This window comes from Aulonocara sp. 'chitande type north' Nkhata Bay, linkage group LG5 (genome assembly GCF_057382095.1).
Source record: "Aulonocara sp. 'chitande type north' Nkhata Bay isolate Kocher_YH1m ecotype deep benthic linkage group LG5, A_spYH_male_GT1.1, whole genome shotgun sequence".
Taxonomy (NCBI): Eukaryota; Metazoa; Chordata; class Actinopteri; order Cichliformes; family Cichlidae; genus Aulonocara; species Aulonocara sp. 'chitande type north' Nkhata Bay.
In genome coordinates, this window is record NC_141348.1 from 31,261,638 (window position 1) to 31,520,821 (window position 259,184).

Sequence of the window (259,184 nt, forward strand, 5' to 3'; positions counted from 1 at the left end):
CAACCAGCAGTTACTAATGCAAGGTCTTACGCTGGTCCATTATTTTCTTGTAATCCTGTATGAGTCTCTTTATTTTTCATCTAAATGTCTTTGGTGTCTTGTGGATGCCTAGCAACAACTTGAGGGGAATTGTGGATCTTAATATTATACTTTTGTGAATAAAAATCAATAGTCCCCACTTCTTGCAATACAGAGAACAGAGAAAAAAAGGGTACTGCTTTCAACAGTTATTATGCAAAACTTATTTCAGAATGCCCATGTACATTAAATATTCATCACTTTTTTTCCCCACACCTTAGAAATCAAAGGCTTCATTTTTTTTTCATCATGAATCTTTTTTCTTAAAAAAATCTGCTAGTTATTTTTCCACACAAACCATGTTTTCCTAAACATCCTTACTTAGGTTACTGAGCTTGAGAGAGAACCTAAGAAAACTTTCTACTTCAAGAACAAAGTACTAAGAATGTACCTACTGCAAAATGTGACTATGTATTACTAAAGTCTTTCTTGAAAACACTGCAAACTGCAAGCCCAAAAAAGCATGAGGACTTCTATGATAGCAGCCCTACTGAAAATTGGGTTGTCATAGTCCTGGGTCTCCAGACCAATATTTTCAGCCTGTTTTGGACTTTTTTAGTTCTTTGGAATTATGTTCAAATTCTCCCCCCTCAGTTTTGTTACTTATATTTCTAGTTCTTGTTTGTCTATGTTTGTGTCTAGTGTGTTCTACTTTCGTATCTGTGCTTCATATTTCCTGTATGAAGTCAGTCGTGTCTCTGTCTCCACAGTTGTGTGCCCAGTTGGGTCTGTTTGGTCACCCAGTAGGGTTGGCCGATATGTAAAGATTTTCCAACCGACAACTGTCAGTCCAATAATCAACGAAGGGCGATATATTTGCGCATGCACAGACCTTTTGATGGGAGGAGCAATGTAATCATGGACGGACCGATTTGTGCATTTACAACACAGAAGAAGTCCAAGCATTAGTGATGTGCGGATCGATCCTGAAATATCGATTCCTCCGATACCAATCATTTATGTTCTAGAATCAATTCTCACATTAAAATATCGATATTTTAGTACTTTAGGGTAAATGTGTAGTTTATCATTAAGTGGAAAGAAACTACATCATTCGGATTGTCTACATTCAAAGGAACTACTTCCTCTTCCGCCTTTCATACTTATGTGCGAAATACGCTGTATAAATGTCTCGCAGCCACTGGCGTGCACTCACAACAATGGCTGAGCATAATTGGAGTCATGTGTGGACGTATTTTACCTCCACAAACAGCTGACACATGGTTGTCTCATGTGGCAAAAAAGTGAGGTGTTGTGGCCATACATGCCAACCTTGAGACCTCAGAATTAGGGAGATATTCAAAAGGGCTGTTGCTCCTTGCTATCTAAAATATAACCGGGCGCTGACTTAAACTCTCGACCGTCTGTTTAATCAGTTTTCTGTTTGACGTTTATTCAGCTGTGTGAAAACCCCGGAGGAACCCACCCGATGGATTAATAAAATTTAATTTCATTTAATCTAATCACTTTAATCTCAGCCAAACCGATTTACCCACGAACAAATAAAACACTGAAAAAGCCAAACAATAACATTTTTAAGTTATCAAAGTGACTCATACATCATGTTTAACCCGAGTAGCGAAAGACCGCGGGGGTTTGAAGACGATGTGTCGGTCGGCTCAGATATTTGAAGTTTACACAGCTACATTCTCACCTGAAAATATGTTAAAGGTTTTTTGCGACCAAGAAAGAGAACTAAGAGTAATATTAAAACTAAGTAGCTGCCGTCATTGTTGGAAACTGGAATTGGCTGAATTCTGCGATATGGTTTTTCAATTTTGTTGTCCTGGTGGAAAATCGGGAGAAATTCGGGAGAATGGTGGCTCCGGGAGATTTTTGGGAGGGGCGCTGAAATTCGGGATTCTCCTGGAAAAATCGGGAGGGTTGGCATGTATGGTTGTGGCAACATCAATAACCTTGTCAAACACCTCAGAGTAAATCATATCACAGAATATGAGGAGAATATGTTGAGGCGAACTGAAGAGGAGGAGAGGGACAGGCGCTGCTAGGGCGAGACAGACGTCTCTCACTGAATCCTTTAGTGCTGCAGGCAGGCAAGGTGTTCAAATAGCGCACAACTTCAGTTTTTTTTTTTATTTCTATGTGATGAACTCTGCATTGTTAAGTGATAAGAACAAGTAATCTGATGTCCTGTAATCATTATGACACTATAATTTGAGATACAATAAATAAAATAAGTTTTTGTACAAAGTATCGGTATCGGATCAGTATCGTCGATACCACCCTGAATATTACCTGGTATTGGATCGGAAAGGAAATCAGTGGTATCGCACATCACTACTGATCAGTGTCAGTTTAACTGTAACACATTCATTATTTAGATCCAGCAGAGAAATAACTGAATGTAAAAATGGCAGCCCACAGGCAGGTTTATAGACATATATGCATGCATTATGAAATTTATGTATCCCAGATAATTGTTATTCATCTAGTCATGGCAGACCCACCCCTTCCTCCCAAGTTAACTGCAACCCAAAAGAACTAGTGGGGCTATTTACACACTCACAACCAGTGTGGGGTAAAAAGAGCCACCAAAAAGCTGTCAGCCACAGATGTGCTAGAAGAGTTAGAAACTCTACTTATGGAGAAACTTTCTAAGTCTAACAGAGGACAGGTACTCCTGCCCAAATAACATGATATAACCCCACATACAGCCCAGCCATAAAGTGAACCAAGTCATTTAGTTAAAGACAGCATGGGACCAAATGCATGTAACCAGCCTGCATCAACCTGACATTTCTTCCTCCTGAATTAAATGAATGAATGGATGAAAGTTAAATGACTACAAACCTAAAGCCACTAGTTCCCACACTGGAGCTCCCTGACACTGTGTGTTAACCGTATTTAGCTTGTATCAACAGTTGTAACAGGCTAAGCCACCTGAGACACTGCATTGAATTTGTTCCTGTCTTAATGATTTCAGCTGACTGGTTTCAACTCAGATGTTCTGCTTTTTCATTTCAGTAGATCAAAGCAGCTCGTGCTCCTTCTGCTTCCAATTTAGAAGAAGAAGAAGAAGAAGAAGGCGAAGGCTTCAGCAAAGTGGCGTTCATGGTCTCAGTGAACAGTCACGGTCACACACTGCATGTGGTTTTAAAAGCAACATGTCTGTTCACCACAACAATGGAGATGTGTAATATTAGTGCAGCTACGGTTTGTTTTTGAGCATCAGTTCTGTTTTCTACTTTGATCACTTAGACCAAAAAAGTGTTGTTTTCAGATTCTTTCTTTTACATCTATTAACCACCTGTTCATTTTTTTATTACAATTAGTTTCACATAAATGTTAGTGTTTCCTTTATGATCTTTTAATGCTTACACTACACTGTACACGTCTACATTAGAGACATTTCTGTTACCTGTTCCTGTTGACTCAGAGTTGTGAAATGTTCTTTTATTTGATACACAATATGAAGCTCATAATTTTCTTACAAATAAAACTCTAATGACAAACATGAACATCTGTGCTTATTTCTGAGACATGAGTTTTTGAATGTGTTCATATTTAGTCAGTGTGCATCTGTCTGCTGAAACTGTAATGGTGAACCTGAGGTGATGGTCAACAGAAGGCAAATATATATCAATATAAAACAATATTGAAGTAATGTCTTTACCCTCTGCAGCGTGTGGACGCAATCACCTTATTCACTGTAGTAAACGTGCACCGCTAGCTCACGTGACTGACTGTCTCCATGGTTACATCGTATATTATTAGCTATGTAAACAGCTTCCAAAGATGCCGCCATAGCTCTCTACAGCTGTAACACTTAAACACTTTGCAAATCATTTCACGTGTTTGATAGTTATGAAGACAGAATATGTTTTTAAGGTCATGCTAGGCGGTTGCTATGGTGGTTGCTGTGGACTCGGGTGGACCGCGTCCGATTCAGTTATTAGCTGTCCGCCGTAGGGAGGCTGCGTTCCATTTACAAGTAGTGACAGTCTGCCGCAACTCGAACTCAAACCCCGCTTTGTTCTTTAATTATAGGCCTTTTATAGCCGTTCATGACACGCACATACACACATAAAGCACTTTGCCTCACCATGAGAATGCAAGTTTACCTAACCTAACCTTAAAGTATCTGATATAGGATAGAAAAATGAAGCAACCAGAGATTTAATGATGAAGACTCTGGGTTCTGTAGTTCACGTTTTACAGTCCTGAATGACTCTTTGCATATGATTTATTGAAGAGCAGTTTAGAATGCACTTTACATTTAGACTGTTGCTGTTTCATTTTTTACATTGTTGCCGTGTTATGTCATGAATAAGGTTCACCTGCTGGGGGTTTGATGGATCAGCTGGACAATACAGTCAAAGACAGACTTCATTCATCATATGCAAGAATCCTAGTTGGATTTTTGTTGTCACTCGTGTTTTTGAACCAAATATTGAAAACAATTCTGACAGACTGGATACCTGGCCAGGGTGTACATTACCTTGTACTCAAGCATCCCAGGACAGAGCCCTGCCCCACCATGAGCCTGGGTGGATACGTGGTTATAATATAAAAGGACCGATACTGAATATGAATATTTCATGAAAATTGAATTATAATACAAATTAGTAATAAGGGTTTCTCTGCGCCCTTATCTACCCCATACTCAAAGAGCTGCGGGCAGAGAGGGTGACAGGAGAGGATGGCATTGAAGAGAAGATGCTCGGCTTCTGGAGTCTCCTGGTCCTGTCAGTAGGATGCATCTGCTGTGTCTTCTCGTGGATGCTCACTTACCTTGACTCATTCCAGCCTGGTATGGATTTCCCAACACTGCGGACAGTGGCCCACGTCAGAGACGTTTAATATTGATTACATATGTCTGAATTGCTAACCCTAACCCTAGCTCAACAGACCACAATGCCCTGGACTGTCAGTATTATTACATGCTGTGAACACAAGTACCTTTGATCACAGTTTATGTTGTAAAAGAGAAGGAATATTGGAAAAAAGATCAACATTGTGATATTATTTCTTCCAAACTGACCAGAAACATGCTTGTCAGACTCTCACAGCAAAGGATCAGACTCACTGTGCATGATGGCTCAGGCCAATGATGTCTGTTAGATTGTCAGTTGTTTAGTGCTTCTGTACAGTTAGGGTCACCGTCTCTATTTCAGAATAATTAATATGCGGAAAACACAAAGTTGATTGTCTTCCAGTATTCTAGCATAATTAAAAAACTTTGACTTTGTAAGTACATATTATTAGTCCTAATGCCAGTATGAGTCTTCATAACTCCTGCTTTAAAATACTGAACTTTGAAATTGACCTGATGAAAGATCATTTACAGTGGCACTCTGTCAGGATCATTCTGACTGTAAGATCACTGTATTAATCTGAATCCTTCTGAAATGTGCTGTGAATGAATGCTGATGCAACTCACTGTGGGAAAGCTGTTAATAAAATGAATCTGTGACACATGCAACACATTCACAGAGGAAGAGGACACAAAGGGAGGACACGCAGAGGCTGTGTTGAAGTCAGAAATCCAAATCTTTATTAAAAAACAGGCGGCGGTAACAAACAGGAAGACAAGCAGTCCATCAAACAGTCTACAGGGTCAAACATTCAGAGAATTCAAACAGCAGTAAAAAATAACTGGAACTGAAAAACTTAAAGCAATGTGTGACGCAATAAAAGGAAGCAGCGCAGTATATTCACTGAATTATCATCAATTACAAAAGAGAAAAACCGATTTCTAAGGATTATTTTCTTAAATGCAGTTAGAGTGGCTGGTAAAGATGGAAACATACAGAATGTAAACTGTGTGAGTTTGTGAACTTTGTTAGTAACAAATGAGGTAAAAAAAACAACAACCCCAAAACAGACAAAACAGAGAAAGAGGCTCTCACTATTCATTCATAATTAGAAAGAAACATTCTGGTCGTGGATTTTTACAGTCTTAGTTCCGCTCGCTGTCATCATTATAATCATCATGATCAATGGCGAGGTCCTGAGGTGGGCGGGGCTGTCTCTGGTGATGTCACCATGAAGGAACAGCATCTGGCACGTGTTGGTGAAACATCCCAGTACGCTGGTGTAGTTTCCTCTCCAGCTGTTTGACATGTGACACTTGAACATTAAGGGGAAGAAGAAGAAACAGTGTTAGGTCAGGTGACCACATGGTTTCTAAAGTAACTGACAGGAAGTAACCAGGCCGTTAGAAATGGATGGCATGTGTTTAGAGTTACTGGAGTTGGGTAACTCTACTTACCAAAAGCAGCAGCACACAGATGAAGGATCAGATGCTGAATGTTGCAGGAACATGCTCATGTGTGGTGGTCATTCAGTGCTGCAGGTTAGACAGTCCAAGACTGATATGCTGCCCATCTGAGAGTTTGAAAACACACATGCAAAGATTTATTTTGTGTTACAGTCAAAGTTGGATGTTCATTTTTGTCCTTTAAAAATGTTTGTGTATTTGAAAGCACTAACATTTAAGGATGACTTGGATCGTCTCCTTTAAAGGGGAGACAAGTGTATCCACTGATCCACGTCACTTTACCTGGATGATGACTCCTCCCCCCTCACTCAGAAACACTCCTAATATAACCAAGCAAATAAATAATATTGAAGATTTACTTACATCATTACAAAAACAGCAAAAACATCTTCCTTTGATTCTATTTCTCCATTCCTGCTGAACATCAGGCAACAAATATCTCAATAAATCACAGTAAAATGTAAAGCACATGTTTTCTCTGCTTTGTCTAACCTCTGCAGAGCCTCTGTCAAGAAAAACACATCTGTAAGCATAAAACAAATATACATTTCATAACACGTCACTGGACAAACCTCGGTCAGCTGATTTCCTCTGTGCAGTGCAGACGAACATCAGTCAGCAAGTCAAGGTGGTGAGATGGACTGGTGCCCTTTGTGACTCTGCTGGTTCTTCTAAGGAAACACCACCGTCTCTTCACACTGTCACCATCTGTGAGCACAAACTGCCGCTCTGCTCTGCCAGCATGTAGGAAATCACATATCACACACACAGGGGTGAAGAAGCATCAGAGCTCAACTTTGGATACTTTAGATCTAAACAGATCAAAGCAGCTCTTAGTTTCAACAATCAGTGAGCAGACAAACAATGATACCAAACTGATTCTGTATGAATACAATATGGTATTTTCAATACAGCTGTCAAATTAATTTATTAAAACTAATACAGATATATGTATATATTTTTTTGATAAATTAGTTTGCTAAATTATAAGAATATATATTTTTATTTTTTTCATTTAACAATTGCAACTGAAAGAAATTAAATATTGAACAAAAATATATTGTCACATTCTGAGCATGCTCAGCATGCTGACAGACTTGAAGTTGCTACAGATTTTAAGAAGTGATAATTATAGGGAAGAAACTTCTCTTTTTCATCCGTTTAATCAAACATTTGATGCCTTAGATGTCTCAGTCCTGTAGCGTTCTGCAACTACAACTAACCTGAGGCTTGGATTTGGCTGCAGGTGCCCCTGTACATCCTTCTCAGCAGCACACATGTGGGTACCATTTAATCCCACTTCTTCCTGAGCTTTGCTTCATCACAAGACCAAAGGTGGCATCACGTGTCAGTCTTATCATCATCCAGAAGAAACATTTGAAGAAACATCATGGAGAAGAAACATTTACGCGCCTCCTGGTTTTGTTTTCTGATCCTGCGAAAAGACTGAGGACAACAAAGCCCAGAGAACACGAGATACACAACATCCAACATTCAGACTCAACAGCCTCCATAAATGAAGACCACCGCGTTTGTTCAGTTATAGTAGATATGAGCATACTTCACATTACTGGGTATGAATAATAATGAGGAGGCAAACTTTGAAGATGCAGAGCATGATGTCCCACCATCAGACTGTAAACAAACATCCACCAGGCTTCTTTGTTGCCAAAATTGATGATTCTTCCATCAGGGATCAGTAGAGTGTATTAACCTGTGGTATAAGCAGCAGTCACTGAAATATTACTGTTTCAGATAAGAAATCTAGCACATAAAAGCCAGGGTGGGAGGGATCTCTGCAAACTGACTTAACTCTGCAAGTGTGAAGCTCAACAAAAATCTGACTCTCCAGTCACAGACAAACAAAAACTCCAGCTGGGAGATAGAAAACGCTGTCTGGGTCTTGCTGGATGTTGCTGGTCAGAGTCCCACATTAGCAGAGTGCTTCTTGGTCCCACTGACCCATGTGGACAGTGACTGTGGAGAACTGTTCTGGAAAACAGAGAAGAGAATTAAAATAACAAAAAGCCAAACAGGATTTCCACAAAGACTCTCTTGGAATCAGCAATCAAAAAAATCACTGGTTCATATTAAATATGAACAGGTTCCTTAAATGTGCGCAGTTCAGATCTGATTTAATTTAATTTCCTTCACACAGCACATTCGTCCAGGCTGACAGGTAAACATAGAATTAATCTCAGGTAACATGACTCATAGTAGAGTTTCAGTAAGAAAGACTGCAGGCTCTAATATTATTACCACACAATCCAAGGACACACCGACAGCTCAGATTTGTAGAACTATTTAAACAAATGTCTTCTGAATATTCAATTCATGTTCACAGTGGGAGGGGGTGTCGTGGAATTTTTTAAATAAAGTCTGCAACACAGAAAGAGCTGTGATCAAGCTTTTTATTACTGCGCCAACACACATCAAACATCACAGTTCAGTCATGTCAGCGCTGCCACAGAGGTCGTGCTCCTGCTCCTTTATGCATTCCAAGGAAGAGGGAGGAAGTTAAACTGATCCTACCACACTTCACGTGTCTCGCTATGAAACCTAACGTATCAATGGTTAAGCTGTTTTGTGCCCTTGGCCTTATCAGCACCTGTAAAGGGAGTTGTTTTCTCAAACTGCTGACGCTGAAGTAAGTTCATCTAGTTTTAGAAACTTTCACTGAACAGTAACAGTGTCACAACTAAGCACATGCATAAGCACTTAAATACTTTAAATGAGAATAACAGAACATTTCTATTACAGAGGCTAGAGCCTGTCCCAGTAGTCATAGGTAGAGCACACCTGGACAGGTCACCAGTCTGTCAGAGGACTAACACAGAGACAGACATCAGAGTAACAAATCTATTTAAAATTAATGTAAGTTTGCTGCAGCTGTATGTATGAACATGTGTTTCTGTGCTCACAGTCCACCTCTCAGGAACCTGCAGTTCACTTTTAGTCTACTTTAAACAGACCTCACAAAAGGCTGATGTGGCTGGATCAGTAGTCTGATTTAAGTACGATACCTTTGGCCAGGGATTCATCTGGTGCATCGCTTCACTGCAGTCTTACGTATTTTCCCCACACCTGAATAAAAAATACTTATATATACAAATAACAGCTTCAGCTGATGCAGCCTGACCCAATCCTAGATGTTCAGCACACAGAGACACAGAGGTGCCGTTTAAAGTTTAGTGATAACCTGAGTCACTGCTCATTTGCAGTATTACAGAGTCTGGCAGTCTTTGCATGATGTCCACGTCACTAAGTTTCTAGCTGACTCTCAGGTGTGACAGGTGTGCCAGCAGGAAAGAGTAATAATAGCCTGCATCCTGAGGTTTGTCATGCAGGATTAAAGGATCCAGGCTTTGTTCACACAGCTAGGATTGTATTTTACACTGACCCTGGGTCAGTATAAGTATCATACAGTTTAAACGAAGCACTGAAACTTGCACATATTTATTACAGATGCACTGAAGCTAATCGAGATATTTGCTGTCAGTCTGTGGCTGCGATTAATCACTTTACTGAAAACTTTATCAACTAGTAACTTCATCAGTCATGACAGAAGCTAATATTTCTGTGCTAACATCGTTTAACCAGTAACAGCTTTCCTCCAATATAAGCTAACGTTTACACCGTAACTTTAAGCTAGCACCATAAAGACGGTAAAACACGTAATAACATCTACAAATGCATCTTACAGCTGTTATATTAGCACTCGGTGTATTACTAACATAACCACATTAACATTATTGACACTCGCTGACTTTTAATAGTCATTCTATAAATGCTGTCTGTTTAAATGGTCTTACCTGTACACACTGCATATCCACCGGATTCCAGCCAGAGTGGATTCTGGAGTCTTCCACGCTCCTGTTAGTGATCCTCCATCTGGATGGATGAGAACAACCTTCTGAACAATCTAGCAGGAGATGGCCCATATCTATGGGACAGATTTGTGCTAATAACGCCCATTGTATGGACTGATAACAGCCGAAGCTGGTGAATAAAGTCACCCAGTAGCTAGCTGTGCCATTACCCAGCATACATCACTCCCTCCGTAAATGCAATAAACCACACAAAAGTATTGTTCTACCTGTTTTTCAGGTAGTTGTTTACATTATATAATTTATTGTGTTCTGTATACGTCACTACAATGTGATTTGGAAAATGTCTAAATATACCGACAAAAGGCACTTCCGCGGACCCTTCACGTCAATTCCCGACGCGAGAGGGGTACCCTGTGCGTCCATAAGTGCAGCAGAGGGAGCCTGACCATGCGTCACACGTTTGACGAGTTGGGAGTGAGAACGTGTTGCTATGTCACATCTACACCAGTGTAGACAGGCCCACAGTTGGAGAACCACAGGTTAAGGGGAAGGGTCCACATATATGGTAGTGTGTCAGTAGTTTTTGTAAGAGAGACAGTTTGTGAGCAGGGTTTTTTCAAGGTTACGACTTAATTTGGGATTAAGGTTTGAATTAAGTTTTGGTAAGGGTTAAGCTAAAAGTTGAAAAAGATTGTCTAGTTGTGATCAGTAAGGTTAGAGTAAAAGCTAGGGACTGCTTTATGTTAGAGATGGCACAATACCACTTTTTTATGTCCGATACCGATATCATACATTTGGATATGTGTCAATACCGATATGAATCCGATATATTCGGATGCATTTTTTAATCAATAAAACTGTTTTTTTTTTTTACTATTTTTCTGCATTTTGTATAAGTTCATACTCAAGTTTAACCCTTTAAGACCTACCATAGAACCAAGTCCGCCAGAGCTTATATTTTTGCATGTTTTAGTGCCATTTTTGGGAGCATTTCAAGTTGATATACATCAATACAACCATTATAGCCCAAATTTTAATAATATGTATGCATTAAGTGCATAGTAATTACATAAATTGCAAAAAAAGTGCAAGAAACTACAAAAAAATTAAAATTGTTTTGTTTTTTTTTAACATATGTTTCTAGTTAGAGAAATTTAAGAGGCTTATCCCTCAAAACTGTAAATACAAAAAGTTGCACAAAATAGTTTCCCACCACAGGAAATTTATTTTAAGTGTCTTCATAGTTTTATTTTCATATACTGCAGGAAAAACGAAAATAAATATTATTCATAAATTTGCAAAAAAACAGCATATGCATCAAAATAAACTATTTCCAGCAGTGCAATATGAGTCCTAAGCATCCCAGAAACGACACAGAAAGTCATAAAGTCAAACATAACTTTTAAAAACACAAGTATAGGCTCATAAGGCCCTGATGGTAAAAAACTACATTTCTGCAAAATGACACAACTTCTGGTTTTGGGCAGGTCATGGCGGACATTTGATAGTTTGCGCTGATGGATGTAGGAAGTGTTACAAACAGCTGATCGGATCGGCAAAGCATGTTTCTGGAATATCATTTTTGTTGCTGAAAGTGCTTTTTTATGCAGTTTTTGCAAAGCTATATGTGGAATGAAACTGTGACCTAGGACAAGCTGATGGCATAAGATGTAAGTACAACTCCTCAGGTTTCATATGCAAAAAAAATTTATTGCGCTAGCTTACGTGGTTGCAGTGCTACCGGGATTTAAAAATAGTTACGCAAAACGGAACGTGTCCGCTCCGACCGGCTTTAAAGGGTTAAAAAACAACAACAACAAAACACTAAAGCTATTCTGTTATACCTGTATGCAAAAAATACACTGCACCCAAAATATTTCATAGTTCAGCAATACTGATCAATCTAATAAACTTAAGCCTACACCATCCTTCCTATTCTGGTATTTTAAAGAGTACTTAGCAGAAATATTAAACAACCTAACTAATAGGGTTGCCAAATCCGAGCAAAAATAATAGGAAACCATCCCCCACCCTCCACCTCGCGATGCTTAATTGACGTAATCAACTTTAATTTAATTAAAACTTTGGATGTAAGATTTAGATAATTATTTATTAAACGCTAGACATTTTAAATGAGAATAAGAAAGAAAAGTATGTCTTCCTACCCCCCTTTCCCTGTTAACGCCCTACCTGCCCCCTTGGCTAAACTTTGCTAGACCCGCCCCTGCACAGTTACCAGCCGTCAGCTACTTAGAAAAGGATCCTGGTGTAGAAAGTAATATTAAATAAATTCTGTTAACAGCTTATCAAGCTTAAACGTACTGCTGTTGTTCAGCCGCTGGTTTCCTCTTTCTGGTGCAAAGTGGGCCAAAACAAACAAGAGAGACGGGAAGTTTCATGATTGAAGTAGCAACAAGCGAGGGAGGGGGAGAGAATGAGAGGCAATTGGTTGTTAAGCTTAATGTGGGAGTGCTTTACAAACATTCAGAGATGAACTTACACACTTGCTTTACTTCTTTCTCGGATAACTTTCTTGGAGATGAAATGCCGGTTTGGTAGCGAGGCTCCAAATGCTCAACCAGACCGCCGAGAGGTCTCGCACGCCACAGCCGCTCTATCGATACCGATACGTAATATCGGTCCATCTCTACTTTATGTCAGTGAGTACTAACTCAAAGACAGATGTAAGTGTGTGTGTGTGTGTGTGTGTGTGTGTGCTAACCTAAGTAATTCTCCAACGGAGCAGGAACTGGGGTAGCCCAATAGCCTACAGTGATGTGAACCTCGTTAATTACCCCTCTGTCTTTGATCTCAGCCTAATGAGCAGAAAACGAGGTGATAACGAGCCTAGATGAGCTTTTTGAGACTTTCAGCTACTAATCACTCCATGGGAAAAAGCTGCTATTTGTGTGCGTGCATGTGAGTCTGTGTGGTGTGATAGTGTACTATGTAGAAAGGTACTGGGAAGGTAACGGTGGTAAATTGAAAGTGGTTTGCAACTGCTCCTGAATGTGTAGAATAATTCTCCAAATATCCCAGAAAGGTTCTTTTCAGGTTTTCAATGTTTATAGACTGATCCTTGAAAATGTAACGGTTTGCATACAGAGTGCTGACTGCTAAAGTTGTCTGAAAGTTCTTTAGAAGAGGTGAGATTAAGGCTTTAAGCAAACGGTGGTCTGCCAGAGACTTTGGATAAGGTTATTGCAGTCATAGTCTTGGAAATTTTCCTATATGTGATGTAAGAATGGAAAACAACAGTCTGCTTTCTCTTGATAGCTTCTCAATTGGTTATACAGCACCAGAACTGCATTAATCTACAAAAAAGGGGGTTATGAAAATAATTAAAAACTGACCAGTAAAGAGCAACATACAGTTACTTTAATGTGCATTACTGATTAATTTCTGTGTGAGAACCTTTAGTAGTGGCTATTTGGCAGCAAGTGAGCTGTAGAATTCATTGGATGCTGATGCTTTTGTCTTTTTGTTGTTGTTGTTGTTGTTGTAGTAATTGTTCAATGGCATCACATAAAACATACATCTTTGGCCCTTTGGCACTTATTAGTTAATACTTACTATGTATTCACAGCTTAGCATGGTTCTATATTCCATTCACTGAAATTGTCTTTCTTTAATCAGTTGACACAATAATCAACAATAATAAGAATGAAATCGAAAGTGAATCGTAAGTAGTGTAAAATCACTTGAGGCCCATGCATAGTTACTAAATGTTATGCATCTCTTGGATATCCTTTTTTACTTAAAGATCAAATTTCACGTTTTTTTTTTTTGTTTTTTTTTTAAAAGAAGGTTGTTCTCTTCTTACTAACCAAAACACCTTTTATATTTAATTTTTATAGGAGTTTGAAAAAATCTAATGAGTGAATCCTCAAGAAGTCTGTGCAGCAGAATAAAATTGTGTTTGCTGAGATGGGATGGTTTTTATGTAGTGGCGTGCCCAACAAGAAAAAGTGTAACTTCTTCTTTATCCCTCCCTCTCACTTACACATTAACAGCAGATAAACCAAGAGAAGGGAAAGGCAAAGGATCTGAAAATACTGACCTCATCTTTTTCACACAAACCTTTCAGGCTTACATGAATAAGAATTCTGCAGCAGTTTATTCATTTCCCTTTCCATATTTTTACCTTTATTGCTCTACATGCACAGCCAAGTGCCACACCATGAAAATATTTGAAGTCAATTCAGTGTTGTGAGTGGTTGTTTGTTCTGTCTGTTTGTTATTGTAGGTTTGTTTAGTTTTTTTCCTCTTTGTAAGACTATTTTGAACCTCAGTTATAACAACTTTTTGTCATCATCAACTTTTCTTTTTGTCATAATTTTCTTTGTGGTTCTTTGCTTATTTACACCTTTTTGATTTCTCACCCTTTCACCTGTGCCTTGTTTTCAGATTTGTTTTTTATTATTAGGACAGTAAGTGACTTTGTTGGTTCTCTGTCCATCTGTTTTACTCATTTACCTTCTTGTTCAACCATCTTCTTTCCCTGCAAAGCTCCTTCTGTTAGCGTCTTACCTTCTGTGGTTTGGCTCTGGCTCTTATTGCTTTAACCTGTCAGTGGTCTCCATCATATTTCGTTCTCCAGTAAATTCCATTAGAATTTCTCTGATTTCTTGATATACTTCACTCATGCAAAAACGCACCTTCTCTTTCACCTTCTAAGTTTTTCCATATAAGCACATAATAAATCAACAGGTGATAGCAGGTGTTAAAATTAATTAAATAAAACCCTGGATGACATTGACAGGCTGAGGCTATACCATGTCAAAACTAATAAATATAGTCTCTTATAATCTCTTTCTGAATATTATGCATATTTCACTGTGGACTGAGTGTTTGATACTTTCACAGAATTAATATGGCAACATGTAGTGCTTCATAATAAGAAACAAATATTCACAGAAATTTCTAGAACTTGAGCTTCACATATCCTTAAAAATTTCCCTTTATTAGATGCGGCTTTGTTTAAAGTAAACAAATCTAGAACCAAACATCTTCATTGGCAATTGATGAACAGAAGGGAAAATGCCTGTCGTGAGTTGTCTGACAAACCTGGCCTAGATTTTTCGCTACAGCTCTGACACTAATCAGCCAATGAGGGAATTCAAATAGTGTTTAAACAAACAAAAAAAGACAAACTACATCAAAGATGTTCAACTGTCAGGCAGATTTCTGGTTGAAGGTATCGCTCCATGCTTGCCTTCAGGGACTTCGATATTGTGGGATTTTTTTTATTTTTATTTTTTTTAAAGAAGTGGCAGAAGAAAGCAAACTTTAGTAAGCAGTTTTCACAGTAAAACAATATAAGTAAGCAATACTGTTTCTTGCCAAGTGAAGCAGAAATCTCTCGTGGCTTGAAACTATAGAACTTTTTGAACTAATGACAATATATATATACAGCATGCTAAAGTGCAAATCTGACAGTTTCTTTTTTGTTTTTGTAGCTCGTTAGTTTACATTCACCAGTTTAGCATTTTAATATTTAATATCTGATCACTGGGCTTCTTGAAGAAATATTTGTCTTTCTTCCTCTTACCTGGGTACATTAGTCATGAATAACCTTGAAAGTATTATTCCATCTTTTTATGATTATATGAATATTCATCAGTTGACCAGTTATAGAAAACTAATAACGCAGAACTCAATCATAAGTATACATAAAGAAGCAGGAGTAAAGATCATTGACATGCGTTTTTTTTTCCTCCGTTTTTTTTTTTTAAGAATTCCTGTTGCATTTTCAGCTTGCCTTCCAGTTCGCTGGAAGTTTGTTTTATGGTGGGTGAGCCACAGTTCTTTCACTTGTCAAATAATCTGAGATTCAAATATTTATATACCTGTGAAGCCCTGTCTGATCAGTTTTTGAGCCTGTGGTGGATTGTGAGCAGAGTATAGCCCTGCTGTTTCCTACCATTCTCTAAGAAACTGTACAATAACACTCTTTTCTATGACAGGTGAACACACCTGTCAGGCATAAGATTCCACACACATATATCTGTATAATACCTTCTTACAGCTGCTTCTTAGTGTTATAGTGTACATATAGTTTATTATATAATTTTGCACTACTCTATTGCACATCTCAGTGTTACTTCAGTTTAATTCAACCATGTTAACAATCTTTGACAGATAATGCAGTACACTATGCTTCATATAATGAGCTCATTCTGGTACTTCTGGTACAAGCTAATTTCTTCACATATTCTTTCCAGAAGTAGGTAGTTTGTTTTTTTTTTAAAGATGTGTTAAGGAAAACTCTTATCTGGCGTTCTGGTTCTTGACAAGTGTCCTTGACTTGGTTAGATATTAGATATTGTAGAGGCTTCCTTTTTTGGAGAGATTTCTGAGCTGTCCACTGCAATCTTTCTTTTTAAGAATGTTTCAGATTGTTGATTTGGCCACTCAAAAAGTTGTGTTTCTTTGCCAAGTTTATTTTGGTTTTTAGCCTAATGATGGTTGACTTCATTTGCAATGATATCATTGGACCCTATAGTGTGAGTTCGAGTAAACAGCTACCAAATACAAGTTCACTACTTGGAATCAACACAAGATCTTTTATCTACTAAATTTCCGATAGACTACAGAGGGAAAAGGTCACAATTGGCTATGAAACTGCTCGTCAGGCAATTGTCCAATTATGTAGTATTTACAAAAATGACTAATTCCTTAGCAGATGATGCAGTACTTTTGGTAAAAGCCTTGAATTAAAGTTGTTCTGGTAGGATATAGAGTCAATCATTAAAAAATAATTACAACGTCCAAATACTTGCCCCAAACTATAACTTTAACCTGTGTGATTAGTAGGGATGGGTACCGGTACCCGGTGCAATTATGGCACCGGTTCTGACATAAACGCTAGTAACCAGTAGTGATGTGCGATACCACTGATTTCCTTTCCGATCCAATACCAAGTAATATTCAGGGTGGTATTGACGATACTGATCCGATACCGATACTTTGTACAAAAACTTATTTTATTTATTGTATCTCAAATTATAGTCAAAGGAGCTTGCAAAGAAAAGCGGCTGGACTTCTTTAAGTTACTTGAAGACGTTTCACCTCTCATCCGAGAAGCTTCTTCAGTAGCTTCTCGGATTGAGAGGACAGATGGTTTGAAAGAGGAGTGAAAGAAGCCATCTATGTCCACTGTGAGCGACCATCTTTGAACAGGCGGTGGTTTACGACACCAACTGTCTGCCATCTATAATCCAGTTTTGAGATCCCTTCCCAGACGCCTTAACGCCCACTCACATCCTGGGCCATCTGACCTTAGGAATTTGCATGATAAGGTGGGGCCAGGTTTCACAATGAACACACCCGAAACTCTGGCTGATTGGGACCCACACCCAGTTTCACACCTTGGCTCAGGCGATTAGAGGATCATCAGGGGGTCCGTTTGTCCCTCTGTGGGGGGTTACTCCCACTAGGTTTATATCTGGGACTCTCCACCATTTGACCTTAGAACTGAAGAAGCTTCTCGGATGAGAGGTGAAACGTCTTCAAGTAACTTAAAGAAGTCCAGACGCTTTTCTTTGCAAGCTCCTTTGACTACGATGACCTGGATGACTGAGAACCTTCACAGACATCTCAAGTGTCATAATGATTACAGGACATCAGATTACTTGTTCTTATCACTTAACAATGCAGAGTTCATCACATAGAAATAAAAAAAAAACTGAAGTTGTGCCCTATTTGAACACCTTGCCTGCCTGCAGCACTAAAGGATTCAGTGAGAGACGTCTGTCTCGCCCTAGCAGCGCCTGTCCCTCTCCTCCTCTTCAGTTCGCCTCAACATATGCTCCTCATATTCTGTGATATGATTTACTCTGAGGTGTTTGACAAGGTTAGTGATGTTGCCACAACCATACATGCCAACCCTCCCGATTTTTCCAGGAGAATCCCGAATTTCAGCGCCCCTCCCAAAAATCTCCCGGAGCCACCATTCTCCTGAATTTCTCCCGATTTTCCACCAGGACAACAAAATTGAAAAACCATATTGCAGAATTCATAGCGCGGCCCAGCCAATTCCAGTTTCCAACAATGACGGCAGCTACTTAGTTTTAATATTACTCTTAGTTCTCTTTCTTGGTCGCAAAAAAACCTTTAACATATTTTCAGGTGAGAATGTAGCTGTGTAAACTTCAAATATCTGAGCCGACCGACACATCGTCTTCAAACCCCCGCGGTCTTTCGCTACTCGGGTTAAACATGATGTATAAGTCACTTTGATAACTTAAAAATGTTATTGTTTGGCTTTTTCAGTGTTTTATTTGTTCGTGGGTAAATCGGTTTGGCTGAGATTAAAGTGATTAGATTAAATGAAATTAAATTTTATTAATCCATCGGGTGGGTTCCTCCGGGGTTTTCACACAGCTGAATAAACGTCAAACAGAAAACTGATTAAACAGAAGTGTGAGACGGTCGAGAGTTTAAGTCAGCGCCCGGTTATATTTTAGATAGCAAGGAGCAACAGCCCTTTTGAATATCTCCCTAATTCTGAGGTCTCAAGGTTGGCATGTATGGCCACAACACCTCACTTTTTTGCCACATGAGACAACCATGTCTCAGCTGTTTGTGGAGGTAAAATACGTCCACACATGACTCCAATTATGCTCAGCCATTGTTGTGAGTGCACGCCAGTGGCAGCGTATTTCGCACACATAAGTATGAAAGGCGGAAGAGGAAGTAGTTCCTTTGAATGTAGACAATCCGAATGATGTAGTTTCTTTCCACTGTGTTCCTGTTAATGATAAACTACACATTTACCCTAAAGTACTAAAATATCGATATTTTAATGTGAGAATCGATTCTAGAACATAAATGATTGGTATCGGAGGAATCGATATTTCAGGATCGATCCGCACATCACTAGTAACCTGACCGAAAAGCAGCGCACATTTCGGTGCTTTTTTTTTCCTGAAATGTCATACACTTTGGATTCTAGCCAATCATTTTACCTTTGCAAGCGTAGTAGGCGGGCCCAGGTATGTACGTTCTTTTGGAGCAGAGCTACAGATTAAAAATGCCCAAGGTGAAGCGGTCAAAGTCTGGCTGTACTTCACAGCAAAAGATGCAAACTCAGCAGCCTGCAACAAGTGCTTTAAGGCAGCGGTTCCCAACCCCCGGGCCTTGGACCGGTACCGGTCCGTGAGTCGTTTGGTACCGGGCCGCGAGAGTTGAGGCTCAGGTGTGAAATGTATAGTTTTCAGGGTTTTTATCGGTTTTCAGCGTTATTTTGTTATCGTTTTTATCGTTTACTCGGTTTTCCTGGGTCCTTTCATGTGTGTTATGAATAAATCTTCTTTTTTTCGGTACTGGTACTAGTTTTATTTTGTTGTATTTATCCGCGACACCTTAAAGGCCGGTCCGTGAAAATATTGTCGGGCATAAACCGGTCCGTGGCGCAAAAAAGGTTGGGGACCGCTGCTTTAAGGTGATACTGTGCAAAGGAGGTAACTCCTTGAATCTGATGAAACATCTGGCGACACAGCATTTTGTTAAAGCCGAGAAATGCGCCGTATTTGATAGCTTGCTGAGAGACCTCACACCAGGCACATCTACTGCGGGTGTGGTGCCTGTTATCTGACCCGGAGTTAGCAACATTCCCCAAAAACCCAAAGACGAGAGTCCTGGCCCCTAGCCCTGCCAGTGTAGCAGAAATGATGACGGATGATGATGGCAGCAGCAGCCGTTCTTCTCTGCGTGAGTAGCTTAATGTTGTTCATGTGTAATTTACGTTGAGTAGGCTAACCACGTTATTACATTAATGCATGTAAAGTGAACTAGCAAACACCGTCGTAGTTACATGAGGCTGTCTTCCTGTTTGATGGCAGATACTCCCTTCACCCTGGCCAAAAAGGCTAAAATGACCAAAGAAAAAGTGGAAAACAGTTAAACATGAGAGGTTTTTGGACAAAGTTTGTGTTTTTTTTCCATTGTTTAAGCACTGCTTCCAGCCAAGAGTGATGCCATAAATCCCCTATAGCTGCAGAAAAGGCTAACATTGTTATCTATTTACATAAAACAGCTGAACATGAGAGGTTTTTGGACCAATTTTGTGTTCTCCATTCTTTAAGCACTGGTTTGAGCACCGTTTGAGCACCGGCACCGTTTCAAAAGTACCGGTTTGGTACTGGTATCGGATTAAACCTAAACGATACCCATCCCTAGTGATTAACTAATTTCACTACACAAACGGCAGTTGCAGTTACCACAGAAACAGCCACAGAGATACAGCACGAATGGGACATTTTCAGTAAAAAAACCCCCCAGATAAATAAGAAAAGTTTTCAGCATCATTATCTTTAGAGAATCTGGTTGTTTATCTTTGTCTAAAGGTTGTCAGTTCAATCAAACACCTCCACCTGCTCAACATTTATGAACAGCCTGTTTTATTTTAATGTGTTGTCTGACATCTGCCAGGATTTAACCACTGATCTTTTGTTTGACATTCACTGGAGATGAGGGTTGGATCATCTTTATCTACCAGGTCCTAATTAGTATCATCATCTTAAGCATTACCAAAAATGCATATAATTATAGCACTATTTGGCTATATTGATACTGGTACATTTAACAAGTCTAACCTTGAATTACATTCATTAGCCATGGCCATGAGGTGCAGCAATTTCATCCTCTGCTGATTGATTACCCGTCACGTTTCTCTCATAGTGCAGGTTTACAAAAGTAGAATGGGAGGTAGAGCCTTCATCTATCAGGGCCCTCTCCTGTGGAATCAGCTCTCAGTTTAGATTCAGAAGACAAAAACCCTCCCAACGTTTAAGAATCAAAGTTTGGCTGCAATAGCTGTATTTGATCTCAAATCATGTTTCCCTAAACCTAACAAAATAGATTTTTTTTTAGCGAAAGTAAAAAGGCTATAGATAAGAAACAGTAACAGGAGCACACTTTCAAAGATTGAATACATATTAGAATTGCAGAAAAAATGAGACTCACTCATAATAAGACCTTTAAAATCTTTCCATATCTTCTATTTGCATTTCTTATTCTTTAAAACTCTTCAATAAATTCCGGTGTACCAGACGGGGCTTGTTAATAAATTCTTGTCATCACTGCCATGATAATGTTTATCTTCACAGTGTTGTATTTATCTTGATCCAGCTTTCTATGCCTAGTCTATTTAAATAGACTTCTCATCTCAGCAGGATAGTTAACGAACAACACATAAACCTTCAGAAAGCTTTAAGATCAAACTCAGATTTCAGTACATTTCCCAGGGCAAAAAAAGGTTAAAAGAAACTGTTGCTCTATCATCTAGTTCCTACCCCTGATAGATTATTACTGGACATTTACCACAAAAAACCCCAATTCTTTAAATTAAATTAAAAGCAGCCTGGATTAGTGCTACTTATGTGGTGTTGTGCAGCCATATATGTTTTTGAATTCAATTAAGGTGAAATTAAAGAATTAATAAAGTATTTAATCTTTTTAACACCATGCTGTCAAGTTCTGAAAGTATGGTGTTATGTTGGATGTGATGAATGGGAGATAGTCTCATTCAACAAGACATATTTTCTAAGTGTATTTAGATAGTATTCAGTGAAATTCATAGGAGGTGAACACTGTAGAGAACTGAAGGATAACAAGAAATTCTGATTACGGTAATAACTTAAATAAACCAGACCTCACAGTCTTATGTGATGCATTGAACTGCACATCTGTTAATCAGGTGGTTATGGGATATCAGAAGTGTGATCCCGTTCAAACATATTGAACAACAAAAGTGCAACGCACCTGGTCTGAAAGCAGAATGTGTCTCCGCAGAAAATCACACCAAAGAGCTCTAATTTATGTATCAAATGTGGTCAAAGTACACTGAAAAAAAAAGTTCTTTCAATTTACTTGATTTTATTGTGTACATCGGTCCCACATAATATGAATAAGTATGACTGACTTAATTTTCCACTTTCCCTCAAGTAATTAATGCTTGTCAAATCAAAGTATTTTATTTACATCAGATTACTTAAAAAAATAATGTTTGATGTACTAATATTAATCTGTTATCATAATATCAATGTATTGCATAATGTCAATATATTTTAATGTTTAACACCAACTTATTTTTATTTGCCAGTGGTATGCAATGATATTATGTAATGTAAACACATTGCAATTATGTTCCTGCAACCCAACTTTTGGCTTTAAATTCTACTTAATTTTTTCAATTGAAATATTAACTGATCATTATTGACAAAAAAAGGCAAAGACTGTGAGTGCTACTGAACAATTCACCTTTATTAAACTGTAACAGCAGTGAAAGCAGCAATTCTGCCATGAACAAGTCCAAAATCACATCCATATAAACTTGTTAACACATTTTTAAAGATAGCCTGCAGAAATAACTGAAAGAAAAAGTTAGTTTGAGAATATATTTGCAAATATTTCACAAAAAACTGACCTTAGCAGCAAATAAAAGAAATTGCTTAAAGATGATCCTGTCATCTCTTACATATAACATTTGTATTAATTACACAATTGAAAATGTAAACTAAATTAAGACTACCTAAAAAAAAGCAACACGCTTTTATGAATAAACAGATTTACACAAATATAACTTGTGTACTATTTGACAACAGTTTCAGCTTCTGTACAAGTATTTATCTGTACAAGATTTCAAATAAGTTAAGCCTTAAATGACATTGTTACATAACTAATACCAAACACCTACATGAATTTTAATCTTCATTTTAAACATGTAAGCAGGACATTAAGGTTGACTTAGAACATATTGCTAAAAATCGTCAGTAAAAATTTCTTACAACATGATACCAAAAGGAAAAATCATCCTGCATTGCAGTCACATGAGGGGAAAGCAATAAAAACATAAGCAGTATAACGTTACTGAACACAAAATGAAAAACTGCAAAGAATTGCAGAAGTGCAGTCTCTGACTTCTCAATGAAACAGATGGTTTTTGAAAGCAAGAACTTTAGAGAGTTTAGCTCCATCCAGTTCCATGAAAACCTTCTGGAAAACATCAAAGTTGTAGCGAAGGTCCGCAGGGTAGGCAAGGTTTAATGTATACATTAGTCCAAATAGCATTATCACAGCAAATGCTACATTATCCAAATTCTTCGCCACCCTGATGCCTGCAAGGACAACTCTTGTTCATCTGCTGAAGCTTGATCTTTAAGAAGATAAATTCAAACAGTGGTGTCTTCAACAGTCTCACTGATGGCATGTTCTTCCATGCCCTGTAAAAAAGAAGCCATGTTAGTCATTTCATGCCAAGTAAATAATATGAGACTGTGGAAAGTCCGGAAAAAAAAGAAAAAAAAAAAGACAAGTACATACCACATACTCCCGGATAAGCATGCCAGGGTCTTCACCCATGTAGATACACACTCCCTTGACATACTCACGTTCAGCATCAACATCTTCACACTGAAATGAAATGTATGTAATTAGCATCTTCATTCAGCTCTTGTCCTTCATTTAAGTTTTAATAGTGTACTTTGCATGAATGTTTTTAAAGTAAAGGCACACAAATTAATAATAGGTTTACTGGCAATTAATAATAAGTTGACAAAGTGAAGGTTAAAAAAACAAGCAGATGTAAAAATACAATATGAGAGAATTTATCATGGAAAACATTTGAAATCTTCCACAATTGTAAAGTTTCATCCAAAGAGGATCATGTTAAGTGAATGTTGAGGCTTAATCACTTACATTATCCACACAATTCTTTTCAGTATTAGTCCAAGCTCTCCTCTTGTGTTGACCAACTTCACCAGGTTGTCCAAGTGGAGATCCAGCTGAGCCAGGAACTTTGTCTGAGGGGGGATGGTGGCAATTCTCTTCAACTCAGCGTTGATCTGAAAACATGAGCACAGAGGAATGAGCTTTAAAGGTTTAATACCTGGAAGAAGGCTGCAATCACTCATGCTGAAGAAATGGGCTGTCAAATAACAACTGTGCCTTAACCATTTAGGCTAATACCACAAGAACACCGTGTATGAGGCAAACCTTACCTCATGGAAATCAATTAGAGCAGGCCATCTTGCCATGAAAGCCTCCACCATTGGTGCATCACGAACACCTTCATGTCTTCTGTATGAAAAAGTCTTTCCCATCTTGAGTTTCACCAACTCTGTTACTCTTTTTTATGTCCAAGTCTGAAACTGCCCTGAAGACAACACTGTCTCTTGACTTCAACGATGAGATCCTCAGTTGATTCAGGTGCTCCATTAGAGAGTGAGCCTTCGACAGGTTCCGTCAGCCAAAACAGTCTTTAGGACCATAGGACTCCCCATAGGACTCTGTAGGCAAAAAAGAATTACATATTCAGAAAGAATCCTTTCAGTTTAGTTTTCATAAAGCTATCCATACCCAATAGTCAAAGTTATAAAGATCAGACATAAAAAAAAGAAGAATTTATCTAATGAAATACATGCGACTGAACCTATTACACTTATATGAACACCTTTTATTTCTATATGCCTTTTTAAAGTCACAATGTGGACTGATCCAATCTCATAGTTAACTAATGGATAAGTATCAAGGAGTTCACAGAGTGAAATGAGAGTGAATAATCTTGTGGATACTGGGCTGAGCTCAAAAGCTGTCGTGCTCTCTGTACCAGCCACCAAGCTCTCTGACAATGTAGAATATGCTGTGGTACAATGCAGATATGGTTTTTCAGTATTCTGGCAATCCACCTGCTGCCCTTTGGGCCAGTACCATTCCATTTCTATAAGTTATGCCCTTTAATGTCACACACTGTGCAAGGTTGACCTCTAGAATGTCAGGGAATATGTACCTAATGACTTAAGGTATCTCCTCTTTAAGTCTTTAACTCTTTAAATCCACCAGAAAGGCCGATACAGCTGAGCCCTCTAATTCAGAATTGCCAAGAGATGGGGAGTTTAGATGGTAAGCTATCATCATCTGATGTTTTGACTTCTGTAATCATAAAGGTAAAAATTCCACCATCACAAAAAACATTAATTTTAATTGAAAAAAGGTATTCCAGTCCAGAAGAGCATCAATGGTTTCTTTAAAGTACCAATCTTTCCCTCATTTATATATAATGTTTTGAGAAGCAGCTCACATATGTTCTACACAAAGTAGAAAAAAAAGGGGGGGGGGGGGGGGGGGCTCCTAATTTTTGTTAGGACGATGTTGGAAAATTCACAATACATCACTTAATAAGACATAGTCTGTTGAACAAACTTATCTCCTTGTAGATATCTGCTGTATTATTTGGGCTTGACCAATAGAATAGTCAAGTAAGTGACACTTCACCTAAAACAATGACTAAATGGAAAAATGATTTGGCATTTATGGGCACAGGTTCTTAAACCCACGTCTAAGGTGGCAGGATCCTTATTATAACTTGAGTGCGTGTCAGCAGCAAGAATTAAGGTATGGCACTGTGGGGCTCCCAGCTTCTTAAACTCTGACGGTTACAGCCGGACTAATTAGCCACTGTAGCCATAACTAGCACGAGTAACACAAACACTATTGCACTCTCTCAGTGACGTTTTAACTTGCTAAGCCATCAAAAACGTCAGTGCTCTCTGTCACATGCATAAATTCCATATCTGACCGACAACAGCTGCTTTCTCCCGACTATGTGCAATTTGTTAATATTTTTCAGCTTTAGCCATAAAGCTAATACCAACTTTAGCTAGCACTGTAAAAACAACATGCAGATGCATTACAGATTACTTTTCATATAGCATGCACTACAACAATTCTGTGAAAACGTACCCAACTAAAACAAATGTATTTAAATTACTTACCTTCTCACTATGCCTGACTCAGTGCCAAAGGTTGCATGTGGCTGAACAGTCTTCCAGAATCTGGCGGTCAATTGCGCTCTCCTTAAATTATGTTGTTGTCTTATTGGATAAGACTCTAGGTCTTATTATCCAATCATATTTAGTTGTTGTCTTTGAATATATTGCATCATTTCCGGTTGTGGTCAAACATGATTACAATGGTTTTAGTATTCTAATTTAGTCACTTTAAATCAATGCAAGAAAAATTAGTAGTCTCAGTATTGTTTATAATCAAGTAAATGGTACTTTATTTAATAATGTAAATAAGAGAAACATGAAAAGCTAGTGTAGCATTAACTAAATTCATTTGTGCAAATTCAAAAGCCTGCCAATTCCCATTTTTTCAGTGTACTGCTTGATGATGTGGTGCTTTTCTCCCCTGCATGTGTGTTAAATTTATTGTTTCTAACAGTCAGTAGTTCCTCAGTATTCTGCAAATCAATACACTGTAATTCAGCAACAAAGGCAAATGAAAAGCGTACCTGACAGGAACTTTGACCACTATTGAAGACTAAAAAGCACCCAACTTATCTATTAGACAACACTATATTGTAACACAGTTTTAGAGCCATCTCTCTTACTGAGATCTGGGAGCATGGTGAACATGGTGACATTCTTAAATGTAATAAGATGAGTATCAGTAAGAATTTCACCTGGAGGTAAAACAGTAATTTAAAAAAAGCTATGCAAAAGTATAAATTATATTTTATATTTGGATTCAGTCTTCTGCAGTCATCTGAGTTAAATGTAATTATTTTGATACTAAAAACCGTAGTTGAAGAGTTTATCCCTAAAACATTCAATTGTATGTATTCTGAGGAAATTCTGGGATAAAAGGAGATGATCTAAAGCCATTTTAAAGGCTGTCTGGGGTGATTTAGTGTCATTACTGAAGCTGGATCTATTACACTAAAGATAATGAAAGTCATAATAGCTTTTCACCGTGTGTTATCAATCGATCACTCTGTCATCTGGTTCGCTTTTTAAAGTGAATTGTCAGTGAAAGTGATGAAAAAGTGGACCAAGAACACATTTAAGTGGCAAGTGCAGGAGTCAATCAATCAGCTGAATATTCTTTTTAATTATACACTAACATTTTCCACAATTTTGAGTGTTTCATAAGATCTTAAGCAAACAAGAACATGACAGAAGGCTGTCTCACACAGCGTTTGGCTGCAAGTGTCCTGTCCCGATCATGCATTTACTAACAGGTCATCAGAATTAAAATGGCAATGTACAACTCCACTCTCCTGCAACACCTCATTTAGAGCAAAATTCTGTAAATGCGTACTTCTCCCAAGGCTGAGCATTCCCCTGACACCATGAAAAAATTCAGTCCCTAGTTCTTGAATTATCTGGATCTTTGACAGCTGGCAAATTACTTCAATTTAATTTGTATGACATGACATAAAATGCCCAGTGATACTGTATCTCTCAGTGGTCAAGAGTATTTAGAGAAATTCCTAAATCCATCGGCAGAATGATTCCAAAAATGAATGCCATCTAACTTGGGCCAAATCCCATCTTTAGTAAAACTTTCATACAATTCACCCCATATTTTGAGTGATTCAGGTAGAACAGCGGCCCCAACCCCCAGGCCACGGACAGTCAGTGAGTCGTTTGGTACAGGGCCGCGAGTGTTGAGGCTCGGGTGTGAAACTGATGGTTTTCAGGGTTTTTATTGGTTTGTAGCGTTATTTTTTTATCGTTTTTATCGTTAACTCGGTTTCCCTGGGTCTTTTCTCGTGGCAAGACAAAGTGAACAACCACATAACCTTGTAGGCAGACTCCACTAATGATAAAGCAAAGCAAATATAGACTTTGTAGCAGCCTTCCAGATCCACACATACTGTAAAACACTGGATACATTAGTTCTATTTGTAAGCACACATTTAGAATCAGAATCAGAAACTTTATTGTCATTGTCACAAGAACAACGAAATTAAGAATGGTCCCCGATCATTGCATCATCCCTAGCAATATCAAAATATAAATTTAGTTTACTTATGCATTCATACCAGTTCATTACCTTGTTTGATTTTTGACTAAGCGTTGTTTCTTTTACTTGCGTCTTACCTGCCATGATCCCTGGGAGTTGCAGGACAAAAGGTGGTGGCCAGGGTTTGAAGCCATTAAATACAAAGAGGGATAACTGGACCGCACCACCACTTCCTGCTAAAGGGGGAGAATGTGTATTTTCTTTAATTAAAAAAAAAAAAGCTTTTGTATTTGATTGGATATTTGAGTTTAGGGTTCAGTGGTTTTGATTTTCTTCTTTGGTGTTTATTTTATTAACAAACTAGACTGTAATGCATCATTTTTGTGGTTTATGATTGTGTTTTGTTTCTGATCAGCCATTATCTATACCCTTCTTGTGTGTCGTTTCCTGTTTGGGTCAGTTATATTTGTTTGGGCAGTTGTTTGGTTTGTTAAGTTTGTAGTTCTTTGTCTGAGTTCAGTTTTGTTTCTTTGACCTCTTTTATAAGCTCAACATTTATTACTTTTGTAAATATAATTTTTGGGGGTTAAATAAATGAAAACTCTGACTCCTGCAGTTTACTTTTGTGTGTGTTTGTGTGTGTGTGTGGATTTGTTGTTGTTGTTGTTGTGCCTGTCCCGTTTGGATCTTTAGCCATCAGAATTATTGTCTGAAGGCCAAGAAAGATGCCAAGAGGATTTACTTTACCAAGTGGATCATCATGGCCTTGCCATATTGGTCCATTTGATTGACCTTTATTATAATTATGTATTTATTTGATTTGATTTTCGGTTGTTACAGACGGGACAGACATGACTGGGGGATAGCTAGCAGTAGATTCTAAATATTACATGTTCTTGTGCAGCACGCAAGATTGACAGCGCACAATGTGCTTTGAGGTAGCAGCCAAGAAAGGTGTAGTTTGTGTCTGTGAACACCTGTGTGCACACCTGTGTGGATCAGCACGCTTGAATTCCAAAGGATCTGCTAGGGAGTGTGGGGAGCCATAGCCCCATCCCCCAGGGCATGAAGCAGGTATGGAGGAGATCCAGATATCCAGAGGCCCCAGAGTACGAGGACCCGAGGAGACACAGACAAACAGGCGCATGCAGACACAAACGTGCATTCCCACCCCCATATACACAAACAAATACTCAGCACTCACCCAACGTGGAGACAGACACAAATAGACACTATACACACATTCACACTCCCCAAACATACTCTATATCCCAGGTCCGGGTACTCCTGCCCCCAGACGGGCAAACCGTACCTGGACCCAGGAGATGTAAGCCTTCTCTCTTTGGTGGAGGAAAGAAGACCGCCTTCTTATTTGCAGTAGCAGGGAGGCCCCGCATCCCAGACCCCAATCTAACGGCCAGCACCTCCTCTCAGCCCCTCAGCCCCGACGGTTAATAGAACGGGGGTGAGTGAAGACCCCAAACCTCCCTCCGCCCGCTCATATGTAATGTTGCTGCGTGTTGTTCTGAAGTGCATTTAAAATACAGGAGGGCATGGTGCTTCCTGCCAGAGAGCAGCACAGCTCCTCCTTGTGTGTGTGTTTTTTAAGGCATCTTAACACATGTAAACACTGATGGACAGCATGTAAAAAAAAAAAACAGAAAAACAATCTCTATCTTTGTGAGCGCTTGTGCTGCAGAGTCGCTCACACATTTTAATACACAGGCAAAGTTTCATACATTCCATAAATGTTCCATTCGTACTGGTCAAGTCTTCTCCAAGGTTTTTGTCATAAATAGCACTGACATTTGGTTTTAAAAAGAGCTTTAATGTTTGAGTGAGGGCTAGTATTTAAATCTTAGTGCAGGCTGCATGGAAATTTAAACCTGACATTTTTTTTTAACCAAGCACTGATATTTTGGCAGATCCTCAGTTCTTCAGTTTACTGTACTTTCTGGAAAGTCACTTCAGAAAGTACAGCCATAAAGTCATAAACATATTCCATATCCTTTGCAGCTTTGAGACATCTGCCGTCAATGCAATATGTAAAGCAGTGTGTGTGTTGACAGCAGTGTGTTTTTCAGTTAAATTCTCCACAAAGCTGGTAAAAGGTTGTGACTGAACCTGCTTTTTATTGAAAATAAATAAAATGTTCTGTATGTAATTAAAAACATAAAGTCTTGGCTGTGTCACTGATACATTCTTTTATTTGTCATTCAACACTGTCATATGTTTGATTCAAAGTGCTGGTGCCTTGGATTTGAAAATCTGATCCAATCCTTATGGTTTCCCATAGTGAGGTAGTTATTAAATAAACATGTTTACACTTTGCCTGACACGGGGTGCTATATTCAACAAATGTCTCTATGCCTCACCTGATTTAAGTCAATAAACTTGACCTGACTAATACAGCATCCTATCATTAGTGATAACTGATAACTTTGCACTCCACTTCCACTTCAAGTTCAATAAGGAAGATCTGTAATCACTCATCTGGCTGCTTTCCTTGGTTTTCAGCTGCTACGCTGTTCTTTACATCACTTCAACTTTCCCACGCTGTCAAACTCATGACTGACATCATTAAACTAATCCAATCATCTTCTTGCCCACCTACTATGAGTCAGTCAGCCTCCTCACTGTGTTCTTTAAATTTCAGTGTTTTTCCGCCGTTCTCCCTTTTAGTCTCTGATTCACTCTCCATCTCTCCATCACAGCTCCACCCAAGCCTCCATCTTCATCCATTCTTCCATGATGATTTTCAGACTCTAACCGCCAAATAATTGATCTCAATGAGTCAAGTTCTGTTCTTCTATATGATCTGTACTTATTTAAAATTCCACGTTTTGTGTTTTAAAAAGGTAAATGTAAAAACTAATATGGTGTATAGTGGTTTTGCACACACACATGACAAAGATATACCATACCAACTCCACAATCATTCAGTCTTTTTTTTCCTTTCCTTTTCTTTTTTTTATCATCAGTGTCTGTAAATGAAATGGTTGCTGTGTGAAGCATTTCTGCATGACATTGATTTTTATTGGTGTTTTGCAAGGTTACCTGACTGTGACGAAGATAGACTAAAAGCTGTGAATAGGGCTGGGGAATGTATGTGGGCTTTAGATGATGATGAGATGAGATAGCCTTTTTTTGTCAGTTGCAGGTCTTTTGCCCACAACCGAGATGACAGATCTTGCCGACCGTACATACAATACAAACATCACATTGGGGAGACAGGTCAGGCTAGGTAGCGAGGAAAAGAACATCGAAATGTGTAACACAAAAGGATAATACAGGAATGCACAGATAACAACACACCATAGCACAATAAACACAGACAAGCAACATGGGAAAGAGTTCCAGTGTGTACATCTGATCTGGGACCGCTGCAATCTTTCGACTGCGCCTCCAGCTGACCCGATGTCCACATCAGAGGGGAGGTAAGCGTTGGAGGTGGCGTTGGATCCGGGGTAGGGAGGGTGATGCGTCAGTGAGTGCTTATCAGCATCAGTATATGTATGTGTTTGTGCGTCCATAGTTCAGCTGTGACAGTGTCCTTCGCCCTGCCAGGCTAAGTAAACAGTCTTCCAGCCAACCCAGGTGGCCTTGTAGGGAATGGGAAGGAACAGACTCAACACAGTCGTTATCAGGGAGTTTTTGTTCAGCTCCAGCCTTGAGCTCCGGCCTTGAGCCCACAACTGGCGCTGAAGGGGTAGCCGCATTATGATGGTAATTTTTCTTTTGCAACAACTCATGAGAATTTCAAAGCTGTTCTTTAACACTCCGACACTGGTCTCTCAATCTCCCGTTGGAGAACCGCGAGCTTCCGCATGATGGTATCAAACTTGCACTCCGTGGTCTTGTCATTCCTTTGCTCAGAGAGCCGATTCTGAGAACTCACGACTGCAGTGAACTGTTCCACAATGTAATACAACTTTCGCTCAAAGGTATTCTGAGCAGGCCTCTCCTTGATGTAACCCAGTATAAGCTCAGAGGTGTTATTCTGAGTATTCACGGCAGCTGTAAGCGTCTCCAAGGTCTTAACCATGCTGCTTTCGATGAGCCCGTTCTAAGAAGTCGCGCCTCGTCCCATCGTTTCAATCCCAGCGGGCAGCCTTGGGGGGGTTTGAACAGCCGGTTCCGCTTTCTTAATTCTCCAATAAGCCAGGGCCAAGCCAGCTCCGATCAGCAAGAACCCTGTTATCATGGTTCCGAATAGGTAGATATCTTCAGCGTCCTCGATCGACAGTCCCGCCAGGCACACGACCCTCCATTTCTGCCACCCATCCATCGTGTATCCAGCGGAGAAAGTCCCTCCAGGGCACTCGGGCTCTCCCGAGCCCAGACTTCTCGTTGAGAAAAGGGTGTCAATAGCATTCAGAGACCAGTTGATCAAATCCATAATTCTCTTTAGGTTTTAGAAACAGACTGTGAGAGAGTGTTCCAGGGAAAGTAATACAAAAAAACACGAGACTAGACAAGGACATAAGAACTAAGCAGGGGAGATAAGGGAGAGGAGAGGAGAAAAAGTGCGTCCGCCTCCTCCGAGAGCCAAAAGTGCCTGAACATATCAGTGAATGTGTTGTATCAGATGGTCAGATGGAGAAAATTAAACTGTCATGTTCCTGGAGACGGCTACATGCCGGCACAATGCACACCTTGTTCATGTGCACTGCAGGCTGACATAAATGCAGTATATTGTGAGAAACAGCATGTGCATGATGATTTTTTAAAATCATTTTTAAAAGCAAAAGAATAATAATACACTTAAATATAACCGCACATGTGTTTAATCCCACTGACCTTTATTTGGTATCATGGAGATGCAGCTATGCTTACATTCCATTGTCAGACATTAATTTCAGTCTGGGAGCTTAGAGAATATGATGGTCATTTGAGTGGTTAGTTACAGAATTTTTGGCCTATCAGGCACGGTTTAGGGATTTCAAAGAAGCAACCAAAAGATATTTGTATAAGAAGTGGGAGCAATCAGCTCCTTCACAAAGCTAAATAACCAACGTACAATAATAAAAGTTGAGAAAAATTAACAAAAATAGAAAATAAGAATCAAACTAAACTGAAAATTATCAAAGTGAAAAATTATAAAGCGTCACATTCAAAAACAATTAATAATAAATACAAATATTCAAAACCTAAAAGAGGCTATACTTATATTTTAAACTTAATTCTTTATATTTATCCCACTCTTCTCCAATATAGGATCCTAGCTGCTCAGCGGTGACATTCTTTTATGTTGCATTTTTCATTTTGTGATGTAACAAATGTTTTTAGTTGTTCTGGTCTCCAGGCTGGCCAGTTCAACATGCAGACTCTTCTACTACGAAGCCGTTATAACAGATGGTTTAATCTTGCTGAGATATGCAAGACCTTCCCGAAAAAGATGTCATCTGGCTGGGAGCATAAGTGTTGCTCATATTCACATATGGCTTCTTCTTTAACTTGTGTTTGTGAATGGCACTGTGAACTGTACTCACAGACAATGTTTATGTTCTAGAAGTGTTCGTCAACCCACACAGTGATTTGCATGACAGAATCATGCCTGGTTTAAATGAAGGGCATCCAGAAGGCCCCAAATCATATCCATACAATATTGATTTTTGGCCTTATTCCTTGCACATATAGATTTCTCAAGATTGTTGGACTGTTTTTAGGATATTAGGGACATAATACTATATTTGAAGACAAAGACTTGTTACCACTTAACCCAATTAATTGCAACATATTGCTTGAGCTTTCTTTTAAGTACTCCTTAATTTTCCAGCATTTTATTTCCTCAGGTCGTAATTTTTGAGACATGTTGCTGCTGTCAAATTCAAAATACTTTTTGCGAAATAGGAACATGTCTCAGTTTAACATGTTTCTATGTTCTGTTGAAAATAAATTTTGGTTTATGACATTATTGCATTTGGCTTTTATTTACATTAATTTTAACAGTCAACAGGGCAAAACTCAAAGAGATTTCTAACCGTGTGGAAGTTTGTGGGAAAGTTAGTTTCCCTATGACCTCAATAAACACTATCTTGATGAGTTATGGGCTTGAAAGCTTGTTTCAAGTTTTACTGATTACAAAATGATATTGATTTTGTAAATAATGGCCTTCATTACAGTCAGAATTGACGATTAACAGGGGTATGATGAATAATTTCACTTAATTTCACAGTCAGACATGTGCTTGTTTTCTCTGACTGACTAAACAAGAAGAAGATGATGAAAAGAAGTTTGTGACTATGGAAACACTTCGCTTCAGGCTGCACAGGCTTTGACTAACCAGTGGCTATTTTGCACATTGTACAAAATATACCTTCATATGGTGGTGGTGGAGCAATCAGCAGCCCATAATATGTTGATTGCCAAGGTTACACTACATGATTCACATCATTTCCTACTAATAGAGGCAGCTCAGTGACTCTTTATGGCTTATGGATGGGCCCATTGTCATCCTGGAAGAAGGTACTTCTGTCAGGATCTATCTATCTATCTATCTATCTATCTATCTATCTATCTATCTATCTATCTATCTATCTATCTATCTATCGTGTGGTCTAATCACATCATATGCACTGGCTGTCTCGGACATCTAAAAATGTACCATACTGTACAATGTAATAGTATAGGATTGTTTTTACATTCAGACAATAAATGATCAAAGTTGCTGTTCTTCACTCTCATAAGAACATGAATTCAATCTTAAAACCTCTGAAGGAAATATTTAAAATCCTGGATTAATTATTATTTAAGATTATTCAAGCTTTTCTATTTATTTATTTATTAACAAGAACTAAAATGGTATTACAGCTCAGGTCCTCTCTTAGCCATTTACTCTAAGTGGAGATTAGGTAGATGTTGTATAATGACTGACTTAACAGAGTTTTTTTTATTGACTTTGATGTTTAACTTTCTTTATGTATCAGGTATAAAGGGTTAAAAAATTAGCACTGAATATACTGTTCTGTATACTCAGCCTACACTTGGGTTTAATAATCTGCTCACAAGCCCACTTCTCTGGCCTGTATATGTGTTCCCATCAATTTATTTTCAGGATGTTTTTTATGCCTTAACAAGATACTCTTTGTTGTGTGTCTCACATCACAAATCAAACCAGGAGACATTATTAAAGTGAAGTTAAGCTTTATTCACACCAGGCAAAGCCCACTTGCTTACGCACAACTTCCTCAGCTCATTAGGCACCAAAGTTGCCATCCCAGACATATTTTTGGGAACACTAACTTGTTAGGAAGCTTTTAGGGGGAAAAACAAAGATGTAGAATTTCCTGTCTAATCTGTGTAAAAGTTTCTGTGTAACATCCTCTAATTGGGGCTAACTGAGGAGAGAATGTAATTATTGTCTTTTTTTATCTGTTTTGTTTTGATGGCAAGATCTTCTGTGTGGTGTTAAATAGGTAAACTATATATGGCAACTAAATAAAGCTGTTTAAAATTTGGTTTCATATGGCCGATTTGTCCAGCTGAAATTATATATTTCTGCAGTTATTTTACATAAAATTTCTTCATTAAAATATTTTTTTTTTAAAAAAGCATCAGCATTAGTATCAAAAAGAAGAAAATTCAAGACATTAAAGTTCATGCAATAAAGAATGAAATTGTGAAATGTGTTGCACCTAATTTTAAAAGATTGGTTGTGATTTCTGGGCTCGCCCTGCATTTCTGCATTTCTCACACTTGTGTATTTAGTTGTATATTGAGTTTTCCTTTTTTTAATTAGCTGTGTTGGTTTTTATAATGCTGTCAATGCGCCATCAAATGAGACAGTTCTTATTACCAGAGTGTCAAATAGTGCCATTCTGTCAAAGCAGTGACATTTCGCGAATGCAAACAAGCTGTCCTTTCACGCCTGTGCCAAGACCCACCAGGAGCCAGATGCATAGCACTGTGTGTACACATTATCATAGCTTATAACAAAGGAGAACAAAACAATCATAAGAAAGGCAAATGCAAACCCTGCAAAATTGTTTTTTACATTTAGTCCCACCTATCCCTATTTTTCCTGCTCCTTTTCCATCTGGTCTTATATTTCCATCCATATCAGGCTCGACTCTAGAAAAATGAGTGTATGCATCATCTGAATTATGTGTGCGGTCCACACTTTTTACTGCAGACACATTCTTTATAAATGGCCGTTTATGTCTGGGAAATGGTTGCGGTGATAGTGATATGGGTCTCAAGCTCCAAACACATAATATATGGACACTGGTAAAGGATGCCTCATGATTATGTTTAAACTGACTGAGAGTGGCTGGGAGTCATTATTCAATGTGATGTTTAGGGCACCCAAAACCTTTAAGTAAAACAAAATGACTTCCAATGAGGACTGTGGCTGGGGACCAACTTTGCCAAACAGGAGATCGCTGGTTGGCAAACTTGGACATAGTCATGTTTTTGTTTTTTGTTTTTTAAAGAGGATCTCCCGGCATCTAAAGCCAAAGATCATTTTGCACGAATGTTTGGAATTCCAGGCATATCTGACAGCATTTGGCACCTTACAAAAAAAGATGTTGGTGAAAATGGCAAAGGACATTTTTGCCTGTATGGATGTATCTTCTTTAGCTATAGTACTCTAGTCCAGCGGTCCCCAGCCGGTTTAATGTCATATTTCCATGGACCAGCCTTTAACGTGTCGCAGATAAATACAACAAAATAAAATGATACGACCAAGACAACAACTGTGGTAAATATAATAATAAACGCAAATTCACCGTATAATTGTGTAACTGTATCAGCAGCATCCTCCTGAAATGCGCCAACAACATTGAGAGTAACAGCCTCCTCTCTGCCCCTTAATGCTCTCTGGTCACTATTGTAATGCGTAAATATTACTTTCGAAATAAGACACATAACTACAACACGGGAAAACACCCAGGGAAACTGAATTAATGATAAAAACCCTGAGAACCATAAATTTCACACCCGAGCCTCAACTCTCGCGGCCGGTACCAAATGACTCATGGACTGGTACCGGTCCATGGCCCGGGGGTTGGAGACCGCTGCTCTAGTCTGTCAGTGTTATTGTATAAATTACTACAATCTTAAACCAAAGATGAAAATGTTACTTTCTAAAATTTCTTTTACTGTACATCTGCAGAAATCACACACTCCACTGACACCCACAGCTGTTAACACTGTTAAAGGTCTCCCTGGACTACAGCACACACCTGTCCCATCTGTTTTGTACAGTAAAATGTCACTTGGAGGACATAGAGGGACGTCTGCCCATAAGAAGGTCTATGTTTCTATAAAACTTTAATTCACATGTATTTTCTTATGTTTCTGGACCATCTGGAGGGCCAAAGATAAACTTGTCGAGCAAGGCAGGCATTTTTATATTGATAGCAGAAAGCAGGTCAAAATATTTTCACCAGAGCTTAGGGGACCTTATTGGAGCTTAATGACTTGTCCAGTCAGATTTCCTTTCATAAATATGTGACCAAATGTTGAGCAACTGGATTATTTACTTATATTATTTAACAGTAATATATATTAGGCCTAATGTATTTTGATGGATGGCTAAGAATGACAGACCATTAAAAGCAATTACATGGGTACATTTGGTCAAAGACTGTTGTGTAATGTTTTTATTTTGTTATAAATGTAAAAAAAAATTTTTTAGGTTTTATTTGTCCTCGATTTAAAATGTCACAAATTTGTTGCTATGCTTGGGTTTCTTGTTTATTTGGGTTAGCAATTAATCAGACCTTCCAGAGCCTTCATATTGCTTTTCAAAGCAAACAGCTGTATTAAGAAGCTCTCTTTCTAACTCCTCCAGTCTTTTTTTGTCTGACAAAAAAGGGGAACAGCATTTGGATTCAGAGAACTTTGTTTCTTTTGTGCTTTGAAATCGGACTTCTCACTGAAGAAAATCACATAACTTGAAGAATCTCCTCAGCTCACTGTCTTTGTTGAGTGCAGCACCGAGTGAAGGAATATGAGACAATATATTCTGAGAGACTTTAATTAAAACATCCAGTGTGAAATCCCTCTGACTTATACCATAAAAGTGACTTTTAATCTCATATTTCAGTAATGCATATTTCATTTTTGTCTGCCTGCTGTTGTTGAGTTATTACAGTTTTTAAAAACTTAAAAGATACTTGTGATTCTGAGGTTTCTGCATTATATTTGCAGGTATAGTTTCTAAAAAAAGCACACTGCCTGCTAAAATAAGTGGTGCCAGGAGCTTGTTGATTTTGCCTTTTAAGGTAAACACATTTCATTGTAATGTTGAGCCTTTGTTAAATTACATTCATTCATTCATTCTCATCTGCTTATCTTTATCAGGGTCCCAGTGGTGCTGGAGCCTGTCCCAGCTATCACAGGGTGAGAGGCGGGTATGTTGCAGGGCTAACACAGAGAGACAAACAACCATTCATACCTATGTGCAATTTAGAATTACCAATTAACCCAACCACTGTTAAATTACATATGACAAATAAAATTTAAATAAAACTGAAACTGAAATAGAGATGTAAACAAACCCTCCTGGTATTTCTTTTCTCATTTTGCAGTGTAGAATACAGCCAAAAGGTTTCAACACTGCCAATATGATGGTCTCAACCATTATACACTCTTTGTTCTCTCAAAGGTCAACACTGTCAAATCAAGCTTGCAGTTGGTCAGTAGCACATTCATGTAATAAAGTTTACCAGAGTTCATGCTTTCATTTACCTTTGGGACTAAGCCTGCTGACTGGGTTGATGCCACTTAAACAAATGTATTTTTTGGTATTGATGTAGTTCAAAGAGCTTCAAATCTTATCATAGAAGAAAAATAACATTGTCTTCACTACTCATACTGGAAAGTTATAGCCATCTTTTATATACAGTTCATGTGTTAAACATTAGCGTTCATTTAGTTGGCTTTCTCGACAAATTCCATTAAGGAGAGTAAATCTAGCTATAAAGCATCAGCTAGATTAACACAAAGGGGATTCCAGAGTGAATGAAGTTTTGTAGAAGGACTTTGTAGAAATTGACTGGTTCACTACTTAAAGACTAGTAGACTCTTATTTATATAAATGCATAAAGTATATGTCTTTCCATCAAGGTGAACAGGTCAGACAAAGCAGTATATTTTGTAACACCAACATTGGCTCATATTTTGACTTACTCAGTCAGTTACAACTGTCTGCTTGTATTTTCTTCATGAACGTGGCTGCTCAAAGAGCAGGGGATGTTCTCCTTCTCTGCATCTGTTTTTCATCCTCTCTGGCTGTCGGTATCTTTCACCGTCTCCGTCTGCTGATCTGCTTCTTCTTTCTTCCCCACTCACTCTCATTTTAACGGCTCCTCTTTTTGCCCTTGAATGAAAGAAAACAAACAAAAAAAACCCCCAGAAACAAACAGCACAACACAATAAACAACCTTGCTCTTCCTGTCTTCGCATGCCTCTTCTCCTTGTCTCAGCTGAAATGTTTTCACAGATAACCGTGCTCATGTGTATATGTGTGTTCAGGATTGCCCTTTGGCTTTTAAGACTTTGCAACTTCACTGATGTCAACAAAACAAACAGCTTAATGCTTCGCGTTCATAAAGTCTCCCTGGCACCTTTGCAGCAGCAGTACAGAGTAAACAAGAGTAGCAATACAAACAGGGAGACACTTACTGTACATAAGATAAGATAAGATAAGATAACCTTTATTAGTCCCACACGTGGGAAATTTGTTTTGTCACAGCAGGAAGTGGACAGTGCAAAAGTTATGAGGCAAAAATTAGAATACAATAAGAATAAATACAGTACACAGCTGTACAGAATAGAATAAAATAATATACTATATACAGTAGAATAAAATAGAATAAAAATATACAATAAGATAAAAATAGAATACGAATGCTATATACAACTGAGTAAAAATACAACGATGCCAGAAAAGATTATTGCACTTAGTATTATTGCATATGTGTGGATGTGTGTGCTTGATCAGTTAAAGTCTTTATTATGGAGTCTGACAGCAGTGGGGAGGAAAGACCTGCGAAATCTCTCCGTCCCACACCGTGGGTGCCGCAGTCTCCCACTGAAGGAGCTGCTCAGTGCTGTCACAGTCTGCTGCATGGGGTGGGAGACGTTGTCCAACAGGGATGACAGCTTAGCCGCCATTCTCCTGTCACTCACCACCTCCACTGGGTCCAGAGGGCATCCTAGAACAGAGCTGGCCCTTCGGATCACCCTGTTCAGTCTCTTCCTGTCCCCAGCAGAGATGCTGCCGCCCCAGCAGACCACACCATAAAAGATAGCAGAAGCCACCACAGAGTCATAGAAGGTCTTCAGGAGTGGGCCCTCCACCCCAAACGACCTGAGTCTCCGCAGCAGGTACAGCCTGCTCTGCCCTTTCCTGTAGAGGGCGTCTGAGTTATGAGTCCAGTCCAGTCTGTTGTTCAGATGAACACCAAGGTACCTGTAGCTGTCCACAGCCTCAATGTCCATACCCTGGATGTTCAGTGGTTGCAGTGGAGAATGCTTGTGCCTGCGGAAGTCTACCACCAGCTCCTTGGTTTTACTGGCGTTGATCTGGAGGTAGTTCAGCTGGCACCAGTCCACAAAGTCTTGAGTCAGTCCTCTGTACTCCTTGTCGTCCCCATCAGTGATGAGGCCGACTATTGCAGAGTCATCAGAGAACTTCTGCAGGAAGCACTGGGTGGAATTGTGGGAGAAGTCTGCAGTGTAGATGGTGAAGAGGAACGGAGCCAGAACCGTTCCCTGTGGGGCCCCCGTACTGCAGACGACCCTGTCCGACACACAGCCCTGAGTCCTCACATACTGTGGTCGGTCGGTGAGGTAGTCCAAAATCCAGGTAGTGAGGTGATGGTCCACTCCAGAGTTCTCCAGCTTGTCCTTCAGAACCGAGGGAAGAATAGTGTTGAAGGCACTGGAGAAATCAAAGAACATGATTCTCACAGTGCTTCCAGCGGTCTCCAGGTGAGCGAGGGAACGATGTAGGAGGTGAATGACGGCATCATCCGCTCCAATGCCAGGCTGGTAGGCAAACTGAAGTGGGTCCAGTGATGAGCTTGTTAGGCGCCGAAGCTGAGCCAGGACCAACCGCTCCAGGGTCTTCATCAGGTGGGATGTCAGAGCCACCGGCCTGTAGCTGTTGAGGTCCTTGGGGCGTGAAGTCTTGACCTGTGCTTTGATGGGGTGAGAGTTAGGAGACGGGTTGCCAATCTATTCGAGGGCCAAAACAGAATGAGAGACAATCCTCACACTCATGCTTATGACTAATTTAGAATAGTTAATTATTTACTTAATTAATTAAGTATGTCTTTGGACTGTGGAAAGAAGAAAGTACATGGAGAGAACATGCAAACTCCACACTGGGAGGTGATAGTGCTAACCCCTCCATATTCTTTATAAATGTTTACCTTTCCCAGTTATAGAAATCATTTTTGCAGTAACCTTGTTTCATAGCAAACTGGGACAGAACAACGTAACCACTTTTTTAAAATAGTTTGATCTTTTATCATCTGTGGACTATCAAAACCCTAATCTTTGCTTACTAGTGTACACTGTGTAATTAACCACATCAATCTTTCCTTGTGCTGCAAAGCCAATTCTGCTCATATCCCTTTTCCAGCACACTATAGACTTTCTTGTTAAATGAGAATTGCAAAATCTCCCCTTCAGCATTGCATCACTTCAAAGAGTTCTAGATTTGATAGCTTATCAGACAGCTGCTCTGTTTGAATGGAAGAACAGGTCAACAGAGTTTATGGTGATGTCCAGAGTAGGGTGCAACTAACAAACTATATCCCCTTGTTGAAACACCAAATTAGAGGTGATTCTAGGATCAAAGCTTCAGGTGGGCTAAGCACCCAGTCACAATGTCATGCATACAGTGCTTTGTAATTAATATTAATAGAATAAGGTATTTGCAAACAAACTGGATCCTTTTTACTGTTACATATCTAAAATTAACTGGGCACATATTACTCTTACCTTTAAAAGGAATCTAATTGGTTGGATGATCTTTTCTAATGTTGAAGAAATGATTCTGAATGAATAATCATAGTTCTAATATAATACACCAGTTTTAGGGTTATCATATCTGAGCCCAGGGGGTCAGTTGTGTTGATTAAATGTAGTAAATTAACGAACAATTTGTAGCAAATTAGATTCACAGCATTGTTTCAGTCTCTCAAACACATAACTGCAGTCTATTTTACTTTTCATGCTTTTACATTAAAGTTTTTGAATTTATACAAACCCTTCTTTTATATTACACAATAAAGACACGATCCCAGGTACCCAGCTCTGTGGAGGATAGATTAGCAGTGTCTCACTCAAATCTATTAGCAGCCATCCTGTTCAAGCCATGTTCAGAGTGATATGAATCCAAATCAGTGATCATCAATGAATGTGGGTGAAACAGAGGATACCTCAGCTTTATAACTTTTGATGACTCTGACTAGTCCACTCCTGTTTCTTTTTGCGCTCTTGCCTTTTTGCTGTCTTCATCTAGCCCCCTCTCTCTGTTCACCCTCTCTATCCTCTTTTCTCAATCTTCATGCTGTCATCCAATAAAGAAGCATTTTTACATAACTAAATTCGCTAGGAATTGGCTGCTGGCCATTGACACATAAGATCTTTCTGACTTGCACTCTGAGGCTCTGCAATCAGTAAACAAACAATGAAGCCCAATTCGGCCAAACTAGAAAACTTTATTGAACTAATAAAATAAAACACACCAGCTCACTGGCTGGCAACTTGTATTATGGTAGCAGATTTATAGCTTATAAGCTAAAGTTATCTAAAAAGCTCTACTGCATTACCAAATGTTTTGACGCTATTTAGAGAACAAATATACATAATCAGCTCTTTCTGTAACCAAATGCAGGGTCATTGCTGTGACCCCCCAGAACCACTTGCACTTCTGCTTGTTGAAGTTTCAGGTAAAGTGTACTTTGAATAATCTCTTCATTTTCTTTTAACAGCAATAACCTTGTCGTGTTTATTACTAAGAAGCCACAGCGTGTGAGAGCTATGTAACATCATGACATCAAGAACAAAGAACATTTGACCTTGTTTTCGTTGTAACTTAAGCTGACAAAATAGACCATTAGAAGATGATGTCAGAAAATACTAGTAAAATACGTTATTATTGTTACTATAGTGTTTTTGAGAGGCTCTATAATGAAATTAAGGGATGCTTGAGCACCCATTAAAAAAAGGTCTAAATTCGCCAATGCACTAAACCAGGGGTGTCCAGTATAAGGTGCAGAGGCTAGAGTCAGTCCGTCACAGACTCCAATCTGGACCATAAACTTTTGATTTTTGACTGTGTTCATAAACTCTACATCTTTATGCAGATGAAGACCACCCCCATGGCCATTCATAATACAGCAAAATAATTAAGTAATAGATCAACAATTACATGATATTTTTTCCCTATGTAAATGTATGATGTTGTATTTTTTTTAACAATGGGTCCACATTTTTTAAGCCTGTGTTCTGTGAATGAACAATGAACAATGCTTTATGATTACAGGAAAATCTGGGCAATTAGCTACCAGCAGCTATGGAAAATTAGACACATGCAGTAAATTTTCTTTCGTTTTTCCTTCTAAGTGAGTGTCGTGCGCTTTTTAATCCAAGTGCCAAATTACCCACAGAGCTCCCAGCAGCAGCAGCAGCAGCAGCTCCCCCTCCTTGCCCGTGATCAGTGGTTTGCTCCAGTCGACACGCTGCTGCTGTTTGTCGCAGCTCCAGCGGCTGCTCTGCCACTCAGAGCTTCAGCCCGTTTACCGAGCGCACTCCGGACGTCGTCCCCGAACGCTGTCAGCTCTTCTCACCTTCTCACCGTCAGTCTCTTTCAGCGTTTTTACCTCCTACGTTGGAAGGTCAGTTCTTCCCCTCCTCTTGTCTTCATTTTTTCTTTCTTTCAGGTTTGATATCCCTTCTTTTTCTTTTTTTTGTCTTCTTTTTTGTCCCCCTCATCCCCTTGTTTTTTAGCTGTTGGATTTCTCTGTTATCCTGCAAGTCTTTGCCGGAGCTCTTTACTCTCTGCTTTGTGTTGTTGTTGGAGGGAAAACCAGTTTTATACCCTTTCTTGTCTTTATTTTCAGTTTCTTTTTTTTTCGTTACGTTTTGTTCACTTTTAAAAAAAAAATGAAATCTGCTGTTTTTTTAATCTCTTACAGAATTTATTTGGATTTTCATGAGTTTGGCTCTTCAGTTTGCCCACCCCATCGTAATCACACAACATCTTTTTTTTAATTCTTGTAAAGTCCAAAATGGATTTTTATGTATATTTGAATGCTGCGGGTGCAGCATGGCAGATGTGGGGATGCTGGTGCTGCTGATGATGGGCAGGTGTTTCATGGACCGATCAAATTCCACCGAACTGCTCGTGTCTCTGACGGGACTGCTTTTGCCCGAAGAGTGATCTCAGTTCTGTGAATACGTGTTTGCAGCTGCACACAGACAGAGACACAAACAGACACTAAAGTCTGTTTTACTGTCGGTCTTCGTGAAGCAGACCTGGAGCTGACAGGCTGGGTTTGTTACTCTGTCATGTCCTGTTCAGCGTTTCTGGTGTGTAATATCAGCAGACTGGCTGTTTGTTCCTGTTTTTGCAGATATGAGCTTCAGTGCATGCTGAGAGCTTTTTTTGCTCTTGTAAACCGTCACTTGGCTCCTTTAAGAGCTGTTTTGACATGCACACTTCATTCTCAGATCTATTAATTTGGTAGCAAATCTTGTATCTAGTTTAGTTTAATATTGGTAATATATTTCAAACTTACAACAACCAGTGTAGACTTTTGGAAGCTGTCTAACCTGAATACACCAACCTGCCGTTGTGTGTACTGGATTTTAAAATCAAACTTCTTTTTCTGAGCCAAAATTAAGTCAGTGAGAGTTTAAAACAAAGAAAAACATAAACATTTGCTAATATAAGAAGTAAGCGAAGGTGTAAATTTATATAAACAGTTTGGTGAGACATCCATCTCCTCAGCATACACAGAAAACTTTGTATCAAGCGCTTCGTAAGTGATTAAGATTTTTTTCTATTTCCCATTATTATAGGCAGCATTTTTTTATTCGTCTATGCTCTTGACAGTTCAGTTACTTATCAGATCAGTGAAGATTCAGGCTGCTGCAGCTGTGCTTGATTCTGCAAATGTGTTTCGTCATATTGCCAGAGAGCACTTGTAATAAATTTATGATTCTGGGTTAGTTTGTGTTTCTCAGTCTGTCTGTTCTTGATGAGAAATTGGATATATTTGGAATTATAATCATTACGTTTCAATTACTGACAGATTCTCAAAAACAATTTAATAATTTGGTAGCCACAATATTTAACATTTACTCTCACGTATCTGATACTCTAAAAGCTCCACTGATTAATACATTTGTGTATTTAAGTCTTGCAGGTGCTTTCAAGAACTGTTTGCTTAAGAGTGGTTGTGGCTCAGGAGGTAGAGCGGGTCCTCTAGTTTGTATGTCAAAGTATCCTGGGGCAAGTTACTGAATCCCAAGTGGCTCCTGATGCATCCTTCAAAATGTGTTCGTGAATGTTAGGCAAAGCGCTTAGCATGGAAAATACCCATATGGAAAAGATATATATAAATCTTATAAAGTTTTTATCTGTCTTGTATGAAACTTGTATGAAAAGCATACAAGAGTGAAAACACATATAAGATCCCTTGAAAAATTATATAATGAAACTTGTATGTTTTCTATACTTACTAAAAAATATATGAAAGTAATGAGAAAGTGGCCACTTTCATGAGTAAATCATATATGTTTTTACTATTTCTTTTCCATATGGGTATGCTTATATCAATGCACAGGTATGAGAACTGTGCTTGTAGTGATGACTGATGGACTATGCTGAGAATATTGTTGAAACCAGACAAAATTCTCTCTCTTTATACATTTCTGAGGTTTGCCTCTTTGCAGAGAAATCAATCAGTTTGCAGTTTGACACAAACACAAAACTCTGTATTGTCTGGAGGAGAGAGACTCGTTTCTTGGTAGAGAGCTACTGCTCACCTGTTTTATAGAATTAATTCCCTGCGGGGGAAAAGTATGGGTAAGGCTTGACATCTTGTTCGTCAGGATGTAATTATTAGAGCCAATGCGTGTCAGCTTTCTTGCACATATAAAACGTTTCAAATTATTAATAAGTTTAAAAAAGTTCATTTACTTTTCAAAGTCAGTGAGGCAAATGCTGTGACTTAATGTTGTTTCGCCTGCTCGGATGATTATGATAACTATCACATACTACATCATTCTAGTATGTGAGTGAGGTTAACCAGGACTCGGTACCCTCTCACTGCCATAGACGACATCATTTTCTGTTCATCCTAGAAGCGAGGAAATAAACTCCCCGGTGTGTCTCACTCACCAGCAGCAGTGGCTGTTTCGATTTTGTTTATGTGTCACACTATGTATGATATATGGGTAGAATAGTGCTACCTTAACCCCAGCACACATATCTAATAGCAGTATAAGTGGTCACAAAATTATATCTTTGTTTAGTCCTGGTTCACTTGTCAGTGTTTAGTGCTTAGGCATGAGTCCTGGCAGGTGGTGTTTTCAGGTGAAAAGCTTTTATATGCAAAATGGAACTAAGGAACATATCCTGCTGAATAACAAAGCACGTTAGGTGTTAATTGCAAGGCTTTGAAGGCATTTTTGAGCCTTACTGTGCATTCAGATTAAGAAAGGCATTGTATTTAAAAATGCTTTATTGATGGGTGCATGACTGAAGCGCAAGAGAGCGGATGAATTGCAATTCAAATTCGCAGGTTTTAAGGGTTCTCTAATACCCAAACAGTGTTTAATAGTTTATAATGATATGAGGTATATTTTATAAAAAGCTTGCACGTATTTGATAGGCCGGTGGTGCCCATGTCACTGCACTGTACAAATGTACAGTGTATGTATTTATTGTTTACTCTATTTAATTTGTAAAATATGTGTACACACACACACACACACACACACACGTAGAAAAATATTTAGTATACACATCCAGAAATGCATATACTATTATATATTGTACATATATTTATTAGTTTCAGATGTAGCCATTCTTGTATTTTGCTTGTTTACATTATTGTATTTTGCACAACTCTGTTGCTTGTGAAGCTCGCACACAAGAATTTCACTCACATGTGCTGTACCAATGTACCTGCACATGTGATGTGACAATAAAAGTGATTTGATTTGATTTGATTTGATGTAGAACTGTTTTTCTTTTTTAAACTGTTCAGTTCTCTCTGTTTCCTCAGACATCTCTGTGCAGACCTCTGCACTTATTTGCTGAAAGGTTTTTTAGTCCGTGAATAGCCTTTAGCATTTAAAAAAAAATCTCACCCCACAGAGTTGCATGCAAACCTTCAGATCAGTTAAAAGCAAAAAAACCCCAAAACAGGTGAGATGAAAGGTTCTGACAGTGACAATATTGCTCTTGAAATTAGCTCAGTGAACGCAGACTCACAGCTTAGTGACATAATAAAACCTGTCACAGTGAGAGCTACAGCACTGAAAATTAGATGCTCTTTCTCTTTTACACAGTGTTCTTGTTCAGCATTCAGACAGCTGTATTGATAGAAAAAGAGAAAAATGAAAACATGGATGAATAAATAATGATTCTGAATTATTAGAATGGTTTTGTTAATTATTCAGTACCTCTGAGCTGATGATAAATAGATGTTACTGCATTTTGGCTCCATATGTAGAAACTCATTAGTGTTTGTGGATGGTAGCATAATTAGTGATTTTTTCCTTTCTGGGGTTTAGCTATGTATATATATATATTTACACAGTGGAATGATCCAGTATTGTTAAGCATGTATACACCAAGTTAGAGAGAAATCATTTTTATGTCACATTTTTTTGTTAAATATTGTTCCATATTTATAGCTTCTTTTTTTTTTTTTTAGAAATGTTGTGGCAAGGATCCAAGTCATATCAAAAGATCATGAATTAGCCAAATGAATTTTATTTGTATTTCTGGTAATCAATAGTAACCGAGGTTTATTTAAAAACATTTCATTTAAAACTGTGTATTAGAAATGTTACATGTAATAATAATAATAATAATGGATTGCATTTATATAGCGCTTTTCGGGACCCCTCAAAGCGCTTTACAATACCACTATTCATTCACTCTCACATTCACACACTGGTGGAGGCAAGCTACAGTTGTAGCCACAGCTGCTCTGGGGCAGACTGACAGAGGCGAGGCTGCCATATCGCGCCATCGGCCCCTCTGGCCAACACCAGTAGGTGGTAGGTGAAGTGTCTTGCCCAAGGACACAACGACCAAGACTGTCCGAGCCAGGGCTCGAACCGGCAACCTTCCGATTACAAGACGAACACCCAACGCTTGAGCCACGATCGCCTAGATGTACATAAACCATGTTCTACATTGATATTTTTGCTCAACTTATTAGCACCAGTGGAAAAAAATCTATTAGTCTTAATTACAATTTGACTTTTTTTATTTTTTTTTATTTATTCCTCTGTTTAATTACTATAGGTCAAGCTAGCATTGTCACACTAGAGGTATATCATTTCAGTAAGGCAATAGAGTATGTTAATGCTGGTTTTGTTCACATTGACTGTGGATAAATAACAAAGTTTGCATGTTATGCCAGTTAATATAGTGGAATACTGTGGGGACGGCACTGGGTCAGGGATCAGCTCTGAACACCTTGCCGTTTGCTGTGGTGTTGAACAGGTTGATAGATGAGGTCAGGCAGGAGTCTCTGTGGACTATGATGATGGCAATTGTATGTAGTGAGAGTAGGGAGCAGGTTCCTGGAGAGCTGGAGGCATGCTCAGGAGAGAAATGTAGTTCAGTAACAGCAAGGCTGAATACTTGTGTGGAAATGAGAGAGAGGGTAGCAGTAGAGGTAGTGAGGGTGGTTGAGTTTAAATAGCTGGGGTCAACTATCAGAAGAAACATACACTGAATGAGTTAGGTGAAGAAGAGAGTGCAGGGAGGGTGGAGTGGGTGGAGACAACTCTCATGTGTGATTTGTTACAGAAGGATAGCAGCAACTTCAATGGCTGGATTCAAAATGAATGAAAAAGCATTCAATGTGAAAAGAAATACTTTCGAAATACAAGAAATTCTGGCTCTTTACAAGCAAAATATAAAGAAATGAGGGGTGGCTCAAGATGTTTGCACAGACATTCATACAGTACTGTTAAATATCTGTGGCAAGGTGTGGTTTGTGGCTCAGGAGGGGTGGAGGAGTGGGTTCAGGGTGTGGTGTCAGGGGAGGCTGACACACACCTGAGCTCCATCAGCTGATCGTGTCTCCCTTTTAAAGGATGTGATGGGACCTGAGGTGGGGTGTTTTGTGTGTGGGTGGCAGCTGGAAAGCTGCACCCGATTGATGAAAAAACCCTAAACAATAAAACGTGTAGTAACTTGCAAGCTGTGTGTGCAGGTCCTCATTCATGTCACAGTATCCTTTGGTCCATAACTAGGATGCTGGATGTGCAGTTCCCAAGTAAGAGGAAAAGAGAAGACTGCAGAGGAGGTTAATTGATATAGGGAAGGAGGACAGGCAGACACTTGGTGTAAGAGAAGAGGATGCTAGGGATAAGATGAGATGGAAGAAGATGATCTGCCTTAAGGGGACAACTGAAATGAGAAAAAGACAGTTCTCAAGCCTACACATGCATTTTTTAAGCACAAATTAATAGTACAGGATAGAAAGTTTTGCCTAGGATTGGATAAGCAGAAGAAAATGGGTGGAAGGATACAAAAGGAGCCCGTCTCAAGTGTCAAGTGTCACTCTACTGGAGAAAGTACAGTTTTCACACTTAGATTGCATTAGATTTATTTTCCGGTTCCCGGAGCTGCCTTTTGGTTGCTCAATGGCACTTGGATTTCCATTTGGATTTACTGAAAGTTCACATATTATAGCAATGGCTATGATGTCAAATCAGTCATATTTGTTTCAGGAAATGATTTGTTGTTGCTTTGTGGCTTTAAATTATTGAAATGACTATAAAAGAAAGACGTACAGAAGGGTGAATGTTCACCATTTTGTCTCTAGTTCTCTGTGGCAGTAAAGCTGTGGGGTAAGTTCAGTTTTTTGGTCGAGCAGGCTACTTTTTTCTAGTGCAGGTGTCACTCCAGATGTTTTTCTCAGAACTGGATCCTATAACATAAATGTGAAACGTAAAACCTGCTCTCCTTTGTTTCTTGTTACCTTCCTGTCCTCTTTGGTAATGATGGTAATTTCCATGTAGAGATGGCAGCACATACACCAAGGTGCAGATATGTTTAAATCTAGAATCAAGGCAAGACTGAATCAAAAGTACACCAGTTTTGTTGATTGGAGTGTACACAAAACAGAATAATTTTTTGACACCTACACATTTTTCTTAATTGACCTTTTTAATGTGTTCTCAAAAACTCCTTTTGCTCTTAAAAACGATGAAGCTTTTTGTTTTGTTGTTGCAGTAATTCAGTGGATTCTGGTTTTTCCGAGAGCCATTATAGCTGCTTGCAGCTGTTTGATGACACATGAGAGAATACAAGGACTGAAGCCATCAACGTCTGTTAAGGTTCAAAAATTGAGGAAGGAGAGTACAAACCACTCATGGTCCAGAAGCTCTTGGTCAAACAATGATTTTAATGACTACACACGTGTGGGAAGACACTCTGTACGCAGACAGCAAGTAGTCTTCAACTTACTCAAAGCATACACAGATTTTTATACTGTCAGGGCTTAAATTTAATGACGCCCCTTTAACGTCACAGATACATTTTATACATAGATCAGATCAACACCACAAGGACTTTTCACACAGAACATCATCTTCTATTTTCATGGCCGATTCCTCCGGTCAACCTTTCAGTTCCTCTTTCTTGCCGAGAAGACAAGGACGGTTCCTCTTTTACCGAGACACTTTCGCCGTTACAATCCAGACATGACTAACCTCTCTCCTCTAAATAAATCTAACTCATGTGTGTGTGTGTCACGACCTCACTCAGCCTCTATGTCACCTCTCGCACTTCTGAACTTTTTACCAGACCAGAGGCTCACTGAGACTATATGTATGTCTTCTACTAAATAAATGTTTTAATCAAGAACCCCTACTAAAAGCTTAATACAAGAATATGAACATATAAAAGATATTAAAATGAACTGTTGTGTAAGCATGTACTGCAATTCCTTCTATGTTCTAGTTTTCCCTCAGCATGGATCATCTAGACACTCTCACTAGGTGAAGCTTTAGACCATTAATGAACCTGAACATCAACTCAAATAAGCACAGATATGCAATATGTATAAAATAGTTATAACTGCACCTGGAATACAAAGTTAATTTAATACCTGTATGCATAAAACCTTAAAGCCTTCTTAAAGCTATCTGTTACATTGTTAAAGCAATGATCATACTGCAGATTATATTATTAATGCAATGGTAATAATGATGATTATTTAACAATAGCAGTAAAATAATTTCCCTGCTCCACACGTCTGCGATTGTAAAGACTGTCAGTGCTTCCCTCAAGCCTCAGCAGCTTATATTAATGCATGAAAGGGCTGGGAGTCAGAATGAGAGATGCCATTTGGATGAAAAAATGTTTCAAGAAGTGCAATATTAAAAACAGAGTTTAAAGTGGCAGCTAAAATTGGCAGGTGGACGATGTATGAATACAAAAAAAAAAGTGAAGCTGGCATTAAGGAAAAAACAAGTCAAAGGAGAGAAAAATCAAATAATGCGCAGGAGAGTGGAAACGATATGTGACAAAGTGGAACATGTGGTTAGATTGAAAATATGTAATTTGTCAAGTTAATGAGTTCTTAAAGTGAGGAAAACATAGATGTTTTTTTGCGAGCGCCTTGATATGCTGGATGGTTTAGGGACAATTTGGATTCATTAGCTTGCTCATAGACACTTTTACAAGTAATTAGCGGATGACTAGCACTATTCCCTAAACCAAAAACACCCAAAATGTAGTTCTACTAAGATCTGTTTAGTGGGAGGAAGAGAAGTAAGTTGCAAGATTGTGATCCAGGAGGCCATAGTTCAGGTCTCATTTTGGAGTTTTCACCTTTTTCCTCTTTCTCCTTCACTTATTGATTACATTTAGAAACTAAAAAAAAAATGTGGTGATGTTCAGTAAAACTTCAGTTTTGTTCTTTCACAATAGTAACACTCCATGTAGAACAATTATGCTTCCTGGGTGTGTTTATAGGTGATATCAAGGAGTGTTTTACAGGCGTTCACATGCATGGGGTAAGAGTTAAAGATCTGCCACATTAGTGCAATAAATATCACCAAAATATCAGAGTACAGTTTTTCTATCTGACAGAATGGCAGCATGTGACACCCTAGAAATGACATCATCTGCTAACAACAAACTTCCAGTGATTTTCAACTCGTTTCCCAAAAACATCACTTAAAAAAAAGAGCGCTTTTCCTAGACTTGTGCTTCGGGGAAAACTGCTTCAATGTTTACTGGATAACTAGAGCAGAAAGTGAGCAGAAAGCGGGGGGGCACGAGATGAAATACGCATGCAAACAAGCCATATTAATGTTCTTCTCTGTTGCATGACCTTGACTTCAATTAGGCTTCTTTATTAAATACATTGGCACATATTTTAACTATGCATGTGATATGATTTATCCTTTTGTTCTATGGGAGATGTTAACTCTCTTTTATAGATTGCACACAGCTGAAACACATTCAACATTAAACACATACACTGACCCACTGAAGCTTACTTAGACACATCACATGCAAACAGACACCCACTCACACAGGTCTATCCTTTTCTCCCCTGGAGACACTCACACCTGCATGCAGACCGGATGCACTCTAGCACACTTAGCCAGCGGGCAGATAATGGTAGTGTGGCACGCAAACCTTTCTTTCTCACTGTGATAAGTAAACTTGGGTAATACGATGCATTCTGTGATATTCTACTGAGAAATGTTTTTATGTCCATTAAATGAGCTAGAATATTCAGCCTGTGGGCTTTTGACCTGATTCATTAATAGCTGTCAAGCTTTATTTTGGCAAATAGATTGTCTAAATATTTATATAAATTTCCACTTTTGCTTTTTGAGTTAATTGTTAAAAATGAGATTATAATGTTGCTGTAGTGTAGTGGTAGTGGCAGCCATCCACTGTGGCGAAGCAGTAAAGAAGCAGTAAGAATGGGATTATACTTGCACAGTTTGCATGTCAGACGCTCAGATTGTGTTAGATTTCCTAGATTTTAGGTCACTTATTTTTGGTATAGTTTAAAAAACAGTTTGTAGAAACATAATCCAGTTAATTCATATGTCTAACACAGCTATCAATCATGATAATACTCCTGTGAAAGGGGGCTGTTCTGAAAACTCTGATGCGCTTCGCTGCAAGTTTGTTGTCAGCTACTCAGAAAAAAAATATGTTGTGCCCGAAACGACCGTGTTCACAAATTCCTGTTTTATAATGCGATTGTTTTTCCTTTGTTTGTTTGTGTCTCTTGTGTTTGATTTTCTGACAATGGAGCTCATGAATATGCCTGTATGGTACACTGACTGGTGATGTTCTTGGCTGGCTGGTTGTTTACTGAATAGTCAACTGAGAGACTGCTTTCTCTCCTCTGTTTGCCATCTTTGTAATCATCTTCCTTTTCTCTCGACTCTCTGGCTTTGCCAAAACTTTCAGTTTTAATGCCATTAATGCTCTGTAGCTTTGCTCTATGTACAGATACTGTGTGTGTGTGTGTGTGTGTGTGTGTGTGTGTGTGCGTGCGTGCGCGCGCCGTCAGGAGTCAAGAGGAGTCCTGACATTTAAGAACTCAGCCACCTTCGTGACTCAGCAGAAACAGGTGGAGAGCTTTCTTCCTCCTCCTTCTCCTCCTCTCCATCATCTGCTTATTTCCTCTTTTATCTCTCATCCCCTTTCAGTGTCTCTTCTCACTCTGTGTACTCTTCTCCATCTGTACTGTCTCATTTGTCACATATTTCACCAGTTTTCTTTAAGTTGAACACTTCTGATAAGTGCAAATCCTAAATTTTGATGTTCTGACTCTATGAATTCTCCTCATCCAGTGGGAATGGTCTTGGTAGTTTTTAGTTTGCATGTGAGTGTAAGGGCTGAATGACACATTGACTGCGAACAGGCCATTGTTCCACCAACAGAACTGCTTAGTGAAAAGCAAGATTTATATGAAAGTGATGTAAATGTCAATGGCCTCATAGTTCTATAGCCACTGCATTGTACAGTTTTCCTTTATAATGGAGAGTTAAACCAGCAAACGTGTCTACTAAAGCTATAGCTAAGTAAGTAGATGAGGTAATTTACTATAACACATAATACACAAAGTAGAATAAAAATACATATTATTTTACAATGCAAGACTTAAGTACAGCATTTAGACTAAATCAACTGAGTGGTTGATGAGACAGAGACTGAAATGTTAGCATGGTTGCCAAGTAGCCTGTTAACAACAACAATAACAAAATCTAACTTTAGCATTATAACATCTTGATCATTTATAACATTTACTGCTGTAAACATTTTAGCTGTGGGACATAGTACACGATGACTATGCGAGTTGTCTCATTTTGTTTTCCTTCACTGAACATAAAGTACAATAATTATAGTAGCACACACTCATTGTCAGCTGATTTAGGTTTGCCTGAACTCACATTTATTTCCTTATTGAGCTTTTAATTAATAAACTACCATATAGCTTTTTTTTAAAAAATTAACCATTAAATATTTACTTGCCACAAAAGCACAAAAATGGAAATACATTGCGCTTTTTTTCTATATCAGGAAAGATATACACATACAACATTTACTCTCTGACTCTTATGTGATGCTGGATGTAGAGAGGAATGACTAGGACAAACGCTGTGTAGTTTAACTTGTAAAGTGAAATGGAAAACAAGCTTGAACTAGAGCTGTCCAGTGAAGCAGATGATGGGAAAAGGAAAACAAAGAAGAGTGACAAGAGAAAAGGAGGGACAAAAAAGAAAATGATTACATTCAAAAAAGAGAGAGAAGATGTGGGAAATGGAAGGAAAGACGAGACAAAGGCAGAGCAAAGGAGAGTAGGAGAGATCAAAAGAGATACTAAGAAGAGAAAAAAAAACAAAGAATGTAGTGGAAGGTAGATAAAAACTTGATAAAAGGCATAGAAAAGGAGGAGGAAAGAGTAAGCCTAATACTGAGTATGAGAACGCTCTGTGTACTTTCTGTGTATGTACGTCTAATGACTGATAAAGTGAGGCTGGTGTTGAATTATAGATGCATTTGAGATCAAATTTTTATGAAAATGTTACTAAGCCATTCAAAGATTAGCCAAACAACCTAAAACATGACCTGAAAGATAAGAGGGGTGAGGCAAGATAAAAAGGAGAGGTGGAAGAAATAATTGATAGTGGTAAAATAAAGAGATCGAGACGTATGGAGGCGATAACAGAAATGCTTTAGCTGAGAACAAAAACAGATGAACAAAACAAAAAATCCAAACACTTCTTTACTTTACTCTGGGTTGCACAAGTTTGCAGCTTTCTGCAGTCTGATGATTCTTAATGGGAACCTGGCATTAGGAGTATATCTCGCAGACACAGTTGCATTTCAATAGCATGAGAAAGAAAGATGGGCGAGCCAAGAAAGACTTGGAAGTGTTGTTAACGAGTCTGTTAAAAAGCATGTGTCAGAAGAAACACTGATTGGTTCAGGCTCATTTCCCAGTAGCTGTGGAACTGTAGCGGAGGACACAAATGCTCAGCTTCATTTCTTTCTGTGTTTTGACCTTATACAGTTAAACTGATAAGCAGCTAATTATTATGACCCTTGTCCAACACCCTGACTCCCAGCGCAGGCAGAATCCTTGGATAAATGGGGAATTTTGTGTGTATTTACGTGTGTATAGTCTAATTACACTCCCCAGGCATTATAGGTTATTTGCATTAATAACATCACTGTTGCTAATTTCCATTTAACAGACTCATTATCTGTTTAGCATGGTCTCTTTTATTGTTTCAAACTAATTTGCTGAAAACACTGCTGTTCCAAACAAAGCACTAACAATGAACACGGTGACAGTGAAATATACAGTATGTTATATTTCAACAAAAATATGTGAAGTAATAAAATATGCGGTCTCACCAAAACAAGATCATCTAATGTGCTTCCCCGTGTCTTCCTTTTCCAGTTTGCCGGCTGGTGTTAAAATAAAAATTACATTTAGCAATGGAACATGGATTTATACAAAATATAATATAGTTACCATCTAGCCTCAGGAAACAGTTTGGGCATGCTAGAAGGAAAAAACCTGTGCTTTCCGTTGATGTTTTACTCTATTACTCAGACACATACAATTTTAACGTTAATTTTCTTCTAATTTATAGAGTGCAGAGAGCAGAGCAGAATGCTCTATGCTTCTGCTGCTACCTAATGTGCTGTGTACATTAAGTCGTGGCGGACATCCAATCAAACATTCATTTGCATGGAGCAAGTACAGTGTGAACTGAAGAGGATCAAGTGGAGAAGCCTTGGGGGAAGCTGGAGGACATGGGAGCTGTTGGAGGAGATATGGTTATTGATGATGATAACCTAATAAAATATTCCAGCGCACAAGCCTTTTCACAAGTTCATGAAAACACTTTTTCCAGTTGTTTCCACCAGTGGGGCTCTTCCACTCATAGTGCTCCACCAATGGAAAGTTTCCACCTACAGTGAGGATATTCTACCAGTGAAACTCTACCGGTAGCAGGAATTTCCAAAACCAGGGCAAATGCAGGATCCCAAATTAAATCAGCCAATTCCAGCCAATGTCAATCTAAATCAGTTTAACATACAGCAGCATCACATGGATCTGCAAAGGCAAATTAGTAAAATCCAAGTCAGGGTATTTGGTGGCTTTTCAATCCAAACAGCTTCTATTTGTTTGTTTAATATTGTGGGTGTCCTGGTAGTGACTAGTCATGGCGTAATTCATGTTAATTGTGTTTATATTTTTGTTATGCTAACCTATCCTGCAAATGTCTTTTTATCTACCAGTGTAAAATAATGTTATTCCACTCACAGGATCCTCTAGTCTGTGGGCTCAACCATGTTAGCTGGGAGTCTGGTTGAAAATGCCTCAGACCAGTTTATCCTGTGAACACATGAACCTGATTAATGGTGATTTAAGGGAGATCTGGCTCATTATATCGCCACTCTCAATTTCCCCAATTCCATTTAGTTTATTTCTTTCATTTCTCCACCTCTGGACTGTATGTTATAAAATAATCTAAAGAATATTTTGTTGGTTTGAGGACATTTCATTATAGTAAGGTTTGTCCCAGTGTTTGGTTCTAGTGAACAGTTTCTGTAGGGTAGTCTTTCTCTGTCTGTGATCATCATTACAAATGTGATGTGGATAGTTTGGTGTATTATAGACATCATTAGTACAGTTGTAGCCGCTAATTAAATAAAAACACACAAACTAGAAGAGAGACTCATTTAAATAATCCTAACTTGGTGATTTAACGAGCTGCCCATTCTAAAGGTTTTATCAAACCACTTTTTAAATGTCATTTTTGTCATAGTTCAGAAAGGCAGCATCATGTTTTGTTTTTTTAATGAGTATTTCTAAGTTAGTACTTGTTACTTGTGAGGGTAAGAATATTGTGCAGAGAATTATACTATTGTTAGCCTGTGCACTAAGTGACACCAGCCACCAACAGGCCTCACACCCACACAGTTTGACTGACAGCTGCTCCCTGCAAAATGGGGAGAAGCAATACAGAGGAAAAATGGATTTCTAGATATTTCTTTGACCTTTAGTTCATGCTAACTAACTAAGAGATTGTTAATGATGATAATTATCAGCCAGCTTCATCATTTGTATTTTTTTTCAGTGGCTGTCTGCACTTCTTTGCTTGGCTGCTTTAGAGATGCATCTTGTTCCATAAAGTATTGCCCTGTCATTCCCAGCAGCTCAGCTGCTGCCAACTGCTTTGGCTCCCATTTCCTCCATCCATCATTCAGTCATCCATCCTAAAACCTCGTCCTCTCATCCAGCCACCAACCACAGTCTATAGAAACCAATAGAGTTTATGTGCGTCTATCAGGTTAGTCACACTGATGTGAGTGTCTGTGCATTATTTATCCATGTCTGCCTGAAACATTTAGTCCAACTGCAATAACACTAACGATATATCAGATTTTACTGTGTCACTTTATCCTGAAAAGAAAGACTGTTGGCACTATTACTGGTACAAACCCAGCTGGAGGTTTTCTGAATGTAACTTTTCTGTTGCAATTTAAAACAAATATAACACTAATATACTTGGGGAATGTCCCATTTGAACACGATAAAAGCTAAAGAAGTAATGTGTTATTAACATGCTTGGTTCATAATTTAGCAATGGCTAGAGGAACCACTCGTAATTTATTCTCCTGTGTGGGGAGATAATTGATTCCGATGAAATTGACTGCTGCACCACGTAGAGATAATTTGATCGAAAGTGCACTCTTTTATTTTGTGTGTTTGGTTAAATAATTCACAACATCAAACATCATCTGCATCACTTAATCATTGTTAATGGAAAAAGAGATCATTTGTTTTGCGCATAAACTCTCATCAGCACATTCAGTATGTAACAGCAGTCGGGTGGCTGGCAATGTTGTGCAAGTTCACAATTTGCAAGAATTTGCTCAAAGCTCATGCCGTAAAGATTAAAGTCAACTAGCTCACCATTGTCATTCATAATTCAGAGATCAGTACTGAGTTCACAGTCCCAAAATTGAGCTGGTTCACTTTAATGTTCGCATATTCCTTCTATATGACCTGCTCTGTGCCAGCACAGCCTGGAATGATTGAGATTACTACTGTGGAGTCACAGATTCATGTTTTTTTATCACTTAAACAATGATGTTTTTAATGAAGTAGGACAAATCAAAATGGACCTACAAGTTGTCTGTTGTCTTAACTTTTGCTAATGATTTTTTTGTATGTTACAAGACCCAGCAAACACAATTTGCATTACAATGTGAGTTTTTTTCATGTCAGAAGTCTTCAATTATGCATGTATGTTCATATGACCCCTAGCTAACATTTCTCAAGTGCTAATGGTATGAAAGCAGTTATCTATTCTCCTGTTTAAGAAGCCGATTACTCAGTATAACAAAATTTGTCACTGGCCTTATAAGTGCATTAAATACTGACATATATAACATGTAATAACTGGTGTAAATGTCTATTTTAGATTAATTTTATTTATTAAATATGAAGACATTTTTGCATTCAAACGTCAAACTGGCATGATTTTTTTAAACCACTTAGGTAGTTTAGTTGCCTCTGAGCCTGCTGTGAGGAGAATAAATGTTTTTCACGAAATTAGACAAATACCCCAGGGGTATGATGATACTACATTCCTCAGATAATAAATTAACTGAAGAAGTATAACGTTTTAAAAAGATTGCCCTTCCAATCCCCATGGTGGAAATTTGCTGGTCAGCAAAACTTATGAGTAGTTCCCCCCTCTCTCTAAATATATATTTTCTCTGTGAAGGAATGAGTTATCCTTTTCCCCGAGGAGGCTGAGTGGACCACCATCCACCACAGGTTTTTTATTAGCAGCTTTGATGGATACAGTGAGGAGGCAGTAAAGTAGGAAAGAGTGCAAAGATAGAGGTGGAGTTTTTGTAGTTAACTGCAAACTTCCATCTCACAGTGATGTCCCACAATCTTATTAAGTCTTAATAAATAGTCATTTATTAAGATGTGTGTGCTTAATGGGCAAAATTAATGAATGAATCGCTGAATTTGCTGAAACTGTCTATTTTAGGAGTGATTGGGGAACTCGGTATATGGCACGAATTCTCATCAAAAAAGGATAAAGGCAATTATGCTTACTCTCTTTGGAGGGGGTTTCCAGTAAGCAACGCACTTCCATTATGGAACAGCATTACTTACTACACTTCTTTATGGGTTCATTCTTCAGAGCCTTCCTGTCTGGAAAATACCATTGCCTGTTAAAACCAACACCACCAGTTTGTTTTCCCATGGCCTTCCAGTTCCCACAAAATACCAGCGTACCCGAACTGCTTACACATTTTTAATTTGTATTCTTAGTATTACTTCACTGACTATACAATCAGCTTTATTTATTTACTGCATTAGTTATTGTGTAATGGTTATTAGTCAGACAACAGCGAGTCTTAAGATTATTTTGTTTTCAATAATTCTGACTGCCAAAATATTAAATTTAATCAGCTGTGTTTCTGGGTAAGAACTGCAGGGATGTGCCAACTATTCTCTCCCCTCTGTTTCCGCATTATCTTCAAACAGATGCCATCTCCCTGCAGTCTGTCTCCATGCTCCACTTGCCTCTGTACATTTATGAAGCAGATTCATAAAGCTCTGGAACAAGTGCAAGATTTTTTGCTTCAGCTGAAATACTTTCAACTCTGGTAAATTTGCAAATATTGTGACTTTCCATGCTTCTAATAAAATTAGTTTGACATCTGTCTGACCACGCAATGTGACCAAATAAGTCAAAATAAATTCCTTCACACTTCCTGACCAGTGCTCACTGAAATAAACTCCCCAGTCTAAATTCATCAAAGCTTTCCATCTATTTAACAGTATGCAGTACAAAATTTAGAAGACATTCTAGCTGTCTTAAAATATACTGTAAGTGATAGTATGTTGAAGGTTTGACCTTACTTTAATTATTCTCTTCTACTTTTCTTAATCAAAGACCATAAAAAGTGAACATAATCCGAATCCAGAAATAGAAAGGGCGTTGGGAAGAATGTTTCCGGAAAGTGCTCTTCATTCAGACCGAATCCTTTGTCCGTTTGCTCTGTCAGTTTGAATTAAAGAGTTTTAAAAAGTCCTGCAATTAAACCCAAATATTTTTGCCTTGGTTTCCAATATCCTCACTTTCAGTGAAGGAACAAATGAATGAATGCAGCAAAAATGTAATGAAATCATGAGAAATGAAATTATTTCGATTTTATATTACCACCACATAAAAAAATAAAAGGGTAAATAAAGGGAAGAAGGAACAGAAGGGAAAAAGAAACAATGGGGAAAATGATCTTGTGTCAAATTCAATTTGGAAAGTGAAGGAATGAAAACTGGGCAGCAGTTCCAGAATGTCGATAATTATAGAATTAGTATTATGATCCAGGTGTTTCCCTCCTTTAACAAATGTATAGTAAACTAATAAATGCATACATTTCAAATTATTTGAATCTAGTACATAAAATGTTAAAAAAGTTAAGGTTCCATTAAAAAAAAAGAAAATAAGAAGATAAAATAGAAAATAAAATAAGAAGTAAAATAAGGACTTATTTTACCTCTAAGATAGATGGCTTGATCACAGCAGAACAAGAACAAGTCCTAAACAACAGATTCATTCAGGCAGGAGGCTATCACACCTTTAGGCTGTGCAGAGGTGCCCCAGAGGCAGTCCAAAACCCAGTAGAATGAACAGGATGTAAGATGCAAGCAGGCACAGTGTACTCTAACTGGGATAATGGGCCTAGTGTAAGATTAAATGACCCCAAGTCCCAATGGGAGACAAGCTCGAAAGTGGTTGAGAGCAGCAGGACTAAGATCCTGGGGGAGTTTAAATTCCAGACAGACGAGCAGCTGCTGGGTAACCAACCAGACATCGTGGTGGTTGACAAAGAGCAGAAGGCAGCGGTTGTGGCAGTCCCAGATGATGGTAATATCATAAGGAAGGATGATGACGAAAACTGAGAAGTACCAGGGGCTAAAGAAACTATTGGAGCAGATGTGTAGGGTGAAGTGTAAAGTGGTCCCAGTAATAATAACAGCATAAGGGGTTGTAACCCCTAAATTGAGAGATTCCAGACACAAAAAAGGAGTTCTCTGTCCTGACGAGTACAGTTGTAAGAACAGCTAGCATACTGGATAGAACCTTTATAGAGTCCATATCTCCATTTTGGACGTGTTTGGGGGTTTTATTGTTTTAATGGGCAGCTGGGGCTGAGGTGATAAGCAAGTTGTGAAAACTGAATCTTAAATAGTTTGATACCTAGCTCCTCCATTCCATAAGTCGAAATGTCCTTGGGTAAGATACTGAACCAGAGATTGCCCCAGTGCATCTGTGAGTGTGGACACGATGTGTAAAAAGCTCCTAAAGACACCATGAATGTGTATGAATGGCTAAATCTTCAGTAACAGAAGAAAATGCTATATAAATACAAGTTCATTTACCATTGTTTAACATAGTACATGATGAGATTTAAAATTAACATAAAAGTGCTTAAAATGGGTTTCTGTGTAATACGAGAGGGGTTTAAATACTTTTAAATGTGTAACACATTTTGTTAGAAGCATACTGAGGTCTTAAAATTTGGGCTGAAAGGCAGCAGCTCATGTCCATTGACTCCTACTAAAGACTAATTTAGAGGTGGGTGCTAGGCAATCTCAGCCTATGACGCATCCCACTGCACACTCTGGCAACAAATAAAAAGGGAATGCATTCGCTTATAATCACCTGCTAAGTCTAGAGAGGTTTTTAATGTTTTATTCATCGATGAGTCATAAAATTGATACTGTTTAAAATAAAACGCTGAGGTTAGTCTAGGTACCTGAGCTACGTATACATGTGGGTGAACTGTAGTCTATGTGTGCGAGCCTCAAGTACACAGGCCAAAGAATACATTTAGTTTATCTCTGGATACTACATGCTTAGGACATGTGAACGTGCACATTTCATCAACTGGGGAAAGCAGGGAGCATACATGAATACAGGATAGTTTGAACTTTGAGATCATCAAATATAAAGCACCAAGCTTTTAATTTGAATCTTGTCTGCACTGGATTTTGGCTGCCATGATTTATGTATTCACTGTTACCCACACAAAGACTTTACTTGGGCAAGCTGCCCAGGTATATTGGTGGATGCCGGAGGATATTTTGCGATTTTTTTTTTGTCATCTGTTCGAGACAGCATGATCAATTTGCTCTTGGACAGTCGTTTTGAAGAAAGGAAACAAGGAAAGTAAGAATTAGTCGTCTAAATGAGTTTGCTTAGTTTAGCTGCACCAGCAGGTGTTTTCTTGCAGGTGTGTGCATGCCTCTGATGTGTGCACTTGCATATCTGTGTGCTGTGCTGTGCCATGCCTCAAGTGCTGAATTATAGTTCAATCTGGTTCTGCAGCCTCCTGCATTGAAAAGGGCCTCACAAATCATAGACTACATCCACACACGCACACACACATGGGGAGGATGGTAATGTAGGACCAGGATTTATGTGGCACCATTTATGTACAATAATGTGAATCAAGCTCAGACTCTTGTTTTGCCTATTTTCAACAAAGAACTTCAGACTCAAATAGAGGGGCTAAATGGGTTTTCTGATCTGTGCAGCTGATGATGATTTGCATTTTCTAAATTTGTGTGTTACAGTCAGGAGTGCTGTGGACATGCCACTACCACTGTTAGCGTATCACAGGGTGGAGTTTGCTCATTCATTTCATTGTGCTCACAGTGTTGGTTTACTTTGTAACACAACACAACAACATGTGGCAAAGCACATGTCAATCTAAAATGTTGCACATTTCTGTTTATGGTAATTGAATGAGTGCATTCTTGTTCTGTTTCTGGTCTTAACCTTACATCAGTGTTAACATATATCCAAATCTATCTAATACTTTGGTAGATAAAGTAGACTATTTCTGTAATGACAATGTATAATCAATATATGCTGTCAAAGTCTTACTCCCTAATTGAAATGCCTCTTTTTTTGTATTGTTGATATCAGGTTGAAATTTAACCTGAAAGTATTCTTTTTAATGTAATAACTTTTATCCAGGGTCCCATCATAAAAATCAGACTGACTGAAGAAACTTAGCAGCACAGTGGTACAAAGAATATTAAGGGTTGTTAATTTTTGGAGCTTCACATGCCGTTATAAAAACGTGTAATACTGTGTAACAGAACTTCTATGGCACCTATAGTGGACACTTTACTGAATTACCATTTGCTGAATGACCATTTCCTTGAAATGGTCATTCAGCAAAGTAAATGACCATTTCCTTTAACTGCATTCGTTCAGATTTACGATGTTTCTCACTGGAAAAGGGAGGTCTGACTTTATTGGCCCCTAACCAGTCGCTAATGATGAATCCTTCATGTCATTTTCAGTTGACAAAGACTCAATGAGAGTGGTTGCTTGGAGCATTTAACATAATATTGTTCACTCTGATCGAAGAAGTATGCAAATCAAGACTTTCAGAAAGCCAACTTATCAGCATGCGGAGGTGTTTCTGTCTTATATTTAACCCCATTTTCAGGATACTTTGTAAGTTATTAAATTGTAAGCATAGCTGGGCATCAGTGTAAAAATATCTCTGTATTTTTAATCCTGAATGCTCTGATTGGTTTTTACAGCCAGAAGATGCTGCTGTCATATTCATAACACCCACCCCATTTGGATGTTATTCTTTTGACAGAAGAGTGGATATAAACCTTGAAGGAAATTATGTGCAACACACTATTTACCTTTATATCTTGGGTTACACTGAACATTGAAGCCTCTAGAGGCCTTTAGGAGGGATTTAGAATTTGAGTCTTGTATGCTTAGAGCCAGTGAAATAAAATGTTTCATGCTGAATGAAATTTGTCTTCAGTGTAATGTGTCAGTTTGAGCGTGGAGCAGTATGAATGTAAATTTGGTTCAAAGGATCAAACAACATGTATAAAAGATTTCAAATGCTAAGGCCATGGGGATGCTGTGTGTTTAATGTGCAAAATGAGTTTGAAATGCATGAGCTTGTGTAAATTTGTACATTTGTAAATTGCTCAAATACAGCTTGACACGTCCTTTTTATGCTGTTCTGTGTGTGGAACTTTCTATACTTGGGAAAATGAGCTCATTTTTCATGCTGAGCATGGTATGTGCAACTTAAGTTGCAGTACCAGCAGGGGGAGATAATATATATTTATATATTTAATATATGTAAAGCCAAGAAATCACTAGTGACCAAGGAAGGTATGAAGTGGATTGCAGGGTTCTTCTATGCCAGAAACGATTTAGCTAGGTGGCTAATATGTATTTACATGGAAATGTGTTAGTAATGTCTGTTTAAACACTTTCCTATGATTATTTTTAAGTTGGCTTGTAATTAAATTATCTCTGTCTGTCTGCTGGTACTGCGATTTACTGCGACTTAGTGTAACTTCTGCATGCGTGTACATTTCATGAATTAGAGCGTGACATGGACACAATGGACTGGTGTGTCTGATACATGCTTTGCCTTGATACTGGGTAGGTATGACTTTTAACAGTGAATCTGTATCATTGTTGTTTAACCCCAAAATGGAAAATAATTTTTATTTTAGAAACATGAACTATTTTATTTTAACATCCACAGTTTTGTATAATTTTAATGATTTAGACATAACATTACAACCTATTGATTAGAGTAGCCATATCTGTCTTCATGCTTCAGAATTTTGCATCATTTTTCTGTCCTGGTGTAGACACAATTGTTCAGGTCTGAAAGTCAACCTGTGTGCTGTACAGCTACAGCGATTGCAACCACCGGGACTCTTTTTTTTTTTAACCAGAAGAGCCTTTAGTACTGAAGAAGAATGTTTATCCCCTCTCCTAACAAAGTAAGATTGTGTTTAATATAACCAGATATGAAACCTCAATCCTTGTTGTGACATTTCAGTTTAAGCCTGTGTGGTACACACGGCAGCACAAAGAAAAGGCGATGCTCTTTGATTAAAACTGTGACATTCTGGGAGGAAAACTGAAGACAAGGCTGTCAAAATTAAAAACGAGCGAACATACAAAGGGCGCTCTTCCTTTAACTTTAAAGCACTTATTGCATGAATAGTTAATATGGCATCAACACAATCCCTTCATTATATACACACAAGACCAAAACTGCCTTTTAATGAAGAAAGTTCCACAAATTGTTACATTAGCTTTGTTGTGAATGTTACTTTTTGGTGGGGCTAAGAAATCACCCAGACACTGCTTTAAGGAAAGGAAACAATATTCTTTACTTGTCTCAGTGTCAGCTAATCCAATAAGACTAAAACCAACAGTGTGATTATTTCAGCACTGCATTGTCTGTTGCACTCAGCTCCAAGGCCTCTCTGAACTAGTGATTAGAAAATGACATCAACTGAGTGAATGATTGCGTGAAGCTAATGATTGGATATGATGTTAACGTAGCAGAAAGTAAACTGTGGAGTCATTCCACGTATTTATTCCAGCTAAATTTCCATATTAAAATGTAGGCCTTTGTAAAATGAAAAATCACAGACTTTAATAGGAATGGATCAGCCTCACAACACTACCAGATCCCTCTGCTACATCTCACTTTGCAGCACTTCACAAGTACTTGGCTGTGCTGAGAAGTTGAACTACGGCACCAATACTGAGTTTGAGAAGCAATTAATATATAACATATAAACGCCTAAATTGTCAACTTGTTTTTGCACCTTATCTTAAATCCTTTATTTACTTATAAATGCTTATCTGTTAAAATAATCACATCACTGTACAGTCGATTGCTGAGGTCTTCAAATATTTACTGACTCTGCCTGAAGGGCAAATCCACAAATCCAAAGCAAGAAATTAAATTATACACATGAACACAAAACTGCACTTCCTGTGTTGCACTGTTGGCATCTAGTTCTGAAACTCATTAACAAGATTCGATTAGAACGAGAAAAAGGTCAAAACAGGGAACAGACGGTCCTGATGTTTTGAATGTGACACAAATCATGTCAAATGTTGTTCTGAAGAATTTGAATTAACAGGCTTTGTCACTCAGAAATAGAGATTGATGTGAAAACAAAGGGTACAGTTCTGCGAGAGCGAATGAGAAGGTGAGTGTGCCTGTGTGATTATACTAATGAATGACAGCTACTTGTCAATTTCAGAGTGGCACATCTTCTTTGGTCATACTGAGAGTTTTGTTTTGGAAACAAAAATATGGTAAATGGTAAATGGCCTGTATTTTATATAGCGCTTTACTAGTCCCTAAGGACCCCAAAGCGCTTTACATATCCAGTCATCCACCCATTCACACACACATTCACACACTGATGATGGCAAGCTACATTGTAGCCACAGCCACCCTGGGGCGCACTGACAGAGGCGAGGCTGCCGGACACTGGCGCCACCGGGCCCTCTGACCACCACCAGTAGGCAACGGGTGAAGTGTCTTGCCCAAGGACACAACGACCGAGACTGTCCAAGCCGGGGCTCGAACCTGCAACCTTCCGATTACAAGGCGAACTCCCAACTCTTGAGCCACGATCGCCCCAAAAATAGGCAATCGAGGGCTTTGGATTTATTAGTTGTACTCCAATAGATATATTATTTTCTATACTTAGTTGCTAAATGTATCAATCTTGTTTCTGACATAAAATGCCTCATAACAATTTGTGTAATTTACAGATAAAAATTTAAATGCCTACACTGAATGTTTTTGTCGGGGCAAGCCGTGTGAATTATTAAAGGACCCAAAATGCAGGTGGTTTCTGAGGTGAGCGAGCTTTTATTGTGACGATGATGTACAACACAAAAAAAAGGGTGGCGAGAAACAGAACGGAAAACACTCTGAACTGGGAAAACTAAAACTTAAACAACAAAACTAGAACACGAATGAGAGTACCTTGCAGGGAGAATGTCCAGGAAGATGGAGGAAAATACACAGAATGACGGGAGGAATAACACAGACAAACCAGCAACTACTACGACAGAAGACACGACTTAAATACACTCAGAGAAACACAGGGAGATTACACACAGGTGGGGGACACAGCTGGGAGTGATTAACGTGAGGAGACCAGGGAGGCAAACTGAAAACACTCACAGGTCGTGTCCAAATTCATGGGCTGCATCCTCCTGAGGACCCGGTCTACGTGGGCCGGGTCCTCAGAAGGTCGGGTAGGCCGGAAGTAAACGGCCGCGAAATTGGACGGTCTAGCCTTCTGATTAGCGTCACCGCTGTCTCAGTGGAGTTTAATAAACTCGGTCGTCTGCTCCTTGCTATCTAAAATATAACAGGACACTGGCGTAAATTCTCGACTGTCTCAAACTTCTGTTTAATCAGTTTTCTGTTTGACGTTTAGTCAGCTGTGTAAAAACCAAGGAGGAGGGGGATTAATAAAGTTTTATTTTATCTAATCTTATCTAATAACTTTAATCTCAGCCAAACCGATTTACTCACGAACAAACAAAACACTGAAAAAAGCCCAACAATAAAATTTTTAGGTTGTCTAAGTGACTTATATATTACGTTTAACCCGAGCAGCGAAAGTCCGCGGTGATGTGAAAATGATGTGCCGGGAGTTGTGCTGTTCTCGGCCGCATCAGTAACCCTCGAGCTCCCGGCTAGCTATCGAGCTGGTGGGTAGCAGACGCCTTCGAAAACGTCGACGCACTTTTGCAAATATGCGATATCTTGATAAACCGAGCAGATATTTGATGTTTACACAACTACTTCCTCGCCTGAAAATATTTTAAAAGTTTATTTTGTGACCCAGAAAGATTAGTATGAGTAATTTTAAAACTTAGTAGCGGCCGCCATTGTTGGAAACTGGAATTTGGCTGGGCCGCGCTATGAATTCTGGGATATGGTAGGCCACGAAGGACACACCCGACCCATCCTTAAAATTCGGGGAAAAGGAGGACGCATTTGTCGGCTACATTCGGAGGAGTCTACGAATTTGGACAGCCTTCGGCGCGTCGCTGTGACGTAATCGGTCTACAAATGCGGCCTCAGGAGGATGCAGCCCATGAATTTGGACACGACCACATAAGACGCAGACCTTCACAATAAAACAGGAAACACATACACGTAATGACACAACACACAGACTTAACACAGACAGGGGGACACACAACATAGGAACATGAAATGGGAAAAAAGGAGACAGAAACCCATAATAATAATAATAAACTTAACCATAAACACTGAGCCACAGACTCCGAACCATGACAGTTTTATTACGATGCGTTTCCACTTTTGGTCTCACTAGCAAAAATACCTTTCTCAGTCATCCAGGTCATGGTAATCTAAGGAGCTTGGAAGGAAAAGCGACTGGACAAAAGAAGACCAGTCGCTTTTCTTTCCAAGCTCCTTAGATTACCCTTAACAGAGCGTTGGCCAAGAAACTTAAAGCTTCAATAGACATAAATCTAAATTGAGGGAGGGAGGGGTGCAGACTGAGGCAGACCTTCTCCTTTAGCTCTCTCCTCTCAGTTCTAAGCTTCTTGTGCGACCCAGTACTTGTGTTTCAGACTCAAAGAAATTTTCTTCTTTGATTATTGTTGTTCAAGGTTTTAGTTTTCTTTAGTTCTCAGTGATCTTCGTTCTCCCTCCCTTAGTGTTTATCTCAGCCTGTGTTTAGTCTCTGTGTGTTCTCTGGGCTGTTCCTGTGTTCCTCGTTTCTTGTTGAGTCAGCCTTGTCTCTGTGTTCGTTCATCTCCTGTGTCTCCCCAGTCAGTCGTGTCTCCCTTCAAGTCCACGTCTCCATGCCTATCTCCTGTTTCCCATTTTATTTTGATCGTTCTTTGTCCTGTGACCAGTGTATTCAGTTTTGCTTCCTCCCTGGCAAATTATGTTACGTTATTTGGCCATGAGTAAGTTTGCTAAGAATGATGGAGCTAATAGAAGCAGTCAACAGGAAAAAAAAATGAATAGAGCTGTTTTAACAGCATCCTCTTTCATCTGCGAGCAAATGCACCCTCCTCAGACTGAGCCCAAATGCTTGTTGATGGAGCTGCAGAAGCTGGTGATAGCATAGCATACTCAGCCGGATGGTGGACACGTTCATGCTCATGTAAGTTAGTCGTGTTTGAGTACTTTGCTGGCACTATACGTGTGCACAAGTGGCACACCGCTTTGGCTACATACTTAGGTTTATCTCTTTCATCCCAACTTTATATTTTTTTAGCGCTGTCAGCCTTAACGCGCTGTCATCACGACTAACGTGATTAACAATTAACCCATCTGGAGCACAGACAGAGTCAAAAGTTTGTTCATTCTGTGCTCCAGATGGGGTGAGCGCGTTAAAATTTTTAATCATGATTACCACGTTATCGCTGACAGCCCTAATATTTTTGGGAAATTAGTTCGTCCATGTTTGGACTTCTGTGTCGTAAATGCGCAAATCAGTCCGTGCATGCTTATATTTCTCCGCCCATCAAAAAGTCTGCGCATGCAAGAATGTATCGCCCATCGTCGATTATTGGACTGACGATTCTCGGTTGGAAAATTTACATATCCCCCAACCTTAGTATATGAACAAATATTGTTTATGTTACAATAACATAATATTGTTTTGTCAAGTTTGACTTCATGAATGGTAGACCTCTGCTTTACCTTGTAAAACCTTACCTGCAACTGCACCACCATCTCTTACTCCCCACTGTGAAATTTCTCGCCAGACATCAGGTGTGAATAAGCGTTGCTACTCTTCTGCAACTGGCTAGATTTTCTGAAACTTTTGAAAACAAAACCCAGAGGACATGCAGCAGACTATGTCTCTCTCAGATGACATGAATTAAAAAGAAATTAATAAAACAGAAACAAACAGACAAAAAAAGGCTGATTGTTGTCTTCAAAAAATGTTGGCTACCCTAGTTTTGAGCAGACCTGAACAGTTTCCATTGTAAAATATTTGAAAGGTACAACTGGGACTTGCTCTAAAATAATTTGTATGATCGACCTGAAATTTCAAATTACTTGGCCTTATCTAAAAAGTTTTTCTTTATAGTTTCAATACCGAGTTGGCAGCAAATGGTAACAAGTTAGCAAGTAGCTTAAATGTGTTGTTACACATGGCTCTTTGAGTACTTGGTAAGATAAGAAAGTCACTAGATAAATACTACTGTATCTCTTATTTATGCTCCTTTTCCTAGTGTACTAGTGGTAAATGTCTAGTGGTACATCTAGGGTAAGACAAGCTAAGAAATAAATGCATCTTCAGATTTCATCAACAGAAGGACTGTAATCTGAGATCTCAGTTATATTTATTATTATTTTGGTTTTCAGCAGTAGAAGTAAAACTTTTATGAAACTTTCTTTTGCTTTTTTAATGTTTCTCTTCTTTCTTCTGTCCAGCTTATAATTTGTTTGTGTGTATGTTGTGTAAGTCCTGAGCACATTTCAATCATCGTGTGTTTTAGAGATAATGAATTATTTAAGATACCACTCGACAGGGTAGCTAGGCAGGGGCTAGAGAAATTTTCTTAGGGTGGCAAGAGGGTGGCAAAGAAATCAAATGGGGTGGCAAAATCAAGGCCTTTTTTATTCAAACACATATGCAGGGTTACATATGGTTAAAATGATTCAAATGCAGTAAGTATACACGTTTTTCATGTAAATATAGTCTATAACTTAATTATTGTCTATAACCCACATAATTAAACACTTTAGTTGCATAAAACATGTGACTTTTGATGTTATGTACTGTATAATCTGTATAATAAATAAATATGTAGCCCAATAAGTATAAAATCCAGAACGCTACACAACATGGGGCGGTTGATTTACAAACACAAGTCTAACTTAAGTTTCACACTTTTTTTGTTAGTAAAAAATCAAATTGTTACATGTTTAAATTACACAAAATGTCAGAAATCTGCACTGTCATTAACACAAATTTAAACCAAATTTTTCATGATTTGTTGGATTAACCCTCTGAGGTCCGAAATACAACCGGCTATTTTTGACTCCTTTTGAGTTTACGTTTGTATTTCACCCTCAAATTGTTTCAATTTATTTTTTTCCCATTGCCTTGTTTGCCATCATTCTTTTCAGCTTAACCTCACGTGTCTGAATTAAGTTGTTTTTTCACTAACATACTGCATTAGTATTACTGAGCTGAAATCACACAAAGAACTTTGTGTCCTAGAACAAAGAACTTAAAATCCTAGTAGTAGTTTTTATTTTACTGTAAAGAAAAACACAGACGTGTTGAGTAAATTATTTTTATAACTTGAAATGCAAATATAAATTGTACATTTTGAAAACTTATGCACACATTTTGTAAACATATACAACTATTTATCTAAAAATGCAGCCAATACACCTGCCGAGGTTTTTTTTTTTGTACAACCATTTAAAAATATTACTAAAACTAAAATGAGAGAACAATCAGGTGTCGCAATAAGATGCCCCACAATTGATGTGTGCCAGTAAAACAAATTGTTTGTCCACCAAAAGACAGAGGAGAACAGCACAGGGACAAACTTGCAGGCCTGGCAACAGGAGGTGTATCACTTTGCTGGTTTTACTTGGTGACAGTATTTACACTGCAATCTGCCTTTGTGACATTCATTAGTGCCCTCACTGACACGCAAAACAAAACAACGACTACACAACAGAACTACTGCACAAGACAACACAACACACTAACGATACACTCCACGCTAAACGTCACAAATCTCCTACATCTAAAAACTCTCTCTCTCTCACTCGCTCTTTCACTCGCTCACTCTGTCTTGCTGCCTTTACCGTCACTCCCAAAACTTTCCCGTCTTCCTAAACAACCGAATCCCACGTGACTTAAAAAAAAAAGAAAAGGTCGAGATGGTACAATTTCCCACCGATAGGAAAGAAGTGATTTTTTTTCTTTCTTTACTGTTTTCGAGCTGTCCTTAGAAAATGCTTAAAAGAATTTTAAAACACACACACACACACACACACAAAACGTAACAACAGTATTTAGAAAAAAGCATGGCTTATATATATATTTTATCATAACTCTGGATTTACTGGCCTGTAATTGCAATTTAAAAGCCGATGTATACTTTGAAGTCCGGACTTTGGGAAAAGCGCGATGACGTGTGTTTGCGGGTCCCACGAAAATTCAGAAGCAGATTTGCGTCGTGAAAACTCGTCAAACGCGCGTCAAAGTAGCGCGTCTGGTGCGTTTGACGCGCAAATAAAAATACGCGCGTCAGTTTTTGTGTTGCATTTTGTGCATTCACGTGTATCGCGTCTACCGCTCGAGTTGGAAAAATCTGAACTCCAGCATCAATTCGCGCCGCGACAACCAATCAGTTAGCCTGGTGATGTGGCTCTGACCTAGGTCAAAGGGGCAGGTCCAGCCAAAGCCCATCATACTTCATTCAATATGGAGGAAAGGCTAATAAGCGTGGTTGCAAACCACCCGGAGCTGTACGACACCCACTGCTTTCTGTACCGAGACAGGAATAAAAAGGACCGAGCTTGGAGGAAGATATGTGAAGCTGGCAACCTGGTAACTTCATTCATTTCTCTTTTGAAATTTTTGACTGACCCGGGGAAGCACTTTGAGAATCAACTTGTGAGAACTGTGAGTAATATTCATGTGTTTGTGTGAAAAAAAGTGTATAAAGTGCGTGGCGAGGGGCTAGTTATTCTGAGAACCCCTGCTGCAATAAATGAGGGACCACTGTATATACTTTCTCTATGATTATTGTTTTCAACCTGTTAACATTTAATATTGTCCTGACAGAGCCATATGATTCTGCAGCAGAGCCATCACCTGTTGCTTCTCCTGGCTCCCCAGTCCCTGGTCCCTCCACTCCTGCTGCTGCAACCACAGGTATGAGATTGTAGCAACAGATGTACAGCAGCACTGATAACTTTTTACTCTGTTAGATTCCCTTGTGATTGATTACCTTCACTAAATATCTACAACCAATCTGTTTATATCCTGTTTTTTTCATTGTTGAAAATGAAAATCTAGGTCCTTTTTATTCCTGTCTCTCTGTAAATGGTTCTATTTTATATATTTATGTTTAATGTTTTTCTGTTTGAGAATTTTAATATTATTTGAAATAAATTTTTGTAATGACTAATGTCTCAGTTCTATTACACAGAAAATATTGGCACACAGAATTAATTTCATATTATACTAATGAAAAAATATACTACTATATAGGAACATAGTGAAGACCAATTATTTAAGAGAATAAAGAGAGGTTAGTTTATTTTGGAGTAGAGCTCCATTTATTAAGAAAATTTTAAAAAGGCAGGGTTGTAGGGAAGTCAGTGGGTCTTCAAACAGGCTATTCTTTTGGCTGCCAAGACACTGCTCCCTCCGCCGAGAGGTGGGCCATGAACTTCTCCCTCACCAGGACAGCCTCTCTGGAGGAGTTGTTGGCTGCTACACGACCCAGGCCTTTTTTGAAAAATTAACCTGTGATAAGACAGCATATCAAGATAGAATTGTTATTATAATTCACGTTGGACACGCGTCTAGGTGCAAATTTGCATGCGTCAAGTTAGGGGCGTCTGGCACGTTTTGGTCGCGTCTATCGCGTTTGGTGTGAACACACCGTAAGCATCCCTTGCTACTGAAAAAAAGAAAAAAAAAAAAACGGTTTGCGCTATGGGCTGAACCATTTGTTAATATTGGAGGGGGGTAAAACTATGCAATATATTCAGTTTTAGCATTTATATTCACTGTTAACTGTAACTACGCTCAAAGTGTTAATGCTGTCTTTTTTTTAAATAGACAACACTGTCATATGCAAAACCAGGGTGGCACTTGGGGTGGCAAGAGATCATTTAAGGGTGGCACTTGCCACCCCATGCCACCCTTCTACATCCACCCCTGTAGCTAGGTAGCAACATTGTTTCAATTTAAGATGAGGATTTACTCAAGAGGATGCGAAACACATTTCTCTCTTGAGTGTAGACAGTTTATCAAAGAAACTGTGAGTTTTCTTTTAGGTGTACAGAAATTCTGGAGATTGCTTGATACAAAATAACCTATACCTTTATTATAACATGTAACTACACCTACGTTGTTACACAGTCTGTAACTAAATTTATTAAGGACACTGCTGGAATAGTGTGTAGCAATTGAATACACATGTATTTATATTATTTATTCATCAAGGTCAAATGTTAGCATCCTGCATGTAAACAAAGTTTCTCCCCTTTTCATTGTATTTCAGCAGCACTCCAGCTTGTATTATCTTAATGACAGAGTTTTGACTCTGATTGTGTGAACATGCAGAAACAAAATCTATTATCAAGCTGTGAGTAATGAATAGACATAAATGTGTGGGTCATAATAATGGTGTGTGTTGTTAATATGGATTACTCAATCATATGCGTTTGGGAGTGAGGTTATTGAATTTGATCCACAGAGTAATGTGTTCAGGCAGTGAAAGACTCCTCATTGAAATGGGAAAGCCTTGACCTTTGTGGATGCATCTGATTACTGTCGGCTTCACTTTATCACGTTTGCGTGTGTGTGTGATATGCAAGGGCATAGTTTTGGCTTTTAAAGGTGAAGAGACAGTGAAATTAGGGTTTTATAATCTGATATTATATCTTATCTATCTCAGATGGATAATACAAGATACATCTTTGTTATATCGTATCTTCTATATCTTATAATATCATAATGTTATGATGAGACTGAAGAAGTCACTTGGATGAGTGACAAAATGTTTCTCCCAGTGAAAACGTTATATCCAGATAAGCAAAATCACCTTTTGGGTTTGAGGCATTTTATTAGTTTTGAAACAATTTAGATAATTCATTACAGACTGTAAAGATAATATATATTTATAATACACTAATAAACAAATGGCACAACAACGCAATACCCAATACATGTAATACATGTGGTGGTTTTACATTAAATTCTATGGGTTCAAAATGGTGCACTTGTTGGTTCTAGGTACAAATGGTCTTTTTTTTTTCTTTTCTTTTATCCTACACTCCCTGAATTTCAGCATCTGATGACTAAACCCATTTTAAGAAAAGTTATGAAATATTAGATGATGGGATTTTAATTTAACACAGTTATGGGATTTTTTTTTAAAGCCCAGGGGTTTAATGACCTAGTTGGCAATTCTAGTGTTAGCATACACTAGAACACAGTGATAGAACATAAAACACAAATCACACTACATAAAACATGTTTAGATGAAAAAAATAAGCATCACGATCTTTGTGATAACGATAAATAGATGATTGCCGTAAAGGTTCTTTTTCAAGCTTCTTTTGTTACATGTCACAATTCCTGCATGTATCACAATATTTCTGACTCTCTAATCAGTTGAACAGCATATGTTCTTCTATTCAAGATTTTCCCTTATTAAGCAGGGTTCTTAACAAGGCTCCATAATGAGCAGTTTCTGCCTTAGCGTTGTCAGTGTCGGTCTATTGACTTAGCAGGCTGTTGCCCTCACAATGGTGCTGACAGCCCATGTCTGCCTGGATGGTGCCCAGATGTCAGCAGGGGGAGCTCAGCTTGGAGCTGGAAGTTATTTCTGCTTCTGAAATATAATAATTTTATTTACAAAGGGTGCCATGGTGGTGCTGTGGTTAACACTGTTACAGCAAGGAGGTTCTCACTTAGAACCTATTGGTCAGCTCAGGTTTTTCTGTGTGGAGTTTGTGTCATGTCCCTGGCCTGCGAGTTTCCTCCAGCACTAGCCTTTCATATATACATTAGACTGATATCTCTCTCTGAGGTCTATGATGATCTAGTGTCCTGGCCAGGGTAAACCACACCATTAACCCTTGGTTGGATAACTGGTTAAAAAAATGGGTGAATGGTACCTTCATTAACTTGAACTGATTGCAACCTGACCTGTTGCTGTTGTGTTATTACTTGTGTGTTCATGAAATGAATGAATTGCAAAAATAAGCTTACATTAACATTGCCACCCTCTATTTTAAATTATTCACTAATGCTGCTTGGCTCAGGCTTTACAAAAAAGATTGATTTCATATCACGGTAAATCTTTTGCCTCTAAAAGACTAAATTCAACTAATTGTAACAATATTTATTTGATTAACGCTGAGCAAAGTTGCAGAATCCCATTGCTCAGCGTTGGAGTGGAGCCACTGTGAGTCACTTGAGAGTCTGGACTTATATAAATACTTGAGCTTTTATGAACCATAAAAACATAGAGCACTTTGTTGCATTTGTGGAGTATGTGTGTATGAGTTACTTGAGTGATTCATAATTAACCGAGGAACATAAATTGCTATTTGCAAAGTTAGGTTATAGTGGCTCTTTGTTTTCGTGCATTAGTTTTCAAGAATTTGTGACACTGTACAACTCATACAAAACATCAAAGGTTTGCTTCACAATAGTTAGTAATCTCTCACTCCATCTTCAGTTTATTTTCACTGACATTTTCAAGTGCATTAATTCTGAAAGGTAACATGCAATAAAAAGGCACCTCATAAGAGTACTTTACTGCTCTATTTTCAGTGTTAGTTCACTGTTAGTGTGCAACAGCTGTCTATGAAAAGAGTTCAGCAGCTGTGTCCAAACCTGTTTTATTATATTATATGTTATACTGCCTAAATTTAACCAGCAACTGAAAGTTAAAAATTTTTTTTTAAATTGTGTTAGCATCTACAAACGCAATTTTAAGTTGTTGTTTTTTTCTTTGAGCTCTTTGATTTGTCACCTTATAAGCCTAATGCTGTGAAACAAGGGCAGTCTGACTCAAATGCTATTATTATTATTATAAGTAGTAGTAATAATAAGTATCTTAAAGCCTGTGACACAAAGATTTAAATATTGCTGTCAGTTTAGTTATCACGTGACAACAATGCACCATACTTCAGTCCTGATAGAAAATGTATGCGAATCTGTACACGGCAACTTGTTTATTTCCTAGCCATTGCGTTGCCTTTACCTCGTTGTTCAGTAATAGTCCTTCCATAACCTTATCTTCCTGTTTAATATTACAAAACAAAGAAACTGCTTCTTTTAATTCAAACCATTTTTCTCTACACTTATCAACAAGAACATTCAGTGACAACACAATCTGTCCCGTTGGAGTAGTGGCGTGCATCAGCCTGAGCCTTTTCTGGTGAAAAACACAGGAAGTTACCGTGTGATTGTTGTCTTTTTTTCCCTGTTATTTATATTATGTACTCAGTATGTTGTCTTAACACTGGCATTTAATGCTTCAGTTTGAAAATAGTAATTATATTGCTTGTATATAAGATGAGTTTTTCCAAACAAATATGTAAATGAAACGCTTTTCATCAGTGTCATTGTGCTAATACTTCTATATGAACTAAATGGAACACAAGGCCGAACCAAAGTTAATTTGCCAAATGAACGTGAAGAAGCAAATGAAAATAAATCAAGAAACCTTGAGATTCATTCGTCACTGTATCGTGTCTCAAAAGGAAAAGAGGAAGAAACACAGCTGTGTGTCTTCACTGACGTTATTGGCTACCACCAATTATATGGCCAATATCAAGCTGAAAGGTTCTTCCATGAGGAGGAAGTTTGTCCCTTCCAAGAAAATTTTTTTCTCACAAGGATGCAAGGAGCTCGGGTAGAAAAAAAACTAATGTAAATAGAAAAGGTTTTTGAACAACTTGACTGTAATTAAGGGTGGGGCTAGATCGTTTAAGATGATTTAGAAGTTAGAGATTTGTGAGTTTAAATAGATTTGCCAGCCTTTGTGGTGCCAGCTGTCCTGTCCATTTTAAGTGCTTGTAGTAGATGCTGACTCTGTCCATCGAGTATTTATGTGTATACATTGCCAGGAAACACAAGTGACTGAATACCAAGTGAGTTACACACACACACACGCACACACACACACACACACACACACACACACACACACACACACACACACACACACACACACACACACACACACACACACACACTATTTATTTGTTATTGGCTACAGTAATGAGACGAGAAATACACAAGTAGCTCTCATCTCATCGCTGTGTATGTTTGTGTGTTTTCTTGCAATTACAAAGGACAAATAGCCAATACCAGCATTTTATTATGTGAAAGAGAGAATGCATCACAGAAAGCCATTTTTTTGGTGTTTGGATGAGTTTGATTCAGACTAACAACCTTCTGAGAAACAATCATTGTTCTTTGCTTTTCCCTATCCTCTCTGTTATGCCTCTTATTCAGAGCTGCAGGTCACAGGCAGGATTCAATTTAAATCACTAAAGCGCTCAGGGACATTTGGTTTGCACACAGGGGTTGCAGTGGCAGCACAAAACACAGACATAGAAATAGAAATTAAAAACACAACCACCATAACGACACACAGAAGTGATGAGAGCTGACAGGGAGGTAGGCTGGATGTAATGAAACAAAAGGTTTGCATATCTGTTGCATATCGTGAGTGTGAGCTATGAACACTTGCATTGTTCCTCTGGGCTTTTATTTAACAAATATAATTTATATATCCCAGTGGGACTTATTTCCTTTTTTGTGCTTTTACTTTGTGCTAATGTAGACTTCACTGTTTTGGGTGGCTCTTTCATCTTAATATGGTGATATTTTCTCTTAATGTCAACAACTTCTCATAAAACATTACAACTTATCATGTACTGACACTTGGCCAGCATCCCTATTGTACTGCAGCGAGTAGTGTTAAAGTGTAGTGTAAAACAGCATTTTGCATTGTGAAAAATAACAATTTACAACAGTGCTTTTAGTCGGCAACTAAGTCAGCAGAAGCACAAATCATTGGACCTTCAGTATTCAACATTTTTGACTTGTTTTCTGCCACTGAATACATGAAGTCGTGGGAGTATAGTTTCTAAGGAGAGATGTCAGACCCTTGGCCAGCTTGGAGAAACAAAGGTGGCTCCTCTAGTAACAAGATGTTACCAAGTCAGCTATGTCGACTTACACATATTCCCTTGAAATATCTATAGACATTACAGCTTTCGCCAGACTTGCATGCTTTAACCAAAACTTCTTCCTAAATGCTACTAATAATCTTATATTTATACACATGCTATTAATTCTGACACAAAATGTGTTCTTAATAAAAAATTGTTAAGCTATTTGCTAAAATGCTAGTGCCCCAGCAGTTAGCTGTAGCTGTAGCTGTGAAGTGACTCTTTGTTTTGCTGTCATACCTGTAACACAGCCCAAATTTATGTGTTCACATTCATGCACTGAGCTGCTGCACTTGACATCCACAATGTCTTTATGTCATCTCATCTTTAATAATATGTAAGAGTATAATAAAGATTAGACAGTAGTATCACGACATGGGAATGTACAGATGTGGAGAAAAGTATTAGCCCCACTATGAATTGTAATTTTTTTAGAAAGTATAAATTATTTTTATGCGCATGTAAATACAGAATTATTTCAGAAAAAACCCCATCAAGTTTGAAAAACAAAACAAAACAAAACAACACAACAATGCGCTTTAACTCTGTAATGCTAAAAGCTTGTAAAGTCAAGTTAAACTGAGGGTCATCTTTCAGTTTTACACCATATAAAGAACTTCAGTAAGGGTTTGAGCTGTCACTTGAAAAACATTCACGTCATGAATGAAAAAAGAAAAACAGTTTAAACTAGAGAAAGAGAAACGTTGATTCTTCTGAGCGACAAAGAACTGGAATGAAAATGAGAAACAAGAAATTCAAAGAGAGCCACACAGTATGGTAGAGGTAAGTGAAAGATTTCAGTGACTGAGGAAAGAAAACTAGTAACAGATGTGTCAGAGCAAGAGACTGATTGCAAGTAGTTGCAGTGACCAACCACTCACCCAGAGGTTAATCGTGCAGGACCGACAACCTCTGGGCAACCACGTTTGTTTGGAAGACGACTGAACAGTTTGCCTGGTGGAAGGAAAACTGTCTCAGTCTGACTTAGAATAACTTCATTCACTCACAAACAGATTGGTAAAGATTTGCAATTAATCACCATATAATTTATGAACGCAGAGTGACTGACTTTTAATGGTTATAGTATGTTAGCAGTTTGCTCTGAGGAGTGCAATTCATCTGTTCCATAAAATAATGAAACACACAAAGGTTTGTGGGCACAGGTTTTACTGTAAATTGTGCTAAAAATCACGTTTTATTTTGCACCAGATATTCATGTAATAGTTGCCACTAGGAGTATTTATCTGGAATGGAGAAGGAGATGCTATCGGAGTACTGGAATAACTGGCACTGGTGTGTAGAACCAAAACTTTGACTCTGTCCTGTTGCTCTTTACTCACCAGAGTGTTTCTAGCTGAGCCACACAGAACAGCGTGAGAGTAAGGGAAGAGGAGAATCCAGATACAAGATGCATTCAAGGATATATCTAGTTTACCTTTTTCAGAAACCTTGGCATCATTTTGGACAGTGAGCTCAGTGTTGATGGTCGTTTTAAAAGGTCACCAGAACAGCTTTCTGTCACCAGAAAAATGTATTCAAAGTTAGAAAATTCTTAGCTTAAACTGACTCAGGTGGTCGCGGACACCCAACTTTGTGAACACAATAAGCTGGGAATGATACTACACCAGATTTTCATTTGCTGACACCAGATGTGCTTCTACTAAAAAGGTTTTTTGAAAATCTTGTGAATACAATCACTCGAGAAAGATGTCAGCTAGGATTTTCAAACTGATACCATAGGTGCATCTACCAGGAGGCTGAGGAGTAGCACTGGTGACCGACAGTATTTTGTATTTGTATTAAGTTTAAATATAGTGAAATGTGCTATATAAATAAAACTGCCACTTTTACAGTGAGCATAGCACGTTCCAGTGTTTCCAGTATATCTACAGAGATCACCTCACAATGAAAACCTCTTTTCTCAGCCATGTACATGCATGGAGCGACATTCATGCTTCTTTTCTTACTTTCCTCGATATCAACAAGAATGTGTGTTAGTGTGTTAGATTAGTTTCTTTATATTACAGTATGTTACAATAATATGCAGAATATTCCCAGCCACAAACTTGCATCTTCAGACACAATTGCAGTCAGACTCAAGAATACACACAGTTTACGGTGCCAGAATTAAATCCCCTGTCAACTTAGTGCTTTGTCCAGCTGTACTACTTAACTTCAGTAGTTAACATGCAATGATGCCAGTTTAAAAAAAACAACATTTGTTTCTACTTTTCTGCAGCCCATCACCCTTTTTTAACCAAATCTCCATGCATGGAAGGAGGCAGCTTTAGGGTTGATCTTTTCACTCAGGAGCGTAGCTGTTCTTCTCGGTCTGCCCATGACGGTAGCTGCGTGTTACTTGCAAAGCCAACAAACCTTATGTGTACAATTTCCTCCTATATGTCCTCATAGCAAGGCTTTCTAAATACATCAGTACTGTCATTCTGACCCTATTAACACACCTGAAAAACAATTCAGCCAGAATAAAGAATGAAGCACCCTGATAACAGAAACCCATTGCAAGTAGGGAACTGGTCAGCAAATTGATTTGCCTTATTTCACCTGCAAGTACACAGTAATGCTGATTCAGAAATTACTATGACAAAAGTAACTCAACAATATACACAAATGGAAAATTCCCTGTAATATTACTGGTGGAACGACAGAAGCAATTTTGATTACCCAGAAAAACAGCAGTTTTCAAAATTAGTAGGAGAAACAGATGGGGAACACAAACACCTTCTGCTTATTTCTATGGGTATGTAACGGAAATAAACTTTATACATTTTAGAAACTGATATTCATAATATAAGATTGAGAGCAATGGCTAGACGTGAAGATTTGTTGATATGTGGTTTAAACAGGAGGTACAAGTAAACATAATCCGTTATTAACATGCTGTTGATCTGTGCAGTTAGGATTTCCCTGTACTGCCTATGCCTGCTGGATTTGATGTGGAGCATTTCAAAAGAGGGATGTTTTTCACTATTTCTTTACTGTAATGTTCTCAGCACTGGCCTGTCAATCAAACTGTGCTGGCGTACTTGGTACTTTTGATGGTGCCGCTTGAGTTTCGGTAGATGGCATTTGTTCTCAGACATGGTGGAGACCGCTGTGCACGCTAACTACACTGTGAGTCTTTGACTTTGTTCTGTCACAGAATCACTAGACTTACTTTTTTCAGTTTCACTACTTTTCTGTCATAATTTTGTATCCAGAACCTAAACCTTGACCTTCTTTCTTTCACACACATTCCCACTCTGTTAGTGCCTTATTCAGCAGTTGTCCCTAGCTCACACCCTGGCATACATCAATACACTTACATTTCCTTTTTTCCCTGTAATTTCCCTCTGTAACCTTTTTACCTCATACCAATACACAGAATCCATCAGGAAGAGGTCAGAGGGTCACATGACGCCCACACATCTCTCGCTTTCATCTCCAGGGAATCCTAAAGGGGTAAAAAAGGTGTCATTTTAGCACCAAAGTGAGCTGATCCCATTATTAATAACATTAGGTGAAGTTAATAGGCAGGCATAATTCTCCAGATGCGGATGACTTCATTGGAGAAATTGGCCTAGAAACATTTAATTTAAGTACAAATTACTGTGGAAGTTTCTCATTCTGCTAGCAATTTAACAGAAAATAACATAAAATGGCTGTGCAGGTTATGATGAAGCATACAAAGAGGGGGAAGTAATTGAAAAGTATTGTCCTTCAGGAAATATAAATGGGGTGAAAAAGACAAGAGAGAAGTATCGAGAAGGGAAGAGAAAGAAGGAGTGATGAAGAAAATAGAATAAAAGGACACGTTTCAGAAATAATAAATGGGCTAAAGCCAAAAATAAGATAAACAGCAGGAAAAAATTAGGAATAAAAAAAAGTAAGAGGGCAGGTGGCAAGAATGGAGAATGACTTTGATGATAGACAAAAGGGAAGGGGATGTAGAAGCTGAACACACAAGAGAGAGTGTCATTTTATATGTGTGTGTGAGGGAAAATTATATTAAAACGGACATACTGCTTAAAAGCACTTGAACTACCTTAAACATACATCTTCTAAAGTGACTTTCAGAGCTTCGCTTTTTGATCTGAGTGTGGTTACAACAAAAACAGCCCTTGTTGCACAAACCTGAATAATTCAACATCTTTAGTTCTTGCAAAGTGGAAGCTGCATGATGGCCACAACTGAACTAGACAGTGAGGGCACAGTTCCAGCTGTGCCTTCTGCTTTAGAAACTCTCACTTGAAGCATCTTTGATGTGTCGTGATCTCTCTGTAAAAGCACAACAATAAAAGTAAACAGCTTAGTTAATTAATTTTTGATGTTGTGTTTTTGTGTCTCCGCAGTCTTTGCTCATAGACACTTAAGTTGGGTCGAGGTTAGGGAGCTGGGAGAAAGAGGAGTGCTTTATTAAAATTTATGTCATGCATCCAACTTTCAAAAGGTCCCCAGAAGCCATTCATAGTTGCTGACTAGCAACATCTTGTGATCTTTGATGAACTTTTGTGTGCTTGCAAAGTAAGCTGTTAAGAAGTTAAACTGCATTATAACTGTGATTTTTGAAAGAATGCATTTGTAACATTGAATATTTCTATAATTGCAAGCCAAGTTTCTACCAGCATCTGATTATGATTATGCCTGTAGAATCATCTTTTTAGCTTAGGGTTTACTGCTGACTGTTTTTAGATTGTAAAAAGTGACCTCATCTTTCCTTCTTTCAGCAACTGCAACTGCAAATATTGTTAGTCCAAAAAAAGTTGTAAAATAAGGTATATGCAACAATTGCAGCATTTTGCAGCCTGTTTATTTGACTATGTACTCGTATTTGTGGGAGAAGACCCCATTTACAAGACTTAGTGGATTATATAGGAGTTATGGTAGTTAGTTGTTTAGGATTTCTGGTGACTCCCAAGGTCAGCTATAGGGAATGGTTACTTGCTTAGAATGCTATAACATGTTAAACATAAAATATATCTAATTAAAATCCAAGATACTGTATTTGTGCAAATGTTCTATTAATACTTTAGTTGTAAGTAATTATTTGTAATGCAAAAAGAAGAAAATTATCCCTTTTCGTGCTGTTACATTGCATTTCAATATACAGTGCCCATCTTGGTATAAAAGACATATCCAGATAATTACAGGAATAGTAAATGGTAAATGGCCTGCATTTGTATAGCGCTTTTCTAGTCCCTAAGGACCCCAAAGCGCTTCACACTACATTCAGTCATTCACCCATTCACACACACATTCACACACTGGCGATGGCAAGCTACATTGTAGCCACAGCTGCCCTGGGGTGCACTGACAGAGGCGAGGCTGCCGGACACTAGCGCCACCGGGCCCTCTGACCACCACCAGTAGGCAAACATGGGGTTAGTATCTTGCCCAAGGATATTTGGCATGCAGCCAGGAGGCAGCCTGGGATCGAACCACCGACCTTCTGATTAGTGGCTGACCTGCTCTGCCACCTGAGCTGCAGCCACCCCTAGTATTCTTTATTTGCATAAAAACCTGCATAGTTGCCTTTTAGCAAGTCTCTAAACTTCTCTAATGGAGTTGCGTACCTGACAAATAGACTGTGCTTGCAACAAGAGAGGTCAACTTCAGGTGTACATGTCCAGCAGCGCAATGGTACTGGGAACCAAAGACCTAGTGCTTAATAAATTATTGTGGGATAAATACGAATTAAATAAGTAATAAGGTTTGTACTGAAAGTTTAATACTGCAGTAATGTGGGTATTGGTGGTGAAAAAGGATCATTGGTTTCTAGCGGCGTTTGATCCATTAGTTCATAGCCAGTTCCCACCAGAGTACATTTACAACAGGCTGGAATGAGAAGATGAATTATTAAGCCCAAATAGAGACAAAAGAAAAAATCTTCTGACTGCTGCTATGGTGCTCAGCTTGCACTGCTCAGAGGAAAACAGCTTACTTTAATATGTATGGAAGAATGACATATACAAAGAAAGAATAAGTGAATGATGAGTGAAATGGAAGATCAAAACTAGTTGTTTGATAAAGGTTATGTGAAAGTCTGGACTGGGACCAAAAATCAGCCCTGGGATTTTTAGTTAAGTTGGCCTGTGATTGGTCAAAATAGCCCAAATGGTCCAATTAAATATGTCAAATCCTCAAAGCACTAGTAAAGCTACACGAGTAGTAGTACATGAAAAAAATATAAACAAAACAAACATAAAACAAATATATGCATATATGTTTGATACCAAAAGAGTTTGTCTTTTTGATCAGATTGGTACGGCTGTTGCACTGCAGTGCGGCATGTGACAATTAAAAGTTAAAATTAAGTCTTTATCAACCACACCTTCCACACTAAACTTGGTTCTATGAGGTGCATGAGCAGGGTAGGGGCCTGGCAAATGATCACCAGATCAGCCCTGGTTGTGTGCACATCCTGCAGCAAAGGTGGGTTTAAGACACTCGTCCCCACAAATTTGTGTTGTGAATGTCAAATACCCAGCTTGCTTTTCATCAGTTGCAATGGATCCATTGTATAGCAGCCTTTCAAGCCTCTGCTGTCTTATATTTTATATGTTAATCTTAATTTATTACATCTCCAAGAGCAATGACGCAGTTTGAACATATGGTTGAGCTGTGAAGGGTTTAACATTTTGGAGAAGTACTACAACAACCTCATTTTGGTTCCAATTGATTGCTTTTCATTTCCCATCTGTATTTGTATTCCTCTTCTCTCACTCCTTGGTGAATTGACCCTTTGTTTTGTTTAGTGATACAGAGATGAAGCTCAGTTTGAACCATAGTTTGATTTAAGAAAAGATGTTGTGTCCTAATCCCTTCAAACTCTGGTTGTGTTTGATAGTGATGTGACCTAACCCCTTCACTGGAGCACAACAGAGGTACTTTTTTATTTGCGTTGTTGTTTCATCATGCATTTATGAAAAACAGTATGTTTGCGTGTGTTACTGAGTGACATGCTACTTCTTCGCTTCAGTGCTTCGTGTGGCAACATGCATGCATTCCTCCCTTGAATAACTCTTGCTGTTCTTGTTTCTCTTCTTGTCTTGGTGAAATAAACAAGGTTGTTGGCATTAACTGTGACCACAAACCAAAGACGTTATTTACTTTGTGAACAGCGAGCATTGTTAGAAGGTAGGAATCATAATGATGAAGAAAAGGTTAAAAAGAGCTCTGAAAGTTTTACAGAAAAGAAGAAGAGCGAGATCAGAAGCAGCATACGGAAACAATAGATTTGCATTTACGTAGAGGTTGTTAGCGAGCACGCACAGAAGAGCCAATGTTAGAAACTCTTTTGTGTTTCTTATTACAATTTTGTAATGTTCTGCAAAGGATATTCATATTATATATTGTGAAGGATGAATAATTTAACTTTTTTAGTATGTCGCACAACATAAAATTAACTGTTATCTTAATCAGGTTCATGTTGTAAGGCAAAGATCTTACTATAGAGATAGAAACTCAATGATCCCTGTAATCAGAGATTTTTGGGTGGAAAAACTCATTGGGTACGGAGTAAAGGCAGTGAAAAACAAACAGGCCAAAACACAAACCATGCTTAGAAAACCGCCTTTTCCTGAAAGTCGTAAAAGCTTTATTCAACACAGCAGTTTAGTTTTCAGCATTCGAAAAACTAAAGGCTGCTTCATCAAAAGTTTTTGTCTTTGCACCTGGGTAAAATACTGGAAGCATGCCAGACTTGATAAATGTTTTGAAACAGTAGTGAGGAAGCACGTTAGGAGGAAGATAGGTTAGTGGATGATGCAATCACCAGACCTCCAACCAAGAGACAAGAATGCGAGTCTTCTGTGGGATCTTCACTTTGTTCTTCGAGTCTCTCTTTGTGGGATTCCGCTTCTCATTTTTCCTTTTTCTGATCAATGATGTGCCACACTTTTAGTAATTGGTCTGAAATTTGCAACTGTCCAAAAAGCATTTTCACACTGAAAAATGAACAGAAGCCTATTTCACATTAACAATGCTGCCTTTTTTAAACCAATGTTTTTTTTTCTCTCTGCTGTAGTGTGGGGAAGGTTTCTCACCTGTACTTTGGTTCAGCATCAAGCTGAAAAGTGTAAAGGATCTGGAGCAAAAAGCACCCACATAAACTGTGTTTCTCCTGAAATTAATTTTCAGTTCATTTTAATCACAGTTTTTTCAGTTTCACTTAAAACATAATAATAAAGTATTTTAAGTGTTAGTATTACATTTTTACATTCATATTAGTCTTACATTTGCACACATTAGTATTTAATGAACAAACGGAGCTGTAAACACTGTGGGTTTTTTCATTCGTTTATGTCTGTTTAATTAAATCATTTATATACTTTATAAATGATGGATTAACATTTCTAAATAGAGTATTTTGTCAAGTGCAAATCAGTTATTTAATGGGTAATATTGTCAATTAGCAAATTATTGAGATGCACAGATCAAATGGGGGTGAGCGTTCAATTTATTGAAAACAATCACGGTGAGGAAGCTACTCATTACTGAGTTCATGTTGGGAACTTCTTGGGGATTCCTGTTCTTGGGGATTTAAATGTTGTTTTCAACTGCATCTACAAAAAAATGTTTTGTCTCACTCCCATTTCTTCCTGTTGCATTTTCAAGCTCTACTTGGAACCTTGTTAAGATCCAACCATGAAAAATATAATTTTTTGCTATTTTTCAAATGGTTTTAAACTTTTGATCAGGACTACTAGACCATGGGAACATGAGTGCCTGTTTTGGCTAAGCATTTGACCTTGACCTTTAATGTTAGTGACCAAGGTCAAAGATCTTGAAAAACAATTAAAACATATTGAGTATAATATATCATATCAAAGGGCATGGAGAGAGCTGCACAACACACTTCTAATTTTTTCTATAGAATGCCCTTCAACATCGCAATGAGGCCAGAAAGTTTGGCAAAATTGCACACTGCATAAAAACATCTTAAAAAAGCAGGTTTTTACATCTTATAGAAGCCAAATATTTCAGACAGTTCTGCTCCAATCATAGGGAAAAATATAATAAAGCACACTATTTTCATATGTCATGCTTGAAGGTCATAGGTCAAAGGCCAAGGTCACACAAGCCAGGATCATCTCCAAAATTTAAAGCAATACATTAGTCATTCTGGGACATAAGCACTTTCTTTGTTTGAGCTATTTTTTCAATATATTGTTTCACTTCAGAATGACATAAAAATATATACTAGACCTGATTTCCAAATTACCAATGCTGACATTAGCTACTCCCTCCTGTTCCCTTAGGTCCTCATCCACCGCTCACCTTATGGTTCCCCTTGCCCGTTTCTCCACTATGAGCAACAGAGCTTTCAGCCGCTCTGCTCCCCAGCTCTGGAATTCACTTTCTCCTGATATTAGAAATACCAGCTCTCTTCCCTTTCAAGTCAAAACTCAAAACCCATCTCTTCAAACTGGCTTACTCTCTTTATAATTAGTCTTAGTCTCCCATAATTTCACTGTACATGTACAGTGACAATAAAGGGCTATTCTATTCCATTCTATTCTATTTAAACATTGCCTCCAATTATTGTCTAATGTTGTTTTTATCCTTTTTACTGTTTGTCTTCTATGCTTTGTACAGTGACCTTGGTTTTTAGAAACAAAATGTAATATTATTATTACCATAAATGATCTATAAAAACTGCTGATGCCATCAGGCTGATGTCAGCATGTTGCAATAAAAACATGATAAAACATCAATATTTTAGTAAATTAAATAAAAATGTATTCAAAAGAAGCACTTTTTAATGATTAAGAAATTGGCTCATTTGCGACTATTGGTGATTCAAATTTGTCTTGAAATGTAATATAAACAATTCTGCTGGTGTCACTCTCTGAACAAAGAGTGTATAACCACACAGTGATGCTCCATGTCCTGTATTATTGGGGGTAATGTTGTGCTGAAGTGCTTAATATTATATTGAGAAAAAAACCCTAAGTCCCATGGAAATACAGACCTATCAGTCACAGATTTGTCCTTCAGCATTATAATGTGATCCAAAACCTTGAAAGAAAAAGCTTCAAATATCGGAAGAGCAGCATAATTTCCAGACATAAATCCTATCAAAATCAAAGTGTCAAACCAAAGCAGTAGCTACATTTGTGGGAACTTCAGCAACAGTTTTGGAATGAACTTTGCATTGTAGAAAGGATTCCACAGGGATGTGTTCAGCTGCTGAATGAGAAAAGCCTTTTACAGTTACTGGAGTATATTTATGCATACACAGTACATATTTCTACATCACAGGAAAACTTTCAGGGTAAGAATGGCAAAGAGACAAATGTGTTGGTTTTGCTTCATAAAGATATTAACATATAAAAACCTATAGCTATTATTCAAACAAGTCAGTTCTATTTATTTGCACAGACACAGTGGATTCCTCTAATAAAGTCCTCCCCTTTTTGCACTCCTGCTGCCTTTAAATATAAACCGTTTTCTTAAATACCACCACACACTCATACAGAAAATCTTGATCATAAAACAGCTGTGGTTTTATATAGATTAAAGTAATTGTACATAAAGGAACTGAATATAAAATGTATGCACAAACAATGAATGTATTCTGAACCTAATTACATGCTGTTTGATTGGTTTTACAAGAGTAAAAGAATGTAACACCAGTGAAGGAAGGAGCATAAGCAAACATCTGAGAAGTCTAAAGCTCATTTTTGCGAGTGTTTTAATAGAGAAGCTCCTGAATCATCACATAGAAAAAACAGAAAGGCTTTTCTAGCTTAAAGACTCAAAGACCGAATCTGCTCCTTCTATCACAAGAAAAAACATCCTCCCAAGAACAAAATAATCCTTATTTACATTACTTTAATTGCTCCTAGTGTAATTCATTTATGTCTGTTGCTTATTGGCCCTGGCTGTAAAGTGCCAAACATCCACTGGAGCAAATCTCAAACCCAACCCCAGTTTTTCTCATTCTAAACTCACTGTACATAGACTAGGTTGGACTTCGAGCTTTTGTATTTTGTTTATGACTGAGCAACAGTAATAATGATTATGGTAATTAATCTTGTTGTTACAATATTGGTATAACTTGTCTCATTCTCCTCTCTGTATAACTTGCCTCTTGGTTGCCTTGGCAATGCCAACTGAACACCCATCGAATGCCAGTCACTCAGTTTCACCGTACGTAATGAACGCTTCCTGACTTTCAGTCTCCCTCTCCTGTCTCTTCACATTCATTTACTACTTCCCATGTTCTTCGCTGTCTTTCGCCTTTGCCTTGTTTGCCCTCTTCCCTTTTCTATGCTGGTTTGCTCTTTGCATTTTAAGCCATCACTCTTTGTTCTTTTTGGTTGTTTTCCACACCCACTTTTATTCTTCTTGCTCCGTTTTAAGACACTTCAGGGTGTATCTGTATGTGTGCAACCACTCAGTGTATTTACTTGCATTTAAATGTTTATAATATAAACAGGATTTATAAATGTTTTTTCAAGGAAGTGTGCATACATAAGCAGTTTGCAGTATATGTGGGTTGCCACACATAGAGGAAAAGCGCCATGACTTTGCATCCAGTTGCCTCATTATGGTATTTAGTCAGGCTTATGTTTAAGCATAAGGCTGCGGGATGGTATGGATCTAATCCTGTTTAAACACATCCTGTGCTTGTGTGTTATTTGAGGCTTAGTTGTGTGTCAGAAAGTAACTTGTGTTTGAGTCAAAAACTGAAACAAAGATAGAGACAGAGAAAGATCAAGGATATAAAAATAACAGGGTTAGAGGGCACAGAATCGGTGCACATATCTCAAGCACTTTGTGAACCTATTTTTGAGAAGCAAACTATAAATAAATGTAATATTATTTATTATCTTTTAAAAAAAATTGATTTAGTTCCAATGTGAACTCTTTATGTGGTGATCTTGTGATCCACAACGAGCCTGTGCGTGGTTCACACCCAGATTGTTAAAGGCAGTGTGAGTGCAACCCATCAGTGTAATAAGGCAAGACAACCGTACCTCATTTGAGTTAACCCTTGGCCTCTGTCACATTATTGTAGGGCTTTCAACATAGTCACTATCTGGACCAAGACTTCCTATTTTGCTCACTGGTCTATGACTGTAGATAAATTCAAAAAGTGAACAAAAAGCTCACTTGTAGTTGGGTGATAGCCAGTAGTTTCAAGATGGAGTTTTAGCAAAGACAGACTCTTGTTCTACCACACAGATTGGTTATATTGCACCCAAATCCTGCTTAAAGTGAATGATCAATTAAACTTGGCCACAAATGGAAACCAAATTAGTTCCAGTACCAAAACATTTGTCCCTGAAAACATATATTTATATAAAGCTTTGTGTTTCTAGAGATTACTGAGGAAACAACTTCCAAAAAGAGCAAATATGGAAGGCCCTTGGTGGGTTTATAATGGTGAATGGACTTCACTGAAGGGATGAAAAAATGTCTATAAACAAAAATAACAGAGTCAGATGTACAAAAAATTTGTGCAGAAAGGTTCATACCTCACATATTTCAAGTTATATATTTATACTATGTTGTAAATAGTTGTGTACATTTGGGTTCTCTTTTGTTGCATACTTTATTAATCCCCTGTAGGGAAATTACTCTCTGCATTTAACCCATTCTCTCAGTGAAGCAGTAGGCAGCCACCAATCCAGCGCCTGGGGACCAGTGTGTAGGGATGGTACTTTGCTCAGGGGTACCTCAGGGTAGCTGTTCGGTGAACCCCGACCTTTTGATCATGGGGCGAACGCTCTACCTGCTGAGCTATCTCCTCCCTTACTTAAATATTAAAGTAGTTATTTGGTGAGATTAAAAAAGAATTTGGTGGCACTTGTTTATCTTGATGCAAGATAACTCTTTGTGTTCTTTAAATAATACCAAATGACTAATGCTGCAGCTTCTAAATTCTCTTACTACAATAGCGAAAAATAATAAAGGCAAAAAAAAAACACATTTGAATTGATGTTTTGCTTTTGAAATAAATACAAACTATCCTGAGCAGCAAACTAACCTTTAAATTTTATACACGGTCATGTTTCAGCAGGACGATGCTGTTACAAATGAATGCCATTTCACCTGGATGAGGGATTAGTATCTAAATCAGAAAGAACAGATTTGTGGTGTTGATTATTTAATATTTGTGCTGTTTCTGTTGCAATGCTATATGGAATGGCCTTCATACCCACTAAAAAGTTTCCTCTCATCTAATCTTACTCCCAGAAAAAAAAAGAAAAAGAATGAAGGCTGGTGATTTTGGAGAAAAAGAGAATGTGGAACTGAGGTCAAATGGGCCCCACACCTTGTTTCTTACTTGACTGAACATTCAGCATTCTTCACCCCAGGGCTCTGTCCACCATGTCCATCTCTCTGCAGGTGTGTGTGTGTGTGTGTGTGTGTGTGTGTGTGTGTGTGTGTGTGTGTGTGTGTGTGTGTGTGTGTGTGTGAACACAAAAAACAAATACTGTCATGGTCCTGGGCCATGTTGGCCCAGTGTTCTTAGTTTTCTTGTATGTTTGTATTTTGTTCCCTGTTTAGGCTCTGTTTCCTGACTTGCCCTGTTGTGTTGTTCCCTGAGTGCTTTCCCTTTGTGACTCTCACCCCCTGTGTGCCCCTCTGTGTATTCATGAGCCCTCGTCCCCTTTCGTGTTTATTCCGTGTCTCCCCTGCCCGTTATGTTGGTGTTCTCCCCGTGCTCTCTCTCCTCCTGTCTGAACCTCTGTACTTCCTGTTTCACCTCTACCGTCAGTGTTGTGTTCACTCCTGCCATGTCCCGTGATTATTATCAGTGTCACCTGTGTTCCCCGTGTGCTCCCACTTCCCTCGTTAACCCTCTGTGTATTTATGTCTGCGTCTCCCTCAGTTCTGTGTCGCGTTCTCCCTCATGTTGTGTGTGTTCCTCCCTGTGTTTCTTGGCGAGCTTTGTATTTAGTTTTCCCAGTTTAGTTTTGTATTTCCTACGTTCTGCCTCTCCAGCATTAAAGCTGTAATTTTTGAGTTCATCCCCGTGTCTGTGAGTTTTGCATTTTGGGTCCTCCTCCTGCCTGCCACACAGCGATCCATGACAAATACTGAAAGGAAAAAGGACAGAAAGGAGCATAAGAATAGGACAAATAAAGCAGAAGTTGAAGGACAAATTTTAGATGATGCTCGACAGAGTTTGCGATTGCCCAAATAATACTTGCACATGTAACAGGGTTAAGATGAGGTGACGAGATACACTTGGTTGAGAGTAGTGAGGTTGAATATTTTAAGAAATTAAAAAAAAGGGGATTGTTAAGGAAGATGCAATGCAAACTTGAGTTGTACCCTGTGGCTACAGTGAACGCATATTTTCAGCATCTTTATGTGCAACACACTGTGGCTGTGAGTCACAGGCAAAACAAGACGGTGAGCTTTAGTATGTGGACCCAGCATTGCACTGTGAAGTTTTTCCACTGAGTTTATGTAGCAAAGTTAAATTACCGTGTACAGACTGCAGTAAACTATATGTGTGTAAAGTTACTAAGCAACTGCCAGTCAGTACGAACAACAAATCCTGGAGACATTTCCCATATTCTCATAGTATCATTTAGTCAAACACTATATGATTCATATGTGTGTAAAAAGGGATGTGCACACCTCATGTAAAAAAATAATGACTGGCCTATTTTTACTCTTGAGAAGAACATTCCTGAAGTGCATATGTACCACTTACACTCTGGTATAGCCTCTTTCATTGATTATCAATGTTACAGCATCTGCAGACGCTACATGCACAGGGTTACTTTAAAGATTAAACTCATATCCAATCCACCCCCACATCCCCAGTCCGGTATCTACTACCTTACCACCTCGCACTGCATAATATCATTGTACTTCCTGCATTAGTAGTAGGGAACGTGGGCATTTGTTAATGTAAAACCTGTCCTGTAGGATCATCCAGTATGAAGAGTTGTCCTTGGGAGATGGGGAAATGAGTAAACACAGGAGTGGTTATGAATTTGTGTTCAAATTTTCCTTCAAGGTGCCCCATAGCATTTTCTTGATTACATTCAGTTTTACTCACCAGAAGGCTTTGTATTTATTTATTTTGTTCTTTTTTTGTTGAAACCTATCAAAAAAGTTCTGCCAGTGGTTTGCAAAGTTGCTTTGCTGTTTTTGTGTATTGCTTACCAATATGAATTATTTTCTAAAGTGTAATGTGAATATATTTTATGCAAAATCTGCATCTGCAAAGTGGCAAGCAACTTGAGGAAAAAGTGAAAAAAGAATCCCACTCAGGAAGTGTTAAAATTATTTAAAGTGGCGTGTGCTTAACAAATATGTTAAAGCACATGCTAACAAACACTGGACTGAGCATCTTCACCTAGGGTGACTGCTTTTGAGACACAGATATACAAACCTTCAGCCAACAAGGGAGACCCAACGATCATAAACGGCATTAGTTTTCAACTTTCTCATCACTCGATCCAAACCTGAAACAAAGAGGCCACAAGACAGAATCTAATGACTTTAAACTGACAGATAACTGGACTTGACAGATTTTTTTTTTCAAGAATTAATCATTCAGACACACACGGTACAATTGTAGCCTGTGGTAATATAGATAAAAATGCAACAACACTGAGATGTCCATTTTAATGATTTTGAAATGTCTGCATGAAAAATACAGACATAAATGCTAAAAGTGCCCATCAATTACACACACACACACACACACACACACACACACACACACACACACACACACACACACACACACACACACACACACACACACACACACACAGAGTCAAGACTGTGATTTTATCCCCGGGCTGTGGTTCCCATTAACATCCTGTATCTGCTGCAGTGTTAACCGCCCGCAGTGCCAATCAACTGGAATGCCAATTTATAGCCAGTGGCAGGAGCCGCAGTTGTTGTATCTTACTATCGTAGTGGTTTTTTTCTTCCTGTTTCCTGCAGGGAGAAAGATGGAGAGAAGCACACAGACAATCAGAGGATTGTAGAGGGAAAGATAAAGAGAGGACATGGGCAGAAAGAAGTGGTGACACATTTAAAAGAAAAAATACACATTTGTGGTGGATTGTTGATTTCATATAAAGTAAGTTATTCTGCGCCAGTGGAGAGGAAGCACAAGGAATAGTTTCCTGCAACACAGGAAAAAGTTCCTCTGGCACTGCAGGAAACTGTAACTTGGAAAAAAAAACATGCACAAAAACTAAACTAAATTTTATTTTCCTCCATTGTATTAGGTAGAAACAAAAGTTTAGAAATAGACCAACTAAGGAGTTACAGTGGTCCCTCGCTATGACGCGGTTCACCTTTCACGGCCTCGCTGTTTCGTGGATTATTTTTGTGTGCAATTTTGCATGCTTTTTTTTTTACTTTTTTACACAGTGCATTGGGTTCTGCATCCTGATCAGCTGTAAACCACAGTCAATCAATCTCCTCCGTGCCGTGTCACCAGTACAGTACAGAATGCGTTCAAGATTGTCAAATTTACATAAATCTTCAATCGCTAGCAGTGTGACTCTGAAGTGCTGTACTGTATGTTTGTAAGTTTTCTCCTCAACAAAACACAACAATGTCGACGAAACATTTTGCACCATCAAAGGCAACCGTAGTAGCACCTGAAAGGCAGAAGAAGATGCTAACCATCGCACAAAATGTTGGACTTCTGGACATGCTATAGGAGGGTAGAAGTTACCGTATTTTTTGGATTATAAGGCACATTAAGTGAAACAAAACAGTCAGATAAGTCAAACTTTACGCAACTCATTCTTTTTGCTTCTTCTACTTCCGTACCATTGATTCATTAACCCTTTAAAGCCGGTCAGAGCGGGCACACTCCGTTTTGCGTAACTATTTTTAAATCCCTGTAAAACCGGAACCATGTAAGCTAGCGCAATAATGTTTTTTGCATATGAAACCAGAGGAGTTGTACTTACATCTTATGCCATCAGCTTGTCCTAGGTCACGGTTTCCTTCCACATATGGCTTTGCAAAAACTGCAGAAAAAGCACTTGTAGCAACAAAAACATAATAACAAAAAATTAATTTATGTAAAAAAAAAATAATTGTAGTTTATTGCACTTTTTTGCAATTTATGTAGTTATTATGGACTTAATGCAGACATATTATTACAATTTGGGCTATAACTGTTGTATTGATGTATAACAACTTGAAATGCTCCCAAAAATGGCACTACAGCATGTAAAAATATAAAGATAAGCTCTGGCGTACTTGGTTCTATGGTAGGTCTTAAAGGGTTAATGTTGAATTCTCTGGCAGCTGCTCTATTCCCATGTTCTGGACCTGAAAACAGGGTTTGATCTTTGGTTTTATTCTATAATACTGGACCTTTCTACGAAGGTTTGAACTTTGAGGGTGTTTAAACAAGAGAGAAAAGTGTGAAAATGTTCATCCCTGTCTGAGAAAAGTGTATAAAGTGTGTAGTTAGGGGTTTTACAGCCTTAAAACATCTATAATAATTGTAAAAAATAAAGTTGGCTACTTCGCAGATTTTACCTATCGCGGGTTATTTGTAGAATGTAACTCCAGCAAAAACCAAGTAACCAACAGTAACCTACATTTTTACATTGTTACCCTTCTTCCCATGTTAATGAATACTGTGTCACAGGCTGGGTCTGTGACCTAGCATTTTGAGTTTATTTTGTATTTTTGATTTCTTATGTTATATTGGAAATATGTTAAGTTCTCATGTTGCTGTTAGAAGTTAGGATGTAGTTGATTTCATTCTAGTTTTTGTTCTTCTATTACTCTATGTAGTCTGTCTTGTCCTCAGTGTTTTATTGTTAGTTATGCCCGTGCTCTCATCTCCCTTATCTGTTCTCATGTGTCTCTCCTTGTGTTTTATGTCTGTTCCATATTGTCAGGCTTGTGTTGCAGTGTCTACATCTCTCAATGTTTCCTGTTTTATTTTGAAGAGTCGGGTGTTTCCATGTTGTATGTGTTTTGCTATACTTCCCCTGTGGCGTGTTTCCACTTCCCCTGAGGAGCTCTTGTGTGTTTTTAGTCTGTGTGTTTTCATTCAGTCTTTGTCAGGTCGTCTGTCTATCTCCCTCCATGTCATGTCAGGTTAAAGTATTTCATGACTCTGTTGAGGTCATGTTCATGTAACTTTGTCAAAATTGTCATAGTCTAGATTTTTCCAGTTTAGGTTTTAGTTTAGGTTTTGCCTCCCGCTGTGACACAACGGGGCTGTTAATTAACAAAAAAAATAATCTAATTTGGAAATAAAACAGAACTAAAGTTGCCTCATAACTCAGTGTGATTGAGTGTTTTCTATTTATTATCTGTGAAATCTCCTTTATCTTTTATTATGACACTGAGAATTTCCAGGAAAAAAACAAAAGGCCATTAAATGAGCACTGAGTTCCCATCAGCCCCCCTGTCAGCTGAGTTTGCCTGTTATTTGTTTGTTTGGTTCTAATTGGTGCAACATCCAGCCTCAGCTTTGGGCTGCGATTGTGAGAGACTGATCACAAAGAGGCTGCAGTATAAGCAATATGCCAACTACACTGTTTAATGATGAGTGCCAGGAGCGTGTGCTGTGCAGTCTCTCTCTTTCTCTCTCTCTCCATATGTGTGTTTGTTTAGAATGCAGCTATGCATGTTTGTTAAGAAAAATAATGAATATCGTGGTTCTACATAATAATGAAGCAATAAATAATAAATGTCTCAAAAGACTGGAATCTTACTCTTACATCATTCTTATATCATTCAGTTCTGCTGTTATTTGTTTCAGAAGTCACTTTTCATATCGATAGTTTTATTAACTCTAAATAAGCAAAAAGAAAAAATTAATTTTTTTGACTGCTGTTAACTTCAGAAGTAAAAATGATCAAATTAACTTCATGAGTTTATATTCAGCAACTTGTATAGTCTGATTCCATCACAATCAACTGACAACAGAAATACTTTGTAAAGTGTCTCTATGCACACTCATATTTTAGATGAAACTTTCATATCAGACGTCATTTTTAGAAATAAATCAGTTGTTCCTCTGAGGGAGTATGGTTTATGGTTATAATAAATATCAGAGGGAAACTCAGATGTGGTTCAGTTTTCTACAGGGGCTCTACTATTCATTCTTTTGAAACCCATGGTTTTTATCACATGTTTGGCTCTCTCATCAACCAACCTCCATCCGCAGTTCCCCAGCAAGCAACACACTGCATTCTAACATCACCAAGGTTAGCTATGAAATAGATTGAGCACTTTAGAGAATAAGGAATTATATATTTTTTTGGTTATTTTAAGACAAAATCAGAGCTATCACTGCAGTCAGACATGAACATGTGCCTTGTACCATACCAATAAAAAAGATGAATGTCTGATTTAGACAAGTGCTTCTCAACCTATTCCTTGCATGTCCTACTTCATAAGCAGAGAAAGGTTCACAGGCCACACTCTAAAATTTCTATTAACAATAAAAATAACTAAATAAATAAATAAAAGGAATCTTATACTCAGCTTAGCTTCACCACACGTTCTCATCTTGGTTACTCTTCTGTGATTTTTCCCAACATGCCAAAGAAGAGTTAGGTTAGTCATTATGAAAGTTGTTATGAAACTTTTTTGGGGTTCAATTTGGTGTTGATGTAATGTGCATGTAATGGATACATAGTGGTGATTGTGTCTATGGAGTTAGGTTTTCTTTTGAGCACTAAAGTAGCTAGCTTAAATGGCATTGGTCAACTGTTTCTATCAAAAATAAGTTTATTATTTATTTATTTATTTATTTATCGTGATTTTGGGGACTTATTTCAACTTTGTATTGAGGCTGAGAGAAACAAGGAAACAAGGACTGCCTTCCATTCCAAAAAGACACATTGGACCAGATTACAGCATGCTGTCTTTATCCTTTCATGTATGCTCACAGTCTCCAGCATCCTTCTGCATTCTGCCTGGATGTCCTCACATTTCTGCACTTTTCCTGGGTGAAACATTGTATTATTGTTTTTTAGCTGAATACCAAATATCTGTGTATGATTTGCAGCAAAATAGTAAAAGTAGTCATTTTTGTTATTAATATTACACTGGAAAAATGTTTTCCATCATTGTTATTAGGTTTGTATAAATATGACTGCTAAACATATTTACAAAAAGGCTTTTTTAAACTGTTTGATATTTGATATGAAGACATCAAAAATATACAAACTAGAGATATAGAATATCTTTAATTTTAACATATTTTGATGAGAAATATCTTAAATCATGGTGATTTTAAAAAATGTCTAAGAATTATATTAATATAAAAATAACAAAAGCATGTCTTCTTCAATTATGGGGTCCATCTTTTGTGGGATTTATATTTCTCCTATATAAGTATCATAACCCCAAATCAGGATAGATCCTGATCTGAGCATTACCTCACAGGATGTAGCACAAGTTTATTCTCAAGAATCCCAAATACATTATAATCCTGCCTATACCTCAGGCCTCAGTATTCCAGATGAAAAACAAGCTAAAATTAGAAAATAATTGAGATGTGTGCTGCGCATGGGCTGATGTCAGGTCAGAAGCAGCTGATGAGCCCAGCATTGCAAGTCCATCTCAGTTTGTTTTGATTGGAGTGGACTGCAAATGGCTTGGTTAGGAGAGACAGAAAGGAATCAGCTGCCAATGACAATTGACTTAGACCGGCACTGATCCATGTGCAAGACAGAAAGCACTCAGCCTTCAGTATGAGTGTGTTTGTGAGGGATTCGGTTGAAATCAAGTAGCAATGGAGCATTTGTTTTTAAGAATGAGTGTGTTTTGGTGCGTCTAGGTGAGTAGGCTATGTTAAAATCCAAAGTATCCCCGTGTGGTAATCACGCATGTATGCATGGGTGTATGTTGATTATGTGTAAATGTAGTGTGATTGAGCAGGAATTATAATCAGAGCTTTCAAAGTTTCTCATTAGAATTCAAGGTTGCTGTAAAACATGTCCTTATACTAATGCATGAGAATATGTCCACTGACAGTGACTTTAAAAAAACAACACACTATATGTGAGGGAATGCAAAAAATAACACGACTCTTCCCACAATTTTACTGTTTTTAAGTGATGCGGTATGAATAACGACAAAGTCTGCATTTGTGCTAATGAAGCAAATCAAACACAAAATTCCTACTTTTCAGTTCATTTGTTTGATGGGAAGATTGTGATGCATCTTTAACCTGCAAAGCCCACACTCAGCTGTAGTGTCTTCTGTCAGTGCTTAGAAGAAACGCTTAAAAAAATGCACTCTGTCATGGAAATATGTTAAAACAGGTCACTACAGCATAAATTCCATCCCAATTGATGCAAGGTTTGGAGTACATGTTATTTTACCAGACAAATCCAGAGTGGACGGATTTTAACAGCTCAGTCTTTAATCTCCTCTAGGGTGCTGAATTAAGTGTTGATCCCATAATCCACAACTGCAAAGGTGAAGGTGGTGAAAAACAAGTAAAACACAAGAAAGAAATCAGTTTAGACAAGTCGTATGTATATAAGGTATTTATAACTGTACTTTTATTAATCAAGGACACAGACCTCGGCATATTCAGGTGTATTTCTGTGGCCATGTAAAATATTTCCGCTCACTTTGATGAAAGCACAGTAGTTACCACACAGACATGACCCTCAACGGCCATCACTATGGTAAAGCCACAAGACACACTCTTGACTTAAAACTAAAGCATTTTCAAAGCAATTTAATAATGTCTGATCACATCTAATTAATCAGTTCACTACTGCTTACATTTTTTACTAATGTTTATTATATGACTACCACAAAGCTACACGTGAAATAACAGGTTAATATGTTCAGCTCCTGTGCTCCCTTGAACAATGTCTAGTGAAAAGAAATTGAATTACAAAAAAAGAACCAGGGTTATTTTATTCAGCTATGAAGGTAACATGAACTGAGAGATAAGGGGTTCAATAAAAAGCTTACAGCTGACCAAAGGAGGCAAACTGGTTGCTAAGCTGCTAATTCAAGTTGATGAATGTAAAAAATTTTCATCTTAATTTGGCTCTAAAAGGAGTACACTGCAATTCTTAAACATTATGGTTAGACTGATTTTCATGTTAAACACTGCTCAGCTTGTGAGAATGGTGGTTGCTTAGAATTTATATGGGAGACCCTGCATTATGCACCGGAGGTGTGGCTCTTTGATGATATGGTTGTTTACCAAGCAGGAAGAGCAATGGATGTATTTATTTATTGGTCTGATGATTTAATTTTATCAATAGACAGACTGAAAAATGATGTTGTTGTGTCTCGTTTCCTGGTGCCTCAGTTGTGAAGAATTATTATGCTTTTAGTCCTTCATTCTTCTGATGGACAAAGAAGAGCAACTTTAAATCAGGAGTGATTTCAAATGGTTTGTTGGCTTGCTGTGAAAAAGGGCCCTTTTTTTCATTATACGACCTAAGAGTAAGGTCTACTTTTTGAGGAATTTGGTACAAGTACAACTTGATATTAAATCAATAAAAACTGCACAACTGAACTCGTGCTTTTATTTACTTGACTATATTGTACAGCAGTTTGTATATTATGATTTGTCAACAGTCAATTTGTTGTACTCCACTCCAATGCTTTTACAATAAAACATTTTTGAAACAAAGCAAAGTGAAGAGCTGGAGGGATGAGGCAGGGAAGCCTTGATGGAGAGAAAAGGACTGAAGGTGGAGAAAGAGAGAGAAAGAGAGAGAGAGACAAAGAGAGGTAAGGCTGTAATGAAAGAGGTATTGATTTTCTATAGAGGCTCTTTAATCAGAAGCTGTACTGACACATCCTGCTGGAGGATATATACATGTGTGTGTGTTTGCATGTTTCTGTGCAGGGCCAAGTATATTCAAATACACTTCATTTCATTGTAGACACTTTCAGTTTGTGTCTGGGTTTCATGTTGGTTGTGTGTTCCAGTGTGCATGTTTGTTTGTTTTTTTATATATATATGTCGTGTGTGTGTGGGTGTGTGTGTGTGTGGGGGGGCAGGCAGTAGATAGATAGATGAGGCTGCCCAGTAGATGGATGAGTGGAACAACCACTCGTTCATCATCTGGAGAACAAGGAATTCAGGAAATGCTGTGAGAGAGAGGGGAGGGGATACAAGGGAGGGAGGAAGAGGAGGGATGATGATGAGGATAGAGGAGAAAGGGAAGGTGCAGAAGGAAGAAGAGTTGCGACAGTGTGAAAGAAATGAATGAAAAGAAGAGAATACGGGAGTAGGAAAGGGAAAATGGAGGAAGAGAGAATGAAATGCAATTAAAAAGTCATGAAAAGGGGAGACAGGGAAAATCGGTGGGTGAAAAGAGCAGAAGTTTAAAGGGTAGAAAATCAAATGGAGAGGGACAGAAGAAGAAGGAGAGGGTTTTATGAAACAAGAACTCTAGGGAATGTTAGAAGAGAAAAAGGAGGGATAATAAGGAAGGAAAGGAAGAAAGAAGGGAAAGTCAGGGAGGGAACAGCAGACATGACAGGAAATGAAAAAGAAAAATAAGGTGAATCACAACATTATGAAGAATTATAAAGTTGGTAGATTAGTTAAAGATGACAAAAAAATAGGATTTTGGTTTTTTTGCTGACTTTTTGTCATTTACATTTTAACTAGTATAGCTATTGGTATTGATTCACTTCTTCAGGGTATCAGAAAAATCAATTAGCAGCACCTTGATTATTGATGATGTGTGGGTCTGTATTGGTTTAGAAAATTATGTGCTGCATTGTGATAAAAAATGTAAAAGGTTCTCTAGAAAGACCTAAAATAGACAGTAATTCATTCAGTATTTATTGTTGATTTGAATGTGCAATATATGCTGATTCTCAAGCTTGTGCTTGAGCTACAAACTAACTGGAATTTTGCGTACACTTGTGCGTTTTTAAAAATATCATCATGAATGTTGGAACTGAAAAAAAGTGAAATGAGCAGATAAATGCAGCCCGAATAGGAAAGTTGGACTACAGCCATTCCACCTCTAGTCAGCTCAAAATGGAGGCGGATACATTCATTCTTGAGGATCTATAAATTTTTTATTTAATGAAATGTAGGTTGCCCTCTTATTAATTGCCTACCTGAGCTCATAGTGAACAGATGTTGAGTCTGCAGTGATTGCAAAGCAGAAAACAATGCAGTATTGATCCGTTCATTGGCTTCCCTGGTTCCAGGAACAACAGTTCATTAATGCAGTCTAAGAGGGACTATCTGTCTCTATTACTGCCTTGTTGGCCTGCATGGCAATGATTTATAGGCAACCTGTGGACGCAGTGGAGACAGCTAATGTTGCCCTGAGTGGGAATTGAGGACTTATCTGTGGTGAAGCCTGTGGTGAACGGTGGGCTGTCGAACATGTAACTATCACCATTAGAAGCTGTAATATCGTCAGAATCCTTTTCTCAGCCACTTACCAAACACATGCAGCTTCTATAACTTTTTTCTTTTATTTCATTCATTTCTTACTTGCCTTTCTTATTTAGTGTTTTGACGGCTATAGACGTCAATGGCAGTGAATGAGTTAAATGGCTTACTCAGTGAGACCTCAGCACTGGGATTTATAGCAGTTTGCTGGTGTTTTACTTCTTCTAATTAACCACATTTTATGCCAGAAAATCGTTCTAAATTTTTTACATCGAATTTCAAATAACATCAGATAAATAGCAAATAACAATGCCGTGCTCTTGCAAGTAATGGTGTTTATTTCTAGGAAGTTCAATTTGGTTGGACACTGTAAAATGAGATCTATACTTTGGAAACTATTGAAATATGGTGCCCAAAACCCTGAAGCTGCTTTTAAAATATTAAACATACATCATCGCAGTCTGATGTTCAAAGCACTCCAGAAATTATTTTATGATGAAAGGCTGTAATGTGCTTATTGTGGTCCCTGTTGCCTGAAGAAAACAAACCACCAAACAACAAAATGAGGCCAGAAATGAAAGGTACCCTGCCACCGAGTTTAGAGTGGTGTTAGAGTAGTGTTTTCCCTTACTATGAAAGTCACAAAAACCAAACAAGGCAGAGTAAGACTGGAGGAAAGGCAGCAAGAGTTTTCTGGTAATTGTTAAATTATCCATTTTGTTTATTTTCCTTTAAGAAATCAAAGGATCACACTCATTTTCCAAAATACATCTATTATTCATTGCAGCTCTCTCGCTCCACAAAATTCGCTGGCGAGTCCTGAATCAAAAGTTGATATACAAACAAGTCGTGCATCATCAGACTGTATTACTGATGGCAATTCTCACAATAAGAATTACAGTCTATACCACGTGTTCTCAAGCCTTTCATTTAGTGCTGAATCACAACAGCTGGATACAGTTAATGTATTTTGTAAAAGTTCTTCAGTCATTTTGGTCAAATCAATCCGCAATTAGAATAGTATAATTATTCAGACAGGGATGACTACATGACAAGTGTTTTTATTGTAACACCTTATGTGATTTTAAAATCTAATAAAAGCTTAAATGAAAGTGAAAATTTTTTTTTAAATGAAATCTAAACAGAAATGAGAGAACTTAGAAATCACCCAAAGACTCTAAATAAAAATAAAAACTGATGCTAATTACAAATGTCACAATCTTTCTTTTTTCCTTTTTCCATTTTGATATTTAGTTTATACCTTTCTGATTTAGTGTTCAGGCTTTTGCACTTCGTGGTGTAAATAATTGATTTCTTGTGTTTTTGTTTATTCTTCACTCACCTATACTTTCTTATCTCTTAATGTCAAATTGTCATCTCTGTGTTCAGTATTTCATTTAGTTATTTCCAGTTGTACTTGCATAGTCCTCCGTCTTCTGTGCCTTGTTGTTAGTTTTATTTCCTTTGTGTCATTTGTATTGATTAGATTAAGCTGTTCCTCATTTCCCACTTGTATCCTCGTTTGCCCTGATTACCCTCAGTGTCTCTGTATGTGTATATATAGCCCTGCTCTTGTGTTTATTTGCTGTGTATGCTTGTTGTGTTAGCCTGCACTGGTTGTTACTGCTTCATTGTCTCATGCCTGTTTGAGTTTTGTGTACTATCTGCAGCCAACCTTAATAAAGGCTAGTTTTTGTGTTCTTTTAGCTTTTGTTTTGAGTCTCTTGTTTGGGTCAAATTCCTGCAAACCATGACAGCTATATTAACCCAGCTTGTAGTTCTGATGAGCACCTCCCTTAAACTAATTTTTGAGCCACTTTTTTAGTTATTAACACATTCATACTGTCATTTGTATGACATATTTAGAATCAGAATACTTTATTGATCCCTGGGGGAAATTATTTTTTTTGTTACAGTGCTCCATTATAAACCAACATTAAGACAAGACAGACAATGCGCTAACTAAGAGTATTAAACTATACTGGGTGGCAGATTAACAAACCTAAAGAAGCCTCCTTCAACTCATCAGCATATAATTCCTTTAACTTTCCTTTAAAGAAATGTGTAGCACAGCCAAATGCTATATGCATCCATTCACTGAACCTCACCCAATACCCCCAATTTATGCTATACAACAGGGGTGGGCAGCTCAAGGACCGGTGCCCTGTAGGGTTTAGATGAGTCCTTGATCCAACACATGTGATTTAAATGGCTAAATTACCTCCTCAACATGTCTTGAAGTTCTCCAGACACCTGGTAATGAACTAATCATTTGATTCAAGTGTGTTAACCCAGGGTGCTAGCTAAAACCTGCAGGACACCAGCCCTTGAAGCCTGCAGTTGTCCACCTCTGCTATACATGCTTTCAAACATTAATTCATTGCATTCAATTCTTTAATTGTGTACTATTTTTTTTTTTCAGTCATTTTTTAATTTTTTTTTTTTTTTGTTCACTTTTCCTGACAATGTTTGACAAGCAATAGATACTGTCTTCTTCCAGTAAGAGTAGAAAAGGCAACAGTGGCACTTTTATTGCACGAAGAAAACCATCAGGTGGGCGGCTGCATTCTTTCTCTAACAAAATGGATTGTGATATGAACTTCACTATACCCTCACTGGAAGACTCAGAGGCCAGTAATGGGTTGTTGTGATCAACTCGACTTGTATGTGGTTTTTGGATGACTGCTGTAAATGTTTAAGATTCTGACTGCAGTGGACTTCATATTCATAGTATATTTATCATCCTCAGGTTATAGTCTAACGAGATACTGTTTCTATAGTAACAAATAAATGGGCTCTCCCTGTTTTCCTTTCTTGCTCTGGACTCCAAAGCCACATTTCTCTGCACAGTTCACCAAATCTCAGTGATTCTACATGAATGCAGCTCGTAGGCTGCTGGGACTTGAAGTGGCATCAGTCACATGGCTCTGTGCTGATCTGTTGGTAAAACAATGGGGGGGAGGTGGCGTTAGGAGAAGGAATGACAAACAAACAGGGCTAAAGAAAGAGACGAAGAAAAATGCAAAAGGGTACAGGTGGAGATGGATGGCTTAAATAGAAAGTGTTGTTTTTATCCTTCACTTCTCAAACTGAAAACTTGAGCTTAACTTACAGTGTTTGGTAAAAAAAGTTATGAGAATTTTAACTTTGTTTTCATTTAAGACTCCATGGTGATTCAAAATTAGAACGTGAAATGTTACATTTTAACCGTGTGAGTGAGTGATGTTTGGCCAGTTCTTCCTTCAAAAAGACTTTTAAAGGCTGTTTTTTAGGGTTAAAATTACACTTGGGTCAAATTAGGTTAAGGTAAGGTAGGGCTAGGCATTTAGCTGTAACGGCAAAGTTCAAAATAAACCAGGTGAGATTAAACATGTATCAAGTACAAAGATGTGAGTTTTTGTTTTATTGTCATTTTTAATAAGCTATTTGCATTTCTTTGAGTTAGGCTCTTAACATGTAATTTTTATGATTTGTTTGTGAATTTCCAGTCTTAATTCCATGCAGATTTGTGTGAAGTGTGAACTGGTGTGTATGTGCAAGTGTGTGTTTTAGCCCAGCCTCTAGCCTCGCTCGGGGGTGCAGCTTGACTCTTCAGTTATACATCAAGCCAAAAACCCAAGTGAAAGTATATGTCTCTGTGCCTTTCAAGGATCTGAGTTTATCCTCACATCCAGCCACAGCTGTTACCTCAAGCAACAATTCTGTGTACATTTGGGGCTGCATGAGTACTTGTGTCACAAGGTCTTGGGCTTTAAGAATGGACTGGGTAGGGAAAAAAACATCTCCAATGAAGGAATTTCAACTAGCTACCAAGGTGGTTTTTTGTGTCAAAGTTTAACGTGTGGTTCTGCATATGCATCACTACAAATGCACTTGTTTATATTTGAGCTCATGCACTCATCAAATGTTACATTCACCAGATTTAGCTAATCTACTGAAAACATAAAAATAAAAGTGTGTGTGTGTGTGTGTGTGTGTGTGTGTGTGTGTGTGTGTGTGTGTGTGTGTGTGTGTGTGTGTGTGTTAGAGAGTGAACGAGAGGGAGAGAGTGATGGAAATATTCCTTATGCCTGTGGAACACATCATCCATTCAAGTCCAAACATATATGGGTCCAAGAGAGCGCAAGGTAAGAAAATAATTGCCAGCCTCTGCTTGAAGGTCAAATGTTCAACATATTCAACATGGGTTGTGGCTAATAAATAATGAGCCTAACACTGGTTCGACTTAAACAAACCTTTTCCTGTTATTTAATGGGCACATCTCATACACACCATGACAGTGTATCACCCTGTGTGTGTGTAGGGGGAGTCTTCATTTTACCACATTAGTCCAGTTTTGCCTTGTTATCTCTGACAAACACCCATGTTTCCTTTCCCTTTCCCTCTTTCTCTTTTTCCTCACACACTCACACGCACAGAGCAACAAATGCACAAAATAGCTGTATTCACTAAAAAGGGTTAAGACACTGTCCTTGGCAGTTCAAAAAGTTCAGATCCTTCTTTCATACATACCCAATGAGTTGAATACCAGCTCCACCTCAAGTCTTCCCACTGCTGTTTGATAATCATTAACTGTCTAAATCTGTACCATGCTCCTTCGTGGGATGCACTGTATATATGTTTAACTACTGTCTCAGAAATTAGCATAGAATCTGTCATACCGACATACGCAGCTCATGCAGCAGACTCATGTGTGCAATCTTACACCCACCAACTGTATAGGTGGTTAGCTACTAAACAGAAACTTTAAAAAAAATAGGACTAATGTGATTAGAGGTGATTTAGATGTCTTGAGTTTGCAATCCTCAGTTACCCAGAAATGAGCTCAACAGCTGTGAGGCATTAACTGCAAATATGCTGGTCACCCTTTATCTTAAACTCTGCCCGAGGGCCTTTCCCTACAGTCTGGCATTATAGCATTATATCCTGGAGTCATTACACGGATGGGTAACTACTGAAGACAGATGAGAGCAGGAGCGATACTGAAATGGGCAATATGAATTGTATTTAAGTTACTTGCAGTATTGTTGTGCATGGCTGTCAAAAACAGATTATACTTTGGTCAAATAATCTATCACTTCCTGTGCAATTATTACTTATTCTCACTGATTTCATTATCCTATTTCTTCCCTTTCTTCAATGTTTTATGCTGCTATCTGTGATTTACTCTTAGGTTTAAGGTTAATATTAGTTTGATAACTGAGACAAAATTGTAACAGTCTTGGGTTTAGTACCTCCTGCTACTGTATCAGCCAGTGGCATCATGAAGAGTTTGATGGTCATTGCAGAACTTCTTGCAACGCAAAAGTCATACACGATTCGTTTTCTGTATACATTATTCTATACATATTTGTACTCATATAATCTTTTGTTAAATGAATCCTTTAAAAGGAGGAGAGCTAAGCTAATCTGCAAGCCTGGCAACTCCAAAGCCCAGATCAGCCGATGGCTAAACTGATGTTCTTCCAAACAACCGATTGGCAGATCTTCTCGAGGGCCGCTGTGTAAACTGCTTTAAACTGCTTTAAACTGCCCATAGTTGCTTCAAACCCAAAAGCCCCTTTGCAGCCTCCGCTTTTTTATGCTATATCTGAATCATGTCATGTCTGTCATTATGATGTCTTATTCTACTGTATGGGGGCCTCAATGCCTCAGGCTCTCTTCTTCTATTCTTGAAATGTACTTGGAAAGGTGTAAAGTGATCTCTTGGGAACTGTTTGGACAAAGCTATATCACCAAATAGAAGTTGCTAAATACGGAAATAATCCTTTTTGCTTGTTTTCCAGTACTTTTTTTTCATAACCATCATGACAAGTCTCTCTCTTTTATAGAGAAAGAGAGACCTGTTTTCTCTATAATGCAAAGCTCTTGAGATGCAGAAGCCATCTTTATAGTTTTAAAGGTCAATAATGTTTGTGAACGTATCTGAGCTTGAGCCATGGGGCTGACTGTGAGAGTATTGACTGTAAGCCCATAGTGATTCTTTCTATCACAGCATTACCACCTTGGGTTGTGAGCACAGTTTGTCGAAGTAACTCTAATCCCAAATGTGCTGCTGTCTCATCTATTTATCATTATGAAGTGTTTCTCCCTGCTGCCTCCCCTGGTGGTGAAATGACCTTTCCTCACTGTGGGCAGAATCACCCGTCATCTTCCAGACTGAAATTCAACTTTTTATGATATGATTCACATTGTGGTCTCCCTTCCGAGTCACAATTTCTTTCAATTCAAACACACTTCTCTGGCTGATCTTCCTGAAAGCACATCTCTTCCCTTTTTCGGGCGCTTCACATGATCAATATTTGTAAGGCAAGGATTTTGAAACATAACATAATGAACTGGTGATCATTTAGACTGATTTTAAAATTGCATCTAAAGAAGTGTAGGCCTCATTCGTCTAAGTTAAAGTCAGTTTTTATGATGCAACAACAAGAAAGAGACTGGCATCCATGGGAGGATTCTAAGGTGAAAAACAACTGCAGAACAAAAAGAACATTTTTTACTAAGCTCGTGTCACATTTGCCAAAAAAACATCTTGATGATCATCGAGACGCAGACTTCTTGCTGTTGCCTCACAACAAGAAGGTCCTAAGTTTGACTCCACCACCAGGCCGGGGCTTTTCTGTTTGGATGTTCTCCCGGTGTTTGCGTGGGCTCTCTGGCTTCCTCCCACAGTCCATGACATGCAGTTAATGGGGTTAAGTTAATCAGTGATTCTAAATTACCCATAGGTGTGAATGTAAGTGCAAATGTCTCTCTGTGTTAGCCATGTTTCAGGCTGATGACCTGTCCAGAGTGTACTCCATGTCTCGCGGTAGCTGGCATAGATATCAGCCCTCTTGTGACCCTGATAAGGATAAGCAGAAGAGAATACATGGATCCAAAGAGGACTGGACCAAAATCCCTCCCCAGCAGTATGAAAGAGTCAATTATCAAATAAATACTTGAATGCAGTTCTTACTGGGTGGCACAAGTAGTTATTAGAATTTATTCTATGGGCTTTTTCACATAGGGCCTGTTAAAAAATGAAATCATTATTTAAAGAGTGCATTTTGTGTATACTCTATCTAATATTCAAATTTGTTTGATGTAAATGTGATAAATATGCAAAAAAAAAAAGAAATCAGTATGAGGAAAATACTTTTTCACAGCACTGTATCTACAAAAGTAACATGAATTAAACATGGGTACGCTGAACGAAGCCAAGGTCAGCAAACAGGAAATTACATAATGTAGGATGGCCGTGAAATATATGAAATCACGCCATGGATCATACTGTGTATCACTGAGGCCCAAGGGTGACTGCCTTAAAAACCTAATCTTTCAACAGTATTTAACTTGTCAGCTTGTCTCAGACATTTGCCTTGTTATGTTTTATTTGCAGTGGATTTTTTTTCTCATCCATTCCCATACGTTTCCAGTTGTGTCAGAACTATGCTTAATGGTAAAAAAATAATCATTGATATCAGCATCAAGATTTTGATGCATGCAAATTGTGTGTGTGTGTGTGTGTGCTAAAATCCTAATTATGATATTTCCAACAGTGCCTGGAGATCGCATTTGTTCCATCATTGTAATCACAGCCAATTACCGTATGGTGTTAGCTTTAATTGCTAATCCTGCACACATGGGATCACTGAGAGAAACTGTGTGATTTTTTTAATTTTTTAATTTTTTTACAGTTATGTGCGTGCACATGTCCAACTTTGGTATAATTAAACACTCAGGAAATAAAGCTAATTTTAGTGTAAAGCTGGGCTTTTCTCTTGCAAGACTCAGAAGGTGGACATTTTAATGAATGCGCATCGTTGAACCTGGGGAGCTTATCTGCATGTTACTCCCTGCTCTGTGTGTGCAGGATTAAGTCCATTTCATATTACTGTGGGGTGATTTGACTTCATTGATCTGCACTGGACTTGGCACAAGGTCAGCTTAATCTCGCAGTGTCTGTATCGTTTGCTTTAGAGCACCTACCATGGATGCTTGTTTTTTCTTGAGGTTTTGGGCACTAGGTCAAGCCATGACATGAGTTTTCAGGGAAATAAACAGTGTGTCAAATGTGGTTAATGTCTTATTTCTACAAGATGAAAAGAGTAAAAATTCCAAATATTAATGACAAATAAAAATTTAAATTAACACATTACTTTTTTTAAATAGATAAGCAGTATGTGTATGTGTGTCATTGACATCATTGACACATCATTGAAACAATTGTATTGTTTTGGTCTGAGGTTTATTTGTCTTTTTGATAGCAAGTATGACGCTCTTTTGAAGACTTGTGTGCAGAGGAACACAAACTGGCAACAGTGGCAACACTGTGACATCCTTAGAAAATGTAAAATATTCATTTTTGAGAATCTAAATCTGTATTCAAATATTTCTCTTGTTTTTATTACAGTTCGTAATACTGCGCCTCTGCCATTAAAAATGTTATACAATAAAGGAGTTTTGGGAAGAAGTTGGAGCAATGATAAAGGAGATTTTGTCAATTAAACTTGTGATGGATCCCAAACTTTTCCTACTGGGATTATATCCTGTAGGGTGTAACATAGATCATTTTGAAAAAATCTTCATAAACATGGGAATACTACAAGCAAAGAGAGTGATAGCTCTAACGTGGAGGAGTCTTGGCAAACCAAGTATTTCACATTGGTTCAAAGAATTGTCTTTATGTTTACCATTAGAGAAAATTACATATACTCTAAAGATAAACAAGAAATTTTCCAGAAAATTTGGGGGCGCTACATCCAGTATATTTGGAATAAAGATCTATCTGGTTTACTGTGTGAGACAGGGACAGCCTAGCTATTCCCTGTACAGGACCACAACCATATGCTGCAATCTGAAAATTATTCTTTAAAATCTGTCAGAGGTCTCATGGACTCAAGTGCTTTCATTGAATGTACCTTGTGTTTCGTTTATTGTGTAAATTTGTTTGTGCATGTACTTTATATATGTATATATGTAAAACTTTAATAAACATAATGTTGAAAAAAAATGTTATACAACTTAGCTCCATACAGATGTGCTTTGAGCTTTGAGGTTGATTGCTCTGGTCACAAGATTTTCAGAAAACTTGCTTTGACCTTGAGGTCGAAATAACTAAGATTCAAACGGACTTTTACGGCTGAGTGGCAAAGATGCATCCCTGACATGTTATCTTCAGACGTGATCTTAAAAGAACTTTGTTTTCAGAATCACTGCAATAATTAAGGTTGTGATCCAAACTGTTTAAAAAAAAAAAACCAACTATGCCTTGAAGCTCATTTTAGCTTAAAAGCTATTATTGATATTAAAATTAGAGTCAGTTCTCAGATTCATTGGATGCATGTGTCATTGAGCCAAAAAACTCAAACAGAGGATGTTAATTTGCTTAATGAACTTGAGGATAAGCAGAGACATATAATGTGTTTGCATTTTGTTGTTTAATGCTTGATAATGTTGATCCTATGACCCTCATCCAAGTACAGTGAGAGCCTCTTCATAGTGCATTGTGTACATTTTGTATAACCTTTTATGCTAATAAGATGTGTACCAGCACAGGAACACTTGTTATGTACCAGAAAGCTATTTCAGGAATTCTAGGCTATTTCAGTATCTACATACACTGTCAATCAATTATTTTTTTCATCTTCCTTTTGCTGAAAATATACTGTATGACTATAATTATGTTGTTTGTATGCTTTCATGCTGTAGTATGAACTTATTACCAGTTAAATGCCTTGCTAATGGTGTTGTGGGATGGATAAGACTATAAACATATTTCTAGTGCCTAAAATTTTTTGTAGTAATTTACATCTGTGGGATGTTGATAAGTTCCTGCAATAGAGTGCAGTAATGCTATATTAATGGCAAACAAAATAAATAAAATCCCAACCTTCACTTCAATTCAGTTCAGTGCAATTTGGCTTTATTTATATTGTGTCAATTCACAACAACAGTTGCCTCTAGGTGCTTTATATTGTTAGGACCTTAACCTTGTTATGTATGCGCAATTCAAAACAGGTCAAAACCTGTTTACATTTACCAAAGTCGTCATTCATTTTTCTTAATGCATTTACCACCCCCCACACACACCCATACACATAAACACACTGGATGTGCTGGATCAACACTATTCTGTTGTCCACTAATTGTGGACCTCTAAAACAAACAAACACACATACACACACATGCACACACAGCCATAAACACACACAGGTCCTCAAGGCCAAGCTCAATTTGATTTATTAGAGTTTCACCAATCAGTTTTAAGACAGCTCTGTCACTGGGAAGGTCAGTGGAGAAAGGACGAGAGATCATCAATGCACACACACACACGCACATGTACACAAAGGAAGTTGGTTTTACCTGACTTTTTAACCTTTTAACTTTTCTCGAGTTGCAGGTCTGAAACTAAAAAATTGGTTTAATACTCACAAACATGCCCCCCCCAAACTCACACACACACACACACACACACACACACACACACACACACACACACACACACACACTCAACAGTGCTGAATCATAAAAAAAATCTTGCTTCCTAGAACTCTAACTCATTGCTGGATATTTCTACTGATAGAGAGGAAAGGAGAAGATATACCATGACCAAAGTTATAATTACAGAAAAGTGTACACCAACATATTTATCAGAATTACCTTGTTTTTTTTAATCACTTGTGCCTCTTTGTGTATTATACAATATGCAGTGGGTGAGGGGTCATTGTTCTAACCAGTATTCCAATGTCCATACAGAAGGTCTAAGATAACTCAAAAGTTTTAAAATCAGGATCCGCGCAGTTTTTTCTAACCTTGATAATTGATGAGTCTGACAAAGCTTTGAATATTTGTATTGTTCTGGTGTTTGGCACGATTTCCAGCCCCCACAGAATTCTTTGAGCTCCTTCGTCTATTATACTTAGCGCTGTTTTCTGTGTACCAAAGTTCTTCTGTTTCATGTCATTGCTGACAGAACAACAAGTTACATTTTTCCATCTCCTGTCTGCTGACTCATCTGTCAGTTTTCACTCCCACTACTCTGCTATCAGTAGTTTACATAAATCACTCACTCATTTGCATGATTCCCTTGGCTTTTTGTAAATGCCAAGTTTATATCTGAATGTCAAGTACAATGAAGCCATGATTAATCAAATTTCAAGTGAGCAATGATCTCCTGGAGCTTTACAGCGGTTTGTGATAGAAGTAGTTAAAAGTTCTTCAATGGTGGATAAGTTACCTGAGATCTCCTCACTTAGGGCTTTGTTTAGGGCTTAAACTCTAACACTGGTTTTGGACACTTTTAACTGGTATGAATCAAATATCAGCAGTTCCTGTTTGCAAAGCAATCATGGGTGTGGAGGACAGTAGAAGTATCAGTACTTTGACTCTAAAGAAAGATTAAAGTGTTCCTAAACTTTTGATTAAGTTTGTTTGGTTTCACATCCTTCCGTGCATGTGCAGTATTTGGACGGGCGGGGGGCATGCACCCCCAAGTTTGTAAATGTGATAAGTCAAGAACAAGGTGACATAAGACTTTCAAACTGATACCATAGGTGAATCCCTGTGGCCTTGAACCCAAGTTTAAGGTCAGAAGTCACATTTCCTGAAAATCCTGTGAACTCAATAAATTGAAAAAATGAATTTAATTTGATACCACAGCTGCATCTAGTTCAAATCCCATGGCCTTGGCCTCAAGATCAGCTTTTCTGAAAATCCACTAGGATTTTCAAAACGCAGGTGCATCTACTAGGAGGCTGAGGGATAACACTGGGAGCTGCCAGTACTTTTATTTTTGCCATCAGCATTTCTCTTCTCTCCCCTTCTTTGTTTTGATGCTTCACTGTCCACACACCTGTTCTGTTTTTCCTCGTTCTTCTTCTGTTACTGATTGATAGTGTTTTTTCTTTGACCCTTTTAATCTTCTTTTATGTTTTAAATGTTTTTTACTTTCCTTATTTATCATTTTTTCCCATCTTTCATGTTACTCATTTATCCAGCTGTTATTAACACAGATAAAAGGAGGAGATCACTTTGTGGAGAGGGTGGTGATTGCTACGTGATGCTTGTTATATTAGTTTTCAAATTCTGCTCTGTCATCGATTTTGGTTGTCTCGTGATAAAACAGCTGCATTTTGGGCCACCATAACTTATTGGATCAGATCAACATTGTTGCTTGTTATCATTGTTTTTCTAGATATTCAGATTAGACTGTAGCTGTTCTTTCTTTTTCACTTATGGAAGTGGTTAGTAATTACATATAATTATAAGTAAATACAATTTTAGTCTCTGTTTTGTGAAAGACTTTATTAGAGGAATGAGAAGAGCTTAGTTACTGCAGTTATTGCTGATCGGCTGTTCTTTCAGTATTTGTTGTATTTATTCTCTTTAATTAATGAATCTATAGGAGAAGAAGAAGACTGAGTGGATTATAGAAAGTGGTTTGAACCTAAAGCAGCATAACTAACAAATGGTTTAGGATCATCTGATCCCGAAATAAAAACAGGCTTCATCAAAGAAGAAATGTTTATACATGTAGATGAATTTTTGCAAAAAAGAACTTTGAATTTTAGAAAATAACCTTTCAAATCCTTGTAATGAGTCATATCATGTGCACCGATGTCTTTAAATCTGTATGAATAATGATCGAGTGCCTGTTTATTCAACAAAGAAAACTAATTTTCTTTCAGTCTAAAATTAAAGGCCCAATTTTTATGACTAATGAAGTAGAAAAGAAGTGGGAGGAGAGGGAAAAAACTTAAGAAGAATTCAGAAAATAATCAGCATAACTAGAGTAATTGGTTGCTATTGTGTGGAGAAATACATACATATACAGCTGTTGTCTGTGTTTTTGATGGGACATCAGTCTACCCTGAATTTAGTGTGTTGAAAAGGAAGAATGTTGGTAAAGAAATAAGCATTTACCTCTTTGCTCAGTTATGAGAATAATTCTTAAATGTCTGTCAGTGAGACTCCTGCAGCTGTCCTCTATTATCTGTCACTGAAACTGAAAATGTATCTTCTCTCTCTCCAGATACTTGTCTGTCTACATTGCTGCCTTCCAATCCATCCATTTGGCACTTACCTCCATCGCCATTCTCTCCAGGATGTCACTGAAGGTACAGACCAGTAATGTGACCAACAAGACAGACCCAAAGTCCATCAATTCACGGGTGTTTATTGGCAACCTGAATACAGCGGTGGTCAAGAAGTCTGATGTTGAGAGCATCTTTTCCAAGTATGGCCGTGTGCTCGGCTGTTCTGTGCACAAGGGCTATGCCTTTGTCCAGTACGCCAGTGAGAGGCATGCCAGGGGAGCTGTGATTGGGGAGAACGGCAGGGTGCTGGCAGGACAAACACTCGGTGAGTTGATGTGAAACAGCATGTGAATTGTAGTTTTACTTAATAAAAAAAGATGACTAAAACTTGACTTTTAGGACTTCCACATTGCGAAAAGACACTGTTGGTCTTTTGGATTAGATATTCAGCTGAAGCTTGTAACCCACAAAAGGATTGATAGATTAATGGCATCAGAATCTACAGTTTTGTTATAATAAAACTAACATCCAGCAGCTCTGACTACAACAAAACTCTCTAACCTGTGACAACCCTTAAGCATCATTACATTCAATTTCCTCTTTAGTCTGTCTGTCTCTCTCTCATATTTTTTTGTTTTTGCTATTGCGGAGGAAAAAACCATATCAGAGGAGCAAAAACAGTTAAGCGGAGTGTGCCTTTAAGCTGCTGGAGTGATTTTCTCCCCCTGCCTGGTCCCCTGGCGAAGCAGGAAGAGACGAACTGTCAGTGAGCTGGTGTGAAGAACTCGACTGGTTTATGCTCAGTCACTGCAGGGCTTCAAGCACATTTCTGTGTGTGTGTGTGTGTGTGTGTGTGTGTGTGTGTGTGTGTGTGTGTGTGTGTGTGTGTGTGTGTGTGTGTGTGTGTGTGTGTGTGTGTGTGTGTGTGTGTGTGTGTGTGTGTGTGTGTTTATGTGTAATGGAGGATAAAGCTGTGACAGCTAAGGGGTCTCTAAGTGATGCTCTCTGCACCTCTGCAGCTTTTGTGTAGGTGTGCGTGTGTTGCTGTAGAAATCATATAAAAGCCATCTTCTTTTTCTGTACCAAATGTCTTTTCATTCTCTTATCCTGTCTGTTTCCCCCTCTCTGAGACACTTTTTAAACATGGCCACTACCTTAGGGATTCAGTTTCCTTTTTAACAGAAGACTCAAACAATGCATCCAATGACATGAAGACAGTTTATTTTGAAACTGTCAAAAGACAAACTCTGCTAACAGACTGCTTGAAAAAATAGAGTCATAAAAAAGCAAAAAAATGTGCAATACAGCAGAAAAAAGAAAATCATCATAAGAAGAATCATGCAATTTTCAGACACAGTAAAATTAACAGTTCACCTGTAATACGACCACTCACTAGAATGGGTTTCAGGAGACTTGGGCAGCCTGAGGTCTACAAAACAAGCTGTAGTCCTCGAATTCTTAAATCATATGAATTTCCAAATATTTTCCAAATATGACAATGTTCCTGAATCATGGGTCAGTAACATCACAAAATCAGTTATGCAGCAATTAAAAATGCCCCATGAGGTTTGCTTTTGTACATTTTAACACACGTGCAACATGTTTGTCAGTTATCAAAACCATTCGTATTTAAATTCATGGGGAACATACGTATATACATATACATATTATATACCTATGTGGTATGTGACTTTTGTTGCTATGATGCCAGGTCTCTCTTGGAAATGAGATTTTTAATCTCAATGAGATTTTTTACCTGGATAAATAAAGGATTAATAAAAACATGAAGTATATTGCACTCATCCTGTTTGTTTCCAACTATTTAAATGTTAAATTAAAAAAAGTAAATCAATAAGCAGAATATAGAATTTGGCTGATATATGTAGCTGCCATAACTTTGCTTATAGCTAACTTTATCTGCACAGTATTAGTTAGTTTGTAAGAATTAAAAACAAATTATAATAAATAAACTCTATAAAAATAATCAGCATGGATTACTTCACATATGCAGGCATAACCACATATTATTATTATTACAAGAATTTATGTATAATTATGTCGTCCGAAAGTGTTTTCATAAAATCTGGTGTCACCTTTCTCTTCTCAGTCTAGTCCAGCGAGGTAGGGAGGAATCAGTACGCTGGTTTAATACTCACCTAAGGCACAAAGAGTACTGTACAAGGTATTTGCCTCAGTGTTGTCCTCAAACTTCTGTAAACACTGTAAAACATGAGAAAAAACCCAGCATGTTGTGTCATCAAACTAATATTTTGACCTTTTGCTTTAGATAAAAAGACAAAGTTAGTGCTCCACCCAACGTTATCATATCAGCTGAGAGTAGTATTGATTCATAAACCACTATTCTAACAAACTACTAATTTTAATGCGCTGATCAGCTGACATGAGGTGTTTTTACAGACTGAAATGACTTGCTCCTCAAAGGGGCATTGTGTGTGTGTGTGTGTGTGTGTGTGTGCTTGTGTTTCCCTTACAGGCTTCCTCTTTAAATAGCAGGACCTACAGGTAAAGTCAGTGAGGCATATGGAGCAGCAGGTAAACTGTGTGTGTGCGTGCGTGTGTGCGTGCTTGCACAGTTTTTCACTAGGTCATAGAGGGGAGGGTATGTGTGTTTGTGTGTTTCCTGCAAACCAATGGACTCCAACCATTTTCACACCTGGCTGGAGTCACAGTTCTGGATCACTGCCTCAAACTCACACACACACTCACACACACACACACACAGGCACGTGCACACTCTCCTTCACGGTGAAGTTAAAAGGCTTGAATCTGTAGCCTCTGGTTGCTGAAAACTCACTTTCCGTCCTCATCCTCGCTCCATCCTGTTATTATCCTCAGTGGATGCTTTTTCTTCATCTTTCTTCATCTCTGTCTTCATCTTTCAACATTTCTAAGATAAAAACAATTGTCTGCGAAATTTAGTAACTCCGTGTTTTCCATCACTGTAAAATGTACAGGTTTGTTTTAGGCGATAAGACCTCATGTAAGTTCAGAAATGTTACATCTGCCTTCGTAGTATTTGCTACAATTTGCTTATCCGTCAACTTCAAATCCTTTTATATACTTTTCAACTTGTGGTGATGTCTTTATGCTTCAAGTGCTGCCTGCACTACATAAAATTTAACAAGACAGGAGCATCACCTTATATTCAAGCAGAGGAGGATTTAAGGGGGGCTGGTATTGGATGACTAGCATCAGCTGCTTTTTTTAGTAGCTCATAGGCACTGGCTCATTAGCAGTTTGTTGATTAACAATCATACTCAAACAGATGAACAGAACGGCCAGTATGAGCTTAGACTGTTTGCTCTCCTAAAATGCTCGTGTCACCAGCGTTTCCGGTTGCTTCCTCTGTAACCAGCCCAAACAGCTCTCCATGTAACATTTTGTTTCTGCCTTAACTCACACTGCATTACAATAATGTTATTAAAACTACAATATTATTACATATTGTTTTATCTGATTCTTTATTTAATATTTCTGATTTTAGCAACGTGCTATGTATCCTCTCCTTGTAGTCAAATACGATCACAAACTAGTGCTAGTAGTTTTGCAGAACTGAGATCACAATATTATTGATTTATTACTAATTTAGCTTAAGCAACAGCAATTTTAAACTAGCCGGTTTTCAGCAACTTTTAATTTATTTTATATTTGAGTGTATTTTACTGCTTTACTGCATTTGTCTGAATTTTTACTTCAGTAAACTTTACAATCTAAAGATACTTTGGAGAGTGAAAAAACCCACGTGAACACTGCACATCAAACCTGAAGAGGTATTTTCCCAAGTTGCCAGTAATTTTTGCTTGGAAATATCTAAATATCTCACTAATTTGTGAGAGGCTGCAGTATCAGTGCTTGATTCCGAGTTCTGGGTTCCAGTCTGATACAAATCTGCTGAACCTTTTTCGTCTGTATGGAGTTTGTTTCCTCCAGTTTTGTAAGGCTTTCATAGAGATGCTCTGGTTTACTCCTACAACTAGAAAGTAAATGCTGTTCTGTGATAGACTGGTGAGCTGTGGTGCTCCGTGACCCACTGCATGCTGGAATTGACTCTGGTGCTCTGGTGACCTTGAACCATGAAGTGATTTAGAAATGGATGGATGGTGATTCATCAGTGCAAGTTCTGTTTTCCCCCTCTGTTAGCAGACTAGCCATTAACCATCTACCCATGCTGGGTGGAACTAAAGCAAATGAGCTCTAATATTCTGTTAAATTTAAGACCACAACGTAGGAATCAGCTCATGACATTTTCATCATTCATAATGACAGATCCTTTGTTTTCCTTTCACTGTGTAATTAACAACACAAATTTGAACCAAAAAAAAGAAAACCTTCTCAACAAACTGTCTTTAATAATCTTACAGTGAGGACGCTTTGTTCTTAGTTTCTCTACTATTTCCCCCCCCAATTCATTCAAATCATTTTGCCTCCTGAAAACATACATATTCCATTAATCCTAACTTGGTGTAATTAAGTTTTCATACTTTAGTTGATCATAATTACTATTGCAGTATTTACAAAACATTAGAAGAACACAACAATTATTTCAGGACTTGAGGGGAGAAAAGTGATTTACAGATTATAGTTGTTGCCTCAAAGGAAGATGATACTGGGTTAAAACATGCTTTCCAAGGTTTGTTTGGTTGTCAGTCTGTCTTTGTTAGACCTATGGTTGACAGACAACCTCTTCAGGGTATAGCCTGCTTTTATCCCAGTCAGCTGAAATCAGGCCCTCCACGTCTTTAACTGGATGTCTGATTCAGAAAGTTTGCTGACAGTTTCTTTCTTTTTTCATTTTCTTTCATTTTATTTGGCCTACAAAGCAGCTACATATATTTTTAATTGCTTCTACAACCATGTAATTATTGTAGAGCATGTACTTTGGATGTACTGTTATATTCCTTTTTGACATAAGAGAATGAGCGAAGTAACAAACACAGCTGAGGGGTTAGTTTCTTGTTTTTTTCCCCTCCCCTTCTGCACAGTAAGGGGAACTGACCTAACAGCTGGCACTGTTATTGTTGTAAAATAGCTCAACAGCTACCTCTAGTGGAAGTTACAAGATAACACAGGAACTGTCTTAGATCTAAGTTAAAGGCACAGTTAAAGGTACAGATAGGGTTACTGTTTTGTGATCTAGCTACAATACTTTTTAATGATCGATTAATATAATTTTATTTGGTAGTTAACAGAGTGTTTGTTCTTTTTTATATATATAAATATATATATATATATATATATTCCAGATATCAACATGGCGGGAGAGCCAAAGCCCAGACCCAAAGGCCTGAAACGATCAGCAGCTTCTCTCTACAGGTACACACTGCTATTTATCAGACTTATTGATTATTTGATTAATGTGTCACTCAAATTCCTAAGCAGCTCTTTGAGTGTTTCGGGAACTTGCTAAAAAGCTTCTTTTTAAGGCCAAGGGATTGATTAGGAAGCCTGGCAGAGAGTAATGTGACCACAAACGGTATTACTACATAAACAAATGCACACACACACACACACACACACACACACACACACACACACACACACACACACACACACACAAGGAAAGTTGTAGTATAGCATCAAAACCACCTACAATGCATAACAACAATTTTCCTTGTGGGATCAATAAAGTTTCTATCTATCAATTTGTAATAAACCCACAGCAGACCTCAGGCCTTTCAGCACTTTATTCACAGTTGCTTGTTTACACACTGGCTGCAGCTGTTCAGCTCACAGCCACATACTCCAACAACAACAACACTCAGGACCCAGCACAGCCTCACAGCCTTTTAATACAGGTGCGGCGTGATAACTAATGGCGCTCAGGTGTGTCCGCCTCACCGCAGAATATCAACCGACCACGCCCTGCCGCACTATCTATAAAGAAGTAATGAGGACTAAGAAATCCTTATTAAAGTCTGTTCTGAATGATTTTATTTTATAGTCTTTTCTTTATATTTAAATTGGTGCAGAGTCATGTTGTACGTCACTCTACCATTTAAACCTGTCATTGTCTGAATACTAATGTAGGCTCATAGCTACCAACTGTCATACTGTGACGCTGGTCATTTTTAGTGATAAAAGGAACAGGTTTATTTTTCGACCTGCTGCTCTTCACTCTGCTTCTCAGGACATGCTAACAGACTGTGGATGCTAACAGTAATTTTAAAATATGTGTCATAAATGCACTCTTGGCCTCTAGCAGTCTGTTTGAAGATCTATTGTCTCTTGTTTTATCTCTGGTTTGAGTACCTTTTGTCTGTTTTTCTGGTTTCTTTCCCACACAGATTGTAACTATTTTATACACTCTTATTTTTCATTTGTATTTTTAACTATAAACTGCATTGAAAACCTTTTTTTTGTCATATTATTGTGCTTTATATGCAGTTTCATGCTCGTGTAATGAAAAATACTCTATGACTCTATGTTGTGCTGTGCTTTTTCTACCCAGCGGCTATGAGTTTGATTATGACTACTACAGAGAAGACTTCTATGACAGGTAACACATGGACTGTTTTCAGCTGTCAGCAACAGGTTAATCATGATAACCCATTTAGGTAACACATGGACATCTCTATCCAGCAGTAACAGAGAAAGTATGGTTTTTAGGCCTTTTATTGGTTTCCAGTTGCAGATATATATATATATATATATATATATATATATATATATATATATATATATATATATATATATATATATATATATATATATATATATATATATATATATATAAAATAAAAGAAATTTGTAAAGGTGAAAATATTGGGTTGGATATTTTGATCTATAAAAAAAATGCCATAAATTTGAAAAAGTTACAGTATATCACTTGTTTCATTATTTTACAGTTCCCAGTTTCTTCCCAATAACCGTGACCACCCTTTACTTATCCAATAACACAGTCCCACCCCCCCACCCCCCATCTATTAACCACCACTTTGCAATACCAAATTCTATGTGTCATAACCCAAATTGTATATACATAACACTATTATTTACATATTTACTTTTTAACAGCGGATTGTATATTTGCACATTTTATATTTTTTTTCTGTTAATACTGTTGATACGTATATACTGCTGCAGAATTGTGCTTCAATAAATTATTTCTAAAAATTTGATTTCACATATGTCAGCCTAACAATTTAAGAACCATAAGGTGTGATCTAAAGTTTTTGACTTTAACGTAACTGATTTAAATCAGCTTTCCCATTAAGATTTTCCAGTTATACACTACTTTCAACTATTTTTAGCTATTGTTATTTTTAGATCATTCCCTTCATGACCGCTTGCTCTTCCGTGTCTGCAATTTCACTCTGGACAAACATCAACTTCTGTTTCAAATGAACACAAATTACGTGTGGAGGATCTTTCTGATGATGATAGTTCGGTTTCTGGCTTTGACCCAGATGTTTTCAGCAGATTTTATTATTGGAGGCCTCCAGGCTGAGACTGTCAAAGCAGAGTTCTAATACTCAGCAGAAATGACCTGTGTGCCAGCACATTGAAAATTCAGGACTTTTTTCACCATACCGTTTGCTCATCATCTGTCTTACATACCAGTTTTTGCATCCCAGAGAGTTCTCCTTGTCCCTAAAATAAAAAGTCAAAGCTAAAGTCTTGATGTTGGAATTTCATATAAAAGAACCAGAACATCTCCTAATGACGAGCCACTACTGAAAATGCAAAAATGCACGCCTTACTTCACATCACAGAGTCCAAATGCTGTGATAATGGTTAAACAAGGTCTTTTCTCACTGTTTCATGTGCTGGGTCGGATCTCATTTAGTGGGAACAGTGGGGACTTTTATACTTACTGATGAACTGCAGCTTTTTTGAAGAGACTGATTTATATTACGGTGCCCACTGTGGAGGCTGTCACAAATCCTTACAGCAGCAAGATTCTATGAGCTGATATTTATGACAGCAAAACTTGACAGTTGATCAGATTTAATGCTAACACAGCAGGAAGACTAACAGTATCTTTCATCATAGTGATAAGATCTACAAGATTTCAGACAGAATCTTTCAACACAATATTTTCCTCCTTAAGAGCATTTTTTTCTTTTTCTTTTTTTTTTGTACCTTTCTTTCAATAAGTCTTATCAGAGAAACATCTGGTTGAATTTAGACAATTTGAATTGACCTCTGCAGTCATGTCACAGTGTGGTAACTATTACTGCTCTGACAAGACCAGGTGAAAGTCATCATCAAAGGCATTGCAGTTGTGGTTAAAAGAAAAATAACTTCATCTGTACACCAGGAATTCCTCAGACTCTAAGCTAATTGTTGTTCCAGTCATGTATGTCTGAAATGATTTTATTCATTAGTGTTAAGGCCTTCAAAATAAAATTTTTACATATTTTTGTTTGGTTTTGCTGCTTTTTTCTTGTTGAAAAGAATAAATAAAGTTTTAGGGGGAAAAAATAAAATTTGGAATAGGCAAGATAAGTCACACACAAAAAAAAAACTGGAACCTTTTTTCATTTTATTGAAGAGTCTGAGCAATCACTTTCAGTCCACCCTGGAAAAAAGTGAATGTAAGTGATAACAACCTCTTTAAAAGTTATTTGGAGGCAGGTATTCCATTTAAGGAAATAAAATTTAAAGTGTGGGTTGTAGAGATGGCCCTTGATGTGTCTGCTGTATTTGATCTGGTGTGAACCATCCCCAATCTCAATTTCCAAAGGACATTAAAGGAAGAATTGTTCTTGACATGCAAGAAATTTAATACTGTTATTATTCTCCTACTCACATCAAAAGCACAATAAATAATCCTAAAAGACATGAGAAACAGCTAAAATAAAAAAAATAAAAAAGCAGAAACCTCTACAATTTGCAAAAAAACCCCAACTTCTTTCTTGTTTTTGTGTTTTTTAAGCTTTAAAATAAAGGATACCACGAGTGAAAGATATATCAGTTTTACAAAGACTAAAGGTTCCACAACACTTCAAGACAAAAATAAAAAAATGAAGTGCACACCATTAACGAAACTTCATCGGAGCTGTTGTACTTCATTTGCTACCTCAAGGCTTCCACGCCATATAATGGCTGAAGGTGGTGATGGTGAAGCTGTTTGTGACCTGACGTTTGGGATAGTTTCATGATGCACCAAGACAGAAAAAGAAAGAAAGAAAAACAAAGCACACAGGAAAAAAGAAGAAAAATTGATCTGTTGATGATCTGACTCCAGATATGTCCTAGAGAGGAAAGCTTTAAAAGGATATGCCAGAAATAGTGATGAATTGAAATACTTTTTTGGAAGGGAAATGGTCTAAAATTCCTTCTTGTCATTTTTCAAGGTTCTGCAAACAGCATCAGGAAAAATCCTTTGAAAGTCCTTTGAAAGTGGTGGCTGCTAAACTAGGTTCTGTTCTATGAATCACTAAATTGAAGGGTTCATATAATTTTTTCCAGACTTTACTGAGTGATGACGAAACTGCATTAAAAGGCACGAAAATTACAGCCGTTCGCGTGTAATGACACTGTATTTACATATAATTGTGACAATATGAGATAAGACCATATTAAGCATATTCACTAATCTTAGTAACTCAGCAAGCAGGGAGGCTTTTCCTCTTTCAACTTTCAACAACTACATATGTGAGCAGAACAGAAAACAGAAGTTGCTTGGTGAGAAGAATCTATGATAATGCATCCAGATGACACTAGATGTTAAAATAGTATCTGTATCCAATCTTTGCATTTACCCAGAGGAAAGAAAATCACTAAAACAACAGGGGGTTATTCGGTGTCATTATATGTTGAGGTTTTTGAAGCTTGTGGTACCAAGCATTCGTGTTTCAAGATGGTCATGCTAACAGTTTGAAATACAAAAGTCTAATGGAGTGAAGTGGAGGTAATTGAGGTTTCTCCGTCTCCCAGAGAAGAAGACCAGTTGCGTTTATTAATCCTCTTATACATCACAATTCCACTAAAGTTTACCTCTAAACAAAGAGTGAACTGAGAATTTTGCTCTCAGGGGTGTTTGAACACATGGCTAAAATGTGGGCTAGTGTGGGATGCTTGCCTTGGGATGCTTCCTGTAACCCATGCAAACCCTTTCTTTCACTATTTGGGTGACAGAAAAAGATATGTTTGCCTTTCTGTAAAAGTTACCGCACACCACTGCTGTTTAGTGTCAGATTATCCCAATAGAGCAATTCGCTCTTAGAGTACATGCTTACTTGTGGTTCTTGGAGCTGCTAGAAGCATAATGGAAAGTATAGCCTACAGCTATTATAATTTTCTTTCTTTAAAAGGCAAGCCTGAAAGCCTGTGGAGCAGTTCATAATTTGGGTTCAGATACCAGACACCTTCCGCGTTAAACTTTGTTTTTTTTATTAAAGCTTATGGTTAGGTCAGCTAGCCCTGAGCCATCCCTTAGTTATGCTGCTATAGGCTTTGGCTCCTGGTGGACTTGATCCATGATGCACTAAGCATTTCTTCCCCTCTTGCCTGTATATACTTGCATTACATTTATATGTTATGGCTGCATGTCATGTCACAGCAGATGGCTGGGTTAGGGCCCTGTCTGTGACTGTTGGAGGTCACTTTCTGTGAGAAGGGAGATCTTCTTTGCCAGTATTGCCAAGTGCATGCTCATAAGGACTTTTCAGATAGTTTCCATCTAACGTTGTGGGATCTTTACATTGTGATTTGAAATGCCTTAACACAGCTGTTATTGTGAATTGGTGCTACATTATATATTGGCATGTATTCCTTTATCCATACAATTTCCACTTCTAATAATCACCCACACAGTTTCAAATTTGTCAAGTAATATCAAATTTCCACCCCTTCAAAGGCTGACTGCTTTCACCCCATCTCCAGTTTAGAGAATCGAAATCAGCTAAGACAGCTTGTGAAGCATTGGGTTTGAATTCATTTGTGTAAAACTATAAAGAAGGTAAACCTCAAAGCAGCACGAGTCAGCTGATTAAAGCTTGTACACTGGAACTGTCAATGGAAATTATCGCCACTACAACCAATCTTTGTGTTCCCCTACCTGCTGAATCCCACTTTAACTCCTGACTGTACTCTTTTTCCTGTTTAACTGTGGAGGCAAAATCAACTCTATAATGTAGGCAACAGAAAATTAAGGTATTTTTAAATTGTTTTTCACTGTGTCCTACATAACAGATTTAAACTGAGTACATTCATGAAAATTAGAATTTAGATTGGAATAACTTTCATATTCATTTTATATTATTGTGTACTGAATTAATATAGCACATGACAAAAATAGCTGGTAGAATTGTCCTTTAAAGTGCTCCTTTTTATTTTCATACTTGGAGTACATTTCCGAGTCTGTACTTTTTATTATTTATTACTTTAAGTTAAGAAGTTGATTGAGTACTTCAGCTTTTAATTTTTTCAAAAATGTTCTTTTACTTAAGTATCTCTACTTTTGCCACCTCTGAAGTTATTTTGTTTCTAGTCCAGGGTGGTATGATTGTACAGCAGACATCTTTAATGACATTAGAAAACAAGAACTGGGTGAACAAGTTTGAAATGTCAGTAAGTATATGACTTTTGACCACAACTGTTTGCTACAGTATACGTAAATATAACTGAAGTAATGTTGCTTTGTAATGTGTTACACCCAACACTGGTTATGGCATATGCACACTCAAAATCACAGAGTTACAAGGAGAGCGTTCTAACCTGCAGGGCAACTAACAATATTTGGAGAATATTTAATATCACAAGTATATAAAAATTAACTCAGAAGAGGTAGCAGAGAAAATAAGCATCTTTCTACCATCTTATTCTTTCACCAAATTATTAGGAGTGTAAATATGTTTTATGAAAAGATAAAATTCCTATATATTGGAAAGACTAAACTGTAAGCTCTAGTAGGTTGATTTGATGTCACAAGGACGGAATGAACTGAGGTGCAGACCAGCGGGGTTAGAAAGAAAAGTCACAATTTTATTTACACAGTCACCAGGTGAAACTATATTCAGTGCGAAGGGTTAAGGATTTCCAGGGAAGGAAGGGAAACAGGTCCAAAAAACACACTCCACGCTCTCGCTCTCCACTCCTTTGTCCGTTGTCGTGTTTCCACACCACACCACATTGCCAGACTTCAGGGAAAACAGGTCAGGAAGCAGGTCCAGGGAATTGAGGTTACTCAGCAATCCAGCAAAGAAGCCCACTGAACCACCATCTTAAATAGTGGCTTGGGCAAAGAATGCAATCAGACAGATCCGTGGCAAGTGGTTGATTACACCAGGTGCGTGGGCCAAGGGCGGGAGCCCAGGTGAGCTCAACCCACGCAGACAGAGGAAAAACAGGAGAAAGAGAGACAAAAACAACATGTGGCCTGAAAACTAGGTCAGACATGGAGACTATGACTCTAACCCCCTTTCTGTTGGAAGACTAGCTGAGGTAAATATTGTATGTGCTCACAAAGAAACTGGAACATACATCTAACCTAGAACTGTCACTAACCAGTTTGGTAGATAATAGTTATTATTTATTTCTTGTCATATTCCAATATACTGTCACTTGCGAAAAAGTGTCTAAATTTATTTCATTCAGCATGCCATAAAGGATTAATGGCATTTGTGTGGATAGCATATGCAATCCTGTGAACCCAGCGTAAACCAGTTTCTGTGGTTTGGACTTGAAAGATCATTTATACGCACCATCAGTTTGAAATTAAATAAGCACCTCATCCAAGGATTACCACAGCATGACTCTCACATTGCCAACTTATTTAAAAGACAAGTATATCAGAATTGTAGAACGAAGTGGTTGCTTCCTACAACTTATTTAATACTTGTATATACTATTAGGACAATATTTAAAGAACACACATATTTAATGACTTCCCAATTGTAGACCCTATACATGTTTAAAGCTAATCAGAAAGAAACCGATTCGTGTATTTACACCCACAGCAAAGTCAGTGAAGTGTATGCTCACACTTACTACGCATGCACAAGTCATGGTCTTAACAATAAACAAATGAAAAAAAACTTCTCTGTACATCTCTGCCACACCAGCTGTGAGCCTCACGCAGTGTAGATATCTTCTGTCAACAGATATCCTCTTTTAAAATTAAAAACTAAATTTAAAAAAACAAAACAAAACAAAAGACAGCCTCACTCTAATTAATTGTGGCTTTCTTTGCTAAAAATCAGAGCATAGGAACAACAGAGAATTTATGGCCAAAGGTTTGTGAACACCCTTGTGTGGCTGGTGAAGATGTTAAAGCTACATTCATAGGACATTCATATGCTGTGATAATAATTCATTGCTCTGGAAAAGATTAGCACAAGATTTTGAAACCTTTCTGCAGTAATGTGCTTTCATTTAGCTACAAGATCATTTCAAAAGTTGGGAACAGGCTCACAGCCTTATCCCAAATAATGTTTGATGGGGATTGATGTGAGCCAAGTTATTCCAGGCCAAACTGGCAAAAACATTGCTTCATGAACCTGGCCTTGTTTACTGTTACAAGTTTAGGATCATTGCACACACAACAACTTGATTGTATTGTGTATTACAAATAAAGCATTACATCAGTGAGTTTTTTTGTCTAATATTGGCAATGTGCAATATTCCATCTATTACTTCTTTTATGTGACACTTGCTCCAGACTGGATTGTCGTGTTGGCAGACTTGGGAAAGGGCGGGTAAGATGCGCCTCCACACGGAGGCATCCGTGTCCCATTCTTAATCAGGTATCTGAATCAGCCACCTTAACTGGCTTATTTCCAAAGCTTTCCAAAGAACAGCACTGCTACGCAGAATTCCTTCCAGATGTTTACAGTCGTATTCCCAGTGTTCAACCACCCTGCGAAGAAAACAAATCAATAGCTTGCACCCACTCACCTTTTGTCCACAATTTGGGTTCTCAAACCCATTTCGGTCCCTCCAGCTTCGAAACCATAGTTGTAGATTTTTTTCTGAGCTCAAGTGGGCAGACACATTTTGTTAACAGTTGGTGAAACATGCTGACCAGCTGGGCCACAGACCTCAGCACTGATTTACACCCATCCCATGTGTCAATCTTACTTTTTCACTCACATTTTTAAATGTAAAAATATTACAAACAGTCCAGGCTATAAGTATTTTTATAGCTTAAGAGTGTTCAGGCTGAGGCTGTGCACATGTGAAATAAAATACGATGACCCTAAAGTTAAGTGGATCTACTTCTATATCAAAAATGGACTCTATGAGAGAGAATGCTTCTGCTGTTGTCTTTTTCCCCCATTCTTTTTACTGTATCTTATTTATTTTGAAACTCATGACCCTACATCACCTGAGCTGGGATCAAAGTTTATCCACCTCCTAAAGTATGATCTTTACAGTAAATCAGGGGATCAGGGACTTTTTCTGCTGGGGTTTGCGTGGCCCAGCAGAATAGCTTTGCTTTAATGGTGGTATTATGTTTTCATATTACACAATATGATTTACCATTTCATGGTTTTTATTAAGTTAGTGGAGGAAATCGCCATGCCATCTGGACAAATTATGTGCGATGACTATCAGCTCTTTGACTTTACAGTTTTATTGCTATCTGCAAAAATCTCAGTTTATCTAATATCTGAACAACTTCCAGGAGTGTGTAAATCTAGAAGTTATGGACTTTGTTTGGGCGTATTACTGAAAACAGACCAAAAAATGATGTTGCTTGTCCAAAAAGTTTCAAACTGCAGGCTTAGCAGGACATCCTGTGCAGGATAGCACATAATGTAGTAAAACCAAATGGAGGTCATTGTTCCCAGAGTGGTTGAATTAAATCACCATAATCCAGAAGGTTTCTAAAAAATGTCCTTATTTTTCATGACCCGAATTGAATAACCAACACATGACATGTTTTCTCCTGGGTGTAAATAAAGATTTTGATTTAAGCAGTTAACTTTTTAACTGTGCCCAAATATGTACTCTGACCTGAGGTTCCTGGAACCCTTTTTCAGACTTGGGACGTTAAATTGTAGTAGTTCATTGCTCTCCCACAAACAGAAGAAATGGCCACATTCTTACCATTTAAAGTAAATCAGTGTGTTACGCAGAATGGGATTATGTTGTTGAGATTGCATTATAGAAATCTGCATAGTTTTATAAATGTATTACTCTTTAAATTATTCATTCTTCTCAGCGTTTAATACATTAAACAAGCAACTGTTGAGTTCCTGCTTTTTATTCAGCTACAGAGATCATTAGAGCTGGCAGTCACATCTTTTGCTTTTAATCTCGGGTTCTTTGGGATGGGAGTAAAATAAATACAAATATATTTAAAAACAGTAAAATAAATGTATGTAATAGATTATTTATCTGTTTCTCCTAATCAATGCACTTAATAAGGGCTGGCCTTTTCCTCATTATAATTTGTAAAGCTGCTTAAGGTTGTGGACTACACCTGAACCCACAAAACGAGTTCAACATGGCCAGGGTTTCTTACCATTAGCTAGCGCAACAAAATTTAAAACCTCAGTAAGAGATGATGGCTCTCAAGCAGATATAGAAAATATGTAAATGTTTACCTTTTTATGCGATAAAAGACTCACTGGCTTTAAATAGCCTGTATTTGTACAGCGCTTTACTAGTCCCTAAGGACCCCAAAGCGCTTTACACATTCAGTCAGCCACCCATTCACACACACATTCACACATTGTAGCCACAGCCACGCTGGGGCGCACTGACAGAGGCGAGGCTGCCGGACACTGGCGCCACCGGGCCCTCTGACCACCACCAGTAGGCAACGGGTGAAGTGTCTTGCCCAAGGACACAACGACCGAGACTGTCCAAGCCGGAGCTCAAACCGGCAACCTTCCGATTACAAGGCGAACTCCCAACTCTTGAGCCACCATCGTCCATTTAACTGACATTCTGTCCCTACATTAGCCTGGTTGTTGCTAATCTTTGCCAAATAAATAACCAGTGGCAGATATTGCTAAATGAAGTTATTTCAAAACTATTTTACAATTCATAATTAAGAATCAACTTGTTTGGGCCGTCGTAATTCATTTCTGCTCCTCAGCTTATTCTGCTTATTCCAATTTGTTTAAAGACATTTGATGTTTATTGAATTGCCTCAGCAGTTTCACAGCATGAGCTCATGTTTCTTTTATTTGCAGCAACATGTTCAAACACAACTGAGATTTAAAATTGAAAATGTTTCAAAAGGTTTAATTTATTACAGATTTATGTTTGGCTGAACTGTAATGTAACCCAATTGTGTTACTTTGGCAACATAACTTTGCATATATTTTTTAAACTTGTGAAACATGAAGTTCATAAATTTATTTAAGCCATCAGCAGACTGTCATCAGGGTGTACCACAAGAAAATGAGGCTCATATGTTGGATTTCAAAAAAGACATTTTTCCTCTGGCTCTTTCTGTGGACTCTTTCATAAAATGATAAAATGATGCCTGCGTAAATTATTTTGCCTTGGAATTTCTAAACCACTTTTATTTAGATGTCATGCTCAATAAAACACAAATGCCAAGCTTTGAAATTACTAAAGGCTCAAAACATTACTAAATCACTGTGTTAAAGCCACAGGGGTAACAAACTACCAGAAGTTCCACAAAGAAAGATCAAAAATATTGTTTTTCCACAATAGTGATAAAGTCTTTTTTCAAAGTGTTTATCCTCATAAAATCCAAGTAAACCATTTGCAACAGATGTTTTTCCCAAAAGCTCTGCTGAGAAGTTACAAGGCTAATAGAATACCTTAATAGTTGTTGTTGATTCTTTGCTGAGCAGTTGCCAATGGAAGTACTAAAAAAGCCAGGAACCTAATAAATGTGGCCATTAAATCTTGGTGTTGTTTGGGTGATTTTTACGTATAGCTGTGAGCAGCACAGTCACAAAGCCAGACATTCTCAGCTTTACTGTCAGTTTTTGGGTTTTTTTTGCATAAATTATTTACTTGAATGTACTTTTTTTTCCCGCTTTTTTTTAAGCAAGTTTCCAGACACATCCATATATCCAATCTCACACTGCTTCAGTAAGGCTGTCGAGGTCAAGGCTCTGGGGAGGCCAGTCCATGACAGATGTTGTGTATTTTTCTATCCAGGTATACTTGTACTGTACTGCAGCGTATTTGGGATCATTGTCATATTAAAAATTGAAGCTGTTGTCAATCTAATGCTTCCCAGATGGTGGATACAAATATGATCATACTTTTCTGAATTTGTAATTCCATCAATTTTGACAAGCTTCCCCACACCACTAGGTGAAATGAAGCCATAAACCATGATAGAGCCTCCACTGCATTGTACAGATAGCTATCTGTCAGATAGTTTATTTTAGGCTCCCAGTACATTCTAAGGCAAATTTTTATTCATAAAGCACATTTAAAACAATAAATTTGACCAAAGTTCAGCACATGAAATAAAGGATACAAGATACAACACACACACACATACACCAATAAATATCTAAAAAAAAAAATCAAAAGAATATAAGCGATAATACAACATCTAAAGCTTCCATCTTCTTTTTTTATCTTCCACGTCCAGTTTTCTCAAATTTTTCCGTGACACTCAACACACAGTAGCGAGGTATCCCAGGTTTTATGCAAAATACTATTTTATGCTGTCAAACTGTTTCATCTTTGGCATTTTTCATAGATTCAGCTAAAGATAAATGTAGTTTTTTTTTAGCACAACGTCATTTTCAAAACATTGCCTCCTTATTTGACCTCTATTCTCCTATCTCAACATTTCCTCTTGTTTCCCTCCTTTTCAACCCTCCTTTCTATCTTTCTTTACTTTGATGCCCCTGCTTCCTTCTCATTCTTTCTGTCTCCCCTCACCTTCCTCTTCGCAGGTTGTTTGAGTACCGTGGCAGAGTGTCTCCTGTTCCACGTGTGGTGCCAGTCAAACGCCCGAGAGTGGCTGTACCCCTCGTACGACGGGTCAAGTCTCTGCCTGTCAAACTGCTGGCGTGTAACGCCTCCATCCTCCCAACCAGCAATGGCAACAAACAAAGATGTGAGTTTCAACGTGTACAAATGAACCATCAGCCAGTTTTGCTTTACAAGAAGCTGTTGTAAAGCATTGCAGTACCTACACCACATTAATCCACCATTAAAGTCTGATGTGTTGACTTTAGTTTGTCACTGTTTACTTTTCCAAGTAGAAGTAAAAATAAATATCAACATTTTAAGAAAGTAAATATGCACGTACATATATTGATATACAATTCTGTACATATAACTTGTTAAATTCTCAAATTGTCAGTGATATTGATTTTAGGAAAAACACACAGCTCTGTCACCAAACATTTTCCTTCTGACTACATATATTTCTTGCTTTTCTCTTATTCATTATCTCTTCTGGTTAAATTTCTAACCAGCTCCACCCTGTCTCAAACCTCCTCTTCATCTATCTTTCAAGCCCTGCTTTTACATGACATTGGAAGGCCAAAACATCAGGTTAATCCTTGTCTCTCTCTTGTTTTTTCTCTTGTTTTTTTTTCTTTCCTTTTTTTTACCAGTTGCCCATCACATGAATTGAAAGCATATTCAGATTCTAAACAAATTATGCAAAGGCCCTGTCAGCTCCCTGAATTTTTCAGTCTACGTAGAGCTCACAAAGCAATTTACATGTCACAGATTTAAGTGTCTTTCTGTGTATTCATTAAACTTACATTGCAAATTGTTTTAAAGAGAATAAACAAAAGCCTTTTTTAACTGCAGATTTTTTGGGGATATCAGAACAGGTTTTTTTGGCCTAATGCTCGCTGATATGAACTAAGTTTTGCTTGCAGTTACACAGGACATCCTTAAACAACTGGACCTATGGTCAACGGTATGACATTTTTATATTTCACATGATTTTAATTTGACTATTAATATTTAGTACCGCTATTACCGCTCGTTTTCATACTCCCATATAGAAAAAGCCATTCATGCTTTTATTTGCTTTGGAGACTACATCTACTACCTCTTTTCTGGGCTAAATATGAAAAAATTATCTTTCTTGCCTCCAATTCAGAATGAAGTTAGAATGAGTAGAATAACCAGTCCTGGCTTCTCTACAGTGTTCCTATGTACTGTATATTTTGGGATTTATTTTTGTTTTATTTTGCTGATGACTTTCGTAACTTATCTGGGTCTGGCCCCGAGCTACATAGGAGAAATGTTTGCAGCCTTAGAGCTTGAGCTGGGGGCTCTTCTGTCTGTTCCAAATCAAGACTTAAATCTAAAGATGATCCTGCTTCACCGTCAAGGGACCTCAGCTTTAACACAACCCACATGAGGACATAAGCATATTGAGTGTAATGAAATACACTATATAAATAAAATTGCCTTAATAAAACTTTTTTTTTTAACTTTTTTTACTTTTGAATATTTCTTTTTTAAAATTGTTAATAAAGGATAATTAAATAATTATCTAGTAACGGCCCAGCTTTTAGATTTGTATTTACATGATGTGTATTCTTTTCTTTAAAACAATAAATCTTGGTTTTCTTGCTTTTTTACTTTAGATTTGTGTATCCTGTTTTGCATTCTATGCATTAAGTAAGTAAATTTTTATTTATATAGCAGTTTTCAAGACAGAGATCATGAAGTGCTTCACGACAAAAAAGATACCAGAGCAGTAAAGCAGTTAATGTTAATCAAACTCCAAAAAGATGAGTTTTAGTTGTTTTAGTGAATACTTTAACCATTATTACTCACTTCCATAACAATTTAGCACATTTCATGTAATCTTTAAAGATTTTTTTGAAGAATTGAAGATTTTACCTTTCAAGCTGCGATAAGCTTTTGTGAAGAGGCATCTATGTATACGCCGAATAAGACCAAAATAATAATTTAAGCTCTATCAATCATTTCCAAAAACTAATACATGGAAAGGGGTTTTTTGGGGTTTTTTTAATATTAAAACTATCATAGACAAAGCATAAGCATGGTCACATCCATCACAGCGCTGCCTTGAAGATACTTCCCTCCAGCATGGAAATGGGAAACAGATGACATTTTAACAAACCTTGGATTAAGTTAGGAACTTAGTTGTAGATAGAAGTGATATGAACTTCAGCGACTTCTGTGTCCAAAGAACTTTACTAACCCCCCTGTTTTGTGAGGATAATAACACATAATGTTTTATTTTCAGTTCCGCCATGTTACAGTACCATGTTAGAATACCCAATTCTCGTGCAGCCTTAAGGGTTAGCGGGTTTATATGAGCAAAATGCTACAGGAAACTAATTAAATCAAATTCAAATTTCAGCAGGTCTTTGTCATAGAAAGGAATGGTACATCATTACCTTCGTGGTACAGTCATGAATTGGATCCAGAGTTGTTTTTTTGGTTCTGGTTCTTCTCACACAGCTGTCCAAAGAGGTGACACTCTCCAGAATTCAGCAGGCGCCAGGCGTGGGTTGAACAATGCGGATTAGCTGAATGTTGGCTTGAGCTGACGTCACAGTGTGTGGGCTGGGAGATATTAAAGGCAGATTCTGGGTCCCTTTTGTTTGAAGTCAAATAACTTGGTGATTCTGTATGCTGTAAAAAACAGATCTTCCCTAGAGGTCGTGATAAGTGGTAAAGAGAAACTAATGCCAAGTCACTGCAGCGATGTGTCGATTTATTACTAGCTTCTGGCAGACCTCTTATCTCAAGGTTTGTCTTTGTGTGTGAGGCTGTGTGTGTGTGTGTAAGATCACTGAAAGGTCATCAAAGGGTTCAGCTGTCTTATTTTTATGTCAAACAGAGATGCATCTTTTGGATTTTTGGATCTGTTCCATTGCCTTTGATATCTTTATTGTAGGAATAATAAAGGGAGCATTTTTCCAGACAAAGAGTCTGTCGAAATTCAAAGTTGAAAACAAAAATTTAATTGCCCTATAGGTTTAATAGGATTAAGAGGGTGAGGTTGTCACTACTACATTACAATAACAATAAACTTTGGCTGAGAGAACCAAATTGTCTGCATTTAACCTTATTCAGGGAGGCATGGCTCAGCAAGGTAATGCAAGCAAGGAAAGAAAAAATGATCTATTTATACAGTATTTTTCACAAACAAGAGTCACAAAGTGCTTTAAAAAAGAGGCACACAAAACTAGAATTTTAATACAATGTAATACAAATACAAATACAATGTAAAACTAAAAGAAAATTTGGACAACGGAGTAAAAGACCAGAAAAGAAGGACGGGGGCAGAAGTGAGGACACAAGAGGTACGCTGGTAGAGTTAAAGGGGGAAAATGGAAGGCTAAATAGAAATAGTATAAAACTTGAGTAGATTTCCTCACATTTCTATCTTCAAAACACAGACAAGCTTTCATCCATTTGATCAGAAAAATCTATTAAGTTTCAGAGAAATACATCAGAATACTTTGATTAAAGAAAAAGATGAAAAAGTTTAACATTTACTGAATAAGACTGTAATTCATCACTTTGATCCACAGCAGGATATTTGTCTGTAATGTCATAAAATCTGGCACAGATGCTCATGAATCCCAACACACGACTCCAGATGTTCTTGGTGATCCCCTGACTTTATCTCCGTTGCTGCTAACACATCAAGTTTTTGACTAGCACATGATGAAGATCAAAATATATTTACGGATTTCCATCAAAGCGATCAGAAGAGGGACCTGATGTAGCCAGGGCCATAACTTTGGAGACAGTGACACATTTCTTGTACAGTTTTGTCGTTGTACATCACCGCCATGGATTTTAAATCAAACGATCAGGATGTGATTAAAGTGCAGACGTCCAGCTTTCATTAAAGGAGCTTAGCAAAAGTTTTGTATTGCCTGCTTAGAAATATGAGATATGAGATCAAATCAAAGAGAATCTAAATGTTTAGGGGGGGGGGGGCACTTTTTTAAAGGAAAAAAGGCGCAAATGAAGCTTCAAAATAGGATCAAAAATGAAAGTCATGTTACTGTCATAAAAGGAAAAAAGATAATTTAAACAATAGAGAATGTTTAAAAGTGTGTGGATCCACTGCTTTCTTTGCAGGCTTATCAATCAGGACATGGACACTTACATCCCCTCTCACCTCCCTCCCCTCTGTCTATGTTTGTCTGTGTCTCTCTATCAGCAGTGAAAGGCACAGAGCTTCAGGCGATAAAGTCAGAGTTGACTCAGATTAAAGCCAACATCGAGGCTTTGCTGGGCAGACTGGAGCAGATCACAGAAGACCCACACATAGCTGCCACAGGTGACACCCCCACCCCACACACATACATACCTTACATTATAAATGAAATCATTCAAGGAATTGGAACTCTACAAAACCAGTGCACACTCTGATTATGCTAATCAGAGTTAAACAGTAGTAAAATAGTAATGGTCAACTAAACAAATACAAACAATTACCTCATTTTCAAGGGGCCTTGACTTTGTCCCTGCGATTTTGCACTAGCTGAGTAAAATCAGTCATTGAACTGTATAGGTCTTCCTTGAACCTTGGAAACCTTTATTTGTATCTGTTATTTTTCTTCTTTCTTTTGTGTCTTAGTGCAGCCTTTTCTCTTATATCAACATTGTTTCCACTTCACCTCCAAGCAAACTTGTTTCTTGTATAGAGCAAAGGGGGTCTAGCTGGTAAACAAATAGTATGCAGACTGGAGACAGCGAGCATGAGCCTTCTGATTTAAAATGAGTCTTATTTACTAACATACACATGGCGGTAAGACAAAAATTGGCCGGTGTGCACGTGTCATAAAACTGAGCAATTTTGCATGCAGACTCTTTTTTTTTTTCACATCATAAGAACATTTCCATACACATATTATATGAGGGGCCATTAAATTTAGTAATATTTGTGTGCTTACTGAGAAAGCTGCTCAAGATCACCAGTATCAAGGTTAGAGCACAGTTTGTTTGTTTGTTTGCTTTTTGGTGTTTCCAACCAACCTTGGAGTCTGTCCTCTTCAGGAATCAGAATTAGTAAAACAAATAAAAATATTTTCCTGGCAGCCACAGTTTGTGAAGGGAGCAATGGTGGAACTCAGATGTAATGGGACTTTTTCTACTTCCAGAGTAATCACAGCATTTGAATCGTTCCTCTTTTGCATAAAGCTTATGGTTAGGACTGGATCCCTCTAACTAACCCTCGCTTAGTTAAGCTTAAATAGGCCTAGATTACAGGGAGCTCCACACAACGCATGGCCCCAGTTTGTTTGTGTTTGTTTTCCTCACTCACCTCTTTCCACCTTCTCGTTTTTCTGCGTTTGGTCATTTTTCGTTTGTATTGTGAAGTGCTGTCCATTTCAGTTTTCCAGCGTTTGGCTGGATTTGAGTTGAGCGTATAGCCTTGTACACTTCAGAATTCATCTTGTTACTCCAATCATAAAATCTAGTGATTCACTTCCAGAAAACTGTATCCTCCATGCTTATGATCATGAGATGTTTTTTTCCCTTCTCCATACTTTTTTCTTCCCATGATTCTTGGTTTCATCTGTCCAAACATGTTTTTTTTGTTTGGTTTTGTCTCTGGGGTGTGAAGGCTTTTTCTTCTGCATAACCAGCAGTTTGCAGCTTGTTGTAAACCCTCTGTATTTAAAGCTGAATTCTCATTGGAGACAACAATGCCTTCACCCTCAAGACTGTTTTTGACTTGACTAGGTGTTGTGAAGGTTTTTTCTTAACCGAGGAAAGAGGAAAGGGAAAGAAAATTCTTTGATCATCCACTTCAGTTGTCTTCTGTGGTCTTTCAGGCTTTCTGGTCTCACTGAGCTGGCCAGTGAATTATTTCTCCTTTAAAATGTATCACATTGTTAATCTGGCCAAATGTAAAGTTTTTTGCTATCTTCCTGATAGTCCATTTTGTGTTTTCAGCCTAAGAATTGGCTCCTTCCCTGGCATCAACCTCTCCTTGGACTTCATATTGAGAATTTCAGTGGATAGCCAACAAACACAAGTTGAATGCTTTGAATCAACATCATGTGTTATTTTCAAATAACCTCACTAGGCCATGCATACAGTATAAATCAAAGCCTTATAAACGATTTTCTACTTCACCGCTCAACTAAACAAAGTAATGGTAAGTGTTGATAAAATAACCATCGGCCTTTATATTGGAAAAATTTAGAGAGAAAAAAACATGAACAAAGAATCGTTAAAAGGACCGAATTGGTCAAAAGGACTAATCACTGCAGTAAAAACTGTACCAAAATGTGATTACAATACTGACTATAAATAATAATAATAATAATAATAATAATAATAATAAAAAAAACGTAAGAAATGCAACGGCACAAGCAAGCAAGTCCAAGATGAGAAGAAATCAGAAACAGTTGACTTGTATCCGTACGAGGAGTCTGGGATGCAGCTTTAGAAACACAAAAATGTTAGTGTCTGTGTTGCCTGATTCCAGATTTCTGAATGGCAGCCCACCTTTGAAACTTTGCCAAACAATTCTGAAGCCTGCTTTTGCTCTTTTCCATAGATTCGGCCTATGCACAAGAGGAAAGTTGCTAAGGATGGCTGGAACCATAATCCATTTGTTTTAACAAGATTACTGATGCTTACTCACTTTCTGTACTTACATGAAGATGTCTCTTGATTTGATTTACTGCAAGAGGGGTAGTAACAATAGCACTTGCCTGACTAAGACCATTGAACTGTTATCCTGCAAAAAAGCAAAGCAAACAAAAATTACTCCTTCATTCTGGATTGAATTTCCATTCTTTCTTTATTATCCCATGAGGCCTATTTTCAAATCAGATTACCCCGTGAGGACGGCCGTGTTTTCTTTCCTCAAAGACATGGATCATCAGCATTTGTAAAATCTGATCTACAGTTTTCGCAGTTGCGACATGTCCATCTCACGTTTGGGTTTCTTGTGTGTGTTCGCGTTCATGCAGATTTGATCAATACAGAGGAGTGCAAGAGTGAGGAGGCATGGCAGGGAGGGGAGGAATCAAGTTCAGAGCTTGAAGATGAGGATGAGCAGAGACAGAACAGCGAAGCTGAAGAGGAGGAGGAAGATGAAGAAGAGGAGGAGGGAGAGCACACACAGGATGACACCCACAACCATATGGTGAGTTAATGTGACAAACAGTAGTGTGATCTGCGGTAACCTAAGTCGAGACTTCTTATTCACACAAAGATGATTTTAGTGCAGGATTCAACCATTTGAGCCCTAATTAGTTCATTTTCATCAACATAATTCAGTTATATTTAAACAGTATCAGTTTATAATAACAGTCATTACAAGATGCCTTATATATAGGTAAATATCCTACAATATTACAGACAGAACTGCAATCATCAGAGTATCTTCTATCATTTTCCCTGCATTACATGCATCTTATTATTTTACACTGATACTACATACATTTAGAGCTTCTGTTGGAACTGCAGGATTTTAAACACATTTAAACTGAATGACAAAAAAATAATAAATAGAACAAAATTACAGTCCATCCCACTATATATATGTATATATATATATATATATAGAGAGAGAGAGAGTCATGGGTGGTTTGGATTCATAGGAGTTGTTCAAGGAGAAAAGGAAGCACTGACCCTTTCCTTCTGTCTTATTATCTCATAGTCAGGCATACAGTGGCTTGCAAAAGTATTCGGCCCCCTTGAACTTTTACACATTTTGTCACATTACAGCCACAAACATGAATCAATTTTATTGGAATTCCACGTGAAAGACCAACACAAAGTGGTGTACACGTGAGAAGTGGAACGAAAATCATACATGATTCCAAACATTTTTTACAAATAAATAACTGCAAAGTGGGGTGTGCGTAATTATTCAATACTTTGTAGAACCACCTTTTGCTGCAATTACAGCTGCCAGTCTTTTGGTGTCTGTCTCTACCAGCTTTGCGCATCTAGAGACTGAAATCCTTGCCCATTCTTCTTTGCAAAACAGCTCCAGCTCAGTCAGATTAGATGGACAGCGCTTGTGAACAGCAGTTTTCAGATCTTGCTACAGATTCTCGATTGGACTTTGACTGGGCCATTCTAACACATGGATATGTTTTGTTTTAAACCATTCCATTGTTGCCCTGGCTTTATGTTTAGGGTCGTTGTCCTGCTGGAAGGTGAACCTCCACCCCAGTCTCAAGTCTTTTGTAGACTCCAAGAGGTTTTCTTCCAAGACTGCCCTGTATTTGGCTCCTTCCATCTTCCCATCAACTCTGACCAGCTTCCCTGTCCCTGCTGAAGAGAAGCACCCCCAGAGCATGATGCTGCCACCACCATATTTGACAGTGGGGATGGTGTGTTCAGAGTGATGTGCAGTGTTAGTTTTCCACCACACATAGCGTTTTGCATTTTGGTCTCAACTCCTATGTGCTCTGGTCTCATCTGACCAGAGCACCTTCTTCCACATGTTTGCTGTGTCCCCCACATGGCTTGTGGCAAACTGCAAACTTCTTATGGTTTTCTGTTAACAATGGCTTTCTTCTTGCCACTCTTCCATAAAGGCCAACTTTGTGCAGTGCACGACTAATAGTTGTCCTATGGTCAGATTCCCCCACCTGAGCTGTAGATCTCTGCAGCTCGTCCACAGTCACCATGGGCCTCTTGGCTGCATTTCTGATCAGCACTCTCCTTGTTTGGCCTGTGAGTTTAGGTGGACGGCCTTGTCTTGGTAGGTTTACAGTTGTGCCATACTCCTTCCATTTCTGAATGATTGCTTGAACAGTGCTCGGTGGGATGTTCAAGGCTTGGGAAATCTTTTTGTAGCCTAAGCCTCCTTTAAATTTCTCAATAACTTTATCCCTGACCTGTCTGGGACTTCATGGTGTTGTTGCTCCCAATATTCTCTTAGACAACCTCTGAGGCCGTCACAGAGCTGCTGTATTTGTACTGACATTAGATTACACACAGGTGCACTCTATTTAGTCATTAGCACTCATCAGGGAATGCCTATAGGCAACTGACTGCACTCAGATCAAAGGGGGCTGAATAATTACGCACACCCCACTTTGCAGTTACCGTATTTTCACGACCATAAGGCGCACTTAAAAGTCTTAGATTTTCTTCAAAAAGTACGGCGCGCCCTATAGCGCAGTGCGCCCTGTGTGTTGTAAGGAGGACGTAGTAGAGAACACCATGAGAACGCTAAAGGGTGAAGTGTGGGCGCAACCCTGAAAATGGCAAAGAGACACGCTTACGAAGCACAGTTTAAACTGAAGGCCATCAGCTACGCGGAGGAACATGGAAATCAAGCAGCGGCGAGAGAATTTAAGATTAACGAATCGATGGTTCGCAAATGGAGGAAGCTAGAAAACAAGCTCCGGCAGGTCAAGAAAACGCAGCTGAGTTTCCGCGGACATAAGGCGAGGTGGCCCGAGTTGGAGGAAAGACTCGAGCGGTGGATCATCGAGCAAAGAACGAGCGGGAGAAGCGTTTCGACGGTCACCATTCGGCTAAAAGCAGTTTCACTTTCACTTTTTATGAAACGGTGCCATTTTTCCATCCGGACCAGGACTACGGTAGCGCAGCAACTTCCAGCGGATTATAAGGAAAAGCTGGCCATCTTCCGCTCCTACTGCAGCAAACACATCGGCGACAAACACATCCAGCCCAGCCACATCACAAACATGGACGAGGTCCCGCTCACTTTTGACATCCCGGTGAGTCACACTGTGGAGAAGAAGGGGACCAGCACGGTAGCGATACGCACAACGGGGTATGAAAAGTCTTCTTTCACTGTTGTGTTTGGCTGCCATGCTAATGGACAGAAACTGCCGCCTATGGTGATTTTTAAGCGAAAGACTGCCTAAAGAGAAGTTTCCAGCAGGAATCATCATTAAGGCAAATGAAAAGGGCTGGATGGATGAGGAAATGATGAAAGAGTGGCTGAGGGAGGTGTATGTAAGGAGACCAGGTGGGTTTTTTTCCACGCATCACCATCGCTCTTAATCTGTGACTCTATGCGTGCCCATCTCACAGCCGATGTGAAAAAACTAGTGAAACAAATGAACTGTGAGCTTGCTGTCATTCCGGGAGGCCTGACAAAGGAACTCCAACCGCTGGACATCGGTGTGAACCGCCCGTTCAAAGTAAGGCTGCGAGTGGCCTGGGAGCGATGGATGACCGATGGGGACCACAGTTTCACCAAGAGTGGAAGGCAGCGCCGGGCGAGTTACGCCACAATTTGCCAATGGATTGTAGATGCTTGGGCTAACATGTCTGCTGGCACTGTTGTTCGAGCTTTCGCAAAAGCCGGCATCATTTCCGAGGAGCTGCACGGCACGGAAAGTGACTCTGACAGTGAAGAAAGTGAACCTGGCATGTTTGATGGAGATTTAGCGCAGCTGTTCAATTCAGACACAGAGGATGAGGACTTCCATGGGTTTGATGATAAAAATGTGAGTACCAAACTTCGTTTTGCTCCTGCTTTATTTTTAAATACGCACACTTGTATGCTTGTGTGTTGTTGATGATGACGATTACTGGTAATAAAAATGTGAGTAAGGTACCGAACTCAGGTTTGCTCCCGCTTTATTTTTAAATACGCATACGGTACTTGTATGCGCCCTATAATCCAGTGCGCCTTATGTGTGTGTTAAATACAGTAATGGCACACATAACTGAGACTGCGCCTTTTAGTACAGTGCGTCTTATGGTCATGAAAATACGGTATTTATTTGTAAAAAATGTTTGGAATCATGTATGATTTACGTTCCACTTCTCACGTGTACACCACTTTGTATTGGTCTTTCACGTGGAATTCCAATAAAATTGATTCATGTTTGTGGCTGTAATGTGACAAAATGTGTAAAAGTTCAAGGGGGCCAAATACTTTTGCAAGCTACTGTATGTAACAGGCAGCTGACAGAGCAAGCTGCAATCCAATACTCTCTCAGCCCATACACATCGCTTATGCTGCTTGTTAAGGACACGTTAGTGTAATTTCTCATTATGCACAGTAAAATCTTGTCAAAAGAAGTAGTATAAAAATGAACAAATGTCCAAACGAGGAACTCAGTGGAGTTTGTGGTATAAAATCCAAACCCAGAAGGCATCCTTGTGTCTAAAACTTTGTTTTTAATTATCTAGTTTTGTTTTGATTTTACTTTTCGTAGTCTACTCTTGTAGTTATGTTAAGGTACAAAAACTGAGAAAGGCTTAGGAAAAGGTCATTCTTTGAGTTAAAATATACCCTTTCTGAACTTTTACTGTGTCAGAAGGCAAACGTTTTTCACATGCAACAGACTTCTCCTACATTGTTTTTTTTTTTAACTTTAAAAGTGCTAGAACAGTGGCATCGTGAGTGGAAGAAATGTGTCCAAGGTCTCACTGTGTTGATTTAGGATGTAGAGGGGTTTCTGCTGCACTCTGTGAGATATGCTGAAAAATGTTATACCCGCAACATACTCGTTAAGTAATTCAGTGGGATCCCTATTATGCATCAGTATGTGACAACTGGACCAAAATGTATCTGATATACTATACTTATTCCAAAATGTAATGCCTTTTAAGCTGTGGAGCTTAAATGCTAGTAATTTCCCAAACATAATTTAGCTACAGATGACACAATTTGTAATAAAGAATAAGAAAAATCTATCATGTGAAATGCTAATTATATTCACGTTTTCAGTTCCTTATTTTGTCCTAAAATTTTCCATAATAACAAAAACTTGAACACATGTAATCAGTATTGTGTGTGTTTTGACTCTTGGTTGATATTCTGTTCTTTCTTTAATGTATTACGTTTGTGTTCCATTCAGTAAAAAAAAAAAAAAAACGATAAAAATGTACCAGCAAAGTCATACTTAAGAGTTTAGTTCATTATTGGATGAGCAAATTGCTAAGCCACAAAGATCTGTTTAAAGAAAAAAATTTAAAGTTCAGTATTTTTGTAGATTTGTGTTGCATTATTGTGATTCTCAATTGTGTACAATGAGGATTCGTGCAAAACATGGCAGACACATTCAGTTCCCATTTATCAAACAACTTTGAAATAACCTGGGGGTAGCTAATCATGTTTGGAACAAACAATTCAAGTCACTACCAGATTTTCAGTTCTAAAGATTGAGTGTTTTAAGACTCGGAGGCAAAATGTCTGAAATGCTTTGAAGAGGCAAGTCATAGTCAGTCTGGACTTCATCTAGTTCAACCAGATGAACTTACTGGAAATTACCAAACAAAAGCTTTGCACTAGTCATGTAAAATTCCATAAATGTCACTGAGAACTAGGCTTTTGATTCAGAAATAGTTTGATCAGATTCACTGGGAGCTCCGCTGAGTAAACTCACCCACCTCAACAAGTGTTGCTTTTGAACTCGCCAGTCCAGTCCAGTCCAGTAAATGAATGATGATATTAAGTTAAAGGGCCGATGGCATTTTAAAAGCATCTTAAATGTGACAGTGGTCAAAGTATATAAAAGGAGTCAGAAATAATATTAAAAAGATGGAAAATCTGAACAATGTGAAACTGTTTTCTCATAAGAGCGGAGGAAATTTGCAATTTGTGCAGGCTTAGGGCAAGAAGTTATGAAAATAACACATAGCACTGTTCAAATGTACACACACACTCATACACACAGCACAGTCTCTTGCGTGCCTTCGTAAATATACGAGTGACTGAAAACATCCATGGTTAACAACATAAATTTAAAGCTGTGGATTTGAATAAGCCCAGGTCCTTATAATGTTACATGGTTTAATCCCCAATTTCTGCAGCCTGCACTGACTATGTGTAGTTACACAGACATTACTGTATATTGTTGTATATGAGGGAAACAGTGTGGCACTCTATGCTATTTATTTTTCTGTCTTTCTTTTGATTTACCTGCACATTATCTACCACATCATAACATATATGACCAGCTGTAACTGTATATTTAGATTCATGTGTGGTTTTGGAGCCAGTATACAGACATGTTCCTCTACATGAGTACTGCTTTGGTGAGAACACAGTGTACAGTATATCTGTATAACATTATTCCAGGCATTTTCTTACACTTACCCAATTAAGGGTTACCTATCTCCAGTGTTGGGGAGTAACGGAATACATGTACCGCCGTTACGTATTTAGAATACAAAATATGAGTAACTGTATTCCGTTACAGTTACCGTTTAAAAAGGTGCTATTCAGAATACAGTTACTTTGTTGAAATAAATGGATTACACTGCGGTACTTTCCTGTTTCATTTTGTCGCGGGTCAGGACTGTTTGGGTTTTGTTTGACAGCTACGTTCTTTTGTTCCAGGCGGCAGCGTTACGGTTGCCATGGTTACAGGGCGACGCTCTCTCTCTCTGCGACTGTGTGTTTCCTGGGTGAGAGAGCGCCTTTTCGTTGTTGTTGTTGTTGTTGTGCTAAGCTAACAGGCAGAATGCTACAAGCATAGCTCTAAAGAATGTAGCATCATGTTCAGTGTAGTCCGTGCTGCTGGGAGAATGGACTGCCATACACGTTATGTGTCTGTGAGCGCTAGGAGGGAGAAAAAGGGGAGTGGAAAGGTACGAGCAGTCATCGAGCAAAAACGGGAGCTGGAAGCATGTAAATATAATAATAACCACTGCAGCCAAGAAGAGTGCCTGACGAGCCCAGTTGTAAGTAAGCTATTAAGACTCGACTGTACACTGTGTTCGTGTTTTCCTCCGAAAACAACAAGTTCCGTTGGAGCAGCTTTTCAACGCCTCTCTCTGTCTGTCGCAAGAAAAGTTGACCCACACAACAAAGTAGAGCTATTTTTCGGCTACCAGCCGACAGGGACCCCGCCGTATTATGCTGGGCTTACACTGTGCGATTTTTTCAGTCGCGCGATTCAGCTCCTGCTCAAACTGTACGATTGACTCGCAGGGGTTAGAAGTTCATAGGTCACGATGCAGGGTCTCACACTATACGGCCCGATGCTCTGATGCGACCTGAGTGCTCACACTGTGCGTCCATAAAAATGAAGGTTATAACAGAAATTCTGTCGCTCGCTCTCCCTCTCCGTCTTTCACTCACACAGACACACCACCACCATCAACTTTGCTAAATTGCTAATGAAAAACATTGGTCAGGCAGCTGTGATTGAGCAGCAGTGTCGATCCAACTATTTTCACGGTTGTTGTGGTCGTGATAATTTTGTGAGGCCACATCGAAAGGGCTCGGATGGTTCTACAGGTTGTGCCTCCATCGCTTGTGTCCAGATCACACGCTGCACTGCCGTGCTACGCCGTCTTTTTCGCTGACATTTGTGTTTGCGCGTGCGCAGTGTGGCAAACTGCGGTGACACCCTCACGACCAAGCGATTGATGATCGGGAGCTGGTCGTGAGGTGTCAATCGCTTCTCGTTACCCCACGTATACTACACGATGCACGACGCACGATGAAGGCCAAAATCGGGCCGATCGCCAAAACGATCGCACGACTCAAAAATCGGCTCAAAATGGGCCAAAAATCGCACAGTGTGAGCCCAGCATTAGTCAGAGGTCCCTTTACTACAGTTCGGAGTCGCGGACCTTCAGTAATAGTAATAAATCACACAGCAATAGTACATTCACGTTGTTGTAAAAAGCATGATAATATTGTAGCGGGTCAGGGCTGTTCGGGGTTCTGCTTGTACAGTTATGTTTTGTGTAAGCTGATACTAAACGGGGTGAGAGGCAGAGCGCCGCACACAAGGAACAGGACACCGTGGAACACAGACGAACAAGCAACAGGCAGGAGAACACACAGGGCTTAAATACACACAGCAGTAATCAGGGGATGAGAGACAGGAGGGCAACACACCTGGGAGAAATCAGAGCTGACGGGACAGGGGAAACATAATTTGAACACACTCACATGACACGGGGACCTTCAGAATAAAACAGGAAACTCAGACACAGAGAACCAGACAAGACACTGAACGAAACAGACAGATTCACAAACAGACAGTGTGACAGCATAGACAGACAGAACACAGGGACCAGGGCAGGCACAAAACAGAAACCTAACAAATGGCAAATCATAACAGAATACATACTCAGAATAAACAAAAGCATAAAGAAACACAAAACACAGAGTCGGCAGACTCAGGACCATGACAACGTAAGAGTTTAGTTTATTATTGAGCACTGAGCATCGGCTCCCCACAGGGCTGTGTGCTGAGCCCCCTCTTGTATTCTCTCTACACCCACGACTGCAGTTCGACCCACAACAACACTCTCGTCATCAAGTTTGCTGATGACACCACGGTAGTCGGACTCATCTCGAAGGGAGACGAGGCAGAGTACAGAGAGGAAGTCCTGAAGCTGGCAGCATGGTGTTCAGAAAACAACCTGGCACTGAACACTAAGAAAACTAAAGAGCTCATTGTTGACTTCAGGAGACACAGCACCGACTTGGCCCCCCTCTACATCAACGGGGAGTGTGTGGAGAGGGTCCACACTTTCCGGTTCCTTGGTGTCCTCATCTCTGCTGACATCTCCTGGACAGACAACATCTCAGCGGTCATCAAGAAGGCCCAACAGCGGCTGCACTTCCTGAGAGTCCTCAGGAAGTACAAGCTGAACTCCAACCTGCTGCTGACCTTCTACCGCTCCTCCATTGAGAGCCTGCTAACCTACTGCATCACGGTATGGTACGGCAGCTGCACCAAGGCGGATAGAGTGAGGCTTCAGAGTGTGGTCAAGACAGCACAGAAGATCATCGGCTGCCCTCTCCCCTCCCTGATGGACATCTATTCCTCCCGCTGCCTCACCAGAGCAGCAAACATTATCAAGGACAGCTCCCACCCTGGCTTCAACATGTTCAGCCTGCTTCCCTCAGGGAAGCGCTACAGGTGCATCAACACAAAAACCCACAGACTCAAAAACAGTTTCTTCCCCCAAAGCGATAACCACCCTGAACTCACACATGCACAGATAACACAGCCCCCCACTTCCCACTTCCTCTATGGACCATCACTGTGCAATACCAATTCTATGTGCAACAACTGAACTGTATATACATAACACTATTTATACCAATTCCATGTGCAGTAACTCAACTGTATATACATAACACCATTTATTACATATTACTTGCGGCTTGTATATTGTACATTTTATATATATATATGTTTTTCCCTATGTTAATACTGTCCATATGTACATAGCGCTGCAGAACTGTACCCCCCCCCCCCTCCCCCCCAGCATGTTTACACTGAGTAGGAGATGCTCTGTATCTCATTGTACAACTGTATAGTGACAATAAAGGCATTCTATTCTATTCTATTCTATTGGATAAACAAATTGCTAAGCCACAAAGATTTGTTTAAAGAAAAAAATTTAAAGTTCAGTATTTTTGTAGATTTGTGTTGCATTATTGTGATTCTCAATTGTGTACAATGAGGATTCGTGCAAAACATGGCAGACACATTCAGTTCCCATTTATCAAACAACTTTGAAATAACCTGGGGGTAGCTAATCATGTTTGGAACAAACAATTCAAGTCACTACCAGATTTTCAGTTCTAAAGATTGAGTGTTTTAAGACTCGGAGGCAAAATGTCTGAAATGCTTTGAAGAGGCAAGTCATAGTCAGTCTGGACTTCATCTAGTTCAACCAGATGAACTTACTGGAAATTACCAAACAAAAGCTTTGCACTAGTCATGTAAAATTCCATAAATGTCACTGAGAACTAGGCTTTTGATTCAGAAATAGTTTGATCAGATTCACTGGGAGCTCCGCTGAGTAAACTCACCCACCTCAACAAGTGTTGCTTTTGAACTCGCCAGTCCAGTCCAGTCCAGTAAATGAATGATGATATTAAGTTAAAGGGCCGATGGCATTTTAAAAGCATCTTAAATGTGACAGTGGTCAAAGTATATAAAAGGAGTCAGAAATAATATTAAAAAGATGGAAAATCTGAACAATGTGAAACTGTTTTCTCATAAGAGCGGAGGAAATTTGCAATTTGTGCAGGCTTAGGGCAAGAAGTTATGAAAATAACACATAGCACTGTTCAAATGTACACACACACTCATACACACAGCACAGTCTCTTGCGTGCCTTCGTAAATATACGAGTGACTGAAAACATCCATGGTTAACAACATAAATTTAAAGCTGTGGATTTGAATAAGCCCAGGTCCTTATAATGTTACATGGTTTAATCCCCAATTTCTGCAGCCTGCACTGACTATGTGTAGTTACACAGACATTACTGTATATTGTTGTATATGAGGGAAACAGTGTGGCACTCTATGCTATTTATTTTTCTGTCTTTCTTTTGATTTACCTGCACATTATCTACCACATCATAACATATATGACCAGCTGTAACTGTATATTTAGATTCATGTGTGGTTTTGGAGCCAGTATACAGACATGTTCCTCTACATGAGTACTGCTTTGGTGAGAACACAGTGTACAGTATATCTGTATAACATTATTCCAGGCATTTTCTTACACTTACCCAATTAAGGGTTACCTATCTCCAGTGTTGGGGAGTAACGGAATACATGTACCGCCGTTACGTATTTAGAATACAAAATATGAGTAACTGTATTCCGTTACAGTTACCGTTTAAAAAGGTGCTATTCAGAATACAGTTACTTTGTTGAAATAAATGGAATACACTGCGGTACTTTCCTGTTTCATTTTGTCGCGGGTCAGGACTGTTTGGGTTTTGTTTGACAGCTACGTTCTTTTGTTCCAGGCGGCAGCGTTACGGTTGCCATGGTTACAGGGCGACGCTCTCTCTCTCTGCGACTGTGTGTTTCCTGGGTGAGAGAGCGCCTTTTCGTTGTTGTTGTTGTTGTGCTAAGCTAACAGGCAGAATGCTACAAGCATAGCTCTAAAGAATGTAGCATCATGTTCAGTGTAGTCCGTGCTGCTGGGAGAATGGACTGCCATACACGTTATGTGTCTGTGAGCGCTAGGAGGGAGAAAAAGGGGAGTGGAAAGGTACGAGCAGTCATCGAGCAAAAACGGGAGCTGGAAGCATGTAAATATAATAATAACCACTGCAGCCAAGAAGAGTGCCTGACGAGCCCAGTTGTAAGTAAGCTATTAAGACTCGACTGTACACCGTGTTCGTGTTTTCCTCCGAAAACAACAAGTTCCGTTGGAGCAGCCTTTCAACGCCTCTCTCTGTCTGTCGCAAGAAAAGTTGACCCACACAACAAAGTAGAGCTATTTTTCGGCTACCAGCCGACAGGGACCCCGCCGTATTATGCTGGGCTTACACTGTGCGATTTTTTTCAGTCGCGCGATTCAGCTCCTGCTCAAACTGTACGATTGACTCGCAGGGGTTAGAAGTTCATAGGTCACGATGCAGGGTCTCACACTATACGGCCCGATGCTCTGATGCGACCTGAGTGCTCACACTGTGCGTCCATAAAAATGAAGGTTATAACAGAAATTCTGTCGCTCGCTCTCCCTCTCCGTCTTTCACTCACACAGACACACCACCACCATCAACTTTGCTAAATTGCTAATGAAAAACATTGGTCAGGCAGCTGTGATTGAGCAGCAGTGTCGATCCAACTATTTTCACGGTTGTTGTGGTCGTGATAATTTTGTGAGGCCACATCGAAAGGGCTCGGATGGTTCTACAGGTTGTGCCTCCATCGCTTGTGTCCAGATCACACGCTGCACTGCCGTGCTACGCCGTCTTTTTCGCTGACATTTGTGTTTGCGCGTGCGCAGTGTGGCAAACTGCGGTGACACCCTCACGACCAAGCGATTGATGATCGGGAGCTGGTCGTGAGGTGTCAATCGCTTCTCGTTACCCCACGTATACTACACGATGCACGACGCACGATGAAGGCCAAAATCGAGCCGATCGCCAAAACGATCGCACGACTCAAAAATCGGCTCAAAATGGGCCAAAAATCGCACAGTGTGAGCCCAGCATTAGTCAGAGGTCCCTTTACTACAGTTCGGAGTCGCGGACCTTCAGTAATAGTAATAAATCACACAGCAATAGTACATTCACATTGTTGTAAAAAGCATGATAATATTGTAGCGGGTCAGGGCTGTTCGGGGTTCTGCTTGTACAGTTATGTTTTGTGTAAGCTGATACTAAACGGGGGGAGAGGCAGAGCGCCGCACACAAGGAACAGGACACCGTGGAACACAGACGAACAAGCAACAGGCAGGAGAACACACAGGGCTTAAATACACACAGCAGTAATCAGGGGATGAGAGACAGGAGGGCAACACACCTGGGAGAAATCAGAGCTGACGGGACAGGGGAAACATAATTTGAACACACTCACATGACACGGGGACCTTCAGAATAAAACAGGAAACTCAGACACAGAGAACCAGACAAGACACTGAACGAAACAGACAGATTCACAAACAGACAGTGTGACAGCATAGACAGACAGAACACAGGGACCAGGGCAGGCACAAAACAGAAACCTAACAAATGGCAAATCATAACAGAATACATACTCAGAATAAACAAAAGCATAAAGAAACACAAAACACAGAGTCGGCAGACTCAGGACCATGACAACGTAAGAGTTTAGTTTATTATTGAGCACTGAGCATCGGCTCCCCACAGGGCTGTGTGCTGAGCCCCCTCTTGTATTCTCTCTACACCCACGACTGCAGTTCGACCCACAACAACACTCTCGTCATCAAGTTTGCTGATGACACCACGGTAGTCGGACTCATCTCGAAGGGAGACGAGGCAGAGTACAGAGAGGAAGTCCTGAAGCTGGCAGCATGGTGTTCAGAAAACAACCTGGCACTGAACACTAAGAAAACTAAAGAGCTCATTGTTGACTTCAGGAGACACAGCACCGACTTGGCCCCCCTCTACATCAACGGGGAGTGTGTGGAGAGGGTCCACACTTTCCGGTTCCTTGGTGTCCTCATCTCTGCTGACATCTCCTGGACAGACAACATCTCAGCGGTCATCAAGAAGGCCCAACAGCGGCTGCACTTCCTGAGAGTCCTCAGGAAGTACAAGCTGAACTCCAACCTGCTGCTGACCTTCTACCGCTCCTCCATTGAGAGCCTGCTAACCTACTGCATCACGGTATGGTACGGCAGCTGCACCAAGGCGGATAGAGTGAGGCTTCAGAGTGTGGTCAAGACAGCACAGAAGATCATCGGCTGCCCTCTCCCCTCCCTGATGGACATCTATTCCTCCCGCTGCCTCACCAGAGCAGCAAACATTATCAAGGACAGCTCCCACCCTGGCTTCAACATGTTCAGCCTGCTTCCCTCAGGGAAGCGCTACAGGTGCATCAACACAAAAACCCACAGACTCAAAAACAGTTTCTTCCCTCAAAGCGATAACCACCCTGAACTCACACATGCACAGATAACACAGCCCCCCACTTCCCACTTCCTCTATGGACCATCACTGTGCAATACCAATTCTATGTGCAACAACTGAACTGTATATACATAACACTATTTATACCAATTCCATGTGCAATAACTCAACTGTATATACATAACACTATTTATTACATATTACTTGCGGCTTGTATATTGTACATTTTATATATATATATGTTTTTCCCTATGTTAATACTGTCCATATGTACATAGCGCTGCAGAACTGTACCCCCCCCCCCTCCCCCCCAGCATGTTTACACTGAGTAGGAGATGCTCTGTATCTCATTGTACAACTGTATAGTGACAATAAAGGCATTCTATTCTATTCTATTCTATTGGATAAACAAATTGCTAAGCCACAAAGATTTGTTTAAAGAAAAAAATTTAAAGTTCAGTATTTTTGTAGATTTGTGTTGCATTATTGTGATTCTCAATTGTGTACAATGAGGATTCGTGCAAAACATGGCAGACACATTCAGTTCCCATTTATCAAACAACTTTGAAATAACCTGGGAGTAGCTAATCATGTTTGGAACAAACAATTCCAGTCACTACCAGATTTTCAGTTCTAAAGATTGAGTGTTTTAAGACTCGGAGGCAAAATGTCTGAAATGCTTTGAAGAGGCAAGTCATAGTCAGTCTGGACTTCATCTAGTTCAACCAGATGAACTTACTAGAAATTACCAAACAAAAGCTTTGCACTAGTCATGTAAAATTCCATAAATGTCACTGAGAACTAGGCTTTTGATTCAGAAATAGTTTGATCAGATTCACTGGGAGCTCCGCTGAGTAAACTCACCCACCTCAACAAGTGTTGCTTTTGAACTCGCCAGTCCAGTCCAGTAAATGAATGATCTACGGTAGGCCATTTTCTTACTTTAATCCATCGCAGTCTTGTAGTACCAATCCGGGTATTTTAACATCCCACACCAAAACTTTATTTATGACTTGTTTTCTGCTGAATTAACTTCTTTAGTGGAGTTTTACAAGTAAGTCTTCTGAAACAAATGAGTTTATTCAGCTGATATTAAGTTAAAGGGCCGATGGCATTTTAAAAGCATCTTAAATGTGACAGTGGTCAAAGTATATAAAAGGAGTCAGAAATAATATTAAAAAGATGGAAAATCTGAACAATGTGAAACTGTTTTCTCATAAGAGCGGAGGAAATTTGCAATTTGTGCAGGCTTAGGGCAAGAAGTTATGAAAATAACACATAGCACTGTTCAAATGTACACACACACTCATACACACAGCACAGTCTCTTGCGTGCCTTCGTAAATATACGAGTGACTGAAAACATCCATGGTTAACAACATAAATTTAAAGCTGTGGATTTGAATAAGCCCAGGTCCTTATAATGTTACATGGTTTAATCCCCAATTTCTGCAGCCTGCACTGACTATGTGTAGTTACACAGACATTACTGTATATTGTTGTATATGAGGGAAACAGTGTGGCACTCTATGCTATTTATTTTTCTGTCTTTCTTTTGATTTACCTGCACATTATCTACCACATCATAACATATATGACCAGCTGTAACTGTATATTTAGATTCATGTGTGGTTTTGGAGCCAGTATACAGACATGTTCCTCTACATGAGTACTGCTTTGGTGAGAACACAGTGTACAGTATATCTGTATAACATTATTCCAGGCATTTTCTTACACTTACCCAATTAAGGGTTACCTATCTCAACAGCCAAACGGGTACAACCATGGACAGGTCACCAATCTGTCACAGGGGTAACACATCGAGAGGCATTCACTGTACACATTCACATCTACGGGCAATTTGGACTCTCCAACTGACCTAACACTATGCATGTTTTTGGGCTGTGGGAAGCTGCAGTACACAGAGCGAACCCATGCAGACACAGCAAGAACATTCAAAATCCACACAGAAAGGCTGCAGCCAGATTGAACCCAGGATCTTTTTGCTGTGGGGCAGGAGGGCTAACCACCACTCCACCTTATAACAATATTCAACATAATAAATATGAGAACAGTGTTTACACCGTGTAGTGATCCTCATACTTGTATTCCTGCGAGAGTAGCGTTTTTGTCATCTTAGAAATTCTTACATCTGGATCCGAGTGTTGACACAGCATGCAAAGCCCTCCCCCGCGCCCCATTCGGCCAATCAGATCACCGCTCCATCCTGCTCCTGCCCGCCTACAGGCAGAAGCTGAAACAGGAAGCTCCAACCCGGAGGGCGGTGCACTGTTGGACGGACCAATCGGAGTCTGCGCTGCGATTTTCAATTTTTTTGTAGTTTATTGCACTTTTTTGCAATTTATGTAATTACTATGCACCTAATGCAGACATATTATTAAAGTTTGGGCTATAATGGTTGTATTGATGTATAGCAACTTGAAATGCTCCCAAAAATGGCTCCACAGCATGTAAAAATATAATATAAGCTCTGGCGAACTTGGTTCTATGGTAGGTCTTAAAGGGTTAACTAGCATTAACTCAGCCAGTTAATGCGAGACAAATCTAGCTGCTCATTAAAGATTTCTGGTTTGTTCAGAAAATAAAACATTGGTCCATACACCTGAATGTCCCAAAAATGCATTGTGTCTCGAGTCTACGGATGTATCCATGTATTTCCGCGTGCTGATGCTGTGCTGAGCGAACAGCTCCTGAAGCTTTTGAAGTGTCGGAGTGTGGAAAGCTAACAACATCCCTCTTACCAGTAGGCTAAGTTATTTTTAGCCAATTACAAGTTGAATCTGGTAGTTGGGGTTATTAGCTAAGATACCGTCATTAAGAAGCGGCACAACTAATGTGTCTATGCGAGCTGATTTGCGATGTGCACCGCTGGCGCGGCCATTTGTTTTTTGATGCACCTTCTCAGATTAATTCACTGCGTGTCGTGCCCAGGGCTGGACTGGGACAAAAAAAAAACAGGCATTTTGACTAGAGATCGGCCCACCAGGTATTAAAGCCATTAAGCCTTTGAATGAAAACAAACGCTGTTGTGACAGTGATGTACAGTATTGTTGGTATATGTATGATTTCTATACATTTTATGTCAGATAAAAAATTTGGTTGTAAGATTCAGATAATTATTTAATAACAGCCCGACATTTTAAATGAAAATAAGAAAATATTTCTTTGTGCCCCCCTTTCCTTGTTAATGCCCCACCTGGCCCCCCTGGCAACACTTTGCTACACCCGCCCCTGCACAGTTACCAGCTGTCAGGTACTTAGAAAAGGATCCTGGTGTTATTTGTCTCTCAGAAACAGTTCATAACTTCCCTTCAACTCACTCATGTCACCTAAAAAGGTAAACCTGTTTCTCCATCACCTGTTCAGCTCTGATGATTCAGTAAGGACATCTCCTGGTTTCATCTTCATGTTTCCCTCTCACCAGATATACAAACCGACATCATGACCAGCAGCTTTTACAGCTGTGGCTCCAGCAAACATCAGCTGATACTAGAAATTAATATTAAATACATTCTAGCAACAGCTCATCAAGCTTAAATGTGCTGCTGTTTAGCGCGACAACCAGCGGTTTCCTCTTTCTGGCGCAAAGTGGGCGATAAACAAACAAGAGAGAAAAGCCGATCAGCTGCTCATTGATCAGTTTCATGATCAAAGTAGCAACAGGAGAGGGAGATAATGAGAGAAGAAGAGGCAGCTGTGCTGCGTAACGACACAATAAATCCACCTTTGTGTCTTTTTCTATCCTAGACAAACTGCGTCCCTTCTCAGTTCAACACGAAACGCGCAATAATTTCTCTGAATGCGGGACGATTCCGTCTTTTTACGGGACGGTTGGCAACTCCACTAACTAACCTTATGAATAAAATAAAGTTCACTATCAGTAACATCATAGCACCCACCCAGCTGTATAGAAACTCTGTCATGCTAGCTAGTACGCAGTATGAGTTATTGTAACTGACTGTAAAAAGGCAGCACAACGAAAATAAACTAAACTTGGTTCATATCTGACCCAGATAGACTGCAGGTCATAACTTCTTACCTGAAGTTCAGTTCACACTCGGACCAGCGGCTGCCTTGGGTCTCTCCTCCTCCTGCCTCCCCTCTCCCTCATCCACCTGCTGGCCTCCACCACTTGTTAATTTTACTGAACCTGTGGAAGCTCCGCCATAGCCACCATCAAACAACTGAGTTATTTTTACACATGGCCAGCATCTGGCCAATCCACCACCTTTCATTGTTTATATTGTTACAAAAAAAAAAAAAATCATCGGCCCACCGAGCAAATGCCCGATGGCCAGTCACGCTATGGTTGCGCCATCAGTTAACCCTTCGCGTGCCAACTGTGGCACGCGTGCCTAGAGTTGCCGACCCCTGGTCTAAACAAAGTAGGTCACTGATAGACAAGGTAAAGCAAGCAAATCAAACTCTAACACAGATGTGACATGCTGATTTTATATAAATTCATGAAGTGAAATTATTCTATGTTCAGCATTGTTCTATATAATCAGGGAGGAGTTATAATATTTTTTATTTTATAATATTAAACGGAACACCATTGATTTCGTTATGTTACAACATTTTTTGTTTTGTTTATTAATTTATTTGACAATTAAAGTTCACATGACAGAGCAGTCCATCATAGATTTGCTAACTTTGGGGAAAAAAAACATTAAAAGACAGATGGATTATTTTACCTTTAGTCAAATCAGCATTTTCTTTTCCAAAATGCAAACAACTTATGATACAGATGTTTAGTTAGTATATTGAGGCATTCACATTACATTTTTTTTACATTCTTTTATGTTTTTTTTTAACCTTTTCTTCTCATTCTCTCCTTTAATAGTTTTAAATGTACTTTCATATCGTATCAGTGTTTTAGTGTCTTATTTAACAACAGCAATTTCACTGCAGTCGTGCTGATTAATGTACATTGTCACTAGCAAAAGGTTACACTTCCTTGTGCACCACACAAGAAAGACAACTGCCTTGTTATCAGCAGACAAGACAGCAGTTCACAAATCACTAATAGTTTTATGTGCATGTAAGCAGCGCTGATGACCTTAAGTACTTTTCTGCATTAGCCTTACATTGTTCAGCTTCTTCAATTTCTCCACACTCCCACATCAAAGCCTTTGTACACACAGGGTACCTCGCACCCTGCGCAGATGTAGCACTTCACTTCACGTCATATTTTATGCATCGTGTCCATCATGCTGTTCACATATGGGCTCCAATGTACGCATCAGCATGAAAATAAGCAACTGTGTAATGAAAAAAACAAAACACAACTGAAATTTCAGCATGACAGACAACTATTTTACTATTTATTTATATTTTTTTTTAGGTATCACTGTTTTAGAAGCAAACCTTTAGATATTGACCAGAACAGGAGATATGTTCAAGATAATATAAAAATAATCAGTAATAATAATCATCATCAAATTTGTCCCCTATAAGACTTAAGCCATGTTATAGTGTTCTGTGGCACTGTCGTTAGTATGTGGTATTGTAATTTGTCTTTGTCCTATATTTAGAATAACACCATATTAACTACTATTTCTCCTTTGTAAATAGAGGAGAATAAATAACTGAAAGCTAGTAAGCCTGTCACAAATAGATTAAAATATTTTATATCCAGCAAGTCTGATTTACACACCTGATCTTTCCACCATCAATCATGTCCACGGGAAAATTATACTTCTGACATGGATTCCCTGAATTTTTGATACTATTTCAGCTCTGTTTCTAAGTTTCCCAGACTCTTCTACTATTGCTCTTCCCTCTCTGTTGATCTATTATTGGGAAAAATAGAGTTGCTCAACAGCTTCAACAGAAGAACTCCCTGCCTCTTTTTCAAAGACGCATATTGCATCCTGTTAAACATGAACAGGTGGGAAAAGAAGCTGAACTGACTGTGCCTGATGTATTACATCATTAGAGCCACAGTTTCTCAGAATGTCAAGAAGTGAGAATAATAAGCTGAGAGTCATAAAATATTTGAAAAAGGGAAGTTGTCTATCACCTTGACAACCTCAAAAACACGCATGGACACAACACAGTCATTGTTGTGACAGAGTTTGGTTATTAATTAGTTTTATTTGTGACACTGATATGATTTTGTTTCTATAATTTGGGACATCTTTTCAGTGGAAATTACTAATAGCAGTAATTATGAAGATGCATTATTTTTTACTTTCGTCAACCAAGCTTATACTGGACATTAATGCAACATCCACTGACTATAAATCAGAATCAGAAATACTTTATTTATCCCCAAGGGGCAATAGCATTACTCCCTGCTTAGTTTCTGAATGTTTTGATGAATTTGCATGCACTTTTTCTGAGATAATGATGTTTGCGATGCTTGTTTTGTACCACTTTTGTGAACTATTCTTCCCTCTTTGTCTTAGGTATTAGGAACTGTGGAAGGAGAGACAGAGGGAGAGAGAGAAAAGCTCTCTGGACAGACAGAACTAGAGAACAGAAAAGGAAGACCATCAAACAGCAGGGATCATGAGACTCACAAGCTCACTCACTAACACAGACAAAACTGTAAAAACACAGCAAAGAGATATACTTGACACTTTGTCCAAGCCACAGGAAGATAATAAAACAGCAGGTTACTGCCTGAGTGCATAAAATGAATTACACACACTAGCACACAAACACACACATTGATATAAAGAAGACAAAAAAAACCCCAAAAAAACTTAGTGATGGAGCCAGATTCACTGTGTCAGAGCAACAGGGGGATAGTAAAGACAGCAGGCTGTTGTCAAAACACATCTTAAACTGACAGGTTCATTCACTCACAGAAGAGCTCTCTTTGGGAAAGCTGGAGCTTGTCAGACCGTCTGCTGCTTTATAGGCCATAAAATATGACTGAATGGACAACATATAGAGATTGTTATTTTTAGTATAGATTCTTTAATATCAAGGTTAAAAAAATCCCGGGGGCTATTATTGTTGCAGAATTATTTGCAAGAGTTGAGCAGAGAGTTGCATACCTCAATCAGTGTGCGAGTAATCAGATTTGTAAACATGTAAAAAAAATCTTCAAATATGTACTGAGATTTGTTCATGTCTACATCAGTCATGTATTCAATCTGTGTATGTTTGTAATGACATTTGTAATCAAATCCCAGCACGCGTAGATTATCTGTCACATTTTGCAAATCTAAGCATGCACACCAGGACTTTTCTAATCGTTCTGTTACAATTACAGCCTCATAAAATCCCAAATATCAAGTGACAGTGTTCTGCCAGGCCGGGCTAAAATTACAAGGGAAATAGGATGGTAAATGCCGAACATCATGCAATGAACTAAAAAACAACATAAAAAGATGCTGATGAGCAAATATTTCACATGTGCATGTATTCACTGTCGCTTGGTAGTATAGGCTCTACACAAATAAACCAACATGTAAAATTAACCAGACAAGTACACAAAGCAGCAACATTTTACTTGACAGTTTCTGATGGATGGAGTGCTGAAGGGCGTATATATGCTTGGCGATTCATGCTCACACATGTGTGAACATGCATACATACATGCCTCCATGATTGAAAGACTGTAATAGCCACATTTTATTTATCGCAACAAGACACCAACAAGAATGTCGGTTCACATCCTGTTTCTTTACCTGTTGATGAAATTGAAGTCAGCTCTACGTTTTTGCTGTGTCCCAAAGGATGTGGAGACAACTCACTGGATTACTTCAAGTCTAATTTTTAATGTAATTAAAAAATAATTATACTATCAAAATGCATACTTTCATTCTTTCAGTCCCGGTTTTGTTTGGTTTCATAATAATAAGATAAGTACGATAAGTACTGTGTAATGTACAACAGAGTAATGTGACAGAGTGGGGATGCAAAAGAACTTAAAGTGGGAGTGAATATCTGTCCATGTGAAATCATTATTTGGCAATTTTTGGCACATTTTACACAAATATGACATCATTAAGTAGCATCATTGATACAATTACAGTGACTTATTTAAAATAACACAAGCCAGAGTCTTTTAATCAGTAAACAGTAGCTCAGGGGAACATGAAAAATTGGAAAACATCTACAGTCAATCATTTTTCAGTAGATTATAATTTTTACTGTAAATGGAAGTATTACAGCAAAGAATAACACTTCAAATTCAGCTTCTATTTTAAAATGAATAAAAAAATAAATAATGAATTCAATGTCCCATTACAAACTGAGGCTGATGCCCTGAAAATACTAGCTATTAGGAAAAACCCTTTCAAACTTCAGGTTTTTAGCCTCCAACTAATATAAAAGTCTTTGAAACAAATTGGTTTTAATCAACATGTATGATTTTACAAAGAAATTTGCTCAGAGGATTATGGGAAGTATGCTTACAGAAAGACAAACCCCTGAAATACACTGGACTTATCTGTGTCACATTCCAGCTCCTATGCAGCCACCTGAGTTGATTAAACCATCCAAGACATTGCTTGCAATTCCACAAGACATACACCAGTGAATCCCAAAGCATCCCAGAACAGACTTGCAGCTCTACATCACTTAAAATTGTGCCGGCTCTAGTTTTTACAGAGGCCACATCAAGCTGCACAAAGCTGATAAGGAGGCCAGGAGGCTGGGCACAGAAACAGCATGGAGAATCCAGTCAATTAAACAAAAATACATGCAGAGTACACTTTGCTTCTAAAAGGCTACTGATGTAGTCTGAAGCTGGGCAACGAAGGCTTTAAGTAACACTGGATGCCTTTTGAAGTCGACAGTTTAGTCACAAGGTGGTCTTTTATATTTTTAAAACTGACCAGATTTTCTATGCCATCCCTGTGTCTGACGTTATGCCCTCCTCGCCAGCTTCTTGGATGCTTCTGAAATGCGCTGTGGTGGGTCCTGGGATGTTGTCTTAAAGCTGTAATGAAACAGAGCTTCATCTAGCGTATTCCCAGGTTAATGGTCATAAAAATCTAATTGAATAAATGGAATGTCAGAAAAAATCATTAGAAAACTGACAACATGTACATTCCTCTCTTATGCATTAGGCCACCATAAACCCTTCTATTTAAAGTGAATACATATTTATTCATACTGAGTAATGACATAGTGTACAATATTAAAACTTGACATTTATGGAATAAAACAACTATTTTAATCACATTGCTCAGTTGATATAAATTTGTTATTAATACTGAGTGAATTTATACAACAAATAAAGTAATAATCCCACTGTAGAAGTTGGATGGTGACGTCATTTAAACCAAGAGGTTGGAGGCCCAGAATGAGTCCTTAACAACCGGACACTGCAGCAATAAACTGGTCTCAGACAACAGTTGATATAATCTTAAACGTTATTGTCTATTATACTATATACACTATAAGATTGTTTTTGATCCTGTCTATTAACTAGTAATTAATTGGTCATAAAATAGTAATTACATAAAATGATTTTTGGTGAAAAATGCCAAGGTTGGAAAGTACAGTGCACATTGTCTCTACCAACAGGAAACAGTCAGGAAAAACATCATTTATTACCCAGAAACAAGAAAAAAAAAGTTTGATTACATAGTTTTATTAAAGGATTCATTGTTTTTATAACATGTATTTGAATGCACTGAGAATATTTTTGCTGCTCTGTGTTTTGTTTAAAAGAAGCAACATTCATTTACACAATTACTGAAAAACCTGTTTTTTTGTGTGTTTATGGTAAGTCATTCATTTTGGACCAGTTTCAGGAATAACCCTAACTAAAATGATGTGGGGACGCAGTCATGCATTGCTGTAACTGTTCAAGAACTTGGTCATTTTTGCTTTGAGAAGCTCCATTGTGGAAGTGTATTACTGTTGCCTGGTAGCAAAGAAATCTTGAAAGTTTAAAGTATTTGGGATGTTTTGTCTGTGTCTATAGTAAAGGGAAAAATAGGGAAAGAGGTCATAAAAAGGTGGAATATTGATTTTTTTTTCACTCTTTATTGGTGGTGTAAATTTGTCTCTGAATGACTGTACTGCCTCATCACTGTACTTTCACTTTCTGAACCTTTATGATGGCTTTTTTAATCTTTTTTATCTTCTGTTCAATTCTTTTTTATTACTTACTTTCAGATTTCCAAATCTATTGTAAATATTTATCTGTTACTTTTAATTTAATTTGTTACTTTTCCCCTCTTTTCTTGTTGGACATTCTACTATTTTTTTTTTCTTTTTCCATTCTGAATCACCACCATGTTCTTTAAATGTCATGTATGAAGAGACAGTATTTATTTTAAGTAACAATATTATTTATATCCCCTTCATTGTGTAAATTAGGAAGCCAGTTAATGTTTGATCCGTATTGATTGTTAAGGTGTAAGGTTGTGTAAGGTTTTTATGGTTATTAAACACCCTTGAATAATCAGGCCTTACTGCAGATTTTTACCCATCACGTCATGTAAAATTGAGCTATGTTTGACTATACAATGATCTCTGTCTTTACTTCTCATCCTAGAATGAAAACTGAATATGAATTGAAAGTGTTTTAAATTGTATATGGCTCTTGTTTCAGGCTCTCTTCTCTTCTCCCCCATTTTCCCCACCCCTACCTGCCCCTAAAGTCAAGTCCATCCCAGTCTGCTTTTTACATGCTGATGTTGGCTTTACTGTTATTTTTAATGACTTGTGTATGATACTGAATACTCCGTCAGCACTGAGGGTGCTGGAGGCCTTTACAACACATGTAAATAAAAGGGTTGGAACTTGTGATTGTTGTCTGAGGACTTTTGGGATCAGAGTCTTATAAACTGAAGTTAACATTCTTAACATTGCTTAAGCAGTGCTTTTTTTCCTCAGTGCTATTCTCTCCATTCTCTCTCACACTTTGCATCTGTTCTTCACATAACTTGACAACCAATTTCGGAAATCATTGCATGCATGTGATGCATTTAGAGAAAATGTCGATTGTACATTTGAAAAAAAAAACAATTAAATAAATAATTCAGAGTTTAATCTCACAATTCTGAAAAAAAGATGTCCCCACTTTTTTCCCATGGTCCTAATCCTCTTCTGTATATATATAATTCAAATAATTAATCATAAAGGAAAATGTGCTGTGTTATAAACTGAATGTATACCAATCAAAATTTTATTTGACCAGACTCCCTTAAACATAATATTTCACACCGTACTTATCCATCAAAGTTATTAAAAACAAATACTCATTGTTCACATCTGAAACAGATTTTTGTTGGGAAAATGTTAGCCAGTGGGCCCACACTGCTTTTTAGGCGAGAATAAAGCTAAAGCAAATAATTCATTAATTTTAAAAGCATGAATGGGCACTCAAAAAGTTACAGTAATAGATTGCTTCTTGATGGAATTATTGATTTCCAAAGCCACAATCAATGCAGTAGGGTTATATATGTGTATATATATATATATATATATATATATATATATATATATATATATATATATATATATGTGTGTGTGTGTGTGTGTGTGTGTGTGTGTACATATATACATATATATATTAGGGGTGCAACGATACACAAAATTCACAGTTCAGTTCGGCTTGATACTTTGGTGTCACGGTTCGATATTTTTTCGATACAAAAAAATGTTCATGCTTTTTTAATTTGTCATTTATTAAAATTATAAATATATATTTTAACTCAAAAGTACAGTTTTTAAATTTAATGTTGCTGAAACAACAAAGTAATAAAAAAATAAATCTGTCTGATCGAGAAATCACTCATCTTTGGAAAAGAGAGTTTATTACAGAGAAATGGCTCTTTCCAAAATAAAAGCTATACTATACGCTTCTTCTGGGCTATATTCTCAGCAGCATATTAAACATATCAGGTCCCCATAAGGAGAATCATGTGCTAACGGCTGTCTAAATGACTCAGGTAAAGTTTGTAGCATGCGTGCTTGTTGTTTTTGTCTGCTTCCACTTGTCTTTGCACTAGGATGCTGTCGGAGTAAATCTGAAGTCATATTCATTGTGTTCCCACTAGTGCTGTCAGCGTTAATCTGAAATGACGTTAACGCCACAACACGGCAAATCTCCGTTAACGAGCTACCGCGGATCGCCCCGTGCGTGGGGCTGGACAGCGTCAACACGTTTACGAGCAAACTGCGCTAACACAGTAGTTCCCACCAATGTAATTTTGCATTGCGTGGCACATCCGACATACTGTTTTACTTTAGTCCATGACGCACTTACCTTCAGGGTCATACTTCACATGAAGACCAAAATAGTTCCAAAGGCCAGATCTGAATGAGGGTGGGGGAGGTTCAATTTGCCATGTTACAAGGAGAGCTTAGCTTCTGTCTTGCTAGCTTGCGCTGCGCTCAGTGGATCTGCGCTCGACAGTGCAGCCTAGGCGGAGTAGGCGAACGCAGATCCACTGAGCGCTCAACACAGACAGCATCGTCAGAAGAAAAGTTGATAAAATAAATTAAAAATTTTGTATTGTTCGATACATATGCGTACTGAACCGAAAGCACTGTATCGAACGGATCAATATCGATATGAGTATCATTGCACCCCTAATATATATATATATATATATAAAAACACCCAGCACGCCCCTGCGGGCGGTTTATCCTTCAAGCTCGGGTCCTCTACCAGAGGCCTGGGAGCTTGAGGGTCCTGCGCAGTATCTTAGCTGTTCCCAGGACTGCGCTCTTCTGGACAGAGATCTCCGATGTTGTTCCCGGGATCTGCTGGAGCCACTCGCCTATCTTGGGAGTCACCGCACCTAGTGCTCCGATTACCACGGGGACCACCGTTACCTTCACCCTCCACATCCTCTCGAGCTCTTCTCTGAGCCCTTGGTATTTCTCCAGCTTCTCGTGTTCCTTCTTCCTGATATTGCTGTCATTCGGAACCGCTACATCGATCACTACGGCCGTCTTCTTCTGTTTGTCTACCACCACTATGTCCGGTTGGTTAGCCACCACCATTTTGTCCGTCTGTATCTGGAAGTCCCACAGGATCTTAGCTCGGTCATTCTCCACCACCCTTGGGGGCATCTCCCATTTTGACCTCGGGACTTCCAGGTTATACTCGGCACAGATGTTCCTGTACACTATGCCGGCCACTTGGTTATGGCGTTCCATGTATGCCTTGCCTGCTAGCATCTTGCACCCTGCTGTTATGTGCTGGATTGTCTCTGGGGCATCTTTACACAGCCTGCACCTGGGGTCTTGCCTGGTGTGATAGACCCCAGCCTCTATGGATCTTGTACTCAGAGCTTGTTCTTGTGCTGCCACGATTAGTGCCTCTGTGCTGTCTTTCAGTCCAGCTTTGTCCAGCCACTGGTAGGATTTCTGGATATCAGCCACCTCCTCTATCTGCTGGTGGTACATACTGTGCAGGGGCCTGTCCTTCCATGATGGTTCCTCGTCTCCCTCCTCTTTCTTGGGTTTCTGCTGCCTGAGGTATTCACTGAGCACTCGGTCAGTTGGGGCCATCTTCACAATGTATTCTTGGATGTTCGTTGTCTCATCCTGGACTGTGGTGCTGACACTCACCAGTCCCCGGCCCCCTTCCTTCCGCTTAGCATACAGCCTCAGGGTGCTGGACTTGGGGTGAAACCCTCCATGCATGGTAAGGAGCTTTCTTGTCTTTATGTCAGTGGCTTCTATCTCCTCCTTTGGCCAGCCTATTACCCCAGCAGGGTACCTGATCACGGGCAGGGCGTACGTGTTGATGGCCCGGATCTTGTTCTTACCATTCAGCTGACTCCTCAGGACTTGCCTGACCCTCTGCAGGTACTTGGTGGTTGCAGCTTTTCTAGCGGCCTCTTCATGGTTCCCATTCGCCTGCGGGATCCCCAGGTACTTGTAACTGTCCTCTATGTCTGCAATGTTGCCTTCTGGTAGTTCAATCCCCTCAATTCTGACTACCTTCCCTCTCTTTGTTACCATCCGACTACACTTCTCCAGCCCGAACGACATTCCAATGTCATTGCTGTATAGCCTGGTAGTGTGGATCAGTTCACTCTTGGCATACAGCTTGATGTCATCCATGTACAGGAGGTGGCTGACAACTGCTCCGTTCCGTAGTCTGTATCCGTAGCCAGTCTTGTTAATGATCTCACTGAGGGGGTTCAGGCCTATGCAGAACAGCAGTGGGGACAGAGCATCTCCTTGGTAGATCCCGCACTTGATGGTCACTTGTGCTATGGGCTTGGAGTTGGCCTCTAGTGTTGTCTATATATATATATATATATATATATATATATATGTGTGTGTGTGTGTGTGTGTGTGTGTGTGTGTGTGTGTGTGTGTGTGTGTGGTTTGTCTGTGGCTGTCTGTGTTTCCCCCAAGGTGAGATTGTAAGTCATGTACAACCTTTGCACGTGTGAAACCTTTCTATGTTTCTAAATTACCTTCTCATGCTTTTAAAATAAATGATTTGCTGGCAGTTTTTGAGACTGTGCAGCACTTAAATAATTCAGGTTTTAATGACGCCATTTTAACAATTTGACATACTGTACTTGTTAGAGTATAGTGAGTGAAGGTTTTAATTGGCTTTTGGAAAACAGTTCAAATTGGAGGCAGGCTTTGAAGTCACAACCCTCACCATGTCTGATTTTCTAGGTGTTTTGGCCTTTTGACCCACTTAGAGAGTTTCACTTTAATCTGCATGCTGTCTTTACCTGAAACTGAAAAATGTTAATTTCATAACTTGATCTCATTACTTAACAACAAAGCCCTGGGGATTAACGGCTTAAGCCTAGTCTCTGTTATCCCTTGTCGCTCTGGCTGCCAGCTTACTCATTAAACAAAAACATTCAACGATGTAATATTTTGCGTCTCTATATCAGAGTGACACTTCATCCACCACAGCAAAAGCACCAACTTTTGTTACACAGTAGCAGACCAGAGATAGATCCCTTGAGAGAGAAAAAATTCCAAAGAATTTTGTATTTCTTGTGTCATGGAGAGTACATATAAACTGCTACTTGATACTGAAAAATAAAAACAAACCAAAGGAAGCTGAAGTGCAAGGTAGAAGTCCTGAAAAAACACAAAACAATGGCTGATAACTGACTCTATTCTCAGGTTTGTGCAAGGAGTCGACTGTCTACTCTGGAGTCATGGGTATGAAAATGTATCCCATGCCCCAACATTTACAGCAGTAAAAAAAATGTTCACAACTTTCAACTTTCAAGCAAAAATTCTACACGATGGTTAAATGTTGCTGCCCTTACTTATTATTACCATAAAGGAATTCATGCATAAGTTCAGTAAGGAAGATCTGTATCGAAACATCTCTGCTTCCCAAGTATTTGTGGCTAATCTAAGCTTTACATCACTTCCACTTTCTCACGCTGTCAAGCTGATTGTCACGTCAATGCTGGCCTTCTTCAGGCCAATCAGCCGTCACACCACATACTTTAATTCTTCTGTAATTCTCCCTCACCTTTGTGAGACTCACATCCTCCCCACCACAGCCTCTCGCTCGTCATTCAGGCTCCATTCAAGCTTCCATCTTCACCTCCACCACTAGCATTTATACTCCAGGGGGGTCCTGCCCTAATCCTTATGACCACTGGGATTCCGTTCTGCTTTGATGGGCCATCAGAGTCTAAACGCTAAATACCCTAAACTGAATTCTGCACATCAATAAATCATGTTCGGTTTCTTCTGAGGATCTCTCCTTTTTGAAATACTATCCAGTTATACAACTTATTGTTCATTCATGAATGTACAATGTTGGACCTGATACTATTTATATAGTTCGTAGTTTGCAGTTTCCCATACGAAACACCTTGTGACCAGTGCAAATAAATTATATTGGTTGTGCCTGCAAACTGGCGGTTCTCTTATTGTACTGTGAAAGAGTTTGGCTTTGTAATGATCTTGAAACCAAAGATACCCTGGGATAATGACAGTTTCAGAAATTTATGACAGCTGTCTCAAAATGTATCTGCAGAATGCAGTCTTCTGGGTCTGATCCAGGGGTTGGAGTCTATCCCAGTTGTCATATGGTGAGCAGTAGGGTACATCCTGAACAACCTGCTAGTCTATAACAAGGAAACAGAGAGACAATCAATATAATCAGCATTTTTCTACCAATGATATCTTTCAGACAATTTAAACTCACAAACTGGATTCAAACCCAGGACCTTCTTGCTCTGAGGTGTGTGTGTGTGTGTGTTTTCCTTGGAAAATTGGCTGTACCCTATCATACTTATTATTGTTAAACTTTTATTGTCATTTCTAATATTTGTTTCGACCCACAGTAATATTTTTTACAGTTTTTCTCAAATGTTAAAACACAAAAGCCAATCCTGTAACCCAAATGACCAGTAGTCTAAACACATTTACTAAATGTAGCCACCATATTCCAGTACCATAAACACATGTCACATGAAGACACAATTCACAAAACACAACCCTCTGTACTCATAAATCTAAACACATTTTTCCTTGCTAAAACACATGTTGCAAAACAACTCTGCTCATATCCTCAAATGAAAGCCCATGTGATGCAAAATGCTTGCCACAGTCACCAATCTTTGAACACAGGGAACACACCTGGCGTCATTCACTACACACAATGACTCAAAATTGAAGACACTTGTTGCTAATGCTGTACCCACATGTAAAAGCAAGTTCAGAGTGCACAGTATGCTGAAGGTTCCAAACAAACACAATGGATGAAGGCAGAGTCAGGGGAAGAGGAATTTGATGCAGAGGAGGGAGAAGAGCTGGCCCTGGAAGAAGAGGAGCAGGCCAATGAGGAAGAGGAGTTCAAATGAGAGGAGGAAGAGGAGCGACCAACGAGGAAGAGGAGAAGGCCAACATGGGAGAGGAGAAGGTCCAGGAGGGAGAGCAAGACAACCTCGTACCATCATTACGGACGAGATGCGAGCAACAGCTCAGCGACATGATGCCGCACAGTGATTGTGGTGTGTGTGTGGTGTGAATAACGTAAATAAAAAAACTTCACACCCTGTTCATGTTTTCAAGATTACTGTTGTGTGCAATAGATTCTGTTTTTGCATTGAGTTGTGTTACAGTAGTGTACGTACATGCAGGATTTTCTATAGATTTATACTACTCATATGAAACTCACAAATCTAAATGCCTAATCCTCTGCAGGGATCTACGACGATCCGTTACTGTATAGTTTCTAAAATATGCATTGGCAGTTATGAAACAAAGAACCTTCTCACAAATTGAGCATTGTGTTTTCAATTGTTTTGCTGTAGTGTGTAATGCTGTGTATAGTGTTTACAGTTTTGACAGCTTCGAGCTGCTCTCTTGGTGTGGGAGTTTGAGTTTTGCAGTGGGAAGGTGTGGTTGTGTTTATGTAGCTTTAGAGAAGGGTGTTGTGTTTGGACATTGGGGGACCTGGTGGTAACGTTTGTGAAATGTGTTTTAGCATTTGAGAAAAACTGTAAACTTGAGAACATCTGTTGCTTGTTCATCTGCTTAACTCTTTGCACCTGCTGCTTCTCACAGCAAGAGTGTGACTCATTCCATCTCCCATGACACCACTCGTCAGATAATCTAAACTATGACAAAGATGTCACAGTCATGGCCTGACTATTGCAAGCTGTGTTGTAGTTCAGGTTGTGTTTCATGGACCAGAAACAACTTTGTGCAGCCGATCAGGAGGGATATATCTGTGACGACCTGACACGTGATGGTTGATCTGGAAAGAGTTTTCTCTGTAAGCTCCTCGTGTATTAGATTCTGAATTTTTACACATTTTCTAATTAAAGCCCAGTGGGAATAATTTGATCTCCATGCTTTGCTGAATCTGGCAAATTGTATTTGTATTTAGTTGCATTGTCAAATTATGTTTTCAGCTTGGTGATAATCAGGGCCCATGTTTTCAATGTACACAATCACAAATGGTTAGCATCAGGGTGAATAGGCAGTGCTGCAGGATTTTAACAGGATGTTTTGGTTTGACTGCGCAAGGAAAAAGAAAGCAGTCGTTTTTGGATCGGTTTTCATGTTGATTTATTGTTAGTACAGTCATATATTCAAGGCTCTGACAAGAGCTCTAGACCAACATACTGGTTGTTATGTCTGACCTTTAATGCATTTCTAACTTGGCAAATTGTTCAAAATTGACTACCTGACATTACACCTAAATCCTGACAAAAGCCCACAAAGTATTTGAGAGCTAGTTTATTTTCAGTCCATCATCAATATGCTAGTTTAAGAAAGTAGTACATCTGTTATTGTCTTCCCTTTTGACATTATCTTTCAAATTGGCAATCACGTAATCTTCATGATTTTAATTTTATGCTCTGGTTCCGCTGGTATTTTGTGTGTGTGTGTGTGTGTGTGTGTGTGTGTGTGTGTGTGTGTGTGTGTGTGTGAGAGAGAGAGGGTGGGGGGGGAGAGAGAGAGAGAGAGAAAATGCAAATGAAAAACACATTGGAAATCCTTTTGCAGAACCACCATGGTTAAAATGTTAAAATGTAGACCATTTATCATTAAATCGGGGCAGTCAACAGTATGAAAGAAGGTTGTTCCTCCTGTTGCTGTAATCATGTTTTAATTGCTCAGTTATGTTTTAAATATACTCTGTAAAAAAGGTCCTGTATACTTAAAGGGCTGGTTTGAGTATCTCTTTTTTTTTTTTTTTTTTTTTTTTGGCCTGTCCCGTTTGGCTCTTTTGCCATCAGAATTGTTGTCTAAAGGCAAAGAAAGATGCCCAATGGATTTACTTTACCAAATTGACCATCCCAGCCTTGCCATAATGGTCCATTTGATTCACCTTTTATTGTTTATTTTATTTTCACTTACTGAACATGGGACAGACTTGACTGGGGGAAAGAAGGGGAGAAAGAAAGAGGGAAAGAGAAACAGCTGAGAAGAGGGACGGGGGAGAAGGGCAAAAACCAAAAACCAACAGAATGAGCAGAAAAAGAAAAAAAAGAAGAAAAAAAGAAAAAAAAATGCATATATCAATCACCTGGGTCACCTGCTGAGAAAGAAAAAAGAAAACAAGCAGAAGAGAACAAGAGTAATAGAATAAACAACATCACAATGATATATGGGAATATGACAGTAAATACTAAATATTAAACACTATTGTGCAGCACATAAGATCAACAGAACACAGTGTGCTTTGAGGTAGGAGCCAAAAAGGGTGTAGTTTGTGGGTGTGATCACCCGTGTGTACACCTGTGAGCATGGACGCGCTTGTTTTTTTTGTTTTTTTTAAAAGGTTCCTTCATGTAATGATCTGCTAGAGGGTGTGGGGGGGCCACAGCCCCGTCCTCCAGGGCATGAAGCAGGTATGGAGGAGATCAAAACTCCAGACATCCAGAGGCCCCCAGAACACAAATGGTAAAATGGCCTGCATTTGTATAGCGCTTTTCTAGTCCATAGGACCCCAAAGCGCTTTACACTACATTCAGTCATTCACCCATTCACACACACACTGGCGATAGCAAGCTACATTGTAGCCACAGCTGCCCTGGGGCGCGCTGACAGAGGAGAGGCTGCCGGACACAGGCGCCACCGGGCCCTCTGACCACCACCAGTAGGCAAACACGGGGTTAGTATCTTGCCCAAGGATATTTGGCATGCAGCCAGGATGCAGCCTGGGATCGAACCACCGACCTTCTGATTAGTGGCTGACCTGCTCTGCCACCTGAGCTACAGCCACCCACAAGAGACCAAGGAAGACCAACAGAGGGGCAGCCGCGCCACTGGTTTGAGTATCTCTGACCAAACATCAAAAACAGACTTCATGAGGATGGTCTTAGGGCCAAAAGTCCTCTAGTGCAGCGGTCCCCAACCTTTTTTGCGCCACGGACCGGTTTATGCGCGACAATATTTTCACAGAACGGCCTTTAAGGTGTCGCGGATAAATACAACAAAATAAAACTACCAGTACCGAAAAAAAGAAGATTTATTCATAACACACGTGAAAAGACCCAGGAAAACCGAGTTAACGATAAAAACGATGACAAAATAACGCCGAAAACCGATAAAAACCCTGAAAACCATACATTTCACACCTGAGCCTCAACTCTCGCCACCCGGCATCGCTGCTCTAGTGGGCCCTGTGCTCATCCTGGAGCCTGCAAATTTGCTATAGTATACCAAGTCCACCACTGGCACCTTGTGCTTTTCACAGATGAGTGTAGGTTCACTCTAAGCACATGTCACATATGTGAAAGGGTCTGGAGAAGCCACGGAGAATGAGGCATATTGATGGATGGACACCAAGACTTCAACAGACTCAGCAATCGCAACCTGACTGCCATTAGGTGTCAGTGCTAAATCCTTTGACCCACTGTCAATTGAATTAAGCTCAGCTTTATTTACTATATAGTGCCAAATTACATCAATCATCTCAAGGTTTTTGTCAGACCCTACACTGGTGCAGCGGGTCATGGGGTCCTGCTTGTCGTCAGCTACACAGAGCCTCATGTGGTGAGAGTATGAGGCATTTCCTGGAGTCTGAAGTAATTGATGACACTGACCAAAAAAAAAAACATCTGGGAAATTGTGTTTTGATTCATCTGATGCAACTCAGATTGTGCAGGAACTCGGTGCCCAGATCTGGGAGGAGATTCCCCCAGAACACCATTTGTTGTCTCATTTAGCGCTGATGTTGTCAGGAAAGCCTGGATCATACAAACTACTGATCATTGTGAGTTGGTGCAGTAGCTTGGTGCATCAGTTTTCACTTTGATTCTCTTCAAATTCTGCCCTCTGTAGATTGATCATGTTCATTTTGATCAAACTACTGTTCATCAAACTGTTGCATCCTTCCATTCCTCCACTGTGTTTGTGTGTGCAGCTGTGTTGGTGTTTGTGCATTAGCAGGACACACCCCAGATTTCCGCCTTTCGGTTTTCACACGCCATTTTTATGTAATCACGTGATTTTATTGAAGCTGCTTTTTAAGGACGTTAGCTAAACATCATTTTTTGCTAGATTGTTCGCAATAGTTAATGTTTCCCGGCTCCTTGCCTCAGCATATGTTTTCCTTTATCTACAAAAATGTTTCTTATCTTCTTTAACTTATGCTCAGGTTTTGTCTGGTAGACCTGTGGATAAGGAGCGACATGCAGTTATTGTTTGGAGTGAACATTTGGATTGGAGATTTTTTAGACTCTGAGGAAAGCCTGAAGGGAGACTGGGACCGTCATTACTGTTGATTGTTTTTTTATTCACTGTAATTAAATGCACTAAACTTTGACCTAGAGACTGCATTTGAGTCATGCTTATACCAAGAACCTTGACAAGCTCTTGTAAATTATTGATTTGAACTTAAACTTTGATATTTTTATGACCCTTTGCCACTGACAAAGTTAAACAAAGAAAGTGTAATAGACTGTAAAGTTGTTCAGTGGCTTGTATTTTATATAGAGGCAGCATTCAAAGTATTTGTAGCTATTCACAAACAATAGTGCAAATGAATGTGAAAAACATGGATGTCATAAAAAATCTGGATACCTTCATGTCATATTAAAGTTTTCCATATGGTCACTTACAACAAAATTAAGACCTAATTGATTACCACAATCATCCTTAAATTTTTTCAGTCTAGTTAGCATTGCCATGAGCACAAGTCCAACGGTTAACAGTCCAGAGCAAACACTTGTGCTCAATGTGCTTTACCAAATCTGTTGTAATGAACTAAAACACATGAAAGGGGCCAAATCTTTTCATTATAATGCATTTTAGGGCGATCACCATCACTTACTATGACCTTAAAAATGAATATAAAATGGAAATATCACTTTTCTTTGGCGTGAACATAATGTTCATAACAGTAAAATTTATGGCACAGCTGTTAAATGGGTTTATGTTAAATTTCACAGGTGTACCTAATAACGTTCCCAGTCAGTTTGCTTTACGATGCTTTGTCAGCCTCTTTACGGAGGCTTTCCTACACAGACCAAGTTTTTTTTATTTTTTAAAGCATCTCTCTGCTGCTCAAAACATCCTTGTAAACCCGAAAATCACTAATCGTAATCATCATTTCATGTAAAATTACAAGTACATATTTTATAGAGTGCCACAGCATTTGGGTCATATTTAGCTAGATATTATTGCAGTGTCTCTTTACTGGCAACAAGAAATCAAAAGGTCTTGAATCATGAAGAGCTAATTTCTGTCACAATATTTTCCTTAAATATATCATATATCTTTACTTCAGCAAACAATCTAAACATTAAGCACTTCTCCTCTCATAAATCAAATTTTTATTCCTATGGCTAGGTTGCGAGTTGCTGGTGAAGCAACCCTCTGCCCTGTGTTGAATGCGTCACTGCACCGGTTGTATTTCACAGAACTTGTTACCTCAGACTCCTCTGACTATTTTTTAACACATGTTCAGTAAGCAGGGTGCTATGCATCAACATGTTGTAAAGTGGAAGAATGAAAGTATTTCAAAATGACATTGTATTTAACACATTTACACATTTTCTAAAAATCCATTGCTTGTGTTTTCTTTCTCTCTCTGTAGCTCCTCTTGTCACAGGTCACAGATCAGTTTGGCCCACTATTCAGTGTGGACAAGATTCCTTTGACATTGCCCTGTGCTCATGTATAAAAATGTCTATATAGGGAATAACAGAAGCAGGAGTATGTATTTATTGGTATAGTATGTCTTTGATTTAATATGTGTTTTCTGAAATTAGCCTCATGCTATTTAATATAACTGGCCAAGCAGCAAATTAAATACTTTTTGACATACTAACTTCTTCATGCCTAAATATTCTTTCTTCTTTTTTTTTACTAAAGGTCACAAGAGGCAACAAGAAACACATTCGACACGCAAAGTCCTGATGTCACATTTAGTGGACTTCTGCTAACAGCTTTGAATAAAAGGATCCATAAAATAGCAAACTAAGAGGAATTTAGTGTGATCTGCTCTCTGTCAGTATTTCAGTATCTTTCGCCTGTCCCTTCAGAACTCAGAACTGCCTTCCAGCTGTCTGTGATAATCCTTCCTGCTCTATCCAACTTTTTTTTCCAAACCAGATGCCTTAACACACACTTTAGACTAGTGGAATGCTGCAAAAATATTCTGACCCAATAAAGTCAGTCTGAGTCAAGTAATGATGGGGGAAATTCTCCTTAATAGTAATTTTGACAACTAGAAATTAAAGTATCCATAAATAAATAATGTACATGTTTATATTTGTAGGAGATCAGAATTTATTCCTTCCTCAAAGTTTTTTCTCCTCATGTGAATTTTATTATTATTATTTATAGCAAACTTACTTGTTTGAATTCAGTGGTACAGATGTTGGACAAATATGTCTGAGCAATCCTGTCAATACTCACAACATGGGATTATTTATTTGAATGTATTTTTCCTCACTGTAAATTGCTTTTAGCTTTTTTAGATTTTCACAGCTTAACTACTAAAAAAAGAAAAGAAAGAAAGCTACTTGCTTAACCTGATAAAATGTTCAAGCTTACAAAATATTGCTTTACACATATGGCACAAATCACAATCATGCTAAAAGTACAATATAATTTACTTTTACCCTCTGAAGTATCTGGAAGTATCTAAAGTAGCTTTTTAGCTGTGTCCAATTTAATTAATTTCATTCAATTTATTTTTCACAGCTGTTTCAACAACAGCTGTCTCAAGGCGCTTATTTGCGTATTTATTGTAAAGTAAAGATCCTACAATATGAGCGAGAGCAAGAGACAGTGATGAGGCACTGAGTGATGGTGAGGAGGAAAAACGTCCTTTTAACTGGAAGAAACCGCTGCCTGAATCAGGTTCAGGAAAGGGCCCTGACCAACTCGGCTGAGGGGACAGAGAAGAGCACAGAGAGACAACGAACAGCAAACAGGCCAAAAACAAACAAAATGAAAGTAGAGACAAAAGTTAATGACTTGCAACTATGGCGCAGTTTATATGGGTTTTTTTTCAAAGGCACTTTTAAAAAGTGGTTTAAAAAGAGTCATGACATTTAACCATAGAGGTGTACATGACTGGGACAATTTTTTCATCAAATGATGTTTTAAAGAAAAAAAAAATCCTAAAACCCATAGCTACGGTTAGACTGGACTTTTCTGGATTACAGCTCCATGTGCTTTATGAATAGCGCCAGATAAAGAATTGCTTTTCTATAAGCTTTAATTTACATCACAGAGGTCACATTAAAGAGTGGTTGTGCTTGTAATAATAATATAATAAGGGAGCGTAATGTGTGTGCACATTTATGTCTTTTTTGTGCACACAGTTTTAGTTATGAATCTGCATAGTTTTATGTATCTGGCTCTTTATCTAACTAGCCTAATATTAATCTAATATTAATGTGGAACATGAGCAGAGTCTATAAAGAAAGTGATACTACTGTGCCTTTGAAGAATTCAATTGACAATTCACTTCAAGTAAGTTAGAATGAGTTTCCCCTGAAGCATATGTATGAAGCATATGCAACTCTGTAACTGATTTGGCAAGTGAAACATTATTCCACAGAGAGAAGACAAGATAGAGAAGGAGCTGCAAGAGCACAACAGATGAAGGAATGAGGCAATGAAGATAGATATTATCAGACTGAGAGATCATAGAAAAGTTTTTTTTTTTTTGTTTTTTTTTTGAAAGACTGAAGAATGCATATCAATATTAGTCTGTTATTGGCATCCAATAGCATTGGCCAATATGGAGCAATGAACATCAATGGCCGGATCCTATGGGATACTATAATTTCAAATATTGATTTCTGTATACTAACCAGTTAACTCAATGTTTAAAATAAACCTATCAAAAACTGGTTTGGTTCAAATTTGGCTGATTTATGCTGATTGCGTCCTTTGAATGACCAAAATAGGAGAGTTGAAAACAGGAGACCAGGGCAGAAAACATCAAGAATTAGAAAAGATAAAGAAAAATACCTCTTCTGAAAAAATGAAAAACAAAAAACTTTGTACCATACAAGGTGATGGCCAGGAGCAGCTGTGGTCACTTTTGATTCATTGGAGGTTCAGGGAGGAGATGCTTTTTGTTCCCGTTTACTTCTTTGGGCCAGATTTTCCTTCCAGTGGAAATATATGATCATCCAGGCTGACACTCCCTTGTAATCAATCATCACACGACAGTAGTTGATAGGTTTGTAGCTTGAACCCATCCGCTGGAACGTTGAAGACAATATAATTACACTGCTAAGCAAGACACAAATAGGCAAAGTTCTTCATGTTACTCGTGCACGGGAGAGACCGGACAGAGCGCCGTCCCTTCGCTTGACCCCAGTCGCTCTGGTCCGTCCTCCCGTACCACTGTCCTTTTATTGAGGTTACAAGAATATGCATAGGTTCATTAACATACGACGTCTACATACAAACAAAGAGTACCTTGCCTGTGTGTGTGTGTGTGTGTGTGTGTGTGTGTGTGTGTGTTGCTGATCAAAGGGTCAAACATCCTTGGTCAGGAAGAGGGTAGACTAGACCCCCCCCCCGGTGAGGAAGTCCAGCAGTTCATCTAAACAGAAAAGCACTTAGACTAGAACAGACGTAGCTACGTTAATCCTACCATAAAACAATTAAGACAAGGTACGAACTTTCCCATGCTCCCAGGATATAGGTGTGCATTCTAGTGTGGAATACACACCAAGCCTCTGTAGCCTGTTAAAGATCACACAACTTATCACTACACAATTGATTATACACCTCTAAGCATCTATGGTTAAATATTTCTAAGCATAAATGACAATCAACAATACAAACTCTAACAGTAGTTATTACTAACATCTCAATATTCCTTATTAGTCATCTCCAAAGGGAATGTGAAAAGTCATGTGTTTATCATAATGTAGCAATTACTTGGAAATCACAACATAAAGGTCCCTGGAAATATCTTTAATTCTTGCTCAACAGGCGGTAATTTAAAACTGGGGAAGGACTCCACCACTGAATTTATTTCCCTCAGTAACAAAGCACAGATGATAATAAAACACTGATTAAACAATCAGTTTAGCATAATGATATGCTGGTGAAGAGAAAATGCTTCTGGAGAAACCTGGGCTTTGTTTTAAATAAGATTTAATTGAACTAAATATATATATATATATATTTTTCAATTCATCACACAATTTTATTAAAAAAAGATTGTAGGGTTTTTACCATATACAACGCTTTGAGGTGACTTTTGTGATTTATTTATATATAAATAAAACTGAATTGAATTGAAGTGAACAGTAGGTTGAGATCATTGTACACACAGCTCAGTATAGTACATTTTTAAAAAATTTGATAATAAAACGTGTCCAACAACCAATATTGTCCTGTTTGCAAATAGACTTTTGAGCCCTTTTGAGTCAGTAAGAAAAAATGTAGACATTTCTGTTTAAGTAGAAACAATGTATGTCTATACACCCCAAAGACATGAACTCAAATAAATCAGATTTAGGATTTAGTCACTTTTTTATTAATTTACTTGTAAATGCAAATTCATACACCTTCATTTTAGAAAACAGGCATGATTTTGTAGACTGTGCGCTAAATAGAACAGAAACAATACTTTTTTTTTCCAAATAATTGCTTTAACATTACAAACATTTAATCCGTAGAAAGCTTAGTAAAAAATACAACCATTTTTAAGTATACTGTTGCAGTCATGCATTCATGTGAAAAATAAATTGATTATTTATGGAGAATGTAAATTGTTTTTATGCATGCTGAAAGCTCAAAGTACAATAAAAACTTGCTTTATAACTTTTATTTGAGAGTTTCCTAGCAGTGCTGTAAGCATCACACCCTGTAAGAGTTTAGGAAAGTTCCCGGTGGTGCAATCCTCTGTGATAAAGTGCTTTCATGCAGTGAATTTTAGGGAAAATTATAAACCAAGGGGGAGGAGTGATTAACCTCTCATGGTGTTCATTGCAAGTGGTTTGCTGGAGCATAAACATTTGTTCTCTTAGCCTGGAACTGGGTTAGGCTGCCGGTGGCTATTCAGCAGCGAGGGTTACCCATTCGGCAGTAACAAACAGTTCTGAACAGTCGACACTGGCAGAAAGCACAATAATCACAGCACACGGTGCCTTGAGATTTACAGCTTCCCCACAGGGAAATACAGTTGGCAGGAGGAGGAGGCCGCTTCTTCACACCATATTTGTTCTGAAAGAAAAGGAGAGAGAGAGAAGAAGAAGAAGTTATAACATAGAAAATCATATTTTTAAAACAGGTTGCTGTAAAAAATTAGAAACAATATGTTTATGGAGTTGCTGAACTGTGCAGCTTACCCCCTTTTTTCTACATGCCTGCACAGAGTAGGAGTTGCTCTGAGTCTCATTGCACATGTGCATAGTGACAATAAAAGGCATTCTATTCTATTCTATTACAAAAAAAAACAACAACAAGCACTATTAATGATGTTATGTTACTGAGTGTTTTGACTGAGAATTGTGGCATTTATTAAGTGTGTTTATAAAAGCCAGGCACAAGGACCTGAGGCAAGAGAAAAGAACGGCATCCTGACTGCCAACAGAAAACCACACAGGGTACATTTCTGCCCCTTGAGTGCACAGAAGAATGCATGAGAGGAAAAGCATCTTTGCCAGTAAGTTTTTTCCTTTCTCCTTTTCCACGAGCAAGAGGGTGTGATAAGAGTTCCCTTGCTCTTGTCCACCTTTGATTCTCTGGATGCGGGCAGTTCTCACTGTTCTTTCATATGATCAATTTAAAAGGTCACTCTAAATACTGACATGCCTTGATTGGTTGTATGGTTTGATCACTGACACACTGATCACTGGTTGCAACATTCAGTCCAGCTTGTTCAGTTAATGATAGTAATCAAATCATGGTATATTATAAAACGTTTCATATGTAATATGTTGTTATAAATCTTTCTTTTAATTATTGAATTCTTTAATTTTAATTTGGTTGTTTTAACTGTATTCAAAATTGATTTGATCAACTAAATTACATAATTAAACATAGTTTCCATAGCAAGTTCACTTGTGTAGGGTAGACAGTTTTCATTTTCATTACTTCACTTTAAAAACTAGTATATTAAATGAAAAACTATAATATAATGACGCTATATGATAAAAGGTAATGGAACCCAGTATTATATCAATACCATGGTATTATTATTATTATTATTATTATTATTATTATTATTATTATTAATAATAATAATAATAATAATAATAATATTAATAATAATATTAATAATAATAATAATAATAATAATAATTTTTTGAAACAACCTTTTTCTGTTTCTTTGGTTTCTTGCTCTTCTTTGCAGATTTTGGTAACTCTGGAAGAGAAAATTAAGAATTGCAATTATTAGAAAATGTGTTAGAAAAGAAAAGTGTCATCAGCATAGATGATACATGATGATCCTTTCAAACTTACCTACAATAACCACAGGGGGTGAGTCTATTTCTAGATTTTGAGACAAAGCATTAGATGCAGAAACTCTGCTGGTGGAGAGTCTCTCATCTGGGATCATGTGGGCACAGCCGAGGAAGTAGTCTGTCGCAGCCAGAAGAAAGCAACTTAGCAGCAGTGAGATGTGCATCTTTCTGTGAAAACAAAAACGAGTAATGGATGTCTGTTAGATAAACAGCACATCAGGAACTCACTCTGCAGGAGGGGGAGATATAGGAGAGGTGGAGTAAAATCTCAGCCTGGGCGTCTATTTTCTTGTGTAGTCTGGAAGATGAGTGGATGACGAGGTGGGTGCAGTTTTATCTGTGGTGGGGTCGGGTGGACTGTCCTGGGCTCTGCGGGGCAAGGTGGCGCTGCCAAACTAGGCCCCAGTCCAATGGGGCCTGGCCCCCCCCTTTCCCTGGCGGGTTGCAGAGTATCCCTCTTCCCGCTCCACCACAATCACCCACACATGCAGGGCCTTGGGGTAAAGATGTGTCACCAGGGTGCAGAGGAGGCATCCCCCCCCCTCTGTCCCGTTCTGGCTGCCTGTGCCTCAATTTTATCCCACAACTTAGACATTCACATTACTCACACTCTCATAACACATACATATAGGATCTTGAGGGTGGGCACGCTACACGGTATCCAAAAGACCATCAGGGTGTACAACCTCACCCCTGGCATCGTTGCCCACCTCTCAATTTTAAATACATGAAGACACTGAGGGCTATCAGGAGGGGCTATGCGCTTACCTGCTGCTCTCTGGCAGGTAGCTCCATGCCCTCCTGGGTTTTAAATGCACCTTAGAACACACATGCATCAACACTACATATGAGCGGGCAGAGGGAGGTTTGGAGTCTTCTCTCACCCCCATTCTCTGCGGCCTGCTGGAGCGGGGGGCTAAGAGGAGGAGTTGGCCGTCCGATTGGGGTCTGGTGTGTGGGGCCTCCCTGCTGCTGCGGAGCCAAGCCGGGGCAGTCTGCTTCTCCCCACCCCAGGGAAAAGGGTAACACTACCTGGGTTTGGGTGCAGTTTCCCCCTCCAGGGGTAAGGGTACCTAGACCTGGGGCTTAGAGTACGCTTGGGGAGTGTGATCGTGTGTACAGCGTCTCTTTATGTCTGTCTCCACGTTGGTTGAGTGTGGAGTAAGTGCATATGAGAGCATGAGGGTGGGAATGGATGTTTGTATCTGTGTGTGCCTGTATGTCTGTTTCTATATGTCAGGTTGGGTATCAGACGCCACCTCTCTAGGGACATCTCAGGTCCTCCAAGGTATGGAGGCCTATCTCCCCCCACCACTTCCCCTGCCAGTGGCAGACTCCCTCAGACATCGGTGCATTGGTGTTTTTTTGTGTCTGGGGATGGGCGTCCGGGTACACACCGGCTCACTCCTTGGTGGCTGCTTGTCGGGGCCTGGAGCCTGGGGCTCGCTCGGGCCACTTCGGGGGTGGGGTGCCCTCAGCCTCTCGGCGTGGGGCTCGGTCAGGCGGAGCTCACGGGCACGTCACTGCAACCCCCCCTGGCTTCTGCTCCGCGGCTGCTGAGTGAGCCCTCATCTGGGACTCTCCTCAGCTCCTTCTGGGATAGTGGCGCGGCTGCCCCTCTGTTGGTCTTCCTTGGTCTCTTGTGTTCTGGGGGCCTCTGGATGTCTGGAGTCTTGATCTCCCCCATACCTGCTTCATGCCCTGGAGGACGGGGCTGTGGCCCACCACACCCTCTAGCAGATCATTACATGCATCTTTCTTCGCCTTCAGACAATAATTCTAATGGCAAAAGGGCCAAATCCAGACAGGCAAAAAAAAAAAAAAAAAAAAAAAGATAAACAGCACATCTGTTTATCTGTAATTTGAAAACAATAACTACATTTTAAAAACATCACTAGAAAAACAGTAAATTGGCCTGATGAGAAGTGTTTTAACTTCAAATAAGCTTTCTCATCATATCTGTTAATGAAAGATATTTATATTTAAGATATTATATTTAATACATGTTTTACTGTGATAAATCTGTTTACTTTATTCTCTGCTTTATCAGTTTGTCTGCACACAAAGTAAAAACAGACAGCAAAGAAAAATGAAATGAAAGTAGCTCAAAAATGATGCTGTTCTTTGAAACACAAGGCAATCCGTATAAGCTCCTACAATGAAATGCAAATATTTCAAGCACAGTCAATGGGTTTTTTTCTCCTTCCATTTTTTAGAAAATAAACAATTGTGACAATGCTTCAGTGGTATTTTTAAAAAAATAAGTTATCCATCTAAATTTTATTAAAGCTTAAAACGTGCGTAAAAAAGTGAATAGTCTCTTTGACTCTCGGGTAGACTGTGCTTCAGTTTTGGTGACTGCCTTTAGTATTTTCTCCATCCTGTTGTTACTGAGCACTGAGTTGCACTCCACCTGGTCACTTTTGACATTTCAGCTGAGTGCAGTCAGGATAATCTACAGAGAACCAGTAATCAATTTTCTTATTTAGGATCGGGGGGATTTCAGCTATTCCAGCAACAACTGAATTTTTGGTCAAGCTGTCTGTCCAACACTAGACAGGTGAATTTCGAATCAGCAGTTAGCTTCAGAAGCATGTCTTTGGACTATGGGAAGTAACCAGATAACCTTAGGGAAAGCTACACAGGCTCAGCAAAAAAAAAAAAAAAAAAAGGCTCCACACAGAAAGGCTTCAGCTGAGTCGGAGGTTTTTACTCTGTTATTGTATTTCAGTGTGTTTCAGATTAGCAACAAATACACATTTTACGTTCCAAAACAATGTTTTTCTGTCTGTACAAAAGGTTTTGCTGTATTTTTCATACTGATCAAATACTAATTAATATAAATAACATCATAGATACACTCTGCACAGAAAGCAACAGCTCTGGTGGGGAGTGTAATTTGAACTGTTGGGAAGGATTACTACTTTGAGGTCAGTGAGAAGGTTTAGTCGGGCTCTATGTTTTCCTTTTACTTTTCATTGTGATCATTATCTGGACTTAAATATCACAGTTTGTTCATTTCTAAAGGTTTGGTGTGAGCAGTGTCTATTTTGTTTTCAGGGAAAGGCTGTAAAAATAACTTGCATGCAAATATTTGATGAGGAAAAAGGAAGAAACAAGGAAATTATGAATGTTAACAGTACTTTTACACAGTGCTTTAAAAGTATACATAAAATAAACCTAGACTGAATTTTGTTGTTTTGTTCATACTTATTTTTAAAGTTTTTGTACATCATAGTTGTATGTTACACCTTTTTCTGGCTTTTAATTTAGGATGACTAGAAATGTAAGAATGACCAGTGGTGCAATATGACATTATTATTATTATTATTATTATTATTATATCTAATCATATCAGTGTCACACAACCAAAACAAATCTAAATTGTGAAATCTATCCTCAAAAAATCCAAAATCCTAAACAGTCTCATGAATTTTTATTTTATGCATGTTGTTCTTAATTTGAGATTGCCTTTCTATTTTTTTCTGCAAATGAAATCCATATCATAAATGGAAAACACCAACCAAATTCTGTGCACCATCCCAGTTACTCCTTCCTTTGGCAACTGAACAAGAAATTTCCATACCCTCACCACTGAAGTTCACCTCTGTGCTTTAAAAGACATGGCTCCTATAACATATGCTTGAAATATTGTTCAAGACTCTGGATAGTATTATTGTATCCAGCATCCTCAAAACCACATCCTCCTGTAGTATCAAAGCTGAGCCAACCAGTGAAAAATAAACTTTTGTAGAAGCTGAAACGCTAAGCTCAGCTAATAGTTTTATTCATCACAGACTCAAGAACTCTTCCAGCTGATTCTGCCTTGACTTAAATAGCCTAGGCTGTATAAATCCCATATGTTCAGAGACCAAACCAAAATAGTTTTAAAAACACAGTTTTATAGCAGTTTTTTTTATAGGGGACTTGCCTTTAATATCAGGTTGTTTTTGTACTGACTGCTAGTAGTTTATTTCAATTTAATTCTCCATCACATGGTGGTTAACCTGATTTAAAAACCTGTTTTGAAAAGCATCATCATTTTTATTATTATTTAATATAAATTAAACAAGTTGGGGCATATTTCCTATTTCCAATACAATTTCCAAATATAATTACAAAATTGATTGTAATTAACTATCACAGGATGGTTTTCCACCTTGCGTCAGTCCAGCTTAAAATAGTCCAGGCCCAGCTTATAACTTTTTTTTTTTGCATGGTAAAGGTTTAACTGACATATGTGGACGTGGTGACAAAATGTGTTCACTGACAATGGTTTTCACTACAGAATGGTGTCTGTTTTTAATGCTGTGCTTCGTGAGGGCCCCTAAATTCTTGGCAATTTTATGCTGAGAAATGTTATTCTTACATTATTGAACTATTTGACCACACAGTCTTTCACAGAGTGGCAAACCGCACCCCATCTTTACTTCTGAAACACTCTCTGAGATGCTCTTTTAATACCCATGTTTAATACTCATGTTACTGATTTGCCAGATTAGTTGGCAGATGTTCCACCAGATGTTCTCTGCATTGCACAACTTCCCCACTTTTAATTGCAATTAAATGCTGCTGGCATCAAATTCAAGACTCGGTAGACATGTTTTTAAAACACAAAAAAAATGTAAAAAATTGTCACTTATTAATATTTTACAGTGTGGTGACATTTTTTGGAAACATTAAGCTCAAATAAAATAGGTGAAATCACTTTCCTTTGCTTCAATCCAGATAATCCATGCTTTTACCCACAAATGTGGATTTCTATTAGACATTGATGGCACTAAATTTACCATCAGTATATATTAAGTTATGCTTTAAGAGGTCTTACAGTAAAGTGACTTGCATTCATTATCAAGAGGAGGTCTGCTAATGTTCATCCTAATCCTTTTCTTGCATTCCCTGCCCAAACAGCAGCTGCAAAATGATTTAATCTCTCAAAGGAGTAAGGGTTGAAAATCACGACCCTTGCCAACTCAAATTCCTGAATACTCATTTTGTAACTAGCCAAAATATGTGGAATAAACAAACAACTAAATCAACTAAAACAATAAGATATACACAAGAATTTTTGACAAAGAAGATCTGAGTCGTTCGCAACTCATGCCAAGTGGACTTGGCGTGAATTCAAAGGTGATCATAATCACCGTGATATAATAAAAACACATTTTAGCACCTTCTCCCACAGATCTGATAGAAATTAATTTTAAATTGAGTACAGTGTTAAGAGCTAAGCATTTCCTTTGAAAGCAGGGCAAACATAAAAGGAATGCCAAACACATACACTAAGTCAAAAAGCACCTAAAACCACCTTAATATGGCTCCTTTCCTGCATCTGGATAGACTTTAGCACGTCAGCTGAGGATCATGGATGCTGCTTCTCATGAGGTTTTGGAAACCACATTATACTGCATTGAGACATTTCAAAGCGGAATGATTTAAAGAGGTGAAATGATGACAGTAAATGCAGAGGGAAGGTTAACAATCAACAAAAAATATGTACAGATGTGCAGGCAAAATATGAAGTGCAAAGTCTTTTTTCTCTCACGGCAGTATTTTGTTCTTAGAAAAAAATCCTAAAAGGTGATTTGTAGGCTAAGACAAGGGTGATACAAATTTCATAAAACTTTAGGAGCATATTTCAGTATGAAGTAGGTCTAATGACTTCTTAAGACATTTTGTTTATATATTTTTGTTATCATCAAATCATCAAATAATTGTTTATTGCAAAGGTGATCATTTATGTGGAAAGAGATTTTTTTTCTTTTCCCGACTCAGCTCATCCAATTAAACTAAATTCAATTTTATTTATACACATGCCAAATCAAAACAACAATCGCCTCAAGGAGCTTATATTGTAAGGCAGGCCCTACAATAATACATACAGAGAAAATCCATGTCTAATGTTGTATTTCTCTTTCACTCACTCTCTTGCTCAACATATGAAGAGTTAGAAAATAGAAAAGCTAAAAGTTACACCCCTGATCTTGTAAGGTTAAATGTGAGGTGAAAGCTATGTAATAATCCAATGATTATTCATGATCCAAGTCAAGACAAAAAGCCTCGAATTCCATAAATATACCAACAGAATACATCAACATTTTCAACTCCATGAACTACAAGGATTACTTGATGAAACACCTCTAGAGAGAACTCCTGAAATAAGTCATTCAAAAGTCATGTATATTAAAAATAGAAAAAAAAGGAGGTATGTTTACAGCCAAATTCAGCATGCAGTGGAAACACCACAAATCAACTAAAATTATCTTTAAGAGAGCTTTGTGAAAGTAGTTCACCTAAACACAGTCTAACTCTCTCTTATGACAAGCTCCACCAATTTAAAAAAGGCAATTATGATATATCCATAGGACACGAAAAAAATTTTTCTTGAAAAATGCATAAATACAAATCAGTGAATGAATTAATGAATGAACAGATAAACAAACAAATTAATGGCCTATAATTCTGGTCATCTGATATATTTGTCATGTGGTGCTGAATGGAAAGCTCCTTTAAAATGTACCTTTCATGTTGCAATATCTTGTTGCAGAATGCCAAATCTTTATTACTGCTGTTTATGTAGTTTAGATTGTGGATTCTATTCCTAAGATGTTTTTAATAAAAACATATAAAAAATAATTATTATTATTTTTGAGAGTTCTGGATCAACCAGTCAACTGGTGCACGGGAATGGCAGCTTTACAACCTAAATTCTAATTTTAAAGAAATTTCTCAGCTTGAACATCTGTTTTGTAGAACAGCAGAGAAAAGCTGCTCTATTTGCTTTTCTCTACATTTTAACCTTTGGCTCTATTTCTAAACAGAAAAATAATCAGAGTCATGCATTAAATTGATATTTGGCAGGTGGGGGGTACTCTAGGATAAGATGTTGCTCTTGAGCATTGGGAAAAGAATTTAGATAAACTCATGAATAAATAAGAATAATTCCTATTGAAAGCGCCAGTAGATTTTCTTTGTATACACACTTTGAGCAGCTGACATGTCCTGCTGCTACTCCCATGTTTCCTGGTGGATTTTAATACAACTGAATTTATCAAATTATAAGCAGGCATTACATGATGACTGATTTCCCACCTTTAGGCACTACAAAGCTGTTATGAAGGTGGAATTCAGTAAGTAAATCACCTTAAATTTGATTTGATATGCATTGCTCTTGATGTCATTTAATTCCGACCATCAAATGTTACTGAGCAGTCCTCTCATTTTTTTGTCCTCTCTGAATGATGTTATCTCACTACCAGAAGGATTACAGTCCAAACAACACAGAAACAGTCTGTGTGTTTGCTCATATTTGTTGAGCTGAAATGAGCTGCTGCATTTGAAATTTCCTGCCATTTATAAAACAAAAAAAACCTTTAAAAAAATACTGCTTCATTTTCCTCTTTTGTAGCTGTTAGCTTCTGTTATTGGTTCCTCCACTTAGGTTCAAATCTTGTGAAGACATGTACATGGAGTAAACTACAGATACCTGAAAATTCTACCTAAACACAGTAATGAATATTTGTACTTTGTTACTTCCCACCTCCTAAACGGACCTGTGTTTGAGTGAGTTTTCATTCAGCTGTGAGATGGTTTTCCATTTGGCTTTGCACACTTCTATTTATCTTCAAATTTTGTGGCACATGTCTATTTCAGGGACATAACATCTGTGTTAAAAGACACAGATGTCATAGCTGTCAAAACTGTCATACTAGACACTCAGAGAATCCAGGGTTTCCTACCTAGCCATAAACTAATTTGCTTACTCAGAGATCTACAAAGATTACCCCCACCTCAACAGGCTGATGCCCACTGTTTTCGCTCTCCTTTTGCCTCTTAAACACACGTGCACCTCATAATTGATGCCTTGTGTGCAGGACGAAGAAAGAATCATATCAGCACAGTATTCTGTTGCTAGAAATGTTACATCATCCCAGATGATTTGTAGCTTAAGGTAGAGTAACATATAACTAACGTTTCAATGGTATTTGACTGATTATATTACAGTAAAGTAGTCCTAACTATGTCAGTTCACTTTTGACTTGCACATCAGTCAACTAACAATTACTGTTATATTACTGTCATACCTTAATGTGGCTAGAAAAAAAAGTTTTTGTTTTTTGTTGATGCCTAAACTCAATTTTCTGCCTTAGATGGTCTTTTATAATTAAAAAAGCAAAGATTTTGGTTCATCTTTTGACCACATATGCACCAATACCACTTCATGATGAACATTTTTCAAAAAAAGATCCCAAATTCACACACCATGAGATGCACACATTCATACCTGGAGTAAGTTTTTTTTCTTTTTTGTGTCATAGTTGGAGAAATTACAGCATTATAGTTGCTCAGAAAAACCCTCTTGACCTCGCTGCTGTGTCACATACTGAGCGAATTATGTAATTTACGTACCCCTAAGGTGACCCTTGAACACAAGATTATGCACCTTGACAAAAAACACATTTCTTCTGCCATCACGTTCCCTCTACACGATTAGATGTGTGTTTGTAAGTGCATGTTAAGACTGAAAGGCTTAGCTGCGTAGAAAAAAATGCACACTAAGAGAGGCACACAGGAATGGCTTATCTTATCAGTCGTACACCCTTCATGTTCTCTCAAATACACAAAAGAAGAGGTTTCTTTTACAATAATACCAACATATTATTATAAATAGCCAAAGAAAAAAGGGAATCTAAAACTAGAAAAACTGTGCATTAAGTTAATTGAGATAAAGAAAATATGAGGATAAAAATAAGGCAAGGTTCAGCTACACTTTGAATAAAACTGGACTCTCCAAGCTAATCCAATAATTTGAGGTTTTGGATAACGAGCTCAAATTATGTCATTATAACACTACAGTAACTATGTGTTTTTTAGAGGAAAATAAATGTGTTCTTCTTTCTGTTCTCCTCTGATAATCACATTTTCTGTGGTTCAGCTGCACTAGGTACACATGTAATGCGTGACATAAAGAACGTTTTCGCCCTACCACAGCTGAATCTCCCCCGTGGGAGCCTGAATTGGATAAGCAGAAAATAATAGATGGATGGATGGATATAAAGAAAGTAGGCAAACCAGGTGGTATCTTGTTCAGCTAATGTGCCCTTAAATAACTGGTTATTTCATGCAGGTGTAATAATCGTCGTTACAAATGAAAGAAAATGAAATGTAACCACGTAGAATCTGAATTGTAAGAAGTTGGATCTATTAGTGATAATATTCTCTATAAGATCCGCATGTGGTGGCACTTTTGCCTGTAAAAAAAAACTGAAAATCAACTTAATTTAACCAGACCATCAGCTCACGAACAGTTCTCACATCAAAGATGGTGAGATGTTTTTTTCTGCCCACACCAAAACATCTGACCTTCACCTCAGAGAAATCAGTTCAAGGATCCTTCTCTGAGAGTTGTCTGTTCAAACACACACACTCACACCCACACAGACTCACTCACTCATATTTTTTGAAGACACATGGTTAGGAAATTGTGGTGAAGCTGAGGGAAGAATAACAGCACAGTGTCCCAGTGGCCTGGTTCTCATTTTGAAATAATTTTCAGTAATTTCCATCACCATGGAAGTCAGCAATAAACTCACGGGGTTCCCTTTTAAATTGATCTGCTCTGTTGCAGAGGCTGTTGGCTCTGTTTTTCGCACACAGCCCTTTGTGCCTTTTTCCTTTTTCTTTTTTTTTTTAAATAACTTTTTTTTTTTTTTCAAACAAAAGGAACCAAACAGCAGGGAAGCATAAACAGTTTGTTTTTTTTCCTATTCAAAGAAATAAAGCTGACTTTTTCAGAAAACAAATATCCATTTATTTGTATTTTTTAATTAAACAAGTGTCAATACCATCAACGGCTAAATGGACAAAATCATTTGAATGTTTTCTTTTGCTTTAAAGAGAAAAGAAAATCCACCCAATATTTTTCTTATCCATTACAACACGTAGAGAGAAAGTTCACCCATTCAGTTTTAAAATGAAATATTAGCTTCAAATAACCCTAAAAAATGTCCTTTCAATGTGCCAATAAAAATCAAACTTTTAGCCTCAGTCTTAAACACAGACAAACGTTTATTATGTTTTAGGGATAAAGGAAGGTCAGTGCCTTCAAAAACAACTCTTTAAGGCCAGCAGCGTTTTGTGTGTGTGTTCTGTGACGTGTTTCTCATACTTTTCATAATCCTTATCCTTGAGTTTGATTTTTTACCAGATGGATTTGCTCTGACTGTCCAAATGCCAGAATCCAAAAGAGAGATAATTTTAGATTAAAATGGTTTCTGCGCTTGTCTAAGTTGCCCTGAACTGCAACTGTTTTACTATTTTGTTTTGTTTTTCTTTTCTATTTTTACATTTTCTAGGAGCTCCAGCTTCTAAATATGTTTTTCAGGTTTCAAAATCTGAACGTTACTGGAATATAAAATATTTGTCTTTCATTCATTCATTTCATTCATTTATTTATTCATTTTCAGGCACAACAAATACCTATATTGAACATAAAATACACAAAACAAAAAACAAAACTTGCCTGAAAAAGGAGTGGGACGAAGAAAACTTATTAAATCCCACCCCTATACTCACTCATCAACAAAAAAAAAAAACAATAAACTTCCCGCAGCTACACCCATCATTGCATACAGACCCATCAACAGCCCCGGGCAGATACAAGCATCTAAGCGGCAGCTCGCAACCAACAATTAGAGCCTTCATAACTGAATACAGAATATATAAATTATAAATTGCATTACCACAGGTAACAGGCAGTAATAACTACAAGTAACAGACACACATACATATACATACATATATATATCTACACACACAAGTACATATATGTACATACATACGCACACTTTATTTTTTATTTTTTATTTTGGAATCCATACCAGCAATGGTAAGAGGACAGACATTACAGAGCACACTAAAACCCATCATTGAGTATACTGTGACCAGACCAACTGTTTGTAGAGAAATTTAAATCTATGAATATTTTTGCATTGTTTCAATTGTAAACTCAGACTGTTCCAGATTTTCACACCACATACAGACACACAAAAGCCTTTACGGGTTGTTCGAGTTCTGGGTAATTTGAATTCTCCAAAGCCTCTCACATTATAAACCTTTTCTCGAATTTCAAATCTAGTTTGTAAATTTGCCGGTAAAAGTTTAGTAAAAGCTTTATACAAAATTATGGATGTATTGTAATTAACCAGATCCTGGAATTTAAGTAACTTTGCCTGAAGAAAGAATTTGTGAGTATGATCTAGATAACCAGCCTTGTGAATAATACGCAGTGCTCGTTTCTGTACTGTGACTAATGGATTAGTTGTATTTTTATATGTATTTCCCCACACTTCCACACAATATGTAAGATATGGAAGAACCAGGGTACAGTACAGAGTACGAAGTGCATCTTTATCAAGGAATTGTTTCACTTTGTTCAAAACTGCGAGGCTTCTGGAAATTTTGGTTTTTATGTGTCTGACGTGGGGTTTCCATGAAATTTTGTTATCAATTATAACTCCCAAAAATTTGTTTTCACTCACATTATCAATTGGTACACCTTCAATGATAATTGGTAATTCTATATTATATTTTAAATTACCAAAAAACATTGCTTTAGTTTTATTTATATTTAATGATAATTTATTTATGTCCATCCATTTTTTTATTAATTTTAGCTCCCTGTTTACAGTCATTACAAGATCAGTATAATCATCGCTACTGAAAAATATGTTGGTGTCATCTGCGAACAGTATGAGTTTAAGTACTTGAGAAACATCAAAAATATCATTTATGTATACATTGAAAAGTTTTGGTCCCAACACTGACCCTTGGGGAACACCACATGTAATACCAAGTTTCTCTGAATGGTAATGCCCTATGCTAACATATTGTTCCCGACCTGTTAGGTAACTTTTTAACCAGTTACCAGCTTTCCCTCGAATACCATATCTTTCCAATTTATCCAGTAAAATTGAGTGATTGATTGTGTCGAAGGCCTTTTTGAGGTCAACAAAAATACCAACTGCATATTTATTTTTATCCAGTGTATCAGTAATTTCTTCTACTGCCTCAATTATCGCCATTGAAGTGGTTCTTTGCGTTCTGAAACCATACTGACCAACATTTATTATTTGATGTTTTTCAAGGAATTTTTCTAATCTTGAATTAAAAAGTTTTTCTAGAATTTTTGAGAATTGAGGCAGTAGAGAAATAGGCCTATAATTGGTAAAACTGTGTTTGTCATTACTTTTATATAGTGGTATTACTTTCGCAATTTTCATTTTTTTTGGAAAACAACCGGACTGAAATGATAAATTACAGATATATGTTAAGGGACTAGCAATATTCAGAATAACCTGTTTAACTACAGACATATTTATGTCATGATAATCCATTGAAGACTTACTTTTACATTTTAATGTGATATTTATTACTTCTTGCTCATTTGTAGCTGAGAGGAACAGTGAAAAGGGATTTGATTTTATATTACTGATATTTTCATTTTTATGACACGGGATGTCCGCTGCTAGTTCAGGGCCAACATTTATGAAGAATTTATTGAACCCATCGACAATATTACTCATGTTGTGATTTTCACCATTTGCATCAGTAAAATATTCAGGATATGATGTTCCAGAAGATCCTTGTTTAATTAAGTTGTTTAACACATCCCAAGTTCCTTTTATATTGTTTTTATTTTCATATAATCTTCTTCTATAATAAAGTTGTTTGCTCGTTCTTATAATATCAGTCAATTTATTTCTATATGCTTTATATCTTTGTTCCACTTCTTTTGTTTTTACTTTGATAAACTGTTTATACAGATTGTTTTTCTTTTTGCAAGCATTAATAATTCCTTTTGTGAGCCAAGGACTTTTTATCTTTTTTTTCTTTGTCATGTGTTCGTTTACAGGACAATGTTTATTGTACCACATAGTAAAAATATCTAGAAAATTATCATAAGCCTTGTCCACATCTGACTCTTCATACACCGAACTCCAATCTTGTTGTGCTAAATCGAAATTGAAGGCATGAATTGCTTCTTCATTTATTGTTCGCTTTGCTATCATGATCTTGGTATCTATTTTTTTAAAATCACAGTCACACAAAGTAAAAACTGGTAAGTGGTCAGTTATATCACAGACAAGCAGACCACTATTAATTTGGAAATCCATGACATTAGTAAAAATGTTGTCAATAATAGTGGCGCTATGTGAAGTTATTCTGCTTGGCTTTGTTATTGTTGGATATAGTGATAAGCTGTACATTGTGTCAGTAAAGTCATCAATGGCTTTTAACCTTGTTGGATTTAGCAAATCAATGTTAAAATCACCACAGATAAATAGTAATTTTTGGTTCACCGAAGCAAACGTTTTTTCTATCCATTCATTAAAAGTGTCAATACTTGAACTGGGTGTCCGATATATACAACTTATTATAACATTTCTCTTTTTTTCATTCATAATCTCAATAGTCAAACATTCCAAAATTCCATCAATAGCCATAGTTGTTACAACATTATATTTTATAGAGTTATGAACATATATAGCAACCCCGCCGCCCGCCTTATTTAATCTATTCATGTATTTTAAATCATATCCATTCAAACAAAAATCTATTCCTTTATCGACATTGAACCAAGTTTCAGTGATGGCTATAACACTAAAGGGGCGAGAAAATTGTTGCAAATAGTCCTTAATGAAATCAAAATTAGAGTACATACTTCTGCTGTTAAAGTGAATTAATGAGAGCTTCCCGTCTAGGTTAATTTCTTTTTCATATTGTTCCTGAGTGAAATAATTACAATTTTTAACAAAAGAAGAGAGAAAGTTACTTTCAGAATCTATTTCTGGATCTATTATATTATGCTCCTTATATTCACAATCTAGATCAATTACTTTCTGTTGAAGAACTAATTTCAACGTGTCCATGTCATTTCCTGGTGTAATTGATACATTGGTGTCAGTTATACTTGTCCAGATCCTCCATGTTCCTCACTATCAGTACTTTTGCCTCTTCTGGTGTCCCGTTTAGCTTAATGAAAATCTTACAGTTTGTTACCCATGTATGTTGTATTTTACCGTTCTTCTTCAGTTGCCTTGCCTTCCTCGCGATGTCTGCGTTTTTTCGTGTCAGATGCTCATTAATGAAAACGTCCGTGCCTTTCAGTTTGCGTCCTTGTTTCAGCAGTGCGACCTTGTTCTTCCGATTGACAAATCTCATAATGATGGCCGGCAGTCTGTCACTCCTCCTGGGCAGTGAGTGACATGCTTCTATGTGCTCCAGGTCCATCTCTATCCCCTTGCTTTGGAGGAAGGACGCCACCTGTTGCTCTACCGAGCGGGTCTCCTCGTCGCTGGGCTCCCCGACGTTCCCGGCTTGATTTTAATACCGCTGATGACCACGTCGTTCGTACGGGTGTACTGCTCCAGCTCATCCACCCGCCGCTCGAGATCCATGATCCGTCTGTCCTTCTCGGCATTTTGGAGGCGTAGCTGTTTTACCTCCTCCAGAAGCCCCAGAAGCAGCTCCTGCTGTGCCCTGACTGCGGCCACGTCTCCGCACAGCGCTCCGAGGGAGGTTTTAATGTCCTCAACCTCCTCTGGTGTTGGGCCTTTCTTGGGTGGCATACTGAAGCGAGAGCACGAGGCGGCCACCACGAGGGACCCGGAAGCGGAATTTCTGATGATGGCGCCTGGCTAGGCCTGCTGGCTGATGGTGGAGCCTGGCTGTGGCCTGCTGGCTGATGGATTATCTGTCATCAACTATTAGGTTGCAAACAAATGCCACAGTATATAACATATGTCATTTTTATTTTTTGTTTATTTTTTGTATATTACCCTTACTTTAGGAAGCACATCACCGAGTTTATTTTATAGTGTTACCTTGAGATAAACTTATATTAGAAATAGACTTCCTCTTTGTTTTTGTACCAAAAACCTTTTTTGTCACTGCTCTTGTTAACGTTTACTCAGAAGAAAAAATTATGTTGTCCAATGTTTTAAAAAAAAATTAGGGGAAAAAAAAGAAGTGCAAGCTTCCATGTTTTTTATTTATTTATTTTTAGAGCTTCTGTAGGCAGTCAAATAGGTCAATCATCTGTGTGTTTTTGTTACTGCGGGCACAGACTATGCAGAGGTCATAATAATATTTTCAAGTGTGAAGGGATAATGAGAACAAATATCCTTTTAAGTGGAATATTTTTAATGCTCATCAACTATAACCATGAAAAGAGGAATGCGTCTTGTGCCTTTATGAAGGGTGGAAAGTATACCTTTAATTATTGATTCCAACATCAAACCAGTTTTTCATCAAATCAACGAATCAAATGCTCAGAGAAACTTTCCAGCCCTTTCCTGCAGCATTCTTCACTTTCACACTGCTGGTTCGTATGTTTAGTCTGTTTCAAATTCTCACGTTCACTAAAATATGTGCATCAAACCTCCACAGCGTTCCCATTTTTACAAGCACAGTGGGCTCATTAAAGCCGAACAATGTTGTCTGATACAGCTGGAAACATGCTGATGAAAATCTGATTACACAGAAATGTTCTAATAACTCAATAATAATAATTTAAAAAAAAAAACATTTAAACAGCAATGACATGGAGTATTAATGAATGTGTCCATAAGAATGCTCCTGAGGTTTTCGGTGAGACACACCTCTGGGGAAGTCTGTGGGGAACTATTAAATGCCGTTTCACATTTCTGCTGATTTTCCAGTTGAAAATGAAAAGGTTATATTTGTTAGTACTAAAATCTGACAGCCTTTCATCAGAATCAAATACTGACAACACATAAAGGTGGGGCACCAAATGTGAAGTTCAGTTTATTTCGATTTTCAAAGATGTGATGCAAAGAGTATTCAAAAGTAAGCTACTTCATTTTTGCAGCATGACTAATGCTGCAAATAATCAAATATGGATTAGATAAAATCATAAGGACTGTATCTGAAATTACTGTAAACTTCAAAAGCTGAATGTAAATGAAAATCACTAAATGCTGCAAAATCCTTTACTTTTTAAAAAGTGAATAAAATTCATTTAAATCCACAGTTTTATAGGTTTTACAGTTACAGTATTTTGATTACCTGTCCCCCACACGTGGACATTGTAATACCTGAAAAGTTTTGTTTCTAGATATCACTTCTATAAAACATAGAAAAGAACAAGAGTAAAAGAAAAATCCCCAGCAGACCTCATAACAAAGTTCAGGCTCTCCTGTTCCAAGAAACAACTCTTAAAAAGGCCAAAGTTCAAAGGTCAGCTGCTGAATAATACTAGTGTGGCTCAACCTTTTGTTTGTGTTCGGACCCAGAAATCTGGGAACTGAGAGCGTTTTATCTCTCTCATCAGTGTGTGTGAGGCAGCTTTAAAAGAGAAGACGAGAGGCTTCTGGCAGATTTGGGGTATGACTTCAGGAGGATAAATCAGCCAGACAGTAGTTTTAATGTCTGTGTCTCATCTATCATCTACCATCTGGGGCTACTTTGCACTGCGTGCCTTTTATCTGTTAGTTGTTCCACAGGTAGATGTAAATTATTCTAAATGGCAAAGTGTTTGGAAAAGTGAACAACATTTTCTGATCTTCCTTTAGAATTTAAATATCTTAAAATGAAAATACTACAATATATCAGACCTTCAAGGATTTTTATAATAAGATCCTATTTTTTTTTTTTTCCCATCATGAAATCCAGCATATTAAAGCACTGTAGCCAAGCCACTGTACTACAAACTGCTGATATTTCACGCTTCACATATCACATACCCGTGAGTTTAAAAAGCAACAGGAGTTTCATTTTACAAAGTAAATACCAACTTTATTACATTCCCACCATAGCATATTGACAGTAACTGCATGACTGCTAAATTAAGACCTAACATGTCTTGATTTCTGTTCTGTTACAGCATGCTTGAAGACATAGTTATGGAGCGAGAGAGAGAGAGAGAGAGAGAGAGAGAGAGAGAGAAAGTCACAAATTTGAAACAGAAAACTTAAAAATTTTAATATAAACTCGTTACCTGATGGTAAAGATTGAACTGATGTGCTGTTACATCGCACATTTTATACATGTTTTCATGTTCTGCAGCACACCGACTGAAAATAAATATTTCCAACATTATTGCCAGCTAATAATACTGTCTTAATTGTCAGGAAGATATCTAAGAAACCAGAAAACAGACACAGGTAGTATTCTTTTTCCATCTCCTGCTGCTCTATTAGGTCAAGGTATGTAAAGACACAGTAAGAGGAAGCAGACCAACCAGAAAACCATATCCAGCGAAAGCGTCTATGAGAAAATTCTGACGACTGCTTCTGTGTGCTTATTAAAACTAATCAGCAGCTATAAACCTGTTTGAAGATGGCTAATTATTCAAATGTGTGGCAGCACAAGAATGTACTCAACATTACTGAATGACTGTTGCTCCTGTTTTTTAAGTAAGACTAAGCTTAAAGAAAAGTCTGTCTTTAGCGACCGCCACTAAAATAGGAAGGAAAAATGGATTTATTGAGGACTATATTAAGTGGTAGATTACAGCACTTTCTGGTAGCAGATCCACAAATAAAGTGTGTTTGATTTGTCATACATTTATAACAACCTGCCAACTTGTGCAAAACTGCAAAAGAGTTCCTAGACATGACAGAGACGAATAAGCGATTACGCTCTTCTCAGTTTTATTTGATCATAGTATAGAAACATTTAAATAAAGACAAAGTATAAATTTTATTCCTTGTAATTGTGTTAGGAAATCTTCTCCTATTGAAAGGCAACATTTGTTTTTCAACACTGACTTTGCATGAGATCTTTAATCCCTAACCTTGAAATAATCCTATTCTCCTGGGATTATACATGGACAACACAAAATGAGAGAGAGAAAAAAAAAGAAGCTTTTTCTTAATATTTTCAATTCATCTTTGTTTCTATAAGTGATATCTTTGCCTGTTGTGAAGTGTATGAATATTCACTATATTGGGAATGTCGCACCAGACAGCGTCCACTGTTGCTAGCGAGTGCTTAACAATCACTAGTCAATACTTTGTATCCAAAACAAAACTGAAACTCTTACAAAGTGTTTATTTTAAGTAAAAGAAACAAAGCAAGCAATACGTCGGTCCATCACAATAAACATCATGTACTGTCACACAGGATCCCAGATGGCACTGGCTTTAACTTGCATTGATTGTTTATAGTTTTTTAACATACTAATTATTAGGTGCCATTTCTTAATTAATATTTCTAATATGATTAACTCAAATAATAAATTATAATGTGTTTTTTTTCTCTATTTAACAACCATAGAAATAAAGATAGGAGAAATTATGTTAAAAACATATGCAAGCGCTGAGACACACATATTTATATTCACTCTTTTAATGTTCTGAGGACGATCATCAGTTTCAGAATGTGTTCTTAAAATATTAGTACACTCTGCAGGTTGCAAAAATTCGGTTTAATATTTTGTAATAATAATATTTAATTTTTTAACATATAATCAAACATAATATAATAAATAATAATAATAATAAAAATATTTATATACATACAATGAAAAGACTGTATATTTCATTATACATGTGAACTGTTATGCATACATATTCTATAGGGCTATTAATGTAATGTATTTAAAAGGGGAAATGAACTGGAGAAATTGATCCTTTACGCTATCCCAGCAGCTCAGACTCAGACCCCTGTGCAGTTTTACATATTCAGTCAGCAATCTGCTGATGTGCTGTTCCTTTGGAGGTTCTACTGACATTTCAAGAAGACTTTTAATGTAAATACAAGAAGCATTGATTATTATTTATTTTTCTTATTATTCATTTCAGTGAATGTCTCGGAACGATGATACCTGACAGCTGCCAATAATGGAACAATACGGTATAGTCGATAGATGGAGCCCTGAGAACACTGGCGCTCTACCGGAAAACAATCGGGAAAACTGCTCTTGTTGTTTCAGTTATACTTCGCTACAGATCTTACTATGAACACGTGTGAAGATGTAATTCGGTCCTCAGTTACCAGTGACGACTTGATCAGCGTCAGTATTTTCGTAATAATTTAGCATTAGTGGTCCGAAACTCTAAGTCACATGACAAAATAAATCAAACACATTGACAACTGAGCTTGAACAATGACTAATTTGTTTCTCATTATTGGTTTAAGATTTTGATTTCAGCTATGTAACTGTGTTGTGCCCGTTGTATTTTACAGGCCACAGCTGGGGAAATCCTGCTAAAACAATTGGCACATGGGAGACAACATTTGAAGGATTTTTTAACAAGCTCATAAAGGATGACTACGGCCGAAATCTTGTTTGTGACTTAAAACAGGATTGAGGAAAAACGATCATAAAAAGCATTTTGAAATTTCTCATACATCAGTGATCCAGGTCTCTGAGCCTCAGATGTCTGTGTTATACTTTCGTTACCGTGTCTTTCCGGCGCTCAAACGATTTCATGGAACATTTCAAACAAAACAAGACAGGAAGAAACTATTTGTCTTACCTGTGTTTGCCAGGCCAGCTGTCTGATAGTATGTCACACTCAGTTTCTCGTTCTTTCTTGTTTCTCGTTTCTCTGCGCTCCTCTTTTCCCCCCCCTTTTCCCTGTCTTGCTTCACGTCTTTATTTCTCTGCTACTTTTAAGCAAGTCACCACTCTCCTTTTCTCTCCTCCCTCTCTTTTCCCACACTTCACCTCTGATTTCGTCTTTTTTTTTAAGAATCCTTAATTTTTTTTTGCCTTGTTTAACTTCCCCCCCTTTAGCTGTCTTGTCCGCCTTCCTCTTTTTCGCTCTGTCTGTAAAAGTTTGCCTTTTTTTTCCAAAACGTCTTTTTATCCTGCCCTCCTCTGTTTCTTCTTTTATCTGTTCTTAAGGAGCAATACCTTGCTGTTGATAATGAAGACATACTGGGAGGTTTGTACTGGAGGCGGGACCAGTGCTGCAGTGCTTTGGGGGATGGGAAAGGTCATATTATGCAGAGAATAGACAGATAAATGTAAAACAGACCCTCCAGTGAAGTGCTCTTATGGTAGGCGCTGTCATTATAGCCCTCTTATGCTTAAAAAGCCAGTGTTTGGCCTTTTGTGAAAAATTTCCTTAAATAACTTTCATCTGTTTTATCTGTCTATGATGTCCAATTTAGGAAACTGGCAATCCCCCAGCCTGTCCAGTGTACTTTTGCTTCTGGATGTAATTTTTTGGCATTTAGCGTTCCAATCGGGTCATACAATATAACCTATATCCAGACAACACATTAAGTCTAACTGTAAGCAGGTGCTGATTCTGCTGTGTGTTCATGCTGGAAAAGTGACAAACTCCTTTTCTCAATTCTGTCATCTCCCTCTCATCACCCCCGGCCAGTGAGGCAGAAGGTTGGTCCTCCTGATTCTTTCTTTAATATTTGCAGTCGTCACCTTATATAATATAAAGCTTGTGACTGTTGCTGTGAGCTGATGTTTTTTAATAAAATTGAATAAAATGACACCACTTGGCAGCCATCTTTTTAATATTTCATTTAAACTGTGTGTGTACTGAAACACCAGTCATGTCTGATTAAAGCTGCTTAAAATGATTGCTGATTTTGCCTCAAAATATATTTTAAAAAAAGCTTTGCTTGCCCAGTTCTCAGGGGGAAAAAACACAAATGTTTTGAGATGGAAAGGGACATCTCATCAGAAGCATACCACATAAATTTTTCCAATATGGTGTAAGCAATGTTACAGCATGAGCATGAATGGGTGCCAGTGCAATCATGGTACAAAACTGATCAGATAGTGCTCCACAGTGCAAATGGATAACGATCCAAAGTATACTGGGAAAGCAATCCAAGAGTTTGTCAAGGCAAAGAAATGGGATAGTCTTCAATGGCCAAGTCAGCTTTCACTCAATATAGCATGCTTTTCAGTTAATGAAGTTAAAATTAAAACAGTTAAAATTGAAGGCAGAAAGATCAATAAACAAGAAGCAACTAAAGGAAACTGGCATAAAGGCCTGGCGGAGCATCTCAAGGGAGGAAAAAACAGTATTTGATGATGAATCCGACACATCAGACAGTCATTTACTGCAAAGGATTTTCATTAAATTTCCATTTTTCATCAATTTTCTGATCAATTTTGAGCATCTGAAAACCATAGGATATGTTTAAAAGGGGCTGTAATTATTACATGATTTATGCAGCATTTCAATAAACCCCTAAATCAAAGCCAGAAATTGCTAATAAATTTAAATTCAGGACTGTTTAAGTGTCAGTTTTCTTTCTTATCTTGTTTTTCATAAATGAAAAGTAAAGTATCACTAAAGATAAAAAGGGGAAATATGACTGTAGCAAATCTTAATTTTTCACAACATGGTGCTAATTTATAAAGAAATCTTTGTATGTCTATGTTTTTTTTTTCTTACACAACGTTTAACCTGATTTACTCCAATTAAAGTTGGTTTATTGCTTGGGACCCAAGTAAGGGCAGTGTCCAATTAAGACTAGTTTTATTTCTGGCATCTTCTTCACAGGTTGTCTAGTTAGGAAAAAGAGGGATTTCTGACTTCATCGTCAACATCACAAGTCTCTGTGACTTTGTGATGTAACCAGGTCATAGAACATATAACTTAGTTCATATAACATAGTTTATAAACTGCTGACTCTGATGACTGCTTGTGACAACGTGCACTCAACTTGCTAATGCTGGAAGATGAATTCAGGTCCAAACTTTGTGGGCACTAAATGGATCTACAGAATTGCTTGGCTCTTGGCTCTACTTCCTTGTGGACCAAAGTTTTGGAGAATCAGATGAACAACCAAAAGAGTCAATTTTTTTTAGGTTAATTTTGACAGTCACCATAGCCAGTGGAACCTGTAAAAAGTAGAATAAAGTACCTAAATAAAATTATTATTATTATTATTCTTTTTTTAAATACAGGCTATTCAGACCACAAAATAATATTAAAAATAAAAATAAAATTAGAACAGTAAGACAGAATATAGAAGTTACTGACTTAACATTAATTTGCACTGAATGGGCTCCTTTTTAAAAATAACACTTTTTTTGTCTTATTTTGTTTTTGTTATTATTTTTGTAATCTACCTGAATTTCATCCATCAAATGAAGAACCCCATATTAAAACGACAAAAATGTATCTGTCCCACTTGAAAAGACTGGTATAGTGATCAGTAAACATCACTGATCTCAAATCTTATGAGTTACTATAAATGACATTAGGAAAACACACGGAGAGGCTACATGTAAAGCAGCTGTGTGCACACACAACAAGGCTTCAAAGACACATATGGCACATACCATTGTTGAGATTAAAAAAAAAACAGAACAAAAAAACCTGACCCCTGCATGCCCACATTTTGGAAATTGGGAAAACTTTGCAACACAGATGGTTTCGCCTTGAACTGAAGCCAGATTTTAATCTCCTCAGATTCAATTTCACTCAGACCAGCAGTGTTGGGCCACCCTTTGTGCTTGTAAGACACTAATTATTTCTTTTAAAGGATAAAGATCAAATCAAACCTTACCAGTTCACATCTGTCTCTCATTTTTAACAAATTATTAAACCACTTTGCTGGTGCATTAACACATTCCCAAACTGTGAGAGGTAAGGGTTTGTCAAACATCAAGAATAACGCCAGGATAGATGAGGTGGGAGTTTGTGCATGTCTTTTCCCACTTATATCTTCATGTGGGTTCATCACAGCCTCATTAATGGAAGGATTAATTATCATGTGTATCTCAAATAGTGACTGTAAATATCTAATACACCACATAGTTCCTGATATGAATTTGCTTGATCTTTTTGGTAGACGGTGGTGGTTATTGTTTTATAGATATTCAATGTAAATGTTTGGAAGTTACATAATACACACACATAACACACACCAAGAATACCTGTGTAATCAATAAAAGGTATTTCACTTTGATCTGCAAAAACATTTCATTTATTAGGCTTTGAGGCAGACAGATTTTATAATGTGCAGATGTCATGTTAAAATAATTAATTCAAATCAAAATATTTGTTATTCTGTGCTAAATTGATCAATTATCAATTTTCAGCAGCATTAATTTCCCGTTTTATTTGCAAAATTGTTGCATTGTACTGTTAATTTTTTTTAAATATAATTTTCTATCACAACTGTATCGTCATTTCTGATTGGAGTAGGCTGCACTCACACAGAATATTTTGGTGAAAGAAGAGTGATGTGATGCATGGAACACCCATTTATATGTCTGTGTGCACTGACTCCGACCTTGGCTACTGACCTAAATTCCTAAACAGTGAATATACAGTGAATAGCCTGTGTTTCAATTTTACTCTCAATGTGGACTTAAAATCATCCCAACGGACCCTCAGTTGCAATTAAATATGGTCCACAAGATTCTGCTAAACCTCCCTGTAACTGAATGCCTAAGCCTAACCATGTCTAGTTAATCTTGGTGGACGATACTTGCTCTAACCAGCTGATTCAAGTACCCAAGCCAAGTCATCTCTAGTTTAAAGCAATTGTTAAAATCATAAGATAAAAGATTATTCCCGAATTACTTACAAATTAGTATTAGTCTAAAAAAAACATTCCACTTTTTATTCACAGAAGAGTAAAAAAAATTAACTCAGAAGATAATTTAGGTAGAATTCAGACAGTCAGCCAGTTCAATGCCTTTGACTTCTTAGTTTAACCACCTGGTCGATGGACACAGACACTCCATAAATCGAATCTTTTACGAAGTAATTTTCTTTCTACCAACACCTCGTGCAGCTGCCATCTGAGATTTCACATTCTCCACAGGAACAACATTCAGATCAATATTTAACAGATTGTCCAGTTGTGGAAATGCGATTGATGGAGTGTTAGGATAGAAAAAAGTGATCCCACTGTGTGATTTATATTAGGAAATGTACATGCACCTGCATGCACACCGTTCTATGTCATTTATATCTATCAACTTTTGGTAAGGATCCCACACAAAGTCTTACCATAGAGGAGACGTCAGGTTTTGCTGGGCTACTCTCCAAAGATCGCAGTGAAAGGTTTAAAGTTTAGTTAAAAGATGGCTGGCTCGCTGATCGGAATTAGTCTCAGAAAGACAGGCTGATTTCTGGTCACTTGGGGGGCCACAAATTTATAAACTGACTTGCCAAAAACAGTTATTGTCTTCCACAGGCATGTTATGGGATAGAGTTCAGCTAAATTAAAAAAATAATAATAAAAAATTCAGATGAGGACACGGCACTGAACACAGATGTCACAGCAGCTGGAAGTTCCTCTCCAAAATTTGCAAAGTGTATAAAAAGGACATGGCCTCTTATAAATAAAATAATCAAATAAAATGATATAAAATAAACTAATCACAAGCTAAACAGGCAATGAAGCAACAAACTGTGAACAGGGCATCCACTGATACTGAGACCCTCTGATGTGTGCTCAGGCTGTAAGACCATATTTAAAAAAAAAACCAAAAAAAAAAAAACCTCTTCATTAACTAAAACAGTTGGATCAATGTGATATGTCCACATTATTATACAGAAAATGTAAACACTGATCTTAGATTTTTTTTGACACTATAGAAGATTAATCTGGTATCAAAATTTAGGTAGAAACCTACATGAGACCTTATGAAATTACTCTTTTGACCAGACACGTATCCCTCAAAACTGTTTACTGAAAGTTTTCAAATCTCCATGGGTACTGAAATTGCAGCATATTTTTTCATGATCTCTGCATCTCCTGTGCAGTTTTGGTTCTGTGTCTCATTATGCGTTAGTGCTCACTGAAGATTCTGGAGGCATGGCCACCAGCTGGAACTGTGACCTCACTATGCACCAGTATCATCATTTCACATCTCCTTCAATACCAAAGGGCTGGTTCTTCCTAGCCAACATTGCATGCTTGTTTCGGCCGTCTCATTGGAAATCTCCACGTGTGTGTTTGTCCAACTTCCTCACAGACAGACCCCAATCAGTGAGGGTGGGAAAACAAGTCTCCCCCTCCATCTCACTCAGCACTGGAGTGCCTTAGGGCTGTGTTTTAAGCCCCCTGCTGTACTCACTGTACACTTATGACTGTGTAGCCACATCCGACACCACCTCCATTGTCAAGTTTGCTGACGACACTGCTGTTGTGGGCCTGATCTCCGACAACATCGAGACGGCCTACCTGGAGGAGATTAGGAACCTGGAGACCTGGTGCCAGGAGAATAACCTCCTCCTAAACATCAGCAAGACTAAGGAGCTGATCGTGGACTTCACTACAAAGCAGGCGAGGAATTACAAACCCCTCATCATCAGTGGCACGCCAGTGGAGAGAGTGGACAGTTTCCGATACTTGGGTGTCCACATCACTCAGGACCTGTCATGGTCCTGTCACATCAATACCCTGGTTAAGAAAGCCCGTCAGCGTCTCTTCTTCCTCAGAAGACTTAGAGACTTCCATCTGCCACTGAAGGTGCTCAAGAACTTCTACTCCTGCACCATCGAGAGCGTCCTGACGGCAAACATCTGCACCTGGTTTGGGAACAGCACCAAGCAGGACAGACGAGATTTGCAAAGAGTGGTGCGCTCGGCCGAACGCATCATTCAATCAGAGCTCCCTGACCTGCTGTCCATCTACACCAAGCGGTGCAAGTCCAAAGCTAGGAAGATTATGATGGACCTCTCCCATCCCAACAATGGACTCTTCTCACTGTTGAGGTCTGGGAAGCGCTTCCGCTCCCTTAAAGCCAAAACAGAGAGAATGAGGAGGAGCTTCTTCCCCCAGGCTATTCGGGGCCTGAACCAGGTGTAGGACTGGACTCTCCCACACGTCACCACACGCACCACCACACATTTCCTATAATCCTATAATCCTATAATTCCTATAATTTATAATCCTTATCTTTATAATCTCTTCTGCTATTTGCACATTCTTTACTGTAAATTCCTAAGTTAATTTGTAAATTTTTGTAGTAAACTGTAAATTGTAAATATTGTAAAACTTTTCTTCTGTCATTTAATGGTCGGGCATTGTACAGCTACAAGCATTTCACCCCATGTCATACTGTGTATGGTTGTGTGTGTGTGACAAATAAAATTTGAATTTGAATTTGAATTTGTCTGGATCACTCCTCCATCTCTCCCACTAATACTAGATTAAGTCCGGGATCCTCAGACCTTTATCAGTCAGTGATCTCCCCTGTGAGAAAAAGCTGACTCAGTTTAGGAAGTTCAGTTTACACATCTGCCTGCTCACTCCTCAGGGGAACAATCAGCTGAAGGACAATTCCTTTGATGTCTCACTTGCCTGGTATAAAATCAATTAGGAATAAATCTTAACCTGTTCACTACTGACCTTAAGAAATGTACCTCACGCTTCCTTTTTCTGACTCTTTTGTTAACAAACTCTGTGTTAATAAATCTGTTAAACTTCTCTTGTTGGCTCTTTCTGTCTTATTGTTAAAATGTGATGGGAATAAAATCAGAATATAACATGGCCTAGCATTCCTATACTGTTTCTTTTCATTTGAGTTATTCTCACTATCCTTCATGTTAAAAATACCTAAATGCAAAATGACTTCATATTTTTGGAAATCCACACCCCACTCTAGGACTCTCTTTCTCTCTGACATGTGTGTGTGTGTGTGTGTGTGTGTGTGTGTGTGTGTGTGTGTGTGTGTGTGTGTGTGTGTGTGTATGTATGTGTGCTCACAAAGGTAGTTCAGTTACTGTAACAAGCTATAATGTCTAGATGTTAAACTTACTTTACATGCTGGGCCACGTAGAGCCCACTTTGATCTTAAGTGGGTCAGACCAGTATAACACTTTTCTGTCAATACATATTTAATTCCTGAGATAAGTTATATAAGAAAACGAACTTGTGTAAGTAATAATAAAATGAGTTTAGCATTCATGCAAGCAAGAACATTAAAGTAGACCTCCCACTATCCAAAGTGTTTATATTTCCTTTCTCAGATGTTAGGATTTAAGTGAAAATCCACAGGGGAGGTTAAAGCTGGAAAACTAAAAGAACTACTAAAGGCCACATGCAGAGTTTTATTCTGAAGAGGAATTATTCACGAGAGCACAGAAGCCCGCCAAAACTGTCGTAGCAAACTGCATCGTTATTAAATAAGGATTACAAAAGCTTGTAGTTAATGAAGAAAAAATGTATGATTACAGTGAATGATGTTGTTTATAGTTGGTCCATTCTCTGAAACCTGTGGATAGACAATACATTTGCTTCTATGTTAGTCGTTTAAATTAAAATTGAGAGAGAGAGAGAGAGAGAGAGAGAGAGAGAGAGAGAGAGAGAGAGAGAGAAACCATTAAAACCATTAAAAGTTACTAAAAGTAACAAGAATAATCCACTCCTTGCTTTTTAGACCTTGAATCCTTGTTCTTTTCAAGTTTAGATGACATGTATGCAGGTTAAAATCTTTCAATTTTTAAATTGTTCACATTTTCATCAAAAAAAAAAAAAAACGATGATGAACTTCATTTTGGGTTTTCTTTGTGAAGATACTACACTCTCGTAAATTTATGAAGAAAGAGAAGAAGCATGGCTTTACCCTGGACCTCACTTCAGTGCAATTTGGCCAAAGAGTAATGTGTTTTTAAGTAAAAACTCTGTAACCTGCACAGTGATTAAACCATCAGACCAAGACAAGCTTCTTAGTCCAAAAATGCCATGCCAAGTCCAAAAATCATGGCCATCTTTTCTAAAATTTTTACACTGTACATGAGTTTTCCCATGTTATTTTTGCCATTTTAGACATTTTTCAAATCTATTTCCATTTTTGAAGTGACTCTTGCTTATATTCAGGCTGCACATAAAAGATGCATTCAGGTTCCAGCTCCGAAAAGTGAAGTAAGACCAAAAGTGTTTGTAATGGCCAGCGGGGGGGGGGGGGCAAAGCGGCCCTTGGCTCCCTCGCTCTCTGACCTCAGTAAACACTTTCTGATCAATTAAAGGCCTACATTGTTAGTTTAAGGTTTCAGTTAATTAAATATGATATTCATTTTGTAAACTATGCACCCCATTAATGTCAAAAAGAAGGATGCAGCAGAGTGTGCTTTAATTAGCCCACCCTTCACATTCTTAGTCATGTCTGTTTTTTAAAAGGCCAAGATGGAAACAACAAAAATGCTCAGCTTGAGGCTTTAGCAGTCCTCAGTAACTGGTGATGTCATTTTGGCTACATCAGTGTTCTAACACAGAGCTGATGGTTTCCTCATCGTATAAACTTTAGACCAATTAAATGCAGCTATGTAGGTAGTTTACCATTTCTTTGCTTTGCAGCATGTTGTGCTGGAGCCTCTCAAAATTGCAATCATTGCAAAGTGGTAAAGGTCAAACATTAAAAGTTTGAATTTTGCATGTTTTTTTTTCATATACAGAGTTAAAGAGCTAAATAAAACATTCATTGCATCAGGAATAACACATATACAATACTCATGAGGGACAATGAGAAGGAACATGTAGCCACTGAAGTCTCTGAAATGTAGTTGTGAATAAAGAAATAAACTATAAACTTTTACAGCTATCTAGCAAGGCTTTAAGGTTTAGATGGTTGATACTAAATATGTACGGGGCAGGTATAACGTTTTTCTTTCGTGGGACCGAACATCTGGGTGATCATAAAGTTGTCACATCTTTTGATACTTGTCTTTTTTCCATTGCTAGCTTTACTGTTGGAATTTTCCTTCAAAAGCATCTCACATCTCTCGCATTCTCCCGTTCACTGGTATACTGAGACTTTTGGCCCTTTATTATTCACTTTAAATCAGCTTTTAAAATACACGCTGGAACTGCTCTAACTGCAGATTTTTGCAGCGTTTTCATCTCCATGGGTCCATTTATTTAGCAGCTGAGCACATATGCATAAGCTGCAGTGGGTCAGTGGGGATTTTTCTTTTGCTTTCTTTAATATTTATATTTGTGTGTTAAGGTTGATACAGTTCATTATGATACTGCGTGCATTCTTCAGTCTTCGTATGGCATGCCAGGGTCATATTTACAGACAGAGACATCTAAAAGAAAAGTGGTTTATGCTTGCTTAGAGACCAAAACAGGATTAATATTTCATTTTTAACTTATTTATAACCATTGCAGCTGTTTGGCTTGACGTTACAGCACTTCTTTGTTGGCACGTCAAACTCAAACCAGTACCTTCTCAAGCATTTCAAACGAAAGAACTGCCAGCAGCAGATACTCACTCAAAGCCACGAGAGACTGAATGTGGTAGGAACCAGGGACTCTTTCCTGTGGCTTTGAGACATTTTAATTGCTGTTTATAGATTAATTTTGAAGAACTGTAGCACAACAAAGAAATTCAGCAACAGATGGTTTTGAACAAGCTGTCTGATAGGTTAGATAAGTCATGCCAGTGCTCTCATAAAGCATGCCATTTTGCTTTACTGGTTGTAGCGTCGTAAGTTTACTTTATGGTGCTGTCTGCATAGTTGCTCTGTGTCCAGTAGGATGGTTTGACTGAAGCCAATATAAGTGTGTGTGTGTGTGTGTGTGTGTGTGTGTGTGTGTGTGTGTGTGTGTGTGTGTGTGTGTGTTCAGTGAGCTGCAGGACTGCATCAGTCATTCAGTCTGAACTCAGACTAGATGAAAATCACTGTCTGTTGTGAGGTTGTTTTGGACTCTATCTTTAGTTGTTATCAGCTGTGCTATTTCTTTCAAAACACCAAACTAATAAAAGTTGAATTCGATTACTTAGCTGTAAGACAGCAATTGCACTTTGTTACCTCTGCTGCTCAGGTTCACCTTGGAATACTCAAATACAATTAACGCCATTCAGTGAGTCTGTTCTTCTAGCTGTCTTCTTAAAAAATAAATAATTGAACTAATAATGTGCATTTGTGTGTGTTTACTCAGCCTGAACAATCATATGGACTGTTTGATCCTTCTCTCTGAACAGCCTGTGCAAGCATTCCTAAAATAAACACAGTGTACGTTTCACCAGAAGCAGATGTGGCGTGGTGTTATGGGCTTTTGTGACAACCAAACAGTATGAATTATGAATGCATTATGAAACTGCACAAAAAATGTATAAGTGACATGTTGGTTTATTGTGTTTACTGTTGGAAACACACATCAAAGTGATCCCTAGTTTGTTTGCGCAGTCACCGGATGGCGTCTGATTGACAGTGAGGAGGTTAATAAGGGGGAAAAGGGAAGACTTTCTACTGTGGAGAAAACCACAATTTACTCTCATTAGTGTGAGAGACCCACAAAACTAAAAAGACAAAAAAAAAACCTGTTACTACATAGTACTGGCAGTGCTTAAGTGTCCTCTGGCTTCTGCTGGATTATGGATTTCACTTCTTACATCACTATTTTGTACAGATATGAATATTGGTGGACATTAATTCTTTTACTTCTCCTTTGGTTCATTTTGAGCAGCAAATGTCTGAAAACCATTGACTAAGAGGCTAGAGTTCAATTATAGTCTTCCTTTTAACTCAGTGTGTTAACACAGCTTTGGTGGTTTAGGCACCAAAGGGAAGTGTTGTGAAAAGATAATCAATTTCATCTAAAAATAAGCAATATTGAAGACATAATACAGTTATCTAGCTCGCTGTTCCCTATCTAAAACAAGCACATGTGTGCCCAGTCACAATCCATGAACAACAAAAGGGTTCATTCACGCTAAATCTCACTTGAAATGTACACAAATGTGGTAGCCGCAGCGCTCATGTCAGTGGGGGGGATCTGGGGTTTTCTCGTGCGTGATTTGAGGTTTAATTTTTCGCTGTAGAAATAAGTTTTCTTCCCACGCAAAGTGAACTGCGGATGCTAATGTTTTTGTCACTTTTAACATAATCTAACTCAAAGTAATGTCAGTGTTTTCAAGCTTTAAACACTTCATGGTCATCCTCTCTCCTGCACTCCATATTATCCATTGTTGATCTACACACGTCTGTTGCTTCCACGGACGCCGCACACTCGTACATCATTGTCATGAGACATTCTCACAAACAAAATCATGGTTTAGTAACGCAGTAACACAGCGTGCTTACGGGAAAGTAACAGTAATCTAATTATTTTTTTGCAATAGTAATCCCCTACTTTACCCGTTACTTGAAAAAAGTTATCGGATTACAGTAACACATTACTTTTAACGCGTTAATGCCCATCTCTGGTCTGCTGTAACAAATAGCTCGGTACATTTAATAAAGCAAAGAGCACTGTGTTGGACCAAAGTCGCCAACTGTTCCATAGCCAAAGACCTATGCTAAAAAGACTGGGACTCTTGTTTTCACCAGTACAACATGTCACCAGACAGATGAGATCAGCTCATATTTCTTCAGTTTAATATTTCCCTCTTTAGAGCTCTCGTGATCTAGCCATATCTTTTGTTTTCCTACCTTAAAATGGGCCTTATAAGCATGATCAGTCTTGTCTACAGCAAGGGGAAAGAGGCTGTGTTATTATACAGGAATCTATTTTTTGTCCTGTTAATTCTGACCATTAATTCATGAATATTGCGTCATCTTCATGAACATGACATTCCTGGTGTTGTCTTTTAAGAACACAGATTACCTTCAGTAATAGTAATAAAGGCCCGCGACAAAATGAAACAGGAAAGTACCGCAGTGTAATCCATTTATTTCAACAAAGTAACTGTATTCTGAATACCACCTTTTTAAACGGTAACTGTAACGGAATACAGTTACTCATATTTTGTATTTTAAATACGTAACGGCGGTACATGTATTCCGTTACTCCCCAACACTGTGTACAGTGCTATAAATATGCAAGACTTCCAACCATCAAATGTTACTTATCTTTGGTCCTTGCTCAGTAACGTGTCTCATCTAATAAGAGCATAAAAAAGGCTTGTTTCTCATGTACTTTGCATATAGCTGTATAGAAACCTGTGCAATGACTGAGCATTTAAAGTAGTGTAGAATGACAGCTTCAGCCTGAGACTTCAGAATTATAGGCAAGGATCTGTTCAACGATGTCATCTTATGGAGACCAACCTACTGCAGAGACCTGTGAACCTGTGCAGGTGTCACTTGGAAATACTTCCCCCAGGCCACATGGCGGTACAGGAGTTGTAGCAGGATGCCCTGATGTTGTTTATCAAAGCAGGCATAAAATGTCTGTCTGAGTGGTTTGCTGAAGGGGTGGAAGAGTGTTTTTACTGTGGTTGTCTGTGACAGCTTGGAGTTCTTTCAACCAACTGTTAGTGTAGTTGTCAGAAAAGGAAAACGGATCCTCTTTGCTGCCCTGATCAATGTCAAAACAGCATAATTACTTGTATTTTGGAAAGCTATGCAGCCTTCTCTGATCTTAAGGGACCATTTTTCAGATGGAAGTTATTAGCCAGCTTCTAGTATTTCATCCCCATAATCCAATGTTGATGCTCTGATGACCACCTTCTAAGCTGTTGGCAGTGGATTTCTCAAATGTGAGGAAATAAATGTGTTGACAACAGCAATATATCTCAACTGTGAACTGTTTCCTAACTCATTTTTCAGGTCTCCATTTCTTTATTATCTTAACCACCTTAATCATGTTCAAAAGCTGAGAAACTGCTGTGAATCTGCATTGTGACTATAGGAAATTTAAAGGCTAAGTATTTGTTAATCTCCTGCCTTGTCCTCCTACAAATTCAGTTCATATTCCTCTACATTGGCAATTAAAGATATTTAATATTGGCCTTTAAAGATGCAGGAAGAGAGATGGATTGAATTCTACATCAGGTTGTTGCCACTATTACCACAAAACAATGAGTTGCAATAGCGGCAAAGATTTTCACTGCTTAGTAACATTTTCAATAGATTTTTTTCAATAAATTGGCTTTATGACAAAGTCTGGTTGGAGGCCTAGACTGAAAAATAATGTTTTGACAGATGAAGCAGTATGCTATGGTCTAATTATGAACAGTTTTCTCTCCTTCTGCAAGCTTTCCATCTTTCTGGTAGAAGTTAATCTTGATTTCATCTGTCCAAAGAATTGTTTGCAGAATTGTCCAGATTTTTGTAGATATTTTTTAAATTTTTTTTGGCCAAGCCAAGTGCAGCCTTCCTGTTCTCAAGTGTACCCAGGGGTGTAGATATTGATCTAAAGCCCCCTGTGATTCCATTCATGAAGTTATGATAATGATATTGCTACCTCCTCATGAGTGTTGATGGCTCTGTGAGATGGCATCCGGGCATCTGATTCTATTCAATCTTTTAAATCACGGCTTAAAACATATCTGTTTGAACTTGCTTTTTCTACCAGTTAAATACTGGCCTTGTTTGCAGTGAGTTATTCTATTAATTTTTCTGTCTGTCTTGCGTTGTCTTGCGTTGTCTATGTTCTCTATCACTGTGTTTGATGGTACAGCTTTACTTTGCTATAGCTATGTGCTATAGTTTACTCTTATTAGTGGTTTTTACCTGTGAACATAATTCCACACTTATATGACTCTGATATTATAGTGTTAATTGTTTTATTCTTTTATTCTTTTATGTAAAGCACTTTGGCATGCCCTTGGCTTTTAAATGTGCTCTATAAATAAAGATTGTTGTTGTTGTTGATGTGTTAAAGGTATTTTTCTTCATTAATCATTTAATTGTCTTTTGTGATTTTTCAGGCCTTTTGATGTTGCTGAGGAGTCGAGTGCATTCCTTCTTTTTGAGAACCTGCCAGATTGTTGCTCCTAAAGTTTTTGCTATCTCTTTGATAGGTTTGTCTTGGTTTTTCAGCCTAATGGTGGCCTTCTCCACTTGCATCAACATCTCTTTGGCCCAAAGTCCAAAAACGTCTTTTCTCAGATCTTTTATCCACCCAATCTGTCATGGAATAATGAAGCCACAGGGTTTACCTGGTCCTGAAACTGCTCATCACTCAATGCTAAATTACTGTGCATAAACATGGCTTTAATTCTTAAACAGTACATTCGATGCTTGCTTTAAAAATCTTGAATTAAAGCTGAAAGTCTGCACTTTGCTTTGAGGTGACTGGTGTTGTGATTTGGCACTACATACTTGAAACTGAACTGAAAATTGACTTTTATGTATTTTTAAAAAATCCACCGTGATGTTGTTTAGAGGCAAAATTACAAAATTGTGTCATTCCACAAAGACATATGGACCTAATTGTATTCCCCAACCTCTCATCTAAGCACTGTTGTTGTATTTTTCCAATATTCTTAATTTCTAAGCAGCCAGTGGATGTTTTCTTTTTTGCTTGTTAGCAATTACTGAAAAAGTCAATTCTGGTATCCTTGAATATTTTATGTCCATTTTTTAACTTGCAATGGTGTATCAGAGCCAAGAAACAGAAAATTGCCATACTGAGGAGAAGTAGTAAATTCTTGAGAAACAAAGAAATAATAAATTCTCTGATATTAAAGTTACAAATTGGTGGGAGAAAAACTAGGGAAAAAACAGCAGACCCACTTAATTTCTCTTTACTAGGTTGACTCCACTTTATCATCCCACTGACACCTTTGAACAGGAAGTGCCACGTACAAACTTTCATGAGAAGCTGCAACAGCACACAGAAGGCCTTATTCTTGGTCAGTACCACATTCACAGGTATGTTGCTTTAAAATCCTAATGCTTGTGAAAAAATTGTGGTACTAAGGTAAAATCGTAAGTGTTTGCATATTGCATCTCGTGCAAGGTATAATTTGGTAAATGCTCCCTTGCAGCCATAATTATGTCAAGTGGCGGTGTCTGTGATGTGATGAGGCTGGCTTGTTCAAGAACACCATCAGTGAAGTGATGGTGTCCTTGAAGGGGGGAAAAAAACCTCTCCCACACACTTCTGAGAATTGTACCGCTCTCCCCTGGCTGTGATTTTTTTCCCCTTGGTCCAGGAAAGGCCCTAAGATGCAATTGTAGATCACTCCACTTCCATTTTGATTATTTATTTGATACAGTTACCATTTGTCCCGGGTATGTAAACTATGTATCTAACTATTCAGAGAAGCTACCATACAATTAGGCTTAATAGCACACACATTTACTAAATGAAAGCCTCTAATGTGCTATTTACGGTTATTAGGGCTAATGACTGACACATTTCCACCAACAAATACTGATGTTTCAGTTGATGGCAAAATAAAGTGTAAATGAAAACCATATTGGTGTGTGGAAGACAGGCTTCTGCTGGCTCTGGTGGTCAACTAAAACTATAACCACATGGAAATGCAGTGAAACCTCAACCAGCGCAAACAGTGAAGATAAAGAAAAGAGCTTTCGTTTAAGGAAAAATAGTTGGCATTTACTTAAAATATGACAAACAAGAGATTTAATGATTACCTGCATTATTATAGATCAAATGAAAAGGCAAAATCAGCAGCAGCTGCAACATTAAAGTGATTTGCACATCAATAAATATAATTCTGAAAAGTCTCATTCCACATAATGGGGACACTTACTTTAGTACTTTTATTAAAATCTTTAAAATGTTTTATTTAAATATTTTTAATACAACATGTCCACTATTAAGCTACAGTCAGATTATTACTTTTTCTCTAGTAAACAATCTAAATGCTTTTTTCACCAGTTCTCTACACAAATTTCTAAATAAACATTTTTGTCTCCAGCTGTGTTCTTGGTCCCCTTGAGTCAAACCATTTTTAAAAAATCCTGGAAACACCCATGTTGTTCAGCTGGAAACTTGAAAAACAACTCATCAGATGGTGCAGGATGAAAATACAGCCACAAATTTTATAAGATTGTGTTGCTTGAAATAATATGTGCAGTGCGATATCTGTGTATAATTACATGTTATCTTTGTATGTGAATGTTTCTTGTGTCTTAATGGAAGAACCTGACTGCAAAAGTGAAGAGAAAATGCTTCTTTTAAAAGACTTAGTATTTCTTCTGAGTAAGGCTGTTAAATTCAGTGCAGATAATGGGGATTTCTCCATGAGTAACTGTTACAGTGGATTTTCATCAGTAGGTTGAAAGTTGGCCCTCATATGATGACACCTTGGTGTAAGAGCACCTTTCCACACTATAGAATACAAAACAGGTGTGGCTGTGTCTTCAGCCTGAAGAAGAAAGAGCAGCTTGTCATAGCATGACAGTTACTTTTAAAAATGAAATATGGTCTGAAATTCTCACTCTAGTCACCTCTCTCTGTAGTTTTCTCACATGGCTGATGCAGAGCTGCTTTGGACACCAATTTTAACTCACCTCAGGCTTACAAGGTGATGATATGTCGTGCAAACCTAAACATTTGGGTAACTTATCAAGCATTGTGTCTAAATTAAGCTTGTAATAGATTTACCCAGGTATCCACTTTAAAGGTTCAATATCCTGGAAAAGTATTTCAGTTAAGTTTTGTGGCTTTTTATAGACCTTAAAGTATGACAACAGTTACATTTTTAAAATATATAAAATCTCCAGTCCCACCAAAACCATACTGTGTCCAAGTTTGACAAATAGGTTTAGAAAATGTTATATTTTAACCTAAGTTTAGTATTTGTGGGGCTTGCTATTTGTCCTTAGTTTCCTCAGTGCTGTGTTTAGTAGTTACTCTGTGCATTACTTCCTGTTCTGTTTTTATGTAGAATCTGTGTTTGATGTTGAGTTCGACTCCTTCCTTCCTCCCTTTGATTATCTAATTGTCTTCTCCTGTTTCTTGTCATCCAGCTTTGCTCAGTCCCCAATTAGCCTTGAACCACAAATGAGTTCAACATACCAGACTATCTTTCTATTATCTGCACTTACTTACCCTAATGGTTTTCTCTTTATCTGCCTTAAACATATTTTAAGCACATTATAGATTCTCAGGTAGGTGAATATGTGTTATATGTTGAAAATGTATAAATGTTTCAATCAATCAGCCACTTATATGGATCATGTTGTGTGGAAGAGTCATATGACTCATAAAACACTTTTAATGAGAGCCTCCACAGAGCCTGAAGCAGAAAGCCTGTCTTGACCCTCTATCATCGACTGATATTTTCGGTTTTGTTGAGCTATTAGGAGACTAAACGCACAATAGCAACACAGCTGTTCCACAGAAATCAAGGTTATCAGTGTCTGTAGTAAGGAAAGAACTGCACAGTAGTTTAGTATTTAAGGCGCTGTATGAATTTGTGTGCATTTTAAGCACTTTGGTCAATAAATCAGGAAAAGACCTACACGTCTATATTAAAGTCTAAATAATTTGAAGCTTTGAAAAAAGCCAGCAATTGCAGAAATGCAATCTATGCAACTCAACAGTCACAATTCTACCTAAACACGAGAGAATCTGATTGCTTATAACTGACTTTTTATTAAATGAATGTGTTAAAGACTTTTTTTATTCTTTCTTGTGAAGGCTTGTTGGCAGTTAGTAAATAATAATCATAAAAACAGACTCCAAATGAAGGCTTAGACTCCACGGAGATTTGGTATAAGGCCTTTAAGGATAAACAGGTGTCCTGTTTGAGAAAATGGAAGCGTATTGAACAATAGCATTGTTGTAAAATTGTTTGATTTCAATTGCAAATGGATTTCACTGTACTCCTAGAGGTCGACCCAGATAGCTGCCTAACAGGGTTCTAGTTGTGTCTGAGCTTTCTTCCTGATGAAGGAGAGTTTCTCCTCTCAGTCTGAGGGTTTGCTTAAGAGGAAATTACTGGGCTTTTTTCTTTGACACCATAAGGTCTTGACCTTACTATATAAAATGCCCTGGTATGACACATGTTGTGAATTGAAGCCCGTATTGAAATTGTCTTTTAGCTTAGGGAGGTAGGCAAGGCCCTGACCTTAATTAAGAAAGCATGGGTCTAAATTTGTCTGTTTTCTAACAGCACTTTTAAAGGCTAAAAACCCTTTGGGGATGAGAGAGAGAGAGAGCTATTTGGGGTTATTGCCCTGTTTTCTACGATTTGTAAAAATCGTAAAATGTTGTTTATCTCTGTTCTTTCCGAAATGTTGAAACTTTGAAATGCCACTACATTGTATGTTTGCTGCAACTTTGACATCTGGACTGTGGTCAGAAAATTGCAACTGCTGAAAATAGGATAGTTTGTGGAAAGCACTACTGTTAGTTAAACTAAGGCTATGGATGAACTCTTTGTCCAAGTCACACTCAGTGTCACAAGAGTCACAAGCTCTTGTGACTTCATCTTGTGACACAAGATGAAGTCACAAGAGCTTGTTCTTCTGAGATGACAAATCCATCTGTTTCTCTTCTGTCAGTGAGATCTGAAGCTATAAACAAGGGTTTTGGCACCTAAATTTCATTCACAGGGAGCTGGTTCATTTGGAACATTTTCTGTTGCCTCCCAAGCTAGCTCTGTCACTCATCAAACGTGGGATTATAAGGATTTTAAGGAAAAGGTCTCAGCGCAGACAACAGATTTCATCAGCAGTCAGTGTTTCCACAAACAAAGGGGATTAAAGTGGAGTCTTTTTACAGGCGCATGGGCTACAGACCTCCTCTGGAATTGTTTAAAAGTACCAAGTTAATACCTTTGCCTTCAAAACACCAGACATCTAATCCTCATGTATGTTTTTCCCACATGTAATCCTCGCAACAATATTAGTGTGCTTACTTTTCATTAGTGTACTCCAGTGCCATTACAGAATCATGGGCATTCATTTTAATGAGATGTAGAACTATTAAAGGTCCTAACCTTTCTTAGAAGTCAAATTAGGGTAAGCTTTTCAGTTTGTTTTGTTGTTGTTGTTCAGGTTTTATTACTTCGTCACATTTGCTTTACAGATCAAAATATATACAGTGAACATTGTTTTGGTCTCCTTTGTTGATGAGAACTTTTAATTTGTATAGGATGGTTGTCATTACTGAGGGTTTGTGCTGGACATGGTTTCAATTAAAGCTGAAATATGAGTCGTTTTTTTTTTTTTTATTGGTTTTTCTGTACACAGTGGTTTTAGTACTGTGCTATTCATGCACATCTAAGCAAATGCTTAGGGACGGTAGTTTGATGTGCTGGTGGATGTGTTGGTATGCTGATTAATACCACTATGTTAAAAACTATATGGGAAACTTCATTATTTGTAAATCTCCACACCCCACCCCCAAAACACAGAATAGGTGGTGTGTTTTTAATAGCGGTTCCTCTTCGATCAGGTTACTGGTCACTCTCTCTTCAAATCATGTTCCCAGACAATCTTACCATTCGTGACTCAGGTAACTTACCCTGGGTTGGGTTGAATGCTAATATGTACAAGAATGAACCAGGTTTCACTGGCGATTAAAATGATCCAGCGAAGACTGACGTTCAGCTGCTTCCTTAAGAAGAATTATGAAGTAATCAATTGCAGGCATGTGATGACCCACAGGTGTGTGGAAGCCAGAAGGCGATAACTGAGGCAGAGTCTTGACAAAACACTTAAACTAGTACACATGCGCACGCACACACACGCACGCACGCACGCACGCACGCACACACACACAGAGATACTGGGAAAGGAGAGAGGAGGGAACAGAGAACTTAAAACACTATGCAAACAGAAAAAGGCAGGTTCACACAGTGAGGGCTGAGGGACCATGACACCAAGTCTACAATCATTTCCACAAAACCAAACATACTTTTCCTTTTTTTTTTTTTTTTTTTTTTTTTTTTTTTGCCTGTCCCGTTTGGCTCTTTTGCCATCAGAATTGTTGTCTAAAGGCAAAGAAAGATGCCCAACGGATTTACTTTACCAAATTGACCATCCCAGCCTTGCCGTAATGGTCCATTTGATTCACCTTTTATTGTTTATTTTATTTTCACTTACTGAATACGGGACAGACTTGGCTGGGGGAAAGAAGGGGAGAAAGAAAGAGGGAAAGAGAAACAGCTGAGAAGAGGGACGGGGGAGAAGGGCAAAAAACAAAAACCAACAGAACGGGCAGAGAAAAAAAAAGAAAAAAAAATGCATATATCGATCACCTGGGTCACCTGCTGAGAAAGAAAAAAGAAAACAAGCAGAAGAGAACAAGAGTAATAGAATAAACAACATCACAATGATATATGGGAATATGACAGTAAATACTAAATATTAAACATTATTGTGCAGCACATAAGATCAACAGAACACAGTGTGCTTTGAGGTAGGAGCCAAAAAGGGTGTAGTTTGTGGGTGTGATCACCCGTGTGTACACCTGTGAGCATGGACGCGCTTGTTTTTTTGTTTTTTTTTAAAGGTTCCTTCATGTAATGATCTGCTAGAGGGTGTGGGGGGGCCACAGCCCCGTCCTCCAGGGCATGAAGCAGGTATGGAGGAGATCAAAACTCCAGACATCCAGAGGCCCCCAGAACATAAGAGACCAAGGAAGACCAACAGAGGGGCAGCCACGCCACTGTCCCAGAAAGAGCTGAGGAGAGTCCCAGATGAGCAGAAGCCAGGGGGAGTTGCAGTGACGCGCCCGTGAGCTCCGCCGGCAGCCAGCCTGAGGGACCGAGCCCCAGGCCGAGAGGCCGGGGGCACCCCACCTCCGAAGTGGCCCGAGCGAGCCCCAGGCTCCAGGCCCCGATAAGCGGCCGCCAAGGAGTGAGCCGGTGTGTACCTGGACGCCCATCCCCGGACACAAAGAACCACCAACGCACCGATGTCTGAGGGAGTCCGCCACTGGCAGGGGAAGTGGTAGTAGGGGGAGATAGGCCTCCAAACCTTGGAGGGCCTGAGATGTCCCCAGAGAGGTGGCGTCTGACACCTCTCTGGGGCGATCGTGGCTCAAGAGTTGGGAGTTCGCCTTGTAATCGGAAGGTTGCCGGTTCGAGCCCCGGCTTGGACAGTCTCGGTCGTTGTGTCCTTGGGCAAGACACTTCACCCGTTGCCTACTGGTGGTGGTCAGAGGGCCCGGTGGCGCCAGTGTCCGGCAGCCTCGCCTCTGTCAGTGCGCCCCAGGGTGGCTGTGGCTACATTGTAGCTTGCCATCACCAGTGTGTGAATGGGTGGATGACAGGTTGTGTAAAGCGCTTTGGGGTCCTTAGGGACTAGAAAAGCGCTATACAAATACAGGCCATTTACCATTTACCATTTACCAACCTGACATATAGACACAGACATACAGGCACACACATATACAAACATCCATTCCCACCCTCATGCTCTCATATGCACTTACTCCACACTCAACCAACGTGGAGACAGACATAAAGAGACGCTGTACACACGATCACACTCCCCAAGCGTACTCTACGAACCGGGTCTAGGTACCCTTGCCCCTGGAGGGGGGAACTGCACCCAGACCCAGGTGGTGTTACCCTTTTCCCTGCGGTGGGGGGAGGCAGACCGCCCCGACTCCGCAGCAGCAGGGAGGCCCCACACCCTAGACCGCAGTCGGACGGCCAACTCCTCCTCCTAGCCCCCCCCCGCTCCAGCAGGCCGCAGAGAATGGGGGGTGAGAGAAGACTCCAAACCTCCCTCCGCCCGCTCATATGTAGTGTTGATGCATGTGTGTTCTAAGGTGCATTTAAAACCCAGGAGGGCATGGAGCTACCTGCCAGAGAGCAGCAGGTAAGCGCATAGTCCCTCCTGCTAGCCCTCAATGTCTACGTGTATTTAACATTTAGAGGTGGGCAACGACGCCAGGGGTGGGGTGTACACCCTGATGGTACTTTGGATTCCGTGTATCGTGCCCACCCCCAAGATCCAATATGTATGTGTAATGAGAGTGTGAGTAATGTGAATGTCTAAGTTGTGGGATAAAATTGAGGCAGAGGCAGCCAGAAGGGGACGGGGGGGGGGTAGCCTCCTCTGCACCCTGGTGACATACCCCTACTCCAAGGTCCTGCATGTGTGGGTGGTTGTGGTGGAGCGGGAAGAGGGAGGCAGCTGGAGATGGGGAGGGAAGGAAGGGAGGGGCAAGTGACCCCTCCCTGGGGCCAGCTCCCCCGCTGACCCCAGTAGGCACCCCCATACTCCGCGACCCACCAGGGAAAGGGGGCCCAGGCCCATCCAGACTGGGGCCCAGTGCAGCAGCGCCTCCCGGCCCCACAGAGCCCGGGACAGTCCACCCAACCCCACCACAGAGAAAACTGCACCCACCCCACCATCCACTCATCTTCCAGACTACATAAGACAATAAACACCCAGGCTGAGATCTTCTTCCACCTCTCCTGTATCTCCCCCTCCTGCAGAGAGAGTTCCTGAAGAGAGGAAAGTTCCTGCAAGATGTGACAATCTCCCCCACCAGTTGAATAATAATAATAATAATAATGGATTGGATTTATATAGCGCTTTTCAAGGCACCCAAAGCGCTTTACAATGCCACTATTCATTCACTCTCGCATTCACACACTGGTGGAGGCAAGCTACGGTTGTAGCCACAGCTGCCCTGGGGCAGACTGACAGAAACGAGGCTGCTATATCGCGCCATCGGCCCCTCTGGCCAACACCAGTAGGCGGTAAGGTAAAGTGTCTTGCCCAAGGACACAACGACCAGGACAGAGAGCCCGGGGATCGAACCGGCGACCTTCTGGTTACAGATACGCTTCCCAACCCCCTGAGCCACGGTCACCCACAAAGAGTTGAAGAGCCCCCCAGGTGGCTCGATGCACCGGCGACACCCTGCTCCAGGGCTGGGCCCCCATGCACCCACCCGCCCACAACCCCGGCAACACACCAACCAGGACCCAAGCCCCTGAGGCCCGGCCCAGGCCCCAGCCCAGAGACGGAGCGCCCCCAGAACCTCACGCCCATCCCGGACCCACCCAGGGGCAGCCAGGCTACCAGGTCAGTAACCCACGTCCGTCAGCACAGACCCTCCCCTAGCCCCGCTGCACGCAGCCGCGAGGAAACAGTCACCTGAGAGCCAACAGAGCCCCTAACCGGACATGACCGCTACCCCGGGTTGAGCCCCCCAAGGAAGATGCCTCCGGGGAACCCCCCGACGCCCTAAGCCTGTCCCTACCCCCACACCAATCACAACAGTGAAGGCGGGACCAAACTATGACCCCCCACCCCCACTAGGTGATGGAGCTGATCAAAGGAGCCCAGAGCAATTGATCTGATGTGGTGGCAGAGGCTGTATCAAGACTAATGTAATCTAATAGATAATTTCTATATTGGTTAGAATTAAGATTATTTTTATTTTTCCAGTTCATGAGGACTGTCTTCTTGGCTATGCATAGGGCAGTGAAAACCATATGGGCGATATTCTTTTCTGAAGTGACATTATCTAAGCTGCCCAACAAACACACTAAGGGGGAAGTTGGAATGTTACATTTCAGACACTTCGATAAGTCTTCACATATCTCGCGCCAAAACTTCTGAACTGGTGGACAGAACCAAAGAGCGTGGATATAATTGTCCGGTGAATTGGTTTGGCAGTGTGAGCAGTTGTTGGTAGACGTAAAGCCCATCTTGAACATCCGATGACCTGTATAGTGCACTCTATGTAATATTTTGTATTGAATTAATTGAAGATTGGGATTTCTAATTAGATGAGAGGTTTTTAAGCAAATCTGAGACCAGAAGTTTAGGTCTAAGTTAACTGATAAATCCGCTTCCCATTTTGCAATAGGAAGTGATATTGATTCATCTGTTTTAGAAAGCATTCTGTATATTTTGGATAGTAATTTGGGGGTTTTAAGAGTAATTTGGGGGTTTTAAGAACAAAACATACTTTTCCAATTTCCCTGCTTGCAGACTAATAACCTCTCTCAATTTTTAATTTCAATGCTAATTTCATGTCGTGAATAATTGAATCCATACCTAGAAGTAATAATTTTGTAAAAATAAGCAATATTATTGCAGATTAACCTATTCAGCAATATGTAAGGTAGAAAAGATTACCTTTTACCTTTTTCTTTTGGCAGACCAGTAAAATGCTGATGTTTGATCAGTGTGGGAAAATGTTACATCAGATGTGGCATGGAGACAAGAAAAAAGAAAACCACCAAAACAAAGAAAGAGCAAAAACACAGCAATGCTGTAGCTAGAGGGGAATGATGCAACACAATTTGAGGTTAGAATATAACAATGTAAGGGCTGTAGTTAAGGTCACAAGTAGTATCTAAATATATAAATCCCCCCTGTTTGAAGCATTTAAAGGCAGTCTTTCCCATGAATTTGAATATATTCATTTGAAGCTTTGTCTCTGCAAAGTAGTAAGCCCCTTCTCACGTGATACCCCAAATGCTGCAAGGGGTCAAGAACAACTCCTAAATATTTTTTTTAAAGTTTCAGAGAACAGTCAAACTAGAGTATGTCACTGACAGTCAGGTTTAACTTTTTCCACATGGTGAGAGAAACCAGGCTTCTGCATTATGCTTCAACTTGGACTCAAACTCAAGAAGCTCCTTTAATTGAATACCGACTGCAGAAATGATTGATACAGTAATAAAATGCATTAACAAATTGTGGAAGAATTTTAGAAAAGTATTCCTAAATGTAAAATTGCTTTGACTATCTTATTGTGTACAATATATAATTTCATCAAATGATTCACATCTAATCTGAATTCAGATTTGAAGAAATCTCTGTGTGTGAAGAACAAGGCTAAAAATCAGTATTAAATGACCATCAGGTGGCACTGTGTCAAAAACAGGCACGATTCTGTCATGGAAATCATTACGTGGGCTCTTCACATTGCCATCGGCAAATGTAGGTTAAAGCTCTATCATGCAAAGAAAAAGCCTTGATGCATGCTCAATCATCCGGGTAAGGAAATCCCAAAAAGTTGATTCTGTTCGTCAGGACGTAGCATTTTCAGTGGGAGAAACACTTCATCAGACTGACTTCTTCAGTATCAGCTGACTGCCGGTTTCCCAAACCTGACAAACAGTACATTTGCACAATGACTCAAACTAGCCCCACTAACAAACAATGGGCTGTAAGGTCACTTTCTTTATCATTAATATGTAAATTGTCAGCAGGGAGTCAAGGAGGCCATTTAAGTCAAAGACTGTCTCTGAATTGAGAAGGGGACCAAAGGGTACATCTTTCATCATCTTACAATACTGAGATTGCAGCCATTTCCCAACTCTCTCTGAATGGAATTCATGACCATTGATCAATGGTTATTGATCAATTCACTTGAAGAATTCACTTGGATGAGTGACGAAATGTTTTTCCAACTGAAAGCGCTACGTCCGAATGAACAGAATCAAATTTTTGGCAAAGAAAAAGCCATCTGAAAATATGATCCAGTAATGCCACTGTCTTTTCTATGGACAAGGTTCAATCAAAATCTACCCCTCTGATGCGGGCATTCCTTGGTGAATATGGAATTTGCTGAAATGCACCATAAATGCTATATACATGCTTTGGAATTGGCTGGATGGGAGATGTTCCCATTATTGCATATTTTAGTAGGACAAAAGTAGGCTGTTGTTAAAAGAAGATGGGAAGCTGCACAATGATAAACATGTTGCTGTCATTACGTTAAAAATGGCAATCTTATTAAATGCTACATTTTCATAGTTCAAACATTTGATGTTTTCTATGTTCTATTGTGAACAAATATGGGCTTGTAAGATTTGAAAATCATTGCATTCTGTTTTTATTTGCATTTTACACAGTGTCCATGCTTTTTTGAAATTGGGTTTATATTTAAAAATTTTCAGAATTGAGCATCATAAAAGTTCAGCTTTGTTCAAAAGTACATGAAACAGGAGATGTTGGCTGTCCGATTGGCCTCCCTGCTGCTGCGGAGCCTGGGACGGTCTGCTTGCCTCCACTCCGGGGCGAAGGGTAACATCTCTTGGGTCTGGGTGCTGTTTCCCCCTCTGGGGGCGAGGGTACCTGGACCTGGGGTATAGAGTAAATCAAATCAAATCAAATCAAATCACTTTTATTGTCACATCACATGTGCAGGTACATTGGTACAGTACATGTGAGTGAAATTCTTGTGTGCGAGCTTCACAAGCAACAGAGTTGTGCAAAATACAATAATGTAAACAAGCAAAATACAAGAATGGCTACATCTGAAACTAATAAATATATGTACAATATATAATAGTATATGCATTTCTGGATGTGTATACTAAATATTTTTCTACGTGTGTGTGTGTATATACATATTTTACAAATTAAATAGAGTAAACAATAAAATAAAAAATATAAAAATATACAGAGTTGAGACATGTGCAAAACAGTGGCATTACTGTACAGTATGGAGTGCATAATGTTGAAGTTCCAGTAGTGAAGCTGAGGTGTCTATGACATGTTCAGCAGTCTGATGGCCTGGTGGAAGAAGCTGTCTCTCAGTCTGCTGGTTCGGGACCGGATGCTGCAGAACCTCCTTCCTGATGGGAAGTAGTCTGAACAGTTTATGGCTGGGGTGACTGGAGTCCTTGATGATCCTCCCCACTTTCCTCTGGCACCGCTTCCTGTAGATGTCTTGGAGGGAGGGAAGCTCACCTCCAATTATCCGTTCAGAGCACCGCACTACTTGCTGGAGAGCTTTGCGGTTGTAGGCGGTGCTGTTGCCATACCAGGTGGTGATGCATCCAGTGAGGATGCTCTCAATGGCACAGTGATAGAAGGTCCTGAGGATGCGGGGGCTCATGCCGAATCTTTTCAGTCTCCTGAGAAAGAAGAGGCGCTGTATGTTTGGGGAGTGTGATTGTGTGTACATGTCAATTTATGTCAATCCTTACGTTGGGTGAGTGCTGAGTGTTTGTATATGTGTGCATGAGGGTGGGAATGCATGTTTGTGTCTGTGTGTGCCTGTTTGTCTGTGTCTATATGTCAGGTCGGGTCTTAGACTCCACCTCTCTGGGAACTCCCAGGCCCTCCAAAGTGTGGAGGCCTATCTCCCCTCACCACACTCCCTGCCGGTGACTGATGCCCTCAGGGGTCGGTGCATTGGTGGTTCTTGGTGTCCGGGGCTGGGCGCTCAGGTATGTACCAGCTCACTCCCGGTGGCTACTTGGCGGGGCCTGGCGCCTGTTGCTCGGTCAGGCCTCCTCCGGGGTGCGGGGGGCCCTCAGGCCTTCGGCCTCTGGGCCTGCGGCTCGGTTCACTCTGGCACAGCTGGCTGCCGGCAGAGCCGGCGGGTACGCTGGTGCAGCCCCCTCTAGCTTCTGCTCGGTGGCTACTAGGTGACGCCTCGTCTGGGGATCCTCAGCCCTTCCCATGAGGGTGGCACGGATGCCCCTCCGGTGGTCCTCCTTGGGCTCTCGCACTCTGGGGCCTCTGGATGTCTGGGGCCTGGATCTCCTCCATGCCTGCTTCATGCCCTAGGGGACAGGGCTATGGCTCTCTACATCCTCTTGCAGACCATTACATGTGGAAACCATTTGAATACAAGCGAGCTGATCCACACAGGTGTGCACACGGGTGTTCACTGTTCGTAGACTTAAATTACACCTTTCTTGGCTGCTACTTCAAAGCACATTGTGCGCTGTCTGTCCTGCGTGCTGCACAACAACATTGAATATTTAGTATTTACTGCTGTTTACACTTAGCTAGATTAGATGCGATGGTGTTGTGTTTAGTATGTTGCTTTGGTTTTTTTTGCTTGTTTTCTCTTCTTTCTCTCTCAACAGGTGATCCAGGAGATTTTTTTTCCCTTTCTCACTGTCCCTCTCCCCTTCTGTTTTTCTTTTCCTTCCTCTTTCTTTCTCCCTTTCCTATCCCTCACTCATGTCTGTCCTGTCTGTAACAACTGAAAATAAAATAAAATAAATAATAAAAACAAAGGTCGATCAAATGGACCATTACGGCAATGCCACGATGATCCATTCGGCAAAATAAATCCATTGGGTATCCTTGTTGGTCTTCAGACAACAATTCTGAGGCTAAAGAACCAAATGGGACAGGCAAAGAAAAACAAAACAGTACATTAAACAGTTCAATCTAAAGCATCTTAGAAATGAGAATGTTGACTGCTGACTGGATAACACTTCAGATACAAGCACCAGTTATATGCTTGCACCAGATTAGAGAGCTCATTTTACCTATATGAAACCCACTGGTTAACTTACAAATTATAGCAAATCATTATGCAGCTTTTGAGCCTGAATGTGCTGAAACACCCGTTTTGATTTTGTTTTTTCCCCAGAATAATTAAAGTAGTTGTTGTAGTTTTGTAATATACTTGAATCTAATGCATTTCCACAGCTAGAGTTTGTTTTCTATAGTCTGAATCAGATGATAAGTTTGGTTTCTTTGCACACATAGAAAACTACTTCTCTACAAACCACGAAAGAATACTGAGTGCTTTTATTGGCCAGGTTTTTGTGCTTTACGAGCAACCAAAGTTATTACAGCAAGAAGCTACCGTTTTCTGCACTAGTGAATAATGTGGAGAATTTACATCTATTAATTAGAGATGGACCGATCTGATATTACGTATCGGTATCGGTCCGATACTGACCTAAATTACTGGATCGGATATCGGAGAAAAATAAAAAATGTAATCCGATCCATTAAATATCACGAAAGCACCTCACAAAACTTGCAACACGCCGTAACTCACCTCAGAACGTTAGCACGTCGGAGCAGTATGCATCACGTGATAGAGCGGCTGTGGCATGCGGGACCTGTCGGTGGTCTGGATAGCATTTGGAGCTTCGCTAGCAACCCGGCATTTCATCTCCGACAAAGTTATCCCGAGAGAAGTAAAGCAAGTGTGTAAGTCCATCTCTGAATGTTTGTAAAGCATTCCTGCGTTAAGCTTAACAAACGATATATGGAGCGACTGCCTCTTCTTGCTGCTACTTCAATCATGAAACTGCTTAACGATCAGCTGATCGGCTTTTCTGTCGCGAGTCCGTGTCTCTAGTTTGCTTTTGGCCCACTTTGCACCAGAAAGAGGAAACCAGCGGCTGAACAACAGCAGCACGTTTAAGCTTGATCAGCTATTGTTAGAATGTATTTAATATTACTTTCTACTCCAGGATCTTTTTCTACGTAGCTGACGCTGGTAACTGTGCAGGGGCGGATCTAGCAAAGTTTAGCCAGGGGGGCCGATAGGGCATTAACAGGGAAAAGGGGGCACAAAGACATACTTTTCTTTCTTATTCTCATTTAAAATGTCTAGCTTTTAATAAATAATTATCTGACACCCAAAGTTTTAATTTGATGTAAAATGAATAGAAGTCAATTACTGTATATAGTAACTATTAAGTCTAATATATATACCCTAGTAAGCTATAGTACTTTTTCCTTTGGGAAGGTACCATCTGTGCAGTCTGCAATTTTGTTGAAGAAAGATGTTGAATCTATTTAATATTTCTTGAAAAATAATTGATTTCTGTGCATTTTTTTTCACACTGCATCAAATTAAGGTTGATTACGTTGATTAAGCATCATGAGGTGGAGCGTGAGGGGTGGTTCCCTATTTTTTATTTATTTATTTTTGTTGTTGCTGGGAGTTGGAACCCTATTAGTTAGGTTGCTTAATATTTATGCTAAGTACTCTTTAAAATACCAGAATAGGGAGGATGGTGTAGGTTTAAGTTTATTAGATTGATCAGTATTGCTGAACTATGAAATATATTTTTTTGCATACAGGTATAACAGAATAGCTTTAGTGTACTTGTTGTTTTAAACTTGAGTATGAACTTATACAAAACGCAGCAAGATATTTAAAAAACAGTTTTGTTGATTAAATAACACTATATCGGATTCATATCGGTATCGGCAGATATCCAAATTTATGATATCGGTATCGGACATAAAAAAGTGGTATCGTGCCATCTCTACTATTAATCATATTTATTTGGACAAAATTTTATAGTTTGTGCATGCTTCACATCAGTGGTACTCTGCTGCATCCTGGAATGCAAAGTATACCTGGTTACAACAATGCATCTGGCTCAAACTTGGAGTGAACATCTGGCAGTTTGAGTTTGGATCCACCTCCTCTTGATATCTTCATGCGGTTGATTTCCTCCACACACAAGTATAATTACTGTGTTACATCTGCACAAACAAGCTTTAAAGGAACACTAAAGCTTTAAATGGAGTATTTTGACTTTGGGTATTAGCAGTTGGAATTAAAGCAAAACTTTTTATATATTTTTATTCCCAGACATCATTTAAATAAAATCTTTTCATCCAAAATGGGGAAAATCTTTTATTCACTTGTGTTTTTCAAGTGTGATGCACAGGACATACTGTACGGCGTAGGCATCAATATCTTTATAAAGCAAAGGTTATGTGTTTCATCAGTAATACAGCTATTTAAATCATTGTCTATCAATAACAGTAGCAATAAACTATTTTCTGATGTACAACCCACTATTCTTGTGCCACTCCTTTTCCTTTCATTGCTTTGACAGTATTATTTTTTTTAATGTCATATATTTCATGTAACTAGTATTTCAGACACTTTTACTGCTCCAGAGAGTAAACACTGAAAACATGAAGGTGTCTGTGACTTTAAGATAGTTAACTTATGACATCAAAGATTATTTTTGCCATAATAGGATTGATGTTGGTGTGATTTCTACAATAAATAAGTTACTATGTATTCATGTTGAAATGAAAAGGGACATAGAGACAATAGCATTAAGGGTTTTTTTTTTTTGTTAAAAAAGAAAAGCAGGCATTGAAAGTTCCCAAGTAGTCACAGTGAGTCTCTTGTCTATTACATGAAGAAATCTGGGGAGACCCAAAGCATGATAGCTGTCTCTTAAGTGTTTTTGGTGTATGGGTTAAGAGTATATAGTCTGAGGGTTTCAGCCTCTGCAGTGAGCATGTGTCTATCAGTGAGAACCTGCACTGTTTACAGCTAAGTCATGTCATATGGTTGCCAAGTGAATTTGCAAAAAAGTTGAATCTGTCATTGTACGGCTGGAAGTCCATTTGAATATTTGAACAGGGGAAGGGTTCAGACATTCGAGATCAAGGATATCGCTGCTCCCCAGGCAGAATGTAGCCACGGAGTCTATCAAAACTCATTAAGTAAGTGTAGAAAAGATGTAAGATGGCAGGAAGTATCTTAATAACGGAGACGTTCCACACATGCCTTTAATTTGAATCATCCAAAATGCATTGTTCATCCTTTTCTGCTTTGTGCCTACTTGATGGATTAGCTCTGTCACCGAAAGGTTTTTGTTGTCTTTCTGAAAGGTTTTAATTTAATTATGTGTGACATCTAACCAGGGGCGATTTTAGCCCATTTTGATGATTGAAATGATTCAAAGCACCCCCAAAGATTTCTTACTTTTTTTGACAATATTTTTAGTTGTGTGACACACTACTAAAAATATAAAAAGCATACAGTACTGTACTTGTTTGAGACGTAACATTTTAACAACAAAAGTATAGATAACCCCCCCTCCCAAAATGGTTTGTTCCAGCTCTCCCCTGCTCTATCGCTCTTGCTGCCAGAGCGATGGTGGCTGAGACGCAGCGGAGCGGAGGTCTAAGTACCTGGCTTAAAACAGGACATATTAGCTGCATTTAACCTTCAGTTACTCTTTATATAGTTAGGTAGGAGTCAGACCATGTTTCTTTTTAGCTGAAAAACATTACACCAGGTAACCTGCAGTGTTGAAAACGTGTTTTCCGACGATGTTTGCTACCCTTCAATCCGTCTTGCTCTGTAGTAAATTCAGCGACATTTCACCGTCCTGTTGCTAACATTGAAATGTATACAGCCTATTTAAAAATCTAAAACTTTAAATTATCCGTAGCCTGCTGTTGTTACCACTGTCCTGTTTGAAATGGATACTAACTAGCTAACTGACTGGATGCCCATTAACCTTATAACTCCTGTTGTGTGTGTGTGTGTGTGTGTGTGTGTGTGTGTGTGTGTACACAGAGAGACAGCCAGGTTCATAATGGATATGAGGAAGTTTTTTCAAAATAAGGAGCCACATTCAGGTAAAATTGTAAAATCAAATGATCCGTTAATCAAGGATAATGTTGGATCAGTGTTTCAATATTTATCTTTTATTAGATGTTCATGTGGTTTGGTTATTTGCCTTTTGGTTGAAAGTACACTGAGAGTGGACTTTTTTATTAGTGATCTTAATAGTATTTTTTCATATTAATTTAATTTTTCATCTAATTGAATACAATCTATTTGTGTATGATTGTCAGTCCGAAGAGGGAGAGAGGAAAGAGGGGAACGTGAGGAGAAAGTACAAGGTCAGGAAGAACCAGGTAAGAAAACAGAGAGGGAACAGTGACAGGCACAACAGAACCTGTTAAACTGACAAAGAGAAAAAACCTGATTTTACTCAACACAATCTGGAAGTTGTGTTCTCCCTATATTAAAGCTGCTATACAAAATCTGTAAAACAAACTGGGTTGAAACATTTTTGACCCTCTTTAACGACATTCCAACATAACATTATCATTGATTGGGGAGATTAAAATTAATGATATATTTTTATGTGGTTCAGCCACAACTCTACTAAAACCTCAGCTAGTAATAGGTAGGCCAACTTTTGGACCGTCCAGTTGTCTGTATGACTGCTGCAGTACGTACATCACATTTGCACACTATCAGAAAGTGCCAAACAGCCCTGGTGGAGTGAGGAGCTGTAAAGAGAAGCAGATGCTCTGTTTATATTCTAAAAATGTTTTAAGCTAACTTGTTTCAAAGGTTTTGTACAGCAGCTTTAAATGTTTTCCAAAAGCACACATACGCTTATCAGTGTTTCTCAAACTTTTTACAGTGTCAAGCTCTCCTAAGTACCACTATGAAAGTATGAAAGTCATAAATCTTACAACACAAAATTATTATTATTAAATTAGTAAAATTAGTATCTGCATACATTGTATACATTCTACCACAGCCAAAGTTGCCTCCAATTTTATAGTTTTTATTAATATTATGTAATTTATTTGTAACAATTTATTCTGTTTTGGGAGTGTTTTTTATGTATCTGTATTATATTATACATACATATTAAAAGTGAATCTCTGTCCAAAAAATGCACTCAGTTTACTTTTTACTCACTATGAGCATCACTCATTATTCTCCCCCAGTAATTAAGGTTAGGATATGTATTTATTTTTTATTCCAATCCATTCTTCTTTAGCAGCATTTAAATAACCTTTATCAGATTTGATGGTTTTGTTACAGACTTTTCAAAAAAGTGTTTTGCTTTTCTTTCACAAATGTGGGGATTAAATTGTGTGAAAATGTACAAAACAGTGATGCCATGTTTTGTGACGAGGACCCAGGCACAGAGAGACTTGATGAATTTAAGAATCTTATGATTTAATAAAGAAATTTGCAGACTTGCACAGAGATGGTAAAATTATGATGACTGATAATGAAGACAACAGACGATGAGGACAGGGAGGAACAGGGGTTTAAATGCACCAAAGTGACAGTCAGAGAGAACTCGGGACAACATTTAAGGATGCAGGGACTGACAGAGACAGGTTTATCTTGCCTGGCTGGGCAGCTCTCTGGGTGCTCAGCACCCCCAAAGCTCTGATTCTAGAATCGCCCCTGCATCTAACAAAGATATAACTCACATCTATCCCTTTATTTAGGGAACAAAAATGTGTCTCTTGATTTGAACAGGTTACAGTCCTCAGCATTGGTACTTCCTCAGTGAACATTTATACCAACCAAGTTTAAAGGAAAATATTATTTTGTTCTTGGCCTGTCCTTTTAAGCCATGTGGTTATTGTGCAACCATCTCAAGAGTCTCTCTGGGTTCTTTATGTCTTCAGCTGTAATGTAGATAACAACTATAAAAGCTTTTATATGTGCCAAAATATTGAAATATGTCTCTCAAAATATAAATCCTGAACTTGTAGCTAAAACATAACACAGACTCACAGGCAGGCACTATAACAAAGGGAACAGAGACGTGGGACCAGGGCAGACACAGACACTGACTGGACGTGGGAATATAGCAGACAGGGGAGACAGCAACTAAGGAACACAGACAGAAAACCAGAACACTAAAACTCTAACCAAACCCCACCCAGAGAACCTTAACTAAGAATAATCCTAAAACCCGTAAAGCAAAGCTAGAATATAATGAAATAACAAAATCAAAGAACCAAAAAACACAAAACACTGGGTCAACGACCCAGGGACCCTAACAGTTTGTGAGTGTGAGCTTACCAAGTGAACTGAGGGTGCTAACTACTCCCAGGAAGGATTGCTGGACGAGAGGGCAGCAGACACAGTGCACTGGCACGAGGGAGCAGACACATGAGCACAAACACTGGGAGAAGACACAGAGTGGAAGTCGGGAGCACACAGGGATGTATTATTGTTGTGTATCAGTTCCATCACTGTAAATAAACGCACTGCTTGTACATAGAGCACCGCGCCTGGGTCCTCCTTCCCCCCACCCCCCACGGTTTGCCATGCCAAACCGTGACACTTCTGAAACCCCACAGACCTTGAAACTTTACCAAACAGATGGATGTAGTGGAGATATTGTGTTGAACTGAAATACAATATTTTAACAGCTTTTTGAAATTGGCAAATATAGCATCTTTTCATTTACATTTATTTTTACACTGTTTATTTGTCTGGTACTTACAAAATTAATTCAAAGAACAAATAATTTCACTGGGTATTGATGTTAATGTTAATAAAAAACCTGACATGATGCAAAACTAGTTCAAAATGTCATTGTACTAACTGGCTTCATTCACACCCACTGAAGCGTTTCCTAACAGTATTTTACAACAGACGTTTTCTGCTTTCCCTGAACAACAATAAAGCAGATTTCATGAACAACACAACTGTTTAAATCATTAGCTTGCAGCTACATCGATAATAATAATGAAAATAATAGTAACAATAAAAAGAGAAGCATTAGGATAGAACCTAAGAGTGTAAAGAGTTCTTCTTAGGGTTTCTTTCTTTCTTTCATTGCTTTAAGGCCAATATTTTTTTTTTAAGTATATATTGTAATTCTTTTTCCTTTAACTACTGTGTCAGATAACAGTACCAAAAACAATCCACTAATGAAAAATAACAGACAGCTTCACAAACACAGGCTTCTGACCTCGACTGAGACTGAGACAAAAAGCTAAAAATTCCTTCAGCTGCAAGATTTTTGAGGTTTTCTTGCATGCGTTACCTATTACAAGGCCTCGAGTATTTCAACTGGATTCAAATCTGGGTTTTTTCCCCCACTGGCCAGTCCGTAACAGTTGACTTCTTTTTTCTGAGCCATTCCTGGTTGGATAGACAAGTGTGTTTAGGATCAATCTTACATAGAGACATCCACATTTATAACTTTTCTGTTTTTTTGTAGTCACATTTAAGCCAGTCAGATGCTGAATTATGAGGACTCATATCATTCCCTTTAGACTTAAAAAACGGACACTAGCGCCTCTCTGTTGGCATGCCTGTTGATAAGCTAGAGAATTGATTCACATGCTGTGTGCCTTTTGCTGGTTGGTTAAAAAAAAACAAGACCGCACAGCTATCATTAAAAAAAAATAACAGAAAAATTGTGTTTTCTTAGTCTTTTTGGCTGCCAAAAGAATGTTTCTGTTAAAGCTTGAGAATTTGCAAGCCAACGTGTTTTGCAATAAATGCTTTTATCCTTCTGGAAGTGATATGATTAGCTCTACTAGCAGTAATTCTGGAGCAATTTGTGACTATGTTTTGAAACATAATTCCAACATCCCTGTATCACAAATAATGATTGATTTGTTTGTGCCAATTTTTCCCCTTATGTAGATCAAAATCTTATGATGATGAAAAGTTCATTGAGGACCTGAATTTTACACCCCTAACTGCATCATCTTCAAGTACTACTTAATATGCCAGGTTTATACTATGGTATAATAGTGCAACCTAAACTAAACTGACTTCTTTATACATAGAAAAAAACAAAAAGGTCTTCAGAGAGTGCACCCTTCTCCAAGGTTAATACTCTACATACCAGTAGCCCTGACATCACATCTGATGAAGACCCTGGAGAGGTTAGTTCTAAACCATCTGCGCCTCCCTGGTGAGGTCTTCATTGGATCCGCTGCAGTTTGCATCGGGGTGGAAGACGCCATCATGTACCTCCTGCACCGAGCTCTGATCATGTTTTTTGATTTCTCCAGTGCTTTCAACAGCATCCAGCCACGACTTCTGAGGGACAAGCTGGAGCTATCTGGAGTGGACCACCACATGTCCCAGAGGGATACATGTCCCTCATCTCTCCTCCACTCGCACACTGAGCACCGGCTCCCCACAGGGCTGTGTGCTGAGCCCCCTCTTGTATTCTCTCTACACCCACGACTGCAGTTCGACCCACAACAACACTCTCGTTATCAAGTTTGCTGATGACACCACGGTAGTCGGACTCATCTCGAAGGGAGACGAGGCAGAGTACAGAGAGGAAGTCCTGAAGCTGGCAGCATGGTGTTCAGAAAACAACCTGGCACTGAACACTAAGAAAACTAAAGAGCTCATTGTTGACTTCAGGAGACACAGCACCGACTTGGCCCCCCTCTACATCAACGGGGAGTGTGTGGAGAGGGTCCACACTTTCCGGTTCCTTGGTGTCCTCATCTCTGCTGACATCTCCTGGACAGACAACATCTCAGCGGTCATCAAGAAGGCCCAACAGCGGCTGCACTTCCTGAGAGTCCTCAGGAAGTACAAGCTGAACTCCAACCTGCTGCTGACCTTCTACCGCTCCTCCATTGAGAGCCTGCTAACCTACTGCATCACGGTATGGTACGGCAGCTGCACCAAGGCGGATAGAGTGAGGCTTCAGAGTGTGGTCAAGACAGCACAGAAGATCATCGGCTGCCCTCTCCCCTCCCTGATGGACATCTATTCCTCCCGCTGCCTCATCAGAGCAGCAAACATTATCAAGGACAGCTCCCACCCTGGCTTCAACATGTTCAGCCTGCTTCCCTCAGGGAAGCGCTACAGGTGCATCAACACAAGAACCCACAGACTCAAAAACAGTTTCTTCCCCAAAGCGATAACCACCCTGAACTCACACATGCACAGATAACACAGCCCCCCACTTCCCACTTCCTCTATGGACCATCACTGTGCAATACCAATTCTATGTGCAATAACTCAACTGTATATACATAACACTATTTATACCAATTCCATTTGCAATAACTCAACTGTATATACATAACACTATTTATTACATATTACTTAATACTGTCCATATGTACATAGCACTGCAGAACTGTACCCCCCCCCCCCCCCCCCACACACACACACACACACACACACACACACACACACACACCCTAGCATGTTTACACTGAGTAGGAGATGCTCTGTATCTCATTGTACAACTGTATAGTGACAATAAAGGCATTCTATTCTATTCTATACTGGACTACCTGACAGGACGCCCACAGTATGTGAGGACACAGGGCTGTGTCTCTGATACGCTGGTCTGCAGCATGGGGGCCCCAGAGGGAATTGTGCTGGCATTGTTCCTCTTCACCCTCTGCACTGCAGACTTCTCCATCAACTCCAGATCAACCTACAGATGTTCTCTGACAACTAGTCGGCCTCATCACAGGTGTGGACGACTCAGTGGACTCTGGACATTGTGTACTGGTGCCAGCAGAACCACCTGCTGATCACTGCCAGGAAAACCAAGAAGTTGGTGGTGACTTGAGGCGACTGTTGTTGTGATTTCGCGCTATATAAATAAAATTGAATTGAATTGACTTCTGGAGACACAGACCCACCACACTGACACTAGTGAACATCCAGGCAGTGGCGTGTCTAGAAAATTTTTGTTGGGGGGGCCAGGTAGGGGCACAGATTTGGAGAAGGGTGGCAGATTTAATTGGCAGATAATGTTTTAAAAAAAAAATTCTACCAACCCTTAACCATAATTCAATAATCCTATAAACCTAATAACCAAATGCACTTTTAACTCTTATTAGAATGAGATTTTAACCACTACGGTGCAAAGTTTTTAGATACTGCGTTGATAAAGTACAAGAGATACAATCAGTGCTTTGTCAGTGTTTACTCAGCAGTCAAGGACAGCAATATTTGCATAGTATTTTTACTGACATATAGTGCACATATGTTTTGGGCAAAAACATTTTTGAAAATTAAAATACGAACATTTGTAACAAACAATTGACAAATTAGCCAATGCCAATGCAAAACTTTATCTGCCTGTTAAAAAAAGAAGATAATCTTCTCACAAACTGGTGTTTGATTTTGAAACAGGAAAAAAGTGGGGAAACAACTGAAAAGACTAACATTTGAATGAAACCTGAAAGCAAGTAAATACTTTCTATGCTGCCTTATCGTAAACTTTGGTAATATTGATAAAGAACAACACTGGCTGATGATAAAATACAGTCAGCTGGCATGGTGACACTGCCAGTATTAACCTGCAGGGCTGGACTGGGACAAAAAAATTGGGCATTTTTACTACAGACCGACCCACCAGGTAGTAAAGCCATAAAGACTTTGACTGAAAACAAACCCTGTTGTGACAGTGATGTACAGTCTTGTTGGTATATGTATGATTTCTATACATTTTACGTCAGATAAAAACTTTGGTTGTAAGATTTAGATAATTATTTAATAAAAACTAGGTATTTTAAATGAGAATAAGAAAGAAAAGTATTTCTTTGTGCCCACCTTTCCCTGTTAATGCCCTACCTGGCCCCCTGGCAAAACTTTGCTAGACCCGCCCCTGCACAGTTACCAGCTGTCTGCTACATAAAAAAGGATCCTGGTGTTATTTGTCTCTCAGAAACAGTTCATAACTTCCCTTCAACTCATTCATGTCACCTAAAAGGTAAACCTGTTTCTCCATCACCTGTTCAGCTCTGATGGTTCAGTAAGGACATCTCCTGGTTTCATCTTCATGTTTCCCTCTCACCACATATCTAAACAGACATCATGACCAGCAGCTTTACAGCTGTGGCTCCAGCAAACATCAGCTGATACTAGAAATTAATATTAAATACATTCTAACAACAGCCGATCAAGCTTAAACGTGCTGCTGTTGTTTAGCGCAACATCTGCTGGTTTCCTCTTTCTGGCGCAAAGTGGGCGATAAACAAGAGAGAAAAGCCGATCAGCTGATCATTGATCAGTTTCATGATTGAAGTAGCAACAGGAGAGGGAGGGGGAGAGAATGAGAGAAGAGGCAGCTGTGCAGCATAAAGACAGAATAAATCCAGCTTTGTGTCTTTTTTCCATTCTAGCTAAAGTCCGGGACAAACTGCGTCTCTTCTCAGCTCAATACGAAACGTGTAATATTTTCTCTGAATGAGGGACCATTCCATTTTTTTAAGGAGCCGTTGGCAACTCTACTAACCTTATGAATAAAATAAAGTTCACTATCAGTAACATCATAGCACCCACCCAGCTGTATAAAAACTCCGTCAAACTGGCTAGAACGCAGTATGAGTTATTGCAACTGACAGTAAAAAGTCAGCAACATGAAAATAAACTCCACCTAAACTTGGTTTATATCTGACCCAGATAGACTGCAGGTCATAACTTCTTACCTGAAGTTCAGTTCACCTGACACTCGGACTGGTGGCTGCTTCGGGTCTCTCCTCCTGCCTCCCCTTCCCTCATCCACCTGTTGCCTCTGTGGAAGCCCCGTCATAGCCACCACCAAACAACGGAGTTATTTCTACACATCGACCTGCATCTGGCCAATCCACCACCTTTCATTGTTCATGCCATTACAAAAAAAATAAAAAAATAAGTCACTGGGGATATGCCCGGTATGCCCGATGGCCAGTCCAGCTATGTTAACCTGCAACCAAATCTGCAGCTCCATACAGCAATGTTACGACTTAGATTATATCTTATAACTCATAACTCTTATGTTAGCTGCCCTCAGTAGCATACTGTCTGAAATATTCCACAGCTGCAATAATTCTTTAAGTGTTATTTTTTTCCTTGGTATTCTAATTTCACCGAAGTTTACTAAACTCAACAAACTTGATATTACTTACCGGGACATTTATTCTGTCCTCATTTTCTTTCACCGAAAAATTGTTTCCTGCAGTGCCATCTTTCGCGCTTGGCTCTCCTACCTTTGCTAACGTGATGCGCATAGCGCAGAAGCGATGCTGCATTCACTTACACTCGGATATCTGAGCGTCACCGTGAAAACATAATCGGACATTTGATATTTGATTGAATTTTATTGTTTTGCCTTTGGGGTGGCACCTGGGGTGGCCAGTCTGGTTTGGGGGGTGGCCTGTGCCCCCCCAGGCCACCCCGCTGGACACGCCATTGCATCCAGGGAGTGGACATTGAGATAGTGGACTCTTATAGGTACCTGGGTGTTCACCTGAATAATAAACTGGGCTGGAGCCACAACACTGAGGCTCTTTACAGGAAGGGTCAGAGCAGACTCTACCTGCTGAGGCGGCTGAGGTCATTTGGAGTCCAGGGAGCGCTTTTAAAGATCTTCTATGACTCTGTGGTGGCATCTGTCAGTTTTTACAGTGTTGTATGTTGGAGCTGCAGTTTATCACCAACTGAGAAGAAGAGGTTGGATAAACTCATCAGGTGTCAGACTGTACAATCAAAACAAACAGACATTTACATCAGTGCTGTAATTTGCACTAATCCACCGAACAACTACTACTGTTATAACTTGCACATTATTTTTCTCAGTTCATATTTAAAAAAAAAAAACCACTATACTTTCATCTTAATAACTGTACAGTACTCGGTTTTTGTAACTATTGTCCATGATGTAAATATTTTTTTCTGTAAAAGTTGTGTGTCTTTCTGTTCTGTGTATTGTTCTGTTTGCATATGTGCTTTTCTTCTGCTGCTGTTACAACCAAATTTCCTCTTGTGGGACAATGAAAGGATTATTCTATTCTATTCTATTTCAACAGAGCGCTAACAGACTGAAAATATCTCAAACATACCTTGAGTTGTTGAGCATTGGCTCAGGGTTTGGGGAGGAATAAAGTTACTATGCAGGTAGTTTGAGGGGGGAAAGTAGCACTATTTCAATAGAACACTGCCTTTTTATAACGCTGACACATCTGTAGAAGTCTTTGTACTGGCTCCTATTCTGGAAAATAAATACAGGCTTTTCTTTAAAATAAAGTATATCCTGTCTCAAGATCAATATAGATTAATAGCCTTCAATGATTGTTTAATACTTTTGTCTTTCTCCAAAATAACAGATTGACCCTTATAAAAATTATATCTGAGCATGAAAAACATTAATGCAATTTTCATCCATTGAAACTTCATAGTACCAGAACTTCCCTATTCACAGGGTAAGCATTTTTACAAGTGCACTTGCATAGTACACACATAGAGAAATTAAGTTAAATTTATAAAAATGCAAAAATATGTCTCAGATTGCAGAGGCATAGTATGAGATGAACAGGACAGACATTTCCTCTACATCCGGAGGTGGATCAAGGAACTTAACAAATACTAAGAAAGTAGCACATGAGTGCAGAATATCTTTAACACATTTCCATTTGTTTTGCAATTTTAAGAGTGAGGTCATGCTTTAAAACTGGCTGCACAAGATGATGAATGTACTCTTTTTAGTTCTGAAGGGACATGGGGGCACTTCCCAAAGTCTGACATGCATAGGTCAAAGTGTCACCTGCGGTATCCTCTTTAGTCATGCTGGTTACCACGAGTGCTGCAGAAGAACTCGACTGTTAGCCAGATACTTAAACTGAAATTACATCTCAATAACTTGGGTGTTAACTCATTCATTACCAAACTGTATGAAATGATGTGACTCATAGTTATAGTATATAAGACTGGACAGGCCTTGGATCCCAAAGTCTGTCCATGAAGCTGACGCTGCATATCAAATGCTAACCCTATTCTAGAAATGAAAAGGAAATTTATTTTGTGTGCATGCGTGTTTTTCCAAGATTTCCAACTGTGTGTGTTCTGCCAAGATATCTGAGAATATGATCCATCAAGACACACAGCAGGTTTGAATGTTCATCAGCGGGACTTGTCATTTCACTGAAGTACACAGTTATGACATTTGATCACAGTGTCAATAATTAATTGCAGAATTTGAAACTCTTGGAAAATCCATCACATTTCTCATTTCATTTTGGCAACAATAGTTGGGCTCAGGCCTTTAGTTCGACGCAAAGGAATTCTTGATGTTTAAGCACATCAAGAGCTTATGGATAATTTCATGTTCCCAACATTAAGGGGAACAGTTTGTGGATGACACCATCCTGTTCCAAAATGACTTCCCAGTAGTGCAAAGCAAGGTTCATAAAGACATGGATGAGTGAGTTTGGTGTGGAAGAATTTGACTGGCATGCACAGTCCAGTCATTTACCTGATACAACACCTTTGGGATGAATTAGAGTGGCTGTTGGACAGAAGGCCAGCTGAGGCCTTCTGCTTCAGCATCAGCATTCCCATAAACACACTGCCTAACTGGTGAAAAGCGGTTCTGGAAGAATTGAGGATGTTATAACTGGGACAACATTGAATTCAATCCAATTCAAATAAACTCAATTACCAACCCTCAAGGAGCTTTATATTGTAAGGTAAAGACTGTACAATAATACATCATATTACACCATAGGGATTGAAAATGAGACTGAGTAAATATGACCTTACAAAACTAATTTCACTGAAACTGAATTGCATAGTGACTTAATGCAAACAGAAAATAGATGTACTTACTGTAACCTTAACATTTATTATCAAAAACACACACACATCTTCACATGCTGCCTCGCCAACAACTTACAGCCATACCATTCTAAACATCCTGGATCTTGTCTAAGTGCTATGTGGGGTTAAGCTTTGTTTAGTCTTTGATGGGAGACTGCCTGCATATACCAGGTGATTACAGCTCAGGGGGGAGAGAAGGTCATCTAATGGCAAGGTTGGTCTGGATGCCAAAAGTGGCCTTGGGCAAGATACTCAAGTGCTATATAAGAGCCGTTTTTGTGCATGTATTCGCATTTCCAAAAAACACACACAAAAATCCAGTTTGTCATACATCATTATGTGAGTGTGTTTAACAGAGTAGATGAGGTGCTTGGAAGTTATGCTGCTCTGCGCTTTGTCAGATTACTACCAGCAGCTTCTAGGAAAAACAAAACCATATGATATTTTTTTAAGTATTATGACTGCACAGAAAACCTGCTAAGCTTAGTCTCATGTGACACAAAAATGTACAATGGTCCGTAGAGCTTATCCTCTTTTAGACACAACATTATTCAAGTAAGAAAACACAACCACATATGGAAATGGACCGCAAAAACAGGAACCTGCTGCTAGTCAAGCCAGCAAACATGGTTGGAACATAAGTGTTATCTCAGGCAAAGCCAAGATTCTACTAGAAACAGACCAGTTATAGGTATTATTGCTCATACAAGGTTATACATATTGATCACATTATTGCAATTAAGCAATAACAAAAAAAAAAAACAAATACAACCATCTGGCTCTTTGGTTACTAAATGGTTGTTCAGACACTCCGCTCCATTTTCAGTCTTGCATTACTGGATATCAGGTAGCTTTGTACTGTGTTTTTACTTTTTTTCTTTATATTTGATAACTAAAAAAAATGATATATGCATATATCATAATTACATGTGTGTGAACTTTTCATTTTGATTCTTATTTTTATTATTATTATTTTAGCACAATCATCACCTCTGCTTGATGTTCAAGAAAAATATGACTGATGTTATTCAGTCATATTCAGTGCTTGCTGGGAAGTGTTTGGAGGGTAGAGAAAAAAACAAAGTTTTAATCAAAATCACAGCTGACACATTGTTTTTTGCTATCGTTTTTGCTGATTTAGTAAACGTGTTTCATTTTAATTGTATTATTTCAAACCAGAGACACAGCAGCTCATGAAATTTACATCTTATATTTTTTGTATGTGCAGAAAGAGACATTTCCCCGTGTTGTTTTGAGTCCCTGCACAGTATGTTCTCATGACAAAAGAAAATTTTTTTAAAAAGCTCTAAATGAGGGTTAGGGTTATTTAATTCACAGGCAGTGTTGAACATCTAGATTCATAGCTTACGGCAGCCTAAGGGCTAAAAGGCAAATTGGGTTGTTTTATGGCCCAACATGTGTCAACTATAACTCTTACTTAAATGTTGTCCCTCACTAAAATCTCTTCTGGGGGGAAGTTTGCACGAATAAGGCTTTTTGTTTTTGCTGATAAATATTTTGACCAAAAAGAGTTGGCTGCCTTAATATAACCATATGTTAAGAAAAGTGAGGGTAGATCAGAAACAACATGTGTCATTTTGGAATGCGCAGACCCATTTTGCAGTGTCAGATTGAGAATTTGTTGAACCACATTGTTAAAATAAAAACACGGAGCTGGGGAGAGGCATAACTTCACTCATCACATAAGAGATAATAAAACATAAAGTAAATGGCACTCAGTTTTTCACATGTCAAACACTGCTCACTGGATTTCCGACCCTGTCATTATTACACCCATGAGCCCGAGCTTGTTCCAAAGTTCCAAAGTCTCAGGATCTGCTTTCGTTTTTCCTTTCAAAAAAAAAAAGAAAAAGAAAAGAAAAGATGTTTATTTTTTCTTTCATGATGACCTGACAAAAGACATGGGATTTGCTCACTGACAATTGCACTTGGGTAGAAAGTAACATAGGAGGGCCAAGGAATAAAGGATGATTGCCAGTTTGGCTGAAAATGTAGATCTGGTGGGACACCAGCCACAGAAAAGAGAATAATGAGCTGTCTCAGAACAATATCCAGATCTGTGGCCACATCTAAAAAATGTAGTTATCATTTTTTTCTCAGGAAAACTATACCCTTATTGTGGCATGGACAACTAACACAAGGGACTTGCTCTATCTGTTGTTTTTTAGTATTGTTTGATACAAGTATATGTCCAAGCATTTACCAGACTGAACGATGTGACAGAAACCTTTGTTTTACCTTTAAATCATTTTGGTCAAAAGCCACTATTAACTAAACCTTGGAGAAGGAGAGGAAGGAAGTGAAGAAGACTAATCGCACCCTGATTTTCTAAGGGGTCACCAACATATAGTTGTGATACAGAGTAGTAGCTTGTGTCCCACAAAGGTCTCATCTCGGTCTCCAGCTGGGGATCTTTTACATTTAAGGCGAATATGTTAAAACCACTACACCATGGAGCCACACTGATATTATATAAACTCCCCATCAGAGAAGCCCTTTCATTTTTTTTTTTTACAATTTTAATGGAAATCACACTACAAGTATGTTGGTTTTATTTTTAAGGTACCAGATATTTATTTATTTATTCTTATTTACGCACCTATGTATGTGCAATCAAATGCAGCTGAATTGTCAATGCAAGCATTTTGCATTAACAAAATTCACTTGTTGACTCAGAATTTGAAACCTTTTTTTGTCTAGCATGTCCTGGTGTTTTTTTAGGTACAGTGTTCCAGGTGTTGGACAACTAGGATAAATGGACAGAAACAGCAATGAGTTTCAGCATTTAAAAAACAATTTTGGTCTCAAGAAAATTGAGACCGATATTAAGGAAGGTGTTTTTGTTGGTTCTGAAATCTGTGAACTGATATTTGATAATGACTTCAAAAGGAAACTGAATCAGCAGCATGCTAAGAATTTTATATCACAACTTTTTTCACAAAATCTGGGCAGTGTCTGCAATAAACATGGGAGAAGATTTCATTGAAATATTAAAGTGAGGGGGGGGGGAATTACATATAGTGAAGACATTACCTGCAAAAAACTTTTCTTTTTTTTTACTTTTGTCTGCTCCGGGGAACTACAGAAAATAATAGCTATGAGACAGACTAAATAAAGTGCTAAGAAGAGTTTGGGAAGTGAGAGCAGAAATTCAAGATTTTTTTAGGAAGAAAGGTAAAGACATTGTAGAGCTCTCAGGTGAACCTGACTGTAATGCATTTGTTCAAATCCAAAATAGACTTGATTTCTGTGAATGAAAAAGAAAAATATAAATAAAATATAAGCAAAATAGCAACAGCACTTTGTATGAAGCTTGACTTTTTGGCTAAAATGTCCACATTTTGTTCACAATTGTTTCATGGTATGTTGATTAAACAGTGAGAAAATGCTGCTTATTTCACATTTTTATTGTTTATTATAATTATAGCATCTGCTTTTGCCAGTAGCGGTTCATAAAGAGGTCAAATTAATTAATATTGAGCAGCACTTAGTTCAGCTTAGTGATTCGGCCATTCTCATTAGTCCCAGTTTGTCATGTGGTCCCTTGGGAAATTACTGCATCCCCCTGTTCTAGATCATAGCGATTGAAGACATGAACCATTAACTTTGAAATTCCATTTTGGACTTTTGTCAGCCTCTTTTTTTTTTTTTTTGCTAATGCTAATGTTAATGCTTTGTGGGTGGTGGTAGCTCTATGTAGCGGAGATGTTTCTTTGCTCAGTGGAAAGAGGTTGTTTCTATGTCACTACGTCTGCATACCACATCTTTTTCTATCTGTGAGCTCATGACCATATATGAGGTAGCTGAACTGGTAAATCAACAGTTTTGCTTTTACACTTAGCTCTCTCTTGTTTTATACTAAGCTGCAAACATATTTATTTGTGCTCTTAAGTTGTTAAGTTGATAATTTAGCTTGAACATTGAGCCTCTTTTGGAACCGACCTTGTATGGTACTTTGGCCTTATTTTTAAGCCCCACCTGGCCTTTACTTGACATAAGTAATCTTCCTGCTGGTTATATAATGGAACTATTGATTTCCCCAAACATTAACTTAATTCCACAGTTATATATATATATATATATATATATATATATATATATATATATATATATATCACTATTCTTTCCACTGAGCTGATTTACTGTTACTATTAGCCACAATTTTTTGTTTTTATCCTTGTCTTTTGTCATTTTAACAAACTGTATATGTTACCTATCTTCATCTGCCCCAACTGTTGCTGCGACTTTGTCCTCCAAAAACTAAGCATTCCTTTTTTTGGTATAGGCTGTTCCTTACTATGTCCCCATTTGTGGCAGGAGATTTATAGGTAACATTACATCAAATAAGGTTTCTGGGAACCTGCTCAAGCAAGATTTTTTTTTTTTTAATCAAATACTCAGCATCTTTATGGAATTAAGCACACAGTCGGGAATGATCTAATGTCTAAGGTCAAGTATAAATTCCATTTTAGAAATGTGGTCTCTGAAGGGCTCATTAAGGCTCCGAATGCAACTTTCACACCATGTAACATGTTACAGACCTTTTCCTAAGTAGACAGGTCAGAGCCTTTGTAGGAAGTGGCCCATGAAGGTGTGCCCATTTCAGACTGACCCCGTCCACAAGTCAGTGTGAGTTTGATTTGTAACAGCTTCTCACATATCAGAGCTCTAACAAGGACAAGCACCAGACAAACCTTTATTATTCACATCCTGTCATGAATTTCATTTGTCACCTAAATACAATATAACTCCAGCATTCAGGAGACTTTTTGATTTTAGACTAAGACACATAAACTCTGCAAATAGATCTTTACTCTGTGTCTTGGGCTTGGGAAGTGCTCACCAATCTATCGATAGAAAATTCAGTCCAGAAGGAGCAGCTCCTGAACTGGGACACAGCTTGTGTTCTTTTTTTTGTGTTTTGTTTTGTTTTTTGGGTTTTTTGTTTTGTGAAATGTAAAAAACAAAATGGGTTAATCCAACACAGCCACACCTGCTGCCTCTTAGATAGGCTATGACTGAAGTCCTTGTATTTTTGATTTTAACAAATTCTGCTTCCAAACAGGAACAGGCGCCTTGGCCCTTCAGATTTGATTTAGTGTCCTTCCCCAGTGTCAAAAAGAAGTTCCACATTTTCAAACCACTAGACGTGCAGAATCCAGATCATTTCAAAGGCCAAAAATTATGCTTTTCATGATTGTTTGTTTCCTATCAACTCTACTGCAGCTCTAGGAAGTGCTACATGTTTTAAAAACATACATGGTAAACTTTGTGTGTGTGTGTGTGTGTGTGTGTGTGTGTGTGTGTGTGTGTGTGTGTGTGTGTGTGTGTGTGTGTGTGTGTAAAAATACATAAAAATATATATCAGGTCAACTGAAAATCTGACTAAAGTCATAATCCAGTCTGTCTTTCAGATTTTCTGAAGGAGATGTCGCTTCTCTTCCTCATTTATTTGTTTATTTATGTGTTTTAACGACACTTCTCCTTCACCCTAGCTTTTGGCTGCAATCCTTTTTCCCAGTTCTGTCAGAGTTTTCTTCCTTTTAAAAGGGAGGTAAAAAAAAGCCCAACAAAACAAACTGAAATTACCCTAGACTGATAGGCACCAGCAGTTTCGGCCAAACCACCTACACTTAATTTGTTTTAACATGCTGACAATGATGAGGAAGAACAGAACTCCACCAGAAGCAGGCTCAGGAAGGGTTATGAGCAGACAGAAAAGCAGAGCAGACAGACACAGCAAACAAAACAAAACAGGTTTGTTACATGCAGTAGCATATGAATGCATATAAGTGATCCCTGCATCGAGGGTGTTTGTCTCTTGAACCCAAACTGAGAGCTGGTTCCACAAGAGAGAGAGCATGAATTTTTTGCCTCCTATTCTACTTTTAGAAACTTTGTGGACTAGAAGTGTACACTCTGAGAGCTAAGTGATCCATTGAAATACTGGTGCCATATTATCTTTAAAATAGGCAAAAAAGAAAGGACTTTAATAATAGTACGGTTCCCTTATAGCAAAAAGGTCCTGGGCTGGAAACTACCATCTGACCGGGCCCTTTCTGTGTTGAGTTTGCGTGTTCTCTTCGTATCTGCATAGGGTCTTTCTGGGTACTTCAGCTTCCTCCTACAGTCCAAAGACACACAATTAGTGAGGTTAGGTTAAATGGTGATTCTAAATTGCCCATAGGTGTGAATGTGAGTGTAAATGGTTGTCTGTCTCTCTGTGTTAGCCCTATGAGAGGCTTGCAACCTGTCCAGAGTGTACCCAGCATCTCGCCATATAGTATCTGGGGTAGGTTCCACCACTATGACTGACACTTTGACAATGAAACTTAACCGGTCAAACAGTCTTTGTCATTTAAACTCTTGTCAGTATGCTAATAGTACTTCAGTTTTTTCAAGTTTCCCCTAAGAGTCTAAGTGCTCATACGTAAAAGACAAACACCCACATTAATTTGTTCTGTGCTGGAGTTGCCGTGGGTCGCAATGGATCATGTGTTTGCTTTAACATCTGGTGTTTTATTACTAGAAGCTGAAAGGCAATAAATACTGATGTACCATAAAACCCTGCAGTCATTTCCCCAATCACTGCTTCACCTTCAACGAGCATTTGAGTTACTCAGCTCCCCTCATGAGAGACCTGCGGCCCTCTGAAGGCAGCTTAGAGCATTAGTCTGAAATGGTAAGAAAAAAGATGCCTATTATATTAAAGAGTGTTTTAATTGGGCTTTGTAATTGTAGGAGAATTGTATAGTAATTATATTTGTTTGTAAAGGCAATAACAATATCTTTGCAGTTAACAGGGGAAGTTGTTGTAATGATTTTTTTTCTTTCTTTCTTTCTAACAATCCACTAATGCACCCAAAGCTGAGGGTGAATTGGAAAGTGATGCATCTGACCTGACATGGGTTAATTTAGTGTTGAAGTAAGAGGATATATTTGCTGTATCTATTTGTCCATATATATAAAACACATTATCCAAAACCTGTAAAGTGACACACTTTATCTGTAATTGCTTCCTATGTGCATGAGGTCTACTGTATGCATGTCAGCGGCGGAGAACGTTTGTAAGCAGCCTGGACCTCACCTTGAGGCACCTGCATATTTTTAAGTCTGTTGGAAAATTACAGGTAACCATAGAATTTTTCTACCCTTCCTAATACAAAAGCCCTTCCAGACCAGCATGTCAGATTCACTTCAGTTAATTGGTCATGTGCACACCAGTTCAATCTCAAGCAGGCCAGTAAAACTATTGCGTGATAATCTACCTTTCTTTTAATGTGAATGAACTGGTTTACAGATCAGAATTTTAATATCTCCTCCTTGAATCGCTACCTTATCGTGGTGAAGGGGTTTGTGTGTCCCAGGGATCCCAGGGGCTATGTTGTCTGGGGGCTTTTGCCCCCTGGTAGGGTCTCCCATGGCAAATTGGTCCTGGGTGAGGGACCAGACAAAGAGCGATTCAGAAGACCCTTATGAAAAGAACATTGAGGGAACAGTTTACCCTGCCCAGGATAGGGTTACCGGGGCCCCGCCCTGGAGCCAGACCCGGGGAGGGTGCCCGAGGGCGAGCGTCTGGTGGCCGGGCCTTAGTCCATGGGGCCCGGCTGGGCACAGCCCGAAGAGGAGACATGGGCCCATCCTCCCGCAGGCCCACCACCCCCAGGAGGCGCCATAGGGGTCAGGTGCATTGTGTGCCAGGTGGCGGCCAGGAGCGGAGGCCCTGGCGGACTGACCCCCGGCTCTGGAACCAGTCTCCTGGAGAGGGGCTGGACTCTGTCTCAGTCTGGAGTTGCCCCTGGTGAGAGGCGGCGGGCTGGGGTGGGTATTCTAATATCCCCTCGGCTTGCTGCCGGTACGTTGGGGTTTTTCCCGGTGGATGAGAGGGTTTGTTCCCTGCCCCTTAGGGTCGGGGAACGGGTCCTGACTGCCATCTGCGCTTATGCGCCAAGTGGCAGTTCGGAGTACCCAGCCTTGTTAGAGTCCCTGGGCGGGGGGGGTGCTGGAAGGTGCTCCACCTGGAGACTCTGTTGTCCTGCTGGGAGACTTCAATGCTCACGTGGGTAACGACAGCGAGACGTGGAGGGGCGTGATTGGGAGGAACGGCCTCCCTGATCTGAACCCGAGCGGTGCTTTGTTATTGGACTTTTGTGCTAATCACAGTTTGGCCATAACGAACACCCTGTTCGAACATAAGAGTGTCCATAAGTGCACGTGGCACCAGGACGCTCTAGGCCGTAGGTCGATGATCGATTTTGTAATCGTATCAGCAGACCTGCGACCATATGTTCTGGACACTCAGGTAAAGAGAGGGGCTGAGCTGTCAACTGATCACCACCTGGCAGTGAGTTGGATAAGGTGGCGGGGGAGGACGCTGGACAGACCTGGTGCACCTAAACGTGTAGTGAGCGTGTGCTGGGAACGTCTAGCAGAGGCCCCAGTCCGCGAGATCTTCAACGCACACCTCCGGCAGAGCTTCAACAGCATTCCGAGGGATACTGGGGACATTGAGTCCGAATGGACCATGTTCAGTGTCTCCATTGCCGAAGCTGCTGCATTGAGCTGCGGTCGCAAGGTGGTTGGTGCCTGCCGTGGTGGTAATCCCCGAACCAAATGGTCGACACCAGAGGTGAAGGGAGCCACCAGGCTGAAGAAGGAGTCCTATCGGGCTTGGTTAGTCTGTGGGACTCCGGAGGCAGCCGACAGGTATCGACTGGCCAAGCGGAATGCGGCTCAGCAGTGGCTGAAGCAAAAACTCGGGTGTGGGAGGAGTTCCCCCGGATAAGCTGGAGGAGGTGGCTGGGGAGAGGGAGGTCTGGGCCTCTTTGCTTAGGCTGCTGCCCCCGCGACCCGGCCTCGGATAAAGCGGATGAAGATGGATGGATGGATGGATGGATGGATGGAATTTTAATATCTAGTAAGCGGTCCATTTACAAAACAGATAATAAAGAGAGCAAGTTATCTTTAAAAAGTGAAATTTCAACAGTGTATCTTATTACTTAAGCACAACACATCATAATGTATCTGCAAAAGAAGAAAACCTGAAAACTGACTATTTTTGCCCTTTGCAAATCCAGATTGTACCTTTGAATCACTGGTTCTGTTGAGCCGCCTGCTTGACATTCCTCCTCCAGAGGAAAGTCACTCAGCTTGGAAATGTTTTCCGACAGATGTTTAGGACTACCAAAACTAACCTTCTAACTAAATGAATGGGAAGAGAGCCACAAATTTTTATGATCACTGTGGACATGGAAACTGTATGTAGAGACTTGTTAATCAAATCTAATAATAACTGCTTAAAGAGTTTAATGACTTTGAACCAAAACAAGTTTTATATTGCAGGCTATGCTTCTATGGTCTTTCTTATCATTTCTATGTAGATGAAATTCAGATGTATATGTCTTTTAAGCCTCACTGATTGAACAGGTCAAATCAAATCACTTTTATTGTCACATCACATGTGCAGGTACACTGTACAGCACATGCTAGTGAAATTCTTGTGTGCAAGCTTCACGAGCAATAGAGGTGTGCAAAATACAATAACATAAGAACAAGCACAATATAAGAATGGGAAGCTGAGACTTATAAGTATAAATATAAGAATGTATGCGCATTACTGAATATGTATGTGTGTGTGTGTGTGTGTGTGTGTGTGTGTGTGTGTGTGTGTGTGTGTGTGTGTGTGTGTGTACATATGTATAAAATTCAATTAAATATATAGAGGTCAGCAGTTGGATATTGTGTTCCGGTAAGTGAAGGTGAGGTGTCTATGAAGTGTTCAGCAGTCTGATGGCCTGATGCAAAAAGCTGTCTCTCAGTCTGCTGGTTCGGGACCGGATACTGCGGCATCTCCTGCCTGATGAAAGTAGGTTCACCCTAAATCACTGTTTAACCCAGATTGTTCCAAGGTTGAGACCATGATTATATTTTAACTTTGACATAAAATCAGCTTGGTCAAACTAGAGAAAATTTCATCCATTTGTGTCATTAGATTACTGTGAAGGCCTGTGAGAGCCAGCGAGAAGGGGGAGATGGGTTGTTTTTACCTTATATACTTTATTTTCGTGTATATTTGTACCTTTCATTAAATCATTGCTCCAATTTCCCTTGTTACAGATAATAATGGGCGTGGCTCTAGATTTTTTTACAGTACTCTAAATTGGGTATGGTTCATATTATTGTCCGATAACACAATTCTTCTAGATGTGATAGCAAGAAAGATCTTGTTATCAGAGAATATATGGCACTGAAATGAATGGTTTTCAATTTTATTGAAAAACCATAATAATCCATCCCCAACCAAGTTGAGCTTGGTTGGGGATGAGCAGATTGAACACAAGACATCCTGTGGAAGAGAGCCACAGGAAACACATATTGAGTGAAAAGGGTGAGTGAAGAAGAAACACAATGCACAATTCCTGCAATTTAATTAATTCCTATATGTTATCTGGCTTCACGGATAGATAAAGTTAAAGTGTCATCTGCATAGCAGTGAACATGTATGCTATTTCTTCTAATGATACTGCGTAAGAGAAGCATATATAATGTAAACAGAACTGGTCTTAGCACCGAACCTTGTGGAACTCCATAATTGACCTTAGTGTGTGAAGAGGACTCCCCATTCACATGAACACATTGGAGTCTATTAGATAGATTACATAGATACAAACCACTGCAGTGCAGTACCTTTAATAGGTAGGTACCTTTAATACCTACAGTATACAGTATACTCCAATCACTGTAATAAAATGTTATCGGCTACAGTATTAAACGCTGCACTGAGGTCTAGCAGGGATGAGTCCACTGTCAGAGCCATAAGAATCATAACTACTGCATAAATCTAACACACATTTTAGTTTTTCTACCAGCAATTGTCATCGAGGGGGAGCTTTCTGTACACCACTAGTAACATGCAGGTAAATATACTGTTTCATGAAGCGATGTGCTATAGTGAAATCAGCATTATATGATTAGTCTTGTTACAAATTAATTCCAGTTTTATTCTGGTCACAGTTTTTGTTGCTCCACTAAAGTGGCTGAGGGCCATAAACTGGAATTATAGTTTAAAAAGGAATGGTATTAATTGTAAACTCAGATTTACAAAGTCAGTAACAGTGACCAAGAAATGCTGTATGAATTCTTTGAAATATCATACACGAATCACACACAGGCTGAGGCAGAAGACTTCCGGGAAGAGAGTTAATAGGATCAACTGATCCTGTTTTATTATCAAAGCCATTTAAGATTATTTTATATTTTTAAAGCAAAATGATCAATAGTCAAGCTCAACTTTTTTTAAAAAATGTAAGTCATTGCCATGGTAAATGTATCTAACCTGGTTTACAATTCTCTGGGAGATTTTGAATTTTTTCAAATAAGTTGTTTGACAGAAACATGTCAGGTAAATTAAGGCTTAATTTAAGAATAAACTGCAAATTCCAAGAAGATTACATGAAATGCAGTACCTCTGTTTACTCAGTCGCACACCTCTGGTTATAATGGACACAATGACATAACTGCTCTGTTTGCACTTAGCGTAACCACTGTGCCTGTAGCCAGCTATGAGGTCACTGATGTTTGGACATCAGTGAGCTGAAGTGCAAATCAAATGTAAAATTAAAAAAAAAGGAAAAAATTGTTTGTCCCTGCATTCTTTAGTCTTCTTTTATACTTTAATGTTTGTTAGTTTGTGTCTGCTGTGCTAATAATGAGTTGTAAACATGGGCACATTCATAAACACCTTGCTTTAAGAGCATTTCTTGTATTCTCTGTAATCATATATCTTCTAATTGCCTACAGCAATCTGCTTGTTTCTGATCTGCCAGACTACAAACCATTCTGTAAGACGTTATGCTCTTATCTGTAACAAACGTTTAAAAAAAAGTGACCTGATACAGTGTTTGCTATTTGGCTTTTTACTAACATTTAAATATCTATTAACAGCCAGGGTTGAGTTTAAATCTGGAAAGGTTTGGACATATATAAATAAAAAACTGGGTCTTGATTTCAGCCCCTCAGTTCATTCTTGAAATAATATAGTTTTCTCCTTTTCCCTTTCTTCTGATTGGCTGCCCCTCACAAACACAAGCCTTGAGCAGAAGGTGGGTGTGGCCTCTATACTTATACAGCCAGAGCTGTGTATCAGAGATTACCATGTTCATTTTATGAAGAGTAACTGAGCATTTAGAGCAGGCTGAAACCTGAACCTTTGGCTCAAAAGGATTAGTCCTCATTAAAGTAGCGAATGGTACTCATGGCCATTGATCAGTGGGTTTTGGTCAGTGGTTGTTGATCAATGGTCATGAGAATTTGCATAATTAAGATTAAGGAACTGACCTCCCAGCCCATTGTTCCTTCAGTGGGCTGATTTCAGTCATTATGCAAATGTACTGTTTATAAGATTGGGGAAACCTGCAGTCAGCTGAGACTGAAGAAGTCACTTGGATGAGTGACGAAAGGTTTCTCCCACAAAACGCTACGTCCAGATGAACAGAATCAACTTTTGGAGATTTACTTCCCTGGATGATTGAGAATGAATCAAGATGTATTCTTTCTAGCTAAAAATAAATAAATAAATAATTTAATAAGCTACCATCTATCCTTTGGACTTTTTAATGTCTACATTCTCAGATCAACACAGCCCTGCCCTTCAGCACATAAAAAAGTGGTATAGTATGATGTGATTCCATATTAGCTTCTTGATGAATGTGGGTTGTTGGTATTGAGCCTGGTTCGATGGGCCCCTTTTTAACTTTGAGCACCTGTCCCTACAAACATCTCTGCACGGCTCTGATCTCAGGACTAACACAGACAACCATTCATACTTATAGCCAATTTAGAATCACCATTAACCTAAGATGCATCTCTTTGAACTATGGGAACAAGCCAGGCTACCTGGGGAGAATATGGCAAAATCCACACCACTGTGTGGCCATTTTCAAATGGAGAAAATTGCACACTGATGCACACACTGACTACTTCCAAATGGACCTGTGCACTTTCATCAGGAATAGTTTGCACATTGTTCCGCTGCACCCTTTGCTGGCTTAATGATGCAGCAGTCATTCTGTTATTTACAGGGAGTGCAGAATAATTAGGCAAGTTGTATTTTTGAGGAATAATTTTATCATTGAACAACAACCATGTTCTCAATGAACCCAAAAAACTCATTAATATCAAAGCTGAATGTTTTTGGAAGTAGTTTTTAGTTTTAGCTATTTTAGGGGGATATCTGTGTGTGCAGGTGACTATTACTGTGCATAATTATTAGGCAACTTAACAAAAAACAAATATATACCCATTTCAATTATTTATTTTTACCAGTGACACCAATATAACATCTCCACATTCACAAATATACATTTCTGACATTCAAAAACAAAACAAAAACAAATCAGCGACCAATATAGCCACCTTTCTTTGCAAGGACACTCAAAAGCCTGCCATCCATGGATTCTGTCAGTGTTTTGATCTGTTCACCATCAACATTGCGTGCAGCAGCAACCA

General features: G+C 38.7%; 3 protein-coding genes, 2 long non-coding RNA genes and 1 pseudogene across 11 annotated transcripts; 2 read left to right on the forward strand and 4 right to left on the reverse strand.

The window, feature by feature from the left end:
• Positions 1-5,581: 5,581 nt before the first annotated feature.
• Positions 5,582-10,488, reverse strand: LOC147331001 (uncharacterized). 6 transcript variants are annotated; one of them, XR_015129134.1, is made up of 7 exons: positions 10,416-10,488; positions 10,132-10,210; positions 7,543-8,311; positions 6,892-7,053; positions 6,532-6,639; positions 6,311-6,426; positions 5,582-6,168 (listed from the first exon to the last, which is right to left on the reverse strand). It is a non-coding gene; the product is annotated as an uncharacterized LOC147331001 (long non-coding RNA). The 6 variants fall into 6 exon arrangements; XR_015129135.1 differs by lacking the exon at positions 10,416-10,488 and adding an exon at positions 9,343-9,417 and having other exon boundaries at positions 10,132-10,368; XR_015129133.1 differs by lacking the exon at positions 10,416-10,488 and having other exon boundaries at positions 7,543-8,033; positions 8,133-8,311; positions 10,132-10,366.
• A 12,017-nt stretch (positions 10,489-22,505) lies between these two features.
• LOC147331002 (uncharacterized) lies at positions 22,506-25,974 on the reverse strand. The gene is made up of 5 exons (XM_086294270.1): positions 25,926-25,974; positions 24,153-24,440; positions 23,851-23,996; positions 23,476-23,565; positions 22,506-23,375 (listed from the first exon to the last, which is right to left on the reverse strand). Exons 2-5 carry the CDS (start codon positions 24,252-24,254, stop codon positions 23,243-23,245), a joined length of 471 nt encoding a protein of 156 aa, XP_086150396.1. The 5' UTR covers positions 24,255-24,440; positions 25,926-25,974; the 3' UTR covers positions 22,506-23,242.
• Positions 25,975-31,651: 5,677 nt separating this feature from the next.
• On the reverse strand, positions 31,652-32,302 carry LOC147331003 (uncharacterized; annotated as a pseudogene).
• An 11,333-nt stretch (positions 32,303-43,635) lies between these two features.
• raly (RALY heterogeneous nuclear ribonucleoprotein) lies at positions 43,636-165,712 on the forward strand. Of its 2 annotated transcripts, none has more exons than XM_086293019.1 (8): positions 43,636-43,766; positions 116,854-117,182; positions 122,122-122,191; positions 123,327-123,374; positions 134,671-134,834; positions 138,900-139,019; positions 141,670-141,845; positions 161,403-165,712. In XM_086293019.1, the coding sequence occupies exons 2-8, from the start codon at positions 116,927-116,929 to the stop codon at positions 161,529-161,531; spliced, it is 963 nt and encodes a 320-aa protein (XP_086149145.1). In that variant the 5' UTR covers positions 43,636-43,766; positions 116,854-116,926; the 3' UTR covers positions 161,532-165,712. The 2 variants fall into 2 exon arrangements, with proteins under 2 accessions (XP_086149145.1, XP_086149147.1); XM_086293021.1 differs by having other exon boundaries at positions 138,903-139,019.
• A 15,420-nt stretch (positions 165,713-181,132) lies between these two features.
• Positions 181,133-203,173, reverse strand: asip1 (agouti signaling protein 1). The gene is made up of 4 exons (XM_086294271.1): positions 202,781-203,173; positions 183,274-183,443; positions 183,126-183,175; positions 181,133-182,031 (listed from the first exon to the last, which is right to left on the reverse strand). The coding sequence occupies exons 2-4, from the start codon at positions 183,437-183,439 to the stop codon at positions 181,867-181,869; spliced, it is 381 nt and encodes a 126-aa protein (XP_086150397.1). The 5' UTR covers positions 183,440-183,443; positions 202,781-203,173; the 3' UTR covers positions 181,133-181,866.
• Positions 203,174-234,471: 31,298 nt separating this feature from the next.
• Positions 234,472-238,978, forward strand: LOC147331006 (uncharacterized). Its single transcript, XR_015129139.1, has 3 exons — positions 234,472-234,940; positions 235,160-235,222; positions 238,880-238,978. It is a non-coding gene; the product is annotated as an uncharacterized LOC147331006 (long non-coding RNA).
• Positions 238,979-259,184: the final 20,206 nt, after the last annotated feature.

Excerpts from the sequence above, each read along its gene's own strand:
- LOC147331002 (XM_086294270.1), bottom strand. The coding sequence starts at position 24,254 with ATGGGAAAGACTTTTTCATACAGAAGACATGAAGGTGTTCGTGATGCA. Across the intron at positions 23,566-23,850 it reads AAAAGAATTGTGTGGATAAT|TGTGAAGATGTTGATGCTGA; the intron begins GTAAGTGATTAA and ends ATTTCATTTCAG. Across the intron at positions 23,376-23,475 it reads TGCTTATCCGGGAGTATGTG|GGCATGGAAGAACATGCCAT; the intron begins GTATGTACTTGT and ends TCTTTTTTACAG.
- raly (XM_086293019.1), top strand. The coding sequence starts at position 116,927 with ATGTCACTGAAGGTACAGACCAGTAATGTGACCAACAAGACAGACCCA. Across the intron at positions 123,375-134,670 it reads AGAGAAGACTTCTATGACAG|GTTGTTTGAGTACCGTGGCA; the intron begins GTAACACATGGA and ends TCCTCTTCGCAG. Across the intron at positions 134,835-138,899 it reads CAATGGCAACAAACAAAGAT|CAGTGAAAGGCACAGAGCTT; the intron begins GTGAGTTTCAAC and ends TCTCTCTATCAG.
- asip1 (XM_086294271.1), bottom strand. The coding sequence starts at position 183,439 with ATGCACATCTCACTGCTGCTAAGTTGCTTTCTTCTGGCTGCGACAGAC. Across the intron at positions 183,176-183,273 it reads ACCCCCTGTGGTTATTGTAG|AGTTACCAAAATCTGCAAAG; the intron begins GTAAGTTTGAAA and ends TTTCTCTTCCAG. Across the intron at positions 182,032-183,125 it reads AACCAAAGAAACAGAAAAAG|AACAAATATGGTGTGAAGAA; the intron begins GTTGTTTCAAAA and ends CTTTTCTTTCAG.